The following is a 288,358-nucleotide window of genomic DNA, read 5'->3' on the forward strand; positions in this document are numbered from 1 at the left end:
GCCCTGAATGTTATTTCCTAGGCTCATATGCTATAGGTTTAGTATACTATAGCAGTCTCTGCACTGTTCTGTCAGTTTGGGCTCAAGCAGCAGCTGGTTTTAACTAGGGAAATAAATCCCTAAAGGAAATGCCTGTGTAAAATGATGCTACTTTGTTTCTATTATGTTGTTTAAGTCCCAAAGTTATACTTCTATATGTTCCACTCCTGTGATAAATTCATGTAACTTCAGAATAGGACTATATGTAAAAGAAAAGGGATTTCAAACGTGTTCCCAAAATGTCAAGCAACATCTTTCTGCGAAAACAAGTTGCGGTTTGTGTATATACTGTATTTGCATCAAACAATTGATAAGAGTTTGGTTCACAATTACATCCTAGAGATCAAGAAAAATACAAATGTATTTCAATCCAGTTACCGATAGTAAAACTTCTGATTTCACAACATGGGTCAAATGAGACACAAATACAGAATCAAATCTGTATGATAAAATGTCAGCCACACAAATAGATACCAATGACACAAATGTGTAGCAGCTGGTTTGGAACCCTTGAAACTAGAGCAGAAAGGGTGCCAGGTCTTGATTTTTTTTTCCAAATCTGCAATATGTTAGCAAGTACAGGTTAAAAATTAAACAATTGCAAAACCTAAAAGCAGACATATTGCTGGTTACATTAGTGTCAACAGCAGGCTAGATTTCACAAAACGAAGCTCATGAAATACGCCACTTAAAAATACAGTGTAAAACCATGATCAATAACGTATCTGCAGTGAAGAATCACTTTCCGAGTTCAGCTGCCCATTGTATAGCACACTGGTGCTGTTGTAAGTATCTACAATTTACAGAGGTGAGAGATCCAGCTACAGATAATACATTGTACGGAAAATAAAAACTTGAGGCAGGTGTTTACAAAAAGACAGGCTGCCTTTGGTCACTAAGGAATAAATAAAAGCAATATTTTTCCAGATCTTATAAAACAATGCATGATTTAAAAATTACAGGTTTAAAAGGGAGGGAGATAAAAAGGCAGATGAGGATGATTGGCACGTCAGAACTGAGAACTCATAACCGGGTTTACAGTGTCCAGATACTCCTGCCTGACAAGGGAAAGAAACGGAAAGGAATAGATTTGTTCGTGGTTTTAAGCGGTTAGGGGGAACTGGTCTTGCTCTATAGGTTTTTTAACCCAGGCTCCAAGTCCTGCCTTTTGAAAGGCCTTAAATACGCATTCCTTTGCCGCTTGGTACTCCTTGGCAGATTGCTTTGTGTCGTAGTATAGATTGGGTTTCCCAATTTTACATCTCAAGTTGGAAGAAAGCTGTCGAATGAAAAGCAAGGAGGGAGTGATTAGTAATAAACTTGAAAAAGATACAATTCATTGATATAGTACAGTACTTTGTGAATTACACTCTATATAAAATATAGTACAGCTAGACCTTTCTAGAACACCACCGCTTTATCAGACAACCTAGACACCCTTTGGACAACTATCACATACTCTTCATATTGGTTGTCTGCTTTGAAAAATGGTCTTCTAGAGAATTCTTCTCAATGTCATTTTGAGTACTTGATAAGGAAATTAAGGGATTTCTTGAAATCAAAGCACAAGGAGAACCGATAATCAAATTCCTTTTTTGATGGTATCCTCATTAAGAATCAGTAAGAATAGGAGGAGATAAGCAGATCATTCCTTGCAGCAGTAAATCTCGTTACGGTTTTGGTAACCCATTTATCTCATCCATATATTACCTGGCTCCATAGGACCCCAACAGTTGATAGAAGCCAAAAATGTTATTTTGGCCTTCACTCAGCTGGTATATATCGGGCTGTATGGAGTAGTACAGCGGTCTGTGCCCAGTGGTTGGGAGAACAAGGAACTTGACGACAGCAAGAGGTTCACAGCGCGAACCTCTGCATGGATGGATCGTCAGATCAGAAGAAAGGTGTGCGGTGATCCATTGTGTGAGTGAAATTGGAAGTTACATCCCACGCTTAGGGCATCGATCAAGGTCTACAAAAACCATCAGACGTCCAGCGACGGGTGTTTCAATGACCTCACGCCGCCACTCTCAAAGGCGAGCATGGTGCAGAGAAAGACAGCAATGGAGGTCTATCCTTTTCAGTGAGGAGTCCGCTTTTGTCTCAGATGCAATGCTAGTCAAAGAATATTCTGCAGACCACATGGGCAGCACAATGAAGAGGCTTCACAAGGAAAGGTCACACCGGTCCTACCCCTGGTATTTTAATGTAGGTTGGCATAATGTCCGGTAGCCGGACCTCTCTAGTCTTCACTCTAGGTACACCAACAGCACAGCGTTACGTTGATTTGGTCATGGAACCAGTGGTATGGCCACTTCTCCTAAGTGTGCCAAGAGCCATTTTTTTAACACGACAAGGTCTGGCTGCATGTTGCATGTGCAACTGTAAGCAGTCTGCATAGACTATTGGCTACCATGGCCTGCAACGTCTCAGGACTGGTCTCCATTGAGCACATCTGAAACGTCACTGGTCGACACTGCAAAGGCAGCTACCAGCAGCGCATCTTGATGATTTGTGGGCTTAAGTGCATTCAGCATGGCAGAATACTCCTCAGACAGACATTGATAACCTCATTGATAGCATGCCAAGGCATGCAAGTATATGTATTTTTACACATGGAATTCACACTAGACAGAATAAATCTAGAGATTTGAATATTTTGTTTCCATTTTTTCATCATTTGCATATCATTAACATTTTTATAGATCCTGCAATGTCCATAATTCCACGACTTTTCCTCCATGGTGTTGCCATTTCAATGGTGTGAGTGTGTGTACACACGTACGTATGACAAATACATACACACTACCAACACATGTAACTCAAATAGAAAAATACTAAATCACCAGATACATAGAAATGAGACCAACTTGTTAGTAATGAGCATAGTCAACGAGTAGCACACCCGAGATAGCAATTAATTTTGATAATTTTCAGCCTCTCTCCAGGGCTGAGACCCGTTCAGGTAGGCAGGCAGAGACTGTTTCCTTTGCCACTGTTCTCAAGAAGAGTTGTTACTGTTCTAGTAAGTATAATGTAATCCAGATCTCATCTGGTTGGGACAACTTGAATGAGTGGCTGTAGCAGCTGGAGCTCAGAGTGCACCAGACACCATACTGGGAGAGAAGGTGCAGGCTGACCTGGGTGCAGCTGGCATGGATGTTGCAGGCTGTCCCTCAGGAGAGTAAAAGCAGGATTCTCTTCAATCGGAGGCGCCGAGACTAAAGAGTTATGCAAGAGAGCTAGCAGAGGCACCCAAGTAAGAAGGAGGAGTAAAGGCCATGGCCAGACCTTCAGCTTGGACAAAGCAATTCAAGCAAGTCATTGGAAATGAAGAGCAGCACAAAATACCTTTCCTTCCAGGCATAACAGATAGCTAAAAAAGGCCAGAGTTAGTGCAGCTCTGAATAGGAGTGTCCTCACACCAGCCACATCATACATGTGCATAATACATATACACATATTATATACATTATACACACCTTAAAGAACATTAAAGCCTATAGATACCGCTAATTCACCTGCATCAAATGTACATTTCAAAGCAAACTACAACACCGTGTAAAAGATGAATTGTACATTTAAAGCAACTCTACATCATTGGGAACACCTTGAAACTCACCTTTGCATGAATGCGCATCCATCGACTGTATAGAGCATGTTTGCAAAGACGTGATGCACGACCCATTTCATCTTTGCCAGTTGTAGCATTAATGACTTCAAGGTTGGCATCTCCTATAGACCAGTTGACACTGAAACTAGGAGCTTTGCCTGGTTGGCGTGCTTCAGCATTACTGATACCTGGCAAGACAAAGGCAGTGTTTGTTAGTCTGTGGCATGTGCTATACCATCCAAACAGTGCTGATAAGATTAGCTGGAAGCAAACAAAACATCATGTATGAGAGATCAGTTCTTCTAGACATTTTAGATCAGTTCATGGCATAAAAGAATAGGGAAACTTTCCTTAAGGCCGGCTGCACACAACCGGGTTGGATTCTGCATGCGGGAGCCCGCAGCGGAATCAGACCCTGTGCCCAGCCGGCATCTGCGCGTACCTGTTTTTCTTTTCCTGTACTGTGGATGGTCAAGCTGTTGGACAAGCGCAGTACAGCTTTTTTTTTTTTTTTAATTTCTGCTTTTCCTGTGTCGTCACTAGCTGATGACGCAGAATCCACGACCTTTCCACAATGTTATTGCGGAAGGGCGGCGAGTAGGACAGCTTCCATTGACATCCATGCGGAATCCGCACAGAAATTGAGCATGCTGCGATCTTTCCTCTGCGAGCAGAAACTCTGCTCATGTAGAGGAAAATGTGTTTTTTTTTAACATAGCATGCTATGGCTGGTATTTGCTGCGGAATCTGGAGGCGTACGCCAAATGCAAACAAGAGGAAATTCCACGGACGGATTTCCCACAGAATTACCGCCTGTGCCTGCTGCAGAGGCTCGCACTGAAAGGTCACTGGTGACACGCCAGCTCTAGTCTGCGCATGCACAGCTGTGTGACAGCTGGCGCAGAGCAAGACGCTGGGAGGAAGTGAGCACCGTGTCCCAGCTTGCACCCTGGTGTGAGAATTCTCGCAGCAGGATCCGACCCGGCCATCTGCAGGAGACCTATAAAACTTAGAAAAAGTTTCCTCTCTCTTGTGCCATAATCTGATTTTCCTTTTATTCGTAAAAGGACATACAGGAGAAGAAATCTCCCACACATTATCAGTTTATGCTAGAACGGGGAGAAAAAAAAATAAATCTTATTCTGACTTTTATTATACAACACACACCGTTAGCATCATCAACATTGTTAATGACAGACCATAAAGTTTACAATATGTAGTAATATAGGACCTACCACTCAGTAAAGGCTTGTTTAGTAAATACAGTTGGGGCAGATTTTCTATATCAGATATTCTCTGGTATACGGCCCTGGAGAGATGATCACCATGATAGAGGCTGCCCAAGATAATACTGGAGAAATAGATTGGCTCCACGAAGAGACTAAACAGAGATCCCTGGATTCCCACAACGTTCCACCTGTATTAAAAGGTTGCAAAAAAAAAAAAAGTGACTACCAATCTATACATAAAACTGAACCAAGGCTTCATTTCCAACCTACTTACATGAACAATTTAAGTTACATTTAATATGTATTTGAACTTGCTTGAGATGTAAAAGTGTCTCTTTACCTCGTGGCTTTTTACACAACAGCTTTGCTGTATCCATTTCTAAAACAGACCCGATTAGAAGTGGGATTCGTCGGGGTCTATCAGGCTTCTGGTATTTTTAAATAAGAACAGCACAACAGGCTGTGATATTTTTGCTATTAGACAAAAAGGAACCCCTGACAGAAACGATACTCAATACTCTTATCAATGTCTGGTCTTGCTTTTGACATTTTCCCTAGAAGCTCTAAAATAAACATATGGGGCACTTTATCAGGACTTTTTTCATATACAGGTTTTAATATGAACCCTACTGGAGAAAGATGCATTTAATGTATCAAGTGGTGCATAACTTCAACGTATTACGCCCATCTCTGTGCGCCGGAGGAAAAAAAAAAAAATCTATAATCAGCTGTGAGCTGTAGGAAATTTCCAGTATATATTTACACTAGGCTCTGACATAAATAATAGTAAAAAACAAAAAAAAACTGTTGAGCAGTGGTGAGCACCCCACCATCAAACCATTCCCACTTAAAAAAAAAACTGGCCTAAGCAGCCTAAGTCTTAAAAAGTTGCAATGTTTTTTGCGCAAAAAGGGTTTTGCCAAATGTTACTTTTTTCCTCAATATAAACACCCCTCATATTGTACACAAGCTACATATTTATATTAAGTAAATATAAAGTATTCATATTGGTTTTATAATCCACTAAATTCAACCATAAGGTTGATTCTATTAAAGATCTCTTGACACCATGGGCGTAACTATAGAGGGTGCAGGGGATGCGGTTGCACCCGGGCCCAGGAGCCTTAGGGGGCCCATAAGGTCTCTCTTCTCCATATAGGAAGCCTAGTACTATGAATAAAGCATTATAGTTGGGGGTCCTGTTACAAGTTTTGCCATGGGGCGCAGAAGCTTCAAGTTACGCCTCTGCTTGACACAACTAGCGGCTCTCAGATAAAGTGGGTGAAGAACGTTCCATCCTGTGATCAGATTTCTTCATAAACTTACCTGGCAATCTTATCGCTACAAGACATTGTAAGCAATCTCTCTCCTTGCAAAACACCATCCCATGTTTGGATAGTACTGCTTGATCGCACAGGAATAGTCCCTTCTCCAGATTCTATCTTGGTACGGAGTTGTCCTCGTGCCTTTCGGTTAGGATGGCGATCACCCTGGTCTGTAACAGTAAATGAAGAACAAATAGCTATGAATGAAGGGTAATCCTCTTTACATAATTAGAGAGATATGACAGCTCTACATTAGGCCCCTTCCCATCTTTCTGCTCTGTTTTTGGAAAAGAGAAAAAAAAAAAAAACGAACATTTTTTTTTTTTTTTTTAAATGGAATGCTTTATGTTTTGCTTCAGTTTTTTCCTGGAACAGGTAACGCAGTCTGCTACGCTATTTGCTCCACTATAAACAAGTAAGCTACACATCTATTGGAGGATCTTTATGGTAAAGGCGTCAAACTCATTTTCACCGAGGGCCACATCAGCCTTACAGTGACCTTTTAAGGGCAAATTGTAATTGCAAGACTACATAGCAAGAGCTTGTTCACGCGAGTATTTGCACAATTTTTTGCGCACGTAGTAAGCAGTGAATATAACCCATTGATTTCAATGGGTTCGCTCACGAGTGTATTTTTTCACCCAATGTGCGATTCAATGAATAAAGATGTAGGATGACTATTTTGATGCATATTATGCACCACAATAAGTAATTGAAGTGAATGGGCCGGCGCAAATACGCAGTGAAAAACGCAAGAAGCTTGCAAAAATACACAGAGACAGTCAAAAAAGTGCAGGTGCATTTGTGCAGCCAAAATACTCTTACACCTGGGTGACCGAGCCCTAATAGTGACATCCATAGTGTCCCCAGTAGTAATAGTAACCCTCAGTAATAGAGACTCCCATAGTGGCCCAGCATTAACAGTGACCCCCATGGTTGCCCCAGGAGTAAATGCCCCTTATATAGGTGACCCCAGTAGTAACATTGTCCTCTAGAATGGCTACAGCAGTAATAGTGTCCCCCTATAGTAGTGCAAGTAGTAATAGCAACCTCCCTATTCGCCTCTGGCCAGGCAGCATCCCTACAAGCATTCCACTCACCCAACTTGCAGCTTTGGTCCGTCAGCCTTCTTCACCGTGTACAGGATGCTGCACACAAACACCCGGGGAGGGAGATCCAGGCTGCACTGCCGCTGGATCGAACCTGAAGGCTGCATGAGTGGAATGCTGCACGGCCGGTTGGCCACATATCAGGTGGCAGGATGAATTTGGGCTGCTGGCCTTGCATTTGAAGCTCATGCTTTAAGGCAATGCCAAACAAAAGAATAAAAAAATAGTCTGCACGGCATATAAAATGCAAAGCCTTAATATGAGCTATAACTACATACAAAATCTCCAAAGCTAGAACTTCAGTGCCGCAAAACCTTCCTTCTCATCATTTTCCACCCAATCAGGTATGTTGGATCTACATTTCCAAACCACAATCTGTTGAACTCCTTAAGACCGGGCTTATCGAATGCCAAAACTCAGCTTATTTTGTTCAGCCAAGAAAGCTGTACGATGGCTTGCTTTTTGTGGGAAAAGTAGTGGTTTTTATTGGCGCCATTTTGAGGTACATTTAATTGCTTCGCGTCAATTGAAAGGTTGACCAAAAAGGAGCAGCGAATGTGATTTAACAAAACAAAAAGCAGCTCTCACCTCTCCAACTCTGCACTGATCCAGAGATCTGGCCTGCTGGTTTTTGTCTACAGGCTGCCAAGCGAAGACGTGTCGTATCAGCACATGACCAGTAAAGCCAATCAGTAGCCACAGCAGTCACACACCACACTTACTGGCATCACCAGTAGGTGACTTCTGCTGTTCTGGCATGTGTTGCCTCAGGTCATTGGACTACCTGAGCATCTGTAGGGGATTGAGAGGTCGGTACTATTTTTTACTTAGAATATTTGCTATCGTTACGCCTTTAGGACATATTTAGTCCTTTTACAGGAAGGGGTTAAACAAATATACATTGAAAGTAGGATGTGTGACAAAGAAAGTCGACACTAGTTAGAGTATCCTATGTATATAGATGAGGATCTAAGCCATATGTAGACTATTTCAGTGCAGTTGCGATCATCTTAGTACCTTCCTGTCCAGCTTCATGTGGCGAGAAAATGCGAGCATCACCACACGGCGATGTACTGATGTACAGATGGAACTGAACATTGTCCTTCAGCCTAAATCCACCACGTTCAGCCTTCATAAATATGGATTTCTGCTGATCTTCTTTAGTGCTGAGAAGACATGCAAAGAAAAAGGTGATTAAGCCGCTGAATTTTACTTTAGCAGACTATTAAAAGACTACGTACGGTGCTGGAAAATGTGCCCTCTACTCGGGCATACTTGGTACACAGAACGCAACATTAAATTAAGGCCTCTTTCACACAGGCGACAGCAATATCGCCGCAAAAAAAAACAAAAAAAAAAAACAGCTGTGTTCCCGCGATTATTGTGCGATATCGCTGAGCGGCCAGCGTCTGTTACGTAATGTTCAAATACATTTTTTTAATGCAGCTAGGGCTTATTTTAGAGACAAACAGTAGAACTTCCTGCTGTAAAAATTGCATTTTTGTGTGATACAACACAAAGTAAAGTCCCATAGGAAACCATGTGCTACAATACATCGCAAATCACAGCAATAGATTTATTTTTTTTTTTCTTCTTCTGGCAATGTAGCGACCTACAAAACATTGCTAATGTGAAAGAACCCATTGGAAGGCATGGGCTCCACTTAAATGTGATGTGTATCAGTGTCGCATCGCAAGAAAATCATGCGATTTTTTTGCTCGTATGAAAGCGGCCCAAGACTATTCAAAGATCATGGCTTCTGTTTTTTTTTTTTGTTTTTTTTTTACAGATATAACACCTCCAATTTGGACGGGGTGCTGATGGTTTCCATTGATTTATGACAAGTTGGGTAACTAAAGTTGATTTATGACAGGGGAAACTCCAGGACCGCTCGAAGTCCACCAAAAAGCGAGATCTTACAGTCTTAAAAGAACACCTCTGCACTCAATAACATTCATCGTGCATACGAACAGAGCTCATGTTCTGCAGACAATCCTTTGAACAAATGTAAAAAGTGAAGGGAAATTACAGTATTGAACCATAAGGACTACCTGCAGAACCACTTCAGGTTTTTTTTCACCCAACTTTATCGGTGTTAAATATTAAAAACAGCAGACAAAACACCCCCAACCATTAGGAACCATTTACATTTTGAGTGCATTCAAAACTATAAATGGTGCAAAGTGGATTGGGGATGGGGGGGGGGGGGGGGTTGGAGTTCTACTGAATAGTTGGGGTACGGTCATACAGCAGAATTCATCACATAATTCTTTATTAAAATTTGCTTCTGAACACCATAACTCTGCCCGTCAATGGGCAAAATCCGCATGTGGAATTCCAATGCAGGAAATTACCTTTCCATGTCAAGGAGTAACATGTCACTTCTTGATATGGAAATAATTGCTTCAGTGTTAGAATTCTGCATGCAGATTTTACCTACTGGAAGGGTTAAATCTGCGTGCTGATCCGCGCCAAAACCAGAGAAGAAAGCTGCAATAAATTCCATATGATTGAACAGAATGCGGAATCAGGTGGAATTCTAATTAATGGGAATTGATGCGTATAAAATGTATATAATTTAGAGCTCTGCACATTTTATACTTTATATTACACCAGGCACTGCATATCCAGCATACCTACAATTTCATTGAAAATGCTGTTCTTTTTTATGCTCACCTTAGAAACAATTCAAGCTGTGTGTAGAGAAATCTAAGCAACGACCTGCGAGATACAATTTCAGCATGACAGTCATTTAGTGCCAGACCGCGATCACTCATATACTCTCCATTAATGCATTTAGTTCCGGTGGAAACACTAATAACCTGGGCGTCCTTCACATCTATTCCTAAATATACAAAAAAATTAAAAACAATAAATTATTAGGCAGATTCACTCTGGAGTGGGTGGGGGATGGGAATGTTGAGATTGGCAAAAGCAATACCCAAAAACACAAAACAAATAAAAATACATTAAAGTACCTGTTGTCATGACAACTCCAGCTAGGACTTTTCTCCTGGCATGTGGGGAGGTGAAATTATCTGTTAGCTCGCTGAACTTATCTACAACCAAACGTGCAACAGCGTCAGCCAGAACCTTCAAACAGAGACAAAAGTAACAAAGTTAGTCGATCCGCCGAGGAGTTAAATCGGTATTTATCTTTATGACCAAACTTGCTTGTGTGCATTTCCTCAGTCTTTTACTAATAAGCCACATGTACAGAACATAAAAGTAGCCATAGATTTATACGACTGGTTTTCGCTTCTGAACTTGTTTGACAGTAAGTTACACTGTATCTGTTACTAATTGAACATGCTGACAAATTGACTATCCGCTGGTCATTTATGCAGAAGTGCCAACAATGACGAATTGTTGCAGATCTGGTTCAAAATCCTAAAACAAAATAGCACACCACGCTGTTCTATTGTGGGCAGCATGATGGAAACCCGACGCCCCGCATTATAGGTAAACGGGTGTCTCGAGTGCCATTCTTGCCAGTGAAGAAGTGTAGACGTCTGGCTGTGACTTCCCTCAGTAAAAATCAGCTGTTTGCCACATTTTGAAAGGGGCAGTCTCATCACGGATCGAAACGGTCAAGGAACATAAAACTAATAAAATTAATAAGAGCGCAGCAATTAGAAGTCTGTGGGATTTTCTGCAGCTCATGCAGACTTCTACAAGTTCTGTATGTCAATTTCTTCCCAATCTGCATTTGTGGCTGAGGTATGGGTTTGCATCCCTGGTCACATAATGCATCTAGTATTACCTTACAGCCAGACATATAGGTTTGTGAGGGGTTGACCCTCCTGATTACATCATGAAAACAATGGATCAAAGGGGAAGCTGATTATTCAGTGAGGCATGGATGCTATTGTTTATTAAAGCACTTTTAACCCAATATTGGCATTTTATCACTTATATTAAGAAAATATATGAGACTATTCAGTTTTATCTAGTTAACAGATATAAAAAAAAAATTAATCTGGTAAAAAACCCACTAAAAACAAAATAATGTGTTTACTTGCGCATGATCCTTACCTGAGGCAAGTGCAACTGTAAGCCCTCACTTGGAACAGGCTGTCGAGAAGGAGTCTGGTCCAACTGCATGTTAAATAATGATGCCAAAGCTGACTGAGCCGCTCGTGCCTTAGCAAGTTTCTTGTTTCTACCAGAGCCCTCAAATGTCTGGTTGTCCACTGTGACGGACATGACAAAGTTCTTAGCGTGACTTTCTCCACTCTCCGACACAAAGTCGTACTTCAGTCCTGGTCGCAGCTCATTCAAGATCATCACAGGGTTTTTCCCACTTGAAGGTGGAAAAAACGAAGGTGTTGGAAGTGGGGACTGGATTAGATTGCAGGATCCAGCCAATGCCATGCTATAGTCACTTGTTGAATTAAAGGGTTCATTCCCATTGGAGCCTAAGAAAAACGCGTGATCAGACTGCTCAGGTTTTTCAAATCCATTGAAGAGCGTGTCTGGGAAGTCTGCTTGGTCAGATGTAAAGTCAGTGTTTGTCGCCAGAGTTCTGCCCATAGCTATGTGCGCTTCTGATGCGTTGGGAAATTGCACAAAGGACCGTAATGCTTTTTCAGCTGCATGAAGTTTTGCCTTCTTTTTTGTTGGCCCTGAACCTTCAAAAGCTTGCCCATTAACCTCAACGGTCATAATAAAAACTGGTGCATGCACTGGTCCAGACTGAGAAAGGAGTTTATATTGCAAACCCGGCTTTATTTCATTCAGCTGCATGAGCGCATTCTTGGGCAATACAGGCCCTGGTGTTTTCTTCCTCTTCTTTGGACGAAACTTGGAATGGCCATTGTTACCTTCCTCCAATGGTCGTTTCCTGTTGCTTCCCTCACCCCCATTGGATAGCTGAGCCCCCTCCCCGGTACTTTGGCCATTCCCATCCTTTCTTGACACTCCATCCACGTTACGATTTTCTTTAACGTCAGTGCTGCTTGAACCTGTGGTGCCCAGAAAGAGTAACTTACAACGCCTTCGTTGCAGGATCTTGTAAATGCAAAATTTATAGATTCCTTTATCTATCTTTGCCACTGGTTCAGTGATGTGTGGTCACGGAATATATGGTTTTAAACTTTCATGGCAAATGCTACTTGCCATTTACAATTCACCAACATTGAACATAAAAAGGTAATTTCAAATTTATTTTTTCTGGCCTATTTGTCTCTGTTATGCAAGATGAATACCCTCGATATACGATGAGTATCCACGCAAGCAGTAGCAAGGACAAAAATATCCCCATTTAGAAAACTGAAACAGATGCATTCTTTAATATAATGGAGGCAATTTCCATGCAAATATGGGTGCTGGACAATTGTAAAAGCCAAAAAAAGAAAAAAAAATATGGTTTATATAGCAAAACAAGAAAAAAATGATTTTAAGACTTAACATGTTTCAAGTGTACTTCTAAAACCACAAATTTTTGTCAAAACCTATCCAAATGATAAGGGCAAGTGTTTTCATATTCTACATAATTCGCTGTTCATTCTCAATATTTAAGTCAAGTTAACGCTTTCATGGAATGTTCTTTCCGAATTATTTAATGGCATGTTTTCTTAAATATTTCACTTTAGTTAACAGTCCCAAGGTGTATTGAATCTTGGAACATGAACACTAAGCAAACACACACCACTTTACCCAGCTAACAAAGCTGATGGAATGGTTGCTAAATTTTCATTTATAACATCCTCCAGCAAAAGCTCGATAGGTTACTCCTTTCGGCGCTCAACAGACCAAGGGGGAGAAAACATTTTAAAATTAAAAAGTATGCAATTCTTGCTTGCCGATTGGATCATATTTTCACAAAATTACCAAATTTACTATAGTAGAAGGTGTGAAGTAAAGCAGGCCCTAAAGAAGTGCAAGACTTGAGTGATATTAAAACATGACCTTAAAAGGGTTAATTGCTATACTACAATATAAACATCCTATACATTACCGTTCAAACAACTTGGCTACAAAGCAATTTAACTAAAGAATATTATTGCTGCAAATGAGAACACTGGGTAGCTCAAAGATGGCAGTGAGTAAATTGCTCTTCATGAATCTTAACTGAGGGGAAGCTTTAAATGCACGCTGCTAGGAGACCATTTAAGGCTTCATTTACCAAAATTAAGCTCTTCTCTAAAACCCATTATCTACTACATCTTACTCATATTTTCTTCATCATCCACATCCATTGTGAAATACTTTTGCTGCTTCCTGGACTGGTGAAAACCACTTCGCTCTGCAATGAGAATGAACAAGTAATTGCCAAGTCAATTTTAATATGTACTTAAAAAAATTATATATCAATCAGCCGTTATTTTAAATCTACAATTGTCAAAAAAGTAAGGGTACAATTAAACATCACAGTATAACCCTCAAGTCACTTAGACTTTAAGGATATCAATCTGTCCAGTTAGGAAGCATTAGTGATTATAAAATCAATTCACCTGCTTTAGTGCAAATGAAAGTGACAACCGGAGAACTGGAGATGCAACAGCAAGTTAGCCACCAGAGGGGGAATGGTTTTGCAGGTGAGGGTCACAGGCAATTACTCCCCCCTTATCCTTCCTGACTGCTTATGCTCTAATCTTGCATTTTGCTAGTGTTCTTATCACTACTACTAGCATGAGGCGATACCTGCAGCCCAATCAGCCTGCACAGGTAGTCCTGCTCCTCCAGGATGGCACATCCATTTGTGCCATTGCAAGGTTTGTTGCATCTTCCAACAATCTCAAGAGCATGGAGTAGATACCAGGACTCGGGCCATTACCTAAGGAGAGGTGGACAGGGCCAGAGAAGGACAGCAACCCAGCATCAGGACTGGTGTCTGCTCCTTTGTGCAAAGAGGAACAGGAAGAGGAACACAAAACGATCTCAGGCAGGCTACAGGTTTCTGACAAAAAAAACCTGTCAGAAACAGACTGAGGGGCCGACGTCTTCTAGTTGCCCCTGTACTCACAACCCAGCATTGTGCAGCTCAAGGGGTATTTACTAAAGAACACCAGAATTGCCAGGTCTGCCATTGCAGCTCTGTTCTCTTCACAGATGACAGCAGGTTCACACTAAGCACATGTCTCACTCATCGAGATCCAATGTACATTTGAGCGGGACCTTTAATTTCTCTTTTTAACAAACATACATACAGCAAAGCAGCATATAGCAAAGTTTAACTTGATAACGCATTAAAAAAAACTTTCTATGCCAGTTTCTTTCCTTTTTTAAATAGCTTTACAATGGAGTATTAAGAAAATAGCTTTTCATGAAAGTTATCACACTCAAGTTAAACCTTGCATCACCTCTATGTATAAACTGTAGAGTGGTGCTTGAAAGCTTGTGAACTCTTCAAGATCTACTTAGAAATGACAAAACTACAGGATTTTCAAACAAGTCCTAAAAGTAGATAAAAAGAACCAAAAGTAGATAAAAAGAACCAAATTAAACAAGTCAAAAATATTTGACGCAACTGATGCTGCCAACTACCGACTCATCTCAAATCTCACCTTCATCTCCAAACTATTAGAACGCCAGGTTTACTCCCACCTTATAAGCCATCTATCAAAAAACTCTTGACCACCTACAGTCTGGCTTCCGCCCACTACACTCGACAGAAACTGCCCTTGCAAGGGTGTCAAATGACCTCCTGACAGCCAAATCGATGGGTGACAACTCCCTACTGATCCTCCTCGACCTCTCCGCAGCATTTGACACTGTTGACCACAAACTTCTCCTCAGTATGCTTCGCTCCATCGGCCTCAAGGACACTGCTCTCACCTGGTTCTCCTCCTACCCATCTGATCGCACCCTCAGCGTCTCCTTTTCTGGCTCTACCTCCCCTCCTCTTTCCCTTGCTGTTGGGGTACTCCAGGGCTCAGTATTTGGCCTCCTTTTCTCGATCTACACAGCCCATATTGGACAGACCATCAGGAGATTTGGCCTCTAATACCATCTATGCTGACAACACCCAGCTATACACCTCTTCCCGTGACATCTCTGCACCTTTCCTCCAAAACATCACTGTCTGTCCGATGTCTCTAACACCGTGTCCTCCCTCTACCTAAAACTAAACCTCTCTAAAACTGATCTACTGGCGTTTCCACCCTCTACTAACAGACCTCATCCTGACATCGCCATTTCAGTGTCTGGCCCCACCATAACTCCCAGACATCACGTCCAATGCCTTGGGGTCATATTAGACTCTGATCTCTCCTTTACCCCCTACATCCAATCTCTGGCCCGGACATGCCACTGACACCTCAAGATTGTCGCAAGAATCCGCCCTTTTCTCACTGTGGGCATGCTAAAACAGCTCACTGTTGCCCTCACCCACTCTTGTCTCAATTATTGCAACTTGCTGCTGATTGAAGGGGGGAGAGTCAGGTGCGGGGGAGGCCAATCCATCCTGAATGCAGAAGCCAGGCTCATCTTCCTGTCCAGCCGCTACTCGGATGTCTCCGCACTGTGCCAGTCACTGCACTTGCTGCCCGGTAAATACAGAATTCAATTTACACTTATTACCTCCATCCATAAAGCCCTCCACAGCACTACGCCGCGCTACACTCCCTCCCTCATCTCAATCCACCACCCAGCCCGGGGCCTCCATTCTGCTAATGAAATCAGAGGTATTTTAGCCTATTCCTGTGTACGAAACTGCTTCGATTCAGTTATATTGGTGCGTTTCCTCCTACGAGCTGCTTGCTTCAGGCCTTCCACAACATTTCTCTAGGATTGCAGTCAGGACTTTGACTTGGCCATTCCAAAACGAAGTTTATTCTCCTTTAACCATTCTTTAGTAGAACCTGTGTGGTTTGGGCCGTTGTCTTGCTGCATGACCCACATTCTCTGGAGATTCAGTTCATGGACAGAGGCCCTGATGTTTTCCTTTAGAACTTGCTGGTATAATTCAGAATTCACTGTTCCATCAATGATCAGCCATCCTAGCCCAGATGCAGAAAGACAGGCCCAAACAATGCTACTACCACCACTCTGTTTCACAGATGGTATGAGGTTGTTGTGCTTTTCTCTCTCCAAATAATGGTTCTCAATTAAGCCCAAACTCTCCAATTTGATCTCAGCCATCGACAAAATATTGTTCCAATAGCCTTATGGCTTGCCCAGGTGACATTTAGCAATGGTAACAATGTTCTTTTTGGAGAGCAGCGGTTTTCTCCTTGCAATCCTGCCATGCACACCAATGTTGTTCAATGTCCTCCTGATGGTAGACTCATGAACATTAACTGAAAGCCTCTCACATTAGGTACAGATCACCTCAAGTTCATTTGTGCCCTTAAGGAATATTTTACGCATGAACTTTTTGGTCGACCACTACTGGAGAAGGTAATGGTCTTGAATTTCCTCCATTTGTACACAATCTGAGCGAGGAGTGGTGAACTTCAAATGTTTTTGCAACTTTTTCTAGTCTGATACACTTACATGCAAGTGTTGTAAAGAACAAACTGATAAATCCTTTCTTTTTAATTAAACAGGTTGCCCACTTACACCTGATCATCCCACTGACTGAACACACCAGACTAATTTCCCCTTTAAATAATCTACTAATCCTAAACGTTCACGGACATTTGTTACTCACAGACATGTGATATTGGATATTTTTTCTCAAATAAATGACCTAGTCTAATATTTTTGACTCATTTGTGCGATTGGGTTCTCCATCTACTTTTAGGACGTCTGTGAAAATCAGATGCAGTTTTAAGTCAAAGATAAGCAGAACTATAGAAATGTCTAAAGGGTTAAGTATCAGTGTGTGTGTTCGCAATATCCTGTATGTATACATGTATACACAGAGTATTGCAAAACTGTCCAACTATAATGTACAGTATATAATACCTAAAAACTTTTTCAGAGTAATTCCATTCTTTTAAATACTAAAATAAGCTCATTACTTTCAATCATAACAGACCATGCTTACATTTAGCTACGTCCTAAAAAGTCTAAACTTTCAAACCACTACGTCTGGTAAATCTTTATACAACCTCAGAATATGGTTTTGTAACTTTACACGACTGCAGCAAGTCTAATTTACAACATTTACAAAACGATCATTTGAATTCATATAGGTAGCCCTGTGTTTTACAGATAAGGCGTTATTGAACGTTTAATAAATTAACGTCAAATCACATAAAAAGACATTTCAAATCATCAAGTATATAAGTTTGCTTTAGAATAAATTTAGAAAGAAGCTAGTTTGTTTGAAATACATGCCATTTATATCCATAATTACTAAAGGAGGGTAGTGTGATAAGAAATTCCAGCTTTGTAAACAAGATGAATGCAATTTCGCTCCAAGTTAACACCATGCATGTTGCCAAAGTGAAGTTATCAGGACTCTTAAGGGGAAGGCATCATCTATAAAAATGTGATTTTTAAACAATGGGTGTGTTTTTTTTAAACAATGGTTTATCAATGCAAACTGACTTACTAGGCACAGCCACCTGTACAGATGAGCCTCTAAACAAAGAGGATGTGGCACTCAGACAAACCATGGCCCTTTTAGTGTGCCAATTGGCCAATGTGTGAGGGCATGACCCCATCAAACATTGATGATCTACTTTGAGAATAGTCTACCAATGTTTAAGTCTGAGATTCTACTATGAGTACAAGATGCCAAAATAGGAGTTACTAGAGTCACAACTTTACCATGGCACTGAGGAAATTGGCCGCTATGACAGTTGTTTCCTGCCAGTTACTCAACTGCTTCTACCAGGGGTAGAATGTATGGAGTCAAATGCATTCTCTGAAAACATTCAACTCCATCTCTCCCCACAGAAGTGAAAAGACAGCACTCTATACGCACTTCTGTGTTGTTCTGACAGGAAGCTGAATACAACAGCTCTACAGAAGATGCTGTACGTAGCTGCTGCCATCAGAGGGTTCATGACAGGAGGACCTGAGGGGGAACTATGGTGGTAGGGGGAGGTCAGTGGATTGATACTGTAGGAGGTAAAATATGTAGAAGCGTAACACGCTGAATTGGAAATTGAATTGTTTCAATGATTATAACTCGTACTTGTTCAGCTGCATGGCTGAACATAACATAAAACTGTAGCAGTTAGCGGTAAAACACATGGCACAGTACCCAGCTAGCGTAAACACGCCCCCATGGTTGAATAGAGAAGGAGTAAGCTGTCTCTACTTTGCTGTGACCTATGTAGACGTTGGACACATGCTTTCATAACCTGGCAAAACTTGGAGCAGGGAGCACTTGGTTTTTAAAATACCCTTAGAGGGGAGGGTCACTGCTCTGACTGCCACTTAAAGGGGTTGTCCCGCGGCAGCAAGTGGGTCTATACACTTCTGTATGGCCATAATAATGCACTTTGTAATATACATTGTGCATTAATTATGAGCCATACAGAAGTTATAAAAAGTTTTATACTTACCTGCTCCGTTGCTGGCGTCCTCGTCTCCATGGTGCCGACTAATTTTCGCCCTCCGATGGCCAAATTAGCCGCGCTTGCGCAGTCCGGGTCTTCTGCAGTCTTCTATGGAGCCTTTCGTGCAGGATGCCGGCTCCGTGTAGCTCCGCCCCGTCACGTGCCGATTCCAGCCAATCAGGAGGCTGGAATCGGCAATGGACCGCACAGAAGAGCTGCGGTCCACGGAGACAGAGGATCCCGGCGGCCATCTTCAGCGGTAAGTATTGAAGTCACCGGAGCGCGGGGATTAAGGTAAGCGCTCCGGTAAGCTTTCTTTACCTCCCTGCATCGGGGTTGTCTCGCGCCGACCGGGGGGGGGGGGGGGGTTGAAAAAAAAAAAAACCCGTTTCGGCGCGGGACAACCCCTTTAAGAGTGGTAGCCAGTTACAGGGGGAGAAAAAAAACCCTCAAGAAAAAGCTTACACCCTTGCTCAAATTTATCCAGATCTGATAAGTGGTTTTTTTCTTCTTTTTTTAATTAAAAAATATATAAAAATGTAATGTGTTTATTTATTGGGAAAAAAAAGACAAAACACACTTCTCAGATCTGGATACATTTAAGCAAGGACTTTTCTTAATGTATATATGTAGATAAACCGGTTTAAAAACAAAATTGCTGAATTTCCCCCCCCCCCCCCAAATACCCCTTAAAAAAAACTACTATACAATACACTATATATACCCCAAAATGCTGCCAATAAAAATACAACTTAGTCATATGAGGACTCTCTTTTTATAGGACAAGTCAGCGGAAAGATTACAAAGTTATGGCTCCTGGAATGGGACGATGCAAAGAGCTGAAAAAATAGTTGGTCATTAAGGCGCACAGAGGCTTTGTCACTAAGGAGTCAAGAACAAAATATAAAAATACACAAACCCCAATTTTATGAAAATGCATAATAAATGCTTCTTTTATGATCTAATTATTGTGATCGCCTTTTTCAGGATGGGTTCGGATACAACAAACTAGCAATGCAGATAGAAATGACAAGTTAGGCATTGATTTGAAGACCTCCCTGCAGCACGCCCCAAAATCCATGTGGAGGTTTTCCACGCTCTGAAGGTTTTATAAAACCCCTCTGACTATATTAGTGATTTGTTGCAGACTTCCAGTACAGAATCAGCTGAAAATCTGCAACAAACCCACATGTACTCATCGGCCAATTATGGGTTGAAACCATTTTTACCTATAGCTTAGTTTTTAAATATAGTTTTAATAATTAGTAATAGCAGCAGAATAAAAGTGAACTTTTTTCCCCCCTCTAACTGGTTTTGTGTTGTTTACAAAATTAAAAATGGTTTGGGGCCAATGGTATTTGTCTTGTGAGCCCAACTGAAATATACAGGGTTAATTTAAAAGAAGAAAACTTTAGTTTTTTTTATAAAAGGTTTAAAATATTATTCAGATAGTAAAATACTATCTAATTTTTTATCTATAAGTCTTTACATTTGTATGACTAATGTACCTTTTACACGGGACGACAGTCATCTAAATAAGTACACGAGCGCCGACGTCACCACTAAGGTCGCCAGCGCTCGTGCAGAACGTTTACACGGAAAGACTTATTGTTGGATTACGGGCTTCCAGCTCTCTCTTCACTCAGCGCTTCAACTTGTGATTGTTTTTATGCTGACGAGAACAAGTGAACGAATAGGGAGTGATTTTTTTTGCATTTACATTGAATGATTATCACCCAAATGCATTAGTGTAAATGGGCCATAAGTCACAAACATTTGTGCGAGCCTTTTAATGAACATGATCCCCTTGTTCCTCTGCTGAAGGGGTCTCATAGAACGTTTACCTTATATAAACCACCAGGGTTCTAAGATGTATTGCTTCATGGGCATTCAGGTGATGCAAATGTCACAAAAACTTTGTAGTGTCTACCTGATTAACAGTTTGAGTTCTATATAATGCTGAAAGTGTTAATTTCTGTTAACGTAACCGTATATAATCACCAGACAAATTTACGTCTAGAACTAGAGAGTTCACCATGGACACATGTAACAACCGCTGGGCGACTGATGTATATAAACACCAAGCAAGAATGCACTCTTAAACACAAATTATATACTAGGAGAAGGGCAGAACAAATAGCTCGTTTGTCTGTTAGTCGGTCTGACTAAAAGTACCCTATGCGCGAAAAAAATAAACAAAATAAAAAAATAAAATCACTCAAGCAGTTTTCAGAGATGCCTGTCACATATAAGCACAGGACCCGGGAGGGTACAGAGAGAGAAATCTCTCCGTCACTAGTCGCTTCATTTCAGCTCACTGAAACGATAGGGCTAGTGAGTGATGCTTCACTTAGTGTGAACACACCAAGTTAAAAAAAAAAGAATGACCAAGGGTGAATAATTCATTTGCAAGCCAACACATTGAGGTGATTATTGACAAAAAAACAGGCAGCAGTCACTCATCTTTAAATTACTGCCTGTTCCCAATGAAAGGAAGCGATCCCTGGCCCACTCTGCCTGCATCCACTGAACGGCCATAGTGCCTGTGTGGAAGCACAGAAGCAATAGCCGTCTTGTGTGAAAGTAACCTGACAGTATATCCACTTAGTATTCGTGCTTTGTAGTCTTTAAAGCAAATTAATCCCACCAAATGGAGGGTGAGGGCAGACGAGCAGCAGCAATTAAAGGAATATTAAAGAAAGGTTTTTCATTGCACATAATATACAATATGGGCCAATGCTCTTTGTATAAAAGTACACCTGCAATAACCATCAACCCGTGAAGTGTATTTAAGCAGTGCAACAACCCGTTTTCAGTATATTACAAATGTGTCTTACAGATCAGGAAAAATAGCAAGATAACAAAACTGAAGAATTCTTAAGTCCGCCTGTCCACGGCCATGACGGAATATCACTAGCGCTATTCCACCGCGGGATGGGCAGGGGGAGCACTGACAGGTCTCCGAGATGAGCCTATCTAATAGATAGGCTCACCGCGGAGAATCGTGGCAAATCGCAGCATGCCGCAATTTTAATCCTGCGAGTGGACAATCGCTATGATTCTCCGCTCATGTTAGCCTATGGAAAGTTTTTCATTGCGTGATCCGTGGGCGATTTATCGCCGCAGATTACCCGATGACTATCGCCTGTAGACAGGCAGCCTAACTGTGCAATATACAAAACTTGCAAGCCTGGAAACTCACTGATGACTAATAAATGAATGCAAACCAAGTGATAATGCCCCTGTATACATCTAGCACTTATACATTAACATTCGGAATGAGACTTTCTGCTTTATCGGGATTTCTTTGCAATGCTTATATTTATCACTTGGTTTGACTATCTGAAATGAATTCAGTCGATTCTGATATATCCAATTAAACCACTGAAGATCCATCATCAACAATTTTCTACTTCATGAACTCGTTAATATTAGGGATCGTACAAGATTTATCCCATTTAGCAGTCTGCAGTACTGACACTAAGGAAATATAGCCTTCGGCTGGTCCGTTTCCCCAGCTGAAATTTGGCTGACACCTCAAAAAACATCCAATTCACACCAGAACATGCTTATGGGTCGCACAGGCTTTGGCTATCCTAACTTAAAGGTTCACTTAGCCCTCTCAGATGACCCCTAGGGAAGCCCTAGACCCGGAAGGTCGTGCCTGCCTCTATGTATGTGATGGAGTATGCCCTTCTCCCCAAGTCTAGAAATCCAGACCCTTATTCCTGGGTGCCCAATTAGTGCAGAAAACGCTGTGGATTGCCTGCAGTTTGGCCTCCTAGTGGCATAGCTATATATGAATGAAGCTGCATAATTATGCTATATACTAACTGCAGTGCATTCCAGTAGCAAATCTTCTATACGTGGTAGAGGATTGCAAGAGACTGAACCTTATTAAAATTTTGTTAGTCATGGGGGTTGATTGCCAATCTTTTCCACAGGGAAGAATTGGAGCTGCATTGCCAATGTAATGTTATAGAAATTTTAAGTTGATACATAACCCAGTATTAATAAAGCTTAGAAAGGCTCCCCGTTACTAAGCCTCATTCTTCTCCCTACATGCTTGGCAGTTACCTGATATTTATCTTTTTCTCACGGTTGGTCTTCTGACCCGAACATTATAATCATTGTGCCCTTGCTGTAATATAAATCTTTCAAAGCACGAACTTTCAGATGAGTCTATGGTAGGCTTGTGTATGTGCACAGCAGCCAATCAGAGGAGAGAGCAGCAAGCGGAATCAATGATGATAGGGGGTGTGTTTTAGACTATCGCAGACTCCATATGTAGGCACTGTAGCTAAACTGTAATCACAGCTGTGCCATAATGGAGCACAGCTAAGAAGGCAAGCAGAAATATCTGATAAAAACAAAATATTAAGAGTTGTGTACAATGTTTGAGCTGATGACTACCGTGTTTCCCCGAAAACAGGTCCTACCCCGATAGTAAGACCCATCGGGTTTTCGGGGGAGACTTAAAATATAAGGCCTTACCCAAGAATATGACCTAGCTAAGGTGCCCTAAAAATAAAAAAAATAAAACAATACTCACCTGGTCCACAGCGTCCCGATGGTCTCCGGCAGCGCTGCAGCAAACTGCTGAGTCCTCCCTGTCTGCCTGCTCACCTTCTGCTGGTGATGGAGCTTTAATACCCCACCTCCAGCAGAGCAAGCCCTGTGATTGGCTAATCTCAACGCCATCTGCCAATCATAGCGGCGCTTGATGAGCCAATCACAGCCATTCAGTGGATAACATCACTGAATGGCTGTGATTGGCTGCTGGTGCTGATTAGCCAATCACAGCGCTCGCTTTTCTGGGAGGCAGGGTATTCAAAGACCCATCGCCAGTAAGAAGTTGAGCAGGCAGACGGGGAGGAACCTGCCGCAGCGCTGCCAGAGACCATCGGGACGCCGCGGACCAGGTAAGTATAAGCACCCCCTCTCCCCTCCAAATAAGACACTGTGCGCTATTTGGGGCAAAAATAATATAAGACAGTGTCTTATTTTGGGGAAACACGGTAGAAGGTAGCTTTAATGCATTACTCAAGGAAATAATTGGACAACATAATCTTATGCACCTTTATGCATATGCTGAAAATACATTATTAAGAATGGATATTTGCCACCGTTTGGAAGCCACATATCTGAAGACAAGGCAATGTCTGCCTCATGGTGCTAACCACAGACAAGTCATGCTGTTTCTTGCACGAAGGGAGATATTCTAGTCAATGCATAAAAGATTGTTTGCAGGAGTTAAAACACTGTTAAAAGTAGGGTGCTTCAGTGCTTTATGGATTAGCATATCTTAGAAGGAATCATTTCAGCCTGCCCTACATTCTTGTCCTTGACTACATGAATCTATTGCCACCGGAATTCTGCTTCCATCTGCTCGCTACATGAAAAGTATGAGCTGATCAGTATTTTCCACTTTAGTTAATCACTGAACTGTCAGCTGAATTGTCAGCCATCCAATCTGGAAGTTGAAAATAATAGGTTATTTGGACATGGGTCACAGGCTTAATGCAGACCAGAAAATCTCCCATAGCAATCGTGATCTGGGACTCTGGAGTGAAGTTAATATAAGCAGGCATTTATTTCCCTGTTCGCTTTGAATATTGACCGCATGAACATTTAACCCCTCAGTGACAACCCATTTTGGACATAAGGATATGACAAAAAAAAATATGGCTTTTGAAATGTTATCAGAAAATTATTGTCCTGTTGAACTGGCCAAACGAAGGCTTGTTTTTTATTGGTACCATTTTGGGTACATAAGATGTATTGTAGAACTTAATTTATTTTTTTTGAAGAGCAGGCAGAGAACATCAATTCTGCATTTTTGTTTTTTTTCAATTAAAGAGCGAGAGCTTAGGAGTGCATCCTGCTGCCGTAACACTTTGCGCCACACGAGGCGCCCTCATCTGTTAACAAAAGTGAGTTATAATAAAAGCAGGTCTGAAGTGGTTGAATAAAATCTTTGTTGATATCAAATGGTTTAATGCCTTTCCTTTTACTTTTTAGATCGTTGCTAACCTTTTCCTATACAATAACATTTTAGTGTATGACAAGATGGCAGGCACCTGGAGACACCGGTAAAAGGCGAAGAGGTGTTTGCTGGTCTTAAGGCTCGTTCACACGAGCGCATTATACGCGGTCAATAGAACCCATTGATTGCAACAGGTTCATTTACAGGGGGGAAAAAAATACGTGACTTGACCTATCTTGTGTGCATTTGTGCACCGCAAGAGCCGATTGAAATCTATGGACTTGCGGAAATGTGCACAAAATTACATTAATTTTGCACATATCTTTTTGTGCACACAAATACACGTGGGAGTGGGTGAAAGTGCATTTGGGTTGCGCAAATAGGTGGTATATTTGTGCGGCCGCAATGCGCTTACGCCTGTATAAACCCAGCCTTAGGCCGCCTGCACACGGGCGGAAATCCCGCCGCGGGAAATCCCGCCGCGGGATTTCCCGCCACTAAAAGCCTGCATAGGAGTGCATTACAATACGCACTCCTATGCAGACGGCTGCGGTTTGGCCGCGCGAAATGTCGCGCGGCAAACAAACCGCGGCATGTCCTATTTCTGTGCGCGGCTCGCAGAGCCTCGCACAGAAACGTCACTCACCCGGCAGCCAGCACACGAAAGAGCCGGGGCCGCCAGGCGTGAGTACATGCTCGTCCCTGCAGGCGCTGGGGTCGCGTCCCGCAGCGAGAATCCTCGCCGCCGGATCTGACCCGCTCGTCTGCAGGCGGCCTTAGGGTATACATACACATGGCGATTTTCCTGTGGGAGGTCTGACTGATTGAAATAAATGGGTTCTTTTCCCATGCAAGCTCTGTCCATCTTATCATGGGTTACTTCACAAGAGCGACTTTTTCCTTTGACAGATAGCCTGAGTTGGTATTGTCCCAAAATCACCCCTGTGTCCACAGCATCCCTGTGCATTAGGGAGACTAAGGGTGGTTTTGCACATCATATGTGCACTTTCCCGCTTGGGACCTCCCACTATGCCCTGTGGGGGGTTAATTCAGGTTTATGCCTTTAAATAGAGAATGATAAGTGTATTTCACAGAATACTTATGTGTTTATAATTTGCATATTCTTCTGCTAAAGGTTTAAGCTTATACGTGTAAGGGCTGACGCTTTAAAAATAGACTACAGAGACTCCATTTTTGCCTCTTCGCTTGTCAGCTTTAATATATATATATATATATATATATATATATATATATATATATATTAATTTCAACTTTCACTTGAGAAAGATGTTAGATTCCAATTATAATGACCCACCTGGAAATACTAATTGGATAAACACTGGATTACATCCTGTCCTCATCCCTAAACAATTTTTAGTAGAAGCTTACTAACAAGCCTACAGGAATGTACCTCCCGATTAACGCCCACACAGAGGAGGACATACTGATAAGAGGCCTTAAATCAATGTATGTGCTTATTAATTTTAATTGTATCTGGCATAAAGCCACTTGCTTCGTAAGAACTGTATAAAGATTGAATACATTGTACATTAAACAGGCATTTCTTTGGTTAGCACATACGATGTGGTGTCCATTGATCTCCTCTGAGTATACTCGTATGTTCAATTGATTGGGAAGCAGACAGCATCAGCTGACGGGTCCCCTTGTGACCCCCCCTAACAATACTTGGCGCCCAACGTAGGGCAGAAGTTAACTCCTTACCTGCAGCCGATACCTGACGACCCTGCCTGCCGACCATCCGGACTAGAGGCCACGGGACCCCAGATCTACAAAACACCGGTGTAAGGTAAGCCCTTGACTTACCACTCTAAGATCTGGGTTCCCCGGACTTCAAGTCACGTGTCGGCAGACTGTTAGTTGCTGCCTGTTTATAGGACACTTCTGCCTGTTATTTACGGTGTTCTTAGTAACCGTGCTAGACGGAAGAACCCTTGTGTATATTGCCATGCTGTCTGCTGTGTGCTGTAGAAAGTATTGCTTTTTGCCGGACTCATAATGTTAGCTGTAATTTGTAATAAGACTACTAAAAGCCGCCCAGCGACCACAACTCCACAGGAGAAAGCTGCAGCAGGACTCACAGGGAGGCCTATAAGGGGCACAGCGAAGCCCAATAGGAGAAACCCCAGAACCCACGCGCCACCAAAGGGAAGGCAGCTATAACTCCAGCGGCCCACACATAACTGGGGGCCCTCAGCGCCAACCTGCTAACACAGGGGACCTCCTGCCCCCCCTGGCAAACAAAATCCAAGGGGCGACCGCAAACAACCCACAGCAGACTGCCGGGGCCCAAATATTACCGGGGCCCAGCCCTCCTACATCCGCAAAAGTGTGGGCACCAATCTCCTGCACAGCTACAAGCTCCCACTCAACGCTTAAGCAGAGCTAGTCGTACGGGATAATGAACCCCTAGCCTCTGCTCCACCGGGCCACCCGCATCATGCTGTAAGATCTCCAGCTCAAAACACAGCAGCATCCTTTGGTGTAACCATCCAACCAGCTAAGAAGCATGACCAAACCCAAAGGTAAATCAGCGAAAACCCCATCCAAAGGCACCATAATGAACATGTTCACATCTCAGCCGCATACGGACTCACCCACCCCCACTACATCCAGAACCCCCTCAGAAGCCGATGCAGAAGAAGACGCGATGGAGACCAGACAAGACATCTCAGATCTCCCCAAGCTGCTAGAAAAAATGACAGAAAAAATGACAAATATCTTCAGAACCGAACTCTCCGCAGCAGTGAAAGATTTCACCGAGCAGATTCGGGATCTGGGGCAGAGGACCGACGAATTAGAAAAGAAAACAGATGATATAATTGACGCCCTAGAAACGGATCGCAGCCACATAACCGACCTGGAGACCAAATACGACCAGTTGGAGGCCAAATTCGAGGATCTCGAAAACAGATCCCGACGATCGAACATTAGAATAAGAGGCCTACCCGAGTCAATTACAGCCCTGAAAGAAACTGCGATAAATCTCTTCTCGGCACTTCTGCCCCAGATCGACCGGGCGTCTCTTAGAATAGATCGGATCCATAGGGCGCTGGCCAAACCCCCGAACCCTGAGCTGCCCAGAGATGTGGTGCTCAAGCTACATTATAGCGAGGTGAGAGACCAGCTCCTGACAGCAGCAAGAGACCTCGCTCCACTCCCGGGGATGTCTCCTACAGTCCAACTTTATGCGGATATCGCCCCTTCAACATTGGCAAAGCGAAGAGTCTTCCGGCCAGTCACCCAAGCCCTAATTTCGGCTAACATAAGATACAAATGGGCATTCCCTTTTGCAATCATTTTCCAAAACCAGGGCAGATCGTATACAGCGAAAACCCTAGACGAAGCCTATGAGGCTCTGGAGAGAGCGCAGATCCCAGCCGAAAGAGCGCAGGAGGACGGGAGAGTGCGCTCGTTTCCCAGACGCTCCTGGCGCACTTCACACCCGAGACAGGACAGGCCGAGACCACGAGACCACACCTCAAGAAGCAACGGCCCCCACCAACCCTGACTGTGGGGAAGGCGGAGTATAATAGTTACCTGAGTCTCTCCCCGTCGCCACTCCTGACTCCCGGCGGGGGGGAAGTGGGATGAAACACCGAAGAAGCTTAAAGATAAACTTTAAAGATAAAAGACCTCAGGCCTGAGAGATTTTTGGGGGGGTGGGTCGGGGATGGCTTCGGGGAGAGTAAACAAGGGAGACCGCCCTCACACGATGGGGAAACGAAATGGATATATTAATGTTCTGAGTTGCATTGCCAGTTATTTAATATGATGCCTAGGCCCAACGGTGGGCTACTAGTTGTTGAGTTCTGCAGAGATGGATGAATCGCCGAAGGGTGAAGTAAATCCACTCTCTGGCCAAAAGGGTCTGAGGACCCTCAGTAATTGTAAGTTGAGTTGTACGCCATTGACTCCCCAAAGTCAATGGGAAAAAGTTGCTATGTTTGAAAGGTTGTATGTTAATGATATTGATTTCAGACTACAGGTCGTCACTCAGAAAATAGCTCGGACTGGAGGACTACAGAGGTACAGAGGGAAAACCCCCGATGACAACATCTTAGCGAGCCTAGACCAGGCCAACAAATGGTATGCATAATCTCACATAATGTAAGAGGATTTAACTCCCCAGCCAAAAGGAGAAAGGCCCTCATTACATATGCTAAACACAGACCAGAAATAATATGTATACAGGAGACGCATTTCTCCCACAATTCGGCTCCTAGATACATTGATCGGCACTACACCAGAAGCTTCTCAGCCGCAGCTAGTAAAAAACACAGAGGTGTATTGACACTTTTGCACAACTCGTTCCCACTTCAGGAGATCCAATCGGAGAGTGATCAGGAGGGCAGATACTGTCTCACATGGGGGTTATTACAAGAGCAACCTTTACTGATAGTTAATATGTATGCCCCATCTGAGAACCCCTGGCCCACGATGAAAAGAGTAGCAAATCAGTTAGCACGATTCCCACATCACAAGGTACTGTGGGCTGGGGACTTTAACTTCCCGTTTCACGGGACACTAGATAGGTCAAGTAATAACCCAGACAGATTCTCCGCCAAACAGAGAAAAGAGTGGGAAAACAAGCTGGAACAACACAGACTAGCGGACTCCTGGAGAGAGATACGAGGCAGGGATAGGGGGTACACCTTTTATTCCGCGCCTAACCAGACATACTCAAGACTTGACTACGTTTTGACCTCAACATCGCTCCTACCCCAACTCACGACCACCAGACATCTCCCATGTGCCTGGTCGGACCATGACCTGGTAATGTGCGAAATAGACCTGGGGAAAATAGCAAAAAACACCTATAGATGGAGGCTAAATGAGACACTAGTGAAAGACCCAAGTAGCTCAAATAAAATCACAAGCCAAATCGCGGAATTCTTTGACCTCAATAAGGGCCCAGAAGCCAAGCCACAGTGGGTCTGGCTATCCCATAAAGCCTACATTCGAGGCCAACTAATTCAGCTTTCCTCTCAGAAAAGGAAAGAAAAATCAAAGGCTTTCCAAGCGCTGGAGAGAAGGTTGTTCCTTTTGGAAGACCTCAATCAACGTAACCCCTCACGAGCAACCACAAAAGAAATAAGAGACATCAAACTACAACTAAACACCTTGCTATCGGAGAAAGTAGAGAGGGCACTACAATGGACTAAATACAAATACTACAAATTCGCCAACAAACCAGATAGACTGCTCGCTGCAAAACTGCGAGACACTCAGAGACTCAACTCCGTATTCAAACTTTACACCCCTCATAGCAACACAACAACAAACCCGGAAAAAATTTACGAGATATTCACCAATTTCTACACCTCCCTCTATCAGGAGCATAAAGGAGGAAGCGAAAGCCAAAGGAACGAATTTCTGGAGGCACTTCCAATCCCCACTATCTCTAATGAGCAGAGGGATGTACTAAACAGCGCCATTTCTAACGAAGAAATAGAGGAAGCCATAGATAACTTAAAACCAGGGAAAGCCCCAGGCCCGGACGGTCTAACGGCCATATATTATAAAAAGTATAAAGACACACTAAGTGGGCCCCTGAGAGAAATGCTCCAAACCATAATGGAAGGCCAAACCCCACCAAAAGAATTCCTTAACTCTAACCTCACAGTAATACCCAAAGCAAATAAAGACCCGTTGTCCCCGAAAAATTACAGGCCAATATCACTCCTAAACCTGGACTACAAAATTTTCACTAGTATACTAGCAAAACGACTAAACCAATTCCTCCCAAAATTAGTACACAAGGACCAGGTAGGTTTCATCCCACAGAGACAAGCACCAGATAACATCCGAAAAGTCCTAAACATCATAGACCAAGCCCAGAGGACCAACAGCCAGCTTTCCCTTCTAGCGCTAGACATTGAGAAGGCTTTTGACTCCCTATCCTGGGACTATCTCTTTAAACTGCTGGGACGGATGGGCTTTGGGGGAGAATTCCTACAAGCAATAAAATCCCTATACTCTCTACCGGCCACCCTACTCAAATTGCCATCCACCAAAGAAACCCCAATCCCAATTAAGCGAGGCACCCGCCAGGGATGCCCGCTTTCCCCGGCCCTTTTTGCACTCGCCATGGAGCCATTAGCAATCGCCATAAGAAAGAACCCAAATATAAGAGGAGTAGCCCTTGGAAGCAAGGAATATAAACTGAGCATGTTCGCAGACGACATGCTGCTTACAGTTACCCAACCCCTAATATCGCTACCTAATTTAATGAATCTATTGGATAAATGGGCAAGTCTGACGGGATTAAAAGTAAACGCGGATAAAAGCGACATATCCCATATAAACACACCCGCACCATTAATTAAACTAATAGACCTAAACTTTGGCTTCAAACATCAACCCCAATACATCCCATATCTGGGAATCAACCTGACTCCCTCACTGTCCACATTATACAAATGCAACTACCCTCCCCTAATAAAAAAACTAACCGCGGAATTAGACAAATGGGATGACCCAATGCTCTCATGGATAGGCAGGATACACGCGATAAAGATGAATACTCTGCCACGAATACTATACTTATTTCGAACCCTCCCTATCCCCATCCCGAACGAGGTACTATACAATTTCCAGAAACGCATTTTCAAGTTCATATGGGCCAACAAGCGGCATAGGATAAAGAATAAAATCATGTATCACCACAAGAGTCGGGGAGGACTCTCAGTCCCTAACTTAAAGAAATACTATACGGCGGCGAGACTAGCACAGTGGATCGAAACCCTCGGGGGGGCCAAAGCTCCTCTCTGGGTCAACATGGAGGAAGCTAAATTACACCCCTACACCCCCAGGGAACTGACCTGGGCCAGAGGTACTATAAAGGCAAATCTCTGGGAGCTGAGCCCTCTTTCATACCACTCAATGCGGATCTGGAGAGAGAATAGATACAAGCATAAACTGTCAACTAGCCCATCCAGACTAATACCAATAATAACAAACGAAAAGTTCCCCCCCAGCAAAGATCTAGTGCATTTCCAATGGTGGAAAATAAACGAAGTTACAAACGTAAGCCACCTGGTAGAAAAGTCAAGGCTACTGACGATAAGCCAATTTAAAGCTAAATTCAATCCCCCCATAGCGGAAAACTTCAGAATTAATCAAGTCTATCACTTTCTGAACTCACTCAAACTTCCACAGACCTTCCCGGACTTGACTACATTTGAGAGAATGTGTCTGAGGGACCCAATGAGAAAGGGCTCCCTGGCCCTGATCTATAATATTCTGAACACACCAGATGGAGAGGAAAGATTACCATACATGGAAAAATGGGGAAAGGATCTGAATATAGACATGGCGCCGGAAAGATGGAGGCAGTGTTGCGAGACAATTGCAAGGGGGAGCCAACAGGTGTCCTTGATGGAGACATCCATAAAGATCCTCCACCGAACCCACCTGGTTCCGAGTAGATTACACCAAATTTACCAATCAGTCTCACCCCTCTGCTTCAGAGGCTGTGCGGAGGTAGGCACCCAAGCCCATATTTGGTGGACATGCCCAGTAGTGAAGAGACTATGGACACAGGTTCATAGGCTCATACAAAGTCTATTTATAGGCCCCCTGCACAGGTCTCCAACGGTACTCCTTCTCGGCGACCGACAACCGGGTGTCAGATACCGAGCACATAAGCTGATCCAGGTGATTTGTATGGCGGCAAGAATTCATATAGCCTCCAGATGGAAGCAGAGAACCTTGTCCTTTCAAGAGGTTATGGAAAGAGTCTCTCGGATTGCATTATATGAAAGATTACACGCAATAGGGACAGACACACTAGAAAAATACGGGGAGACCTGGGAACCATGGATAAACATGATAGATATACCGGGATTCCGACACGTCCTCCAGTCGACCTAAAAACATCAACTGGGACTTGAAGCAGAAACGAGTGACGACCAGAGCTGAATGAAGTTAAAGTTTGTTTAAAGGATAAAATGTATGAATAATCATAGATTATTAGTTAGATAAGTTAATTGCGACTGATGAGGATATAAGTACAAGTCAGAGATAATTATACCAGTTTAAGAAATATGTTGAACAATTCATAACAGCCCCTGCGAGGGAAAACCTTGGTGAAACAAACAGTAATGCTGTACTTATTCTGTTGGCTTCTTGAATAAAGAGTTTTGAAAATAAAAGCCGCCCAGCAAGGCAAGCCGTGGTCCTTCCTCTATCCCCGTTAAGTATAGTAGTAATATATTCGTAATATAGATTGCGAATATCCTGCCAGTTGCGGACGTGGCAGAAGGGACTGAAAAGTCCAAAAGTATTTCTGCCAGTTGCGGACTCGCAGAAGATCCTGCCCATTGCGGACGTGGCAGAAGGGACATTTAAGTCCAAAAGTATTTCTGACAGTTGCGGACTTGCAGAAGAAATATCCTGCCAATACTTGGCAGGAGGGCCCTCAAATATCTTGCCCCGTTGCGGACGTAGGCAGAAGGGACTGAAAAGTCCATAGTATCCTGCCAGTTGCGGACTCGGCAGTAGGGACAATAGTGGTAAATCGAGAAGTAAAGTCCATAGCTAGAATGGGGTCTCAGACTTTCCTGACACCCATTGAGATAATAAGATTGGGGGAAGGGAAGGACATCTGTAGGCAAGCCTATAAAATATATAAACAGGCATTTCTTGGGTTGACACCTACGGTGTGGAGTCCATAGAATTCCTCCGAGTATACTCGCATGTTCAACTGATTGGGAAGTAGACAGCATCAGCTGACGGGTCCCCTTGTGACCCCCCCCTAACAGCCCCAAAAAGGAGAGTCGCTCTCTAAGAGCAGCTCCTGTCATGCCAGACCTTCTGCCATCCTGTTATTACAGGATGACTATTCATGTCAGTGGTCATCCTATAATACATTTCCCCTGCAGAGTAAGGGTCAGGCTGGCGGCGGCTTTCCCCAGCAAGGTTTTTGGTGGTGTAGACTATGGGATTCTGGGTGATCAGGTGATGGCCCCAAGCTCACATTCTCAAAGGGGGTGTGCACCTTGACAGAAACGCTAGCCCATAATTAAACATTTTTAGTATAAAAAGTATAAATACAGAAATGCTTATAGATAGCTAACTATGGGCTGGATTTAACTAGAAGCCAAATAATTTTGTGGACCGCCACTTTTCTTTACATAGTATGTAAGGCTGAATGAAGACAATGTCCATCTAGTCCAGCCTGTCTATCCTCCTGTGTTGATCCAGAGGAAGGCAAAAAAAACCAGTTAACCTAAGACTTGTATCCTATAATGTCCTTCCTCTCCAGAAAGACATCAAGCCCCCTTTTAAACTCCTCTATGGATTTTGCCATCACCACTTCCTCAGGCAGAGAGTTCCACAGTCTAACTGCTCTTACAGTAAAGAATCCCCTTCTATGATGGTGATGTAACCTACTTTCCTCTAATCGTAGCGGATGTCCTCTTGTTACCGTCGTGGTCCTGGGTGTAAACAGATCTTGGGAGAGATCCTTTTATCGTCCCCTCATGTACTTATACATGGTTATTTGGTCGCCTCTTAACCTTTTTTCTAGAGTAAATAGTCCCAATTTGGATAGCCTCTCTGGGTATTCCAGTCCCGTCATTCCATGTATTAGTTTAGTTGCCCTTCTTTGAATCCCCTCAAGCACTGTGACATCTTTCCTGAGCACCGGTAACCAGAATTGTACGCAGTATTCCATGTGAGGCCTGACAAGTGCCTTATATAATGGAAGGATAATGTTCTCATCCTTCGCCCCTATACCTCTTTTAATGCACCCCAAGACTTTATTTGCCTTTGCAGCAGCTGACTGGCATTGGTTACTCCAGTTTAGTCTATTATCCACTAATACCCCTAGATCCTTTTCCATATCACTTTTCCCTAGTGGTACCCCATTAAGTGGATATTGGTGACATCCGTTTCTCCTGCCCATGTGCATAGTCTTACATTTTTCAACATTGAACTTCATTTGCCATTTTCCTGCCCAAGCCCCCAGCTTATCCAGGTCCGTTTGTAGCCGCACATTGTCCTCCGTTGCATTAATTATATTGTATAATTTTGTGTCATCTGCAAATATTGATATTTTGCTGTGCAGCCCCTCTATCAGGTCATTGATAAATATGTTGAACAGAGTGGGGCCTAATACTGAACCCTGTAGCACCCCGCTAGCGACTGTGGTCCAATCAGAGTACGAACCATTTATTACCACCCTCTGCTTTCTATCATTGAGCCAATTTTTTACCCACTTACTTTTTCGCCCAGTCCGAGCTGCCTCATTTTGTATATTAGCCTATTATGTGGCACGGTGTCAAAGGCTTTAGAGAAATCCAGATATATGAGATCAATAGATTCTCCCTGGTCCAGCTTAGAGCTTACTTCATCGTAGAAACTGATCAGATTTGTCTGACATGAGCGACCCTTCATGAATCCATGCTGGTGAGGAGTTATTCCCTTATTCTCCTTGAGGTACTCATCGATGGCGTCTCTCAGAATCACCTCGAAAATTTTTCCTGTTACTGAAGTGAGACTTACTGGCCTGTAGTTACCAGGCTCACTTTTGCTCCCTTTTTTGTAAATTGGAAGCACGTTGGCAATGCGCCAATCCAATGGTACTACACCGGTCTTGATAGTGTCTAGAAATATTAGGTATAGCGACCTAGCTATCTCGTCACTTAGTTCCCTTAGTATCCTTGGGTGTAATCCATCTGGGCCCGGCGATTTATCAATTTTAGTTTTCTTTAGTCGCTTCCGCACCTCCTCCTGCGTTAGGTATGAGATATTTTGTGAGGGGTTCATTTTATTCCCCTGCATCTCGTGTGGCATTTCCTTTTCGTTTGTGAATACACTTGAGAAGAAACTGTTTAGTAGATTTGCTTTCCCTTTGTCATCAATGATTTCTCCTGCATTATTTTTTAAAGGGCCAGCGCTCTCCCTGCAAATCCTTTTGCTGTTAATATAGTTGAAAAATAGCTTCGGGTTGTTTTTGCTCTCTTTGGCGATCCGTCTTTCTGCTTCCTCCTTGGCAGTTTTGATCCTATCTTTGCATACTTTGTTTTTTTCCCTGTATGATTTTAGCGCTTCTTCGCTGCCCTCTTGCTTTAGTAGTTTGAACGCTTTCTTTTTTTCGTTTATTGCCCCTCTTGCCGTCTTGTCGAGCCACATTGGTTTCCTTTAGTTGAGTTTCTTTTATTTTTAAAGGGAATGAACTGCTCACATGAGGTGATTAGGATCCTTTTAAACTTTTCCCATTTGTCCTCTGTACTGTTATTTTTGAGGATGTTGTCCCAATTAATGTTACCGATAGTAGTTCTAAGCTCATCAAATTTTGCTTTACTAAAGTTTTGTTTCTTTGTCGCTCCCTGATAAGGCTTCCTATTGATTGACAGCTGGAAGTTGATTATATTGTGGTCACTGTTCCCCAAGTGCCCCTCAACCTACACCCCCTTTATACGTTCCGGTTTGTTGGTTAGTACTAGGTCCAGAGTGACCCTCCCTCTTGTTGGTTCCTGCACAAGTTGGTTCAGGTAATTGTCTTTAATTACTCTCAAGAACTTATCACCCCTGTGAGATTTGCAGGTTTCGTTCTCCCATGTTATATCTGGATAATTAAAGTCCCCCATGACAATTACTTCGTTGCGCTTTGACACCTCTTCTATCTGCCTTAGTAGTAAGTTTTCAGTTTCTTCTGTTGCTTTTGGTGGTCTATAGAAGACCCCTATCAGGATTTTGTTATTTTTTCCTCCGTGTATTTCTACCCACAGAGATTCCACCTGTTCGTCTCCTACCCCTATATCCTCCCGTAGCCTCGGCTTCAAGTTCGATTTGACGTACAGACATACCCCTCCCCCTTTCTGGTTCCTTCGGTCCCTTCTGAAGAGATTGTACCCCTGCAAATTCACCGCCCAATCGAACTTATCATCAAGCCATGTTTACGTAATTCCGACTATATCATAATTTTCATCAGTCATTCTCGCTTCAAGCTCACCCACTTTACCAATCAGACTTCTTGCATTCGTGGTCATACAATTTATATCTTTTTTTTGTTTTTTAAATTTGTTTTGTTGCCATTTGTACTTATGGCTGATCTATCAGTTCTAACTGTACTAACCCCACCCCCTGCTCGAGCCCCATTCCCTTCGCTTGGACCCGGATCGCTAGTTACACTGGCTACCCCACTATTTCTCATTTTACCCTCCCCCCCAGTCCCTAGTTTACCTCTTCTGGCACAGTCCTTCTCAAAATAGGATTAAGCTCAGGTATTTAAAACTATGAATTTAGGCCGTGTTCCGTTGAAGGAATGTGGATATACAGCTGCAGGTCCAAAGTAAAGCGGGTTTACATTACAAGTTAAAGCTTTTTTCACCATGGATTTTGTAATCCCAAATTCCTACAATTTATGTCTGGATTTATTCAGTAGTTGTTACCGCTAAGCAACTTTGCACATAATCTTAACTTTACTAATGAAATTTATAGTAGCAAGAGAAAGTAAGTGAACCCTTAGGATTTACTTGGATTACTGCATAGGATACAAATAAAATGTGGTTTGTTATTCAAGTCACAATTCTTGACAATCAAACTAAACACAGTTGTGCTGCTCATGTCTTCCTGAGCACACTAGGGGCTCACGCCCACAACAGTGTTTTCACCTTGTATTACATATGCCTTACACGGACTTTCATTGATACACGTGGACACTGCGTATTGATACACACGAGAAACAGCAGCATGCTCTATTTCTCCACATATCATGCAGTGTGAGCTGCAGACATTTGTGTAGGCTGCGTATGAAATGCTGTCCATACGCAATACATTGAAACAGAGCAGAGAAGTAAAAATAAAAAGTCACTCTGCGCATGTCTGTGTGTGATACTCGGGCATGCGCAGTGCACATGCAGCCACATGTGGGCTCTGCCAGCAGCACCGATGTTCACAAAGCTGTAGAACGCTGTAAGGAGGCCTGCAGTAGATTACACATACGCCCGTGGGCATGATCCCCAAACATTAAGGATGCAGGGAGAAACCGCAAGTGAACCTGCGTTACTGACGTTTTCAAGAGCTATTATTCGGCAAAGGTGATATTAATGAAAGAGGTATTCCAAGCATTTAACCCCTAGGAGTACTTATGACCTATCCCCAGGATAGTTCATCAATAGTTGATTGGCAGGGCTCACCGTTCAGGGCCCCAGCGATCAGCTGATGTAAGCTCCTGCATGGACTGCAGCAGGGTCAGGCGTCTGCAATGAGGCCCGAGTCTGAAGTACAATAGAAGGTTTTGCTTTCACTAATATCAATGGGCATGAAGCCTTCTATTATACTTCCGGCTCTGACCCCAACACAGGTGGAGCAGTCAACAGGTCATATGCCTGTTGATTGAGGAAGGAGCGAAATGCTACAAGACGCATCTGTGGCTCAAATACAAGTTTTCCATCCTGGCTTACTAGTAAAGAGTCTTGTCATCTGTATTCCTATTTCTGGTGGTTGCCCTTGGATGTCTTGTAATCATTGCAAGAACAATGAATTTAAATTTATATTAAAAAAGGTTTAAAGGAGAATGTAAGGGCAGCAGTCCATCTAATAATCTTTATTTGTATAGCGCCAACTTATCCCGCAGAGAAGTTGAAAGAATGATCCAAATCACATAAGCAAATCACTAAAGAATGGTTGATATAGGAAATGGTATTTCCTGGAATGGCAACACCAGAGTTCTGACCTTAACATTCTTGAGATGCTATGGCCTAACCTAAAGAGGACTGTGCACACAAGGCATCCCAGAAATAATGATGACCTGCAGGGAGGAATAGTCCAAGATTCCTTTTCAATCTTGTGCAAATTTTATTTGCAGCTACAGAAAACTATTGCTGGATGGGATTACTGCTAAAAGGGGATTTAGAAGTTATTAAATTCAAGGGTTCACTTTTTCTCCCTGCGCTGTGGATGTTTACTGAATGACCTCAATAAAAATACATGAACAGTACAACTGTTTGTGACAGATAAACTAAATATATAAATCGCAGATTAAACATAATCAGAACACATTTTATAAGTGATCAATGTAGAAATCCAGGTAGTTCACTTTCTTCACTTCAACTGTCCACATCTGACAATTAACAGTCATTTTAAACAATCGGTTTTCAGCAAATATTATGCACCCTCAAATTATACATACTAATTATCATCAATTTGTGCTCAGTTAGATTTAAAAATGGGTTTCATGACACACACGGGGTACTCTGTATATCATTCCTTCAGGCACAGTTCTAAATGGCTTGTTGCGCCTTCTCATTTTCTATTCTGACTAGTGAGGCTGAGAAAATGATGCCATGCTTCTTTTTTAAGTGCTGAGGCATGAATTTCTTTTTCATTATCTCAGCAATTTTTCAACAGGTTGATAAATGCAGATTTTATGCAGCCAAGCACTACAATTTAACATTAGCAGAAAACTTAAATGGGTTTACAAAAGGATTTTTTCTTTAAACTTAGCTGGCCATGCATTAAAATATAGTTACATGGTACTGGTGTATTATGTCTCCACCAGGCTGCTGATTGGCTGGGCTGTGCGATACCCTCCTGTCTCAGCTTCAAGCGGCTTCCCCGACGGCCTCCTTGCAATGGGCCCGGCTGTAATTGTGTTGCTGCCGACCTTCCTGCAATATGGCATGCCATCCCAGCTCCCCAGAAGGAGACACCAGTAGAGGATACGCCAGTACCAAGTTACATATATGCCCCCGCCCTAGATCCCCGCTGCTCCAGTGCTGCACTGTTTTCCCACTAGTGCTATGTTTACAAGCTGCAGCCAGTCTGTATATGGAATGTCAGAGACCGATTGCAGCCGATGACAGGCAGTGAGCTTGTGACTGTCTGCACTCAGTCTTGGATGGTCCATATACAGACTGACTGCAGCTTGTAAACGGAGCACTGGTGGGGAGAATGCCCGTACTAGAGTTTCGGGGATCATGGACAGGTGCATTTATTATTTTTATGAATGGCTAGCAGTTTATTTTTCTCCCGATTTCTTTCAACCTTAACCCCCTTAAAAAAAAAAAAAAAAAAAAAAAAAAGATATATATCTATAGCTCTATCATGATTCATTCAAATATGGTAAACAGATTTAATATCGCATTTGTTGGACACAATGCAAATATTCCCAGCATTACAACATAAGCTAATTGGTAAAAATGGAATCAAGGGACATAAATCTGACTATACGTCTGGAGATTTTGCACCAAGTAGTGACATTTTTGTCTACTTTTATAAATGGTTTTTACCATTGTGGAGGGCGATAAAGAATTATGTAAACTGACACCTACTACAGCCTACTGTGTCTATGCTGGACACATGAAAGGCATTCAGGTATCTTGCAACTACCAGTCACAATAAAATTGGAAAAAACACTGCTGATAACGTAATTTATTGATTACTAATATATACCTCAAGTAAATTTAGTTTGCGCACAACAACCGCCCTAAATGCATTTTAACCCCTTCGTCACGGAGTAAAAAAAGTTTCCCCGTTCTCCAGAGAGCAATAATTTGTTTTTTCTCTCTTCAACCCCCCAACGTCATAGGATGTAAGGTTACGTCATAGCAGCATGGTACTTAATACAATATGACGTAACCTTACAACACGTGGATGGCACGGGATCTGGCTTTTACCGAAAGTTGGCCTCCTGCTGCAACACTGATCCTGTAGATCACAGCATTTAGTTTACACGGCCTCCTGTAGGTCACAGCATTCAAAGGGTTCACAGAGGGATGGCGCTCCCTTTGTGACGTCATCATACCCCCGCAATGTTATCGTGGATTTCCATTGGGTTGCCATGGCAACAGGACACCAGATATAGACGTCCTGCTTTGCTATTGCCTTTGATCGCCATTACAAGCGATAAGGCATTACAGTACATAAGTCCTGCAATGTCTTATCACAGCTGCTATGGTTCAGGTCTGCAACAGGGACAGATAGTGTAAAAAAAATGTTTAAAAAAAATGAAGAACCACCCAACCCTTTTTTGCCCTCATTTGTATGAAAAAATTTAAAAATGTAAGAATAACTCCACATATGTGGTATCATTGTGTCCATAATGACTTGTTCTGTAATTTGAGCACACTAATTCTCCAGCAAGAACTGTAAAAAAAAATAGAGACAAAAGGCTTTTTTTTAACCTCCCAAAAAGGAGTAATAAAAAAAAACCAAAAACATATGTACCCCAAAATGGTACAAATAAAAACTACAGCTTGTGACGCAGAAAGCAAACCTCCACAAAATTCAGTCCATGGAGAAATAAAAAAGTAATGTGACTTTGAATGTAATGATGCAAAAAGAATTATATTTTCAAAAAAAAAAACAAAAAAAAACAAAAACCGGGTTTTATTGTGCAAAAGTTGAAAAACCTAAAAAAAAAAATTATTAAGTTTTCGATATTACAATCATACCAACCCGCTGAAAATATGTATAGTGCCATTTATGCTGTATGATTGATGCTGAAGAAAAAACAAAATTAAAAAACAATGGCAGCATTGTTTTTTTTTTTTTTTTGAGAGCAGAGAGAAAAATTTAGTTTTACAATGCATTATTTGCACCCAAAATAGTAGTAAAAACTATAGTTTGCCAGACAAAAAACAAGCCCTTATACGGCCAGGTTAACGGAAAAATAAGGAAAGTTATGCCTTTTGAAAAGTGAAACGAATATCCCCCAAAAATCGTTGTGCCCTAAAGATTAAAATAGGCCATGTCCTTAAGGGGTTAATTCCATGCAGTTGTATGGGACCTTAGATTTTGCAGGACAAGTTTTTCTACAATTAATTTTGAGGTAAATACATATTTAATAACCCTTTTTGGGGGCGTTTACAATGTTCACTGCGTGGCATAAACATGACAACTATGCTGCAGGTTGGCTAACAGCGCTACATTACAGGATATAGACCTTAAATAACCAGCAGGGTTGTTGAGCTCAAATGTCGGTCCAGGGATTATTCTGGCTGCCATTATGGAGTCGGGAAGGAATTTTTCCCCCAGTATGAGGGTAGATTGGCTTCTGCCTCACTAGGGTTTTTTTCTGCTTTCCTCTTGAACAGGAAGGGGGGGTGTGTGGAGACAGGCTGAACTGGATGGACATTAGTCTTTTTTCAGCCTAGAATACTATGTTACAATATCAAACATATAGCTTTGTTAAGGGTGGATGATTTTTCATAAAAGTAAAATCTTGATCCAAGTTTTCTCGATATTTGCCTCGAGTGCAAATCCGGGACAAAACAGGAGTATTGTGCTGCACTATTTTGTTTGCAAGAAAGCCAGATAGCATGACAGAAACTCACTAGATCCCATTATAGACAACGAGTCCTTCGGGCACCATTCCTTCCAGCCACGTGCCACATTCAGCACTGCAGTTATTTTTGTTGTTTAGCTCCCAATACAGAACAAAATAACGGAAATAGCGCAAGTGTGAAAGCAGCCCAAGAGAACAGGTTTTTTTCTTGTTTTTTTTTTTAGGGGAGGGGGGGGGGGGGTTTACATAAGGGAATTTCAAGCACGGCAATTCCTGAATGCATGTTGATAAGAACTATATGGGGCATGTCCAATATCAACACCTATTAAGGAATTGCTTACTTAATACCCATTATATAATTTACACAGACAAATATAAAATGTATGTGTATTATACATATTTTGATTTCTCGCAATTCTGTGCCGATACTAATCATCTGAATGTTACATGGGGATGTCCATGGTCAAGCAGCAAACATAGGAGATTTCCCGATTGATTAGTGTTCAGCTAAACAAATTGATAAATCTGCTTTTGTACATACAATCCATTCACGATATGAAGCAAATTAAGGTATATTTGGTCATCTTTGACCAAAACAGTTTAAAAACTTGTGTTTTAATTTTACTTGAACATATATTGGAATTACAGCGTTACAGAAAATTTAATATCTCTACATATTATGGAAAGAATAAGACCTTGCCCATCTTCCTAGACCCAATAGAGCCAGAGAGATAAATTACCAAAAGTTATGGTTCTTGATGGCCTTCCTGTATTCCTTGACCTCGTGGGTCTGAGAATTGAACATTTGTTCATAAGTTCAATGAACTCGCGTATATAATCTCCAATTTTTACGAAACTTTTGAGGTCGGGTGTTACCCTTGTATAAAGGCTAGTTTTATGCAGCATGGCTTGTTTTTATTAGTACCATTTTGGAACACAGATTACTTTCATTTCTTTTTTTGAAAGGGGAGAGGAACAGAAGACTGCTCTTCTGGCAACTGGCTCTTTTTTACGATGTTTATTATCAATTTTATAGTGTGGGTCATATGGATGCAGTGAATTTAACAGTTATGTGTAGTCTTATTTTTTCACTAATAGACCACTGTCTAACAAGCACCACTGTCTTTCTTCACCTAAAGCCACTTTAGTGCTGTGGTGAGCGTTGTAGAGTCAAAGGTGCATGTTGTTCCCTCCCCCTGGAGGGATCTGTAGCCTTACTGCCTTTTTACAGGGGACGATTATGGTTCACATTGCCAGGCTCCCATGGGAATTTGACTGATAATTATCCCGTGTTAATGCTTGCAGAAAATTCAATGACGGGTCGTTCACTATTGAACTAATACGATTACTGTGAATGGTGGCAGGGAAGGGAGGAACACTTCCTGACCCGCTCCGCCTCCCATTCCGGCAGCGCTGTGAGCGATGCCAATGATACTCACTCCTGTGTAACTGCACAGGAGCAAGCATCACTGGGACGAGTGTCAGGCATAGTTTGCCTGACAGCTTGTCCCGTGTAAATGGACCTTTAGGGAGGAGATTGGAGAATGACAGGCTCCTTCTACTCCTCGCCTTTGCTCTGTAAGGCTGAAGTGACAGCTGCAAGTTTAGTACATGCAGCTCCCATTTTAACGCTCTCCATTTCCAACTAGAATGGAGCTACTGCTGCAGCTCTGGTCTTGTTTGAAAGCAAAGACTACACCACGGCTCTAATCTCGCTCTAAGAAAAGACAGGTGTTAGAATATCACCACCCACCACATCCCTGAACACTACTTGGGCAGAACTATAAGGTCCTTTTCACTTAGGCCGAGTATCTTTCAGGCAAAACTAATGTAGTTAAGGAGGTTGTCTCTGGGACAAATCGCTTTTGAAAGAGGACTGTGGGGCAATTAAATGATCATGCCAGGTCCCACTCAGAAGCTCATTTCTTTTTAGCTGTCCCTGTAATGCAGGATAACTGAAATCTGATAGAATGGGCATATAATAGAACAGGGATGCGCAACTCCAATTCTCAATGGAGCCCAAGAGGTCATGTTTTTCCGGATATCCTATAGTAAAAACATCTGCGTCACCTGTGCAACACTGAGGAAATCCAGAAAATATGACCTGTTGGACTGTAGTTGTACACCCCTGTCATAGAAGGTGGTGCTGGATGTGGGACCCCCACTATGATTATCATATGCCCTAAGAAGCCATATGGGCAGTAATTGTCATTAAAACTTGCAACCCAGTAAGTGAAAAGTAAACTAAAAGATATAAATATAAAAATCATGGTATTCAGATTCAGCTACCATGCCTCCAACTATGTGACTTAGTATACCTAACTGATAGGTCGTAGGTCAGTTGTTTGTAATAACGGCGTTTAAAAGCTTTAGTGAGAGGCAACCAGCTTAAAAGGCATAGATGAAGAAACAAGAAAAATGCTGCAAGTGACACGGGGACAACTGGATTTACCCAAATGAGTAGGAAAAAAGTGCTAAAAGTATAAATTAAAAAAACAACAACTTGCAGTTACAACATTCAAAAAAAGTCAGATTCATACCTTCAGTCATTGCTTTTGAGACGATGCCTAGAAAAAGAAAAGAGAAAGAAAAATTGACATATTACAAAACTTCTTTAATACACTTTAAACTATATTGGAAGAGGCTAGCATAGCCACTTCATGATTATCTTCCAACCATATATTACTTTAAATCCAGGCAGCCCTTCAATTAGTTTTTATATTGTCTGAATAATTATGCTTGTTACAGATTTATTTACCGTATATACCGGCGTATAAGGCGACGGGGCGTATAAGACGACCCCCCAACTTTCACCTTATACGCCGGTATACAGAGGAGAAAAAAAAAATCCTTACTCACCTGCCCCGGCGTTCTGTCGCGCTCCGGCAGGATGTCGCTCGCTCCTCGTCCCCGGCGCAGCGTTGCTTTCTGAATGCGGGGCTTGAAATCCCCGCTTCCAGAAAGCTAATACACACGCCGGCAGCCATGACAGCATTGAATGGCTGTGATTGGCTGAAGGCGCACGTGGCTTCAGCCAATCACACTATTCAATGACATCATTGAATGGGTGTGATTGCTAACACACGTGCGCCTTCAGCCAATCACAGCCATTCAATGCTGTCATGGCTGCCGGCGTGTGTACTAGCTTTCTGGAAGCGGGGATTTCAAGCCCCGCATTCAGAAAGCAACGCTGCGCCGGGGACGAGGAGCGAGCGACATCCTGCCGGAGCGCGACAGAACGCCGGGGGAGGTGAGTAATGATTTTTTTTTTTTTTGAATTACCGGCGCATAAGACGACCCCCGACTGCAGAGCAGATTTTTCGGGGTTCAAAAGTTGTCTTATACGCCGGTATATACGGTATATTAGGATTAAAGCAGTATTCCCACAATAGTATATGTCATCAGCTACAGGTCAGTGGGGATCCAACTGCGGCCCCGCCATCAAGCCTGAGAAGAATGAGGACGCCAAAAGCTGCACTCTATCATAGTGACAGCCGTCTCTTAAGCAGGAAACTACAACATATCCCATTCTAGAATGAACATGTTAAGCGTTGCTCACATTCTCACAGATCCAGCCCAAAATTCCGGGCAAAATAGCACAGCACTATTTTGTCAGGGAAAATGCTGGTAGTCAAGATGGAAACCCAACGGATCCCATTAAAGGGGTTTCCAGGTATTTACTATTGAGGACGTCTCCGGAGGATACACCATTCACCGTGCGTTATAAACCCTTTTAAACTATAGATATTGCTACTAATGTGGCGATATCAAATATGTACATATTTTATGCCAATTTGGGAACAAGTGGATTTTTAATAAAGACAAACCATGAAGTGCATTTTTTTTGCTATGTAAGTTTTTTTAATCTCACTACAGGACTTGATTGTGTAATTCTAGCTTAAAACCCCTTATTTGTTGGCAGCACTATGTTAATAGGCGATGTGCTGCCCAAGCAGACATGAAATAACTAAAATAAAAAATGGACGCATGATTGATTGCAGGTGGAAAACTATGTTGTGCAATTCTCATCCTGTGAGAAGTCGTTTTAAAACAAGTGCCAATCAACTTCTACTACTGTTGATCAGAACCTGTATTGGCAGTTGGGCTGCCTGTCTAAAAAGGTACCCAACACTCAGATTGAGAGATGCCGAATCATGTCAACCCTGAACCATGTTTAGTCGGATCTACTCTATGTCAGAAGCAGCAGCACAGCCAACCATGCAGAGGAGTTGCACGAGTCAGGCCGGTTTTACATCTGCGTTGGAACTTCTGGTTGGAGGCTCCGTTTCAGATCCGGCACAAAATACCTGAAAAAACATATGCTGCATGCAGTGCTTTTTTCTGTCCAAAAGCCGGGCAGCTGACCGGAAACCGAACGGACCCCGTTCTAGTCAATGGGTTCATTTCGGTGTGGTGCCATCCTGAAATTGAGCTGTTCAGCCGCAGGGATTCCCTGCTCACCGAACAAAGCAGGAACAGAAAAACAGAAAATATTTATAGAGGAAGTTGCCCAAATTTTGAAACTAGGAAGTGAAAAAATCATTGCAAAAGGTGTACAAATAACTTTGTGGGTGACTTTATTGGAGACGGTCACACCTCCATTCCCAATAACTAGTAATATATCTTGTCCGAAATCCTGACCCTCTTATAATTCTAACTACAGTACCCCCCGATTTGCCAAATACAGACATAATGAGAAGTATAAGTTGAGAAAATGTATATAAGCATTGCTTTAACCCCTTTAAGACCAGAGTGAGTCAGTCCTATAGAGGAGGCACTTTTTAGTGGTGGTTTATGGTTTATTTTTTCTAGTTTGACAAAATTATTTTTACTGTCTTTTTCCCCAACTCACATAGGGCCATGTAATATCTTTTTTTCACTTCAAGTTTTTCCCTTTTAAAAAAACATTTTATTAGAGATAACGTGCAAAAAAGTAAAAAAATAAAATAAAGTTATCATTCCTTATTTTCACAATCATTTTTACATTAGAGGGGTTCTGTCAGCAAAACCCCCTTTTTAACACTATTCTACAACCTGCCCTAAATCCCTAACTACTCTAACCTGTTGAAAGAAAGTTTAAAAAAAAAAAAAAAAGAAGATAAAAAAAACAAAGTAAATTTACCTAATCCCGTTGTATTTCTACCCACCCTTGTTTACCTGGCGCGTGAAGGGTCATCTCCCATTGGCTACTGCGCACTGGCGCCGACCTGTCCGCGTCTAACCTCCGACGTCCTCGGAGCGTCAACGGCGAGTGCGCAAGAGTGCTGGGAAGGGAGATGCATGCACACTCGCTGTTGATTCTCCGAGGACGTCAGAGGTTAGATGCGGCTAGGCCAATTAGTGGGCGATGCATCAGTTGTCACGCGTCAACCACTGACCCGGGCGGCAGTACTTCCAGTGGTCGAAGCAGTGGCAGAAGCTGGAACTTTAACAGCTTCTGACCTGCAATAGAAAGGCTGCAGGAGAAGAGGCATCTTCCGGGTGAACGGCCCAGCAAGGCACAGGAGAGGATAGTTTTTCTTTTATTTTCCTGACAGAACCCCTTTAAGTGCAGAAATGGGTTTTCCATTTGGTTTCAGATATTTAGATATGCAATTTGTATAATCTCGGATTACATGGCGGATATGGTTATGGTTTAGGTTTGCGTCAGGTAGTTTGGTTTTTTCCCCCCTAGGGGACTTTCACACATATACATATAGATATACATTGAATGCCAATCAACAGCCAGCACGTTGTAGAGGCGAGATTTATGAATTGGGCATTGATTGGTCAATGTATAAATCCCACGTCCACAATGCGCTGGCTGTTGATTGGTTGTTCGACTTCTGCTCAGCCAATCAATGTAGTGCTGGATGAAGCAAGCCATCGCACTGGTTCATTAAACGCTGCAGTGACTGGTTCATCTAGTGCTGCTCAGCCAAATCAGAGCCATCACTTCCTGGAGGCGGGATTTATGAATCCCGCAACCAGGAACTGATCTTCCATGGGCGAACAAGGATTGCAGGATGCACGGCGGAGCTCCAGACAGCAGCAGGAGGACCTGGACTGAGCCTGCTAGATAAGTACTCCTTTTTTTCCCAGGGAATGAGGCTAGGGTTTCTTTTCGTGGTAGGGCTTAACCTTCACGCTGTTTTATCGTGGGCAACAGCGATGTGATGCGCAATTTTCACAAGAAAATGCAGCATTGCTGTCGCTACAAAATCGCGGTAACAAAAGCAGATATATCATTGTTGTCCATGTGAATATCGGCTAATATTAAAGTCCAGGACTAGGTGCTGCATATTTACGGTGCTTGATCCTTAATGGGTTGATTATATCATCATTAAACTGCAGCAGTTCTTGCATCCCAATCTCAACTGCTGCACGCCCAATTCTGAAAGCACCTGGAGTGGAATATTCTGGCGTTATCGTGCTGAATTACTTGTCTGCACAGAACACTCCCTCTGGTGACTTGATCATTTAGTTTTCTACTAGGCACCTTTCAAAGTGCATCCCACAGTCTAGCAGAATGTAGTGCAGCACTGAGCATTGCATCGCATGTAGTGCAGCACTGAGCATTGCATCGCATGGGCTCCGCTGGCTTAGTAGAGGCATCTGCTGGAGAGCCGTCAGCTGGTTGCAGGGACAGAAAGAAGAAATCTCAAGGCAATTGTGAGGCATAAGGACACAGTACAACAGTGCCAAGGCAAGATGTGCCAAGTACTTAGATTGGCAATTTCCAACCTGAGTAACAGGGAAACCCCTGAAAAAGGTTTCCACTCCTGGGAAACCTCTATTGCTCCTCCTGTCTGATAGCAGTTTAGTGTAGCGGGCGGTTAAAGTCTTTAACCCCTTCATGACATGGCCTATTTTGGCGTTGAGGACCAAGCGATTTTTTGGTATTTTTCCATCTCCATTTTTCAAAAGCCATAACTTTTTTATTTTTCCGTGGACGCGGCCGTATAAGGGCTTGTTTTTTGCGTGGCGAACTGTAGTTTTTATTGATGCCAATTTTGGTTATATAGACTATATTGTAAATTTTTTTTTTTTTTTTTTAATGATAGCAGAGAGAGAAAACGCATCAATTCTGCCATAGATTTTTTTATTTTTTTTTTACACCGTTAATCATGCAGCATAAATGAGACTTTCCATTTTTTCTGCAGCCCGGTACGGTTACAACGATACCAAAATTCTAACATTTTTTTTAGGTTTTCCCACTTTTCTGCAATAAAAACCCTTTTTTTTGGAAATCTTTTTTCTATTCTAAATTGCTGCATTCAAAGTCACGTAACTTTTTTATTTTTTGATGTACAGAGCTCTATGAGGGCTTATTTTTTGCGAGACGAGCTGTAGATTTTATTGGTACCATTCTGGTGTACATACGACTTTTTTGATCACTTTTATTGCGTTTTTAGTGGGGCAAAATGCTAAAAATGAGCATTTTGCCTCAGTTTTTTAGCTTTTTTTTTAGCGTTTTTTTCGGTGCACAGTCAAAAGCATGTGCAACTTATTGTACGCATCGTTACGGACGCGACAATACCAAATATGTGGGGTTTTATTTTTTTGTTACCTTTTTTTATGCTAATCTGAGAAAAAGCATAAAAAATGGTTTTTTTACTCTTTTTTTTTTACATTTTTTTTAATTCATTTTTTAAATCTTTCTTTTTTTTATACTGTTTGTGTCCCTCTGAGGGACTTTAATCACTGCCCTGATGATCGCTGTCATAAGGCATGGCAGAGCTACTGCTCTCCCATGCCTTATCGCTCATACAGCGATCTCAGGCATAGGCAATACAGGACGCCAGTGTCTGGCGTCCTGTTGCCATGGTGACAGGCCGGGCTCTCGCGATGACATCGCGAGTTCCGGCCGGAGACACAGAGGGAGCCGCGCTCCCGCTGTGAACTCTTCCCCTGCCGCGATCTACTTAGATCGCGGCAGGGAAGGGGTTAAAAGTGGCGGGCGCATCTCCGATGTCCCCCCGCTGCTGCAGCGAGACGCCGGCTGTGACTGACAGCCGGCTCCCGCTGCGGGATAGCGCTGGATCACATATGATCCAGCGCTATCTCCAGGACGTAAGTTTACGCCCTGTTGCGGGAAGTACCCCGCTCCCAGGACGTAAACTTACGCCCTGCAGCGGGAATGGGTTAATTTTAAGTTTAAATTTAAGTCCGGTTCTGTATAATGTGCATTTTTACTGCTTCGAATAGCATGTGTAAGTAGGCTGGAATAAGTTTCCCATCCGTGTTGTGGAAACGAGGGGTCTTGTTGCTCACGAACCCCCCCCCCCCCCCCCCGACTTCCTAGAAATTGTGGCTCAGAGACCCCAATTTCAGTATTTTGGAGAACACAAGTAAAGCTGCTAATTTTTCCAGATTTGTCTTCGGGTTGATTAAAAACACTTATTTTTACCATCTTTTCAAATTTCTTTAGAATCCTGGCTTCTGCTCTACCTTTGTGTTTGGAGAACAGTCAGGGCTTCTAGTATTTTTGACAGCAGACACAGTTTGCAGGGTTAGGGGGCTTGTAACAGCTATCCCTATTCATGTAGAATAAGAGGTCTTTCCTGTTAAATGCTAAAATAAAAAATATGCCCACTGTGCAAATTCAAAGCATATGACACTGCCAGAGAGGAGTAACCCTTTCTGTGCAGTATATGGGTGCTTTTATTTCTAGGCACGAGCAGCACAGATTCCAGAATATATATTTCTAGCAACCTCTTTAGTTTCAAATAACTTTTATTAAAGAAGCATATCAAGATAGGTATATCTTTTCTTACCGGCAAAATATCCCCTCGCAGGGGGCATAAGGTATAAAATTGTATCCATTTTAATAACAGGAAGCTTATACATGTAGCTTAAATATACGTATTCTCTTGTAATCACCTTTTTTCGTTTCTGTTTTGCTTATCTTATCTAGTGATTTAGGCGTTTATTATTTTTAACTTAAACATTTGGAACAATAAAACTTAAACAATGGTCACATGTGGTTGTCTCGCTTTTTTTCCCCCCCTTCTCATGTATTACTCGGCTTACTCCACTTTGCAGAATGCCACTATGAGTAGGATATTCGGTTACTTTTAGGTCGACTGGAGGACATGTCTGAATCCCGGGATATCTATCATCTCTATCCAGGGTCCCCAAACCTGCCCGAAATTTTCTAGTGAGTCTGACCTTATGGCATGTAATCTCTCATATAACGCAATCTGTGAGATTCTATTCAACACCTCCTAGAATGAGAGGCTCTGCTGTTTCCATCTAGATGCAATATGAATTTTTGCAGCCATGCAGATGACTTGTATCAGTTTATGTGCACGGTAGCTGACTCCTGTTTGGCGGTCTCCCAGGAGGAACACTGTGGGAGATTTTTGGAGGTCGCCAATAAACAGTCTATGTAGAAGTCTGGACTATCGGGCAAGTCCACCAGATGTGCACCTGTGAGCCGCCTTCTGCACACCCCCTGAAGCACAGGGGCGAGGTGGATGGGTAGATTTTATGTAATCTTGCTGGCACCAAGTGAGTGCGATGTAGAATTTTTAGGGAGGTCTCCATCAGAGTCACTTGATGGCTACCTTTTGATATTGCTTCACAACAATGTCTCCATCTTTCTATAGACATATTGATATTAAAATCTCTCTCCCATTTTTCCATATAAGGTAGTTTGCTTTCTCCTGTCGGGTTGTTCAGAATACTATAGATCAGAGATAAAGAGCCTTTTTTCATAGGGTCTCTGACAATCTCTCGAACATGGTTGTATCCGGGAGAACCCGAGGTAGTTGGAGTGAGCCTAGAAAATGGAACACTTGCTTGACTCGGTAATTCTGAGATGGGGGTGGGTTAAACTTGGTTTGAAATTGGCTTATGGTCATCAGGCTTAAGTTCTCTATCATGTGGTGAAGGTTAGTGATTTCATTGATTTTCCACCACTGAAAATGAACCAGGTCCATGCTCGGGGGAAATCTCTTGTTTGGTATTAGGGGTAGTAGTCTAGAGGGTTTTGTTGAAAGTTTGTATTTATATTTGGTATTTCTCCAGGTGCGTAGTGAATAGTATGAGAAGGGACTCATGCCTTGAAGGTTCTTCATCATAGGGCCGTCAGACCAGATCAGTTCTGAAAATGTATGTGGGGCTATTTTTGAGGCTTCCAAACCTACCCATAGAGGTGCTCTCGTTCCCCCCAAGGTCTCGATCCATTGAGCTATTCTCGCCGCTGTATAGTACTTCCCTCAGATTGGGGACCGAGAGACCTCCTTGTTTTTTGTGGTAAAGCATAACATTGTTTCTTATTCTAGCGTGTTGATTAGCCCATATGAACTTAAAGACAAGCTTTTGTAGGTTGTTCAGTGCTTCACTTGGGTTTGGAATGGGCAGGGTTCGGAAGAGATTGAGTATTCGTGGGAGAAGGTTATTTTCACCGCGTGTACCCTGCCCACCCAGGACAGCAGTGGGTCATCTCACTTCTGCAGCTCAGCGGAGAGTTTTCTTATCAGGGGTGGATAGTTCCACTTATATAAGGTAGATAGTGAGGTGGTTAAATTAACCCCTAGGTATGGGATGTAGTGTGCCTGGTGTTGAAAGCCAAAGTTCAAGTCTACCAGTTTTGATATGGAAGATGGGGTGTTTACGTAGGCTATGTCACTTTTATCCGCATTAACTTTTAATCCCGTTAGGGTCGCCCATTTCTCCAATGTGTTCATTAAGTTTGGTAACGATGTCAGTGGCTGGGTGATAGTGAGTAAGAGGTCATCCGCAAAAAGACTTAATTTGTACTCCTCCTTTCCTAGGGGGACTCCTTTTATACTGGGATTATTTCTTATTGCTATCGCTAAAGGTTCCATAGCTAGCGCTGGTTTGAGAGGGGGCATCCTTGACGGGTGCCTCGTCTAATAGGAATTGGGGTTTCCTCAGTCGTTGGGAGTTTTAGAAGAGTGGATGGTGTGGAATATAGAGTTTTTAGAGCCTCTAGCAACCTCTTTAGCTGTAAAGGTGACCTTCTACTAGTAAAAGCAAGAAATAAGCATGCATTTAGGATAAAATATTCCATAAGTGAGAAAAACAATCTGAACTCTAAAAGCCCATTAAATGTATAGAACCAATGTCTAATAATTACATATTAAAATATATAGGGCAAAGGTGGAAAAAAAATAGTATGAGTACAATGGAATGGTGATCACTTGGGAACGACCTCGAGCAATATTCAAAGTAGACAAGTGACAGGCTTGATTACCAGCCAGTTGCGATCATGTTAAAATGCAGATGAGAATAATAGCCGTGCTCGATATCACGCCTGGCTAAACTTTGCTGTAATGAATACATTTTTCAAGACTCATATTCCAATGTGGAATAAAATGGCATCATCTTCAAGGCTATCTTAGCCTGCAAAATGTGAATGATTCATTTTACGAATCTCGTAAGATCTATGGCCACAATTGTGTTTCAGGGACAAACTGGAAGTTTTATGGGCTCACAGGGTCATGGAAATGGGGAGAAAAAAAAAAAGAATAAAAATTACAGCTTGAGAATGCAGACAATGCGAGCCCAAGGTAAAGTTTACATACTACTCAGTTTTACGTTAACTGTTGAGAAGCTTACTGCAGTTCGGTAAAGCAGATGTGTACAGTTCATAAACCTAAGGTGGATACATGCCATTCACTGAACTGACAAAAGCAAAATAAATAAATAAATTTAAAAAAAAAGTGATGGCCCATCTAGTCCTGTACACATCATGAAGTCTCCTGCCGGGTGTTGGACATGTAGAGGCTAGGGCACAGGCTGGGTGCTGAATACTATAGAACAATGAGGTTAAATGCAATTGGCTAATTCTGAACACAACCACATCCCAAACACAAGAGGGGGTTCACACTTCTCAAACCACATTATTTCAGTTTCGTTACTTTTATTTTTTCCACCCTAAAGATTTGTTTTTCAGTGGAATTGTACAGATAACGGGTCACACCGAAGGTGGAGATAAATCCGAAAGGATTCATCTGTTTGGTTTTGGTTTTAACATGACAAAAACCTGGCATTTTAACACACGAGTGTAGACTTGTTATATCCGCTGTATATACTAAACAGCGACATGTGTCACATATTGATCAATGCACCAGTCCAAAAAAGGCTAAAATGAGACCCCTGGCATCTGCAATAAAACAAATTGGTATGTGTATCTGGGATATCTATGACATATTAGGCAATGAATGCCAGACAGGCAGAATCACAAGTCCAATAAGCTACAACACAGCAGTAGGCAATCATTGCTACCTCGCCAGCTAGTCTCTCCTCTTCACCCTTGAATTAACCTTTTAACCCCTTAAGGACCAGAGCGGTGATTTTATGGGGGGAGCGGGGGTTTCTCTCTTGGGCTGCCAAAAATAATTTTTGCAGATTTGTTTTCCTGAGACAGGTCTATTTTTAGATATCCCTTTTCACTGAATGTATTTATTTATTTTTTCACACTAAGGGAAGGGGTTAAGGTTTGAAAGTTCTTTTTATTTTTAAAATTTGTATAGTTATGCTAAAATAAGTTAAAGAATGGGTGTCGTCCACCCCCCCCCCCTCCCCTTTTTTGGACATTTTAATAATTTGTATAGTCTTCAATTGCAAGGCGGAAAAAAACACAACAAAACACGCCCTTGCCCTAAACACATTTGACTTTTTTTTTTTTTTTTTTACATCTATGTCCCCCATGACATACAAGACCTTTGGGGACATTCAGATAGTCATTTGGAATCGATAGGAGCCTCAGTAACAGGAAAAAAGTGTCCCCTTATGGTGACAGTAGTCACTGGCAGAGCTAGGCTGGGGTCTGCCAACACCCAGCAGCTCTGCCGGGCTGGTGATTGCCAGTTCTAATGAAGAAAATAGCTCTGCTGCTTCTTCTATTCACTGCACTGCACTCATTGACTGCAATGTAAGCTGGAGAAGCGGTTATAAACCATGTCTGTCTTATCCCCTGGGTCCTTGGCTGTAGCTGACAGCTGAGTACTCAACCTGTTGCTGCTAGATTGCAGAAGCTTTAAATCACTTTGGGTAAAACTGAGACTAGTAATCACTGGAAAAATGTCAGTGCAATCGCTCCATTCGTCAAGCAGGTTGTGTAGGATGCTAACAGGGCGGCTTCCCTCCAACACACACACACACACACACACACACACCTTTGCCACTGTTAATGGAGCTTTCTGTTGCTTTTCTTTGTATTTTTAACCTATTATAAGCAAAGTTATGTTTTAAATCCTGCATTTGTTCACCGACTGCCATCTTGATCACAGGTTAATATTGTATAGAGGAAGGTGGATCCAATACTTATATCATACTTGGGTGAAACTGAGAATACCAGTCATGGTCCCCTCTTTAAGGCCTATACTTTTAGGAAAACCCCTTTTAAAATAAGGAATCACTAAAGAGTAGATTATAAGTCTTAGCAGTATCGACTAATATGCCCCTCATTAGCACCAGCCACACAGTTACCCCTATATCAGTGTCTACTACACATTCCTCCCCACCACCACCAGTTTTTTGCTTTTCTCTGGCACATGAAGATATACACATTGATATCTGATCACAGTACAGAAAAGATATTGGAATCATCAGAGGCATGCAGCGATCCTCTGACAGCTGCCTTTTTGAGCTGTTGGGACACAGACAAGCATGTGTGTGCCCCGATGGTTGCAGGCCAAATAAAACAGCATCATGGGCCACAGGGCATGTACCCCTGCACTAAACTGTGGTGCAAGTCACGGACTGAAACATTTATATCAAACATGTTACATTGTAGCTACCTGCAAGACCTTACTGCAATCTGTTACACACTGAACTCAACAACATAGTACGCAGTAAACTCCCGTAGCCAGAATGTAGATTATTAAGGCTGGGTTACCACACTGCGTATTGCCGGTGGAAATCTCGCGGTTTGGCTGCAGTAAAAAAAAACTGCGAGATTTCCACCGGGAAAGCGATACTTAGCCGCGGGTTTTGGAGTGGCTTGGCCACATGCTTTTCCGTTGTGGACGGCGCTCCCATAGAAGAGAGCGCGTCCGCAACGGGAAAAAAAACAAAACAAAAAAAACCCCGGCGAATCCGCGCCGCAGCACTAGCTTTGCCGTGACGGATTCGCCATCCTGTGTGGATGAGATTTCTGAGAAATTAGTGGCTACAGGCGGATTTGCCGCAGCGAAATTCCAGAACAGTGTCGGACATCTTCTGACAGAGCTGTACAAGCTTCAATCAGGGTGTAAGAAGACGTCAGGCAGTGCATTGGAAAGGGTTAAAGATTAATTGAACTCCTTCACACGGGCAATACAGCATCACATCGCTGGTCCATTGCTATATCGCTCTGTCTTCTCGCAGCAATACCGCGATTTTGGAGCTTTACATGCAAGGATTTTCGGGATTGGGGGGAAGATGGCTTGAAATATAAGCCCTACCCAGAAAATAATCTGTAGCTGGAAAAGAAAAAAAAAAAAGAATATACAATCACCTCTCCCAAACTGTCTGGGGGCACCGCCGCTGCTTCGCCCTGGGTCCTCGCACTGTTCATCTGCTGGCCAGGGATTGAAAAATCCCCACCTCCTGGAAGCGCTGGCTCTTATTGGCTGACGGCTAGCCAATCACAACCAGTGCTCAATGAATGTATGTGATTGAACCATTCATCGAGCACTGGCTGTGATTGGCTCAGCATCAGCCAATAAGAACCAGCGCTTCCAGGCGGCCAGAAGATGAAAAAAAATAGTGCTGGGACACTAGGAGAAGCTGCGGCGGCAGCAAGCGCTTCTAAGGTGATGCATGTGTTTAATTTTTTTTTCTGCAAATAGGGCTTTCTACTGTCAAAGTTGCATCACACCGCACAAAAATAGTGTTTTCGTGCAATGCGATGCAACAGAGGAAGGCTTCATAGGGAAACATGGGCTACAAAACATCACAACCCGCGAGGTTTTTATGGTCAGGTTGTTGCATGCTACAAAACATCGCATGTGTGAAGGAGTGCATAGGAAAGCATGGGCTTCACATACATGTGATTTGTAGCAGTGTAGCAACGTGACTGTCGCCTGTGTGAAGGAGGCCTAATAAAGTATGAGCTAGACTTTAGCTAGTGAGCAGAGACAGTGCTCGGATGCTGCTTGATTCTAGCAAAGCTGTGAGGGTCTCAGCGACCAGTCATAGAAAGGTTTATACCTTAAATGGGTTTTCCAGAACTTATACATTAAGGTCTTCTCTTTAGGAGAAGGCCATCAATATCAGACTGCGGGAGGGAGACTCTTGGTTTCTCCTATTGATTAGGTTTTTGAAGATGTCGCTGTTCTCTAGGGAGTGTTGTGGCCTCTTCATTGCATGGTTTATAATGGTGGTGCCTAGTACTGCAGCTCAATCCCATTCCCTGTACTACACAAAGACCATGTGACCGATGAGCGTGACACTCTAGTCTGAGGAAGAGTCCACACCCACTTCAAAAAGATGATTGGCGAGGGCATCGGGAAGCTGTCCACCGATCTGATAAACTCTTATCCTATGGATACATCGCGAATAGTTAAGTCCTGGGTAACCGGATAAGATTCTAGGCTTTACGAAGAGAATCAATCCTGGAGAAATACAACAAACATCCACAAGTACTGCAGCTACAAGGTACAATGTGTAGATTCAGTCTAGATGTAGACGTTTAAGTGCTATTGAATGGCAAAATCCGCAAAGTGTATAGGACCCTGGAGTAAAGTGTCCATAGGAATTGTAAGAGGAAAAGCACAAAAAAGGGGGGGGGGGGGGGACGACCAGATGAGACGGAAACAAAGAATTCAGCATATAAATTTAATTTGGATAGCGTTTTATCTTGAATGGGAGAGTTTGTGAAATAAAGAATAAACTACTAGCAAATTGGGTGATAAATTACTGAGTAATTCTAATAATAAAACTCATTTAGGAAGATATTCAAGGACATTTAGGGTGTGCTGCAGCCTAAATCTCCACAGCAGCGGTAAATGTTTGTGACAGTTCTAATTTGTGCCACGGTCCCCAAGTGTCTTTCTAACTATGTACCACATTATTTCAATATCACTCTCTAACCGGGGACAGAAATGGAGCCAAGTTAAAAGGGAAAAAAATATTGCGCAACTTGATAGCTTCTGACAAGACAGCAAATAAGTCCTTTAACCCTTTCCCATCTGCAGTGACCGCTTGTGTACTTCAAGACAAATGTAAACACCTTCTCAAATCAACAATAAGGATGAACTACTAGGGCAGCGAGGCCCAAATACCAGCATAGCAGCGCACGCTCTAGAAAGGCCTTAATGCCATCACCACAATTCAAAGAGAAGTGTGATATTTTCTGATAGTAACAGTATAGAAAGTATATATTTTTTTAACTTTAAAAACTCCAGAAAGACTACGAGCTCATAACACATTTTTGTCATACAGACAAGACATTTTGTATGGGGAGGGGGTACATCTTAAAGGGGTTGTCTCGCGAAAGCAAGTGGGGTTATACACTTCTGTATGGCCATATTAATGCACTTTGTAATGTACATCGTGCATTAAATATGAGCCATACAGAAGTTATCCACTTACCTTCCCTGCGCTGGCGTCCCCGTCTCCATGGCTCCGTCTAACTTCAGCGTCTAATCGCCCGATTAGACGCGCTTGCGCAGAAGGGTCTTCTGCCTTCGGCTCGGTTCGGCAACAGTGGTGTTCTCCGCCCCCTTCTACGTGTCATCGCGTAGCTCCGCCCCGCCACGTGTGCCGGTTCCAGACAATCAGGAGGCTGGACTCGGCACGTTTGATGGGCGCGGAGCTACGCGATGACGCGTACAAGGGGGCGGAGCCAGAACGCCGCTGCTGCCGGGCAGACCCGAAGGCAGAAGACCCTTCTGCGCAAGCGCGTCTAATCGGGCGATTAGACACTGAAGTTAGCCGGAGCCATGGAGACGGGGACGCCAGCGCAGGGAAGGTAAGTGAATAACTTCGGTATGGCTCATATTTAATGCACGATGTATATTACAAAGTGCATTAATATGGCCATACAGAAGTGTATAACCCCACTTGCTTTCGCGAGACCACCCCTTTAAGGCTCCTTCACATGGGCGAGGATCAACAGAGAATCATGGCTCAATATTGCACTTGCCACTATGTGAAAGCATTGTGAATGTCACAGCCACATCAGAAGATCACAAAGTTCTCCCATTGCTTTCAATGCCGCTGTCCTCAATGAAAATAGGCGGTGCCATGCAGGAAAACATCGCTCATGTGTATGACCCTATTCAAAAGAATAGGTTTCATATATGTGCATCTCTCAACACACAAGCCTCATGCAATTTTCTCACCAGTGTGAAGGCAGCCTTAGTTTCTATTACAGAACAAAATAAACACCCCACCAAGAAAAAGCGTTTATTAAATGCCAGACAGCCTGTGGCACAGTTCCTTCCCTCTGTGGCACTCATGACAGTGAGAATCTGAATCAGCACCTCAACCTTATCCCAACACTGAGGTGGGTGCAGCCATCAGATACTTTGTTCCTTTATAAATGTACCAGACGGAGCATGAACCATAAAAAGGACAAAAACGGTGGTACCGCATTTCTCTGAATATAAGACCCTGTCATTAATTTTTGCTCCAAAAGAGGCGCTAGGTCTCATTATACTTACCTAGCAAACTCGGTCCAGGTCCCTCTCTCTGCTCTCTACAGTTCCGACGCGCTTCCCACAGTCCTCGGCCGCTCATTCAATATCACTTCCTGGTTATGGGATTAAAAAATCCCGCCTACAGGAAGCAATGACTGATTGTCTCTTTGAAAGCTGCTCAGCCAATCAATGCAGCGCTGAATGAATCAATGCGATGGCTGTGATTGGTTTATCCAGCGCTGCATTGATTGGCGGAGTAGCAGTGGAAGAGCCAAACAGCCATCGCGTTGTAGAGGCGGAATTTATAAACTGGTTGAGCCATGGCCAATCACAGCCATCGCATTGGTTCATCCAGCGCTACATTGATTGGCTGTGCAGCAGCCGAAGAACCAAATCACAGCGGTCGCTTCCTGGGAGGTGGGATTTATGAATCCCGTAACCAGAAATTGAAGTTGTACAAGCGGCTGTGGACTGTGGGAACCGCGGCAAACCTTTAGAGAGCAGTGGGAGGGACCTGGACAGAGTCTGCTAGGTAATGCATTTTATTTTTGTTGATATAATATAACGGGCTTATTTTTGGGATATGGCTTATATTTTAAGCCTCTCTGAAAATTGGGCTAGGGCTTATGTTTAGGGAAATGGGCTTATTTTTAGCCATGTAGTACAAACACTCAACTGAATGGAATGCACAGCTCAGTACAATCATTTTATAGATTTTCCTTTTACATTATTAGAGTTTTTTCTCAAAAAAATAAAGTAAATAGAGCGTGCAGAAATTTTCAACCATTAACCAGTCCAGCGGTTTATATAAATTGCTGTGCAAAAAATGCTGATGTCAGAGGCTGGGAAATAACTTTTAGTGAGGTCCAAGAATTTATATTATTCACAAAATAAGAGTATAAAAAGGAGACAATATGGCACTTACAGCTTCATAAACTAACAGCTCTTGTAAAAATCAACAGAAATTGTATCCATCACATCTTACAGAGACCTTATGTTTTGATATCTGAGAAGTGATATAATCCCACCGGGAAATCTCATCTGAGAGCATCACCGATTATAAACCAAAGGATGCTTTACAATATTTATAAAAAGGATCAGTCATTTAGTAAATGACTATTCCCCATGAAACAATTCAAGCAGATCTGTGTTGTGCGTTTGTTATTCCTCCTAAAAGTATATAAATAATTTGACAACTGGGAGTGACCAATGGGGAGGTGTCCCTACACAGCCCGATACTAATCCACCAATACTTGCAGCATAAGGAACGCTTCCATTCGATAAGGAGAATGGTAACACTTTGTTGCCAATTTATTCTTAAAGGGGTTCCCCCCCCCCCCCATCTAATATAAACAAGCCTACAGGCTTTTTCTTGCCCCACACTTTGACCCCTTTGCATGACCTTTGGAGGATGATTTTGGTGTCATTAGATCATGAAATGGGAGCTTGTTACATTGAGTGATCAGTCAGGGAAGGTCGAAGTTCCTACGTTAAGTCTAGTGGCGCAGTAGTGCTTCAGCCAACAGCGCTGCTAGGGAGAGTCAAGTGTTGCTGAACGATGTTCATATCAAGTGCTTACCAGTTTGACTGTTGCCATGTCCCCAAAACATGGAAGACCAAGCTGTGGACCACGAACAGTTCAAGCCGAATCCTCAACTTGACAGTTCTTAAAACATTTACAACCATTTTTCGAAACATTTTATGTTCGCATAGCAAACAGCGGATCACTCCAGTAACTTAAAATGGTCTCACAGATACTTTGCCCTTTCTGATTGCTGCTGATCAGGGCATGTGATGGCTGCAGCCAATCACTAGCTAAACAGTGATTGGTTGTGAAGCAACTTTAAGTCATGGGAAAACCCCTTTAACTTTCTAGGAGGAATAAAAGAGGAACGGTACAAATGCAGAGTTATAGAAAAATGGTCAAGAATAGTCATTTTCTGGTGAACACAAATATAAAGCAAACAGTCAGGAAGGGTGACTATCAGCTCACATGTCTACTAGGAGTTATCAGTTTGGGGGTGGTCTTTACATAGACTGACACTGATTAATCAGTGCTGATAGCACCAGGATACATGCCTCTGACAGGATGGATGTTGGTGGATGGGCCAATATGATTGGATCAAATGATATACCAAGAACCTTGCCTTATTTAATGTGGTTAGTGCGTCTACTGTAACTTGGTATATATTTTTGATAGGTTTTATTTTGAGTGCTGTTGCCACTTTTTGTTTCTGCATCTATGTTGCAGCCATAGGTTTAACGTGCACCTGTAGTTTTAGATTGGGGAGTGCTGAAATTTTCTCTTTTTAATATACGACTAGTATGTAGGAGGAATGGTAATCTTCCATTGAAGATTTACTAAAAAGAAACAATGGAGGAACAGCACGGTAAATTCCTGCTTTCCCAATGGTAGACATATCTGGGGAGCCAACAGATCCTCTTTAACCATTTGACACTTCTCAGATTTCTACTGCTTAAATCGGACATTCCCATCTGAAGCTTTTCATGGCTGAAATGGCAAGACCCAGCCCTCCGTCTCTGGCCGAGCACCTCAACCCAGCATAGCTTCTGTAGCTCCTATTGGAGTGAATGAGTGCTACGGCGCACTAGTCAGGTTCCATAACTTCCTGAGCACTGGGAAGAGGCACTTAGCCGTTTCCATATGCTGCAGCTGCGTGGCCAGTAGCCACGGCAGCCGTTTCCCATCTCAGCTATGAAACACCAAGATGGGAATAACCCTTTAACAAATTACAATTTAAAGCAAATCATCATTGATTTGAATGGATCTTTACATAGAAAGTCCTTATGGGCATTTCTATGCAATCAGCCACCACAAGATTTACTATGATTGATGTAAGCAACTATTTACTTTGAGTCTTATGTTTGGCCTTTACATCAGGAGATTTTTCCAAAGTACATGTCAGATGTAAAGAGGAATTGGTGTGTACAGAGCCGCTGAAAACTTTGACGTTTATTATGTGGTATTACACCTAAAAAATGCTGTTACGGAACACACCAAATCAATTAACATACCATACGGCAGCAAAAGTTTCTAATTTATGCAACACATTTGTTGTATTAATTAGTATAATTAGTCTGTCGCTGACAAATCCATTGTCCCAGTAAATAGGAAAAGCAACAAATCTCCAAGTTCAGCTAAGGTATTCAACTGCAAGCAACATGAGCCAGTCAGAAATGCTGGATTGTATCATTAGTCCCTATGCATAATAAGTGAACAGATTGGGAAAAAATACGCGGGTCCAGAAAACGCTTCAATTGAATCACTATAAACCAGTGGATAACCGGCTATAAAATCTGAACCAACTCCGTTCCTAAGTTCAGGCCATTGCCCTACAGAGAAATCTACCTGATCGAGGACAAAATCACGTTAACCAAGTCTCCAGCAGGTCATTGCAATAAGGATTTCCATCATCTGACCAACTGGCCCATAAATGCACAAACACATTTTGATGGAAAGAGGAAGAAAGCAACTGCAAGACATCTTGTCGGATGCAGGTCCCTCCCAACTACAGATCTTGTGGTCAAACATATCACTGGATCTGGTAAAATCTACTTGGAAGTAAGCACAAGATCCTTCAAGGATTCCGTCAAGGATTCTTGTACATGTTTCTCTAACAATCGTCATTTTAATACAACCTACTAACTTTGGCACTGATTGTAATTTTCCATAATAGTAAACATGAAGCTAATGCAAAGAATTTTATTGAAGGAGTCATAACAGATTTACGGTTCTAACAACTTAATAGTAGAATGCTCATCAATGCACAAAGGAGCAATGAGTGAACTAAACATTTGAACTGATGAGCCTTATGCATTTTACACCCAGTAAGACTTCATACAAGACTTCCAAAGACTGATAAAGAAAGAGTCAGGGAAAAGTCCATTTACTAGAGTTATCGCTGTAAGTAGCAATGACTGACACTTGGGTCTATCATACTGAATCCATCATGCTAATGAAGCTTGGAAGCCTTGAATTTTTAAATTAACTTGTCCACAGAGAGCGGTGATTATTCCTATTTCTTTATTAACCTTAACTTCATTACTGTGACCAAAATGTAATAGAAAAATGTGCCTTTTATTTAAAAAGTCTGTAAGAAAAGGTGTGAAGCCTCAATCCAACATCTTCTGGGCAGAATTCATTTAGAAGTACAATGACTGTACAGTCCAATATGCAACTGAAAGAAATACTGAGCCCCCTTCCCCCCCTTCCCATTTACTCATTAATAGGACAATGAATCTTTGCTATTCAACATAAAAAGTAGCCAAAAAACACGAACCTAAAAACTACACTACGTATGTCTATTCTAGTCTGTCACATGTACACATGCATTAGTCTGAAAAGTATTCCTGCTTTGTCTAAGGTTTCCATTTGAGTTTAAGATCTCAATTCTTACCACTATACTACATAGATAAAACCACAAGTCAAAGTGAATCCAAAACAGACTACAGTGTCAAAGATGTAAACTAAAACGCAAGTGAAATAATGTAGCAGATTTCCGGCTATTGAACATTTAGAAAGAAACAAAATGTATCATTTTTTGCTATACAATAAAACATTAATAAAACAGTCAGTGCAGGCATGCCAAGCAGGTGGTCACCAGCCTACGGGAAAAATATTATGTATTCACACACTTTACTATAAAGATTGTGTTTTTGTAATACTTCTCTAAATTCGGGCTGACAAGCATTGCAGGGCTAACGTACAGCTTATACAAAGACATGTGATTATAGCACCATGCGCCAAACATGAGAAGCTGCTAGAGAGATTTTTGGAATTGATTCTGACTTTAAAAATAGGTTTATGATCGGTTAGTGGCTTCAGAAATCTCCACCTTCTATACAAGGCATTCCTACATTTACTGTAAAGGCATACAGCAAGTCCCCCATAGTAATGGAAAGAAAGCCTAAAAACATGAGGATGAGAATGCAGTAATAAAAACTATATAAACTGAACGTGTAAATCTTCCAGCAGCTCACGGGTCTATTATTTCTGCCTGGTCTAATAGGGGTAAGGGGACACAGAAGCAGAGCCCTTACCTTTTCTCTCAGATCGCTTTTTCCGTCTTCTTTTAAAGCGTCGTCTGACGAGACTAAAAAGGTTCCCCATGTTACAGGTACTAACCAAAAGGGATGCCATAGCAAGCGGAAGGTCAGAGCACTAACACTGACAGCCTGGTTACGCGGGTACCAGAGTCTCTTTATAGCAAGTAGCAGAGCGCAGCAAGCAGTTAACCCTCTATTAGCACACCAAGCTGTACAAATGCCCTCCTCTGCATGAGGTCTCACCATTCCTAATGTCTATATGCAAAATGCTCCAGAAGCACAAATGTATTTCTATTAGCCACAAGAGGCCCATGTGACAATTAACCCTCCTGTGGCATCATTCAAATCCCAAGCAGACCCTGAAAAAATGAATTGCTGAGTGTTTTAGCATAATGTAAAATGTCTAACTAAGCAGCACCGGGGAATACAGAGAGGGGCTTAATATTTCTTTCCAATCCATTAACCCATTTCAAGTCCTCAATGATATACTGTTCTGGTACAATATATTTTTCTTGCATTTATTCATTTTAACACAGGACATTGCATACTTGAAGGTTGTGCCATGCTTTTTTCTCCTCCGTGTACTAAGGTCCTAGCACACGTCGCTATGCATTCATTCATCAGAATTTGCAGGAACTCCAAAATATGTTTAAATCACATTAAAAAAAGTTCTATATTAAAAGTTTTCTATATTAAAAAAACTAGATAATAGCCATAAAATGTTGGTGAATGATTGAATATAACATGTACAAAAAGGTACTAGTGCACCCATGATTGAAGTCCTTGATATATGTAACGGTGGGGGGGGGATCTGAATCCATGTCAGAAAATATTTTACTGAAAGCAGTAGATGCTTGGAGCAAACCTCCAGCAGATGTGGTTGGAAAAACAAGAGCAAAAGAGATTTTACATGCCCAAGATACTCATATTGACCAGATCACACTAAGGAAACTCATGAAGAGGAGGGATAGTTCAAAACAAATTGCTTATTTCATGTTCTTTCAATGTGACCACTGCCTGGGAACATAACGGACACTGGACCGCAGGCAGTGGGTATTTTCTATAAATAATGGTAAATTTAGGTTATGTTCACACCAGCATTCAGGTCTCCCATTTCCTGTTCCGTCATGGGAATAGGAAAACCAAATGCCGTCAGGAACAGACCCATCCTCCGAGAGAATTGAGCAGCACCCAACCTACCTCTCTGACTATAATTGGGTGCACTGGGCGTCTGGCATGCTGTCTGTCATTATGCCCAGACGAAATAACGCAGCATGTATTGTTTGTCTGTGATCTTGTGCCGAGGTTTCCAACAGACCATTATTTGATCAGATTTCATATCCTGAAAACAATTTTTGGATGTGTTTACATCTGCACTAATCACTTCTGCTGCTCTGCTATGTCTTAGGAGCAGAACTAATAATGATCAATATCGCCCAAAGAACAATGGTGTCATTTTACCGGACAAAATGCTGCGCTAATTTTGTCGGGCATTTTAAATAAAATCTGTAACACTACAAAGTACATGTGAAAAGAGCCTGAAAAAGGTCAAATGACTTTTTTGCAGATGGTGGGAAACCATTTTCTTTTACCATACCCAAATAATACATAGCACTAAGATCCTCAAACATAAAGGGTTTATATGGCCACTTAGAAGTGAAGATGCAATACGAAGAAATATGAGGCATTAGCGCCATCTACTGGTAAAACAACAAACTATTCATCTATATATTTGCAGCAACATATTTAAATATAAGATTATAGTAAAACTACCAAGTTACTGGCTTAGTTACTATGAATTTGGGTTAAAACTAAAAATACTACCATCTATCAACAATTACTTCTTTAATACTTTTAGATTACTTACAAAAACAAAGTGGTAACAAATAAATTTGGTACACCAACAGATGTCAGACATAAAAAAGGTAAATGTGCATTAAAACAGATTTCTATATATGTCTATGGGTGTTTTCACATGACTGTATATGAGGCTCCAAGTTCCATCATGTTTATAGCTAAAAGGGGGCAGGAAAGAAATTTAGGACAATTAAAACCGCTTTTATTCCTACTTTCATTTGAAAGCATCTGGTCCCGGTCAATACAAGAAATGTGTGTCCACCAATACAGACAAGTCCTAGCACTCTACAATCTACCAGAAGCTAGGCAAGACAGCAACTTAAAGGGTGCCTGTAAACACCAAGGTGTATAACTATACGCATGTCACTACCAATTTCTGGGAAGCACCTGGACTTGACTACCAAGCCCGAGTGCCACAGAGCGATTACAACACATCAACCCCAGCGTGTATAGGCTCCCATAATGTAGCTGTATGTAGTCAAACAATTTCTTACTATAGGAGCCCATTCGAGGTGCGACTGTCCATGCAGTCAATTAAGGCGGGGTTCACGTCTGTTTTATGAATCATTAAAGGATTAGCCTCTCTAGAAGGAAAAAAAATGTCTAAAGGGGATTCACCCCTGCATTTGGTATTTTTTTTTTCTTAAATAAGTAAATTGATTAAAAATGGAGCTTGTACAGAATACTTTTCTTTTGCTTTCAAATGGTTTCGGTTTGCCTTCAGCTGGGAAAAAAAAACAAACAAAAAAACAACTCACAGCACTTTATTTTTTACACTGAAATCTATGGTTGACAGAAGCAAAACAAAGCCAACTGTTGGTTCCATCCAAGGGTGCTTTCATATCTCTGTTGGGGATTACGCTTTCCTGCTCTGTTTGGGGAGCAAGAAAAGGGAAATTCCTGCGGCCAAAAGGTTCTGTCTCTGGACAGAACCCAACAGTGCCGGATGGAGCCCATTGACTAGAATAGGGCCCACCCATTTCCGCTCAGCTGCCAGACTTATGCATGGAAGAAAAAGCTCTGCATCAAGCACTTTTTCTTCCAATACTTTGAGCCGCATCTGTTACAAAACCTCCGACTGGAGATAACGATGTGAAACGGGCCTTACTTCTGTTTTGAACAGATGCATCAAGTCACCAGAAGAGGAGGGAGAAGCCCAGCCACCACCCACAAGTTAAAAGAAATGGATCCTTTTCAGTTTGCAATACGGTTTTGTCAGTTTTAAGTCACGTTGATAAATCCATTTCATTTAAAAAAATAAAAAAAAATCTAAAATGATTAATTTAAAATGGAAATAAATGCATTGGTTCTACTTTAGTTTGCAATCAGTCCTAATTCAATTAAAAGCGGATCTATATATATAAAATTGAATGTATGCCTGTGTGCGTGTCTGTTTGTCCTTTATGCGCTACTACACCATTCATCCGATCGCCATGAAACTTTGGGAAGTTGAGTACACTCCTGGGAAGATTATAGGCATAGTACATTTATGCTACGATAAATGGCGCGCGTGCGTGGTCGACAGTTACGACCCCTCCCCCCCCACATAGATTATTCTATTTCCATCATTGCCACTAATTCTCTCACTTCCCAATGTTGTAGAAACATGAAATTTGGCACGAGCATTGATTATGTCATAAATAGGAAAAGCTAATGGGTCCCAACTCGATTATTCAATTCTAAGCGCCAAAGAATTAGCGTCCAAATTTTACGTACGGAATCTAATTTTCTCGCTTCCCAATGTCATAGAAACCTGAAATTTGGCTCGAGCATTGATTAGGTCATAAGTAGGAAAAGCTAATGGGTCCCAACTCGATTATTCAATTCTATACACAAAAGAATGAGCGTCCAAATTTTATGTACGGAATGTAAGTCTCACTTTCCGGTGTCATAGAAACGTGAAATTTGGCACGAGCATTGATTATGTTATAAATAGGAAAAGTTAATGGGAAGTTGTTGAGTACACTCCTGGGAAGATTACTGGCATAGTACAACTATCCTGCGAGCGTCGTCGACAGTTATGCCCCCCAGACAAAGATCGTTTGATTTCCATCTCAAGCACAAAAGCAAAAGGCATTACGAGTAACGGGATGCGTGTTCAACTACAAAATAATGCATCCGCCGAACGTTTCGCAAGACAATTGCTGGATATTGAGAATGCTGAGGTAAAATAAAAGCTGCGCTGTGATTGGTTGCTATATATTATACCGCTGAGGTAAAATCAATGCTTCACTGTGATTCGTTGCTATTTTTTATATTGCTGAGGCAGAATAAAAGTTGCGCTGTGATTGGTTATTTCTCTTACTGCTGACGTAACATGAAAGCTGCGCTGTGATTGGTTGTTATAGATTATACCGCTGAGGTAACATGAAAGCTGCACTGTGATTGGTTGTTATATTTTATACTGCTGAGGTAACATAAGCTGTGCTGTGATTGGGTGTTATATATTATAAAGCTGAGGTAACATCAAAGCTGCGCTGTGATTGGTTATATATTATACCACTGAGGTAACCTAAAAAAACTGCGCTGTGATTAGTTGTTATCTAGATATATAAAAACGAATGTATGTCTGTCTGTCTTCGCAGCAACGCGCGACGGGTAAGCTAGTCAGTTATAAAAATGACTTACCACACAGATGTGAGGCTGTTTCACATTTGTGTTGGACCTCTGAGGCCCGACAGCTGGGCAGACCCCATTATACTCAATGAGGCCTGTTTGGTTCTGTCTATGGACAGACGTTTGGCCGTGGAGATTCGGTGTCTTCTTGCTTTTTTAGACGCGCTTGCGCAGATGGGTCTTCTCCCTTCGGCTCGGCAGCAGCGGCGTTTTGGCTCCGCCCCCTTGTACGGGGCATCGCGTAGCTCCGCCCCCGTCACATGTGCCGATTCCAGCCAATCAGGAGGCTGGAAGGGAGAAGACCCATCTGCGCAAGCGCGTCTAAAAAAAAGCAAGACGACACCGAAATTAGACGGAGCCATGGAGACGGGGACGCCAGCAACGGAGCAGGTAAGTGAATAACTTCTGTATGGCTCATATTTAATGCACGATGTACATTACAAAGTGCATTAATATGGCCATACAGAAGTGTATAGACCCACTTGCTGCCGCGGGACAACCCCTTTAATGACTGCAAACTGAAGTAGATTTTTGTTTGCTTTTTTACTAGCACTTTGCCTCCATTTAGGCTTTCCGTATTACCACATTTTTTTCTTCTTACTTCAACAGGGTTTTAAAAACTGAAAGCTGTTTGCTTCGGTTTCGTTTCCGTTTTGTTTTTAAGGCAAAAAGTGTGCTTCAGACGGTGCCATTTGTTAGATTTGAAAAATCGTAATCCAAATAGAATGGAAGCAAACAAAGCTTTCAGTTCTGTTTAAATGCCATTGCTCTGCTCCAAAAAGCGCATGAGCGCTGATAACAGGGTTTCAGAACGATTGGTTAGCTTCAGCGGTCACATGACCTTCAGCGGTGGCAGCCGGGGATGGGGCAGCGGAGCTTATTAGGGCTGCCCAGGGAGGAGGGGGGTGAAGACAGGTGAGTATGTTATGGATTTAATTTTTTTATAACCTATGCTCAGCCAGTAAAAATTTTAAAAATATAAAACCACACAACCCCTTTAAAAAGATACAAATTGAATAGTTTGTATACAAACATCCACTATCAAAAAGACAGAAAATAAGTGGAATGGAGGATCAGAGGAGAAAGCATGATATTTTACAGGATAATCCCCCCCCCCCCCCCCCCTCTTAGAACGGTACAGGAAAACTATAGACTGGACCATGTGAAAGATGTGAACATAGCCTTATACTGCCTTGTTATATCTACATGTATTTCAGGTAAATTAGGTGTAAAGAGCCCAAGAATAGCACTTGGGAATCGTTCAGTGAATGCTTTGAACAGTCACATTAAATTTGCTCAGCAGTGTATGTGAGGTCACACAACAGAACATATTGCTGTCAGCGTGTAGAAGTAGCTAAATTATGTATTGTAAGGTGACTGGAGAGGACCGTATCCCTAATGAATATTTACAAGCAGGCAGATAAAATTCAGGAGAACCACTTCATTAAAAGGAGTTCTCAGGAAGACACCCCGTGCTCATATATATGCTTCTGGAGCATGAAGACATTGGAATGGACTATTCCCTAAAGAACTCCCTCTCTGAGCATCTAACCAGCATCTGCCATGTAATACCCCATCCACCTCCAGCAGCCGCTGCAGGGGAGATGTATGGCATCCTCCCCAGCAAGAGGAGCCGTATGCCAGGGGTGCCGAGAGCCAAACCTGCAACAACCAGCTGCCATTTGAAGGGTGTTTTCTGGTGAGAGCCTAAACAGAATATTTAACATGTGCAAATGCTGATATTCCAAAAAGACCTATACAGACAGCATATAAATGGTTGATAAGCTGCTGCAATAGATCCGCTCATTGTGGAATCTGTGAAATAGCGGTTGTCCAAAATAGACCGAGGCTCTATGATTCTAATCACTGTGACAGTAGGGTTCTTTTTAAACTTAATTATTTACACTGGGAAGAGCCCACTAACTAATTTTAAACATAAAATATAACTTTTATTCACTCTGTTAAAAATTGAGCTCACTGACAAACATACACAGATATATATCAATCTAAATGATCAATTTACGATCAGTAAAGTATCAACACTGTAGTTCCAATATCAATAGATTCTGTTGGTGGACAAAAAGTATATAAATTATGCACGATCAACTTGTTTTTGTGTATCGTGCAGAAATTAATTTATTCTCCCACAGTCGACGCGTTTCTTCAGTCACCTCCAACCTGTGACTGATTCATCAGGATGGGGAGACAGTATATTACAGAAATAGGTCCACTTTGATGATGGATAGTGAGGATGTATTAATCACTTATCAAAAACTCCCTTTTTTTTCTTTCCTTGTGGATTTTTATATAGTACGGGAGTTTTCTTTTCCCCAAAATGTGATGATACTTGTGTTGCAAATGGTCTGAATTATGATATTAATTGGTTTCAGCTCAGTACTTGAAGTATCCAGCCCAGATTGATCAGATAAATCAATCTGGGCTGGATACTTCAAGTACTGAGCTGAAACCAATTAATATCATAATTCAGACCATTTGCAACACAAGTATCATCAAATTTTGGGGAAAAGAAAACTCCCGTACTATATAAAAATCCACAAGGAAAGAAAAAAAAGGGAGTTTTTGATAAGTGATTAATACATCCTCACTATCCATCATCAAAGTGGACCTATTTCTGTAATATACTGTCTCCCCATCCTGATGAATCAGTCACAGGTTGGAGGTGACTGAAGAAACGCGTCGACTGTGGGAGAATAAATTAATTTCTGCACGATACACAAAAACAAGTTGATCGTGCATAATTTATATACTTTTTGTCCACCAACAGAATCTATTAATATTGGAACTACAGTGTTGATACTTTACTGATCGTAAATTGATCATTTAGATTGATATATATCTGTGTATGTTTGTCAGTGAGCTCAATTTTTAACAGAGTGAATAAAAGTTATATTTTATGTTTAAAATTAGTTAGTGGGCTCTTCCCAGTGTAAATAAAAATGAGGCTCTATGATTCCAGCTAACATTACAGGGTTGGAGAATGTGTCAGATATGTCTTATGGCATTTACAGAAATAAATGTAGAACGAGGTTTTATTGCAATATATTAGCACTCAAAATCTAATTGCATCAATCTGTGGAATATTTAAAAAAGTAGTGGGAAATGTTCAGATTAGAAATAATCACTATGTATTAATCACAAATTACATTATTCCAAACAGAAAGTGGAGTGTGATGGGAGTCAACTTACACGGTTGACTTAACCCTTTCCTATTCACGGTAAGACTTGATCCAAATCTGAGATTTCCTTGCACAGCTCCAACGTCAAAGGCTGTTCTGCATACGTATATTACACTATGCAGGACAGCGCTCCATCGGACATATGCAGTTATAGGATGCCTCTGTATGGCACTGTATTACAGAGACAGATAGACCTGTCATTAGATAAATTAGAAATGTTTAGAGTCTTATTATATAAATGTATGTAAACATGAATATACATATTTACAGGATTTTTACAAATGATCTTCCCAATGTGAAACACTCATAACTCACAATTTTCACAAAATTGCTAGTAGAATCGGGACAGTTCATTTTTATGCATTTCTGTTGAGTAATTCTAAAGGAATCCACAATACACTTTCCCACTCAAAATAAAGAAGAGCTGACGAGTGTATGGGTTGGAAAGGGTTAAAGCATCAGACATTTTTCTTGCAACTTTGTAAGTGATCTGAGCAAAACCATAGCAATACAAAGTTTGGTTTCAATAAAACATTTTACCACAAGGTGGCACTATTCATTTAATAATCTGTGAAAAGAACTACAGGCCTGGATATGTAAACTCAATTGCGGAGCATGGGTTTATGGACGATCAGTCCTGTCAAACAATGTCTATGAGGAGGTAAATTCTAGACGGGACCAGGGCAGTTTATTGAATGCCATAGCTCTTAAGTTTTTTCACAGCATTTGTTACTTGGCCAAAAGTCTGGAATATAAGATGAGAATGACTGAAGTAGGGAAAAAGCATGTGTTAAGTTAGTAGCTATTTTGGCAGAAACCAGAGGTACATACTCAGATTGGGTCACCAGTAAGGTACCTTTACATGGGATGATGAACGATCGGTGAATAAGTCACTTGAAAAAAAGAAAGAAAAAAAAAAAGAACGCCAACAATAGTCGTTCAGGGTTTACACGGCCAACAACAGGGTGATAAGCCATATACTCTCACTACAGGTTTCATTTCAGCTCACCTACAAAAGAATCACTAGTTGATCAAAAATCGTCTGATGTAAAGTCACGGCTGTTTGTAGTTGATCGACTTGTGAATGAATTTGCATGGAGATTCCCCCTACAAATAACATTTCGGCAAGCATGAAGATGGATTTCTCAGCAACGTCTTCTACAAGCTGCATAACTTATGTGGTGTAGCCTACCAAAAATGTACAGAACCGGCTAATAAAAAATAGTAATGTTAGGCCTCCCTCACACAGGGCGTTTTATACAGCGTTTAGCGCTGCCTTTTCAGCCCTGTTCTAAACGCTGTACAAGACTCCCATTCATTTCAATGGGGCTGCTCACACAGGGCTGAAAACGTAGCGCCTCCCAACGCTGCGCTTTGACAGCGATGCATGTTCTATTCTGGGGCGTTTTCAGCCCTGCGTCGCCCATTGAAATGAATGGGCAGCGGTTTTGGCACTGCTAAAAACGCGGCAACACTTGGTGCCGCGTTTTTGGCAGCGTTGACCGCTCGCCGATTTTCGGGGTGAGGGCTTGTAATAGAAGCCCTACCCCGAAAATCAGTCCCAGCGGGCTAAAGAAAAAAAAGAAAGCAATACTCACCTAGCCGCTGCAGTCTGGGTCGCGGCCGCTGGTCTCTGCCGCTGATCCGGGCTTCCTTGGCACCCCAAATCTATTGCCGGAGGCCAGGTTTGAGAACCTGGCCTCCGGCAATAGAGTGCTGTGATTGGTTGTCGGTGCTTGCTCGATGCCCAATCACAGTCCTTCATTGACTGTCTCAGCCAATCAGAGCTTGCCGGCGCTGATTGCCTGAGACAGTCAATGAAGGTCTGTGATTGGGCATCGAGCGTGCCGATAACCAATCACAGCCCTTCATTGACTGTCTCAGCCAATCAGCGCCGGCAAGCTCTGATTGGCTGAGACAGTCAATGAAGGGCTGTGATTGGGCATCGAGCAAGCACCGACAACCAATCACAGCACTCTATGGCCGGAGGCCAGGTTCTCAAACCTGGCCTCCGGCAATAGACTGTGGTGCCGAGGAAACCCGGATCAGCTTCAGAGACCAGGGGCCGCGACCCGGACTGCAGCGGCTAGGTGAGTATAGCTTTTTTTTTTTTCTTTTCAGCATTCTTGGCTACGTTTTCAGCCGAGCTGAAAACGCAGCCAAAACGCTGGCATAAAGTAAGAGAGCGCTGCTGAAACGGGGCGGAATCTGCAAAAACGCAGCGTTGAAAAACGCTGCGTTTCTGCAAACGCCCTGTGTGAGGGAGGCCTTAAGGTGTGATTACTCTAATGATAGTTGCGCTATGTAAAGATACCGATAACGGTGGGGAATGGGGATCTACTCTCTGTTATATTTACTAACGACTATGTAGACTGCTATAGAAAGTGCTTCCCCCTGTCCGTGAGTGGAGAATCACAGCGATTCTCCGCTCGCGGCCGACAAATTGCAGCATGCTGTGAATTTACCGCAATTTTCCGCTGTCAGCCTGTCAGATAGGCTGACAGCGTAGATCCAGCTGCCGGCTGCTGCTCCCGGGACGGCGGTATGCCGCAGCGGGCCTCCGCCGTGGGATACCGCAACGCCCATGGACAGGCAGCATTAATTGTATAAAGTTAACACAATGGAGGAGAATATACTGTTGGAGATGGATCTGGATAAACTGGAGGTTTGAGCAGAAAATTAGCAATTCAGGTAGGAAAATGCACATTACACAGGAAAACACTGCAAGACTTACAGGGGAAAAAAGACAGGAATATTAGTCAACAGTAAACTTGACTGCAGCAACCAGTGTCAGACAATAGTCCTCCGTACCAATAGGTTTCTGTTAGTACCCTTCGCGCCCTGCTGCACAGAACATTGTGGACCACATTCTTTCTGGCATGAAATGACAGAAACCTACCAAAATGAAGACCCGCTGGTCTCTGCTTAAACAGATTTCCAAGCCCCCCCTTCCCATCAAAATAAAACCACAAAATCCAGTATACATTGTTCTAAAATGCAAAAATTTCAACTTGTCCTTCAAAAACAAGCCCTCGTGTCAGTGGGAAAATAATTATCGCTCTTGCAATGTGACCACAAATGAATTGGTGTGTGTGGGGGGGGGGGGGAAATCGCTAAGTCTTTAACCCTTTCCAATCCAATTTTGGATTCAAGGTTTCCCAAAAGGCTCTTTTTGCTGCTATCTGGTGCCATCTGCTGGCTAAAGCCAGTGTGTGTGCGCCAGAGAGGCTCTGACAGCGGAGTGGCTGGCAATAGATGGTAAGAATACCTTGTCGACGTCTTGACATTGCAGCTGTACAAGCTTCAATCATAACGTAGGAAGACCTCAGACACTGGATTGGAAAGGGTTAAGGCCATAGCTGGTTGCCTTAAGGAGTTAAAATTTACCATGGTAGAGGGGGTGGATGGGATGTAACTCCTGGACTGTAACTCAAATCTTCTGAGAACATATTTTTACAAACGGTTACCCCATGGGCATACTGTAGCAGAGCTTGGTATCCAGGCAACCTTAAATCTAATATATTCAGAATATGTAAATGGTTGCGCCTCCCCCACAATACCACAGACCACCTGCGAGCAAATTCCTAAGGAAAACCTAGACCGCCAGAGAGTAGTTTGCAGACCATTCTATGATCTTAATACTTTGTGGGACCCATTATGGCATACTGCGATGGCCGGATGTATGTTGGCCCAACAAACTCCGATGCAGCGCACATCAGGCAGCGCACAGACACCCAACGAACAGCAAAGAAAGCAGAAATAGCACCGCTATAAAAAGAACATGTCTGTAGGGCACTTCAGATTTCATGCCAGACTTACAATATACATCTGAATGTGGAATGGGTTTTCCTTCAAAAATACAGAACTTCATTGAAACAGATAGTAGTATGGCAGGGGGAAAAAAGAAAAAACTGTAAAACCAACCTCATGTTTACATTTTTTTTTTTTTTTAAACAAACTGCTCAGGCCCTGAAGAGTTTAGAAAACGGAAATTCCGCCTGCGGCCGCTAATTTCGGCATTAGCCAGCCATGTGGACGAGATTTCTCAGAAATCTCGTCCACACGGGACGGCCAATCCGCTGCGGTTAATCTGTCCGAAACCGCGGCTGCGGTGCGGCTTTGCCGAACGCAGCATGTCCATTCTTTTTTCTTTCCGCTGCGGCCGCGCTCTCCTCTATGGGAGCACTGGCCACAGCGGAAGAGCAAGCGGCCAGGCCGCTTCAAAACCACCGCGGGTTTTTCCGCAGCGCTTCTCCCAGCGGAAATCTCACAGTTTTTGCTGCGGCCAAACCGCGAGATTTCCGGCGGGATTACGCCCCGTGTGACCCCAGCCTTATCATAGCGTTATGTTTACTATTTAATGTTTACCCATTACAACAAAAGGACCAGTTAGGAAGTTTTACATGGGACAGGCTACAGTTTAATACAAGACAGATAGTGTCCAGTAGAAGAGTCAAACCAACCACCATTGCTCTTTAGGGCTCATGCCCATAAGTTCACCACATTTTACTTACACGCCTGTGATACATGTCTAATGGAGTCCATGAAGTACATGGATTATCATTGATCCATTCACATTAGCATATATACGTGTGAAAAAGAAAAGAAAAAAAAAGGCGCAGCGTGCTCTTTCACTGCGTATTGCGCTCATTTTGTTTTCTATGAGTAGCGTTAAAAAAAAACAAAAAAAAAAACTACCCTTCGCAATATGTTAAGACAGACAATACCATGCTACGAGAGAGTGGGGAATTAAGTCACACTGCGCATAACAACGTGCGCAAGATATGCTGTCACACACTGTGCACCCGCTGCCATATGTGGCGACCCACACAGCATTTTACACATACACCCGTGGGCACGAGCCCTTACTCTGCACTATATGTTGTATATTAGTGTTTATTTATAAGAACCTTCTTGCCTTTCATGCTATGCAAGATTTGAATGATCACTTTTTCTGGCATTGGAAAGTTGTGTGAACTCCTAGTCCAATGTTTTCTATCTTTCCGGGGTTCCTAATCACATGTGCTACCTTATCAGTTACCACAATGTGGGGTCTGCTTTTGTATGTACAATTTTAAACATCTTAAAGCAATAAAATGGTGGTGGTCTATGATTTATTGATGTGTGTTTCTTTTTGCCATCCACTGTTATTTGGGCATGGGATTGGCAGCCTTACTATTTTTGAAAGGGCAGGCTTTTTTCCCCCTCTTTTGGTTAAATTCTCTCCAGGTGCCAACTCTTTTCCGGGTATGTGACGCACATGCATCCATCCGTCCATATGAGCTTTACAAAAATGATTCATCTGAAGAATCAATCTTCTTCCATTGCTCCATGGTCCAGTTCTGATGCTCTTGTGCCAGTTTAAGGTGTTTTCAGCAATGGCACTATGACCAGCCTGTGGCTACCTAACAAGTTGTGATGCCATGCATGTCCCGACAACTTTCTATCACAGTCAACATTAACTTTTGTTTAGAACTATGTGCTACAGCAGCTCTTATGGGGTCCAACCAGACAGGCTCGCCTTTTCTTGCCACATACATCAATGAGATTTGGGTGCCCATGACCCTGTCATTAGTTCAACAGTTGTCCTTCCTTGGACTATTTTTGGTAAGTACTAACCCCTGTATACCGTAAAACACCCCACAGTACCTGCCATATTGGAAATGCACTGACCTGATCAACTTTGCAATTTGGCCTGCCGCTCGGATCCTTTCACTTGTCCACAATTCCTGTTACCAACACATTAAGGTCAATAACTGACTGTTCACTGATTGTCCAATATTTCACACCTCTTGACAGGCGCTACTATTCAGTTTACCTGTCAGGGGTCTCAAAGTTATGGCTGATTGGGGCGCGGGTGCCATATTAGTATTAAGACCAGCTTAGACGCTCTTTAGCCATGACAGAGTAGCAGCACAACTATATACTTTACTCTACGTCTCCATTATACTGTCTGCAGTCACTGCATAAATGAGAAGATGGCAAAGAATGAGAATAGACTGACGAGAACATTGGGGGTTTCAGCACAATTGTCTTCTATTTTAGGATGTAGAAATGGATTTAATGTAATGCAGCTGCTCAAAGCATTTGTTGCTAATACGGACACAAAAAGGGACAACGGAAAGACGAAAGTGACAGTCTGCAGCTGGATTACCTATAGATTATCACTCTGGTTAATGACTTTACGTGGCTATGAGAGGCCACACAACTGCGGAATGGTCAGCATTACAAAAATCAATACTGCTGCCATTGTAAATGCTGAATGACCTGTCCAGAGATAGAAGACTGACTGGTTCTTGTAAGCAGCATTTTACCAAATATTGCCCCTCATTCCCTGTGCAGAGAGATACCAAATATTTGGACATCACTTCAGATGTAACCATGATTGCAGAAACCAGGAGACAATACATTGGGTTCTTTACATCCACATGCAGAAGCAACTAGTAATGTACATTTATACAGGTCGTCACAGCAATTAAATGCTTATAGGGCTAGGGCTGTAAAGGAGAATATTGTGTGAATATGGGTGGGAAAAAAAGAATGAAAAAAATTGAAGCCCAGTTGGAACGGAAACCAATATCCAGTGATGTATAGTGCTGTGTACCATGCGATTCAACTGTTAGTTTTTTTTAGGGCATTTTTGGGTGGCTTTTTTTAATTACGCATTTTAGCATTTCAAGGGAAAAGTGCCATATTCAGAATGTGCTGCAATTCGCAAAAGATGCCATACAAACAAACAATCTCAAGGAGGGGGAAGGAGGAAAAAAACAAAAACCTGCATGCAACATCTCAAGGCTGCACACCTGCATCAGTGGCTTCGTACAGCATGCAGCAGTATTTTTCATGTCAAAGCCAAAGACACCATGGCAGAACTTGAGACTCCAATAATAAGTTAACTGTCAGTGCCCATTGTGCAATGGATCTTGCACAGTGTCGTAGTTTGCACCGTGGGCTGTCACATGCAGATGTGATCCTGGTACAACACTTTTTTAAAGGTTCTTGTAACAAGTGAGGAGAGGACTGTATGAATGCTCGTGCGAGCGCTCCATTCACTCTTAACAGGGCTGCAGAGATTCCAGATTGGCAAGCACTTGGGTATTTCCATCAGTCCCTTGTAAATAAATGGAGTGCATATCTTGTGTGCTCAACAAGCACTCAATTCATTTTGCTGTCACGGCGGAAGATAATGCATCCCTACAGTGACCGGGAGGGGGGGACGCAGGACCCCTGTTCAAGATCAGGAGGGGTCTCAGAGGTGAGACCCACACCAATCAGCAGGTTATCCCCCATCCTATCCTGTGGATAGAGGATAACTTATGATCCTGGTTCTGCCCCTGCGCTGATAACTTTTTGCTAATATTTAATAAGTTGTCTCAAAGTGTGGTGACCATTTACAAGGCGATTCCAATGATTTTTATTTATTTATTATGTAGCTATCCCCCAATATATACAAGTTAGTTAGTATTACCTTGGTTAGGTATTTGTCTGAAACTCCTGGCCTCTTTCCCTCAGATGGCCGTGTCATCTCCTTTCAAACCAGCTCAGATCTGCTTGAAATTATGTTTGTTTTCTAATCAATTTCTCAGTCTGTGTGAAGCTGCTACACAAGACCTAACTACAGTGGGTGAACAGTCATTCTTATCATAGTTACTGATGATTACACAGCTATAATAGAGGAGATCACAGCTCATCCTCCTGACTGTATATGTATGGTCTATAGCTTACCAGTATTTAGAAGACTATGGGAAATAATCATTATAATTAACCTGTCCACCCAACAGAAAAATGGTATAGCTGCGCTCATGCATCATGGGATAGCTGTGAAAGCGAAACAAAAATTAAGAGTACTGTACTGCAGGGAAGTGACTGGAATGCGCAAAGGAGACCTCCAAAGTTCGACAAGTAAACCGGTGATGGAAAAATGTATTTTCGCCAGAGTGCCTTTTTAAATTGCACCTGCACTTTTGGTCTGCAGCACTCGTGCTCCGTAGGCAGTTTTGGGCTCCTGCCAGCAGCGCAAAACGGCCTCATAGCACTAAATAAGCGTTATATGGGGCCATTTCCAGCTACCGAGAGGATGTAAAATGACCAACGGAGCACGAGGGCTGCAGACTAAAAGTGCAGGTATTCTTTAAAGAATCCGTTTTCTTGGATTGATAGTATGTAGTAAATGAAGCACAAGACTTAATGCCGTCCAATTCCTCTAGAGAATCAACAAGGGAATGTTGAGCTTATTAAGTGCTTAATTAGCAATTACTTATTCCATTTTACACTGGAAGAAAAAAGGTCAGTGGCAACCACACTTGAAGAAGAATTATTTATCCTGGCGGTCCAGGTGGCACATTCATTGCAGGAGGAGATTTCAGCGTTTTGAAGTCCCCCTACTAATCTACTTCTTTTCAAAAGGTTATTCTAGGATTAATTAACTGACAATACAAAAACACTTCCTAATTATGTATAGTTTTACCAAGACCAGCTAGGAAGGCTACGATTTCTCCTACTGGATTACAGATGAGGGTACATTTAGTGGAGAATAAGCTTATAAACATGGAACTTTCTTGCAGGAGCAAAATACAAAATAGAAAAATTTCACTAGATTGATGTAGATTATTCTGACGTTTCTAAAAACAAATCATAAGTATGTTTACAGAATGATAATCATTCACATTCATTCATCTCAGCGCACTGCCCATTGTAAGTAGATACCAGCAGCGCAGCAAAGATCAAGGTGAGCCGTTCACAGAAAGACCAATGCCATCCTGCCCACAGTAAGGGCCGCGGTGAAACATCACGGAACTTCAGCAGTAGGACGTGAGCCAAAATTACGTAATAATGTGCAGTACAATATAATGGAATGGGGTTTAACAAACCCCCCACTCACTTAGTGGAAGAAATCCACAGAAATGCGTATGCAGCAAATCAGAAAATAAGCAGCGTGCATTACTTGTGGCAGAAATACCACAGATTTCAGTGAGTGAATTCTGCATTAAAATGCACATCAAAATGCGGATTTTTGCACATCATGGATTTTCTCCATGATGCACGAGTGTCCCCAATAGACCTTGAACCAAAGTGCCAATTTACCAGGAAGCTTGATGACCTACATACAGCACTCCTCCTTGCAGCAAATATAAAATGTAGATGTTGGAACCAGTTTGGGCAATATGATGAGATTAAGTGGGTAATGCCTCCAGAATTTCACAATGTGTCGCAGAGTGACACAGCGATGCACACAATTGTTTTTGCTACAGAACTCCACATATACCATTTAGGATGGGACTCTGGAGCGACGCTTCATGTCCCAGATGTCAAAAGGCCGAAGCAGATCTTATTCTTGTACCTCTCCAACATTATTCTGGGTGAGAGTATATCGTTTAATTATCTACTGCCCTGTTATCAGAAGTATTGGGCGATGTAGGTAATGTACTAGCAGATTCAATGGAAAAACTGGCCAAATTCTGCATCAGAAAGTAATAGCTAAGCATTGGGTACCATCTATCTCCCCTATATTACAGGAAGTCTTTAGAGCCTTGAACTCGAAATACTTTTAGAAATATGGGTATATCAAAAAAAAAACAAAAAAAAAAAAAACAGGCCAACATTGCCAAGTTTGAAAAACCATGCAAGGACTTCCCAGGTCTGGCTTCTCCAGTGTTGATAAGATATAAAGTACTGGGATGGTGATCCATTTATACATAAAGACCATGACTTTTGGATGTAAAAAGTATTTTTTCAAACCCCCCATAGTGCTAGAATGGCCTAAAAAGGGATGTTCACTTTCTATTTTTAGTTATAAAATAGAAAATCATACCATTTTTCAATATTCATGCATTTAATATTCTGCTTATGTACCTTTCTCATAATAGTGCAGAGGCCCTTATTTGCACAGTAGAATGTTACTGTCCATAGTAATAGATGCAGTCATGTGACCCACAAAACGTGTCATGACCCCCTGGTATCAGGCATCTAATAGGCGAATAGTAGAGGAGCAGAACTAAAAAGTATCTCATCATGTCGGTTAGCGTCTGCGGAGAAGCGTTTCATTCTTCTCCCTGTCGCCAGTTACCATGTTGTTAATAAAGTTAACTAGAAAAAAAAAAAAAGACCATACAGGGGAGACAGGTAGAAGTATATGAGATCGGGGTCAGTTGGACCCCTGTAGAAGTGATCAGTTACAAATTATGCCAGTCTCAAAACTGAAGTTCAATGGAATAACATGAAACCAAAGTAAAATTAACCAAATTCATTAACCCTTTCCAATCCAATTTGTATCCTGGTTTGCCTAGGGGGCTTACTCTTTTCTGCCATTATACAACGGCGCTATCTGCTGGCTAAAGCCAGTACTGCATGAGGTGACATGTTGGATAGGCTCCAACAGCAGAGAGGCTGGCAATATACAGTAAAGGAACCCCAATGGACATCATCCAACATCGGAGCTGTACAGCCTTAAATCATAATGTCTTCACAGGTCAGACAATGGATTGGAAAGGGTTAAGAGTCGCATGCCTCTTAATGAAATCTGCAGCACTTGTTGCATCATTTCCTGGCTCACATCATTCCACTAAACATCACCCACTTTCTAAAGGTGTAGAGAAAAGATAAATATTGTGAGCATCAAAAATGACAACTTTTTTGTGTGCATTAACCCTTTGCAATCCAATTTTGGATTCAGAGTTTCCTAGGGGTTTCTCTCTTTCTGCCATAATACAATGGCGCCATCTGCTGCCTTGAGCCAGTACTGCGGTATGTGACATGCTGGAGAGCCCCCCCCCCCAACAGAGCGGCCAGTAATATACAGTAAGAATACCCTGTCGGACGTCTTCCGATATCTGAGATGTACAGCCTTCAATCAGAATATCTGAAGATGTCAAACAGTGGATTGGAAAGGGTTAAAAGTAGAAATCACAAAGCTGTGAATCACTTCACTCCAAAATGTTTTGCTGCTCGATTTACTTAATTATAAATCTTTATATAGCGCCAACACATTCCGCAGTACTTTAGGGCTGGGCTCACGAGAGCTGGTCGGATTTCACTTGCAGATATACGCAGCGGAAAAATGATCATGGACACAAATTGCAAGTGGTCAGGTATGCATGTGGTTTTACACGCGGATGTACATTGAAGCACAGGGTGCCGTCTGCGTGGAAGTACAAATGCAAGCAGGGAATAACATCAGTAAGTTGCCCAACCCCCCATCAGGCGACCGCCCAGGTGACATTTCTCTTGTGCTGTCACGGTGGGAACCATTCTAAGAACCTTCAGGACAGGATACTGCCCTCTAGGCTTGGCTGGTTTTATACTACTTTTTTGGAAGTAATATAAGCCGCTTTAAAAAAATAAATAAAAAATACAACTTATTCTTGTGGAGAAAGAGCCCAGAATAAGCAGAGGCTGCAGACAGCAGTCTGGATGGTGTGCTGTCCCCAGACTCGGTCCTGCATTGTCTGCCCACAAATTCCTGCTTTCTTTATACCAATTATTATCTAGTCTCCTAGTAACTTGTGTTTGTATCCACAGTCCATACGCAATGTAATTGTAAATGCACTGTGGATCGAACGCATTCATAGCGATCAATGGAGCTCATATACGTGGACTTTGCGCCAAAAATATAGCATTCTGCGACTTTTGTTTCTGCTCGGAGAATTCACAATTCCTACCCATAAGTGGGAGTGAACCAGCGAAAGTCAATGCCTTTTATTACCGCGCACGATACGTGCGGACGGCGTTCACAGAATCCGTAATTCAAATCCGCTTATGTGAGACATAAAAACACAATATTTAACCAACAAACTGGTGCTGCTCTGAAAAAAATCTGGGAAATGGAAGTGGGAGGTTCAGATTAAAGAGGAATTTGTCTAAAGTCATTAGCAGAGCAGGGAGCACGGGAAGGGTGGCAAGTAGAGATGAGCGAGTATACTCGCTAAGGCAAACTACTCGAGCGAGTAGTGCCTTATTCCAGTACCTGCCCGCTCGTCTCTAAAGATTCGGGTGCCTGCCGGGGGGGTTTCTTTCTCACTCTCTCCCCCCGCTCCCACCTGCTCACTTCCGCGACTCACTGCTCCCCCGCCGGCAGCCGAATCTTTAGAGACGAGTGGGCAGGTACTCGAATAAGGCACTACTCACTCGAGTAGTTTGCCTTAGCGAGTATGCTCGCTCATTTCTAGTGGCAAGCTAGAGATGAGGGAGGAGATATAGGGTAGCGCAGCATTGTGGAGAGCTTTATGGATGAGAGCGTCAAGTTTAAAACATTACACAGGAGCGCATGTCATTGACATCGCTCACAGCATAGCCAGCATGGGGCCAAGGACTATTAACACACACCCCCCCCCTCCATCTCTGCCCACCTTCATTTAAATGAAAAATACAATTGTTCAGAAGTCAATGACTGCTGTTTATGCTGAATCCTTCAGTTTTCTGTATGTATTTGCATAGAATGACTATCTTTCTAATTCTGTCAGGAATTTGAACAATAATCGTCCCGTGTAAACGGCCCTTTAGCAGCCATTACAGCTAGGGAAAAAAACAGACTGCAGTTCTCTATAATTTGATTACTAGCAGGAAGTCCAGAAAAGCATCTATTCCCATAATCAAGACTCCCCATTAAATATCTCCAGCAGCATTAACATTTACTATAACATTTTCCCATGAGCACAATCTGACAACCATTTTAGTGGCCGTTTAATTTCTTAAGACTGGTTTCACACAAACAGCATTTTTTGATAATCTGCCACAGCACTAAGCCAGAAGCAGACATACCTTAGCAGGTAGATCCTGTTTCCGTGTATCGATGACACTTGGGATGACCAAGAAGATGCCCAGCTGGTATGTAATCTAGAAAGAAAAATAAACAATTCTATATTTAGGACCCGATAACAGATGGCTCTAGAAAATCCTCTTCACTACGGCAGAAGATTTGGCCGTGTCTCTGCCATTTTACACACGTAACGAATAATCTTATGCCAGCAAGGCAGCTCCGATCAGGCTGAACACCAGCGACTGTACAAACACTACATGTTGTTTCATGTAAGCTAATGTATCAATAATAAACAACGGGTGAACCGGATTACCAATTACATTAGTCATTAAGAAATTCATCTGGACGAAAATGAAGTGCAAGAAAAACATGTCAGAAGAAAGGGAGTATTGTCCAGGCATTAGAATGTGATGCCGATACCCAAGCTGGGACATTACACACCATACACAAGAGTGTTCCCGGCAAGAGAAACCAAGGAATCGGGTAGATAGAATTCCTTTTAATGGCTAACAAAAATACATGATGTTACTGCGAGCTTTCGAACCAACGCAGGGTTCTGCTTCAGGCTTAAATTAAATAGATGCGGAGGCATGCACATTTATACACATTTATGACACATACTTATGACAAGGCACAGGCATGGATGGGGATAATTTGCATTTAAAAGAATACAATAGAAATAGAAAGATCTTTAAGTAGTCACTGATAAGCGAGTGAAGGTTTTAGGGTCCCTGAATTAGTGTTGGGGGGGGGGGGGGGGGTCACCAGGCCAGAGTGTTGACCCTTAGGCCTCATATGTCCACTAGGAAATTCAGGCCCGCGCGGATTCTCCATGCAGAATCCCGCAGCGGGACCCTCCTTTCCCGGGGACATGAGGCCTGAAAATAGAATTTTATTACCTGCCCAGACGCTGCGGGTTCCAGTCCGTCGCGGCCGGATCTTCTTTCTCTGTGCCCGGCGCATGCGCTCGGCACACCGGCAGTGTGCCGCGCGCATGCGTCGTGCGCTCTCTCCCCCCCCCCCCCCCTGAACTCCTGCTCTCCCGCGCCAGAGAGCAGAAATTCAGCTGCGGGTATACCACGGGACCGGACGGCTTCCATAGGCTTCTACAGAAGCCTGCGGGAGATCCGCAGAAAATGGCGCATGCTGCGTTTTCTCAAGGGAGAAAACGCAAATCCATTAAAATGCTATCCACGGGTGCAAATTACAATTTAATTGCCCGCGGATGGCTAATGGATCCCTATGGGCAAAATCGAATGCGGAATCCGCAATTCGATTTTGCCAGTGACATGAGGCCTTAGTGACTTTTTTTTTCCTGTTTTTCAATTTTAGCCTTTTCCTCCTCCCTTTTAAAAGAAATCTTAAATAATCTATCTGTAGGGAGCTTGTTTTTTGCAGAACGAGTTGTATTTTTCAATGCTACTATTTAATGTGCAATCAAATGTATTGAAAAAAAAATCTTAAAAAAATTCTGAGAGAAATGTGTCTTGTTTCTACGGCGCATAAACTGCAACAAAAACGGACATATCTTTATTCTATGGGTCCGCACAATTCCTAAGATACCAGTTTTTCTACGTGCAATAGCTTATTTGTCAGTCGACATAGCTGTGCGGGGGCTCATTTTTTGCGGAAGTGTCATAGTTTGTGCTGGTACCATTTTGGGATACATGTGATTTTTTTTATCGCTTTGTATTGCATTTATTCTTGGAGACAGGTTGACTTAAAGAGCATTTCTGGCATTCTTTTTTTTTCTGGCGATGTTCATTGTGCGGGGTAAAAAATGCGTTCCTCTGATAGATCAGACTTTTACGGATGCAGTGATCCCAAAATATGTATTTTTGTAGTATTAGATTCTTTATTTATTATTATGGCAAAAGTGAGGTTTTTTTAAACTTCTATTACTTTTTAGGCATTCTGCCATGACAGCCGTGGAGCCTTTCAGGAGGCCCCCGGCTGCCTTGACACCCGCACGGCTCCCTGCGATCTCAGCGCGGGGGGCCGTACGGGACCCCTGAACACCGTTCGGAGGATTTAAATGCAGTTATCAGAAATGACAGCGGCATTTAAAGGGTTAACAGCCCCAATGACCCATGCGGCTTATCGAAGCTATTGCCACAGAGTGTAGGCTATAAGAAACAGACGGGCAGCCACGCTGTATAGAGGGAGAGCACCCCGCGATCTCCCTTCTTACATGCCCTGCAGCTGCAGGATGTAAAAACACGATAGGCGAGTCACTAAGGGGGGGGGGGGGGGGAACGCGCGTTCATACAAGGCAGTGTGAGGAAGAAGAGTGTGGCCAACATACCTACAGAACAGTGTCAAATGTATCACTCCATTTTCCCTTTGATAAGTAAGGCACTATTTGAGCCATTTTCACTAAATTGTAAATACAGGATTCCTTCAAGCACTAGTGATAAATCTTGCCCAAAATATTAGGAGAAACCATCACATAAAACGCTGCATGCAAACGTGCCTAACGCCAGTCGCACGTGAGCATATTTAGCTCAATGTTCTGTCCGGTTTGCGAGCCGTAATAGAGAGCCAAAATCCATCTACTCACATGCCTGTAGCTTTCATGCCTGTTTGCGGTACGACTGTCTTTCTGCCATGGATCGTTATTTCCACAGTAGAAAATAAAAATACAGAGGCCAACACTGATGAAATACAGCGGTCATCTGTAATACGGATCCATACTAAGGATGTGTTACAATACGCTCGTCTGGAACTCGCCTTATACTCCAAATCATCTGTTTGAATGCAGAACACCTCAATCATTTTCTTTCAAAGAAAAATCACTACTAGTGACTAGTAGTCAGACTCAAGAATGCCAGAGACTAGAATCTCTGCGGTGTCCAGTCACTAAAGCCATGTTCCCATCTGCCACAGAGGCTCTATTGGGAGCTTCGAGGCACAGATCTGTTCAAGTCCTGGATTAAATAGTGCAGCATGCTATGCCATCTATGAAAAAGCGGGGCGACACTCTGTATAATGGGGCGTGCCACATTTCGTTAATAAGGTTTTTAGGAGCTGAATCCAGCGCTTCCTCTATTTTCGCTCTTTGGCTGCTATAACAGAGGAAACAGAATATGGATGTGCATGTGTGAAAGATGACTAGTGTGCAAGACTGTCACATGCTAAGAGTATGGAGATAGCTGCTGACCCTGGCACCTCATGCTAACAGCCCAAACCTATTCGAAACCTACCATGCAATTGCTGTGCTAAAGACCTGTAGCCACCGGAAAACATTTAGAAATCTTTACTTTCTCAAGGTCTATAAAAGGCATTTGGGATTACCTATGAAATGGTCAGATCAGTCGCACTGTTACAGTAGTACAACTTATTCAACTATCTCATACTTCAGAAAATAAGGAAAATGTCAGCGTAACAGTTATTAAATGGACATAAAAATTCCCAAAAAGAAAAAAGTAAAAAAAGCATTAACAAAAATGCTTAATCTGAAACCTCATTCTTCCAATGCGTACCCAAATAAGGCTTCATCCAATGTATCCATCCAGACACAACCATCAGAAACAAAGTCTAAATACTTTTAACATGAGAAACATGTTGAAAGAGGCTTTGAAATTAACATTTTCTTTTTGTTTAAATAGAATGCAGGTTTAAAACAATGCAAAACATTTCTCTATGGAACAGAACACTTTCAAAGAACATTAAAGTATTCAAAAAAAATAATAAAAATCCCCCACCCACAAGAATGGATCCCTGAAGGAGATCCTGTGGCTTGTATGTACTAAGAGCAGATTCAATAGAGCTTTGAAGTGGTTAGTATGATATATTTACACCAGCCTCAGTGTGTGCGTGTGCATTTCAGACAGTCAGAAAATTTAGTCCTGTCTTTAAGAGTAGGATTGATTTGCAGCAAAATTTGCATAATTAAAATTATGTCTCCTCAGAGACCACGCCCACTTTTCTGATCACTTATTAAGTTTGACAATGCACATTAAACTGCTTAGTAAAAGTGGCCAATGGGCTTTAACCCCTTGAGTGGCAGGTTTCCTACCACCCTGTCGTGCCCACCAGGGCAGGTTTTTTAAAATGGTCTAATCATTGAATTTCAACTAGTTTTGCAGTTGCGTCTCAAGAGCCATAACTTTTTCATTTTTCCATTGACATGGCCATATAAGGGCTTGTTTTTTGCGGGACAAGTTGTGATTTTTTAAACAGGGGGGAGGAAAAAAAGAAATGGGGGAAAAGGGGCCATGTCATTAAGGGGTTAAATAATGTATTAACTTCCTTCTCTGGGTCATTACGACGCACATGGATACATGTGTGATTGTATTTTTGATTTTTTACAAAGTAAAGGGAGACAAGTGTTTTTTTTATTTTTTTAATTATTTTTTTACTTTTTTTTTTTAAATTTAAAAAAAAATTTATTTTTTTTTGTACCTTTAGGGGACTTCCACAGGGACCCATCAGGACCCCTGATCACATTCCAGGGGTCCGATGGTGACAGCCCTTTACATGCTGCAGTGACAGCCCTTTACATGCTGCAGTCACATAGACTGCAGCATGTAAAGGGTTAACACAGCAGAGATCGGAGGTTTTCTCTGATCTCTGCTGTAAGAGCTAGTACCTAGCTGTCCTCTGACAGCTAACAACCAGCTCTCCCTGCCACAGAGACCATCGGCTTGCTTCTGACAAGCCGATGGTCTCTATGGCAACCTGTAAACAAAGCAGGACATTGCCGATATGCCGGCAATATCTTCTGCTGTTTTTTCAAAGCCCTTGCTTTGTTCTCTGTGGGACTGTGCAGGCAGAGCACACTGTCACAGCTTGTGGCATTGTGCTCTGCAGCTCCCATAGATACATAGCCCGGAAATCTTCCGGGCTATGTTGCTATGAGCAGTGGAGCTCGTCACGGAACTTTTCCGGGCGTGCCACTCAAGGGGTTAATGGTTATTAGAGCAATTAAATGGTTGTGTATTCCGGCAGTTGTGGGGGTAAGAAAGTGACAATGTATGATATACTTCAGCAGCCTGTCACTGAAAAGCATGTAAAGCATACGACTTGCATATTTGAAGAGTGGAGTAAAAATTGCAGCATGCTCTATTTTGTTGTGGACGGCCTCCATTGAAGTCAATGGAGGCCGTCCGACCAGTAGCCCATATACGGTACTATTGTATCTTGTCTCCACCAGAAGTTGGGTGCTGACCTGGCTTTGTTTCAGTTAATGCCCCGTCAAGCCCCTAGCTTCCAATTGGCTATGTGCGGGTTTGCTGCAGTGCTGTGCCATGGGTGAAGGCTTGCGGTGACTGTTACAAACGACCCTGCCGCTGTTGCAAACAGTGTATCCAGCAATCTACTCCATGCCTACGCTACTGTTACGGTGCTTGACAGACTACAGGAGTTAGTCGAAACAACACTTTCTCTGTACGATAGTGAGTAAATAAAGATACATCCATGTTTTTTTCTCTTTGGCACCTATATCCTGTTGTCTTGCGTATATACTCTTTTCCTGGATCTATGTGGATTTGAATCCTGTCTGAGCGGGGCGAGCATCACCTTTCTACCGTTGAGTGATGTAATAGGAATGCTGTTACATGACTATCTTAGAATGTTACTGTGCAGCATTCCGCTGTGGGTGAGACAGTCCCCGCCGCTGTGTTCCCGTCAGTGTGAGCATAACTGAAGGCTCTGCCACTTGCCGGCGCTGTGAGTTTTACATGGCACGGCCATAGCAGCTGAAGCGAGACTGATGCATGCCACAATATTATGCTACTGTGCCTGCATCCTACCACGATCTGCAACGACTCTCGGGAGCACATATACCTGTCAAACTCTCAGCCTTGACCTACTACATAGCTATGGGAGTGATACCCACTTAAGGTACCCTTCTTGACTAACACTGAGTTACGTAAAATTTAATTGTGGACATGCAACGGCGTACTACTCATTTTATATAGCCTACTTCAAGGTTTCTTATTGCTGTTATATTAATAGCCCTGTGCTACATGCAATTACTCACCGTCACCACCGGGCTCTCAATCTTGTCCGGCAGTCTTGTGAAGACCTGAATGACCATTTTGTTAGAAACCATATCGTTGAGATGACCTAACAGATTTTTTGTTATGTCTATTCTTCCTTGGTTTATTCACATGTTTTTCACAACAGATGTTTGGTACAGGCACACAACCTTCCTTATTCTCTTGGTATCTACAGGCTCTCTAGTTTAAATATAGGCTCAGCTACTTTCTGGCTCCCTTACTGGTCAACTCTAGCCAATAGCTTTCCCTCAGCGGTTCTCTACCCGTTACCATATGTTGTATTTTGAGTCATAATGTAATGGGATTTAATTCCCACAAAAGCAGAGGGCGGCCTTTTAGGATTAAAGAAAAACGTAACACAATTAGTATTCAAAAGTCACATTTTGCACATAACTCAGACCTTACATTTTTTCAACTCTTACTTTCATTCCACCTACTACTCAGTTTTCCAAAAAGCAGCAGAGTTTCAATGTTTCTCCAAAATGCTTTTCCCTGACATGTTTCCCAAACTAAATTACAGATGATCATGGCAACTACCAAATACTATTGGGAGAACTCTATGTTGAAAAGATTTGTTGAGTCAACACTCATGCCCTAAACCAGTCCCCTATTAGGTTTTCCCTCTCAATATGCGATATTCTCATTACCTCTATACCATACTGGTGTAAGTGTGGCAACTTCACTTCCGATACCTGAGTAGACTCTACGTCCACTACTACCCCATTTAACCAATCGATTGCGATTTTCCGCTAGCGGTTGTAAAACCGCAGTATGCTCTATTTGAGCACGGATGGCTTCCATTTTAGTCAATGAAAACCACGGGACCCATCCGCAGCCAACAATGCTGAAAAGCCGCGGAATCCGTATCATCACCTAGCAACACCATGGCGCAATCTGTACTGTGCATTGGCCCAGCACATCTGGAGCGCAAATCCGGAAAGGTACGCAGGGGTCCCTGGCCGGGCACAGGGTCGGATTCCGCTTCGGGATCCCACATACGGAATCGGACTCGGCCATGTGCATTCAGCCTTTAGCCGATAGTTGGAGGGAATTTAACCCTCCAAGGCCAGTTTCATACGAGCGCTAATCTCACGTGCTGTGCGACTCCCAAAACTCGCACGAACATGAACTCTACTCTTCTGAATGGAGTCAAACACATAAGCGTGGTTATTCCTCACAGCAAAGCTGCGAGGGAAAAAATCATGCCATGTATTTTTTTGCATTCATCGAAACGCATCGCCCATTGATTTCAATGGGACCTTAAATTCATCACATGGCTCTTGCATGTCGTGCTATATGCACGTGAGTGCAATGCGAGGTTTTCCATTGTAATCAATGGTAAACTCTTCCGATCCGCCATTGTGAGTGAAACTCACGAGAGGATCGGAATTATACAGCAGCGAGGCGGTTTTGCCAAAAAAATAAAATCAATCGCCTGACATCCGCACGTTTAATGCAGGTACACACGTTTCCCGGCCCAATATCACGCTCGCCCATGTGCAGCTGACCCAAGAAAGGCCCTTCTCCAGCTCATAGGCACCACTCCATGTTGGACCAGATTCTCACTAACACAGTCTCATTACCATTATTAACCTATTCCTATCTTGTGGGTTGTGCCTGGTCTGATCATGATGCTGTACTCAAAGAAGTCATGTTTAATCCTAAACTAGAATCCCATACACTCGGAGACTTAGTAAAGGGCTACTCACTAATCCTGATATTGCCACCACTGTCCAAAGAAAAGCTTGGAGAGTATTTTATACATCAACGATTCTCATTCAATATCTGTAGATAACACAAACCAGTGACCCGAGGCGTCATTTCCCTTGATTCACTATTAAAGAAAGCAAGGACACAGGAACAATCTGATATGGAATATAAAATAGTGAAACTGGAATCTGCTTATAATGATGGGGGTCGTGTATACCTACAAAAAAAACTACTATATTAATGTGCAACGCCAAGAAGGTGATTACTTTGACTCAAGCATCTTATTTCCACTCTGATAAACCAAATAGACTCTTTTCATGGAAACATGGAGAACAAACTCTTAAAGCCATCCACAAAATCCAGATAAGACCAGGGCATTTCAACTCTAACCCTGATGAAATGTATACAATGTTCCAAAAATACTACCAGAAATTGTTTACAGCCTCTAAGACGGCATTATCCCATACTGATTTGTTTCAGTCACAACTTCATCTAGCAAACATTTCCCGAGGAGCTCAAAGCTCCCTTTAGGCCTCATGTCCACGGGCAAAATATGATTTAAGATCCGCAGCGGATCTCCCGCATGCGGATCCGCATCCCATAGGGATGCATTGACCACCCGCGGGTAGATAAATACAGATGGTCAATAAAAGGGATTTTAAAAAAAATGGAGCATGAAAAAATCTGGACCATGCTCCATTTTCGTGCGGGTCTCCCGCGGGGACGGCTCCAGCGGGCTTCTATTGAAGCCTATGGAAGCCGTCCGGATCCGCGGGAGACCTAAAATAGGAATTTAAAAGAATTTACCCATCCGGAGCGGACCGGGAAGGTCTTCTCTTCCTCACGGCCGGATCTTTCTTGCTTCGGCTCGTCGGATGTGCCCGGCGCATGCGCGCGGCACGTCGGCGACGTGCCGCCGGCGTGACGAATTCATCCGCCGGCCGAAAAAGAAGATCCGGCCGTGAGGAAGAGCAGACCATCACCGCCCGCTACGGATAGGTAAATTCTTTTAAATTCCTATTTTTAGCGCTCATGTCCGCGGGGCAGGAGGGACCCGCTGCAGATTCTACATGTAGAATCCGTAGCGGGCCTGATTTTTCCCGTGGACATGAGGCCTTAATTCACACATCTTCAGTAGAAATTGGGGAGTTAAAAGCCCTCGAGCCCTGCTAGCTTTTACAGCCTTATATTATAAAAGAATTGCCACCATTCTCATCCCTCCTCTGGTTGGTTTATTCAATCACATTCATCAAGGACAAATTACTCCAGACTTTCTTACAGGACTTCAAAAGTGTACCCAAAGCTGGTAAGGATCAGACACTTCCCTCTGATTAGACCCATATCCTCCCTTAATATCAATTTACAAATACTCATGTCCATCCTTGCAAATAGGCTTAATAGACTACTTCCCTCCTTGATCCATCGTGACCGAGTAGACTTTATTCCAGGGCGAAAAGCTCCTGATAATGTCTGAAAAATACTCAACTTGCATTGCTTATACTTCCAACACGCCAATGTAAGCTTTAGCATCACATGTCGAGAAGCCATTCAATAGTCTTTCCTGGTCGTATTTTCATATAGTGCTATAGAAAATAGGCTTTGCAGGCCCTTTTCTAAATGCCTTGTCAGTAATTTCCCCCTACTCCCTACCTCAAAATTCCTTCTACCCACCCGACTCCAAAATATACATAGCTAGAAGCACCCAGCAAGGATGCCGTTTATCTGCAGCTCTCTCGGGATTGGTGATGGAATCTATGGCCAGAGCTGTTGGCAAGAATCAAAACTTTCAGGGAGTTCTTTGAGGGCTTGCCTTTTGTGAGAGAAGCTGTAGTTCTTATAGGTAGCATTTTGGGGTACATACATCTTTTGATTACTTTCATTGCATTTATTTGGAAGGCAAAATGAACAAAAGCATTCATTCTGCCGCAAGTTTTTTGGTGTAGGATAATAGATAGTGTGTTCAATTTATTGTACAGTTTGTTATGGTTCTGAGGATACCAAACATGTGGTTTTATAAAAAAAAAAAAATTTTTAACAAACAGCCGGCTCCAGAAATACCGCTGGCGCACTTCTGAGGCCACGCCATCCAAGTGACATACATTTACATCCTGTTGCGTTAAGTGCCCCGAAGCCAGGACACAAAAACTTGCATCCTGTGGCATTAAGGGGTTAATTACCTCTGCTATAGGTCATTCATAGAGACTACTAGATCCCTTTATTCTTCTACTGTGGAACAGGCCAGCTGGCATCTGTAATGCCTCCTTAAAACTGCTACAATATATTATACTATGCAATATACAGCATCTCAGATGAGCGGATAGTGATTTCTGTGAGTGGAAATAAAAATCACAACAGGTATTTCTATACGGATTTCGCACGGACGGCTTCAATTGAATGGAAGACTTCCAACCCGCGGCCCATCTGCAATTAACATTGCTGATTGACGCGGCTACCCACGACCTTCACCTAGTGATGACAAGGGAAAAACAAAGCTTGAAGGAAAAAATTAAAATGTGTACTGTGCATGACTGCCAGCGGGCCGCAATAAATACCAGGTACGCAGGGCTGCCGGCCAGATTCTGCTGTGGGCTCCCACATACGAAATCTGAACTATCCATATGAGACCGGCCAGTCTTAGGTTCAGACCTCATTTACAATATACAAGGCTGCTCCATATATTCCTGTTCTGTTAATGACCTGCTTGGATTAAATGAATTCGTCCCTTTTACATCAATCACTTTATTACTACAACCATTTTAAATTATACACACACTTATGTATCACATCCTATCTCCCCCTGTGAGGGGTTATTTTGGCAGACTGTTGCCATCATGTTGGGTAAATTCTTATTTACATTTGAAAAACTGAAATTTGTTGCAAAAATCGCAGCAAGAAGGTCACCGGTCTCCATTATAAGTAGCTTAGAGAGCAGCATAAGGGACCCGACAGGTTCCCTTTAAAAGGGTTTTCCCCATTTAACTGACAAATGTTTACTGTATCATCTGTTAATATCCATTGTGATTAGAATTACTGAGGCTTATCTGCGGAGAGATTATGATGTCACAATGCATCTGTTTATAATCCCATAAATTTCCAGATGTGCAGAAAAGCAACCTCCACATAAGTACATGCATGCAGCGCTCCGGACAGAGAACCAGCGCCTTATTGTGGCCGCTCAGATGAACTGCAGGTGCTAGATAATAGAAAATCCCCATCTGCTGCGCTTCCATTCACCGAACAATGATTGTTCCTGAGTAAAAGCACAGGAATATCATCACTGGAACGATCTGTCCGGTATCTGTGCCAGAAAGGTCATCCCGTGTAAAAAATGCCCTAAATCTCATCCAAACACTGCAAAAAAAAATCATTATGCTGCCTAAATTTACCTGTGGTGTGGATCTCAGAATGACAGCAGGTCAACTACAGGTTTTTGCTGCAAATTTCACCTTTTGAAATGAGATTGCTGAGACCCCCATTAATCCCCAAGAATGTAACCCACATTTTGGGACGCATCAGGGAATCAGAAGATGCGCAGGTGCACCATAACTTCAATGTGACTGCTGGAGACAGCTGAGCAACTCTGCTACCTCTAGAGATCCCGTTTAAGTGATTGAAGCAGAGGTGCACAAGCGTGCCCTCTGCTGCCCACACTGGGGCTGCATTCTTGGGATTGGTGGGGGTCCCAATAGTTGGACCACTACCGATCAGCGTGTTATTCTACCGGATCAGGGATAACTTGCTATGGTGGAAAACATTCCTGTATATTATCACCTCTGTGACCAATTACATTGAAAATTGGTCACATTTAGGGTTTTTACTTTTTTACTAAAGGAGTGAGAGGATGATCTGTGACTTGGATATTTACTAGTATCTGGATCGTGAAGATTTTTGGTCTATTTAGTCCTAATTAGAGATGAGCGAGCACCAAAATGTTCGGGTGCTCGTTACTCGAGTCGAACTTTCAGTGATGCTCGAGAGTTCATTTCGAGTAACGAACCCCATTGAAGTCAATGGGCGACTCGAGCATTTTTGTATATGACTGGTGCTCCGCTAAGGTTTTCATTTGTGAAAATCTTAGCAAATCACCAAAGTCATGTAAAAAACACAGAAATGGATAGGGCAGGCGAGGAGCAACATGCAGGGCTGCATTTCGGGCTCCGAGGTCTCACTATTAAGCCACAATAGTGGCAAGAGTGAGACCCCCCCCCCCCCCCACTGTCAGCATAACGATCGTTCTCCTCTGCCACAGCTATAACAGCTGTGGCAGAGAAGAACGATGTTAGCCCATTGAATTCAATGGAGCCGGCAATACAGCCGGCTCCATTAAAAGCAATGGGCTGCCGGCGAGCGTGGGATGAATTTTCGGGAAGGGCTTAAAAATGTAAGCCCGTCCCTGAAAAGACAGGAATTAGGTCCTACCTGTTAATTCCTTTTCTTGAAGTCATCCTGACAGCATACACATGGAGGTTGCCTGCTGGACACCTGTTGGGACAGGAAGCGGAAACTACAAAAGGCAACTCCCACCACCGGCTCACCAGTGTGTACCAAATAACTACAGTGACCCGGCTTTGCTTAACCAATCATTTCTAATATGGAAATCATAGTACAATACGTTACTTCATGTAAAATATAACCGAAGGGGAGGGAAAAGCCCCTATTCTGTCAGGATGACTTCAAGAAAAGGAATTAACAGGTAGGACCTAATTCCTGTCTTCCCCTCGTCATCCTGACAGCATACACATGGAGGAATACCAACGACCAAGGGCTTTAGGGAGGGACCACTGCCTGTAGCACCTTCCGCCCAAAGGCCATATCCCGGTTGGCCCCCAAATCCAGGCGATAGTGTTTAACGAAAGTATGTGTGCTCGACCAGTGGCGGCTCTGCAGATCTGGTCGGTTGTCGCCTGGGCTCTCTCCGCCCAGGAACAGGCGACCGCCCTAGTGGAATGGGCTCTAACGTCGCCCGGGAGTGGGATCCCCTGGGATCTGTACGCCTCTTCTATGGCCCTCCTGACCCAACGCGCTAAGGAGTCCTTAGTAGCGGTCCCTCCTCTGCGTGGACCCTGAAATTGAATGAAGAGGTTGTTAGACTTCCTGAAGGAATGTGTGAATTCCAAATACTTCAGGACTGCTCGTCTAACATCTAAATTATGGAACCTCTGTTCCGTGGTGTTACGGGGTTCCTGGCAGAAAGAGGGAAGTACTATACGCTGTTCTCTGTGAAAGTCTGTGAGAACTTTTGGTTGAAAGAAGGGATCAGGCCTGAACTCTATTTTATCTGGGAAGGTGGTCATGTATGGGGTCCTAATCGAGAGGGATTGGATCTCCCCGATCCGTCTGGCGGATGTGATGGCCACTAAAAAGGCAACTTTGTGGGGGAGGATCTTTACTGATAGATCTTCCAGGGGCTCAAAGGGGTGTGCGCAGAGGGCCTGCAAAACAAGGTTCAGGTCCAATGGGGGCATGGTTTCTCTTATAAAGGGATGGAGTCTGACTGCCCCTTTCAGATATTTCTTAATTAGCCTATGGTCGCCTAAGGGGAATTCGAAGAAGGCCCCAAGGGCGGCCACCTGGACCTTAAGGGTACCAGGTCTTAGCCCCATGTCCAAACCATCCTGTAGGAACTCCAATATTTTGTTAATGTCGGGCTGTTGGAGGTCATGCATACTATGCCCCAACCACCTAGAGAAGGTATCCCACACCCTGGAATATATTTTTCAGGTGGATTTTTTGAGGCTCTCACATAACGTAGTGGTCACCCCCTCTGATAGGCCCCAGCTCAGGTATTTTACCCGCTCAACTTCCAGGCCGCCAGTCTGAACTGTCAGACCTTTGGGCATATCAGGGGACCCTGCTGAAGGAGGTCGTCTCTCTGCGGCAGATGTAGAGGCGATCCTGTGTCGAGAGAGCGGCCAGGAGCGGGAACCAGGGTCTTTTGGGCCAGAATGGGGCCACCAGGATAACGGAGCCTGGGGACTCCTGAATGTTCCTTAGGACTCGAGGAATCAGGGGGATAGGTGGGAAGGCGTATGCAAGGTCCCAATCCCAGGCCTGGGATAGTGCATCTATTCCCAGGGAGCCCCTGTCTGCTCCCATGGAGAAAAACCGGGGACACTTGGTGTTCTCCCGAGAGGTGAACGAGTCCACCTTGGGTGTCCCCCATCTCTCTAAATTTAGCTGGAACGCGTGTGGATGTAGAGTCCACTCCCCGGGGTCTATCTTCCTGCGGCTGAGATGGTCCGCCATGGAGTTCTCTGGGCCCCTTACGTGGTACGCTGTGACGGAAGGCGTCCGCTGCTCTATCCACCCAAGAACTTTTGCCGCCAGGTCTTGGAGTCGGGGGTTCCGCGTGGATCCCTGGTGGCGGATGAGGGACACAGTTATGTTATCCGAAAAGATCTTAATGTGTCTACCCCTGATCTCTGTCTCGAGGCCCCGAATGGCCTTCCAGACAGCGCAAAGTTCTTTGTAGTTGGAGGATTGAGCAGCTTCCTCCCGGTTCCAGCCCCCTTGGACGTAATGACGGCCTAAGTGGGCCCCCCAACCAGTTGCACTTGCGTCAGTAAAGATGGATACTGGGGATGCGGGGTACCAAGCCGTGGCTCTGGCAAGGTTAGAGATAGACATCCACCATTCCAAGGAGGATTTTATCTTGTAGGTAAGGACGACTTTCCGATCCAGGGAGGTGGGGGATTTATCCCAGTTGTTTAGGATAAAGTCTTGGAGGGTTCTACAATGTAACTGGGCCCAAGGGACTACCTGATGCAAGAGGTCATGAGGCCGAGGACCCTCATGCCTCTCCTAAGGGACACTTTAGTGGTTAGAGAAAGTGCCCGACACTCATCCTGGATCGTTTTTTGCCTTTCTAGGGGAAGGGATGAGCACTGATGGTGTGAGTCCAGAATCACTCCCAGAAATTTTTTTTTTTTCCCCTTTCTGCTCGGGCAGAAGACTGGATTTAGAGGAGTTGATGATCCAGCCTAATGACTCGAACAGACGGAGTGTGAGGTTGACCTGGAACTGGAGTTCTGAAGCCGATCCTGTTATGATCAGGAAATCGTCGAGGTATGGGACAATCAACACCTTGTCAGTGCCGCCACCATCTCTAACACCAGTTTGGAGAACACCCGGGGTGCGGAGGAAATCCCGAACGGCAGGCACGTAAATTGAAAGTGAGAGACAGAGCCATCTATCACCAGGGCAAACCGCAGAAACCGCTGGGAATCTATGTGTATACAGACATGGTAATATGTGTCCTTTAAGTCCACGGTGGCCATGACACTATCCGGCGCAATTAAGGGGATTGCTGACCGCACCGATTCCATTTTAAATCTTTGATACGTGATAGATTTATTCAGGAATTTCAGATTAATTATAGTTCTATAGGATCCATTGTTTTTTTTTTTTGTTTTTTTTTTGATTAGGAACAAGGGGGAGTAGCACCCTTGAATAGTCCTTCTGCGGGAACCCGAGTGATGGCACCTAGGGACAACAGCTCTTGCACCCCCAACTGGAGGGCCTGAGCAGACGCAGGTGACTGGCAGGGGGTGACTATGAACCTCCGGGGAGAAAATTTCAATTTTGTAGCCATCCGAGACTAGGCGTAAGGCCCAGGGATTGGAGGTCGCCTCGTTCCATCTAAGGGCGAACCCTTTCAGTCTACCCCCTACTTGTAGGATCCGGGAAGGCAGATTCTCACCCTTTCCGCCTTTGGGATAGGACCAGCGTCCGGTTTTCCCTTTCCCCTTGTATGCTCTAGAGGGAACAAAAGGAGGAGGGTAGGAGGAGGAAGCCGCTTAAACGATTTCTCCGATGGTAGTCCCTGGCTCTTATCCGATGCCTTCTCTAGGAGAGTATCCAAGGAAGGCCTGAAGATTCTGTGTCCTTGGGAGGGCAGGGAACAGAGTCTATTCTTGGAGGCGTTATCTCCTGTCCAGGCCTTAACCCAGACAGCCCTCATGCTGTGTTCGAGAGGGCTGCTGAACGGGCCCTGAACCTCACTGACTCCATAGAGGCGTCTGCCAGGAAGCCGGTTGCCTCTGGAGGAGGGGAAGGCAGCTGGAGATGTCCTCCCTAGAGCCCCTCTGAGAAATCAGCGTCTGGAGTTGGTCTAACCAGACTGACATAGATCTCGCCACAGATGTGGCCGTGATGTTGGCTTTGACGGTCAGGGCCGCGGTCTCCCAGGCCTTTTCCATCGCAGAATCCACTCTGGTGTTTAGTGGATCCCGCAGTTGGGAAATGTCCTCAAAGGGGAGGGCTGATTTTTGAGACCCTGGCGACCGCCAGATCTCCCTTAGGGACGGTTTCTAGGAACTCGATATCTTCTGGTGTGAAGACCATCCGATCCTTGAATTCCTTGGACAGGAAGAATTTCTGATCTGCCTGTTTCCACTCTGTCAGGATCAGCTGTTTTAAAGTGTCATTAACTGGAAATGACGGTTTTGGCTGTGGTAGGAGTCCCCGGAACAGGCAATCCTGAAAGGATGGCTGCTGCGGCACCTCTTCCTCCACCTGCATGGTGCGCTGGACTGCAGTTAACAGCTGACCCAAGTCCGCCGATGAAAAGAAATACTTCCTTGTATCCTTCATGGGCGGCATGGATTCTGAAGGAGAATCTTCTAGGACCTCCTCAGAGTCTGACTCTTCCATTCGTGCCCGCCTTACCCTTTCCGTGGGGGGCGGCAGAGAAAGAGGAGAGCGAGGCTTCAATCTCCTCGCGGATCATGGATCGGATGTCCGACATGCCCGAGGAGCCCTCTTTGCGGATCACCTTCTCCGTAGGGTCCGCGCATAGTGGCTTGGTGTGGCCCTCTTCTAGCCGCCGCAAGCCAACTGGACATTTGCGCACTCGCTTTTTGGCCTCTCTAACCTTTTGTGCATCTCTGTCCTAAGAGACGGAGACAGCAAAAAGGACTTCCAGCACCAGATCCTGATGTCTCAATCCTCCCTCCCCGGTACTCCCAAAGCAGTCTACTCACCAGCAGGCTGCTTTCAGTGTCCTCTCTGGCTGACATCTTCAGTAAGGTGCAGCCAGAAGAGATGCAGAGGAATCCAGTCCTTTTAAATTTTCAAATTTGGCGCTGACACGCCCCCTTTAAGTGAGGCCCCGCCCCCCGTGATGCGGCCGCGCTGACGTCACGCCGCCGCGCCGGACCCGGGGGATACACCGCATACACTGGGACACCGCCAACCAGCACACTCGTGGGGACGCACGCCGACCAGCACACACGTGGGGACGCCAACCGGACCCGCCGCCTAGGAGACACACATGGCGCTATTTGGAACGCTTCACGAATTTGCATGTCATCCTTGCGCAGGGGCCATGCTAATCTTCTCTGTATCGTTCCAATTTTAGTATATGTGCTGCCGAAGCGAGCACTTTTTTTTTTTTTCCCGAGCGCTGCTGGCATACCTCTCTAGACGTGGATCCCTGGAGACACCGGCGTCCGAGCCTGCAGGTACCGGGGCTGCTTCCTACCGGTACGACAACCCCACTGGGCAGCGTACCGGGGGAGGATTTTCCCACTGGGGGAACATTGCTGGGTAGATCCTGCGGGTGAGGGTCCCCTCGTAGGGTCTCACCCGCGCAAGCCCTGCCAGCCCGAACAGAGAGTCGTCCCCCCACGGGCGGACAGGCTGCATGGGAGTCTTCTTTCTTCATTCACCTCCAGGATACACCTGGAGGCCCGCTTGGACTGTCCTGTAGGGACAGGAAGACACTGGTGAGCCGGTGGTGGGAGTTGCCTTTGTATTTTCGCTTCCTGTCCCAACAGGTGTCCAGCAGGCAACCTCCATGTGTATGCTGTCAGGATGACGAGGGGAAAGAAACATTTTAGTGCAAAACAAAAAAAGAATTAAAAAAAAAAAAAAAAAATTTACCTCTCCGCCGCTGCTGTGACCCCCACGGGCATGAAGAACACATCTGCCGCATGCGGCAGATGTATCCTTCACCCCCGCTAGTTAAAAGAATTCCCTGCTGCTACATCTGCCACATCTGTGGCAGATGCAGCAAAAGGAATTCTTCAGTTCTCAACCGCAGCTGTCACACATGACAGCTGCGGTAGAGAATCCTGCTGCTGGCATCCTGTCAATGGCTTTTCAGGGAAGGGCTTCATAAGCCCTTCCCTGAAAAGCCATTTAAATTAGTGCAAACAATTCTCACCTCCCTTCAGTTGCCGGGGCTCTGCCGCGACTTCTAGCGCTGTCCCAGGCTCTGTAGTTCTGAGCTATCAGCAGTCGGGGATTTAAAATCCCCAGCTGCTGATAGCTCAGCAACGCTACAGAGCCAGGAACAGTGGCAGAAGTCCCCGCTGAGCCCCGGCAGCTGTTAGTAGCTTTGCAGGGAAGGGCTTCATAAGCCCTTCCCTGAAAAGCTTTTTAAAATAGTAAAAAAAAAAATTAAAAAAAATAGGTACTCACCTCCCTTCAGCTGCCGGGGCACAGCCGCGTCTTCTCCTGCTGTCCCCTGCACTGTGTTGCTGAACTGCTGATCTATCACCAGCCGGGGATTTAAAATCCCCGCCTGCTGAAAGAGCTGAATGTAATTGGCTGAGCACCAATCACAGGCAGCTCTCACCTTTCATTCAATCGGGGAGAGGTGCCTGTGATTGGCTGAGCACCTCAGCCAATCACATTCAGCTCTTTCAGCAGGCAGGGATTTTAAATCCCCAGCTGGTGATAGATCAGCAGTTCAGCACCACAGTGCAGGGGACAGCAGGAGAAGACGCAGCAAATCACCGCGGCTCCATTGAAAACAATGCGTGCATTCCCTATGGTGCACGCATGTCCTATCTTTGCAGGCATCTTTACAGCTGTGGCAGAGGAGAATGATCTTTATGCTGACAATTTTTTTTTTTATTTTTACACATCTTAGGATGATTTTCAGGTAAGGGCTTATATTTTTAAGCCCTTCCCAAAAATTCATCCCGCGCTCGCCGGCAGCCCATTGCTTTCAATGGAGCCGGCTGTATTGCCGGCTCCATTGAATTCAATGGTCAGTGCTCGTTTAATCGAGACGTGTACCGCGTGGTGCTCGTCTCGAGTAACAAGCATCTCGAGCACCCTAATACTCGAACGAGCATCAAGCTCGGACGAGTATGCTCACTCATCTCTAGTCCTAATGAGTCTATGAAGACTTATTCATTAGTGGAACTTTTTGGAACTCTTCACATCTTGACCACAAACATTTCTTAAAAGTTTTTTTTTTTATGTTTTTTTTTTGCCAAATGGTCGACGCTGTAAAAACAAAACATAAAAACTATGGTGGAATTTCTGGACATTTTGGTTTAATTACCCCCCTCCCAAAAAAAAGTTTTTTGTTTTTTTTTCTCTTTGTTATATAAAAAAGATACAGCTCTTTCAAAGCAATGATGAAAGTGACTTGGTGCTTTGGGCCCCCAGTCCATGGCCGAGGTGAAATATCGCTAGCGATATTCCACTGCGGAGGTGGAGAGTTGTCGGGTCTCCAAGATGAGCCTATCTAATATTTAGGCTCACCGGGGAGAATCGCGGCAATTGCAGCATGCAGCAATTTAAATGACTTTCTGCTTGTGGACGCTGGTGCTGCGCTTTCCATAGTAATCCTATAGAAAGCTTCACAGAGCGCGATCCGCAGGCGATTTATCGCCTGTGGACAGGAAGCCTAAGACACAAAATAGGCTCGTATTTAAAGGGTTAAGATGGAGACTGTCCTAAACATACAAAACAGCAAAAAGAACACGAGCTAAACAGGTAACAGATGGCTATGGTGCAAGAAAATAAACGTCACCTTTTGACCAAACCCAAGCCAACTCTTGGACGCTGACGAAGTTTCTGCACTTGAGCTTTAGCCTATATTCTTACAAGAATTTATTAGAATATATTCTCCCACTCACAAGTCACAGGGAAACTGAACTTGTGAAAGCTTGCATCCTGTACACATCTATTTTGGCAATGGCTTGTAAAGCAGCACCTGAGGGTTTGGATCCAAGTCAAACTGGGTAATGTGGGATGTTAGAGAAAAGCACATACAGCACCAAAATTGGAAAGTGATTCATAGACTGACAAGTATACAAATTACTAATGCTAAAAAGTCATCTAGGCGGCATTTAAACAAAAATGACATCCAAAGAAATGTATTTAAGCTTGGAGTCCAACAAAAATCCAGAAATGGGCATGAATATTTCAGCAGGTTCATTGTGTGCATCGTTGTCATCCACACTAACACCTCAATTATACAAGTATATGATGGAAAAAGTGGCAGATACAGAGCTGTAAGGCCGGTTACACACGGCCGAGATTCTCGCGCAAGATTTGTGCGTTGCAAGAAGGGCACCTCACATGAATATGAAGCAGATTCATCTGAATTAAGTCATATACACGAGTGATTTTTTTTCCTGCATCGCATTACGCTATGGAAAAAAAAAATGGCAGGATGTCCCATCTTTGGGCGTGCCCTTGCATCGCCCATTGTTTTTAATGAGGCTGGAAGCAGCATCACACCACGTGCTAGGTTTCCCCATTGAAAACAATTGGAAACACTCCGCAATCCTCCGCCACGGTGGTGGATTGCTACTTCCCCGAAGTGATGTGAAGCAGTTGATACAAAAACTGCAATCTGCAGCTAAATCGCATGTTGGCAAGCATGATATCGCACGCGCCCATGTGAAATTAGCTTAATACCCAATTCCCATTACTTTCCAGGACACAGCAACACAGGCTCTATTCACATTAGGAGCGTCAATCATGAGATACTGTCAAAGTCGAGAAAAGGAAATATGCTGTGTGCTACACTAAATTAGTTTTTTCTTTTTTGGGGGGTGGGGGGGTGTGGAAGTGAAGGAGATGAGATAGAACTATGGACTGAAGGAGCCTTTTACCAATAGGGTCAATCAGATGGTGGATCTCACACAGTTATTTTAAGGTTTTTCTGCTGCTATGACAGAGGGGGGAAAAACTGCCGCATTGGAGGTGCGAGCCGAGCATTACTCCTTGTTCCTTCCCATCTGCTCAAATATCATTCAAGTGTAAAAAAATGTTCTTTTCTTTTTCAATAATTTATATTGTGTTTTATAACAGAAAAAGAAAGCTGACATACATGCTGCATTAGAATACAATTTCTGAACCGTGACAAATATATACATACGTGTTCTTGAGTATTAAAGAGAATAACGTTCCTTTTTAGAAAAGAAAAGAAACTGTTCATACAGTAAATAGATTTGTTACGGAAACAGTTCTAGGAAAAATTTCCTGGAACGGGGTCACAGACACAAGTGTACATCTCCACCAATCTACTGAATATGGGGACTGTCAGACCGACATTCTCCGAACATGGGGGAAAACATGGTAATCTAGTAACATAGTATGCTAGGCTGAACAAGACAAATGTCCATCCAGTGCAGCCTGTCCCCCCCCCCCCCCCCTCCCCCCAGTTGATTCAGAAGGCAAAAAAACAACCCAGTGAGGCAGTAGCCAATTTACACCATTTTTGGGGAGAAAAATTCCTTCCCAACACCATAATGGCAGTCCTGGGTATAAACAGATCATGGGAGAGATCCTTGTATTGTCCCCTCATGTATTTATACATAGTTATTTGGTGGCCCCTTAGCAGTCTTTTTTTCCAGGGTAAATAATCCTAATTTTGATAGCCTCTCTGGGTATTCCAGTCCCTTCATTCCATCTATTAATTTAGTTGCCCTTCTTTGAACCCCCTCGAGCACTACAACATCTTTCCTGAGCACCGGTGTCCAGAACTGTGCACAGTATTCCATGTGAGGCCTGACAAGTGTCTTATATAGTGGGAGGATAATGTTCTCGTCCCTCGCCCCTATACCTCTTTTAATGCACCCCAAGACTTTATTTGCTCCAGTTAAGTCTACAATCCACTAGTACCCCCAGGTCTTTTTCCATATCCCTTTTCCGTAGCAGTACCCCATTTAGTGTATATTGGTGACATCCGTTTCTCCTGCTCATGTGCATAACCTTATATTTATCAACATTAAACCTCATTTGCCATTTTTCTGCTCAAGCCCCCAGCTTATCTAGGTCCGTTTGTAGCCGCACATTGTCCTCTTATCTTGTATAATTTCGTATAGTCAGCAAATATCGTTATTTTACTGTGCAGTCCCTCTATCAGGTCATTGATAAATATATTGAACACAATCATTTATTACCACCCTCAGCTTTCTATCTCTGAGCCAGTTCTTTACCCAGATACACACGTTTTCGCCCCAGAGCTGTCTCATTTTATATATTAACCTATTATGTGGCACGGTGTCAAATGCTTTAGAGAAATCCAGATATGAGATCAATAGACTCTCCCAGGTCCAGCCTAGGACTTACTTCATTGTAGAATCTCATCAAGTTGGTCTGACATGATCGACCCCTCATGAACCCAGGCTGATGAGGAGTTATACCGTTGCTTTCCTTGAGGTATTCCAGGATGGCATCTCTCAGAAACCCCTTGAATATTTTTCAAAATTATTGAAGTGAGACTTACCGGCCTGTAGTTACCAGGCTTTTGCTTGATCTCTTTTTGTATATTGGAACCACATTGGCAATGTGGTTCCAATATACAAAAACATCCAAGTTGTTCACATTAGAGGTACACTTTACAGTAAAATCATTCTTTAAAGGGTTCAAGTCTGCAGCAGACCCACCTCAAAATCCGCACCAAGTGGTGCACATTTACCACTGCACGAAATCCGCTATGTGCAAAGGCATCCTAAGGGTATGTTCAGATATATAGCAGAAATGCTATGGAGTATTTGAAGCAGAATCGCTGTGGAAAACACTCATGAATTTACAGTACCAGCAATATACTATGGAGTTTCAGTACTGATTTCACCTCTTCTAATAAGGGGCTGAAATCTGCACCAAAATCCAAAGCTGTTTTTTTTGCTGCAGAAGATCTGCTTTGTGAGAACCTACCTGTAGATGCTGAAACGGTGATTCTCACATACCTAACTCTCTCTAATGAGCCATGCAGCATAGTAGGTTTTCAAAACAATACTATTCACTGACTGTAAGCAGAGCTCTTAAACAGTTGTAATGAATTTTACTAAAGTAGGAATATCCATCTCTTACCTTCAGGCCACCTGTCCACGGACGAGGCGGAATATCGCTAGCGATATTCCACCGCAGAGGAGGGGGAGAGCTGACAGGCTCACCGGAGAATCGCGACAATCACAGCATGCTGGGATTCAAATCCCACGAGTGGAGAATCACTATGATTCTCTGCTCGTGGACACCGGTGCTATGCTTTCCATAGCAACGCTATGGAAAGCTTTACATAGCGTGATAAATTGCCCGCAGATCGCCCTTGGCCAGGCAGCCATAGGCTAGTGGCATACAGCAGTTACCGCGAGGGACTCTGGCGCAACCGGCATGGGAAAGGGTACAGACGAGTCCGTGGGCCGTTGATACACAAAGAAAGAATGCACATACATGAGCATTGCATGTCCTATTTACACTATGAAACAGAAAAGAATAAAGCCATGCTTTTTCAGGCCGACTTAATGTTAGCATAACGCCACCTGCTGTTTCTATTGAAAAACCCTTCTGTGTCCGATCCATCTAGGTAAAGTGGTGACTCCTACAGTACTTAGTCTTGTTTCTCTAAACTCTCTCGCTCCCTTATACTTGCTCAGTATCTCATCTGACATCAGAAAAGCCATAGCGACTTCACGAGCAGCTTCTCATCACACCAGGGAAGCAAGAGTCAGCAGGTGCAATACTTAGAGGTGGACACAAGAGAAACAGCAGGTGGCGCTATTCTAACAGCTCTGGAATATCTGGAGACAGTTTAAAAAAACACAACTATAACCATGGTCTGGCTTTGTCTATATTTTTGTGAGAAAACCCACTTTAATAGCGGTTACATAGTTAGGACATTCCCTGCCACCGATATGCTATTCAATCAATATGAGAATAGCGTTAAGAATTTATATCCTTGTTTCCACTTCCGACTAGCCGCGCTGGCACTGTTCCGCAGCTGAAATAAGGGGGTAGATTCAATTTCATGCTTGCATCTAACAAACGTGCTGCACAATAGACACGTCTGTTAGACCCTCCTGTGATGTACAGCTTGCGCTCAAATGCTCCGTATAAGGCCTCATGTGCACGGGCGAGTCAGATTCTGTAGGCGGAAGCCCGCAGCAGAATCCCACCCTGCCCGCGGCAGGAGGGCATTACTTACCTGTCTGGATCCACTGCGTGGCTGTGTGGGTCTTCAATCGTCTCCTCTGTGGATGTGGGCAGGCGTGCCGCCGCAGATGCACAGTGGAGTTTTGTTTTTTTAAATCTGCTTTCCCGCGGGATGCACGGCACGTCTGTAGTGTCAGCTGCGCGTGTGCCATGGATCGGACGGCTTCCATTGACTTCCATTTTGCTGCGGATCATTTTGAGCATGCTGTGATTTGTTATCTGGACCAGAAGGTCTGCAAAACAAATACCCATGCTTTAATTAAGCTGCGGACACCCATGTCTCCCTATGGGCAGCTTGAACTGCAGATCATCCATGCGGATTCCGCAATTCAAACCCGCCCGTGGACATGAGGCTTAAAAGTTTAACCAATGCAGCACCAAGCATGGCGTCCAAGCACCAGTAGTGAAAAGACTTCTAGATGGAGACAACAGCTGGTGTCTTACTCTAGAACAGTGGTGGCGAACCTATGGCACGTATGCTAGAGGCGGCACGCAGAGCCTCCCTGCTGGCACACGCCGGCTGCTCACCACGTTAGTGAATACCGGCAGGGTCCGCAGCTCCCCTGCCGGTCTTCACTCAGCTGCCCTGCCTAGCAGCGTTGATCCCGGCGCACACCGACTTCAGTGTGCAGCCAGGATCAACCTGCTAGGTTCCGCGAGAGAATAGGGAAAAGGCGTTCGGCAGCACACAGAGGTCACTGATGTCCTGTGCAAAAGGAGTCAATTTCAGCCACCTATGACAAACCACTTTGTTGAAGTATTTGCGAATCAGGTACATAGGGACGTTTGTAAAAGCAGGTCGGCTGAATTCAGCAGACGTGGTAAAACAATCTCAGTAGATCTGAGAATGATGCGTTAAAAGCACTATCCAGTGATAGATCAATTGTAATTAAACCTGAAGATCAAGGTGGCGCCATTGTTATAATGGGCGCCACCTTTTATAGTGCTGAGGTCTATAGACAGCTGGGTGATATAGAGGTATTTGAGAAACTGCAACCTCTAAATTATATAGTCCAAATTACACATTATGCTGAAAGATGCTTTAATTAGTGGCTTGTTCAAATTTTTGGACGTACAATGTCCTATCAACCCGACACTGTAGGTTCTACCCAAGATACATAAAAGCCTTCAAAACTCACCAGGTAGACATAGTGTCAGGACATGGCTCCCTATTCAGCAATGTGGCTCGGTTTTTGGACAGACTACTCGGAAAATTTGCTGAGGGAGCAAGCTCATATCAAAAACACAACCAATTTCTTGTGTTAAATTTCCTCTTTAGCAGTAACTAATTCCACGATCTCGGCCTCCTTTGATGTAACTTCATTATATACCTCTATTAACCATGCTAAGGGTATAGAAGCAGTTAGAGTATGTGGCTAACCAACATGCCCCCAGATTGTGGATGCTTTACCCTGTCGCTGTTGGCAGTACATCTTCTCGAATAACTATTTGTCTTTGGGGGCGGGAGGGGGAGGTGTACTTCGACAGTGACAGGGTACATAGGTAGGCGCTATGTTGGAGCCTACACCAATATATATGTGCGTAGATTTGGGGAGAATTGTCACTTCATATTGGAACAAAATACATGCTGGTGACGCTACACTGATGACATCTTTGTGCTATGGGAGGGCTCAGAGATGGAGCTCCATGAATTCCATAGGGTCCTAAATGGCATCTACCCAGAATTCCAGTTTACCCTAACATACTCTAACACGGAGATCCAATTTTTTGGACGTCCTGGTTAGTAAAAATAATTTAAAACTGCAAACAGATTTGTTTGTTAAACCAACAGACCGCAATAGTCTCTTATTGCATTACAGCTTTCATCCAGTCGCAATGAAAAATTCCCTACCTTGGAGTCAGCTATTACATGTTAGGCGTATAATGCATGATGACAAGATAGATGCAAGACTGGAGGAAATGTATAATAGATTCTTGAAGAGGGGATATCCTGAACCCCTATTGGAAGAAATGGCTAGTAAGGTTAGGTCTCTCACTCAAGGTGACTTACTAGTTCCCAAAGTGCAACACAAGAATTTAGAGAATATCATTTGTCTCCACCTATGGTAGTAACAATCGTAGGGTGGCCAGAGCGATTAAAAAACATTGGCCATTACTTACTAATGGTTGTGTAGATGTGCTGGAATTTATGATGGCGTATAGGAGAGGTACCAATATAGGTGACAAGCTGGTTCGCTCCCTATTTTTTTAAAAGTGAGAGGCTTTACCCAATCTGTTTTAGCACCCTTGAAAAAAAGCCAACTTTCCATATTTGGGGTGCTCTTGCTGCGCCAACCTCCTCAAGGGTGATAACTTTAGGCACCCTTTGCGCGGCAACAAATATCAGAATAAGGGGAGATACTTTTGTGCTTCCTCATTCGTTGTTTACCTGATTACATGCCCGTGTGGTCTCGGGTATGTTGGCGAGACCACTATGGAAGGCCAGGTCGTAGATTGTGAAGAACAAGAGTACAGTTAGAATCATAGATATGGAATTGCCAGTATCAAGGCATTTTATTGCGTGTAAACATGCCATCAGTCAGTTCAAATAAAGGATAATAGACCATGTCCCGGTGTTACCTAGGGGTGGGGATCGTGGTCTACAATTGAAGAAAAAAAAAAACTGAAATGGATATGCTTGATATGATGTCACCAAAAGGTTAAATTTGGAGTACCAATATATGCCTCATATTTGATGGTGGGTAACGCCTACAGATACATGTCTGAGTAGGTGTAGAGTGTTAATGGTTGTATTAAAGGGGTTGTCCCGCGCCGAAACGGGTTTGTTTTTTTTTCAATAGCCCCCCCGTTCGGCGCGAGACAAACCCGATGCAGGGATAAAAAAAAAAAAACACAAAAAAAACAACAACACGGGTAGTACTTACCCGAATCCCCGCGCTCCGGTGACTTCTTACTTACCTTGTGAAGATGGCCGCCGGGATCTTCACCCTCGGTGGACCGCAGGTCTTCTGTGCGGTCCATTGCCGATTCCAGCCTCCTGATTGGCTGGAAACGGCACACGTGACGGGGCGGAGCTACGAGGAGCCGCTCTCTGGCACGAGCGGCCCCATTCAGAAGACAGAAGACAGGACTGCGCAAGCGCGTCTAATCGGGCGATTAGACGCTGAAGACTAGACGGCACCATGGAGACGGGGACGCCAGCAACGGAACAGGTAAGTGAATAACTTCTGTATGGCTCATAATTAAAGGGGTTGTCCCGCGAAAGCAAGTGGGTCTATACACTTCTGTATGGCCATATTAATGCACTTTGTAATGTACATTGTGCATTAATTATGAGCCATACAGAAGTTATTCACTTACCTGTTCCGTTGCTAGCGTCCTCGTCTCCATGGTGCCGTCTAATTTTCAGCGTCTAATCGCCAGATTAGACGCGCTTGCGCAGTCCGGTCTTCTTTTCTAAAAGGGGCCGCTCGTGCCGGAGAGCGGCTCCGTGTAGCTCCGCCCCGTCACGTGCCGATTCCAGCCAATCAGGAGGCTGGAATCGGCAATGGACCGCACAGAAGCCCTGCGGTCCACCGAGGGAGAAGATCCCGGCGGCCATCTTCAACCGGTAAGTAAGAAGTCACCGGAGCACGGGGATTCAGGTAAGCGCTGTGCGGTTTTGTTTTTTTTTAAGTCCCTGCATTGGGTTTGTCTCGCGCCGAACGGGGGGGCTGTTGAAAAAAAAAAAAAAATACAGTTTCGGCGCGGGACAACCCCTTTAATGCACAATGTACATTACAAAGTGCATTAATATGGCCATACAGAAGTGTATACCCCCACTTGCTTTCGCGGGACAACCCCTTTAAGTTTGTTTTATATCCGTTTACTTTTTAGGTCAAACTTTATTAATCCAGTAGCGATCCCATCCATCCTCCCCCCCCCCACCCTCTAATCGACACATTGATGTATACTTGACTACCTCTTTGTTGTAATACTGTCTGCATTAATTTGGCCCTATTTATTGATGGGTATTTTATTATATATATATATGGTTTTGACAGGCTTTAATATTTATGATCTGATTGGAATATTGTATGTATTTGACCTGCGCTGACATTAAATTAGAGTAACTCCCTACTTTGTGGTATGCTGTGGTTTCCGTTCAACATATGGAACTATGTAGTTTTCATGTACACCTACCTAATTGAGGGTTTAATCATTTCTTTGTGGAGTAATACAGAGCATAGAGTACAACAGCTCTCATTGTCATTAGATTTACATTACTGTACAGCCGTGACACTTCTCATTTACCCTGTACAGCAGCTGGGGCAGTATACATGCTGCTATATCAACATTGACAGATTATAGGATCGCCCTCTATAAGTTCTTTAAAGAAGAATAGATCTAGATTTTTCCGGTAATATACATTATACTTTAAATGGTGTACATGCATTTGCATATACCTCTATTGCTGTCTATGCCATGTTCCATAGGTCTTAAAGGGGTTGTCCCGCGCCGAAACGGGTTTTTTTTTTTTTTTTTAACCCCCCCCCCCGTTCGGCGCGAGACAACCCCGATGCAGGGGTTAAAAAAACAACCCGCACAGCGCTTACCTGAATCCCGGCGGTCCGGCGTCTTCATACTTACCTGCTGAAGATGGCCGCCGGGATCCTCTGTCTCCGTGGACCGCAGGGCTTCTGTGCGGTCCATTGCCGATTCCAGCCTCCTGATTGGCTGGAATCGGCACGTGACGGGGCGGAGCTACACGGAGCCGGCATTCTACACGAGCGGCCCCATAGAAGACTGCAGAAGACCCGGACTGCGCAAGTGCGGCTAATTTGGCCATCGGAGGGCGAAAATTAGTCGGCTCCATGGGAACGAGGACGCCAGCAACGGAGCAGGTAAGTATAAAACTTTTTATAACTTCTGTATGGCTCATAATTAATGCACAATGTACATTACAAAGTGCATTATTATGGCCATACAGAAGTGTATAGACCCACTTGCTGCCGCGGGACAACCCCTTTAAGGGCCACATATACTCAGTTTATACTTTCTCCTGTACCGCTGGTTCTTCTAGGGCCCCGCTATACAACATGGTACTCTATGGCGTCATTACACATAGTGCGGGTTCCATATGAATGTGTTTGGTATGCAGTATCGCGCTATCTGGCTGGGGATCACACGCAATATGACGCTGAATCATTTCCTGTGGCGAGCCTGGTCATACTCTGTGCGGATGCGCGTGGGGCTTGTCACCTCACATGCGCAGTAAAGAACTAAGATGCCGCTACACACCGGATGCGATGGATGGAGCCACCCTGGTCAGGTTACCCTTGTATATATAATGTAAGTATTGTGTATGTTATTGCATTATGATTCTATGGAGATCTATGACACCTGCCCTATGTTGGGTGTGATTAGGAACTGGGTGTTAACTCTTAAGCTGGGTTCACAAAGGGCAATTTTGCTGCTGTTTTTCCACAGAAGAACTGCTTCTGCGGCAAGCCTGTTTCAAAGTTTATTTTTGTCTTGCATATTTTATGCGCTTTAACGGCGTGGAAAATCCACAAGCGTTTTTTCCGCAGCGCTTTACTTTTGCAGCGTAATTTTGGTGGGTCCTAAGAGGTCTATGGACAAAAAAAAAGGCTGCGGAAAAGTTAAAAGAATTGACATGCTGCGTCTTGAAAAACCGCACCTCAGCTGCATTTCCGCACTGCGGCAGTGTGGAGAGAATCCGTCCTGTGAGAACAGCTTTTTGCCCAAACACACTTGCACTGCATTGCACTGCCAACACAATGGTTTTGCCGCAGTGCAGATATGCAACAGCAAACCGCAGCAAATTCGCCCCATGTGAATCCAGCCTTAACATGACTGCTGCTCGAATTAATGTCTTTGCCATTTTTACTACATTTTGTATGTTACTCACTAAGCTTGACAAAGACCATAACGGTCAAAATGTAGCTGTATCTGTGCGTTATGAGAGAATAAACTAATTCACGTTACTTGCACCCAACTATGCTGCCAAGTTTCTTTTTTAGTTTGGACCTGGTTGTCAGACTGCTGCATACCTCCAATAAACAGCTCGCAAATTTACAAATATCAGCTTAGCTCCGCCCCCTAATCACATGACAGTGAGGTCATCACAGGTCCTTCACACATACATAGCTGCCAGGGCATATTGACCAACAACATTGCAGCATAGTCCTTCACCGCTATCCTCACATCTCCTGAACATGATATCATGTCATCTCCAGTGCCAACGCTGCCAACCCCAGTGCAGCCCTCATCTAATCTAAACAAGCTATCGCTATCGTGCAAACATGTCACCACAGAGGGTTCAACGCCACCGTGCAGCTAATGCAGCTTACATGACAGTCACAAGCCACGATGTCACCAAGTTCTTGACTCTTTAAGGACCAGGCTGTTTTGTACCTTAAGGACCAAACACTTTTTAGGGATTTTACCCATGTGTTGGGTTTACTGCCCTATTTTTTTTCCTTCAGTTACCAAAATTATTTTTCCTGCGTTTTTTTTTTACCTGTGACATATAGGGCTATATTCTTAATATCTTTCTTACTGACTTTTTCCCGGTTTTTTAGTTTTAGTGGGAGCAAAAAGCTAGAAAAAAAAAAAAAATATATATATATATATATATATATATATATAAATGTTAAAATTTTTTATCTTTATAGTTTTTTTTAATTTGTAGGTTTACTCTATATATTTTCTTTTTTTTTTTTTACTTCTGTAATTATTTTTTACCACCATCTATGGCCCCCATGATGTCATAAGACCTCTGGGGGACAGTCACACATTTTGTTTTATTTATTTGACAGTTGCAGGGAAAACATCCAATTATAGTGACAATAGTCACTGGCAAAGCTGATCAGGGTCTGCTATGACCCAGCAGCTCTGCTATAGCAGGGGATCCCAGCGGTCATGTGACTGTCGCTCGTGTAGTGGAAGTTATACTTCCACTTTTTAGTACATAGCACTCATTCAGCGCTGTGTACTAGGAAATGGTAGGAAGGCAGAAAGGATTAAAAACCCCTCCTCCTGCCTTCTTCTCAGGATTATCAGCTGTGACTAACAGCCAACAACCTGATCAGCTTCTGATTGATTACAGAAGGAGCTTTAATCCCCACAGCGCTGTATATTAATAATCGGTTGGGTTTAAAGCCCAGGACCAAGTGATGCAAATTTACTGTGCTTGGTCCTAATGGGTTAAAACACATGCTGCTCATATGCGAAAGCTACGTAGCAGAGCTCTGTGTGTGTCACGTACATGTAGCAGAGCTGTATGGTGAATTGCACCACCAGAAACACTGGTACTATAATTTCCAAATAATTACGAGTCCTTCTAAAAAGCCTAAGAGATGGAAACCTTGTGAAACGAAGACCAAAGTAGTCTCTATTTTACACATCAAAGCCTATGGCTTCAGGCTGTTCTCAACATTTCAGATAGAACCCCATAGCAGGGGAAGGGGGGGGGACCTGCAATGAGAAAAGAGCCTAACCTGAGCAGAGCAATCAGTAGTTCCTGTCAGCGATTACCTGAAAGGGAGGTGGCGCCCAGCCCCTGCTAATGTACATCCGGTGGAGGATGGGGGGGGGGGAGGAATGAGCCGCTGCAGCTCTGAATGTAACTGCAGGGGAATGCCGCTGTGTGGATATTATACCGCGAGAGCATGCTCCGAATGTCTATACTAGGACACCCATTCTGCATGTGTAGACAATTACTAGGATAACTTTGGATTATCTGTGTGTATTACAATGAGGGGTGCCCTCTGGATGTGCATATGTAGTTTATAGGACAATAAATCTTAGGCTAACATAAATATATAGTTGCCAAGTAAAAATTTCACCTTATATTTAGGTCTTGTTTTGTTTGTTTTTAAGTCGAGCCCTGGTGCTTAGTTGCTTTTAGTTTATCGACCTTTAGGCTGGTTTCACAGGGATGGAGAAAAGAAAAAAAAAAGCATGATTTTCTCACAATGCAACAGTGCTACAAGTCGCATGTATGTGAAGCTCATGCTTTCCTATGGGTTCCTTCACATTAGCGATGTTTTGTAGGCTGCTACATTGCAAGAATACAAAATTGCGGCATGCTCTATACGGCCACGATTCGCAAGGTTTTGTAGCCCATGTTTCTTTATGGAGCCTTCCTTTGGGTTGCATCGCATGAAAACTGTTTTCATGCGGTGCAATGCAACATTTACAGTAGGAAGTCCTACTGTTTGAGCTCTAAAATAAACCCTAGCTACATTTAAAAAAAAAAAAAACACAATCACCTAACAGGCGCTCTCTGCTTCGCCGCACGTCTGCTTCTGAAGATCTGGCATGCTTGTTTGTAGTTTTCAGCCAGCGCTTCCTGGTTTGGACGTTCAAATTCTCTTGCTCAGCCAATCACAGCCATTCAATGCTTCCTGGAGGCGGGATTTTGAACCTCCAAACCAGGAAGCGCTGGCTGAAAACTACAAACAAGCGTGTCGGAGCTTCAGAAGCAGACTTGCGGCGGAGGGCATCTGTTAGGTTATGTGGTGTGTTATTCTTTTGTTTGTTTTTTTTTATGTAACTAGGGTTTATCTTGAGGGTCGGGCTTATATTTCAAGCATCCACCCCGAAAATCCTGGCAAAAGAGCGCTACAAAATTGCGATGTCGTAGTGAGAAAACATAGCTGCGGTATTGCTGTCGCTCATGTGAAAGAGGCCTCATGGTATAGTCTAATACACATGACCATATCAAAAATATAGTACTGCAGAGCACTTTGTGCAGAATGCACCACTGACGTGTAATGTGAAACCATACTTGTTGCATATAGGTATTGTTTGTACACAGAGGAAATGGTTTTTCAAATACTTTTCCTATTGATGCACTGGTATTCGTGTAATATATCTCCACAGGAAGTATGGGTTGGCCGGTGACCTACAGGTAACACCCTAATGGAGACATACTACAGTATTGCTGGCTCGCTCAAAGACCAGCCAGCAGGGAAGAGGAGTGGCTGGAGGACACCCCCCCCCCCCCCCCCCCGCCTCTGTCCCTCTCCATTCACTTCAGCAGCAACCACTCAGTACGGAACGGCTGCTGCTAAAGAGAATGGAAAGGGAAGGGGGAGAGTGGGAAGTACACACAGGGACCAGAGCTGGGCATTGTTTGCCCGACATTCTTCCAGTGTAAATGGCCCTTTAGTGCAGTACATTTCCACTCGAGGTTTTGTCAGCTTTTTGCGTGACCTGTAGGTCAGTGTGGCCAACCCATACGTCCGGTGGAGACATACTGCACTAATACCCGATACATCAGCTTAAAGAAGAAAAAAAAAACCTGTACCAATACAGTAGCCAACGCATATTTGATTTTTTTGGCATTTATGGACGTCTATACAGGAAACATTTGTGAAAATGCAGTCAGGTAGAAGTACAGTAAAGGTTTCAGGAGCAAGTAGTAGTACTTTTGTTATCAGTGATGTATGTACTTAAATGCTTTGGTTTGGGGTACACTGGAGGACATCAATGCTATCCTAAGATGCCCCGAAGCTGTTAAAATGATACATAAACAATTTAATGCAATGCATGTAAGGCCCCATTCACAAGGGTTTTTTTTCATAGGTGTCCTTAAAGCATCCCATTGAGTTCCATGGGAATCTGCAACGTAATTCAAATGAAGAGGATTTTTACGCAAACATAATTGAAATCTGTGTCTGGGAAGAAAGAAAAAAATAGCCATATTGAGTTTGAATGCAGATTATGCATGAAGAAAACCGCATATGCATTAGCCACATTGAATGGAATGAATTCACATGCGGATCCGTGGTGTCTTCAAACACATTCGGAGATCAGCTGCATTTCTTTCGAAAATATGTGGAATTATTTGTTATAGACGTTATTTGTTGTGCAGTTGATGAGGGGGACCACAGGATTCATTAAGATGACAAATTGATAGTATGTTGCATACATCTATTGATTAAACATAGTCTGTCATTTGTCCTTGCCATGTTCTTCTGGTTATTTGATAGTGGTTTAAAAAAGTTGCAATGTCATGAAATGTCAATGGCAATGACACGGTTGTCTCAAATATCATTACAGCCTCCTTCACAGAGGCGCTTTTCAACGCTGCATTTACTGCGGTTTCAGCAGCGCTGACATGCATTTTGTCTGCGTTTTAAGCACAGCTGAAGATGCAGCCAATTAAGCTGAATGCCAGGACTGTGTGGGAGGCCTTATCACGGGCTTAAAATCCGCAGCGTTTCTCCCGCACGCGGATCCGCACCCCATAGGGATGCATTGGACACCCACAGGTAGTTAAATACCTGCGGATGTCATTTTTCCCTTCAGGCATGGATCCGCGTGCGGGGGAAAAAAATGGACAGGCTTCATTTTTGTGCGGGAGACCCGTACCAGAATTAAACTCACCTGCTCCGGACGATGCGGTTCTTCCCTTCTTCGAGCCTGGATCTTCTTTCTTCAACCCGGCGGATGTGCCCGGCGCACGCGCGTGGCACACCGCCGGCGTGCAGAGCACATCCGCCAGGCCGAAGAAAGAAGATCCGACCGCGAAGAAAGATCCGCATTGTCTGGAGCAGGTGAGTTTATTCAGATTTTTAGGCCTCATGTCCGCGGGGCAGGAGGGACTGGCTACGGATTCTGCATGAAGAATCCGCGGCGGGCCTCATTTTCCCCGTGGACATGAGGCCTAAAATTCACCTAGCAGACGCTGTCCAGGTGCCTCCCGCTGCTCTCCGGAGCTCCGGGCAGGCTTCTGGGCACTTGTCATCGCCGACAGAGCATCTCTTGATGGTAACGGAAGAGTATGAAGAGTCTGCCTCCAGCAAGAGCCAGTGCTCGATACACCAATCACAGCTATTCATTGAATGATAAATAGAGAAAGTGGCAGCTTGACAAAGACCACAAGAGGTCGAAATGTTGCCTGTATTGGAAATGGAGGAATAAAAAGTAAAAAAAAAATTTGCACCATTTTATGCTGCTACTTTCTCTATTTATTATTGTATTTGAGTTGGACTCGGATTCCTTGGTGGGGTGGCATATGCAATTTTACAAGCCTCACCCTTTTGGCTTAAATGGTATTTGTGTGCTGCTGACATAACTGTATTGTGTATTGGAGCCATTTATTGAAGGGCTGTGATTGGTTCATCAAGCGCTGGCTCAGCCAATCAGAGCAATCGCTTGCTGGAAGCGGAGTCTTCAAACCCAGTTACCATCAAGAGATGATCTGTTGGCGATGACAAGTGCCTGGATGGCACCTGCTGAGGTTTTTGGGTTTTTTTCCATGTAGTGCAGCTTTAACACAACATCAGGAGAGGCACAGATTGTGTACACACTGACTGCAGATCTGAGAGCTGTGCAAGTGCAGGCAAGCAGAGCCTGTGAAAACAACCTCTCACAGCTAAGATGTTTGAACGTCCTAATTGCTAGAGAAGCTAAATGCATAATGACAGGCAGTGGATTAAAAAGGTGCTGCACTTTAGCCTTGATTTACAATAGTAAAAACAAGAAAAGATTTTAATGAAAGTATATTACAAGAGATTGGAGAGAGACACAGCCACATAGGAGCACAAGTGGTCTGAAAATTTAGGTACATTTTAAAAGGGTATGTTCACTTGGGTCAGAAAAGCTATACAAGAGAATTAGCATTTGCTGAATTAGGAGAATTAGCAAATCTTCAGCATTTACTGTACAAGCATTTCGGATTGGATTTTAAAATTCCATCCAAATGCAGCAAAAATACAATGCTAGATCGACTTTTGCTGCAGATAATAAAATCAGCAGAATGTCAATTTAGGCTACCTGTCCATGGGCAATTGTTCATTGCGTTACCCGCGGCGATAATCTGGCCACAGGTAACGCAGTGAACTTTCTTTAGCATTGATATGAAAAAGCGCAGCCGGTGCCTCCACGAGCGGAGAATCCTAGCAATTCTCCGCTCGTGGGATCTAAATCGCGTCAGATAGGCGCACCGCATAGAACTGACAGTAGCCCCCACGGCAGAATATCGCTGGAGATATTCCGCAACAGCCATGGACAGGGGGGGGGGGGGGGCCTAAGGCACACGGATGATTGTGATTCTTTAAAATAAAAAAAAGAAAACATTAAAAAGTTTTCACGCACATAAATATAGGTTCTGTACTTCCTAGTTCTAATTTATTTTTTATGGTCCCCATACGTAACACTCAAATAATGTGGGTGTGGGTTTTGGGTTTCTTTTTATTGCATGCATTAACTTGAAAGGGTTATTCTCATAAAGAAAAAAATTGACAAAAATAGGACACAAAGCTGGCATGTGACACGTCATTGGCTGCCGATTTTAAGCACCAAATCTGCAACGTGTGAACATTCCCCAAGTTGGCCATGACCCCAACATGCAAGTTCATTCAATAATGGAGAAGGCAATAAACTTCTGACAGTTGCTTATCCTCTGACATAAGTAGGGGATCAGGCATGGTGAAATCCAACAAGCCCCAGCCCTGTGTCCCTAGGCATCTGCCCTCGGGAGACAATCTGGCTGTATACAGATTATCTGCTCACATCAATATGTTGTGCATGAAACAGCTTTACATTCATTTTTTCCATTAGTAAAAAAAAAAAAATTCCAGAAAAATAACAATATATATTAAGAAATAAAAAAAGTTAAAACACAAAAGCCACAACATTAAAACCCACCTGCCTACCCCTCTCCTCTAGTAGTTTGCTCCAAAACATTATTTTTGTGACAAATGATAGACTTCTTCGTACGCCTCCCCGTTGATGATTCAGCGTTGAGAGCGCTCTGCTATTTTTTCTGCAGCAAATACATTCACTATTATGGGTTCCAATTTTGCAGTTTCAGCAGAGCTGCCTGCGAGGGGTCACTGCCCTGATGGAGATTTAATATCAAATCTGGGGCACGGGTCATCACTGAGCTGTATCCAGCAAAATGTCCTCTGCGGCGGAAATCTCTGGCAGTGACACATGGTGTACGAGCAATGTGCTCACATTTGCAGCTACTCATTGAGGAGAGGAGGCCAGAAGACCTGAGGGTGTCCTGTGGCATCTGCAACCAAGGCATCCAGTCCGTCCTGTAAGTTGTAAAGTAGGGCCTCCTCCACAAACTGGACTTGTTTTCCAGCACATCCTTCTTAAATGATTCTATTTTAAAGTCCTGAACAAAATTGTGGATCCTCACAAAAGTCTATAAAAGGCTGCTGACAACAACAAAAACACCACATTTCAATATGTAGTGCACCCTTACTTTCAGTCATTTACTCCGTACCCGTGTCATTTTTTTGGTGACAACTTAGACCTTCTAAGACCTATAATCATTGTTATTTGCCCATCAACATTAGAAGAAGTCTTCATAGGGCTTTGCGGAACAATCTCCATTCCTTGCTGGTCCAGTTCCCTGTCTTACAATCCCATCTTTATCATCTTCTCATCATTCACGCAGTACATACATATTATCCATTCATCTACTCCTTTGCATATCTTCAATTGTATATATCAGTCTGTAAAGCCATTTTGAAGGAGATTGAATAGCTTATTTTTTCTCTTTTTTCACAAACTTTAGATATATTATGCTTTAATTCTCTGTTTTTATGATATGTGCATTGTGATGTTAATTCTATATTATACAAGCTACCAAGGTGATTTTTTATAGATGTACATATTCAATTCCGAATCAATCATTCATGAACTATGCATCACGTTTCATTAAAGGTTATAACTATATGAAGCCAGGAGGAGTGTGTGCACGAAGGGATACAGCACCACTGCCTGGCTTATTGTGGGACATGCTGGAGGTCTCGGCATCCTAAGCTCTCCATGGCGATACATCTCACAGCATCGCGTATCAAATACATTCTGTTCGTGTGCATTCGCAGCTGAATTTCAAAAAACATTGCAACCTTATAGATCTATATTGGGAAAAACACCTTTGTATTAGGAGTCATTTAGGAATAATTGCTTCAAAAAGGTGGCAATGATGTGATTCACTACTGTAATATAAATCGCAGGAGGCGTTCGAGAAAGTGGCGCCATTTTTAAAAAGTCTGAAAATTAGTTTGTTGGTTTTAACATTTCCTTCAAAAAGTGGTCCTCCGTTTCCTGAAATGCGTTGCTGTATATATGTGTAGGAAGTATTAAAAAAACTGCTACTCTGATAGCGGATTCCACGCCTTTTGTGAACAGATTTATCCTAGTATCCGCTGGAAAGATTGGCGTCCTCTCCTGGCAATTGTTTGCAGTGGCAGCTTTGTCCATCTGACACCCTTTGTTTCCAGAGCCTCTAGTCATTGTGTTTTGTGATTATACTCATCCTATGTGGTAGGTTTTATCTTCTGCTTCTTGATTTCTGTAAGCTTTATTTCTACATGCAATATAAATGTGATTTTATTTTACAGACCCGGCAACCCATTATGTTACATTTATATGTATCTACATCATCTGTAGCTGTACATCAGTCTGTGCCCAGCCGGCGTCCATGCATACCAATCACTAAGCTTAAGAGTTTTTCTTTTTAAACGCCTAGCGATGATGCAGAATCCATGACCTTTCTGCAATGTCAATCGCGGAAGGGCTGCTAGTCGAAAGGCTTCCATTGATTTCAATGGAAGCCATCTGCGTGGAATCCATGCAAAAATGGAGCAGGCTGCAATTGTTTTTTTTTCCCACAAGTGGAAATGGATGCTCCATTGGTTTGAATTGGTGCGGAATGCCGCGGATCATCTGCAATTCGGGGGGGGGGGCCTAAATGGAAGCAAACTAGCTCCAATCAGCATGCTATATTGCCGCACTATCTATAGGCAGATTATCGGCCCCTGCAAATGAACCTTTAGAAGGCCATCTAGAAGTAATTTGAAATTCGGTAGTCTACAGCAAGATTGATTGTTTACAAGTGGAAAAGAGCCATCAGGGCAGTCCACAATCTTCCTAGCAGTGGGCATCCAGGCAAATTTAGGCCACTTTCACACGGGCAATAAAAAAAAAAAATCCCATGATTTTCTCGCGATGCAACAGTGCTATAAATCCCATGTATATGAAGCCCATGCTTTCCAATGGGTTCCTTCACATTAGCAATATTTTGTAGACTGCTACATTGCGAGAAAAAAAAAAAAACCATTGCCGCTATTAGCAATGTTTTGTATCCCATTTTTCCCTATGGAGCCTTCCTTTGTGATGCATCGCACGGAAACGTGGTTTTCGTGCAGTGCAACTTTAACAGTAAGAAGCCCTAATGTTTCCCCTAAAATAAGCCCTAGCTTCATTAGAAAAGAAACAAAACAAAAAACACACACAATACCTAAGAAAAATTACCTCAATACATTACGCAGCAGGCGCTGTCCACTGCACCGCACTTGTTTCTAGTCTTTAGCCACTGCTTCCTGGTTAGGGGGGTTGGGGGTTCATAAATCCTGCCTCTAAGATGACCTGGCTCTGATTAGTTCATTGAGCGCTGCATTGATTAGTTGAGCTGCATCGCTCGAGAACCAATCACAGCCATTGCATTGAATGGCTGTGATTGGTTGTCAAGCGCTGTGGCTCAGCCAATCAGAGCTATTGCTTTCTGGAGGGGGGGGGGGGGGAATTTGTGAACCCCCTAACCAGGAAGTGGCGGCTAAAAACTGTAAACAAGTTCAGCGGAGCTTCGGAAGAAGTGTGGCGGAGTGGAGAGCGCCTATTATGGTGGCTTATTTTCGGAGTAAGGCTTATTTTTCAAGCCCCCCCCCCCCTCCACCTCTCACTCCCAAATACCCCAGCAAAAGAGCACAACTTTGTAAAGTGACAAAATAGTTATACTGCCACAAGACAACGCAGCAATATCGTACAGAAATTGTAGCAACACAGCTGCCATATTACTGCGATTTTCTCATGGCGATATCGCTGTCGCCCGCGTGAAAGAGGCCTTAATCCAAAGTGAAGCTATTCAATGCTCAGAACTATTTTTTTTTTTGCTTTTTAAATATATTAGACTTATAACACGGCACCTACAGGCCGACAAGTACAATATTATACGGATGTTCATGATTGCACAATTTACAGAAAAAAATTGGTGATAATCGCTTGCCTGCCTGCATTTTTACTGCAGTGAAACATGCATAAACTGCAGCTCTGCACGCAGTAATATGGTGGGAGAGGGGTACTACAGCCTGTCCTGTTCAGCATCACATGGGAAACCTAAAGTCACTGATAATAATGAACACCACATTATACCAGAATATCCTTGAGGCAAATATGAAGGCATCTGTCCAGTAAATTAAGCTGGGCTGAAATTAGGTCATGCAACAAGGCAATGATCCCAAGCACTAGCGCACAATCCAATCAACATCTGAACGGCTAAAGAAACAAAATAAATTAAAGATGGAATGGCCAAATCAACTTCCAGACCTCTAACCTATACAGATGCTCTGGCGAGATCTTAAAAGAGGTCATTTCATGAGTCAGAAGGGGTAAATAAGCTGTTATTGCAGAAGCCCCACACAGATGGAGATGTGGTGTTACACGTCGGCTCTTCAGATGCAGACACACCAAATCCATCGGATGACCCAAACAGAGCATCATAACTTCCTATAATAGTGTTCAGGTCAGTCTGGGGTCCGTATTGAGTGCATATAAAGGCAGACGGAATACGCTGGTGTGGCACTGGCCTTAAGCCTGGTTTTTCCCTTGATTCTGTGCATATATAATCAGGCACTGTATACGTTCTTCCCTGGAATGCTTATATTGGAGAATGTGTCCGTATACACGGCACCTGAAGCAGCCTGGCATGAACAGAAGCCATGTGGCTCCATAGTAAGGAGCCTCTATACATTGGACTCTGCCATGTGTATTACGCATATGTGATACATTGCAATTCATAGGCAAATCAAACATATTGCCTTATGCTGTTCTACTCACGTGTGTGTAAACATTGCTAAAAACACGAGCGGGGAAAAAAAAAAAACACACTGCACGTTCTATTTTGCCATGTATTTCAAGTGATAGACCATTGTTCTCCAAGGACATGTAATCAAAGCCGCCAATACGCAATTGCATAGTGTATGGGCGGTGTATATACACGTTGTTGTGAAGTGACAGCGCGGGAAATTTTTTATTTATTTTAAGTAAAACTCTGCATGACAGCGTGCGTAAGAAGCGCTGTCATGTGCAGCACAATATCGCTGGCATACGTGGCGATAGGACGGCTACACAGTGGTAAAAACCTGTGTGACTTGTGCAGGGTTTTATGCATACAGCCGTGTAAGCCCGGCCTTATGTTCATTAGAAACTGCGCTAAAAACTTTTTTTTTTCAGTCCAATATCACCTTGGTCTGATTTCCTGCACTGGCTGCCCGTTAAATACAGAATTCAATTTAAACTCGCCACCTTCATCCACAAAGCCCTCCACAGTGCAGCGCCCCCCTATATCGCCTCCCTCATCTCAATCCATCAACCAACCCGGGCTCTCCGCTCTGCTAACGAAACCAGACTGAGCGCCCCTTTAATTCGAACTTCTCATTCCCGCCTCCAAGACTTCTCCAGAGCAGCACCGGTCCTCTGGAATGCACTATCAAAGGCTACCCGAGCAATCCAGGACTCGCAGAACTTCAGGCGTGCTCTAAACACGCACCTCTTCAGGGAGGCATACCGCATTCCCTAAACAAACCCCTCTGTACTCCGCCTGATAACATACTCCCTGACCTACTGACTGCAATCCCTGCTAGCCATCTTAAACCGCTACTGCAGTCATACTGTTTCTGCCATCACATGGCCAAATGTCTGACCATTGTCTGTGTATAGCACCCCTCACTGTCCACCTCAATATACCATGCACATCTCTAGCCCTTTACCTTCTGTATCACCCCATTACTTGTAGTATGTAAGCTCGTTGGAGCAGGACCCTCACCCCTATTGTTTCCATCAGCTGATTACGATTGTAACCGTGGTTCTGTAATGTTTGTACTTTTGTCTTTCTGTATTCCCCGTCTATGTAAGCGCTGCGGAATATGATGGCGCTATACAAATAAAGATTATTATTATTATTATTTCCTTAAAAATTTTTTTAAAGACACAAATGTATATTATCTACAAAACAGGATCTAGGAACAAGCCAAAACATTGTTGCAATAGAAATTCTTGGTTCCGATTGCAGCACAAGCACTTCTGCAATATTAGCACAGGTCAGAGGTATTGACCTTGACGGTAAGAGCAGCTATAAAGAATTCCCGACTGTTTCCAGATTTCCTCTTCACATACTTCCCAAATACGAGTATGTGGTTACTAGTTCAGCGTATAATGGACTAACATCTGCAAGTGAAATAAACGGTAAACAGGCTCTAACAGCTCCTGATGAGACAGAATGCTAAGTGGTCAACCCTATAAAGTCAAGTTAAGAGACGGGATGAGCAACATTTCTTCATCCTTCCACCTGAATGACGCGACAGACATTACAAACTGCAACACATTAAGTCTCTCTACAGAACAAGTATTTACGTGCTACAAGACAATGAAGAATGCCCATTTTTTTTAATCTCCGCTGGACACGGCAACGTGAGGTACGGCTGTACATGTTAGCATGGCGCTAAGGGATGCTGTGATCAGCTTTCTAATGACAGGATCTACGTGTGGGGGAGGGGCAGGAATGCTGCAGCAGGCTCTCTTCAGCACAGCAATCTAGATGTCAATCTAATTCTGGTTATTCATCAATTCCCGATTGTCTTACTAACTTTACAGCATCCGTTACGTAGAAAAAAAAACCCTATTGGGTTATAAGATTTCACACTCTGGACCGTTATAGGATTACACTCAGGCTTCCTTTGACACTGAATATTTGCAAAGGTTATGTTGTATTCAGTCAAGACGAAATGCTACAAACTCCATCTGTAGACGGAAAATGTCATCTCACAACCTCCGGCCCGAAGCTCAAGATTTCACTTCAGTGATTCTGAAATACAGACCGTACTATACACCGGAAATACAGGACAGAAGTGCTGGATGGTTACTGCAAGGGTTTGCCCTTTATATGGTTCGCGTGGTACGTTTTTAATACTAAGTTCAAATTTACATTGGAGAAACCCCATATATATTTGTAGATGGGGGTCTCAGGATCAGCGCACCACCTCAATATAGGCCACTAAAAAAAAAGAAGCAGATGGCCAAGCAAACCCATAAACAAGGCTCAACCTAATTAAATCACTGCTTACAAAAGCAGCAGAGTAAACAATAAGGACAACTGGTAAAAAAATGCAAAACTGGGCAATCTAGCGAAAAAAGAAACTATGTATATCGCACTCAGAAACTTCCATCGAGGTTATCCTAAATTGTCTATTAAAAATAATAGTATAATAAAATGTCACCAAAAACTGCAAAGTAAGAACAAGCCAAAGAGTTATCTGATCGGACCCCGGGGCAATACTTGGAGACATCTGGTTGTTTTGCATCTATGAAACTCTCTTTCCAGGAACTGGGGAAATAAAATCATCCGGAATGAAATAAAAAAGTCTTTTGCTGTGTTTAACCCTCGTGTGGCACCAGCCTTGTTCATTGCACTTTGGAACCAGTACCACACGATGGTTAAAGAGATTCCCAATACGTGGAACCAAATAGCACTGGACGCGGGTTAATATTTACTCACCTCTCAAAGCTCCGGCATCAGTTGATCTGCGGTCCCCATCAGCTACTGCAGATGATGGATAGGAATCATGACCGCAGCAGACAATTCCTGGCTGCAGCGGTGACGTGGGTCACGTGCCTGGACGACGCATCACAGCAGAAGTGACAGCAAAGACCAACAGAGGACCATGTTTGACAGCGATTTGGAAGAGGAGTCAATTATTTGTTATTGTAGCCATATAAAGCTTCTCTACGTTTATTTTAAACTGGTAAAAGCCTTTAAAGTGATTTTATCACATCTTTAAGGCCGGCTGCACATGACTGGGTAGGATTCCGGATGTGGGATCCTGCAGCGGAATCTGACCCTGTGCCGGCCGGTGACCCCGCGTACCTGTATTCTGCTGTTCTTATCTGTGCTGCGTACGGTCTGGACGGCACGCCATCAGACATGTACAGTACAGATTTTCCTGTGCCGTCGCTAGGCGATAGACGCAGAATCCGTGACCTGTCCGCAATTTTAATTGCCGACAAACCGCCGGTGGGACGGCTTCCATTGACTTCAGTAGAAGCTGTCTGTGCAGACACAGCACTAAAGTAGCGCATGCTGCAATTTTTCCTTCAAGCAGAAAATTGCAATTGATTTCTGCTCGTGTGCAGGAAAAAGTGCTTTTCCATAACATGCTATGGTTGGCATTTGCTGCGGAACTCAGCGGCGGACGCCCGCTCCGGATAACGCAATGCAAATATGCCCGCATGCAGGCAGCTCAAGCATTTGTTCGCATCTGCATCTGAGGTTCAGAAACTCAGTTGCTGATTTGCGCAAGAAAACAGGAAAAAAAACAGTGCAGCACGCAGCGCCAATTCATCCTGCAAATTCAAGCAAAATGCCTGATTATCGGCTGGAAATTGAATGGACCCCGTTAGTCATAAGACAGAACCGTTCAGCCAGGGGGGGCAGTTTTCTTGCTCTCTGAACAGAACAGGAAAACAGAACTTCCCAACACCGATGTGAACGGACCCCGACGCTGGTAGCAGTCAGAGGGATCATTAAAAAAAAAAAAAAAGTGTGAAAATGTAAAAAAAGAAAAACTGCGTTTACTCGCTGTCCCCCCCCCCCCCAGTCTGTTTACATGCTACATTTAGGATGCAATGGTCATGTATCCATGCCATGAACTGGAACGTTATCATTGACCACCTATATACAGGTCTATGGGCTCCTCGTTAGTTGGCCCATGTGACCGGTGTATAGGACATCACCATGGTCACGGGATCCAGCAACTAAATGGTAAATACGTTTATTTAAGGTAGTAGGGGAGGGTACGTTTAAAAAAAAAAGGGAAAAAAAAAAAAACACGAAAAAACAGTGTCACAAAAGGTCAAAGCAGGCATTTGTTACGGTCCTTTTACACCTGATGAGCAAACGATGCCCGACACTCGCCCCAGTGTTGCTGGCTCCTGCTCAGCCACACAGGAGAGTGTTGTTGGCATCGCTCACACCGCTGCCAGGATGGAGGTGGAGCGCCCTCTCCCTGCCCGCCTCCATTCGCTGCGTGCATTTATATGATTACTGAGATTCCTGCGGGAATCTGAAGGATTCTGACTGATCTTCGTCTCGTGGACCTTTAGGATGGCTTTACACGGAACAACTATCATCTAAGCAATCACTCAATAAGCGAATGTGATAGCTGTTCCATGAAAACACGGCCACCAAGCGACCCACGGGTATAATCCGGGCACTGGTGGTTTGGCTTCAGCTCACCTAATACCAGTCACTCAGCTGTAAACAGGTAATAGTTTTCCAACGACTAGTCAATAACTTCGCAGGGCGGCATGCGCTTCGACAACCGTGAACACGAGCAACAACTGCTCTGTTAAAGGCATGCGATAACAGTGGCGTACAGCAACTCCTCGCCGGAGCGACTAGTCATACGATAATTGTCCCGTGTAAGCCTGGGGAACGGTTACAGTAACGAGTTCCCAGCTCTTCCTGGTTGCCACCGACAACGACACCAACGTTTCTGCATTTCTCCCACCGATGCCAGTTAGGAGTATCCCGCTATACAGGACCTGCGAGCGCACGGCAGGGCCTCATTGACACCGGCGGATTATCGGACAACTTCTTAGGGACCGTGTCCTCCTCTGCATCGCTGGATACGGATTTGCTTATTTTACGGACGTGTAAAAAAAAAAAAAAAAAAAAAAAAAAAACACAACATGTCCGTAGTCACCGACCAAAATTGAAGTCTGTGGAAGCTCAGCGAATACGCACGCAGAAGTGTATTCATGCAGACGAAAAACAACCATGCAATTTTCGTGCGTTGTGAGAAACCCGAATACACAGCCTATTATTCGCGGTGCATGTATTTACATGGGCGGTTGTTTCCTCGCAGCGATGCGGAAAGATCGTCGTATTTTCATGCGAATCTCACAAGAGAACATGTAAATGTGCGTCTTCACATATCATACGGAAGGGGGCGGGGCTGTGCGATGCAAATCAGGTCGGACCCGCCGTCGCCCGTGTGAATGCACCCTTAGGCTGGTCTCACACGAGCGTATACTGCTGCGTGTTATGTGCGCACTTTATGCATGCGGAATATGCAGTGTCAGTTCCCATAGACTTTTAATAGAGCCGCTCACGCCATGCACGGAAAAAAAAGTTTAAAATTACGCCGCATTGTTTATCTTGGCGCATATTACACACACCATGATAGTGCATGCGGTTTAGCGGTACACAGCAAGTCCATGGATCATTGGACTCGCTCCACGCTAAACCGCGGCCTGCTTGCAAAAACAGTCATGTTTGCCCGACGTCATGTACACGAGACCGCGTGGGGGGAAAAAAAGGGGGGACATTAATACGGATTTCTTACGTCTTTATGTGCACGTAAGAAACGCAGTGAACACGGATGCAACATGGGTGTAAAAAACATAGGTACAAAAATCCCAAAACACTAAATACAGAAATACGGGCAGTGAAAACAGTGCGCCAAAACTACATCCTCACATGTGAATGAGCCCCAATAATCACGCCGCACGTAATGACAGATGACCCCCAAAATACTGGCATTTTGCTCCTATAGAAGCATCCGGTAAGAGTGGTACCGGCGCCACAAGCACTGGGCACCGTCGGAGCCCCCGGCAGGGGTAGTGGCACCGGCGCCGCCAGCGCCAGACGCCCCCAGGAGAGGCAGTGCTACCAGTGTCACCAGCATCTGGCACCCCCCAGTAGGGGTAGTGGTGCCGCCGGCACCCCCCAGTAGGGGTAGTGGTGCCGCCGGCACCCCCCAGTAGGGGTAGTGGTGCCGCCGGCACCCCCCAGTAGGGGTAGTGGTGCCGCCGGCACCCCCCAGTAGGGGTAGTGGTGCCGCCGGCACCCCCCAGTAGGGGTAGTGGTGCCGCCGGCACCCCCCAGTAGGGGTAGTGGTGCCGCCGGCACCCCCCAGTAGGGGTAGTGGTGCCGCCGGCACCCCCCAGTAGGGGTAGTGGTGCCGCCGGCACCCCCCAGTAGGGGTAGTGGTGCCGCCGGCACCCCCCAGTAGGGGTAGTGGTGCCGCCGGCACCCCCCAGTAGGGGTAGTGGTGCCGCCGGCACCCCCCAGTAGGGGTAGTGGTGCCGCCGGCACCCCCCAGTAGGGGTAGTGGTGCCGCCGGCACCCCCCAGTAGGGGTAGTGGTGCCGCCGGCACCCCCCAGTAGGGGTAGTGGTGCCGCCGGCACCCCCCAGTAGGGGTAGTGGTGCCGCCGGCACCCCCCAGTAGGGGTAGTGGTGCCGCCGGCACCCCCCAGTAGGGGTAGTGGTGCCGCCGGCACCCCCCAGTAGGGGTAGTGGTGCCGCCGGCACCCCCCAGTAGGGGTAGTGGTGCCGCCGGCACCCCCCAGTAGGGGTAGTGGTGCCGCCGGCACCCCCCAGTAGGGGTAGTGGTGCCGCCGGCACCCCCCAGTAGGGGTAGTGGTGCCGCCGGCACCCCCCAGTAGGGGTAGTGGTGCCGCCGGCACCCCCCAGTAGGGGTAGTGGTGCCGCCGGCACCCCCCAGTAGGGGTAGTGGTGCCGCCGGCACCCCCCAGTAGGGGTAGTGGTGCCGGTGGCACCCCCCAGTAGGGGTAGTGGTGCCGGTGGCACCCCCCAGTAGGGGTAGTGGTGCCGCCGGCACCCCCCAGTAGGGGTAGTGGTGCCGGTGGCACCCCCCAGTAGGGGTAGTGGTGCCGCCGGCACCCCCCAGTAGGGGTAGTGGTGCCGGTGCCGCCGGCACCCCCCAGTAGGGGTAGTGGTGCCGGTGCCGCCGGCACCCCCCAGTAGGGGTAGTGGTGCCGGTGCCGCCGGCACCCCCCAGTAGGGGTAGTGGTGCCGGTGCCGCCGGCACCCCCCAGTAGGGGTAGTGGTGCCGATGCCGCCGGCACCCCCCAGTGGGGGTAGTGGTGCCGATGCCGCCGGCACCCCCCAGTAGGGGTAGTGGTGCCGATGCCGCCGGCACCCCCCAGTAGGGGTAGTGGTGCCGATGCCGCCGGCACCCCCAGTAGGGGTAGTGGTGCCGATGCCGCCGGCACCCCCAGTAGGGGTAGTGGTGCCGATGCCGCCGGTCACTCCACACCTAGCTGGCAGCTATTCGCCAGGCGTTGCACAACGATCACATTTAACGATTTGCTTGTCCGGATCTGATTGGACACGACGATCATCATTACAGATCTGCACTGTTTTACGATGTGCCAAACGTGATCCGACCTGCCAGCCATCTGCCACCGTGGTGACAGCCCCCATCATCCGGGCTGGGGTAGTGACTGACCCCCACAATGCCGGTGACCTCACCTGACAGCTCCGTACAGCGCCGCCGCCCCCAGCCCGGACTACAATGAATGGCGAGACTCCACATCCTCCACCAGCAGCAGCCGCACATAGCGGCACAGCAGCAGCAGCCGGCGGTGTCCCACCTTCGTGAACGTACAACCGGCTCTTACCTTCACGGAGAGGATGACTGCCAGGCCGGTCCGGTACACAGCGTCCTCCGTCCGTCTACGGGGCCAATAGAGAGCCGGCGGGAATGCCTCACAGTCAGGTGCAGCTTCCCTGTCAGCCGGAGCTCGGTGCTCTGCCCGCCGCTGCGCACTCTCACACAGCTTACACGCAGCGCTTCGCTATTCTCCTCCCGCCAACACGGCGCGCGCACCGCCGACCAATCACAGCGTAGGATGCCTCAGCCCTCGCCACGCCCCTGGCGCGCGCTCCTGCGGCCCTTGACAATAGCCTACGTGAAGAGGGTGTTGACGTTCTCTGGCTCCGCCCACCCTTTACGTGCGTCACTGCGGGCAAGATTTACATGAAGCCCACAAGGTGACATGTTGGTAACGGGCTGTGTCACGTGATAGGGAGAAGAGCAGCTGGCGGCCTCTGGCAAATTGCAGCCTCTGATATTGGTGTCGGGGGATTTAGCTTTTGCTAAACAGTAAAAAAAAAAAAAAAAAAAAAGATTACAGTTTCTTCTTTCTTTTTGGAAGCTCTAATTAATTCTATTTGTATTGTCTTTGTGCTACACTGGGACACAGCTAAACCACTTTATTAGATTATGGGATTCCCAGAGGTTGGGTATGGGGCTGGAGGCTGGAATTCATCTATAGGTTCCATTCATCTCCTATTTAATGGCTTTCTGTTAACAATTAGATCTTTTTAAGCCATATAACTGAGCAGTGGACAAGCAAGTGTTGATTTCCCAAGGGTGCAAAATGGTGCAGGGTAGTGGTATAGCTGCAGGGGGCGCTAGACTTGGTTTTTGAGCCATTCGTTCCGTGTAAATGGGCCCTAGTACAGAGTTTGCATAAGCCTCTGGTTCAGGGTGCTGAACTTATATCCATCCTTTTGGCAATTTGCATATGAACGTTTTTTTCCGTCCGATTTTCGGATGAAGATAACACGTGTGCACGGTCCCACACATCGGACAGCATTAAAATTTGTATGCAAGAAGCCATAATCCGTTTTTGTCAACAGACTTCTGGCAGTTCTAGTCATGGCAGTATATCATGTCTGCCAGCAGACTCAGAATGCTACGGGATGATGCCACAGCGGTTTCCCATCTCCGTCGCAGTTTCGCTTTCCTGCTCTGTTCAGCCAGCAGGAAAGGGGAGTCCCCGTGGCCGAATGTCTCCGTCTTATGATGCGAACAGCTCCAAACGCACCGCGTTGACTATAATGGGGTCCATTCATTTTCCGCTCGGCTGTCTGGCTTTTAGCCAGAAGAAAATGCGCTGCTGATAGGTCATCAATAGATGATTGCTGGGCATCTCCACTCGGGATCCCCACCGATCAGCTGATTCCCAACAGCCCTGTCAGTACAGGCAGTGCAGGACGCAGATCGTGCTATCTGTATTTTCTGTACACCCCTGCATGATGAGGTTGTGTGTGTGCGATAGGCATTTAGAAAGCAAGATCTCTGCAGTTCTCTGAGAACAGTGTACAGCACAGCAGCAGCTCCTCCCACCAGTACTGAGAGGATGGAGAACCAGATATGCACCCTGCACTGAGGAAAATGGGGAAAAATGGAGGCTACAAGTCACATTACCACTAGAAATAGTGTTATTCCTCATGTACGTACACATGGCAGCTTATTTTCTAAAGTTATCTGAAAACTCAGGTGCACTTTCAGTTACATTGTTTTACTTAGTAATTGTGTCTACCATTAATGGATACATGTTTTGGGGCTATAGGAATGACTAGGTTAGGTCAAGTAACACCATAGACAATAGACAATGTAATGGCAGACTACATACTGTCTACATTAAAGAGTGGAGTAACTATATCTACAAATTGCATTATTGTATATCTTAGTGATCCTGAGTCACATCCTCTATTATAGACCATGGCTGCATTCACAGTTCTTACAGCTTTATTTTCTGGAAAAAAAGAGAATTCTTATCTAATATTACTGCATAACTTTATGATCGGTGGGGATCTGACCTCCGAAATTCCAGACAGTTACAAGAACGAAAGAACCTATGTCCCTCTGGCAATGTCCCCATCACAAAGACACTCATGGTCACCCTCTTGTGCAGGAAGCTGCAACACACTTCCATTCAAGTGAATGTGGATGGGGCTGTGCTGTAGTCCCCTCCACAGAGAGTAACATAGTATGCAAGGCTGAAAAAAGATAATGTCTATCCAGTTAAGTCTGTTTCCACCCCTTCCCTTGTTGATCCAGAGAAAGGCAAAAAAAACAATGAGGCAGAAGACAATTTAACACATTTTGGGGGGAAAAAATCCTTTTCAACTCCAAGACCCGAATCAATAACCCCTCTGGTTATTTAATGTCTGTATCCTGCAATGTCATAGACATCCAAGACGAAACCCTTTGTATAGCCATCTCAATAAGAAAACCTAAACTAAAAGGAAATGAGCATTATAACCCTTTACCAATACGGTTTAGGCTGGTTCACACGAGTGTTAATGGCTTCGCATGGGTTTCCATTTCCCTGCTCAGTTATTGAAGCAGGAAACTGGAGTTCCTGCCCAAATGCCCTGTTCTATGATGAAGCCCACTTACTACAATGGGGTGGTCGTCCATCTTTCGTTATGCTGTCCAGCATTTGCTTGGCCAAATAGCATGGCATACAAAACTATTTCATCCGGTTTTTTTTTTTAGATGGATCTGCTCTGGGAGGCCCCAAACAGCTTCTGGCACAGATGTGCACCCACGAATTTGGGTTTCTCATTGCCGCAACCTCCAGCAATTGGTTTTAGGCTGGTTTCACGCAGTACACTGCATGACTATCGCTGAATATAACGGTTTTAAGTGATTATTTGGATGATAAATATCCCTCAGAAAAGATACCTTAACTCCCAATAGAGTCAGACTGTTCCAATAGACTGAATGCAATAGTGCCGAAGTTCTTTATGGTCCTGAAGGTTGTGGCTTCAATCCCCATGTGATTCAGGTAGCCGGTTCAAGGTTGACTCATCCTTCCGAGGTCGGTAAAATGAGTACCCAGCTTGCTGGGGGTAAAAGATAACTGGGGAAGGCAATGGCAAACCACCCCGGAAAAACAGTCTGCCAAGAAGACGTCACGATATGACGTTACCCTAGGGGTCAACTCGGTGCTTACACCAGGGGACTTTACTTAATTACTAGTCAGTGAAGCAGTCCCATAAGGACTAAAATCTACTAAAGCATAGTTATACTGGACAACACCAATGAAGTCAGATTTCATTTAGTTATGTTGTGTAACTAAATAAATAAAACTCCTAAATAAAACAGTAGCATATTTCCCTTTTGCATAGCTGCAATGAAACCACGCAGAGAACAAGCTTGCTTGTATCAAAAAGCTAATTGCTGGTAATAAAGAAAAATTTTTGTCATCTTGGATATAAAAGTTAGTTTTGCTTTGTGTATATAAAAGTTCCTCTTGTCCTGGTAGGAGGTTCACACTAGCAAAAATAGCAGAACACAGTGAAGATCTCTTGCTTCTTCATTCTGAGGATCCATGGAGTTTCCAGCAGTCGGACCCCCACCACGGAGTAAGTGATAGCATGTCTTAGCAACATAAGGAAATATTTGCTTATGCTTTCCAAATAAGGAGTGAATACACATTTGTTGGTGCCTTGGACTTTTCTTGCACCTTGGATTTCCTGTGTGGATCAAGACAGAACCTACTTCAGAAAATAGCATGCCATAACTTAATGATATCCATTCAAATGTATTATCCTAGCAAAATGTCATCACATACTATAATGAGAAAAGCCCTTTATTGCCTTACCGAATTTGTTAACCTTGGAAGATTGTGGTCTTTACATCAGACATCTTACAGCAATCACAAAATGTTAAACTAATTCTCCCTTTATAGAGACAAAGCTGTAATCACACATCTTAGTGTTTTGTATCACATCCTAGAGTTGTGCAGAAGATGTCTGGCACCACAGTGTTCATGATAACGAACTGCTGCACACTGAACCAAGCCATGAAAATACACAAGTAAGAGGGTGTGCAAGAAGAGCCGACCATGAATTACATACACAATCTATATATATAAAATTGAATGTATGTCTGTCTGTGTGTCTGTGTGTCTGTCTGTTTGTCCTTTATGCGCTACTACACCATTCATCCGATCGCCATGAAACTTTGGGAAGTTGTTGAGTACGAGTACACTCCTGGGAAGATTATAGGCATAGTAAATTTATGCTATGATAAATGGCGCGCGTGCGAGCGTCGTCGACAGTTACGCCCCACATAGATCGTTTGATTTCCATCATTGCCACTAATTCTCTCACTTCCCAATGTCATAGAAACATGATATTTGGCACAGGCATTGATTATGTCATAAATAGGAAAAGCTAATAGGTCCCAACTCGATTACTCAATTCTAAGCGCAAAAGAATTAGCGTCCAAATTTTACGTACGGAATCTAATTCTCTCACTTCCCAATGTAATAGAAACATGAAATTTGGCATGAGCATTGATTATGTCATAAATAGGAAAAGGTAATCGGTCCCAACTCGATTATTCCATTCTAAGTGCCAAAGAATTAGCGTCCAAATTTTACGTACGGAATCTAATTTTCTCACTTCCCAATGTCATAGAAACTTGAAATCTGGCACAGGCATTGATTATGTCATAAATAGGAAAAGCTAATAGGTCCCAACTCGATTACTCAATTCTAAGCGCAAAAGAATTAGCGTCCAAATTTTACGTCTGGAATCTAATTCTCTCACTTCCTGATGTCATCTATATATATAAAAAGGAATGTATGTATGTCTGTCTGTCCTTTTTGCGCTACTACACCATTCATCCAATCGCCATGAAACTTTGGGAAGTTGTTGAGTACACTCCTGGGAAGATTACTGGCATAGTACATCTATCCTACGATAGGTGGCGCGCGTGCGAGCATCGTCGACAGTTATGCCCCCCAGACAAAGATCTTTGATTTCCATCTCAAGCACAAAAGCAAAAGGCATTACGAGCAACGGGATGCGTGTTCAACTACAAAATGATGCATCCGCCAAACGTTTCGCATGACAATTGCTGGATATTGAGAATGCTGAGGTAACATGAAAGCTGTGCTGTGATTGGTTGCTATTTCTCATACTGCTGAGGTAAAATAAAAGCTGTGCCGTGATGGGTTGCAATTTATTATACTGCTGAGGTAAAATGAAAGCTGTGCTGTGATTGGTTGCTATTTCTTATACTACTGAGGTAACATGAAAGCTGTGCTGTGATTGGTTGCTATTTCTTATACTGCTGAGGTAACATGAAACCTGTGCTGTGATTGGTTGCTATATATTATACCGCTGAGGTAACATGAAAGCTGTGCTGTGATTGGTTGCTATATATTATACTGCTGAGGTAACATGAAAGCTGCTGTGCTGTGATTGGTTGTTATATAAAGCTGCGCTGTGATTGGTTGTTATCTAGATATATAAAAACGAATGTATGTATGTCTTCGCAGCGACGGGTAAGCTAGTAATAAATAAAAAGCCAGAAATCTTTATTAACCCCCTTAAAGACACGGCCCTTTCCCCCCCAATTTTTGTTTTTTCTTCATCACTTTCAAAAATTATAACATTTTTATTTTTCCATTTACATAGCTTCATGACGGCTTGTTTTTTGTGGGGCAAGTCGTATTTTTCAATGGTACCATTTAATGTACCATATGATTTACTGGAAAACTTTATAAAATTCTAAATGGAAAAAAACGCAATTCCACCATCTTGGCAGGGAGGGGGTCTTGTTTCTACAAGCATACAGATTGCAACAAAATAACACAATAACTTTATTCTATGGGACATTATGATTACAACAATATCAAATTTATAAAGTTTTACTTTTGCTGCACTACTTTTAAGAAATAAAATATTTTTTGGTAAAAAATAAAATTGTTTTCTGCTTCCATCTTCTGATAACCATAACATATTTTATTTTTCTTTCAAAATAGTTGTCTGACAGCTCATTTCCTATGTGATGTCCTGTAGTTTCTATTGAATTCCCTCAGGTGCCATGGCAGCCAAATGGCACCCCAAGATTGCAGGGGAAAAGGTATTCTGGAACCCCAAACAATGAGGGGCATTTAAAACCCCCTGTCAAAATTGACAAAGGCATTTAGATGGATAACAAACCCGCTATCAGCATTTGTGTTGATCGCAGGTTTTGCAGGTAGGTGTCTACCATCTAAGACATCCAACTCTCAACTTGTATGGAGCATATGTAAGTGTACATCCTGTGGTATTAAGCCCTTAATGCCACAGGACATAAGTTTATGTTCTAGCAGGGTGCTAGTTAACGCAACTGGACGTAAACTTACATCATGTCGATGGCATGAGCTCAGAAATTAGCCTGCTCCATCCTGCAGTGTAGGATAGTTGTAACTAACAGCCAGCCTCCAGTTGCAGCAGCGGGGAGCAGTGAGAACACCGAACCCCACTGTTAATGTAAAAAATAAAGCAAAAAAAACGTGAAAAAACTTTTTTGCATACTTTCCCCTCTTTGTATAATAAAGTAACAAGTAAAAAAAGCACATATTTGATATCATCGTATCCGTAACGGCCTGTGCAATAAATTGAACACACTATTTGTTCTGTACGGCAAAAACATTAAAAAAAAACAAAGACAAAATGCTTATGTAGATCATTTTGCCTTTTAAAAAACGCAATACAAGGGATCCAAAAAGCCGTATCTGCCCCAAAATGGTACCAATAAAAAAAACTAACAACTCCGTGCAAAAAACAAGCCCTCACAGAGCTCCGTCCTTGCAAGAAAGTTATGGGACTTTGAATACAGCAGTGCAAAAAAAAGTTTTAAAAAAAGATGTTTTATGGTGCAAAAGTGGAAAAACCTAAAAAACTAAATCATCATGGTGTCGTGTTAATCATACCAACCTGCAGAAAAAATGTATCATGTAATTTATGCTGCATGATTAGTGCCGTGAAAAGAAAAGAAAAACAATGGCAGAATTGATGTTCTTTCTCCCTGCCGTCCAAAATAAATTGTCAAAAATTTTACAATACATTATATTTACCCCAAAACTGTACCAGAAAAACTACAGTTCACCATGCAAAAGACAAGCCCTCTTATGGCCATGTTGATGGAAAAATAAAAAAGGTTATGGCTAGAGATGAGCGAACGTACTCGTCCGAGCTTGATACTCGTTCGAGTATTAGCGTGTTTGAGATGCTCGTTACTCGTGACGAGTACCACGCGATGTTCGAGTTACTTTCACTTTCATCTCTGAGACGTTAGCGCGCTTTTCTGGCCAATAGAAAGACAGGGAAGGCATTACAACTTCCCCCTGCGACGTTCAAGCCCTATACCACCCCCCTGCAGTGAGTGGCTGGCGAGATCAGGTGTCACCCGAGTATATAAATCGGCCCCTCCCGCGGCTCGCCACAGATGCATTCTGACATAGTTCAGGGAAAGTGCTGCTGGTGCCGGAGCTGCTATAGGGAGAGCGTTAGGAGTTATTTTAGGCTTCAAGAACCCCAACGGTCCTTCTTAGGGCCACATCTAACCGTGTGCAGTAGTGTGGAGGCTGCTTTTTGCAGTGTTGCACTTTTTTTTTTTTTTTGTATATCGGCCGTGCAGAGCATTGCGCCCTGCAGTAATTATACATAGTCCAGGGCCAGTAGTGGTGAGGCAGGGACAGAAGACATATTTATTGAATATAGGCAGTGGGCCTTTCCAAAAACATTTGGGAAAAAAAATCTATTTGGGCTGCCTGTGACCGTCCTCAGTGTACTGGGTCTCTGCTGGGGGTAGTTGTCCTAATTCATACGCAGCCAGCTAAGTGTTACAGCAGGCTTGCGCAAAATTCTTTCCTGGCTCTGTGTTGGCTGTTACATCACTGCTGTATTCCAGTCCACAGTGCAACAGTCTGCAGTTATTTTACATACTCCAGGGCCAGTAGTGGTGACGCAGGGACAGAAGACATATTTATTGAATATAGGCAGTGGGCCTTTCCAAAAACATTTGGGAAAAAAAATCTATTTGGGCTGCCTGTGACCGTCCTCAGTGTACTGGGTCTGTGCTGGGGGTAGTTGTCCTAATTCATACGCAGCCAGCTAAGTGTTACAGCAGGCTTGCGCAAAATTCTTTCCTGGCTCTGTGTTGGCTGTTACATCACCGCTGTATTCCAGTCCACAGTGCAACAGTCTGCAGTTATTTTACATACTCCAGGGCCAGTAGTGGGGACGCAGAGAGAGAAGACATATACAGTGTATATAGGCAGTGGGCCTTTCCAAAAACATTTGGGGAAAAAAATCTATTTGGGCTGCCTGTCACCGTCCTCAGTGTACTGGGTCTGTGCTGGGGGTAGTTGTCCTAATTCATACGCAGCCAGCTAAGTGTTACAGCAGGCTTGCGCAAAATTCTTTCCTGGCTCTGCTGTGCGTTCCGTAAGCGAAGTCAGCCTCCAACCACAGGCCAATAAGCGGCACATTTAATTACAGCGTTCTGTTTCTGCACTACTGGTAATATACCATGCTGAGGGGTAGGGGTAGGCCTAGAGGACGTGGACGCGGGCGAGAACGCGGAGGCCCAAGTCAGGGTGTGGGCACAGGCCGAGCTCCTGATCCAGGTGTATCGCAGCCGACTGCTGCAGGATTAGGAGAGAGGCACGTTTCTGGCGTCCCTACATTCATCTCACAATTAATGGGTCCACGCGGTAGACCTTTATTAGAAAATGAGCAGTGTGAGCAGGTCCTGTCGTGGATGGCAGAAAGTGCATCCAGCAATCTATCGAACACCCAGAGTTCTGCGCCGTCCACTACTGCAACTCTGAATCCTCTGGCTGCTGCTCCTCCTTCCTCCCAGCCTCCTCACTCCATTACAATGACACATTCTGAGGAGCAGGCAGACTCCCAGGAACTGTTCTCGGGCCCCTGCCCAGAATGGGCAGCAAGGGTTCCGAATCCTCTCCCACTGGAGGAGTTTGTTGTGACCGATGCCCAACCTTTTGAAAGTTCCCGGGGTCCGGGGGATGAGGCTGGGGACTTCCAGCAACTGTCTCAAGACCTTTCAGTGGGTGAGGAGGACGATGACGATGAGACACAGTTGTCTATCAGTGAGGTAGTAGTAAGGGCAGTAAGTCCGAGGGAGGAGCGCACAGAGGATTCGGAGGAAGAGCAGCAGGACGATGAGGTGACTGACCCCACCTTGTTTGCTACGCCTACTGAGGACAGGTCTTCAGAGGGGGAGGCAAGTGCAGCAGCAGGGCAGGTTGGAAGAGGCAGTGCGGTGGCCAGGGGTAGAGGCAGGGCCAGACCGAATAATCCACCAACTGTTTCCCAAAGCGCCCCCTCGCGCCATGCCACCCTGCAGAGGCCGAGGTGCTCAAAGGTCTGGCAGTTTTTCACTGAGAGTGCAGACGACCGACGAACAGCGGTGTGCAACCTGTGTCGCGCCAAGATCAGCCGGGGAGCCACCACCACCAGCCTCACCACCACCAGCATGCGCAGACATATGATGGCCAAGCACCCCACAAGGTGGGACAAAGGCCGTTCACCGCCTCCGGTTTGCACCGCTGCCTCTCCCCCTGTGCCCCAACCTGCCACTGAGATCCAACCCCCTCTCACGACACAGGCACTACCGTCTCCTGGCCTGCACCCACACCCTCACCTCCGCTGTCCTCGGCCCCATCCACCAATGTCTGTCAGCGCACCCGCACGCTCCCGCACGCTCAAGCGTTAAATGTGCACAAATTTATCAGCCTGGAGATGCTGCCGTATAGGGTTGTGGAAACAGAGGCTTTCAAAAGTATGATGGCGGCGGCGGCCCCGCGCTACTCAGTTCCCAGTCGCCACTACTTTTCCCGATGTGCCGTCCCAGCCCTGCACGACCACGTCTCCCGCAACATTGTACGCGCCCTCACCAACACGGTTACTGCCAAGGTCCACTTAACAACAGACACGTGGACAAGCACAGGTGGGCAGGGCCACTATATCTCCCTGACGGCACATTGGGTGAATTTAGTGGAGGCTGGGACAGAGTCAGAGCCTGGGACCGCTCACGTCCTACCCACCCCCAGAATTGCGGGCCCCAGCTCGGTGGTGGTATCTGCGGCGGTGTATGCTTCCTCCACTAAACCACCCTCCTCCTCCGCAACCTCTGTCTTGCAATCAAGATGTGTCAGCAGCAGCACGTCGGCAGCAGTCGGTGTCGCGCGGCGTGGCAGCACAGCGGTGGGCAAGCGTCAGCAGGCCGTGCTGAAACTACTCAGCTTAGGAGATAAGAGGCACATGGCCCACGAACTGCTGCAGGGTCTGACAGAGCAGACCGACCGCTGGCTTGCGCCGCTGAGCCTCCAACCGGGCATGGTCGTGTGTGACAACGGCCATAACCTGGTGGCGGCTCTGCAGCTCGGCAGCCTCACCCACGTGCCATGCCTGGCCCACGTCTTTAATTTGGTGGTTCAGCGCTTTCTGAAAAGCTACCCACGCTTGTCAGACCTGCTCGGAAAGGTGCGCCGGCTCTGCGCACATTTCCGCAAGTCCCACACGGACGCTGCCACCCTGCGCACCCTGCAACATCGGTTTCATCTGCCAGTGCACCGACTGCTGTGCGACGTGCCCACACGGTGGAACTCTACGCTCCACATGTTGGCCAGGCTCTATGAGCAGCGTAGAGCTATAGTGGAATACTAACTCCAACATGGGCGGCGCAGTGGGAGTCAGCCTCCTCAATTCTTTACAGATGTGTGGGCCTGGTTGGCAGACATCTGCCAGGTCCTTGGAAACTTTGAGGAGTCTACCCAGATGGTGAGCGGCGATGCTGCAATCATTAGCATCACCATTCCTCTGCTATGCCTCTTGAGAAGTTCCCTGCAAAGCATAAAGGCAGACGCTTTGCGCTCGGAAACAGAGGCGGGGGAAGACAGTATGTCGCTGGATAGTCAGAGCACGCTCCTGTCTATATCTCAGCGCGTTGAGGAGGAGGAGGAGGAGCATGAGGAGGATGAGGAGGAGGGGAAAGAGACAGCTTGGCCCACTGCTGCGGGTACCCATGCTGCTTGCCTGTCATCCTTTCAGCGTGTATGGCCTGAGGAGGAGGAGGAGGAGGATCCTGAAAGTAATCTTCCATGTGTTGTGTACAGGTACTCTGGCACACATGGCGGACTTCATGTTAGGATGCCTTTCTCGTGACCCTCACGTTACACGCATTCTGGCCACAACGGATTACTGGGTGTACACATTGCTCGACCCACGGTAGAAGGAAAACTTTTCCACTCTGATACCCGAAGAGGAAAAGGGTTCGAGAGTGATGCTATACCACAGGTCCCTGGCGGACAAGTTGATGGTAAAATTCCCATCCGACAGCGCTAGTGGCAGAAGGCGCAGTTCCGAGGGCCAGGTAGCAGGGGAGGTGCGGAGATCAGGCAGCATGTACAGCGCAGGCAGGGGAACACTCTCTAAGGCCTTTGACAGCTTTCTGGCTCCCCAGCAAGACTGTGTCACCGCTCCCCAGTCAAGGCTGAGTCGGCGGGAGCACTGTAAAAGGATGGTGAGGGAGTACGTAGCCGATCGCACGACCGTCCTCCGTGACGCCTCTGCCCCCTACAACTATTGGGTGTCGAAGCTGGACACGTGGCCTGAACTCACGCTGTATGCCCTGGAGGTGCTTGCTTGTCCTGCGGCTAGCGTCTTGTCAGAGAGGGTGTTTAGTGCGGCTGGGGGAATCATCACGAATAAGCGTACCCGCCTGTCAACCGACAGTGCCGACAGGCTTACACTCATCAAGATGAACAAAGCCTGGATTTCCCCAGACTTCACTTCTCCACCAGCGGACAGCAGCGATACCTAAACAATACGTAGGCTGCACCCGCGGATGGAAGCATTGTTCTCTATCACCATCAACAACGTGGACCTTTTAGCTTCATCAATCTGTGTATAATATTCATCCTCCTCCTCCTGCTCCTCCTCCTGAAACCTGACGTAATCACGCCGAACGGGCAATTTTTCTTAGGCCCACAAGGCTCAGTCATATAATTTTTGTAAACAATTTTTATACGTTTCAATGCTCATTAAAGCGTTGAAACTTGCACCTGAACCAATTTTTATTTTAACTGGGCTGCCTCCAGGCCTAGTTACCAATTAAGCCACATTAACCAAAGCGATTAATGGGTTTCACCTGCCCTCTTGGTTGGGCATTGGCAATTTTTCTGAGGTACATTAGTACTATTGGTACACCAATTTTTTGGGGCCCTCGCCTACAGTGTAATCCAATTAATTTTTTTCCCACCTGCATTACAGCTGACGTTACATCAGCTGTGCTGGGCACTGCAATGGGATATAGTTATGTACCGCCGGTGGGTTCCAGAGAGCCACCCATGCTGTCGGTCCACACGGAGTTGTAACTACATGTGTCCACTTCTAAAGAACCCCAGTCTGACTGGGGCATGCAGTGTGGGCCGAAGCCCACCTGCATTAAACATGACATTACCTCAGCTGTGATGGGCAATGCTATGGGATATATTTATGTGCCGCCGGTGGCTTCCTGGCACCCACCCATGCTGTCGGTCCACGGGGACTTCACAATAGGGAGTTGTACCTGCCTGTGTCTATGAATTAAAAAACCCGGTCAGGTTGGGGCATGAAGTGTGGGCCGAAGCCCACCTGCATTTAATCTGACGTTAGCTCTGCTGTCCAAGGCACTGCAATGGGATACATTTATGTACAGCCGGTGGGTTCCAGGGAGCCACCCATGCTGTGGGTGCACACGGAATTCCCATTGCGGAGTTGGGAATTCCCAGTTGTACCTGCCTGTGACTATTTATAAAAACCGCGGTCTGACTGGGGCATGCAGACACCTTGACAGAATGAATAGTGTGTGGCACATAGGTTCCCCATGGCTATGCCCACGTGTGCAGCTCCTGATGGCGGTGGCACAGGATTATATTTCTCATTGCTTCTGTACAGCATTGTGGGCTATCGCCCCGCCCCTTTTAAAGAGGGTCGCTGCCTAGCCGTGCCAACCCTCTGCAGTGTGTGCCTGCGGTTCCTCCTCATGGCAGACGCACTTATAAATAGACATGAGGGTGGTGTGGCATGAGGGCAGCTGAAGGCTGCGCAGGGACAATTTGGTGTGCGCTGTGGACACTGGGTCGTGCGGGGGGGGGGGGTTGGGCAGCATGTAACCCAAGAGAAGTGGCAGCGGAGTGTCATGCAGGCAGTGATTGTGCTTTGTTGGAGGTAGTGTGGTGCTTAGCTAAGGTATGCATTGCTAATGAGGGCTTTTCAGAAGTAAAAATTGTTGGGAGGGGGGGGCCCACTCTTGCCGCTATTGTGGCTTAATAGTGGGACCTGGGAACTTGAGATGCAGCCCAACACGTAGCCCCTCGCCTGCCCTATCCGTTGCTGTGTCGTTCCCATCACTTTCTTGAATTGCCCAGATTTTCACAAATGGAAACCTTAGAGAGCATCGGCGATATACAAAAATGCTCGGGTCGCCCATTGACTTCAATGGGGTTCGTTATTCGAAACGAACCCTCGAGCATCGCGAAATTTTCGTCCCGAGTAACGAGCACCCGAGCATTTTGGTGCTCGCTCATCTCTAGTTATGGCTTTATGGTAGAGATGAAAAATATACTTATCTGTCCGCCTATACCGTGTCCCCAATGGGGATTTTAATTCCCTGCCTGCTGAAAGAACTTCAGTACAGCTGCCGGGGACAGCGCGGCTGAGCCACGGCAGCTAAAGAAAGGTGAGTATGATTTCTTTTATCATTTTTTACGCCAGTTTGGGATGTTTTTTAGGGAAGGATTTATATTTAAAGCCCTTCCCTGAAAAACAATTAAGCGGTGCCAGCAGCTGGATCCTCTACCGGAGCTGTCATGTGTGACAGCTGTGGTAGGGAATTCTTTATTCCCCGCAGGGATGAAGAACTCATTTGCCGCATCTGTCACATCTGTGACAGGTGCAGCAGGAAATTCTTTATTCCCCTGCGGGGATAAAGAAAACATCTGCCGCATGTGGCAGATGTGTTCTTCATCCCCGCGGAGGACACGGCAGGGGCGATCAGATAAGTGTATATATATATTTTTTTTTTTTTTATTTTTATTTTTTTTTTTTTTTTACACTAAAAGGGATGATTTTTAGGTAAGAGCGTATATTTAAAGCTCTTCCCTGAAAATCACTTTAGGGATGCTGGCAGACCATTGCCTTCAAAGGAGCCACTGGCATCAGGAGCGGCTCAGTTGAAGGCAATGCACGGACCCTCATACACGTGCGTTTTTGCGCGTACATGGGTGTGCGCCTATGTATGCATACACACACACTCGTGTGAATCCACCCTCAATGTGTGCTAACCCATGGTTCTTACCAGGGTAATGCAGTTTGATAGTTTGCTCTGACTGATACATCATGCTAGCTGTAAGGTTACATTCAAGTGAGGTTTGTTGTGAATGAGTCTGTGTTCATACTATCGATTTGCATCTCGGAAAACTCTCCATTTATTTGAAAGTTAAATGTAGATGATGCGTGGAAGAACCTCAAAATCCTCATAGTTTCCGTTTAGCTTCACTTCTTTGTTCATGATAGATAGATGTACATACACTGCACTGATTTGAAAATTCTCTTTGCACTTTTGCACTTGGCTCAAAACAAGGAAACACTTAACCCCATGAGTGGCAGGTTTCCTACCACCCTGTCGTGCCCACCAGGGCAGGTTTTTTAAAATGGTCTAATCATTGAATTTCAACTAATTTGCAGTTGCGTCTCAAGAGCCATAACTTTTTCATTTTTCCATTGACATGGCCATATAAGGGCTTGTTTTTTGCGGGACAAGTTGTGATTTTTTAAACAGGGGGGAGGAAGAAAAGAAATGGGGTAAAAAGAAAAAAAGGGGCCATGTCATTAAGGGGTTAAATAATGTATTAACTTCCTTCTCTGGGTCATTAAGACACACACGGATACCACATGTGTGATTTTATTTTTGAATTTTTACAAAGTAAAGGGAGACAAGTGTTTTTATTATTTTTCTTTATAATTTTTTTACTTTTGTTTTTTACTTTTTTTTTTTTTGTCCCTTTAGGGGACTTCCACAGGGACCCATCAGGCCCCCCTGATCACATTCCGGGGGTCCGATGGTGACAGCCCTTTACATGCTGCAGTGACAGCCCTTTACATGCTGCAGTCACATAGACTGCAGCATGTAAAGGGTTAACACAGCAGAGATCGGAGGTTTTCTCTGATCTCTGCTGTAAGAGCTGGTACCTAGCTGTCCTCTCACAGCCAAGCACCAGCTCTCCCTGCCACAGAGACCATCAGCTTGCTTCTGACAAGCCCATGGTCTCTATGGCAACCTGTAAACAAACCAGTGCAGGAGGTTGCCGGCAGATCGGCAATATCTTCTGCTGGTTTTTCAAAGCCCTTGCTTTGTTCTCTGTGGGTCTGTGCAGGTAGAGCACACTGACACAGCTTGTGGCATTGTGCTCTGCAGCTCCCATAGTGATACATAGCCTGGAAATCTTCCGGGCTATATCACTATCGGCAGTGGAGCTCGTCCTGGAAAATTTCCGGGCGTGCCACTCAAGGGGTTAAATCACACAGCAGATCTTAATGAGTGAAAGACATGTGCTCGGTGTGATCTGCTGTCATCTGTGAAGAGCACTGGTGTAACTATAGAGGATGCAAAGGATGAGGTTGCACCCAGGCCCAGGAGCCTTAGGAGGCCCATAAGGCCTCTCTTCTCCATATAGGGAGCCCAGTACTAAGAATAAACTATTATAGTTGGGGCCCTGTTACAGGTTTTGCATTGGGGCCCAGGACCTTCAAGTTACGCCTCTGCGTTAAGGGGTTAGGAGAAGTTGGAGGGCCCCAAGATAGACTTTTGCACCCGGGCCCATGAGCTTTAGCTACGCCCCTGGTGAAGAGTATGGGGTGTCAAGGACGGACCTGCTAACGTGTGTCATGTATATAATGTACAGTGTATGTGTATTGTTATGTGTATAATGCACTATGTATGTCATGTGTATAATATATAGTGCATGTGTACTATATGTAATGTATATAATGTATAGTGTATGTGTACTGTGTAATTGATGTGCAATGTTTGTGTAGGTCATGTATACAATATACAGTGCATGTGTCATGTATATAATGTATACTGTATGTCATGTGCATAATATGTAGTGTATGTGTACTATATGTAATGTATATAGTGTATACTGTATGTCATGTGTATAATATGTAGTGTATGTGTACTATATGTAATGTATATAATGTACAATGTATGTGTACTGTGTAACTGTGATGTGCAATGTTTGTATATGTCATGTATGTAATATACAGTGTATAAGTCATGTATATAATGTATACTGTATGTGTACTGTATGTCATGTGTATAATGTACTGTGTATATATACAGTATACCCTGTTTCCCCAAAAATAAACCCTATCCCGAAAATAAGCCCAAGCATGATTTTTCAGGATTTTTGAGGATGCTTGAACTATAAGCCTTACTCCAAAATTAAGCCCTAATTACAGTTAATAAAAAAGTCAATTTAAATAATGCCCAGGCAGCTATACATGTAAAAAAATGAAATCTTTTGGAGCAAAAATTAATATAGGACCCTGTCTTATTTTCGGGGGAAACAGGGGTATGTGTACTTTACTGTAGTGTATGTGTACTTTATGTAATTATAATGTACAGTGTGTGTCTATGTCATGTATATAATGTATATCATATATGTCCTATATGTATAATGTATTTTGTATGTATATATGTATATAATGTATAGTGCATGTGTGCTGCATGTCATGTGTATAATGTACATTGTATGTATATAACGTGCAGTATATGTTATATATATAATGTGCAGTGCATATAACGTGTATAATATACAGTGCATCAGTATGTAATATGTATGATGGGTGTTAGTATTGTAATCTTTGCAGCATTCATTAATACAGCATAAAGTGTTCTATGAATATGGCACAGCTCGTAACTCGCTTTTTCTTTTATATGAGCACAGATACAACTTCCAAGTTAGGGGCCATTTAATATCACGTTTTGGGTTCCAGCTGAGGCTTCCGGCTGGATTGCTGAAAACATTCAGATGGAACCATAGGCTTTCACTACGAAATACGAGCAGGCGTTTGTTTCGTATTTGTGTTTGATACAATAGCACAGACGACTGCAAATGTAGAAAATTGAAAGAAACATGCTTGCAGCGTTGGGCTCTGATTTAATAATGAAAGCCTATTGTTCCTTCCAGGGTTCAGTCTGGATGCCATTTTCAGCAATCCCGATGGACCCTGGAGGGAAACCTTGGATGGAACCAAGAACGTGAATGGCCCCTTACACATCCATTCTTCCCAGAATATTAAAGATTATCTGCGAGAGCCATGCAATGTATTTTAGGTCCCATTGAAATCAATGGTTGATGCATCCCGAGGAACGCATAAAATTAGGACATGCCATGATTTTTTCCTTTGCCACATCGCAATGAGGGAAAACATTGCTCATGTGTATAACCCCATTCGAAAGAATGGAGTTCATATACGTGCAAGTTTTGTGAGTTTCGAAACGTACAAAACACGTGCAAGATTCTTGGCCATGTGAAACCAGCCTCAGGGCTTCTACCCACTAGCGTTTTTTTTAACGCTACGATATCGCTGCGGTTTTTTCAATGGGACTTTAATGTTAAAATCACAATGAACAAAAATCTCAAAAGCACAAACTTGCAATTTTTGTGTGATTCAATTTTAACATTAGAAAGTCCCATTGAAAAAAACTGCAGCGATATCGCAGCGTTAGAAAAAACGCTAGTGGGTGGAAGCCCTTAGGCCTCCTGCACACAGGCGGAAATTCCACAGGCGGATTTCCCGCAGAATTTCCGCCCGTGGAAGCTGCCATAGGATTGTGTTAGCAAACGCAACCCTAGGCAGACGGACGCGATTTGTCTGTGCGAAATCACGCGCAGAAAACGAATCGCGGCATGCTCTATTTCTGTGCGGGGCCACGGAAGCAGGCGAGTACACGCTGCTCCCTGCAGGAGTGCAGGTCGGGTGCCGCTGTGAGAATACTCGCAGCCGGATCCGACCCGGTCGTCTGCAGGCGGCCTTAGGGAAATAAATTCCTTTCTGACTTTTAGCCTGGCAATCAGAATAAATCCCTGGATCAACCACCTTCTGAATTTCTGCCCTTGGAAGCTGCCATAGGATTGCGTTAGAAAACGCAATCCAAGGCAGACGGCCACGATTTGACCGTGCGAAATCATGCACAGAAAACAAATTGCGGCATGCTCTATTTCTGTGCCTCCTGATTGGCTGGAATTGGCACACGTGATGGGGCGGAGCTACGCGATGACGCGTAGAAGGGTGCGGAGCCAGAACGCCGCTCGTGCCCGGACCGACCAGAAGGGAGAAGACCCTTCTGCGCAAGTGCGTCTAATCGGGCGATTAGACGCCGAAATTAGACGGCACCATGGAGACGGGGAAGCCAGCGCAGGGAAGGTGAGTATATAACTTCTGTATGGCTCATATTTAATGCACGATGTATATTACAAAGTGCATTAATATGGCCATAAAGAAGTGTATAACCCCTTCTTGCTGCCGCGGGACAACCCCTTTAGGCCGGCTTCACACGAGCGTGACGGGCTCCGCTGCGAAATATTCCGCAGTGAAGCCCGTCACGGCGCCCCCCAGAGACCCCATACTTACCAGCGGAAGATAGCGTGAAGACGCTTCCCCGCCCACCGCCGTCGCGTCATGTGACACGCCGGCCGCGTCATATGACGCGCGGCGGTAGGCGGGGAAGCGTTTTTTCACGCTATCTTCCGCTGGTTGCAGCGGGAGATAGCGTGAACGGACGGCTTCCATTGACTGCAATGGAAGCCGTCAGCGCGTACACCCGCGGCAAATAGAACATGCTGCGGGTGAGGACGGGAGATTTCACGGTGCGAAATTCCGCGGTGGAATTCCGCACCGTGAGCATTGTGCTATTGGGTTCAATAGAACCTAATAGCAGGGGGCAACGCAACGGATTTTTGCCGCGGATTTACGCGGCGTAAATCCGTTCGTGGGAAGGAGGCCTTAAGCTTACAGTTAACTAAAATCTACAAGTCATTTTCCGTGTGAGTTTTACCCTGTGGTTTCCCATTTAGTGTGTAATGGTGACATGTATTCCCTCTGCCCATGTGCATAACCTTACAATCCTCAATGTTAAACCTCATTTACCATTTTTCTGCCCAAATCCCAATTATGAAGATCTATTTGCAACCTCATTCTGTCCTCTCTTGCATTAATTAATTTACATAGTTTTGTATCATCTGCAAATATTGATATTTTACTGTGCAGTCCTTCTACAAGGTCATTAATAAATATTATGCCAGTTTACAGAAACGCTCTGTACACAATTTTTGAATTTGAGCTACTAGAGGAGGTCAAGTATACCATTATGCATTTTCTGAGGTTTCCTTATTTGCTACGGTAGTTCTCTAACTATCCATACACGGTTCACTTGTTAGTCCAACTTTTGTTTGCCTCTAAAATCAGAAGAGTTTGATAACACACAAGATGATTAGTCAACAGGTTGGAATAATCGGTACTGGGCGGTATCCGCGATTCCAAACCCTAACTGTAACCCTAATCCCTAACCGTAACCCTTACCCCCAACCCTAACCGGCAGCTTCTTCTGCGGAACTTTGTGGCATCTTGTAGGCAATACGTTCCTCCATGTCCCGCTGGACTGCCTCCTTCGTGCCGTCTATTTCACCATTTATTCACCCCCGCTGATAGGTGCTGGGCGGCCATTCATGCACATAGCTCCTGAATGGCAAAGCAGGACGCCTGTATCTGGCATCCTGTTGCCATGACAACGTGCCGAGTACATTACAGAGGGAGCACCCTCTGTGCATGCTTTACAGGTCTCCACTAGAGATGAGCGAGCACCAAAATGCTCGGGTGCTCGTTACTCGAGACGAACTTTTTGCGATGCTCGAGGGTTCGTTTCGAATAACGAACCCCATTGAAGTCAATGGGCGACCCGAGCATTTTTGTATATCGCCGATGCTCGCTAAGGTTTTCGTTTGTGAAAATCTGGGCAATTCAAGAAAGTGACGGGAACGACACAGCAACGGATAGGGTAGGCGAGGGGCTACATGTTGGGCTGCATCTCAAGTTCCCAGGTCCCACTATTAAGCCACAATAGCGGCAAGAGTGCCCCCCCCCCCCCCTTCCCAACAACTTTTACTTCTGAAAAGCCCTCATTAGCAATGCATAACTTAGCTAAGCACCATACTACCTCCAACAAAGCACAATCACTGCCTGCATGACACTCCGCTGCCACTTCTCCTGGGTTACATGCTGCCCAACCACCCCCCGCCCCCCCCGCACTACCCAGTGTCCACAGCGCACACCAAACTTTTCCTGCCCAGCCTTCAGCTGCCCTCATGCCACGCCACGCTCATGTATATTTATAAGTGCGTCTGCCATGAGGAGGAACCGCAGGCACACACTGCAGAGGGTTGGCACGGCTAGGCAGCGACCCTCTTTAAAAGGGGCGGGGCGATAGCCCACAATGCTGTACATAAGCAATGAGAAATCCAATCCTGTGCCACCTCCATCTGGAGCTGCACACGTGGGCATAGCAATGGGGAACCTATGTGCCACACACTATTCATTCTGTCAAGGTGTCTGCATGCCCCAGTCAGACCGCGGTTTTTTATAAATAGTCACAGGCAGGTACAACTCCGCAATGGGAATTCCGTGTGCACCCACGGCATGGGTGGCTCCCTGGAACCCACCGGCTGTACATAAATGTATCCCATTGCAATGCCCTGGACAGCAGAGCTAACGTCAGATTAAATGCAGGTGGGCTTCAGCCCACACTGCATGCCCCAACCGGAGCAGGGTTTTTAATTCATAGACACAGGCAGGTACAACTCCCTATTGTGAAGTCCCTGTGGACCGACAGCATGGGTGGGTGCCAGGAAGCCATCGGCAGTACATAAATATATCCCATTGCATTGCCCATCACAGCTGAGGTAATAAATTCATGTTTAATGCAGGTGGGCTTCGGCCCACACTGCATGCCGCAGTCAGACTGGGGTTCTTTAGAAGTGGACACATGTAGTTACAACTCCCTGTGGACCCACAGCATGGGTGGCTCCCTGGAACCCACCGGCGGTACATAAATATATCCCATTGCATATCACAGCTGAGGTAATAAATTCATGTTTAATGCAGGTGGGCTTCGGCCCACACTGCATGCCCCAGTCAGACTGGGGTTCTTTAGAAGTGGACACATGCAGTTACAACTCCCTGTGGACCCACAGCATGGGTGGGTGCCAGGAAGCCACTGGCGGTACATAAATACATCCCATTGCAGTGCCCAACACAGCTGATGTAACGTCAGCTGTAATGCAGGTGGGCTAAAAATTAATTTGATTACACTGTAGGCGAGGGCCCCCAAAAATTGCTGTACCAACAGTACTAATGTACCTCTGAAAAATTCCCCATGCCCAACCAAGAGGGCAGGTGAAACTCATTAATCGCTTTGGTTAATGTGGCTTAATTGGTAACTAGGCCTGGAGGCAGCCCAGTTAAAATAAAAATTGGTTCAGGTGAAAGTTTCAACGCTTTAATGAGCATTGAAACGTATAAAAATTGTTTACATAAATTATATGACTGAGCCTTGTGGCCCTAAGAAAAATTGCCCGTTCGGCGTGATTATGTGAGGTTTCAGGAGGAGGAGCAGGAGGAGGAGGAGGAATATTATACACAGATTGATGAAGCTAAAAGGTCCCCGTTTTTGATGGGGATACAGAACGATGCTTCCATCCGCGGGTGCAGCCTACGTATTGTTTAGGTATCGCTGCTGTCCGCTGGTGGAGAAGAGAAGTCTGGGGAAATCCGGGCTTTGTTTATCTTGATGAGTGTAAGCCTGTCGGCACTGTCGGTTGACAGGCGGGTACGCTTATCCGTGATGATTCCCCCAGCCGCACTAAACACACTCTCTGACAAGACGCTAGCCGCAGGACAAGCAAGCACCTCCAGGGCATACAGCGCGAGTTCAGGCCACGTGTCCAGCTTCGACACCCAGTAGTTGTAGGGGGCAGAGGCGTCACGGAGGACGGTCGTGCGATCGGCTACGTACTCCCTCACCATCCTTTTACAGTGCTCCCGCCGACTCAGCCGTGACTGGGGAGCGGTGACACAGTCTTGCTGGGGAGCCATAAAGCAGTCAAGGGCCTTAAAGAGTGTTGCCCTGCCTGTGCTGTACATGCTGCCTGATCTTGCGCCTCCCCTGCTACCTGGCCCTCGGAACTGCGCCTTCGGCCACTAGCGCTGTCGTATGGGAATTTTACCATCAGTTTGTCCGCCAGGGTCCTGTGGTATAGCAACACTCTCGAACCCCTTTCCTCTTCGGGTATGAGAGTGGAAAGGTTCTCCTTATACCGTGGGTCAAGCAGTGTGTACACCCAGTAATCCATAGTGGCCAGAATGCGTGTAACGCGAGGGTCACGAGAAAGGCATCCTAACATGAAGTCAGCCATGTGTGCCAGGGTACCTGTACGCAACACATGGCTGTCCTCACTAGGAAGATCACTTTCAGGATCCTCCTCCTCCTCCTCCTCCTCAGGCCATACACGCTGAAAGGATGACAGGCCAGCACCATGTGTACCCTCACCCTCACGCCAAGCTGTCTCTTCCCCCTCCTCCTCATTTTTCCTCCTCCTCCTCACCACGCTGAGATATAGACAGGAGGGTGCTCTGATACTGTCTTCCCCCGCCTCTGTTACCGAGCGCAAAGCGGCTGCTTTTATGCTTTGCAGGGAACTTCTCAAGAGGCATAGCAGAGGAATGGTGACGCTAATGATTGCAGCATCGCCGCTCACCACCTGGGTAGACTCCTCAAACTTTCCAAGGACCTGGCAGATGTCTGCCAACCAGGCCCACTCTTCTGAAAAGAATTGAGGAGGCTGACTCCCACTGCGCCGCCCATGTTGGAGTTGGTATTCCACTATAGCTCTACGCTGCTCATAGAGCCTGGCCAACATGTGGAGCGTAGAGTTCCATCGTGTGGGCACGTCGCACAGCAGTCGGTGCACTGGCAGATTAAACCGATGTTGCAGGGTGCGCAGGGTGGCAGCGTCCGTGTGGGACTTGCGGAAATGTGCGCAGAGCCGGCGCACCTTTCCGAGCAGGTCTGACAAGCGTGGGTAGCTTTTCAGAAAGTGCTGAACCACCAAATTAAAGACGTGGGCCAGGCATGGCACGTGGGTGAGGCTGCCGAGCTGCAGAGCCGCCACCAGGTTAGGCCGTTGTCACACACGACCATGCCCGGTTGGAGGCTCAGTGGCGCAAGCCAGCGGTCGGTCTGCTCTGTCAGACCCTGCAGCAGTTCGTGGGCCATGTGCCTCTTATCTCCTAAGCTGAGTAGTTTCAGCACGGCCTGCTGACGCTTGCCCACCGCTGTGCTGCCACGCCGCGCGACACCAACTGCTGGCGACGTGCTGCTGCTGCTGCTGACACATCTTGATTGCGAGACAGAGGTTGCGTTGGAGGAGGAGGGTGCTTTAGTGGAGGAAGCATACACCGCCGCAGATACCACCACCGAGCTGTGGCCCGCAATTCTGGGGGTGGGTAGGACGCGAGCGGTCCCAGGCTCTGACCCTGTCCCAGCCTCCACTAAATTCACCCAATGTGCCGTCAGGGAGATATAGTGGCCCTGCCCGCCTGTGCTTGTCCACGTGTCTGTTGTTAAGTGGACCTTGGCAGTAACTGCGTTGGTGAGGGCGCGTACAATGTTGCGGGAGACATGGTCGTGCAGGGCTGGGACGGCACATCGGGAAAAATAGTGGTGACTGGGAACTGAGTAGCGCGGGGCCGCCGCCGCCATCATACTTTTGAAGGACTCCGTTTCCACAACCCTATACGGCAGCATCTCCAGGCTGATAAATTTGGCTACGTGCACGTTTAACGCTTGAGCGTGCGTGGCGGCGTACTTGCGCTTGCGCTCAAACACTTGCGCTAGCGACGGCTGGACGCTGCGCTGACAGACATTGCTGGATGGGGCCGAGGACAGCGGAGGTGAAGGTGTGGGTGCAGGCCAGGAGACGGTAGTGCCTATGTCCTCAGAGCGGGGTTGGATCTCAGTGGCAGGTTGGGGCACAGGGGGAGAGGCAGCGGTGCAAACCGGAGGCGGTGAACGGCCTTCGTCCCACCTTGTGGGGTGCTTGGCCATCATATGTCTGCGCATGGTGGTGGTGGTGAGGCTGGTGGTGGTGGCTCCCCGGCTGATCTTGGCGCGACAAAGGTTGCACACCACTGTTCGTCGGTCGTCTGCACTCTCAGTGAAAAACTGCCAGACCTTTGAGCACCTCGGCCTCTGCAGGGTGGCATGGCACAAGGGGGCGCTTTGGGAAACAGTTGGTGGATTATTCGGTCTGGCCCTGCCTCTACCCCTGGACACCGCACTGCCTCTTGCAACCTGCCCTGCTGCTGCCCTTGCCTCCCCCTCTGAAGACCTGTCCTCAGTAGGCGTAGCAAACCAGGTGGGGTCAGTCACCTCATTGTCCTGCTGCTCTTCCTCTGAATCCTCGGTGCGCTCCTCCCTCGGACTTACTGCCCTTACTACTACCTCACTGATAGACAACTGTGTCTCATCGTCATCGGCCTCCTCACCCACTGAAAGGTCTTGAGACAGTTGCCGGAAGTCCCCAGCCTCATCCCCCGGACCCCGGGAACTTTCCAATGGTTGGGCATCAGTCACGATAAACTCCTCTGGTGGGAGAGGAACCACTGCTACCCAATCTGAGCAGGGGCCCGAGAACAGTTCCTGGGAGTCTGCCATCTCCTCAGAATGTCTCATTTTCATGGAGTGAGGAGGCTGGGAGGAAGGAGGAGCAGCAGCCACAGGATTCTGAGTTGCAGCAGTGGACGGCGCAGAACTGTGGGTGGACGATAGGTTGCTGGAAGCACTTTCTGCCATCCACGACAGGACCTGCTCACACTGCTCATTTTCTAATAAAGGTCTACCGCATGGACCCATTAAATGTGCGATGAATGTGGGGACGCCAGAAACGTGCCTCTCTCCTAATCCCGCAGCAGTCGGCTGCGATACACCTGGATCAGGAGCTCGGCCTGTGCCCACACCCGGACTAGGGCCTCTGCGTCCTCGGCCGCGCCCACGTCCTCTAGGCCTACCCCTACCCCTCAGCATGCTGTATTACCAGTAATGCAGAAACAGAACGCTGTAATTAAATGTGCCGCTTATTGGCCTGTGGTTGGAGGCTGAGTTCGCTTACGGAATGCCAGGAAATAATTTGGCGCAAGCCTGCTGTAACACTTAGCTGGCTGCGTATGATTTTGTAGAACTACTACACCCAGCACACACAGACCCAGAACACTGAGCACAGTGACAGGCAGGCTAAATAGATTTTTTGCCCAATATTTTTTAGAAAAGGCCCACTGCCTATATTCAATCAATAATATGTCTTCTGTCCCTGCCTCCACACTTCTGTCCCTGGAGTGTGTCACAGAACTGCAGAGTGTTGCACTGTTAACTGCCGCACAGCGGTGATTTCAGAGCCCAGACAGAGCCAGGAAATAATTTGGCGCAAGCCTGCTGTAACACTTAGCTGGCTGCGTATGATTTTGTAGAACTACTACACCCAGCACACACAGACCCAGAACACTGAGCACAGTGACAGGCAGGCCAAATAGATTTTTTGCCCAATATTTTTTAGAAAAGGCGCACTGCCTATATTCAATCAATGATATATCTTCTGTCCCTGCCTCCACACTTCTGTCTCTGGAGTGTGTCACAGAACTGCAGAGTGTTGCACTGTTAACTGCAACACAGCGGTGATTTCAGAGCCCAGACAGAGCCAGGAAATAATTTGGCGCAAGCCTGCTGTAACACTTAGCTGGCTGCGTATGATTTTGTAGAACTACTACACCCAGCACACACAGACCCAGAACACTGAGCACAGTGACAGGCAGGCCAAATAGATTTTTTGCCCAATATTTTTTAGAAAAGGCCCACTGCCTATATTCAATCAATAATATGTCTTCTGTCCCTGCCTTCACACTTCTGTCCCTGGAGTATTACTGCAGGGCGCAATGCTCTGCACGGCCGATATACCAAAAAAAAAAAAAAGTGCAACACTGCAAAAAGCAGCCTCCACACTACTGCACATGGTTAGATGTGGCCCTAAGAAGGACCGTTGGGGTTCTTGAAGCCTACAATAACTCCTAACGCTCTCCCTGCCTAAGCACTTCTGTCCCTGGAGTATTACTGCAGGGCGCAATGCTCTGCACAGCCGATATACCAAAAAAAAAAAAAAAAGTGCAACACTGCAAAAAGCAGCCTCCACACTACTGCACACGGTTAGATGTGGCCCTAAGAAGGACCGTTGGGGTTCTTGAAGCCTACAATAACTCCTAACACTCTCCCTACTGCAGCTCCAACACGATAGCACTTTCCCTCAGCTATGTCAGAACGCATCTGTGGCGAGCCGCGGGAGGGGCCGATTTTTATACTCGGGTGACACCTGATCTCGCCAGCCACTCACTGCAGGGGGGTGGTATAGGGCTTGAACGTCGCAGGGGGAAGTTGTAATGCCTTTCCTATCTTTCAATTGGCCAGAAAAGCGCGCTAACGTCTCAGAGATGAAAGTGAAAGTAACCCGAACATCGCGTGGTGCTCGTTACGAGTAACGAGCATCTCGAACACGCTAATACTCGAACGAGTATCAAGCTCGGACGAGTACGTTCACTCATCTCTAGTCTCCACCCAGCTGCTATCGACAGCTAGGTGAAGGTGTTTATCCGGCAGTCAATCCGGAGCTGTGGACGTTTCCTGTAGCTCCAGCCGGCCAGCCCATATTTCCACCCATAACTCTGGTGGAGACAAGATGCACCAGTACCGGAATAATCTTCTTCTGGGATTCTTCCCTTAAATTCATATAACTGAGGAGGGCCAGGGATTTGTGAAGATTTCTTATATCACAGGTGTTGATCAGATATGATGAGGTATAGCTTGCTTTATAGAATCAATTTTCTTTGACATACAATCGCTTTTGGCTTTCATGGCTAAAGGCCCTTTTACAGACAACGATTATCGCTCAAAATTCAACGAAAAGCCATCTTTTGAGCAATAATCGTTGTGTGTAAATGTGCCCATCTTTAACTGTTCAGCCGAATGATGGAATTCAGTTCTGCCTTAAAACCATCATTCGGCAGAACAGCTGAAAAGCAGGACCGCACGCTATGTTCTGCCCGGAAGGCGCTGATTACAGCTGATTGCTTTGTATCAGCTGTTCTCAGCTGTCAGCCCCGGCCGCAGAACAAAGGGAAAGTAATCAGGGAAAAGCAGGTGGTGTGTTCCCTGATTACAGCTCCTGGCGGCTCACACGCTACTACTTGGTACTAATAGACATTAGTACCAAGTAGTAGCTTATGCAAAATGATCACTGAAAAGCCATGTTTTGAGTGATGATCATCTTTGCAATGTAAATGCAACTTTAGGTTCTTGGTAAGAATTATGAGAATGCAATTTCATATCATGAGTCCAGCAGGGTATGAATAGTCTATAATGCTTCTCAAGATGCAGAACGTTATTGAGCCATTCATGCCTTGAATAATAATAAAATAAACTGGTAGCACATACAGCAAAAGAGTATAAGGTAACATTTTTAGCCATTCTTAGAATACCACTAAGTAAATTAGCAAATAACAGGAACTACTGAATAGCCTATAATAAAGTATTTGGAGATGTGGAATATTCTCTTACAACCAAAGAATAGCTTTGGAACCCCCCAAAGTCCAATCTATCTACATCCACACGCAATCTCTTGGAGTCTTCCAATATCTAATGTATTAGTATCTGCTCAGAACTCCTGTAGAGTTTTCCAACACAGTTAAATCTGTTCAGATGGCTGTCTGTGATATGTATTCCTTCATTACACCAATGTTTTTACTTATGAACAAAACCTGTGAGTCCCAAGAGTGTGCACACAATTTGCGGATTTCCCATACCACCTAGTTCTAAACCAGTGGATAGCTAATAAATGTTTTAATGGTGACCTGTGAGGAGAATATACCGCATGTTACATTTAGCTTATCTTTAAAAAGTGAGGGAGGTGGTGCCATTCCTCTAAGAGTCGTACTGCTGCGCCTCCTTAGGGATGTCAGTCAAGCCAGGAGAGAGTGGCAAGCGTGACGCTTTAAAAGAGCAGCACTGTGCCTATGACTCTTTAGAAATAATTTGAATATAGTGATATTATTAGAGCACACCCTTTCTACATTACTTGATAGTGTAGCCCCCTTTTTTCTATAGCGTTATATTATGCTGAATCAGCCAGAATATACAAGGACATCACCAATAACAGGTTAGGTATTAGTGTATCTTGACGCCACCGGAAGCTAGGGGTTTGACAGGGCTTCCATGGAGTAACGCCCCTGGCACACCCCTAGCTCTCGATTGGCTGAATAGCTGCAGGTCATGGAAGGTGCTTGGAAGGCCATGATTTCCCCTCCTGGCTCGTTTCACTGAGCCCTCCTTGGACGCTTGCCTTGGCCTTGGTCCACTGGCTGCTGTTCTGCTGTGAGTAGTGTGCTACTACTCCCCCACCCCACCCGCCTTGGCTCACCCACGGCCCACCGGCTGTTCTCCCTGTTCTCCCTCTCCATCACTCATGAGGTCCGCTGTCCCTCTGCCTGAGCCGTCGCTGCCTCTACCTGCGGTGCCGCTCATGCTACTTGCGGGGGCCTGTGCCGGCAGTGCAACTGGCACTGTTTCCTGGCACCTCTGCTGGCGGTGCTGCTCCCGCTCTTTGGCCGGTCCTGCTGATGTGTCCCAACGGCACTTCGGTGATTGTAGAGGGCGGCGCTGTCAGGCTCGCCGCTGTCCTCCGGCGCCTGTGCCTGTGGCGCTGGTGCTCCCGCGGCGTGGCCTCCCTGCTGCCGACCCTACTATGCGCTTTAGCACAGAGTGGGGTGCTGCCTTCTGTGGCGCCAGCGGGGAAGGCCCTTGCTCCTGTGGCTGCAGCGGGGGACACTGTCTGCTATTAAAATCCATTGAGGTGGAGGCTTACCTTACAGGGCTGCCAGGACCTGCAGCCCAGCCAGCTCTACAGCTAATCACGTACAGGGATGTCACCCCCTGTCAATCTTGACTCCACCAGTACTTCCTGGTGGCGTCAAGATACAATAATACCAACAGGTTATCGGGGGTCCTAAATCTTCCTGACAGGTTCCCCTTGAATCTGGAATATCCCATTAAGCCATGCTTCAAAAGAAAAAAAATAAGTAAAAGCAGCCATCTTCCAAGGACAAATCTTGTCAACAGTGCATTTAGAGATTTGCTGTGACAACTCTGGTCTGTACAGGAGCGTGGAGTCACCCATTCACTACTTGCCTTTCTTCAACATAATGTCCCAACACATATGCTGTATAGAAAAAGCAGCACAAATAGAAAATTAATAATGAAGTTTTTATTAGAATGGTAATTTCTTTAATTCAATATTACAGTTATATATGCTAATCTCAGGTTTTCCAAACAGTAGTTTAATCCATTGATTCCAAAAGGCCAATGTACAGTTATTGCCATCAGCAATAATTATACGCATCAGTCTGCTCAGATCATTAGCACAAGAGCCTCCAGTGCTTGACTATACCCTTCAGGGGTAGTATTGAATGTGTCACTGAACGTTGATGCAAATATCTTGAGAAACACTTTCTGCTGCACTCCTCTTAAATGTAGCAGGGTTTCTTTGTGCAATGTCCATTATTTCTACGGCATTATTGAAGTCAGGCAAATGCAGACTCCTTGAGAGAAGCTATATAGTGCGTTCATCATTATGTATATTGCAGCAAGCAATGCTGTAAGTGGCATTTAAATGAGGCTGCTCCAGTGTATAATGATCTGCAATGTTCTGGACCTTTTGTTCACTTGAGCTTCCCTTTTCTGTGCAAGGTCATACGTTGATTGGCCGATTGTAAACTACACTTTTAAAAGTTTTAGCCAAAGTCTCTTCTCACAATGAAGAGAGATTATAGAAGCCCTACTTGTGTTTCACTGAGAAAGACTGCAATGGAGATATCAGCTTTTGTCTGGAGAAATCTGGGGCTAACCTTGCACCTAGTGCTTAGACAATGGACTGCTTTGTGTTAATTGCAATGTTTTTCAGCCCTAAAAATATTCTGTGACCCAGATTTTCTCGGCTTCAGTATAATGCCATGAACTGTAAGAAGAGTGCAGGTGTCAAGCCAAGAGTTTCACTGTGTGAAAAAGGAAAGTAGGACAAGCGCCTTTATACAATGTAACTAAATTACAGACTTTATGTATTCTTATGTAACAGACTGGCTTTAGCCTCCGTTACGCATTTCCGTTTCTCTGTTCCATTTCAGGAGCAGAGAAACGGAAATAAAAATGGTGTTAAACAGTTCTTTTTATTTCCTCATTGATTTCAATGGGTTTTCATTAAAAAAAAAAGATTTTTCCGTTTAATTCCATCCCATTTCATTTCCATTTATGAAGCAGAACGAATAGCGCAGTCATCTGCGCTATTTGTTCCACATGAAAAATGGAAAGATTTCCGTTTTTAATGAAAACTCATTGAAAACAATGATGAACTAAAAATTTAACACTTTTTATTTTGCTTTCTATGCTCCTCAAATGGAACAGAGAATCGGAAATACATAACTGAGGCTAACGTCAATGTAAATGGGCCCTAATATTATTAGCCAAGTATATGCAATGCTACATAAACATCCAACTAAAGACCTTGGTATGGCTATTCACTGTTAGGCTACTGTCTTATTGAATATACTGTATTTCAGATATGCTGAACATGTCCTAAAAATAATAACATTTGGATGAAAGTAAGGAACTACCCGAGGTTAAAAACTAGAATAATAGCACTTAATATGTAAATATGTGCAAAACATTTACTCTGCTAGATTACCCATAATGCATTCTTGGCAGAGATCTAGGGCCCTGTAGGTAAAATTAAATTATATTATCTTGGATAATTCACTTTCCATTTTTCTGTACTGTATGCCTAATATTTTTATAGGCAGGGCATTAATAGACATTCCGTGGCTGGGTGTAAGTGCACCCCCATTTCTATGCACAATTTCGTTAGCAACACAAATAAGTGTTTACATACTAGTATCACAACACCATATAAGGCCCATACAATACTGCTGCAAAATCCATATGCTTCAACACAGCAGAATTGATATCCCCTATATCAGATTTGGATGAAATACTGTGATGTAAGCCTTAGGAGGCAGTTAAGACTATTCAGGAGCTAATCGGCCATGTTAGTGTCACAGCAACAATAATTCTCTTAGGTCACAAAAGAAATTAACCCACATAGTTAGATAGTAATATCAAATTTATGAGCATATTGGCTATATAGTTTCAGGATTTGTGGTATATGGACAGAAAGTAGGGGTCAGAAACTACTTTGTGTATCCTTCAAAAAACATGTCTTGATCTGCAAAGAGTCAGAAGAAGAAAGTCAACACAGTACTCACCTGGTATCTACCTTTATCTAGTTACAGTATACATTTATGTATATATTTATGTATACAGTAAAATGACACATGCTGTACTCTTTACAAAGTAGAGCATCTTTAGAAGGATGTAGTAATAAGCTTAAAGGGGTTGTCCATTTGTAAACTTATTAATGGCCTATTCTTAGAATAGGCCATCAATTGCACTATAGGTTGGTCCACCGCCTGGGATCTCAATATTCAGCTGTAAGTTGGGCCTTTGTGCTTGTGCACCTAGCTGATTTCTGCAGGAATCAGACAGCTCTGCTCTTCCTGCAGTGGTCAAGATTGGTATTGTAGGCCAAGTTCTGTTTACTTCAATGTCTGTAATTCCATTAAAGGGGTTGTCCCGCGCCGAAACGGGTTTTTTTTTTTTTCAACCCCCCCCCCCGTTCGGCGCGAGACAACCCCGATGCAGGGACATACAGAAAGCTTACCGGAGCGCTTACCTTAATCCCCGCGCTCCGGTGACTTCTATACTTACCTGTGAAGATGGCCGCCGGAATCCTCTTCTTCCGTGGACCGCAGCTCTTCTGTGCGGTCCATTGCCGATTCCAGCCTCCTGATTGGCTGGAATCGGCACGTGACGGGGCGGAGCTACACGGAGCCGGCATCCTGCACGAAAGGCTCCATAGAAGACTGCAGAAGACCCGGACTGCGCAAGCGCGGCTAATTTGGCCATCGGAGGGCGAAAATTAGTCGGCACCATGGAGACGAGGACGCCAGCAACGGAGCAGGTAAGTAAAAAACTTTTTATAACTTCTGTATGGCTCATAATTAATGCACAATGTATATTACAAAGTGCATTAATATGGCCATACAGAAGTGTATAGACCCACTTGCTGCCGCGGGACAACCCCTTTAAGTAATTTGTACCATTTAGGAGTACATACAACCTTAGAAATGTTTTTTATTTAATTTTTTTCTTGAAAACCCGGTGAGCAAAAAAGCGTAAACCTGATGCTGTGTATTTTTTTTCTCTGATGATGTTCGCCATGCGGGATAAATAGTGCGTTACTTTGATAGATTGGACTTTTATGGACGCAGCGATACAAAATATGTTTTTGCTTTTTTATTTTGATTGTTCAATGAGAAAATGATTTTTTTTTTACTTTTATTACCTTTTATTTTTTTCTAATAATTAATAAAACTTTTTTCTCATTTTTACTTTTTTTTATTCCCTATGGGGCATTTGAACTTGCAATTCTGAGGTACAATGTAATACTATAGCATTGCATTATATTGCGATCTGACAGGCAGTCTATCAAGCCACACCACAGACATGGCTTCATGTGCAATCTGCAATGGCTGCCCTGGAAACCTTCGGAAAGCTACCGGCTACCATGGCAACTTAACAGCACTCCACGATCTCATCACAGTTTTTTTTTTGGGGGGGGGGGGATGCATTCAAGACTCTCGGACTCCGATTAGGACATTTAAAGGGTTAACAGCCACGATCAGCATGAGCGCTAATTGCAGCTGTTGCAGGCGGGCGTCAGCCAACACCCATATTGTATGGAGCGGGATACACCCCCGATCCTGCTCCTTACTAACCCCAAACCTCCCTGATATAACTGTATGTCATAGAGGATTAAGAGGTTACTATGATTGATTGTGTACATTTGACTACAATGACTTCAATTTAAACCAACATAGCCAAAAAAATATACACTCCTCAACATTGAAATTATAACACCAAGAAGGAAAATTCATTGAGTTATGGAAATCGCAGGATCAATAAATATTTTAATGATATGCAAATGGTAAAAAAAGGAAACAAAATATTCAAAACATTTCGACTTATTCAGTGTTAAATATGAACGCCACTTGCAGAAATACACGCACCTACATGCTATGGTATCGGTGAGGTTATTAATGGTTGTCTGAGAAATATTCTACCATTATGTATGCACTTGGGTACGCAAATCATCAAGATGTGCTGCTGGCAGCTCCCTTTGCAATTACCAACCAATGACATTTCAGATGTGCTGAATGGAAGACAAGTCCAGAGGCGCTGCGAGCTATGATAGACCTGGCTGCTCACAATTGCATAAACAACATCTGACCTGGTGTTGTCATGTTGAAAAACGGCTCCTGAGACACTGCGGGAGAAAGGGCCATACTACTGGTTCCATGACAAAATAACCATAATGCTGAGCCATTAGTATATCTGGAATGAAGACTAGAGGGGTCCAACTACTGTATATTATGCCACCTTAAATCCCAGGAGTAGGACCAGTGTGACGTTCCCTTGTGAATACCTCTTCATGGCGTTGCCCACATGGTCTCCAGACCACTCTCTGGTTATCATTGTGTCTGAGACTAAATCGGGACTCATCGCTGGAGGGCTAGACCTCCATTGCCATCTTTTTCAACAGCAAAATAGCTTTTGAGAGCAGTGGTGTGACATCAATGGAGCACCCATTGCTGGACATCTGACTCGTAGCCCTATATCATGCGAGCGCCTTCTGATGGTTTGCGTAGACACTGTTTTACTCACAATTAATCACTATGCTTCATTCTTCTAATCTGACGATCCATCTGTGCAGAGATTCACCTCTATTCCCCTCTTGCTGTCATTCGAGACCATCATTGCTCTTTTAGACACCGGGACATGCAACATTGAACAGTGCTGACATCCCTACCTACGTGCATAGCAATCTGCGGTAGTCATAAGCCAAGGCCTCTCAATTCAATGATTCTGTACCTCTCAGTGCAACTAGTGGCGATAACCAGTATGTCGATGAACACAAGACTGGATCTGAATTTTGAGATTTCACATGGCTGAAAAAATTTGCTTCTGATCTGGCTTTTATACTAATAAAGGCCCACCCATATGCCACTGATTGGAGCTTGGTGCTTGAAAGTTTGAACATTTGCATATCTTAGGTGCACCTTCTACTTCGATTCACATAACCTTGCAGGTTTTCCTTCTTGGTGTTCCAATTTCAAGGTGGAGTATATATAAATAACCCAAAACCTGCATTAAAAAAAGCTGATCAGACACTTATACTTCCAGTAGGTGAATATTTTAGCTCTATGTGAGCGACATAAAATTGTTTTGAAATAGTAATATAAATGTAGTAAACATAAAATATATTCTATACATAAGCTATAATACACATCTCCTGTGTCTGATTTACTGTAGGATCTCTCCATGGTGCTGACTGCAGGCATATGGTTCAATCATTGCTTTTAACCCCTTGCTGTCCTTCACTTTATAATGAATTCTGCCTTCTGGCAGTTATTAAAGCTAGAGGACAACATTAGATTTAATGTAACTTTGCTATTTTTGTCGGCTTGCTGTTTTGTAGGATGCTGGAGCACATCGTGCCAGAGCTGTGAAGGAAAGCAGACTTACGTTTTAATCTGCATTAACCTCTCTGCTGAATAGAACTTTCATACTAGGAATGGAAATAAGGGAGATAATAGAAAGTCTTAGGTTACAGACCGATTTTGTGGCCTCAATGTGGTCGATGACCATGGCGACTTGTAATTCGATACGGTTTTCAAATTGATTGCTGATTTTTAATGACCATGTGGTTTTGCAGGTTTACCTTCGAAACTATGTGGCCATTAAAGCGGTATTCCGGGCACAGACTAACATTTTAAAATTTAATGTACATCATCACAATAAGTCAATTTGTAATAAGTTCACTGTACCTGGTCTGGCTACTTTCGACATTTTCTGTCTATGTCACATAACCCTCCGCCTGAAAAATATCTCCACTTCTTCCTGACATCTTATCTGCATTTGCTACTTCCTTCCATGTCCATAGCCTCCAACATCCTGTAAGCAGTAGGAGGATAGGAGTGGAAGCACTATGCCGTATTGCTCATGTGCTGGAAGGGGTTCTGTTGTACCATGACGCCACCGAAAGATAGGGATTTGAGAGGGCTTAGATGGAGGAACGCCCCTGTCACAGCCCTAGCTTCTAATTGGCTGCTGACTCAGCACAGCTCAGAGGGCCGACAGCAGCGTAGAAGGAGTTTTGCTGTGGGATAGAGGGTTAGAGTTAGGGGTAGTCTCAGTTATAGGCTTACATTATTAGCTGTAAAAGGTTCGATGTGAGTACCGCCCAGCATTTACATGGAAGCATTGACACCTCATAATGTAAACCTAACTGTAAAACTACCCCTAACCCTTCATCCCATGCAAAAGTCTCCACCCCCCCCCCCTCTGTGCACCCACCTGCAAGTTCTAACATCCATACCCTGCGCTCCATTGGCCAACTGAGTGCACCTGTCAGCATTGGTGCCCCTGGAGCGCGGGGGATATGTGGCCACTGGCGGCTACTGCACTCCGCATGACCCTCTTGGCAGCAGTGCCCGTGACAGCTGCTGAAGGCATTGGAGGCAGGGGAGCGGAGTTGCCATCAGTGGGCACCTCCCCTAAAGCTGGGGACAGCATGTGACGGGCTGTTACACAGCCCTGAGCACCACAACATCAGAGGCCACGCTCCCAGCCTTACCGGTGACAGGCCTCCAGCCAGTCACACGCCCCCAGCCAATCAGAAGCTGGAGGCGTTACTAAATTTTCACACAGCTGTATTATGTCGTCACCCCTGGTATCCAGTGGTTACATCCTGTAGGTTTCACTGTTTTACTGGTCAGGCATGCTCAGTGCCTTCACATCCTGTAATGATGACACAGTTTGTACAGTTGTGAATGTGCACTCATCAGTAACTGGCAGTGGGGCATTGTGGGAGATGTAGTTTTTGCAGTCCCTGGCGGCCATTCTAAATAACAATGTGGAAATCTGAAACTGGCTGGAAATCAGCGGTGGTGCAGGTTGGAAAAAAAGGTACTAAAGTTGAAGTGGATGATTTATATGAATGTTTGGAATAATGGCAATAAGTGGAAATGTTAGGGAAATTTTGAAAATTTCACCCAGTCTCCGAAATACCCCTTTAAGTGCCCAACAGTTGTCCCAAAGATTATAGCTCCTGTGCTTTCACATAGGAGCGATAATCACTCACTGAATGGATGCGGAGCACTCCAGAGATCTCTTCTGGCCGCCTATCTCCATTCAAAGTAAGTAGACAGTCGTTCATAAATGTTTACATGGGCTGATTATTGTTCAGTTTTATGCCTTCATAAAACAAATGTCAAACAATAAGTGAATTATCGTTCACTTTCTATCATTGGCCCTATTTACACTGCACTATTGTCATTCAGTTTCACATTATCCAATATTAGCTGAATAATAATCATTCCATATAAAAAAGTCCTGCTCACAAGAGCTTACAGTCTATGAGGAAACAATCTATGATTGACAGAAAGTAAAAGTATTTACTCATGCAGAGCTTTGCTGTTATGTAATGAAAAACTAATGCCATACAGTGCAGTTTGTGAAGGCTGTTAGACCTGGTGATTGCTATGAAAGAGTCATTGTATCCTTAAGGCTCATTTACATGAAAAGATAATCTTTCAAATGACTGAAAGATTTTGTGATCTATTTGTATAAAGTGTTAATGGCCATTAACACTTTATCATCTTCATTTGCAAGTAAAAGGGCCTCAATGAGCTGTTTGCAGAGCCCAGCATGGGATTAATCACATGGCCAGCTGTGCACAGAATTAAATTGTTCAGCTTGCTGTTGCTGGCAAAATTCAATGCAGTTGGAGAACAATATATTGGCAATTTTTCTATTACTTTCAGAGACTGAATGTATGTACTTACATATATTGTATGATTGCCTGCATTATGATCTAATACTTATGTGTCTGATGTGCCACCCACAGACTGTAGAACATGTTAAAAATTGTCTGTCAGTGCAAACAGTCTGTATAAATGCTTTAAGCATTGGAGGCATTAAATATCTCATAGGAGCAATCTGTGCAAGACACGTTTACTCTCGAGTGCTTTAAAGTGTAGGTTTGCCTTTAGTGAACATGTGTATAAATATCAGTTAAATGCCATTCCCTAATACAGTGTTATTACCTGAACTCTTCCCTCTAGCAGCCTGAGGGGAGTATTATATTTCTTGTCGTTTTCTATGGTTCCATTATAAGATTACAGGATGGTGTTCATCGTTGTCTAAGGTCTATCATACAGGTTGGTGTTCTAGACATTTTAATATGTCCCTCAGTATTAGTTGTATTAATTGACAATCTGACGTGTTTGCAAAGAAAAATGTGAAAGATATGCAATTTTTTATTAGAAAATATCCTGACATTTTCATTTTGAGTTTTAGAAGAGCTGAAGTCAAGAGCCAGGAAAGCTCAGCACACTAGAACTTCTGCCAAGAGGTAAATGCAGGTCAAGCAGCAAGCAATATAGGGTTCATTGAACTCTATGAAGAATGCAGAATGCACATTGATGGTACAAACAAGCATTAAGATTGAACACTAGATGGACACAGATTATCTTTCATCTGAACTATGCCTGGTTCTGGGTGAACGACGTCCATTTTTCCTCTTCCTTTACTACTTTAATTACACTGGTTGATTTTTAATTAATAACACTCTTCCTTTACTTTTGTTGTCTGCTCATTTCATAAAGGATATTATTCTGTACAGGAAAGATGTAACATGCAAGTAATAATATTTAAATTAAGTGATAAAAACATTTATGCTTCTGTGTTAACATCTAAAGACATTGTATGAGTAACTATGGTGACCAAGTACAGTAAATCCTTGAGTAGCATTGCTCTTAAGTAACACTGTTTTCAACTTAAGTCGATGTGTCAGGGCAGCGGTGGTCCCTCAAATAAAGTTGCATTCCTCAGATAAGGGTGCCGACCACTCCATGACCCCGGGCGCCACTCAGTGAGGCAGCGCGCAGCTAATACCAGTCACTTCCTGCTTCTCCTGCATCAGCGCGTGCCTACTCCTCCCCCTCCCCTCTCCACAGTGCCGGCTGAACATTGCTGTGTCTGCCTGCCTACTGAGACAGTACAGCAGCTGAATCCCCAAAGTGCCGGCTGAACGCTGCCTGCCTCCTGAATCCCCACTGTACTGCAAAATGTAAGTACTGTACAGGTGAGTACAGTACAGTAAAGAAACATTTGCAAATAAATACTGCAGTCCTGTGTCAGTTGTGTTTTATATTCATTTATATTCATTCAGTATTGTTATTGTTGTTGTTTTTGGTATTAAAGACCAGTTATTCTCTATTAAATGGCATTTGGTGTGTTTTTTGGAACATCTAGAACCAATTAATTGGATCTACATTAAAGGGGTTGTCCCGCACCGAAACGGTTTTTTTTTTTTTCAAACCCCCCCCCCTGTTCGGCGCGAGACAACCCCAATGCAGGGGTTAAAAAAGAACACCGGAGAGTGCTTACCTGAATCCCCGCGCTCCGGTGACTTCTTACTTACCTGCTGAAGATGGCCGCCGGGATCTTCACCCTCGGTGGACCGCAGGGCTTCAGTGCGGTCCATTGCCGATTCCAGCCTCCTGATTGGCTGGAATCGGCACGTGACGGGGCGGAGCTACAAGGAGCCGGCATACAGCACGAGCGGCCCCATTGAGGAAAGAAGAAGACCCGGACTGCGCAAGCGCGGCTAATTTGGCCATTAGATGGCGAAAATTAGTCGGCTCCATGGAAACGAGGACGCTAGCAACGGAGCAGGTAAGTGAAAAACTTCTTATAACTTCTGTATGGCTCATAATTAATGCACAATGTACATTACAAAGTGCATTAATATGGCCATACAGAAGTGTATAGACCCACTTGCTGCCGCGGGACAACCCCTTTAATTCCTATGGAAATAATGTCCTCAACTAACATTGATTTCTACTAAAGTCCATTGCTTCCAGACGGATTAATGATGTTAGCTGAGGTTCTACTGTATACCAGAACTGAACTAACCGAACCAACCCCTCAAGCAGAATACTCACCCTGAAAAGGGCAACTCACTGCAGGAGAGAAGGCACAAACCAGTTCGAAACAGACGGACGACGCTGATCACTGAATGCCATTCCACTGGGTATTTGGGTTAAAGATGCAAGGTTGAAAACTAGACCAGAATGTCTGAGCACAGGTCCACTGAGCACTAATAAAACAGAACTTAATGACACAGTGTATAGCCAGTACACAGAATGTATAACGATCATCCTTTACACAAAGGAGCCATTACACAAGAATTGATAAGTTGACTGAGTTGAAAGACGACCCAGCCAGCCAATCAGCACTGGAACTGGAGGGAGATGTTACACCATTGGTATCCAATGCTAAATGACACTGTGCATGCGCCATCCGGCGCATCATGTGGTCCAGCGCTGTTATGGTGATGTCACCCTGAACTAGTACGATACTCAGAAGTCATGGCGCTGTTAGCATTGTGACACTAAGGCTGGGAGTCTGGCCCCTAGGAACATGTATTTAAAGTGTTAACAGTTCTGACGAGCAGTGCGGCTCGTCAGAACTGCTGCCGCTGGGTGCCCGCTGTAAGAAACAGCCTGCACCCGACGTTCAGGGGGCCCGTACAGCGTCCCACGATGAGATCGCGGGATGCTGTGTGGTTGCTAGGCAGCCGGGGACCTCCTGAAAGGCCCTAGGGCTGCCTATGCAGAGTGCCCATCAAGCGCACGGCTTGATAGGCGCTGTGCATAGACAGCCCTAGGGCCTTTCAGAAGGCCCCCGGCTGCCTAGCAACCGCGATCTGACCGGACAGGCTTCTATCAGGCTTGATGGAAGCCTGCCTGGTCCCTGCACAGTATGATGTAATGCCATAGCATTACATCATACTGTGCAGAACAGATAGTTCGCATCTAGCGAAATTCGTAAGTCGAATGTTTGCATGTAGGGGACTATCTGTACCATAAAAATCAGTGGGTTGAGTCGATCTATATCTAATGTATATTGCCACCCTTAGGAAGCTTTGGTATTTACCCTTAACTTTAACAAGGAGTTATGGGCGTTGCTGTAGTTTATCACCAGAAAGCTCTCCCCAAAGTAGTTTTTGTTGTATGTGCCAAAACACTAAGCAACTAGAAATTCGATAGGAAGAGGTAAGTCACAAATCTGGCTAAAACTTATGGAAATCATCATCAAAAATGTAATTGGGGTTGTTAAAGTAGGGAACCACAGAGGTACCTAGGGATATGTTAGACGAGGACTAGACAGAAGTAGAACCCTAAAGATAAGTAAACTTATTACAAGACTGGAATCAGTCCTGAAGAACAGGAATAGCTAAAGAACAGTAGACTGTAGAAGGAACAAACTAGTCTGTTTAAACAGTTGCTACAATTGCCGAAGAGAAGAAGACCAGGAGGAGACAATGGAGGAGGGAGCCGCAATTAACAGGCCACCCAAACCTGACTACATCTTCTGGATGTCCAAATGTCTATATACATTGTGGGTAGCGGTATACTTTTGAACAATTTGGGACTGGAGAGAAAAGGATTCTAGGCAGAGGCGTAACTTGAAGGTTCTGGGCCCCCATGAAAAACCTGTAACAGGGCCCCCAACTGTAATGCTTTATGCATAGTACTGGGCGTCCTATATGGAGAGGAGAGGCCTTATGGGCCCCCTGAGGCTCCTGGGCCCGGGTGCAACCGCATCCCCTGCACCCTCTATAGTTACACCCCTGATTCTAGGGTATCTGAAGGATTGCATTCAATGCTTGGTTGACACTTATTGTAATAGTGTTCTCAATACTTAGAATATTCATTACTCCATTCTTTAAGGTATGTTTTATCAATACAGAAATACAGTGGTCTAAATGGGCTTTAGGCAAAGGTCAAACTGTGACTGGTCCCCTTTTAGGCTTTTTAAGTGAGAAAATGAAATAAACGGTTAAAATACATTTTATCAGTGTAATTGTCAATTGTTGATGTAAGTTACACTGGATGGTCGGTGACGATGAACAGAATATCACTTGCGCAGTCCTAGGTCTCTCATTTAGATCATTTTCTCTCTTCGAATAGAAACTGTTTGGAATGTAGTCACAACTCACATGTATCACAAATATTTATAAACTGAGTGTGAAGGGACTTGGCTGAGCCGAGCTGCAAAAATGTGCTCAGTCCTCAGATTTATATTACTAAGAAAATAAGCAAGAAGCCAAAGTAAACCCTCATGATTTATTCACAATTAATAGATCACAGCTCTTTATGGAACTTCACTGAAGTCGCTTATGAAGTGGTACGAGTCTTGTGTAATGACATATCACTCAAGCTTTGCACCCAGGGTTTATATGTAAATATTTAAATATAGTGACACCAATCAAGTGTAAATCCTCTATAATAAATCTGTCTGATTAAGATCTTGAAACATCAGTATCATCTGGGCAATATACACTCAACCTGACACTTTATTAGCATCATTGCTGTCTGTGTAAATAGAGGCCACTCAGTAGCTCCTGGAGTAGTTTGGTCATGTAGGTATGTTGGGTGGCTTCAGATACAACATTTTTGGAAATATACCACTTTTTTATGCAGTTTTTGACCCAAGGGCTGAAATGAATTTTGCAGGAAGGAGAAGTAGAAGTCATTCCTTTATACTTCCCATTCCTTTTCTATGTACTTCGGACTTTCACTCAAAAAACTGCAACCTGTCACAAAAATCTATGTATGAAACCATCCTTAGGCCAGTTTCAGGTAAGTGTATGAAAACACGTCTGTTATACGTCTGTTTTTGCGTATGTCATCAATTTTCCATCCATATTTTCATTATGTTCCATTGAGCAAATGCTGCCCAATGGTATGTGCCCAATAGAAAAGAATACAAATACGGGAAAAAAGTAGATCATGGTGCATTTTCAAAAATCGGACATAAAGAATATGGCCACATGATTAACCCTATAGATTTACATTAGCTCCGTATTAGAATCCACTCAACACAGACCTAATACAGAGCAAAAATATACTTCTTTGAAAGCGGCCTTAGCGCTTCTTCAGACGACCGTACTTGCGCTCGTTTGTCATACTGTGATGATTTTCAGCACAGATTTCACCATTTCAAATGAGTGGTGAAATCTTCGCCAAATGCCATGGCGGAATTTGCATTGTACATGTGAATTATGACCAAGATTTTCGGTGCAGATTTTGACGCAGATCCGCATGAGTAGAAAGGATGGAGCTGCTTTATTTAGGTTATGTTCATACATGGCAGATTCATTGTGGAAATTTCTGCAACTGAGATATCCATTCCATTACTTCTGAATGGTGATATTTGTACAGCATGCACATGGATTTTAGCAAACCTTGTAACTCATTCAGAGGTGTAACTTTAAGCTCCTGGGCCCCAATGCAAAACCTGTAACAGGGCCCCCAACTAGAATGCTTTATTCATAGTACTGGGCTCCCTATATGGAGAAGAGAGGCCTTATGGGCCCGGGTGCAACCGCATCCCCTATAGTTACACCCTTGGGATCATTCACACTAGTGCTTTGGGGTCCGTTTTCCTGTTCTGTTATAAACCAAATGGCTCCAAAGAAAGCCCATTGACTATAATGGAGTCTGTTTGGTTTCCAGCTGTGCGGCATTTTACACAACAAAATATTGCTGCATGCAGCACCGTTTCGTGCTGAATTTTAATGGAAATCGGCAATGGAGTTACTGAACTAAACCTCCAACGTTGATTTGGATAGGGGCTTATTCAGAAGAATGGGACAATTGTAAAAATTTCTAAAACAGATTTGTCATATGTGAATATATCCCTACTATGTGCCTCATCGAGATGGAGATGTGTGCCTACTGAATTATTCTGAAAGTTACACAACTTGTAGGCACCAGAGATTAATTAATATTTGTTCAATCATTCATTTTTTTGTCCATTCCTTCATTCGTTTTATTGTCATTGTTAAAAAATTAGTGGGGATTTATACCTAAATGTAAAAAATATACATGTGGTCAAAAAAAACCAAAAAAAAACTAAGTAAAAATGACTGAGCTCAGGTGAGATAAACAGGGGGCCCAATATGACACTATTACTCACCATTTCCGGGACCAAGGTAGTCCTACAGACATCAAATTAATGGCCTACGGTATATAGAGACAAATCACAGATGACATTATGAGTTTTTGTTGATGTACAAAGACAAGTTCAGGCCATTGTCCAGTTGACTGTATATGGTATATACAGTATTACTATAAATCCCTTGTAAGTCCACATCTAGTGTATGGGATTCAGTTTTAAGCTCCACATTATGGCCATTATGCTTGAGGAAGAACCCTGAGTAGGTTTGAAAGCTAGCTATAACATCATGCATTTTTGTTAGCCATTATCTACAGTAACATATCTACAAGATTACTTGGTTTCTCTCACTGAGAACAATCACACTAAGCTCCACACTGTAACAAGGATATTGAAGAGCTGGTGAGGGTTGAAAGTCAGGCCGCTTGATTATTAAATGGGATGGAAGGTCCTTCTTATAATAAGAGGGCGGGAAAAGTCATCTTATTAAGCTTGGAAAAAAAATGCCTTAAATGTGAACACCCACTTGCGTTATTTTTAACACTGTGGGGTTTTTTTCGCGATTGTCAATGGTACCTTCTAATGTTAGCCCTTTCCAATCCATTTATTTTTTCTCCCCCATTCTCCCCAGCTCCAAATAAATTGGAGCTGGGGAAAATGGGTGAGAAAAAATACATTTTCCCTGCACCCTCCTGAACTGACAGAGTTCAGGAGGGTGCAGGTGCTCACTGCACCGTGGAGGGACCTGCTTACCTGTCAGGCGTCTTCCGCATTCTCCTTCTGCCTCCCGGCTCGGCGATCATGTGACCGCTGGGGTCAGGTGGCACATGGCGGTTACATGATCACCGGGCCGGGAGACAGAAGGAGAACGCGCAAGACGCCGGTCAGGTAAGCAGGTCCTCCCATGGTGCAGGCTCCCGGCTCGGCGTTCATGTGACCACTGGGGTTCAGGTAACACCGACGGTCACATGATCGCCAGCCGGAATCTCTGTGCATTACATAGCGCTAATTAAGCGCTATGTAATGTGTAAAGGAGAAGGCAGAAAGGGTTAAAAACCCTTTCTGCCTTCTCCTCGGGGGTCCTCGATGGGGACCAGTGCACAAGTGTATCTGCACCCGATGTGTCTGACAATCGGGTGCAGATCCACTCCTGCCCTGCAGTGTCGGGCCTGCCCCGACATCGGAGCTGTGGAGGGAAATGATGATGTCGGGGCAGGCCTGACATTAGATTGGAAAGGGTTAAAAACGCATTGCAAGTTGGTGCTTTGCAATTTTTGTGCAATGGGTTTTTGACATCAGAAAGTCCCATTGACAATTGCGTTCAAAAATGCAGCGATATAACAGTGTTAAAAAAAAACGCAAGTGGGTGCTCACCCTAAGGGCTCCTAATCACTAGCATCTTTTTAACGCTGCAATATCGTTGCGCTTCTTTAACGCAATTGTCAATGGGACTTTCTAATGTTAAAAATGCATTGCACAAAAATTACAAGTTTTTTGCGATTTTAACATTAGAATGTCCCATTGACATGTGCATTAATAAAAGCAGCGATATCGCACCGTTAAAAAAACGCTAGTGGGTAGGAGCCCTAAAGGGGGTCTTATTGACATGTATTTATACTGTATATGTCTGGTCAATACAAAGTTTGTGATGTATTCATTCCTTGCATAGCTTGTACATGAGTTACCATTCTGTACTTGCAGCCTAAGGGCCTATTCACATGACCATAGATACACTGAGTACTGATAGTCCCCGACTTGGGGGCGTTCGAGGTTACAAACTTCGCTAGATACGAACTATCTGTCCTGCACAGTATGATGTAATGCTATGGCATTACATCATACTGTGCAGGGACCGGGCAGGCTTCTATCAAGCCTGATAGAAGCCTGTCCGGTCAGATCGCGGGATGTTGTGCAGTTGCTAGGCAGCCGGTGGCCTTCTGAAAGGCCCTAGGGCTGTCTATTCAGAGCGCCTATCAAGCTGTGCGCTTGATAGGCACTCTGCATAGGCAGCCCTGGGGCCTTTCAGAAGGCCCCCAACTGCCTAGCAAGTGCACAGTGTCCTGCGATCTTATCGCGGGACACTGTACGGGCCCCCTGAATGTCGGGTGCCGGCTGTAAGGTATCAGTGTATTTCGGCCTGTGAACATGCAGCAAATTCACAGGCCTAAACATACATACGGCCATGCGAATGCACCCCAAGTCCGAGTTATGCTCCTTCTAAAAATGGAAAACTGACTCTAATTTCCAAGTGTGTTTACTTGAAGTCCAGCGAAAAGTCATTTTTGTCAAGAGAAATGAGGAACTGACTTCATATGTAATTAGCAAAGTCCATTATTTCCAACGAGTGCTCCTCTTAATGCAGCTAATATCTAGAAGAATCTAGCGCCAAAGTTTTCCTCCTTTTATGTCAGAACTGTGGAAAATTAGCTTTCAAAGTTAATGGCCTACAATATTTAAATTAAAAAAAGCTGCTTGGGAAAGTTGTTAGAGAAGGATGAAAGCATCTGTAAATACAGACTAAGGGTGCATTCACATGAACGTATATTGGCTCGGTTTTCACGCCGAGCCGATATACGTCGTCCTCATCTGCAGGGGGGGGGGAGGATGGAAGAGCCAGGAGCAGGAACTGAGCTACCGCCCCCTCTCTGCCTCCTCTCCACCCCTCTGCACTATTTGCAATGAGGAGAGGCAGGACGGGGCTAATTCTTGTAACTTAGCCCCGCCCCATACCGCCTCCTTTCATTGAAAATAGTGCAGAGGGGTGGAGAGGAGGCAGAGAAGGGGCGGGAGCTCAGTTCCTGCTCCTGGCTCTTCCATCCTCCACCCCCCCTGCAGATGAGGATGACGTATATCGGCTTGGCGTGAAAACCGAGCCAATATACATTCGTGTGAATGCACCCTAAGGGGTGGATTACAAATTATTACACACCAACAAACCAGTGCAATAGTATTTTATGACATCATCATTAAAAAAATTGTGCAAATCCGCCCTATCTGATAGACTATGAATTGTGAGAGCAGTGCATATAGAGGTTTTCAATGCATTTAAAGGGAATCTGCCACCAGGTTCATGCTGCCCAATGTTATGGTATGCCTATTGTCCATGTATGTTTTATTCTGAAACACTGTGGCATTTCCAAATTAGCCCATTGTCCTGCAATGTTGATCCACAGGAAGAAAAAAAAACAATGAGGTACAAGCCAATTTGCCTCACATTAAGCAATCGGAATAACTCCCTAGATCAATAACCCTTCTAAAGTAATTGGCGACTATAACATGTAATATTGCTGCACTCAAGAAACTCTTATACCCTTTTATCGAATTCGCCATCACCACGTCCTCAGGCAGAGTTCCATAGTCTCATTGCTCTTACAGAAAAGAGCCCCCATCTATGTGGGGTAGAAACTTTTTTTCTTCTATTACAGTCACAGTGGTGGGAACAAATAGATGATGGGAGAGATCTCTGTATTGTCCCTTGATGTATTTATACATAGTTATTAGGTCGAACTGTAGAGTTAAAGGGACCTCCAGGGTCATTGCGTCCAACCCCTTGCTCGATGCAAGATCACTAAATCATCCCAGACAGATGTCTGTCCAGCCTCTATATCTCTGATATGTCCTTCATGAGTATCGGCGCCCAAACCTGTACACAATATTCCATGTGTGTTCTGACCAGTGACTTGTAAAGAGGAAGAACAATGTTCTCGTCATGTGCCCCTAGACCTCTTTCGATGCACCCCATGATCCTATTTACCTTGGCAGCAGCTGACTGACATTTCTGCTCTAATTAAATTTACAGTTAAATAAAATCCCCAAGTCCTTCTTCATGTTAGTTTTACTTAGTGGCTTCCCATTTAATGTGCAATGGTGATGTGTACTTATCCTGCCTATGTACATAACCTTATATTTCTTAGTGTTAAACCTCATTTGCCATTTTTCTGCTCAAATCCCCAACTTATCCAGATCCATTTCCCTTGAGGTCCTCCAGGATGGGATCTCTTAGAAACCACTCAAACATTTTACCCACAATAAAAGTTAGACTCACCGGCCTGTTTCCAGGTTCACTTTTTGACCCTTTTTTGAATAATGACACCACATTTGCTATGCACCAATCCAATAGAACTGTCTCCGTCACTATAGAGTCCATAACTATAAGAAATAATGATCTATCACAGTACTTAATTCTCTTAGAACCCAGCGATTTGACTATTTCAACCTTTTTAAGGCTAATAATAATTCCCCGTGTGCTTCCTGGAAATAGTGCTTTTTGAAGGTAATACTGCCAATTAGTGCTACCTTAAAAGTAACACTATGCCCTGAGTGCCCCCTTGACAAATAATAAAATGCTCCTTAAGTGCCCTCTTAGCAAGTCATACTATATGCCCGCAAGTCATACTGTCCCCAGAGTGGCATCTTAAATAGTAAAATGCCCTTAACTGACTGCTTAACAAGTTATAAAATGCTCTCTTATTTGCCCCATTAAAAAGGAACAATTTTAGAGATGAGCGAGTATACTCGCTAAGGCACATTACTCGAGCGAGTAGTGCCTTAGCCGAGTATCTCCCCGCTCGTCTCTAAAGATTCGGGGGCAGGCGCGGGTGACAGGTGACTTGCGACGGGGAGCGGGGGGAGAGAGGGAGAGAGAGATCTCCCTCCATTCCTCCCCGCTCTCCCCTGCTGCTCCCCGCCGGCCCCCGAATCTTTAGAGACGAGCGGGGAGATACTCGGCTGAGGCACTACTCGCTCAAGTAATGTGCCTTAGCGAGTATACTCGCTCATATCTAAACAATATGCCACCTGAGTATCCCCAGAACAAGTCATAATATGCCCCTTTAACAAGTAATAAAGTCCCGAATAAAAAACTATAAAAAACTAGATGTTACCATTCCTCCTATGAATAGAGTCTGACAGTAAGCTACATGGACAGCAGCACATGGCCCAAAAATACAGTCGTGTGAAATCGCCCTAACTGGTTTTTCTTTGCATAAACTATACATTTTTGAAAAATTGCTACATTCATAAATGATATAATTAGTCGGTAGAATGTAAATCCCTCTTTTGTTGGATGCAGAATTTATTTCGACTGCAGCATATATATGAATGTTCTTCAGTGTCCTCTGTTACAGTCATGCGACCGCACTAATGCACAGATTATAGGTCTTTAGTCTGTTGTTTTATTACATCAGAAATACAACCATCTGATATGTTCAGCTTAAATGTGACCCAATGCTCTTGTGTCTAATGTGGTAATGTGAGATCCCATGTCACATATCCATTCTTGTAAGACTAATTGTCTTTCATCCAACCATTCATTCTCACCCTGCCTCCCGCTTTTTATTTGCCTCCCTCTTTACTTCTTTTGTCTCTTATATATTTCTGCATGAAACTTTATACTGAGTTTAATATTATTATGTGACTTATGTTTAGTTTAATATATCCAACTTCTAAATCATTGTACATATGCTTTATCTCATAGTCTTGTCTAATGTGTGCATTACTGAGCCTATAAACATATCTGTTCCTAGAGTTCTTATGTGTCAAGACAACCTTATGCCTGAAGAAAACAAGGTAGAGCCCATTCCACGTAAACCCCAGATATCTGATATACAGAAACATGCTCAAATGTGTCATGCTCCATCAGATACTGTATTATATAGATATTCTCCCCTCCAAGTATTGGTTATGTAGTATGTAGCAGTAGGGACTACATGTGCTGTGTACAGAATGCTGTGTGCATGAAGCCTAACTTTCCTGCGACTAAAATGAGTTAGACCCCATTTACACTTAAAGATAATCGCTCAAAACTCGCTCAAACGACAGTTTGAGTGACACTGTTGAGCGATCATGTTTGCATACTTTATAGTAGTTAATTAGCTACTATAGAGCTATGCAGGCAGAGCGAGACACAGCCATGGCCACTAATAGAACAATGCAGCTGCTTTGCCTAAGCAAACAACTGTAGTGTTCTCTGTGCTTACAGCCCGTGCCCTGCTGTGAATTCACCTCAGGACACAGGCAGAGAGAATCTTATCAGCGCAGCCAGGTGATAACAGCCTGCTCTGCTGATAACAGCTGATCGCTCAATTCTAACAAGCTAGAATTCAGCGTTCAGCGACTCGTGCACAAAAACTGCACAATGTCCCTGCACTTAGACAGAAGATGTCTTTGAGCGATTTTTGAGCGATTCTCGTTGTGTCTAAATGGGCCTTACAGGAGGTACAACACATTATCATACACCACACACGCATACAAAATACATACACTGAATGGCCACTTTGTTGTCAAAGACACCCAACTAGTAGCCTGTTAACCCTCCTTTGGCCTTCAGTCTTCCATCAATTTGTCATGGTATAGATTGCACAAGTCATTCTGCAGGAATACTGGCCTATGTGGATAAAATAGCTTCCTGCAATTGTGAGAAATTAGATGGAGATACTAAGATGCTCTGAACAGCTAACAGGAAAGGTTCATCGACTCATGCTCCTTGTGCCAAATTCTGACCTTTCCATCTGGCTAGTGCAACAGAAATCTGGATTAATCTGACCAAGAGATGTTTTTTACTTTTCAGTGATCCCTGTTTTGGCACCCTTTTGCCCACTTCATCTGTTTCTTTTAGATAGCAATGGCATTCGAACTGGTCATACTGAGGAATGAAGAGTTGACATATTAGTTAGAGCAAAAGCATTGTATTCAATGGCAATTTGCTTGACTGTGCACCACCTATTTGTGAGAATGATTCTTGACATCCTCTTCTGACTCCTTTCATTAACAAGTTGTTTATGTCCACAGGATCCTCTTTCGTTAGATGTTTTTCTTTGATCACAACGTTCTTTGTACGCACTCAACATGAGAACAACATTAGAAGGTTGGACTTTTTGGAATATTGGCCCTAGATAATCTAGTACCAATGAGCATGCCTTGTTCAAAGTGCCTCAAACGAAGCGTGAAAGGGGATACGCCTCTAAAAAAGCGTCAGTTCAGCAGTGTGTGTGTGTGTGCATATGTACGTGTGTATGTGTATGTATGTGTATATATATATATAATTATATATATTCCAGTCTTCTCCAGATGCACTTAAAAACTATGTTCCCATTTCAGAATAAACTATGTCCATATGTTTAACCAAAAGGGCAACAAATGTTATGAGTAGGACATACTTCTTTAGTTTGTTATCTGCATTCCTTGGGTTTTGTATGACTCTATCACATTGAGCCAGCCACAATTCTTTAATGTGAGCCTACACAACCTCTAGAGCAGGACTCTCTTGTTTATAGGGGTTGTATATTATGTCTGCACCCTCATGAGAGAATCAAGGGTGCCTCTCGCTTTGTTCTGCACTTGCCTGGAATGTCTGGGAACATTCAGAAGCGGTTTGCTCACAGTCAAGATTTTGGTCAGAAAGCCGCAACAATCTTTAAGAATAATACAGAAAAATAAATGGGACTTGACTGGCAGCCAATATTTGGGAGGTGTAATCCTAGGGGGGAGATTTTTTTTCTTTAATTCCAGAACAACTGTCATTTACTTGCTCACAGCCACATCAGCGTCTCCAAACAGAGCTAAGAACAATGTGCAGAGCTGAAACTACATCAACAAACTAAGGATACAAACCGTATAACTGTAGAAAATGTAATTATGCATTTTAGACACTTTTGGCATGACTAGAAAGAAGTGCGAAAAAACAAAATAAGGACGCGCAACATTTTTGGTGCAAAATACTGAAATTCTTTTACGGCGGCATAAGAAAAGGAAAAGTTTCTAGAAGAGTCTGTCTGTCCTATGTTGTTTGTGATGTAATCAGTGTACAGTAGTTTATGTATAGCCATTCACGGATGGTGGTGTGACACAGGTTGAGAATGGAGAGCGATGACAGATGGAGACGGAGGCCGCATTATTTTTTTTAAATAAACTAATATAATTTAACGGAACTTGTACCACGCATCACTTCGTAGGAGGGTACTGGCATTTTAAAGTGGCTTAATTAACCGGAAATTATACTTGTAATATATCTCTGTATGTCAGTCTCACTACTCCACACTTCTGGGATCAATGCACCATAGCTGTGGGGATACGTCTTTTCCTTTCTCAGGTGGACAGGGCACTTCCATTCCATTACTATCCATCATCCTAGTATTGCTCCATCATCATCATTGCACTCTGTATTAACTAAGGACCGCAGCAAGCCTAACTTCGCAACCTAATGCACCATAGGTGCTAGAGTACCCACTACATTTTAGGAACTCTGCTTTACAGTGACCTCACACACCCCATAGCTGCAATTCAACATTTGCAACTATATTTGACAACTACATTACAGCGTTTCTGTTCCACAACCACTTTCTTCTGTTGTTATCTCATTTTAGTGCATAACGTTACTATACCCAAAGTGTGCACACACTAACTGTCATGTTGTGATAGAGGTCAGGGCCTTCCATAGTGGGCGCTTATGGCGCCAAAACCTTTCCTGGGCTAGAGAAGGGTGCGGGGGCCTAGCCCACTTTATTTCATTGCAGTGGAGCCGTATCTTCCAATTTCACACAGGGGACAGAACCTCCCTCAGAAGCCTCTAAGAGGCCACTCCAAAATAGTGCCACCCAGTGCCTTCAACATGATGTCCTGCACCTGAACCTTCTACTCGGCTAAGGCCTTAGTCAGCGGAGAAGTGCCTCTGGCAGAGTGCTATAGTACTTGGCAGACCAGCACCTGCGAGCGCCTATCACCTCTTTCTCCCCGCTACTCCTCCCGGCTGGGTGCCAGAGCGGAGGGGCAGGGTTCAGCGCAGCCATCGCCTGTCAGTGGCTTTATGCCACTCGATTTCATTAGGTGGAATGCTGCAGTGTTACCCCCTTACATATGACCTAGTTCATTACATCTTTGATCCTTTTCTTTTATAGTATGCATAAGCAAATGCATTTTTGCTGAAAAACAATAGATCTCAAAAAAGAATGACTTCTTATCCATCTTTGTGTAAAATACATATAATTTATATGAATCCTCAGGCTATTCTTTCTTTCAGCTCTCTTAAAGGGGTTGCCCCCCGTTCGGCGCGAGACAAACCCGATGCAGGCATAAAAAAACCAAACCGTCCAGTACTTACCCGAATCCGCGCGCTCCGGCGACTTCTGACTTACCTTGTGAAGATGGCCACCGGGATCTTCACCCACGGTGGACCGCAGGTCTTCTATGCGGTCCATTGCCGATTCCAGCCTCCTGATTGGCTGGAATCGGCACACGTGACGGGGCGGAGCTACGAGGAGCCGCTCTCCGGCACGAGCGGCCCAATTCAGAAGGGAGAAGACCGGACTGCGCAAGCGCGTCTAATCGGGCGATTAGACGCTGAAGATTAGACGGCACCATGGAGACGGGGACGCTAGCAACGGAACAGGTAAGTGAATAACTTCTGTATGGCTCATAATTAATGCACAATGTACATTACAAAGTGCATTAATATGGCCATACAGAAGTGTATAACCCCACTTTGTTTCGCGGGACAACCCCTTTAACCACAAGTATCCAGGAATGTAAATATCGGTTCATGAATAGCTTTTCTTTGCATACTATGTAGTGTAGAAAGGGGCAGGGGCCGTATATCAGAAATTTAGGAAACATTTTGAAGTTGAATTCAAGTCAATAGTGGACAACTATACCTAGATCATTACATCTTATAATCCTCTGCATTTCTATAGGCAATTTCCATGATGTTATTATTTCAAAATTCGAGGAACATGGAAAGTTCAGTGCGTCTGAAGGACTAAAAAAAGCATTTGCATCATGAATCATGCTGCTCATCAAATGTCAGTTTAATTGAACGCATACTCAAAGTACCATTAATAGCCTGATTACTCTTTCTATATTAACACCTATGCAATGTATTATGCTCAATGGTCAGGTTGTGAATGCAATTAAGAAGTTAATGATAGAAGAATTGTATAAAATAGTGTTTAGCGAACTGAACCAATAAAACCCTGTTTTTAGTCGAACTTTGCTGGAAGTTTGGTTCAACATGAAGCCAGACTGAGCTTTTAGCAAAGTTCTACCTGAAACAGGGTTCTACTCAGGGGCATACCTAAAGGCTTAGGGGCCCGGGTGCAAAAGTTCAGCTCGGGCCCCCCCGAGCCCTTTTCCCCCTCGCCCCATACCTATGCCTGAGGGCCAATGTTCACATGCGGATTTATTTATAAGATCCGCACGTGGACCCGCACGGGAGATCCGTGCATCTTGCTGCCCATAGGGATGCATTGGCATTGGTAGGGCAGCTAAAAGCATGCAAATGGGATTCCTTACCAGAGTGCGGGTCACACACACAGGAAGAAATTGCAGCATGCTCCATTTTCCTGCGGATCTGCCACATGGACAGCTCCCTCGACTTTCATTGAAGCCTATGGAAGCCGTTCATATCCGCAGCACAGGCGCAGCTGTTTTTGTGCTGTGCCGCGGATACGCGGGAGAACAGGAGATTTTTTAAAATATTGGTGCGCATGCAGGCGGCAGGCTGCCGGCATGCTGAGCATGTCCGCTGACTGGAAGAAAGAAGATCCGGCCTGCATAAAGGGGAGCACCGCAGCGTCCGGAGAGGTGAGTATAATGTATTTTCCCTCTCCATGTCCGCGGGCATGTACGGATTTCACTGCGGGATTCAGCACTGTGCGTGCAAGTGGGCATGAGGCCTGAGAGAGAGATAGATAGATACATAGATGGATAGATACATATATATGAGAGAGATTCATAGATATATAGATAGATAGAAGAGAGATAGATAAATATATATTTATATATAGATAGATAGGAGAGATAGGTAGATAGATAGATAGATAGACACATAGATACATAGATATGAGAGAGATTCAGAGATAGACGGACGGACGGACTGACTGACTGACTAGATAGATGATAGATAGATATGAGACCAGGCAAGATAGATAGACAGACACATAGAAAGACGTACAGACAGGCAGACAAGCAGATAGATAGATACATACCCTGGTGCCCGGACTACTTCTCTGCTGAGGAGAGCAGCTGTACACAGTGTCAACAGGAGGGAAGCAGCAGGGAGATGACCTCATCCCTACTCCACTCGATGCCTTGCTGTGCTGTGCCCATGTGCAGTGAGTCTGCTTCTGTGTCCTCTCTGCTCTTTCCCCCTTCCCCCCTCCTCTTCAGACCAAACCAAACTTTTTGCGTAAGTCCAGCAAACTGGCCGGGCCAAACTTTTTAAAAGTTTGCTCATTCCTAATGTAAAATGTGTCCTATGAGTACCCTCTCCAGCTCTTCAAATTGTTCAATATATTTGTATATTCAAAGTATAAGAGATAGAAAATAACTTGTAAAGCTACTAGCACATGGATCCTTTTTCGGTCTGATGCAAAAGTCAGATGCAAATAGGAATAGAGATGAGCGAGCATACTGGCTAAGGGCAATTACTCAATCGAGCATTGCCCTTAGCGAGTATCTCCCCGCTCGGAAGAAAAGATTCGGCGGCGGGCGGGGAGCTGCGGGGAAGAGTGGGAGGAATAGGAGGGGAGATCTCCCTCTCTCTTCCCCGCTCACCCCTGCTCACTGCCGAAACTCACCTGTCACCGGCCCTGGCAGCCGAACCTTTTCTTCCGAGCGGGCAGGTACTTGCTAAAGACAATGCTCGATCGAGTAATTGTCCTTAGCGAGTATGCTTGCTCATCTCTAAATAGGACCCATTGATTTGAATGGGTGTATACACACCAGCTCTTTTTTACTCAAACTGATAGTCCAAGTAAAAAAAAATTGGAACATGCCCTATTCTTATCCGATTTTAGGATGATAATAGCATATGTCAATCTAGGCGCAACTTTCAAAACACCCATATTCAAGTAGCTTTAAAATGCATTACCTTCTATGACAGCTGACATCCAGTTGACTGTACATTTAATATTACATTCACAGACATCTTCTTATTCTGAATATAATAAATAGAACCTTTTAATGATTACTGAAAGTTAGTAAATATCCACATATATCTTCATGTGTTTCTTGTTCCTTCAAGACTACTGATCCAAGAAACAACAAAAGGAAGTATCAGATTCCGGGCACAGGATTTCCTTTAGTAACTGAAATGCCTGACAATAATACAAACAAGATCTTATAATCATATAGAACAAGACAGTCTTATGAATAGCAGGTTCTAATAAAGTACATTCACCAATCTGTAGAAAAGACTAAATAAAGTGCAAAGAAATAACAGGCATAATAAAACCCCCAACAAGTATTGTACCCCTCAGGACTGACTAAGCGTACGTGTAGCCATGGATCATCAGGATATAGAAGAGATACAATACGGCAATAATTGATCTATGTCTTTATAATGTTATAGGGGTTGTCACATCAGAGATGATGATTGCCCTGGGTATATTTCCTGCAAAACAATTGATTTTGCTGGGAGAAGACACAGCCAGCTAGGCATTTCCCACCAGTGGCCACTACAAGGAACACATAGTATTAATAGCAGCCATCAAAACTGGATGTAGTTTGCCTGTTGGTGTTAAATCTGTCATAATAGAGGTTTCAGAGATCATGCCCATAACATCCTGTACCTCAATATATGGGAGCAAGTTGTCAATGGCGTTAGTTTCATTAATGACAATGGGGATCCTATTGATCCTATTTAGAGCAAAGTGACGTTTTGAAGTCAGCTTTCTAATAAGGTCATTTAGGTCCGCAAAGAGTTCAAACAAATCATCAGTACTAGATGGCCAAAATGATAGGCCTTAGCTCAACACTGAAACTTCTTCTTGAAATAAATAATGGCTGAAAATATTAAAAATCCCTAAGGTGGGTATAAGATGGTTGAGGTCTGTATCTAAAGATAGGCTTTTGTTCTTTTTGCACCTAGTTTTCCTCATTTTTTGAATCATAGGATAGTAGAGTTTGAAGGGACCTCCAGGGTCAACCTCCAGCTCAATGCAGGATCACTAAATCATCCCAGACAGATGTCTGTCCAGCCTGCGTTTGGAGACTTCCATTGAAAGAGAACTTACCACATCCTGTGGCAACCTGTTCCACTCACTGATCACCTTCACTGTCAGAAAGTTTTTTCTAATATCTATTCTGTGTCTCCTCCGTTTTATTTTCATCCTGTTTCTTCTAGTCTTACCTTGTGCAGAGGCTAAAGCAATGTTTTTCCTTTGTATGGCCATTGGTGAAAAATACTATGATTGCGATGGGAGATTTATGAATGGAGACAGACATAGGAAGGATTGGTTGTAATATCTGTGACAAACCCCTTACACACTTAATATCTGCAAACAAATGCATATTGGTTTTTGTACTAACCGCATAAAAATGCAAGGTTCTTAGTGCACGATTAGATCAAATCCATGTGTGCCCATCCATCATGTCAATAAAAAAACAACAAGAAAAGCGAGACACAAAAACAAAAGAAGTCATCTAAAACCAGACAAACTGGTGTGTTTGAGAAATACATTCTTTTTCCCATTAAGCCATCACATGGATGTTTGGTTGGCATTTTGCCAGGTTTTATGTACCTCTATGCAACATTTTTCATTTTTTGCAAAACTATTCCACAACTTCTTCCTAGATCCATTCCTCATACAGCTAACATTTTTCTAACTGCAAAGCAGCTAAACTTTTTAATACCTTCTTTACATTTGCTCTCAATTGCAAACATCTACATGTATAGCTTCTTACAACAAATCCTTAGAAAACACCAAATCTGGAACACCATTTATTGCAAGTCAGGAAGGCAGAGTGCATGACTAAGACGGCTCATAACATGAGATGAAATATGGATTTGTAACCTCCTAAAAAATATATATTTTTTGCAATTCAGCTGATGTTTGTGTACCTCAAGATTAGTTATCCATAATAGCACCCTCAACCGTAAAGACTGTCACTTGAAATTGGTGCTTTTGGATGACTTTTGTCCAATATGTCCAGCTTACAAGTTTCGTGTCACCATCACTGAGATGCCTATTCTGTCTTATCATAAAAAGTTTATGGGTGCAGTAAGCGCTCACGGGAACTCAAATCGGGGGCTTCAAAGCAGTACACTGTATCCCCATATTTTATAAATATCAGCATGCTAACTGTCAGATGTACAAAAATTAATTTAATTGCCTGCTGTCCCATTTACCCCCACTGATTACATACTTTGACAAATAAGAGAAACTGGGAAAAAGCTTTTAGCTAATGGTCGAATTTACTATTACATGCCTTTGTTTTAGGAAGGGTATCATCTCTCCTTAAGGAGAGCCCCTAGAAGGCCATGCAAACTCCTCTGGGAAATATATGCAAATAAGAAAGATGGAACAATACCTCTGCAGCGCCACCTATTGGATAGCAGTATTCCTGCAAATCAATGTCAAACCCTTTAAAGAAGTCTTTATAACAATGATTGAAAATTGACTACCATCCAGAAAACCATACACATACAGCTGTTTCTAGGTTTTTGCCCCTCATCAGTGTGTAGTAGGTTTCTGGGTTGGCTAGTGAGAGGCCTATGATGTGGGTCGGGAAGGGTATCATTTCTCCTTAAATGGAACACTAAAAAAGGCGTGTGGAGATACCTACATAGATATTTCCAATCATTGTTATAAAGCCTTATTTTCTCATGTAAAACAATGGAAGGAGGAATGCTGAAATACAGATCCATAGTCCATATGTCTCATCTGTTCAATCCTGTCGGTGGAACTGATAAAGATATACAGAGGCTGAGTACAGAGATTGTCTGAATGACGTGTTATATACAGGGATCAACAGAGATATCAGGTGGGTGAAACAGTATAATGGACAGAAGTATCAAACAAAACTTAGTGCTTCCTCATATCTTCCCTAGCTAGACTTGCCAACCGAGCAGAGCCCCCGCCCAGAAAAAGACAACCCCACAGTTGGAATTTATCTTGTTTCTCTGTTTGTCCTTAGATGTAATAAGGTGTAAGATAGAAACGACAAATAAATAAACCAAAGTCAAAGTATGAGAACAATAAAGGAAGTCGAGAACAAACTGACAAAGGAAGCCTAAAGTCCAAAGTCAAAGAACAGAAGCCACTATGACATATACATAAGTTCCTAGGCAAAGTCTCAACAAAGCACAATGGAGGACCAGTATACCAAAGAATAACCAGAGCAAAACTAAACCCTGAATACAAGAGAATTACCAGCACCCTCTGCTTAGAGGCGCAAGAATAAATACCCCTAACAAATCACTGATTGGCTGGCTGAGACGATAGACAGCCAAGCCAGCTAATCAGTTCAAAGATAGAAGGGTGATGTTTCACCCTCAGCGTCCAGCGGCAAATTACACTGCCGATGTGCCGGCAGGTGACTCAAGTGGTCATGTGCTGACATTAGAACATCACCCTGAAGCCATGCTTGTACCCAGAACCCATCGGCAATATGACACCATATACCTTAAAATGTCAACTAAATAAACCACAACAGATTCCCTGATTTCTACTAGTCTTACTAGGATACTAGTGCTCTGCCTTCCCTGATCCCAGCCATGCATTAGGTCTACAGAGATGTCCACATCCCTGATCAGCTTGTCAAAACGGCTCTTTCAAATGTTTAATTTGAATGGAAGAATAAAATCATATAAGTGTAAGAGGTACAATTACTGGGTCATTCAGATGGCATGATTCTGGTTTGGTTTGCTCAGTACAATTAACTATTTAACATCTTGAAAAAGGTCACTGACAGAACGGCGGGAGGAGAGGCACATCCTAGGAAAATAATTAAAAAACTTGCAGGCCCTTTAAACATTTCAGCCTTAGAAGAATTCTTGATTGTGTGCCTTCACTTGTCAGGTTGCATCATAGAATTCTGAAGCAGGAGTCTTGGGAAAACAACATAATAAATCTTGCATAATTGTAAAACCATTAACCTAGTCAGTAAAAGCAACAATATTTCAGTACATTAGAAGCCACAGCCAGATTTCTTAAATAATGAAAGCTGTTCTCTTTAGAAGAACAAACACTGGTTTGATTATGTCATAGTTTAATTAGTTTCAGTAATTATTAGCAGCATATTTTGGGATTGGATATAACACTATGTCCCAGCTCTGCATGCCCTCAATACCAGGGAGAAATGGGCAGAACCTGCCATGGGACGCCTCTCAATGACTAGATGTCACGTTGTGTAATGTGCTTGGAGCTGTTCTTACTGCAGTCTGATTTTCATGCATCATCACTACCAGCAACCGCAAAGCGAGATACTGAAACAGTCACCACTTCTAGCATTACAGAATGACAATAACATTGGAGTTTATCCTTTGTCAAGGGACATGCTGTATTTTTTTTTTGGTCTTGGCAGATGTTATGCTTGCAAAATTACAAAGTAATTGAGACATCCTTGTGACTGACGCACTGTCCTTCGCAATGACACAACAGCTGGCCAATATTACAGTATAAAACAAAAGACCTTACAGAGCATTAAATGCTTTCTCTTTATTAAATATAAATCCAGGAGGATTAGATGTTATCCTTAAAGAGATAGTGTCATCATGGAAGATAATAAAAATAATAATCTAAACAATTTAAACTCCCTCTCATCCATAAATCTCTCCACAGTGCTGCACCTCTCTATATCTCCTCCCCCCTCTGTGTTTATCACACCACCCGTTTTCTCCATTCTGCTAAAGATCTTAGATTAAGTTCCTCCATAGTCCGAACCTCACACTCCGATCTTCAAGACTTTTCCTGTTCTGCACGAGTACACTGGAATGTGTTACCCGAGCCAAATAGGTTAATCATCAATATCTAAGTAAAGGGGGTAAAACTTTGGGGCAATGTTGATTTGATGTGTATTAAACAGAGGGTGATGCTACTTCATGAACCATGGAGTGTGGACGGCCAGAGAAAGAAGGGATTGTTGTGTCAGTGCACTTCTCCCAAACTTCTTGCAATCTCTGGTCAGTAACCGCCCAGAGAGCAGAGCAAGGCAGGCAGCCATAGCGCGAAGATGCAGATTGGCAGTCTACAGTTGCAGCCTAGCCCTTATAGGACACCCTATAGGTATTAGCTGCTTGTACTCCTACCCGGACAAAATGAGGAGTGTCAGCACACACCATCTTTTCTCCTTTCTGGGATGGCTGGTATCTGGCATTTGTGAATATCCCTTCACACCCATGTTGGATTGTGTAGCTGCGCATTATTGACTGGAGAGGAACTCTCAGCCTGAAAGGACTTTGTGAGTTATTGGGGATTGGACAGGAGGATTCAAACTATCTGCAGTCACTGCAGCTGTTTCCGCTAACCTCCAATGAACACGCGGCTGAACAGGTCTTTAACCGGAGACTAAAGAACATGTTTCTGATCACCGCAGTCAGAAGCTGCTTAAAAACAATTGGGACTCCTTCTTAATGTGAGAGTGCCTATACTGTGTTGCTTTCCACCAATTGTGGACTTGGTAACCAGACGGCTGGATCGACTGTGTTATTTGTCAAGTTATTAAAAGTTTTGAAGCATGTATTGCGAGTTGGGGGCATCAGTTTATGGCCTACCCAAGGAGCTCTCACTTGCTCATCCTGTCATGGGCCCAGTACAGTGAGAGTCACCACCAGTCCTCGGTGAACCTCAGCTGGCCAGATCCCAGCCATAAGGCCTTGGTTTCTTTCTACTCTACTGTGGAAAAGGGAACTATGACCCCCAGAAAGGCTTCTTCATTCTGCCAAACAGAGGCAGCCCTTGTAGCTTCCACTTGCAGCCAGCTGCAGTTCCTCTGACAGCAGCCCCCTTGGTTGATAAGGACATACTCCAACCTTCATCTTAGTCAACCCCTACATCTACAGTTTTAGGCATGCCCTAAAAGTGCATTTCTTTAGGCTGGCTTATCACATTCCCTAATCTAACTTCTCTCCAGTAACCCCTCTTCTACATGCTCCCTCAGCACCTGACCTCTTTGTCTAAGAGTATCCCCCACAATCCATGCACTCTAATGCACTTCATACTAGTACAAACACAGATATCAGTTGGTCCCTGGCTCATACATTTTTCTGTATAGTACCCTACTTAGAGAAAGATGGCCAAACCATTGTACAAAATAAGCATATTTTACTTCTTGTGTCACCCCTTTTTCCTCATAGGTTGTAAGGGTGTAAGTATTGTAAGCAGATACCACACACCTATTGTTCAAATAGTTTCATATTGTGATATAGAGACTGGTGGGTCATCAGCCATTTTGAGTGTGTCAGGCCTAGCTATATCCTCATTCATTTTGTGCGTAGTGAGATTGCAATGGTAGGTTCAGTCGACCCTTCACCCACTACCTCACGCCTGTCTGTTGATATTTGCATTTAGAAAGGCCATTGTCTCACTTTTCTCTGAACAATAACTGTGATGTGAGTAAATAACTCCCTTCCTTTCTTTTTCCACCTGTATCTGTTGGTGTAGAATTAACATGAGTAAACCACAGTGTGTGTCCATGTATTGTTAATGAAGTCTAAAGGCCCATTTAGACACAACGATTATCGCTCAAAAGAGGGCTTTTGAGTGATAATCGTTGTCTAAATGTGCCCATCTTTCAATTTTCTTCCGAACGACGGTTTTCCGTTCTGCTTAAAAAAACACTGCTCCACAGAATAGCTGATATGCAGGACCACACGCTGTGTTCTGCTGGGGGAGAACTGATTACAGTTGATTGCTTTGTCTCAGCTGTTCTCAGCTGTCAGCCCAACCCACAGAACAGCTGATAAGCAGGACAGCACTCTGTGGCTGCTGTCCATGGTGCTGAATTCTCCATGGGGAGCTAGAGATTACATAGTTTTCTCTTAGCAGCCCCTGGCTGAACAATGGAGCTAATTACGGAGCTCAGACATCCTGCTGAGTTCTGCAACAGCTCCCAGAGGCTCATTTACATGCAAACGAAGCTGATCAAGTACTAATGGCAATTAGTGCCTATTAGTACTATATGCAAAACAATCACTGATCTTTCAATTTTTGAAAGATTATTTGCATGTGTAAATGGGCCTTAAGGAAAATCATTCACCCAGGAGTTGGATTCTCACAGACATTGTGGAGCAGGGATGTAGATTAGGAAAAAATCTTTTAATAAAGATTATTGGTTGTGTGAAGGTCCTAGCCCAATATGAATTAAATTTTTTTTAGAATTGGGCGGGCCGGCTGAACTAAACACACCTAAACCATTGGGGTGCGGGGCCCAGAAGACCCCCAAATGGTGTATCTGCGTACCTGGTTATAATCTACATGTCATGCTTGATGTCGTTGAATAGATAAAATCATGACTGGAAGTATGACAGGCATATATTCCTGATCAGAGGATCTTCTGTGAAGATATGGCCAAAATAGGGAATTATGGTTTTTCCACAGGTCCATACACATTTATCCCACCCGTCTATGAATGCCTTAAGAGGGGATGAGGGGAGGTGTGTTCTGGGGAAATTTTAAAACCAAGGGTCAGACTTTAGAGATACGCCTCGGTCAAAGACTGTTCCCATTTGCTTCAGTGATTCTGCACGAATCAGAAACTTGGGCCGGATATCCCAAATCTGGCATCTTTCTTTTATTTTTCTCCTTGTTTTATTTGAAAATAGTGTCTTGTTGTATATTACTGCAGACCCTTATATTCGTATGTAACAACCTCTTTGTATATGCTTTGTATATAGCTGTGCTACTAGTCTTTCTTAGAATAAATCTGCAATTAATTAGTTGAGCCTTGTCCATTTTAAAGCGAACCATAACTCAGAAGTTTTTGTTCATAATTAATAAGTCTGGGTTCCAGCTTACCTTTAAAAGCTGGTGGTGGCAGCGTATGTACAAGCGGCATTGTGGAGTGCTGGAGTGCATTAGACTGGATTAGGGGGTGATTTGTGCTTTCCATCTGCATGTGGCAGGACCCCATGAAAGCTGGTAACAAATCCACCTGTAGTCTACGGACTCCACCCTTGCAATCTCGCTAGAGTGATCCGACTCTGCCATGACAAATCGAACACAATGGTTAGAGCAATTGTCTCTCCCCTCCCTATCTGTGATACATATTACAAGTTCAATACTATATGTAATGTCAGATTTTTTCCTTAGACCCCACCAATCAACTAGGCCACACTCACAAGTCATGTATAGATTTACAAAGTCCACCTGATCATAAAAAATAAAATAGAGATTTCTTACTATGAAATGTACTTCAATAATCTACAACCCTTAATCTCTTCTATATACAACTGTGATACTCTTGTTGTGGTCATAGCCAGATGTCACAAGTCCTCCATTGCTTCCACAATACATGGCTATTGAAGAATATATAGCAGGTACTGAAGTATTCCAGGTGCAGAAAGTCATTTTTTTAATGAAAATGTTTTAATCGTGAGAAAAAGTGGTGGGAGTGTTCCATAAATATGCTGTTCGTGCGGAATACGACAGAATACCATTATATTCAATGTAATTACACCTTGGGAAGTATCATATAGCACCTTCCTCAGCTTTTCAATTGTGCCTACTGTTCTTATAGGTAAATCCAGCCCTGATAGTGGCACAGTTTCTATGGTTTCTAGTGAATGGACAAACCTGCAATACCAAGCTCAGACACTATGAAAAGTATGGTGCGTGAAGTACGAGCAAGAGTAAACAATAAAGAAGTTGCTTCTTTTGGCAAATTGCTTTGGCCCCTGCAAACAGCTCATCAGCAGGAGTACCAAGGCTTGAACCTCCACCAGTCTAAGGCCAGTTTCACAGCCGCAGGTTCCATCATAGATTCAGCTCAAAATGCTGGAAGAAATAACTCTGCATGCAATATTTTTTCTTCTGTCCAAAAGCCAGGCAACTGGGCGGAAATCGTACGGACCCCATTATAAACAATGGGGTCTGTCCAGAGCTGTTCAGTTACGTCCAGAGTTGAAACCATTTGGCAGCAGGAATTTCTCAACGAACGAAGCTGGAAAGTGAATTCCCCGATTCAGGCGTGAAACCACACTAATATTTCATCAATTTCATAGTCATGTAAATAAAAAAATGTCTGGGAGCAAAACCTTTAAAACAAAAGTTGCTATGTCATAAAGTACTGAGGCTATGTGGTAGTAAAATGACAAACATAATAAAAATATAAGAATAATACACATAAACATCAGAAATGATAAGGATAGAGGAGAAGGACAAAGAGAAGGAAGAAAGAAGGTAAGGTGCTTTTGACAATACTCTTAACTGCTAGGGGAGATGAGTTGAAGTAATTAGGGGTACTGCTTCATTGCCAAATGGAGAAATCATGTGGCTGTCTTAATCTTGACCATGTGAATATTTCATTAATTTTAAAAGCCTGGATAAACTGGGAGTGGTACATGTGCAATTGGTTTTGCCCTGCTGTTGGCAGACACATCAGCTTTCGTTGTGCATGTGCCGCTCCCAGGATGTGCAGCATAAGTGAAGATCTGGAGCAGCTTGTGGATGATGTAGGAAGGTCAGCAAAATAAATCAAGCAGAGAGGGAACATGTGTATAGAGGAGAATTCTGGCAGCTTGAGTGGTCTGGATACGCCCACTGGACCATTTGGATCCAATTACCATATGGTGAGGGAGTTTTAAAAAGCCCTTTTCTACAGGAATGCCAGGCTCATGGTTAGTAAAAGAAACATGTTTAGAAACTTTTATTAATGACTGAAATAGTGCTACAAATAGTTCAAAAGGGTAAAACGTGGTGAGGGGCTCTCTCTAAGTTGTGCCCAAAATTCGTCTTTGACACCCAACTGGTTTTATTGCACCACAGATCCTTAAAATCATGTTTATTCATGTCCCATAGTTTATTCATTATGAACAAGCAATTTTACCTTGAAAGATAATAAATGTAGTATAGCACTTGTAGTGACCAGGAGGGTACTACAGGGTAGTCAAACAGTTAACAAGTCCCATATACCTCGCTATGAACTCCTCAGGAGACATAGGGGGCATCTTCAAGGAGTAGGACAGTGTCTTTCCCTGAACTTCGGGCTAAAGCTAGTCTGCCCGGCAACTGCTCACTTCTGATTGGCTGCTTGCTGATAAACTCCCTGATTGGTGGAGTGAGAGGGGATGAGTCAGGCCTGGGAAAGGGAGTAGAATGGAGGAGGAAGTGAGTCAGCAGATGGAGAGAAAGTGCAGGAAAATGACAGGAAGAGGGTGAGTTAGTCGTTGGAGGTGGAGAAGAGAGGAAGCAGCGTATGGAGCTGCAGCAACCTAGGAGTTACAAGAGGTCAGGAGTTGGAGTAAAGTGACCAGGAACAAGCCACAGTGAGCAGTAGGAAATAGAAAGGAGGACTTTTCAACAGAGAGTGTAACTTGACCCTGCATAATTAGTAGACAGAGGGAGTACAATCAACCCGGCACCAGCCCCTCTATACTTCTAAAAATACCCATCCCGAACATCCCCCAGATAACTGAGATTGGCAGGCTCATCCTCCCTAGCCGAGAGAGAGTAAAGGAAGTACTGTATGTTATTTTCACCAACAGAAAACTGTTGCAGTTGATGCTGTTCTAAAATCTACAAAGTGTTAACTGTTATTTACCCCCTTCCAAGTGTTTACCCATAAAGCAACATGGACTTGTCTCGTTATTTCTTCACTACAAACACAAGTCCACCCACAAAGGTACTGGCGTCACGATCTGACAATCACCCTCCCAGAGGTCTTTGCAATCCTCCTACTGCATGAGTAGCCATCTTTGGTGGATTAGCTACCACCATTGAGCAGCTAAAGTTAGTACAATCCACTCAGGCTGTCTCTGCGCCCTTCTGCTCGCTGCAAACAAACATATGAGCATATTAATAGAAGTAGTGTTGGGTTTAGTCACATTCGGATACTACATCTGCATCTTGCAAACCGAGACAGATGTATGCCAAGGGTAAGGTAGACGGTAGGCAAGTTATGACTCTGTTGCCCAAAGGTCCAAATACACCTGAAGCCAAACCTGGTGACATTTTTCATTTTTGTTCCATTCACAATTGTCAACCTCAGAGCAAAGGAGTTTTGATTTTGTTTACACTGTGCTTGGTTACTGCATCAGTGGTCAAAATAACAAGAAAAAGCGCCAAAGTAGCAGAAATGGGAAACCAGAGTTTGAGTCTCAGAAGGTTTCCTGGAAATGTATATGTATGGGAAGGAAACCTAAAGGAAATAAAGAGATAAGCCTAGATAAGAATCTTCATGTGTTTAGAAAAGAGGCATTTAACGAGAGAAAATAAATGGAGATGACAGAAAATAAATAAAATAGACTTTTAGCAGTAGAGCGTTAACAAGCTAAGATGAATATGACAAGTAAATAAAACCTCCAGACTGAATAAATACATTATGACTAGAGAGGAGTGAGCATACTCGGTAAGGACAGATACTCGAGCGAGTATCGTCCTTACCGAGTACCTGCCTGCTCGTCTGCAAAGATTCGGGTGCCAGCATAGGTTAGCGCTGTGTTGCGATAGTGAGCAGGAGGGAGCGGGGGGGGGGGGGGGGGGGAGAGGGGGAGAGAGAGAGAGAGAGAGATCTCCCTCCTGTTCCCCTCTGCTCTCCCTGCCACTCCCCGCCGGCACTCGAATCATTGCGGGGCGAGCAGGAAGGTACTCGGTAAGGACGATACTCGCTCAAATATCTGTCCTTACCGAGTATGCTCGCTCATCTCTAATTATGACGCCTGAGCTTTTCAGGTGGTTTCACGCACAATGTCTTTGATGCGTTTTTTTAAAATAAAACCAGAAGTGGATCTAGCAAGGAGGCGGCGTATCAGTCATTCCTTTATATTTCCGATTCTTTTTTAATCCACTTGAGACATTGGCTCAAACAACTGCACCAAACACTGCAGCGGCATTTTTCTAAAAAAATAAAAACATTGCGTGTGAACGCACCCTTAGGCCAGTCTCAGACTAGCATATAAAAACACATTCATAATACAGATCCACATTACTGACTTGTTTGGGGGGAAAAATTGCATCCGTATATCATCAACTTTTATTCCGTATTTGCCTCCATATTTTATATATGGCAAGTACTGATCTGTATTTGCACAATAGATAAGATTACAAATACGGAAGCAAATATACAAAAAATAGAGCATGCACCATTTTTGAAAAATGGCAGTAAAAAATACAGCCATGTAATTGGCCCCCTATAGATTTAAAAACAATCACAGAAAAATGGCCGTTACTTACTGACTGAGGAGTGCATATAGATGCATCCTCCTCTCACCATGCAGGTAGCTGACTACCAAATGGAGGAGCCAATAACACCCTGTATCCACTATGTGTGGGAGTATACACCAAGCACCCACCCCCCTCATTATCAGGAGGCAGTGTGAGTGGTTGTCTTATTGGTGCCCTCACAGGTGTTATTGGCTCCTCCATTTGGTAGTCAGCTACCTGCATGGTCAGAGGAGGATGCATCTATATGCACTCCTCAGTCAGTAAGTAACGGCCATTTTCTGTGATTGTTTTTAATTCTTGATTTCCCCTTCTGTGATGCCCCCTACAGATTTATATTAGCTCTGCAGTACAGTACCCTCAACATGACCCTGAGGGCTCCTGCACACTTGTGTTTTTCTGGCGCGTTTTTTTTAACACGAATGACAATGGGACTTTCTAATGTTAAAAACACATCGCAAGTTTGTGCTTTGCGATTTTTGTGCGATGCATTATTTTAACATTAAAAAGTCCCATTAACAATTGCGCAAAAAAAACGTAGCAATATCGCGTGAAAAAACGCGCAGGAAAAACACAAGTGGGTGTCCCCCCTAATACAGAACAAAAATACGCTAGTCTAGAAGCAGCCTTAATGCGTAATTGTTGACTATTCGAAGTTATTTATATTATTCACACCACCTTCTTGTGCTATAAATTACACTGAACAGCTGTGAAATCTGAATACAGTAGGTATACAGGTGGCATTGGCATGTGTTTAGCAAATAAGTTCAGAATTCGCTCTTTGTGTTTTTTTTCAGAATCCAAACATTTACTGTACAAAATGTATAAATGCTTTTTGATAGCAGCCAACGGTCCCAAATTTGCTGGGCAAGTCCCCATTTCTTAAGCAGAATCCCAGCAAAGAGGAGTTTGAAAAGCTTAAAATTGGCCATAAGCAAGAAGGGTTGAAAAGTTAGGTCTGAATTTTGCTGTCTTGAGTCTGACCTTTGGGGTCTAGTCTAAGGCTTTAACCCCTTAAGTACCAACCATGGTGAATGTACAAATATACAGTGCTTGGTCCTGGGCTTTAATTCCGTCTGATAGCAGTTGTACATCGTGGGATCAAAATCTCTGCTCCTGCAGTCAAGCAGGAGCAAGTTGGATTCTTGGCTGTCAGACACAGCAGAGGACCCGTAGGTGAAAGGAGTAGTGTTTTTTAACCACCTCTGCTTTCTCCTTTCCAGGCTACATAGGGCTGAACAAGCACTATGTACTGAAAAGTGAAAGTGGAAGTATTACTTCCAAAATGTGACTCTGTGATCATGTAACCGCCGAGTGCCCCCATTACAGCAGAACTACAGGGTCCTACCAGACCCTGATCAGCTCTGTTAGTGACTACTGTCACTACAGGGGGAAATGTTTTCTCCTGTAACTGGGGCTCCTATGGATGCCCCAGCTACAGTGGAAAAGTATTAAATTAAAAAAAAAAAGACAATGTGAATAACCCCTATAGGTCTTATATGACATCATGGGGGTCATAGATGGGAAAAAAATTGTTAAAAAAAATTACAGAATAAAATTTTAAAAAATACACAAAAAAAACAACCAAAGCCGCCATATGTGCCCTGTAATCCAAAATCATACAAATTATATATCAAAAGAGTAACCCATATCCATACTTTATTTTAGCGTAAATATACTAATTTTAAAAATAAACTATAAATTTAAAAAACTAATTTTTTTAAGCTTTACCCCGAATAAAACTAAAATTTAGGGGGGAAAAATCTGTGAAAAAAATAGGCATATATGTCACATAAAAAAAACGTAGTAAAAATAATTTTGGTAGCTGAAGAACAAAAAAATAGGGCAGTAAAACCACCACATGGGTAAAATCCTTAAAGTGCCCTGTCCTTTAGGACCAAAACACTTTGGTCCCTAAGGGGTTAAGTAATACTTTGCAACTTTCCTGCAATGTCTGGTGGACTCCCCAAAAAATGGTCGAACTCCCAAGTCCCCATGAAAGAGATGGCAAATCTCCCAGGTTCTCCAAGGTCCATAGTTTGATGAGTTTGGTGTAAATGAACTTGAGTAGCTGGGATAGATCCCTGACCCCACCACACACCTTTGGGATGAATGACCAATTATGAGTTAGAGCTTTTCATTTAACATCACTGTCTGACCTCACAAATGGGCATACATTTCCACAGACACACTCCTAAATCTTGCAGAAACGTAGAAGTTGTCATAGCCACAGAATAATTTTGGAATGGGATGTCTAAGAAGCTTATATACAGTTGCAAGAAAAGTAAGTGAATCCTTTGGAATTACCTGAACGTCTGAATTGATTGTTAATAAATGTGGTCTAATTGTTATCTAAGTCAATTATAGAGAAACACAATCTAACTAAACTAATTACACACAATCAGTTGTACGGCTCATGTCTTTTATTGAGCTCTTGCCCACCATCCGGGCAGCGGGCAGCCTGGAGCCCACATTCTGTAAGGACATGTCTCGTTATTTGTTATTTTAGCCATATTTATAGTTTCCTGGACAAACCATTTAATCATTAATTGAAATTAATTTCCATAGAGAACTATCTTGTAAGCCCTGTGCACACTGAGAATTTTCAAATATTGCCTGAATATCTCTGGTTATAGGATGAGGCGCATCTCATATGCAGGTGCTACATGTGAGTAGACGGCAAACCTCTGCCAACATTGGGATAAATGATCCTGATGCCTGCAAAATACAAGCTGCACTGTCTCAGAAACACCCTTGGGCTCAGGTAGAAATGCGTTTCATAGACTTACTAAGAGATCGAGCTTGGAGCCAGCAAACATAAGGAATATTTATGAAAATACCTCACGTTTCGAGAAGAATAAGCTGCAAATCCAATTTTGTCAGTTAAGCCTTTTGTATCTACACAGATGAGTTCTCTACTATAGCTCAGAGGTGTTGCTGATTAACAGCATCTTCACCCTTCATAGGAGTCACAGAGTTTTAAAGCAACATAATGCAAACAATAGGGCATATCAGTTAAAGAAGTTTTCCACTTGTAAACTTTCGTCATTGCCATTTGTCAAGATTAGCCATCAGCAGTAGATCAGCGGAGATACATTGCCAGAGATCGCTGCTGCTCAGCTGTTTTTTGAGCTGGTGCACTGATTTGATTTTTGCAGGAATCAGACAGCTCTGTTACCACTCACTGGCCAGGCTTCGTATTGCAGGCCAAGTTTCCATTCATTTCAATGAGTGCTTGGCTTGTAGTACCAAGCCTGGCCACTACAGTGGAAACAGAGCTATCTCCTTCCTGCAGAAATCAGCTCAGTGCACAAGCACATCAGCCCAGAGAATAGCTGATTGTGGGGGCCCCTAGTGAGGAACGAGGCTGCAATGGGGGAAAAAAAAAAGAATTCACATGCTGCGTCCCGGGAATCCACACGGCTGGCTAATCCCAGGATTAGCGTCCCAAAACAGGGAAATTCCACGGCAAATCCACCCTGTGTGGGCCCAGCCTTACCGTAGCAACAAAGTGGATAAGATTTTAGAAAATCTCATCTATTAAAAAAAATCCACATGGAATGTGTGTAGAAATTAACCCGTGGAGTGTATTTTAAATCTGTAGCATGTTAATTTATGCTGGAGACTTTCACCACAGATCTCGCCCCTTTTAATTAGCGGGGTGAAATCTACAACAAATTTGCAACAATTTCCATGACCAAATCCGTATGTAATCCATGGGGTCTTTACCAACGATTCAGCATGGATTTCATGCATTCCATTTCCATCCCATGTGGACGTACCCTAAAGGTATGTTTACATGGCGGAATTCACCATGTGTGAATTACACCTCTAAAAACAGCAGCTTTCTGCCATGGTTTTTCCCTATCAATGGGCAAAATCCGCATGCTGAATTCTGAAATTAGCGTTTCTGTGTTAAGAAGTGATATCTCACTTCTTGAGATGGAAATTCGATTTTCCACATTGGAATTCCACACCCAGATTTTGCCCATTTGCAGAGCAGATTCCAAAACCATGGCAGAAAGCAGTGATTTTTAACGCGTTTTTTTTTTAGGCAGAACTCATGTGGGAAATTCCTTGATGAATTCCGCCATCTGAACATATCGCTATACTTCTCATTTTCTGCATATACTTCCTTAGGCAGCTGGACTCCGTATCAGCTATGGTATCACAGAACTATGCAGTGATGAAATTTGGTGGTTGCTTTTGTTAGAAAAATATAAAACTTTCCCCATAAACTTCCATAGCCGTCCCCTCCACCCTTCCCATTGACAGTATATTCTGTCACCCACAACTTTTAGTGTACAGTGATATATGGCTATGGCCACAGTATCTGACAGTGGTTATTCTAGCTAGCAGCGCAGCCGGATGGTTCTTCAAAGCTGTGAACAAAGTAACATGGAGTTCCAGTCCTTAGTATTATATGTTAGTAAAACACATCACATTTTTTAGAATGTTGGAGATATATTTAAAAACTTTTCAGACTTCCATGACTTGGTGGTGGAGGTCGTGGGCAATTCCCTGTTGACCATCCTTTACTTCAGACATAGGTAGACAAAAACTAACAAAGTGTTACTAATATGGGCAGGAACCTCATAATCAGCCTATCACCTGTCTGATCGCCATGTTAATCAAGGGTTTGAGTCCCGGTGAGTAAGATTCTTCAATAGGTTGGATGCAGAACATGTCTCTGATCAGTATTCCATTTTTACAGGAAGAACTGCTGCTGCTAGAAATGTTCCCGATAGTTCAGCTAGTATAGAAACATTTTATAAAGTCTTTGTTTTGATCAAAATTGTAACCTCATTTTGCCCCGATGTAAGAGTGGAAATTTCTACAATGTCTCCTCATCTCTTTTATGGAGAACTAGTTGATAGCTTCCCCTTTTAAACTCTGAAACGGAGCTGTTATCTATTATGTTCTTTTCATTATCCCAACAATAGTGATGTAGGAGAGAACAATAACAGGACTCAAAGCTATTGCTGCTGGTTACCGACTGGATCTACAAGGCGGCTGCTTGAGTTTCACATGCGGTGAATGAAATTGAGGACAAGTCTATATATAGTCTAGGGCAGGTGGCAAAGCTGTAGATGAGCATTTTCATAAGGATGCATGATAATGTCTCTTGTTATGAAGCCAATGTTGCACAAGAACAAATGTAAAAAGTTCTAAATCATCTCAAGCCAACTAAAAGACATAATATAATAAATAACTAATAGTACACAGAGGCTTGTTCTACTTTCCGTCTTATGCACAAGTTGCAGTTTTTGACTGAATTGACTGCCATCATAGATAGGTATGTTTGAATTCAATAGTTGTGTTAGAAATAAATTAGAAAAATATCCCTGGTTTTGTTTAGACTTCCTTTCAGTCTTTTCCACATTTGGTATTAGCATTAGGACCCATCTGAAAGCTTGGTCACCTGGACGTTGGTAGATGGGCCAATGTATTTTGATCAAATTATATACCAAGAACTTTGGATATATTTCCATTGCGTAGTGCTGACCTATTTTATTGTTTTTTTGTACAAATATTGTGAAGTTTTGGCTGCCTTCACTTGGTCATGCACAGAGGGGCTGTCCAGTAGCTACATTAAAAAAAACTGATTGTTGAAAATGAAATAAACCAACCTATACTTACCTCTTCCATCACTCTTCCCTGCTGCTCCAGTCCTCAACACTCTGGTCCCCAGGGTCACTTACATCTGGATAGTGTGGTTATGTGCTGTTGAACCCTGGCATTGCAATGGCCAATTCTGGCCAGGAATTGGCTACAGCAGTCACACACTTGGGCAGCCTGTGGCAGAAGTGAGTGAAGAATGGAGGGAAATGAAGCGGCAAGGACTGGAGCGGTGGGGAGGAAGGACATTTCTTTAGAAAAAAAAAAACAAAGCTGCTAGATTACCCTTTTAAAGGAACGCTGGAGCTTTGGTAGAGGGGACAGTCCCTAGGGGGTGATGGGGCCTAGTATTTGTAGTGTCCAAATGTTTCTGGTCTCACCTGACCTAGTTTCCCTGGGGGCTTGGACCTCCATGTTGCTGGCAGCCTTTGGATCCTCTCTCTTGCGTCTCCTGTTTCTCTCTGTTCACTATTACTCGGCTCTTTTTCTTGATGCAGAGTCCCGGCTTAATTCTGGAGATGGTGAAAGTTCTACCAATTGTCTCCAACAAGCTGCCAGAGCCCCTGTATACTGATGTCTTTGACCTACCCTGTTTCCCTGAAAATAAGACATAGCATGATTTTCCAGAATTTTTGAGGATGCAAAATGATTTTTCAGGCTTTTTGAGGATGCTTGAAATATAAGCCCTACTCCAAAATTAAGCCCTGCTAACAGTTAATTTAAAAAAGTCAATTTAAATAGTGTCCAGGCAGCTATACATGTAAAAAGTTAAACCTTTTTGAACAAAAATTAATATAAGACATTGTCTTATTTTCGGGAAAACACGGTAATGAATGACTTTTAGTGTTCTGACTAGACTCATTTGGATCCAACGTTTCTGCAACAAAGCATGCTATGTAAAAAGGCTAAACGCAATGCACTAAATGATCCTGGAATTTGCAGGTCAATAACTAGTTTTCTAAACCAAGCCCTAAAGATATTTGTCATTATCTGCAGAGACCTCTTCAACTTGTGGAGAAAGAATGCAACTGTTCTGCAGCCAAGAAGCATGTCTGACAAGCAAGTTTCAATCCTGGCTGTAAACTGCAACGAAACCCATTTCTGTTAAGAACACGAGGTTATGAGATAAATGTAAGACAGATGTGTTGCTTGGCTATCAAGCCATGGATGTATAACTATTGGAGTTAAATCATTTTGACCTGCTAGCCTATTAACAGAACATGATTTCAGTCCATAAATGATGCTCTGCAGTCCCAGAGAAAATCTTAGAAAAGAATAGAAACTCCTTCTTTAAATAGATGCACTTGCTTCCTGACAAGGGTGTGGTTCGCCTTCAACTAGTGAACAAAGATGGATTAAAGGAAAGCCTGTCCTTAAATAGAGGACACAGTTGAGCTATGTTTTGCACATGCACTGGGTTCTGTATCCCTCAGGCATGTTTAAATAAGTAGGATAGTTTTATTCTGTAGTTGATCAAGTTTTACAAAAGTTAAAAGGGCTCAATCTACATATGTGCTAAATTAAACATAATTCTTCTCATTTTCACAATACATAAATCCTCAATTAGAATCTCTATATACACTCATTGCCAAAAAAATGCACCCAGATAGAAATGTAGGCTTGCTGCAAAACCCAGCATGCAGTAATGTCTCAGGCAGATATGTAAGTGATTACAGTTGTGGTCTGATTAGACATGGGGTCTTTCCACCAGGGCCCGTAAAAGTGCTTCCCCGTTGCCCTATAGAAAGGCTCTCAGATGCTCGGTTGGTGTAATGTACCTCTTGTTGAGTGATCGTTGACTGCTAGACATGCCCCTATGATTAACTCCAAAACATTTTGCCCAGTTAACAGACTTTGAGAGTCCCCATCATTAGAATGAGAGAAGCAAGATAATTGTTTCGACAAATTTCCCACCATCAAGGCCATTCTTACAAAGCTGTTAGGAGTTATAAGAGGGCATACATGCAGTAAACAGGCCCCGAACAGCCCAGACAGATCACCAGTAGAGAGGATCTCTTGATCCGCCAACAAGCATGAGCAGATCCAACAGTTTAGTTGTCCACCATCCAGACACAGCTGGCACTTTCATTACAGAACCCTGTCTCTGCCCGGACCATTTCCAGGTGCTTAGCAGAAGGAAATTTGGTGTAACGGCACCAATTGTGTGTCCTACTATTAACACCCCAACACCATAATTTTTGTTTGCAGTGATGTCGTGAACGAGAAATCTGGACTACTACAGAATGGAACCATATTGTCTTTAGCAACGAGTCCAGGTTCTATTTGGGAGCTGACGATGGTCATGTTTGCGTATGGAAGCCTCATGGTAAGCACTTCAATCCTGCCTTTACTGTAAGCAACACTGCCCCAACTGCTGATGTGATGATCTTGGGTGTCTTCGCAGACTGCATTCAGCCACCCCTAGTGGTGATAAGAGGGACAATAACAGCTCAGCAACATGTGCAAGAAAGTCTGTGGCCACATATGTTGCCTCTCATGGTACGGCTCCAACAGGCATTTTTCAGCAGGATATTGCTTGCACACAGCAAGGGTGTCACAGGAATGCCTCCACAAGGTTGTCACACTTCCTTGGCCTGTCCTATCGGCTGATTTATCACCAATTAAGCATTTATGGGACCCACTGGGATGCCAGCTTGGGCAGTGTAAGAAAATGCAGGATCTAAAGGCCCAATTACAACATTTGTGCCGCAGGATAACATACAGAGCCTGTATGCCTCCCTGCCCAACCGTATCTCATCATGTATCCAGGCTAGAGGCAGCCCAACAGGACACTAGAGCCTCCTTTGAACATTTGACTCCCATATTGTAATCACTTATACCATCATTATATTCACACATATAAAGTTTAATATGATGCCAACAACAACTTCTTGCTGCATCATTTCCTTTTTGGTCAGTAGGTGTACTTACTATGAGTGTAAGTTATAGTAAATGTGTTGACTACTGTAAGATCCACCATTTAATAGGCTAGAGATTATAGACTATGATAAAACTCTCTAAAGAGTCCATTATAGTTGTTATGTAATTCTTTAATATTTCACATAAAATGCTAAGCTACTTGTTACAACGTGTGCATATATGGAAACTTTACATTTCGATGAAGATCAAGATAGGTGGACCAAAGCAGTTAAAAGGAATTGGCAAAAAAACCCAAACATTTAGCTTTTTCTTTTGACAAGAACTTGCACGTCGTTGCACAATTAAGGAAACGCTTGAAAAAGCAGGACGCAGACACATATACAGATATGCATTCCCACTTATCCTGCCAGCGAACAGAAGATGTTTTATCCAATGCAATATGTGCCAGGAACAATATTGTGCTGTGTTCCCTGGCTGCTGGGTGAACCTTCCCAGAATTATAACCTCGCTCCGACCTCCACGAGAAGACAGGACACTGGGCATAAAGTTCACTAGGCCGGATCACCCGCATCCAGCTGGAAACATACCAGGCTTTGTTCATCCCACATCTACAGTTGCTTTAATTAATTGGCGCTTAAGTGCCCAGTATCAGTAAACTGCAAGCACTGTTAACTCTGCCTAGAGATTAATTTATAATGGCTCCGATTTATGACATGTCTATCAGTCCGATAGGTAGGTTTTTTCCTCTCGCTAATCAATTTGACTTTTCTGAATCCACAGAAACGCTGTGTGATAACTGTCAGGTATAGGTTACCCTTGGGAAGAACTGGTTGCTCAGCACCATATATAGCAAGAACTCTTCATATAATGGCTTGCACATATCCCTGCCATTACTAGAGGTGAAGCCATCCACTACCTGTACTGTATAGTTCATAAAGTTCTAAACTCATCCAGTCAGTTACAAAGAATTCTGGTTGGTTAATTGATTTTTATTATATATTGTGTTTTTTTTTGGGGGGGTGGGGGTGGAAGGGAATAAGTTGTCTAACTGACTTAATTTGTGCAAGCATGCAATTGACTAAAACATGATGCTATGGTATTATTATAACTTGGCCAGCCATTATATTCTTGTCACATTATGGCACTACTTTGAATAGATTTCGCAAGCCACAAATAAGTAAAATAAGGTACGTAAAATGTTCTGAATTTGGCGCTTCCATGTTCAGCAGCCAAAAGAGTTTTATAGGTTTAACATTGTTTTATATAGCTTTCTATCGTGGCTTTATTTTAAGTTCCAAAACAAGATGCATTGCATATTACATTGACATTTGTAAGAAAAGTAAAAGTACCTTTACACAGGCTGATAGTTTCCCGAAAAATCACTCAAATGAGAGTGATTATGGGCAAATGTTAGCCCGTGTAGTGTACACATGGCCCCCAACTGGGCACTGAAGGAGAAGTTGCTCAGTTGTCACTAGTCGTTCCGCTTCAGTGAGCTGAAATGGAATGACTGACGATTTCTCACTTAGTGTAAAGAGGAGTCATTCAATCTTTAAGTGACTGTCTGCTTGCAGTGAATTGAGGCGGCCAGCCAGAAGAGATCTCCGACCTGCTGCGCCTTCATTCTTTGCCATGGGGTTAAAATCCGTATCATTTTTCCCGCACTCGGATCTGCGCCCCATAGGGATGCATTAGACACCCACAGGTAGTTAAATACCTGCGGATGTCATTTTTCCTGTCAAGCACGGATCTGTGTGCGGGAAAAACTCTAGACATGCTCCATTTTAGTGCGGGTCTCCCGCGGGGATGGCTCCCGCAGGCTTCTATTGAAGCGTATGGAAGCCGTCCGGATCCGCGGGAGACCCGTACCAGAATTAAAACTCACCTGCTCCCGACGATGTGGTTCTTCCCTTCTTCGTGGACGGATCTTCTTTCTTCGGCCCGGGCACATCCGCCAGGCCGAAGAAAGAAGATCCGGCCGTGAAGAAGGGAAGAACCGCATCGTCCAGAGCAGGTGAGTTTATTCTTTTTTTAGGCCTCATGTCCGCGGGGCAGGAGGGACTGGCTACGGATTGTACATGAAGAATCCGCGGCGGGCCTGATTTTGCCTGTGGACATGAGGCCTTACTCATTGTGGCTTCAAGTGGGTCAACTGTTGGGCACATTAACGCCGACAGTTATCACAAGATTCATCACTCCTTTCACACGTGAGCAACGGTCGTTCAATGAGTGAAGGCAGAGTATGCCAAAGATCTCTTTCAACCACCTGCCCGTCTCCATTCACTGTGAACAGACAGTCATTAAAAGATGCCTGCTTACACTCACTAGTCGTTTTGTTTCAATGAACTTAAACATAGCGACTAGTGACTACTGAGCGATTACTTGCTCAGTACCCTTTCAGGTCCCATGTTTTTTTCTGATCAGACTATTTTTATTGTTAATTATATTTTTGAATACAATTACCCCTTAATTTCATGACATTTATACAAGCATGAGTATAATATACATAGAACATATAATTACCCCACCCAAACAATACAATCAATCATAATTATGTTTAGGCAAATCATAATCAACCCCATTCCTAAAAAAATATATTTAGGCAAATAAAAAATTAAAAACGAACAAAAACCTCTCTTCTCCACCTTCTCACCTTTCCAAAATCCCATCGACTTTTCTACAGTACCTCAATGGAACCAGCACTTCATATGAACTATCCATTTATCAGACCATCTTCCCCCAAATTTCCTCAAACGTAGTCAAACAGCCTCTTTTTTAATATATCGCCCTTTCCAAGTATATAACCTCTATTATTTTTGCAACAAAATCTGCTACTGTCGAGGGGTCAAGCCTCATCCAACAAACAGTAATAAACTTCTGCGCCTGATGTAATGCTCTCTGAATTCCCAAAATAGTATACCCAGCAACAATACCCAATATACTACTAGGATTAAGACCAATATGAACAAGATATATATTTGTAATTATCTCCAGTACCCCCATCCAAAAATCACCCAAGTTTACACAATCCCAAGCTATATGCATTAAATCTTCACTATCCATGTAGCATTTCAGACAGTTTGCGTTTAATCTAATACCCATGGTAAACAACTTTAATGGAGCACAATAACCTCTATACACTAAAAACAATTGTAATACTCGTTGACTTTCAGATAGAGATATCATTGGAATCATACGTAATACTGCGGCCCATTTAATAATAATCTTTATTTGTATAGCGCCAACTTATTTTGCAGCGCTTTCGAAGCACAGGGAAACAGAAACAATACGATAATTACATGTGATATTCAATTAATTGGGAACAAAAGGGGGTGGGGTGATACAGGAGGGTACAGGGGCAAGAGATGGAGCAAGGGGGAAGACAACAATGCAATGATAACATGTGGTATTCAGTTATTAGGAAGCAAGCGGGGTGGGGGGAATAAGGAGGTACAGGGGCAGGAAAAATACATGATAGGCAAACAGTTGAAAGCCATAGGGATGGGTAGGGGGCATGTTGTGGGGTGGGGGACTAGAGCAGGAGATTTGGTATGCTTCCTTGAAGAGGTTCGTTCCAGACGATTGGCGCTGCTCTAGATAAATCCTAGAGGCGAGCGCATGATGTTCGTATTAGAGGGGTGTTTAGTCTGAGTGTGTTAGCAGAGCGGAGCGCAAGGGCTGGGTGATGTATGAACAAGAGGAAAGCGATGTACGGTGGCGCAGTGCCATGGAAAGCTTGGTGGGTGAGGGTGATGAGTTTGAATTGAAGTGTAATCCATCTCTTGATCAGATTACACTTGGTAGGAATGCAATGCAAGGAATGGAAAAGACCTGGAAAAGCAAGGACATTAGCATTGCAACAAAAACCAGACTAGCCAATGCATTCGTCTTTCCCATAACGATGTATGGTTGGAAAGTTGGACGCTCAGAAAAACAGACAGAAGGAAAATTGATACGTTTGAACTATGGTGCTGGAGGAGAATGCTACGGATACCTTGGACCACCATGAGAACGAACAAGGTAGTGTTAGATCGCACCAAACCAAAAATATCACTAGCGGGCAAAATCATCTAACAGCGGCTCTCTTTTTTGGACACGTGATGCGTGCTAACTTACCGGAAACAGTACTGATGCTTGGCAAGGTCAGTGGAAAGAGAAGATCAGGACGACAAAGAACAAGATGGCTAGATACAATCAAGGCCACCACCAACATGTCAATCGCCGAACTGAAAGAAGACGTGAAAGACAGAAATGCGTGGAGAACATTGATCCATGGAGTGACCGAGGGTCGGATGCCACTGAATGGATAATCATCATCAATGTATGGGCAGCCAGTGCAGTGACTGGCATAGTGCAGAGGTGTCTGGATAGGAAGAGGAGTCTAGCTGCTGCATTTAGTATAGAATGGAGAGGGGAGTCTCTGGTGTGGGGAAGACCGATGAGCAGCGAGTTGCAATAGTTGTGTCGGAAATGGACGAGGGCGTCAACGAGTGTCTTTAGTATGTCCGTGGTGAGAAACGGACAGAGTTTAGCAATATTCCTGAGATGCAGGTGGCATGTTCAGGCCAGAGATTGGATATGGGGTTGAAGGAGAGGTCAGAATCCAGTGTGACCCCCAAGGCAGTGGGCCTACTGTCTGGGGGTTATGATGGTGCTAGATACTGATATAGAGATGTTGGGGAGAGGTTGGCTGGCAGAGGGCGGAAAGATGAGAAGGTCAGTTTTTGAGAGGTTAAGCCTGAGAAAAAGGAAGGACCGGGCCTGAGCAGCAAATGCATGTGGTAACTGAAGGAACTGGAAAAAATAACTATAGGGAACATTATAAATCCCTCCAATGTAAAAAAACTTTTTAGGGTTCCTTCAGAAAGGGGTGTATATAGTATAGGTTCCATGAGTGTATAAAGTACTGTTCATGTCTTGTTGAGAACATTAAGTAAGCATCTACATACAGTGCAGGGAGAATAGGTAATTGAACCCTTTAATTTAACAATCTGTAGATTCCTCTTTTACAGCAATAACCTCCACCAAACATTTCTTGTAGCTGTAAATAAGATTTGTATAATGTTGGGAAGGAAAATGTCTTTCAATTCAATAATATTTTGGGATGCCTCGTGTGCACAACCCTCCTAAGGTCATTCTACAGCATCTCAATAGGGTTAAGATCAGGACTCTGAATTGGCCATTCCAAAACATAAATCCTCTTTTTCAACTATTCTTTAGTTGATTTACTTGTGTGGTTTGGATCATTGCCCTGTTGCATCACCAAGCCTTTTTTTCAGCTTGAAATAATCTACTGCCGCCCTTACGTTGTTCTGTAAAATATTTTGATACATCTACATGAATTTTGTCAAGGCAATGTTTTAATTTTGGCTGCTGCTTATATCACGAGTAGGGCTTAAAGTGACCCTCCAGTTTGGGAACAAAATTCTGTCCCAGGATCAGAGGGTAAAGAGGATAGAGCAAATTGATGTTGTCAGCCATCATTCGATTCCACCGGTTCGGGATTCTATTTTCAGGTAGCCAAGATAGCTACCGCAACATTTGAACTATGTAATCATCCATGGTACATTGGTAGTGTTAGGACTACCCATGCACTATACCTGCTTTGTGATTGGCTAGCGCTGCTCCTGTGATGAATGCTGCACAATCACAGAGGAGTGCATTGTATAATTAGAAAAGGCTGTCCAAAAACAGCAGCGGGAACCAGCAGAACCAAACAATGGCTGAAAAAATTCAACTGAATAGTCATCTTCCAGCCTTCACTCCCAGAGCGCTCCAGCTATTCACTGGCTGAAGGTAGTTGGTGATTGGCTGCAGCGCTCACGTGGCCCTTTTATTGGGGACGTCATTGGCAGCTCCCTGCATCAGTAGGGAAGACCAGCAAGGATTGGAAAGTAGGCAGCAGTGGGGGACTGGGGAAGGGTGAATATATATTTTATTATTTTACTACTTCAGGCTGAGCAAGTTCCCACTGAAATGAATTGGAACTTATCCTGCAATACCAAGCCTAGCCACTGCAGTAAAAACAGAGCTGTCTGCTTCCTGCAGAATTTAGTTCAGTTAATGAGTGCACTAGGCTGGTAAACAGGGTTCTGGATTACAGGCACCCGCTCTGGATTCCACAATGCAAATCCGATTGTGTGCAGCCAGGCAGTGATGAACAGGCAGAGCATGTGTAGTGCACTCCAAGGGTAATGAATAATATGCCTTTTGTTCAGCTATATTAAAATATGTACATTGATGATTTTGCCCTTACACCCTGCACCATTGCGCCACTTCACTCGGCAATGTTGAGGTATAAAATTTAAAGAAAGAGTAACAAAACAAACTAACTTTCTTGCATAAAATAAAACATCTGCAATCACTGTTGCTATGCAATATCCCTCTACATTAGGAATAATACAGTAGACTGTTTGGTGTTGCTGATATGAAGAAGTGATCCAAGTAATATAGTTATGAAAGGGAACCTGTCACCTCCGAACAGCGCCATTAAACAAGTTATGATGCTGTTCGAGGAGGTAGGGGATGTACTTTTTATACTCCCTTGCTCACCCGTCCACACACTGTCCAATGGTGAAGTCCCCGCATGGTCTGAAAATCTGACTTTTCAGACTGCTGTGCGTGTGCTCTGCCATAAAAGTTTATAGGAGTGCCCATGTACAGTGGTCTGAAAAGAGTCAGATTTTCAGACCATGCACGGACTTCACCAGTGGCCAGCACAGAAATGGGCGAGAATAAAAATTACATTAACTGGATCCCGGTCACCTCCCAACACAGCACCATAACTACAGAAGTGAAGGGTTCTCTGTGACTGTATCCCTTGGACCACTTCTTCATAACAGCAGCGCCAAAGATTCTGTTTTTTCCTTACCTGTTGGCCCTAACTCATTCTCAGCCCCTAGTGAAAGGTACCAGGGCTGTATTTACACAGACCAGATGGATATCAGTCTGAGAAACTCAAACCGATATCACGCTTGTAAAATTCTGAGTTTCTATGCAAGTACGATGCAATTTGCAACAAAATTTCATGACATTGATGAACATGTAATTCTCATATGGGTTTCATCACGTGAGTGAAAATCGCATATTTCTTTCAATAGGAAATTTTTTTAAAAATTGCATAAAACTCGCACGTTCATGTGAGTACGATGCAACTTTTCACTTGCCCAATGTAAATAATGGGTGAGTTTTCTGCCAAATCCGCAAAAAATTGAATAAGATGCGACTCCTCCATATCACAGCATTACTGCAAGAGAAAAATTACACATGTAACCAGACCTATTGAGAACAATGGAGTCGGTTTCCATGTGAGTTTGGTGCAGTTCGTAATGAACAAAATTTGCAGGGAAGACTCACGCGTGTAAATACAGCCTCAGTGTCTTATTTTCCAATACCAGTCCCAGCAGTAATCTCAGAGCGCATTAGGAATCTTGCCAGCCTCAGCACATGTCCAGCCAACCAAATTCAGTAATTATGGATTGTAAAATCATGTGATAAAAATTGTGCATGAAATAGTAATGAGTAAGAAAACAATGACTGGAAAATGCTCAACTAACACAACCAGCTTGTATGTAGATGAATGATACTCTCATTTCCTTTCCAACTTGTCTTCTACTGTATGGCTTAGGCTACTTCCACACTAGAGATGAGCGAGCGTACTCGAGCGAGTATTTCCTTTTGCGAGTACCTGCTCGCTCGTCTCAAAAGATTCGGGTGCCAGCGGGGGAGAGCGGTTAGTTGCGGGAGTGAGCAGGTGGGAGCAGGGTGGGGAGAGAGAGATCTCCCCCCCCCATTCCTTCCCGCTCTCCCCCACCGCTCCCCGCGCCCTGCCGGAACCCGAATCTTTTGAAACGAGCGGGCAGGTACTCGCAAAAGACATTTACTCACCTGAGTATTTGCCCTTAGCGAGTACGCTTGCTCATCTCTATTCCACACCTATGTTGGGGGCAGTTCAGGGTTTCCATTTCTTCTTTTTTAGAGGAGAGAAACTGAAAAAAAATGGAACAAACGGAACAATTTTTTCTCCATTGGTTTCAATGGCGTTTAAAAAAAATGGAAAGGCTTTAGTTGGCTTCCATTCCGTTTGCTTTTCATTTTTTGAAACCCCATTGATGTCAAAGGGGAAAAAAACAGATACATTTTATTTCGCTTTTTCTCTTCCAAAAATAGAGCAGAGAGAAAACCTGAACTGATCCCTTACGCAGGAAAGCAGCCTTACTCTGTACATATACGATATTTACTGTAAGGTATGTATCATACATGTTTGTAGTTTAGGTGTGGTATGTTTGTCTACAAAACAGTGCATAGCAATGCATGTAGACAATCCACCATTCCTCCTGCATGCACTGAAATGTGACCACTTATCCCCTAGCATTGTTGTTTGCCAACGGCCATACAACCACACCAGTTCGGATGTACCCTACCCAACCCTATATACTGATGTAACCCTATATACTGATGTAATAGACTTGAATTACAGATATAATCTTTTTTGGGTTGCATCGTTGCCTCAATGGAAGCAGATTGGTTGTATTTTATTTGCAGAAAAGAAACCATTGTTGACCATCATGTCATAGGCAGATAGAGGGACAGCAAAAGGTGCCTTTAAAAGAAATGACTGTTAGCCAAATAACTGCTCAAATGATAGGCATTCAGTGTAAAACACCGGCACAGCTATGAGCAATAAGTCGATAGCCGTTTCATTTCTGCTTACCAAAAAAAAAGTTGTAGCTTGATCAAAAGTTGTCTGGTGTAAAGTCACACACGTCATATTTGAATGACTTGTGAACTAATTTGCATGGAGATCTCCTCTATGAACGAAATCTTGGAAAAAACTATTGAAAAATCATCAGTGTAAAAGTGAACAAATTACTGTTGTTAGTCACTCAGAAAAATCGTTGAAGTGTACAATCTGAACGATAGATGCCTTAAAGGGGTTGTCCCGCGCCGAAATGGCTTTTTTTTTTTTTTGCATAGGCCCCCCGTTCAGCGCAGGACAAACCCAAGGGATGTGTTGAAATTTAAAAAAAAAATTTTACTTACCCGAATCCCCTTTCTACAACTTCTTCCTTCTTTTCTTCCAAGATGGCCGCCGGGATCTTCACCCACGATGCACTGCATCATACTGCAGGAGCAATCAAAGCATTGCATGTTGTAGTCCCCCCTGGGGACTAAAAGAAAATTTAAAAATAAGAACAGTAAAGTTTTATTAATTATTTAAAAAAAAAAAAAGTTATAAAAGTTAAAAAAAGAAAAGTCTTTTGCTGTATTTACAATAAAACGACATCTACATAATAAAACAAAAATACATATTTGGTATCGTCCATAAAAGTCAGATCTATCAAAGTAATGCATTATTTAACCCGCATGGTGAACGTCGTCTGAACCTCCCCATCTCCCCCTCCCCCCCCAAAAATATGCCAGAAATACGCTTTTTTGGTCACCCTGTTTCCAAGAAAAAAAATCTAAGAAAAAGCGACCAAAAAGTCATACATATTTAAAAATGGCACCAAGAGAAACTATAGGAGGTACCACAGAAAATGAGCCCTCACACAACTATGTCGATGGAAAAATAAAAAAGTTATTGTGCGCAGAAGATGGAGACAGAAAATAATTTTAAAAAATGAAATGTTTAAAAAAATATATGAGTAGTACAGCAAAAAAAAACAAACTATATAATTTTGGTAATCATGTCATTTTTGTTGCAGTTTGTGCGCCGTAGAAACAAGAAGCACCGAAACATGGCAGAATGTCTTTTTTTCCTATTTCTCTCCACTTAGAATTTTTTAAAAGTCTTTCAGTACATTATAAGGTACATTAAATAGAACCATTGAAAAATACAACTCGTCCCGCAAAAAACAGCCACGTTGATGGATAAATAAAGGAGTTACGATTTTTTAAAAGGAGGGGAGGAAAAAACGAAAATGGAAAAAAGCAAAAAAGCTTGGTCACTAAGGGGTTAAAAGAGTCCCCAATGTGAGGATCCAACTAAAGAAGTCCTGTATAGCCTCTAGAGATGAGCGAGCGTACTCGCTAAGGCAAACTACGCGAGCGAGAAGTGCCTTATGCGAGTACCTGCCCGCTCGTCTCTAAAGATTCGGGTGCCGGTGGGGGAGAGCGGGGAGGAACTGGGGGGGGGGAGGAGGAACGGGGGGAGGAGGGGGGAGATCTCTCTCTCACTCTCTCTCCCCCGCTCAATCCCACAACTCACCGCTCTCCCCCGCCGGCACCTGAATCTTTTGAGACGAGCGGGCAGGTACTCTCATAAGGCACTACTCGATCAAGTAGTTTGCCTTAGCGAGTACGCTCGCTCATCTCTAATAGCCTTCCCTTGGAATCTTCTAGCATGTTTAAACACGCACACACACACGTGTCTCCTGTCTTCCTTCAGCAATTAAGCGTTATTTATTATTAAGAGGCATGATAGTGACATGGAAGGGAGCAAGGAAACTATTTGGACTTCCCATCTTGTTGTCCAAGCATATGCCTTTGATCGGACACCCAGAAATCCCAAGCGGCCATGATGACAGAATGTTTAAGGGATGGCGAGAAATAGGTTTATTGTTAGCCCAGCACTTCATACATGAGTGAGAAAACAGATGACTTAACCAATTGGAACTTAAAGGAGATGTCCCGAGGCAGCAAGTGGGTCTATACACTTCTGTATGGCCATAATAATGCACTTTGTAATGTACATTGTGCATTAATTATGAGCCATACAGAAGTTATAAAAAGCTTTATACTTACCTGCTCCGTTGCTAGCGTCCTCGTCTCCATGGAGCCGACTAATTTTTGGCCTCCGATGGCCAAATTAGCCGCGCTTGCGCAGTCCGGGTCTTCAGCAGTCTTCTATGGAGCCGCTCGTGCCAGAGAGCGGCTCCGTGTAGCTCCGCCCCGTCACGTGCCGATTCCAGCCAATCAGGAGGCTGGAATCGGCAGTGGACCGCACAGAAGAGCTGCGGTCCACGAAGGTAGAAGATCCCGGCGGCCATCTTCAGCAGGTGAGTATGAAGACGCCGGACCGCCGGGATTCAGGTAAGCGCTGTGCGGGTGGTTTTTTTAACCCCTGCATCGGGGTTGTCTCGCGCCGAACGGGGGGGGGGGGGTTAAAAAAAAAAAAAACCGTTTCGGCGCGGGACATCTCCTTTAAGTCCAAATAAAACAATCCAGAGACTATTCCTACAGATAATGCGAGGCACTTCAACTTTGCAAGGCTAGGCTAAGAGATTTTAGTAGAGAGGCGGGCAAAACGGACTTTGATTCAATAATTATTGGACAACCAGCAGGAAGATTTTCATTATCTGCACTACGAAGGGCAATAAAAAACAAAAATTTACAAATCGAGAAACAAAGTATTTGCAATATAGGAAAAAATTATGATGCAGACATGGAAGAAAGGACCTTGAAAGGTTGGTCAAAAATCCGAGCCGGTTTAATAAGCAAAACATGGAGGGAAACCTTTTTCAAAATTATGCATCATGCTATATTATGGCTTTGATATTCTCGCCTCTGCCTCTTTCCCAGAGCGCATCAAACAGTGTCCAAAATGTGGAACACTAGCCACAGACTTAGTTCATGGCATTTGGCATTGCATACAGGTGCAAGACTTCTGGAAGAAGCTTATATATTATACACAGGTGCAATGGAAAATTGCAATACCTAGGGAGATACAAATTATAGTCTTCCACAACGATGAAATAACAGGATCAGATGGATCTACTGGCTTAAAATTGCCTCACTTCATCCACATAGTTCTTCTAGTAGTAAAAAGACTTTTGCTCAAGCATTGGCTTCTGCAAACAACTCCAGGAATAACAGAACCTGCAGCCTAAGGCCTCCTTCCCACGAACGGATTTACGCCGCGTAATTCGCGGCGAAAATCCGCTGCGTTGCACGATGCTATTAGGTTCTATTGAACCTAATAGCACAATGCTCACGATGCGGAATTCTACTGCGGAATTCCGCACCGTGAAATCTCCCGTCCTCACCCGCGGCATGCTCTATTTGCCGCGGGTGTACGCGCTGATGGCTTACATTGCAGTCAATGGAAGCCATCCGTTCACGCTATCTCCCGCTGTAACACAGCGGAAGATAGCGTGAAAACGCTTTCCCGCCTACCGCCGCCGCGTCATATGACGCGGCCGGCCGCGTCACGTGACGCGGTGGGCATGTCACATGACGCGGCAGCGGTGGGCGGGGAAGCGTCTTCACGCTATCTTCCGCTGGTAAGTATGGGGTCTCTGGGGGGTGCCGTGACGGGCTTCGCCGCGGAGCCCGTCACGCTCGTGTGAAGCCGGCCTAAGGCCAGCTTAAATGGGCGATAAAAATCGCACAAAATTTGTGCGTTACAAGATGTACAAAACTCTCACAAATATAAACCCCATTCTTTTGAATGGGGTCATCTACATGAGCGATTTTTCCCACATGGCACTGTGATGCAGGGAACAAATTATGGCATGTTCTATCTTTCTGCATGCTCTCGCATCGCATAGCCCATTGAAAACAATGGGAGAAACCCTGCTGTCAGTCGTGGCTCAGGATTCCCTTCATCTTCGAAGTGATGCGAGTCTGTTTTGGAATGAACACGCCTCACATCCTCGGGGAATTCACAAGGTGGGGAGTGCAATATGGGGGCAGTATTCATGACCCCACATTGGGCTCACTCGTGTGAAGTTAGCCTAACTCAAGCACTTATTAAGTATGGAAAAAGTGGAGGCATAGAGACACAAAGAAAAAGATGCAAAATAATTTCCCAAAAAGTGGCAGATATTTACTCACATTACTTTGATGAAGAAATCAGGGAGATAATTACTCCCTTTAAGTATACAATCTCATACCTGATGGAGGATACTAGGGACTCTTTGGGAAGATTGAAAGTGTGTTGGTGTGAACTGCGTCCTTTCCTGCTTTGGATCGTTTTCCATCCTGTATGACCTAGGTCCGTAGGTTACAGCGTGGGGCCGTCCCTATTGGGCGGCTTGCCCTGCATTCAGGCAGGTTTCATGTGGAAGTTGTCTCGTTAGAGTAGGGACCCATAAGAGAACGAAGACCTTTGAAGCGGGCTCGTGGGCTTAAGTGACTTGTCCAAATCACAAACTAATACCTCGTACTTTTATAGCTATTCCATCTGTTATGTGTGCAGGTATGTATGATGCGTGTTTTGGTCGTCAGTTCAGTCCTTACGTTATTTGTGTGAAGATTTTAGGTTCCAGAGCCAGGGTGTCCAGATTAGACATGAGTATTGGCATATCCATAATAGGAGGATTGAATGTGACAAGTAAACTATTCTAATGAAGCAATGCAAGACAACAATATGTTTAACATTTTATTCTCTCATGGAGACAATGCATGACATACCTGAAATTGCAAAGTTTACACGGATCTTCATTATATTGTTTTCAAGATGTACTTTAGAATAATTTGAATTGTAAATGTAAAAATTTCATAAAAGGTTTGAAATAAAAAAAATTACAAAAAAAAAAAAAAAATTCTGTATGACAAGGATATCAGGGGTCACTGAGTGAAATCTGTGTTTGTGGAGTTTTCTATTAAGATAAGGCAGTAAGAGTTCGTTTAGACGAGCTGGTTTCTTGTTTGAACGAGTGAATAACATCAGAGTTGACTTATTTGCTCAGGCAGACGGTTTATACAGGCAGATACATCATTGGCGCATTCAAATGAGAAATCATTCGGTCTTTCACATTCATTGTATAAGTGAATGAGAATGACTGGACGAGTGCTATTTAAATTGAATGACAAGTGAAGGAGCCAACAATGATTTATATGCCTGCATAAAACGGACGAACGAAAAGTGAACAATTATTGTTTGCCGTTGGCTGCGTTTAGACCGAACGATTATCGTTTTTTAGAATGATATCCGTTCCGTCTAAAAGTGCCTTAATTTTGCCTGCAGTCTTGTATAAATCCACATCACACACCTTGATACCTCAGGCCATCATATAACGACATAGCTCTGCTACATCTGCAAAATACCTACAGATTAGTTTCTAGCACAGCATTCACATCCGTGCCTGTACCCACCTGATCATGTGACCCGAGCTGCGGCATGCATTGATTGCGCATATTTAATGTACCCGGCAGCTGTGACATGAAATCTTTCCTCATGGAAGGGTCAGCGTAGAATGCTCATTAAGATGATGGATAACTCTACAGGAAAGTAACGGCAGGCTGTATTTTTAGATCTGGAGAGTCAAAGAAAGGAGGCCAAACCACTGAAAGGAGAAACCTTCACACCTTTACTCTCCAGAGAACAGCCTGTGCTCCCACATAGGGTTTCTTCCAGCCTCAGAAGCAGATTACATAACGGAATGTAGCCGGAACATCTAGTAGCATATTTTTCACTTAGCAGCTAATAGTTTAATGGGCCTGCATTAATGAAGTGCTGATTTATAGGCCATTAATCACTATACTAGTCATGCACAATGTATACATTCACTGACCTAGAGATAAATGAGATGAACCTGTGCTTACACTATTGGGGACTATGACTGTTTTAGAACAGGCCATTCGTTAGCCGCTATATTCACATACAGGTTCCACACTGCTGCATCCTATGTAATTCCGTGCCATACATTATTCTCTGTCAATGGTCATTTCAGGCACATAAGGGAACGCCTCCAAATCTGCTGCGGGTGACATTGTGACAAATGGCAGGGACAGGGAGTTTTAATGACAACAGCAGAGTGCTGGTTTGCTATGGATTTGTTCCTATAGATTGCCTGTCTTCTAAAACGGACGCTCAGGTCTTTCTGGTCCTTTTTGGGATGTACAGAGAACAGGAAGGGGGAGGGGGGGGGGGGAATCATCACTTCTCCTCGGTTCCCCATGGCTTCAAAAGGGAGGGCAAATGCTACTGAGTAACCTCACCTGCTATCCCCTCTCACTTGCATGGTGGTGACATATAATTACAGGTATTACTGCAAAGTAGAAGGATCTTGCACTTCTCATTTCCCACATCTTGCTAATGTAGGGAAGTGATAGTCTGCAGTCACATTGACATCAGTCTGCACAAATACCATGGGGCATACAGAAGAGATTCTGTTAACGAAAGGATGTCATGGCTTATGGGGGTTGTCCCATGTAAAGTATTCTTTATGGTTATATCCAGACCATAATTATAAAGTTTTTTATGTATTTCCACTTATTAGAAAATGTTTAGGCTGGGTTCACACTGGGCGGATTTGCCATGGAAATTCCGTCCAGAATTTCGTCACGGCCGCTACTCCCGGGATTAGCCAGCCATGTGGATGAGATTTCTCAGAAATCCGCCGTGGCAAAGCCGGCGCTGCGGCCCGCATTTGCAGTCCGCATGTTCATTTTTTTTCTTCTTCCGCTGCGGCCGAGCTCTCGTCTATGGAGGAGCGGAAGAGCGTGTGGCCAGGCCGCTTCAAAACCCCCGGCTAAGTGCTGCGGGTTTTGAAGCAGCGGATTCCGGGGGAAATCTTGCAGTTTTTCACTGCGGCCAAACCGCGAGATCTCTGCCTGGAATCCACCCAGTGTGAACCCAGCCTTATACTCCCAGAGGTTCCTAGACTAATGTTCTGATGTGGTCACACATGCTCAGTCATACTTCCCTCTCTGCTGCACTGGGTATACGGAAAGATCTCTAGTGTAGTGAGCGGCTGCTTCTGAAGCTCCAGCATCTTCTCTACTGGTCAGGAAAGATACTGAGCTATTGATAAAAGAGAGCCACAATAGGTCATAAATGATTCTAATTGATGAGAATCTGACTGCTCTAGTGCTGCGATCGAACGGCTGTTGGAGAGGCTCCAGTGAAAACAATGGGAGTGTTATACCACAATTAGCGTGGCACCGAGAACCCCACGCTAATCCTGGTAAAAAGCGACTGTGTGAGGGAGGCCTTAGTAGAGCACCTTTTGCTGTTATGGGGAATGCCTTCTAGCTCACTAACATTTTTGGGTTTGTGTGCTACAACTTCCTTCTTCAAATCCCACCAAAAATTTTCTATGGGGTTCAAGTCAGGCCGCTACAGAATCTTCCAGGGCATCTTCTGAAACTTAGCCTTGGTGAACTTTGAGGTATGCTTTTACAAAAAAAAAAAATCACGGAAAGCGGCCATATACTTACTGATACAAGAGGGCAGGTATAAACACCACTTATCCCTCAACATGCAAACAGACAAACTGCCATATGGAGGAGCCACTGCACATGTGCAAGGTACTAATGAACAACCACTCACACACCTTCCTTATATTGAGTGGGGCGGCTGCTTAGTACTTATTCCTGCAGAAAAAAAGCAATTAGGCTGTCTGCATGTTGAGGGATATGTGGTGTTTTCACCTGCCCTCTTGTATCAGTTTACCAATAGGTATATGGACACTTTCTGTGGTTTTTTGTCGGTTTATGTTTTTTTGAGGTTTGCTTAGAATCATTGTCTTGCTCGAAGGTCTGATGATGTCCAAGCTTCAGCTTCCTCACAGATGGCATGACATTTTCTCCTAGGATTTCCAGATACTTGATTGAATCCATCTTGCCCTCTACGGACTGCAGGTTACCAGTTCCAGAGAAAGCAAACCAACCCCAAAGTATCACTAAGCCACCAGCATGCTTCACTGTAGGCAGGGCGTTCTTCTCAGTGCATGCTTCATTCTTCCTCCTCCAGGCATACCGTTGACCCATAGGCCTGAAAAGTTCCAGTTTTGTTTCATTTCTTCACAGAACAGAATCTTAAAACTGTGGCTTATTTATATGGTTTTGAGTATATTATAAGCAACTTTTCTTGTGCTTTTGGAACAGTAGAGGTGTATGTCTTGGAATTTGAGCATGAGAATCTTCAATGTTTAATGTGCACCTTACTGTACAAACGTTAACCTCAGTGCCTGCTGCCACCAAATTGTGCTGCAAGTCATTTGCAGCCATTCAAGGGTTTTTGTCCTCTGTGTCCTTAGGAATTTGGTGGCAGCTGGTGATAACTTCTTCCTTCTACCACATCAGTAGTGGAGTCAGGGTTCCTTTAACTTTGAACTTGTGAACAATGATTGTATCTCTAGGAACATTCAGTGCATCATTCGCTATCTTTTTGTATACTTCTCTTACGTTTTTGGAACACTCATGACTTAAGACCCTTTTACACGGGCCGATAAAACGTTCAGATTCCCGTATCTAGCTGCAATCTGAACGATTATCTTTCAGGATAAATGTATGCCTCGACTGACTGACAATTTGTTCATTCGTCGTTCAATTTCTGCACGCAGAAAACTGAATGACTGATCGGGCTGAGTAAACAGGCAGAACTTCACTTATAAATGACTGCCTGTTTATTGTGAATGAAGCGGGTGGATCGGACTGATTCCCGGCCCACTCCATCTCCAGTCACTAAGCAGTGACAGTTTCTGTGTAAAAGTACAGGAATGATCACTGGGACGACATGTCAGGCACTTGACAAATCATCCATTGGAAAAGAGTCCTTAGCCATATTAATGGCCCTGCACCAAATCGATATTGGTTACCTTTGCTGAGGATAGATCATCAATATCTTAGTCCCAGAAAAACCCTTTAAAAAAATGATTAGGGGATTAAGCTGTACAAATTACAGTGTACCACAGTCAGAGAGTTATCATTCCAGGGAATCTACTACTAAACATGTGACAACAGCAGTACAAGTACAGCTATAAAGTGGATGATGTTATATTGATTACCAGCAAACATCCATATGAAACATGAGCCCCCGGGGTTGTGATCATAGTTCCGATAAGGTGTTCTAGTAGCAAACTGCCTGCATTAAATCCTAAATCACGTTTGACCTGCTCATGGAAGTCGTGCGTGCATTGAAAAGAAAACTAAAACCTTTCTCTAGTCTAATGTGGGTTGCGCGTTGTATTTGGAAATCTACACACAGGAACACAAAAACACTTAATTTTTAGAAAAGTTACATTGGCTTCAGTTTACTGAGTTAATAGTGAGTCACAGTCTAGTGTCATACTTACAGGGGTTCTCCAGTGAAATACTATTGATCGGCCAGAATCCGTCGCTCAGGACCCCAACCGATTAGCTGAGCGGACATAAGCTATTAGCGTCGCAATAACACAAGGTCGGAGGGGAAGCCTCTGCGTCGACCTCTGTGTAGGGGCCGGCGCTTGTAACTGCAGGCTTGGCTCTCATTGAAATGAATGGGAGCCGTGCTTGCAGTTACAAGTTCCAGCCCCTATAAGGAGGTCGGAGCATAGGCTTCCGGTTTGACCTCTGTGTTATAGTGGCGCTGACAGCTTTCACCGGCTCCGCTGATTGGTCGGGGTCTTGAGTGATGGATCCTGGACGATCAATAGTATTTCACTGGAAAAGCCCTTTAATTATGAAGTGTAAATTTAATGGAAGGAAAGGTCTATAAGTAATTATTTACTTATAGACCTTTCCTCCCCTTAAATTTACATTTTGTATCTTTTATGCCAGTTTACAGTTTCTAATCATACAAATTGTACTAGAACTTTGCTCCAGCTCATGGCTGATATAGGAGCATGGACAACCAAAGATGCTCCCAATGTATTTAGACACTTGCCTATTCATACATTATGCACATCTTATAACATTACCTCTGCCATTTTCTGTATGTATTTCTACTGTACAATTTTCCACTGTAACTGGTGCATCCATTAGATACCAAATTACAGGAATGAAAACAGACCAGTGTGGTTTCACTGGTCACAAGCACAACTATTCTGAGTATGCCAAGAACCAACAGCATTGTCAATGCAGAGGGCACCTTGTAATCAAGGCCGCTCTCTATTCCTTGCACAGTGATTGCTATGCATGGTGGAAACAAAAGACAGGAGCCATAATAAACCACATCTGTCTTATCTCAAGACTCCCAGGCTGTCTGACAGCAGGATATCCAACTTGCTCCTGTTTGATTCCAGAAACCGAGGCACAGGTTTAACCCCTTAAGGACCAGGGTGTTTTGGTCTAAAAGGACCAGACACTTTTTAGGGATTTTGCCCATGTGGTGGTTTTAAGGCCTTATTTTTTTTGCTTCAGCTACCAAAATTATTTTTGCTGTTTTTTTTCCATGATATATAGGGCTATTTTTAATATCTTATTTTACTGAATTTTTTCCATTTTTTTTAGTTCTAGTGCTAAAAAGCAATTTTTTTTTTCAAATTGATAGTTTTTAAATTTTAGTATATTTATTTCCTCCTTTTGTTTTAGACGTTTTGATATGTAATTTGTATAGTCCCAATTATAGGGTGCATTGTCGGGATTAGCTGGGTCTAGCTGCTTGGAGGACATCGTCAGACCAGAGATTGGAGCTGCAGGAAGTTCATTTGTATATTCCCTGTGCATTCTGGGAAGAGCAAAGAATCACTGTAAGTGGGAAGATTGTCGGGACTAGCTGGGTCTAGCTGTTCGGAGGACACCACCAGACAAGAGACTGAAGCCGCAGGAAGTTCATTTGCATATTCCCTGTGCATTCTGGGAAGAGCAAAAAATCACTGTAAGCAGGAAGATTGTCAGGATTAACCGGATCTAGCTGCTCGGATGACATTGCCAATTGTACACTTAGTAGTATTTTCACTATCAGTAGTAACTTCACTAGAATTTTTGACTTTTAGAACTTTGGAAGTGGACATCATTTGACAGCATGGAAAAGGAGAGGAGCCATATGGGGAGCTGCAACGTATACTATATGTTTACAGACCTACCAGAGGAAAAGCCATACTTCACCTGCCAGAAATGCAAGCTTGTGTCTCTACTGGAGGAAAAGGTACATAGTCTTCAGGAGAAAATAGCTACATTGAAGCTTATTAAGGAAGGTGAGGATTTCCTTGACAGAGCAGAAGAAAGTCTTCAAAATGTTGAAGTAAAAGAAATGTCCAGTGTACCTGCAGAAGCAGAGGAATGGAAGCATGTGACCCAAAGAAGCAGGAGGATCAGGAGTCAGCCAGCACCCATACTGCTCAGGAACCAGTACTAGGTTCTGACACAGGGGGGCCTGGTACTGGTTCCTGAGCAGAAGAGAAAGAGGTACAGCAAGAAATGACTACCCACAAAGAACAGAGCAGAGGAGAAAGAGGTACAGTAAGAAATGACTCTACCCACAAAGAACTGTGTAGCAAGAACAGAGTCCTCTTGAATGGAGAAAATAAGTGCTGTTGTGAAGAAGAAAAGGATATTGGTGGTTGCGGGGGATTCCCTATTGAGATGAACAGAGGCCGCTGTTTGCAGACCTGACACCTCACGAGAGGTGTGCTGTCTTCCAGTTGCACAAATCAAAGATGTGTCCGATAGGCTGTCAAGACTCTTCAGTCTGACAGAACACCACCCATTCCTACTAATTCATGCAGGAACAAATGACACTGCAAAAAAGGACCTTGCAACTATCTGCAGAGACTTTGAAGACTTTGGAAAGAAGGTGAAGGAACTAGGAGCACAAGTGGTCTTCTCATCCATCCTCCCAATGGATGGCCATGGAATAAGAAGATGAAACAGGATTCTAGAGGTGAACAACTGACTACGTTGATGGTGCTGTCAGCAAAGATTTGGATTTCTAGACCATGGAGTGATTTACCTATATGATGGACTGCTTGCGAGAGACGGGTTGCACCTTACAAAAAAAGATAAGCATATATTTGGTGAGCGCCTTGCTTCACTCATTAGGAGAGCTTTACACTTGAACAATATGGGAAGGGAAATGAAAAGCCAGGTAAAAATATACAGCTAATTAAAAAATTTGAGAACCTTGCTATTAGAAGTGGAAAGAGAGAACACAGACAAAAAATTCAGAAGGAAAGTAGAGGAGCAAGAGACACCGATCACAAACTAAAATGTTTCTACACAAATGCCCAGAGCATGGGAAACAAACAAGGAGAACTGGAGCTCCTAACACAATAAGAAAAATAAAAGGTCACTGGCATCATGGAAACTTGGTGGAATGATACGCATGATTGGAATATAAGGCTTGAAGGATACAATTTATTCATAAGAAACAGACCTAAAAAAGGGGAGGAGGTTTTGTGTTGTATGTTAAAAAAACTTTAATCTCCACAGAGATTCAGAGCATGGCAGTTCCGTAGAAACTGTTTGGGTAAGAATACAAGGAGAGAACAACAGAAAGGACACCATTGTAGGCATTTACTATAGGCCACCTGGACAAGCAGAAGATATGGATGAACTCTGTCTACATCAGATGGCCAAGCTCTCAAAAAAGCATGACATAGTGATTGTGGGAGATTTTAACTATACAGACATTTGTTGGGAAACTCTCTCAGGTAAAAGGAATGGATCCAACAAATTCTTATCCGCTCTTGCTGACAACTTTATTTTCCAAAAGGTAGAAAAGAAAACAAGGGGATCTGCTATCTTGGACCTTATTCTTACCAACAGGGAGGAAATGGTTGAGGAAAGAAGAGTGGCTGGCATCTTAGGAGGCAGTGATCATGCTATCCTCGAATTTAGGATTAAAAGAGGAGGAAGACCTAAGAAGACTCAGACCTCAAGGTTGGATTTCGGAAAGGCAGATTTTAATGAACTCAGGAAGAGGGTAGGAAGAATCCAAAGGCTGGATGTTCTTACGGAAAGAAATGTCCAAGAAGCTTGGGAAATATTGTGAAATGAGATTCTCAAAGCACAATCATTAACAATCCCTAAAAGAAGAAAGAATGGGAAGCATTTAAAGAGACCAGGATGGATGAAAACAGAACTTGCACACATGTTAAAAAGGAAGAAAAATATGTTTATCAAATAGAGGGGGGGGGGGGGATATCTAAAGAAGAATATAATGCGATCTGCAGAAACTGTAGGGCAAGTGTCAGAAAAGCTAAAGCTAATAATGAATTGAGGCTTGCAATAGAGGCCAAAAGCAATAAAAAAGGATTTTGGGGGGGTGTCAAAAGCAAAAGAAAAAAGCCAAAGATGCTATTGGATGCTTACAGGATGAAAATGGTGAATTGGTTAAGAATGATACTGAGAAGGCCGAACTTTTAAATTCCTATTTTGTATCTGTTTTCTCTCAGACAGTAGATGTAACATCAACTGATCTTCCCTGTGCTACTGGGGGAATAAAAGAATGAAGACAATTATTAAACAGCATGCATGCAAGTACATGGTTAAAAATGGAGTAATTGACCAGAGCCAGCATGGGTTTGTAATAAACAAGCCATGCCAGACTAATATAATTTCCTTCACAGAATGAAGGAATCACCGACTGGGTTGATGAAGGAAATGCGGTGCATATAGTATATCTTGACTTTAGTAAAGCATTTGACAAAGTATTTCATACCATACTCATTGAAAAAAATAACCAAATATGGGATTCACAAGGCAACTCTTAGGTCGAATCACAACTGGCTGAGTGATTGTACTCAAAGAGTGGTCATAAATGGCTGCACATCCAAGTGGAAGAATGTATCAAGTGGGGTACCACAAGGCTCTGTACTGGGCCCAGTGGTGTTCAACATTTTTATAAATAATCTGGAAAGGGGAATTGATGGGAAACTGACCAAATTTGCCAACGACACAAAGCCAGGAGGGATAGCCAACACTTGAACAGTGGGCGCTGACTAACAGAATGGTATTTAACAAGGAGAAATGCAAAGTCCTACATCTGGGTAAGAAAAATGAAAAAAAAAAAAAACAGAATAGATGGAATTGGGCTAAGGAGCAGCACATGTGAAAAAGATTTGGGTATACTAATAGATCATAGACTGAACATGAGTCAACAATGTGATGCAGCAGCCAAAAAGGTAAACACAATTCTGGAATGTATTACGAGAAGCATAGAGTCTAGATCATGTGAGGTCATTATCCCCCTCTACTCTTCCTTAGTCAGACCTCATCTGGAATACTGTGTCCAGTTCTGGGCGCCCCACTTTAAAAAAGACATAGACAAACTGGAGCAAGTTCAGAGAAGAGTTACCAAGATGTGAGCAGTCTGCAAATCATGACATATGAGGAACAGTTAAAGAATCTAGGAATGTTTCCCTTGCAAAAAAGAAGACTGAGAGGAGACTTAATAGCTGTCTACAAATATCTAAAGGGCTGTCACACTGCAGAGGCATCAGCCCTATTCTCATTTACACAAGGAAAGACTAGAAGCAATGGGATGAAACTGAAAGGGAGGAGACACAGATTAGATATTAGACAAAACTTTCTGACAATGAGTAGAACAGGTTACCACGGGAGGTGGTGAGTTCTCCTTCAATAGAACTGTTCAAACAAAGGCAGGACAAATATCTGTCTAGGATGATTTAGTGAATCCTGCACTGAGCAGGGGGTTAGACCCGATGACCCCGGAGGTCCCTTCCAATTCTACCATTCTAGGATTTGGTGACAGTTTTGGTTGGCGTCGGTGGTGGGTCACTTTCTTTTTTATATATATTTTATTCTGTAATTTTATTTTCATGTATTTTTATACATTTTTCATACTTTTATTTTATAATGTATCTGGATATCTTTTTATTATAAAACTGAAAAACCGCAATAACAAAAATAAAATCAAAAACAGCTCACATAGCATATAACACAAAACAAAATAAACAAAAAATTACTGATACCAAATACAAAATAAACTGAAACACAAGGCACTCAGCCAACTATCACCACCTTACTTTAGGTTAAAATGAAAACCAAAAGGTCCATCTGGTCCATACTAATACACACAGAAGCATACACTACACTACAACTTGTGTCAATTACTTTACATTATATCATCTGCAAATATTCATATTGTACTGTGCAATCCTTCTACCAGGTCATTAATAAATATATTACAAAGAATAGGGCCCAATACTGACTCCTGTGGTACCCAACTAGTAATGGTGACCAAATCAGTATACCATTAATAACCATGTGCTTTCTATCACTGAGCCAGTTACTTACCCACTTACACACATTCTCACCCAGACCAAGCATTCTCATTTTATATACCAACCTTTTATGCGGCACAGTATCAAACGTTTTGAAAAAGGCTAGATACACAAGATCCAGTGACTCTCCAGGTCCAGTCTAGAACTTACCTCCTTGTACAAGCTGATCATGTTGGCTTGACAGGAGCGATCCTTCAAACTTATGCTGATGTGGAGTTATAAAGCTATTTTCCTTAAGGTCCTCCAAGATAGCATCTTTTAGAAACCCTTCAAACATTTTCCCCACAATAGAAGACTTACCAGCCTGTAGTTTCCAGGTTCACTTTTTGACCCCTTTTTTGAATATTGCTACATTTGTGATGCGCCAATCCAGTGAAAAAGACTCTGTGACTATAGAGTCCTTAAATATAAGAAACAACGGTCTAACACATTACTTACTTCCCTTAAAACTAATGCCATCAGGATCCGGCGATCTGTCTATTTTAACCCCTTAGTGACCAAGCCTGTTTGCGCCTTAATGACCAGGCCAAATTTTGCAAATCTGACACGTGTCAATTTAGCATGGAAAAAAACCAGAAAGGTTTTGCATATCCAAGCGATTCTGACATTGTTTTTTCGCCACATGTTGTACTTCATTTAGGCGGAAAAAAAGACCGAATTTGTATTTATTAAAAGCGCCAAAATTGGGAAAATTTTGAAAAAAATCGTCATTTTTTCACATTTCCAACTGCAATATCTCAAATATGTGCAAACATAATATAGAAATTTTTGCTAAGATATATATTTCCATCTGTTTACTTTATTTTGGGCGCACATTGGAAAAACTTTCGTTTTTTTTTAACCATTTAGGAGACGTACAAATTTAACATTACTTTTCAGCATTTTGAGGAACACTTTGTTTTCCTACACCAAGCCAAGATTGGAAAGGCTCGTAGGAGTCAAAATGATAGATACCCCCACAAGTGACCCCATTTTAAAAACTACACCCCTTAACGTATTCACTGAGGGTTGTCATGAGTATTTTAACCCCACAGTTTTTTTTTAGGAGTCAATGCAATTTAGAAGAGAAAAACAAAAATTTCATATTTTTGCAATTATGTCATTTTAAAGACAGGAATTTTTTCTATAGTACACATGAAAATGAGGATTTGCACCCCAGAATGCATACGCCTGTTTGTCCCGTGCTCAGAAACATACCCATTGTGGCCCTAGTATTACGTCTGTATACACAATGGGGCCCAAAATGAAAGGAGCAACCGGTGGCTTTCGGAACAGAAATTTTGCTTGAAGAAGATTTACGCCCTATTGCACACTTGTAGAGCCATTGAGTGACCAAAACGATTGAGAACCCCCACAAGTGACCCCATTTTGAAAAGTAGACCCCTTAACGAATTTATCTAGGGGTACGATGACTTTTTTGACTTCACAGTTTTTGAATGAATCTAAGGCAAGCAGAAGGGAAAAAAATTACGACTTTCATTTTTTTGGTAATTCTGTCATTTTAAAAGCAGGTTTTTTTTGGACAGCACATATATGAATGAAGACTTTCACCGCAAAATGGATACCCCTGTTTGGCCCGTGCTCAGAAACATATCCATTATGTCTCTATTATTACGTCTGTATGCACAATGGGGCCCAAAATGAAAAGAGCAACCGGTGGCTTTCGGAACAGAAATTTAGCTTGAAGGAGATTTAGTCCCCATTGCCCACTTGTAAAGCGCTTGAGTGACCAAAACGATGGAGAACCCCCACAAGTGACCCCATTTTGAAAAGTAGACCCCTTAACGAATTTATCTAGGGGTACGATGACTTTTTTGACTTCACAGTTTTTCAATGAATCCAAGCCAAGCAGAAGGAAAAAATTAGGATTTTTATTTTTTTGTCAATGTTGTCAATTTAAAAACAGTTTTTTTTGTACAGTGTACATAGGAATGAAGACATTCACCCCAAAATGGATACCCCCGTTTGTCCCGTGTTCAGAAACATACCCATTGTGGCCCTAATCTACTTAAAGGAAACATGGCTAGGTCTATAATGGAAGGAGCACCCGTTGGATTTCAGGGTACAACGGAATAAATTCCAGGCCCCATTGCCCACTTGTAGAGCCATTGAGCGGCCAAAACGATAGAGAACCCCCACAAATGACCCCATTTTGCAAACTAGACCCCTTAACGAATTCATCTAGGGGTGTACTGCGTATTTTGACCCCACAGTATTTGAATGAATCTAAGCAAAGCAGAAGGCAAAAATTACGATTTTAATTTTTTTGGCAATTTTGACAATTTAAAAACAGTTTTTTGTGTACAGTGTACATAGGAATGAAGACGGTCACCCCAAAATGGATAACCCCGTTTGTCCTGAGTTCAGAAACATACGTATTGTGGCCCTAATCTACTTACAGGACACATGGCTAGGCCCATAGAGCGAATGCCAGCTGGATTTCAGGGTACAACTGAATAAATTCCAGGCCCCATTGCCCACTTATACGGAAAAAAAATTGACTTCCTAAAAATACCCCCACACACACACACACACACCTGCCCCGCCATCCCCATTTTTTGGCATTCCCTAAATATTAGATAAAAGTAATAATATAAACTGCGTTTTATGTCCGAAGACAGGGGTAATTACGGAGGCTGGTTGGGATGGGCACACGGGGCAAGAAAACTGGATATCCCCCCCCTCCTCTCTTGCTTTTTTGGGGGTATTTCGTGACCTCAGCGGCGGGGATGGGGTGTAAAAAGTGGCACTGTGAGGCTTTGTAATCTTGCTGCGGTGCAGCGGTCTCACACAGAAGGCGCTCAACCAGCTGCCCCTGGAACTGCATGAAAGCAAGCGTTCCCGGGGCTTCTTGTAAATTACGGATTACAGGTAGCGATCTAAATAACGCCAGGCTCTCACGGCCGTATGCAGAATCTGCTTACGGAGGCCCGCAGCGGATTCCAGCTGTGAGCCCGGCTGTGACCCTGCGTATGGCTGCGTAATGCACTGCGCATAACTGCCTACTCACACAGGCAGTCATGCACAGTACACCGTTGTTTGTTTTTATTTCCCGCGCCGTCGCTTAGAGATGACCTGGGTACCCGAACCCCGTTCACAATGTGTTTGCACATGGGCTGCGAGTATATCCGCGGTCATAGAGCACAATGGGCTCTAGGTGGCTGATATCCGCGGTAAAATATAGCATGTCGTGTTCTGTTTCTGCGAGTGGATTACGTAATTCCGACCCGCTAATTGGGGGGAATTGTGTAATTCAATGCATGCGATTGATCCGTGGATTACCGCTGATCAAGCGCATGCAGAACCCGTAATTCCTCTCCGGTCATGCGTGACCGGCCTAATGTTATATCGCTAATTTATCACGTGACCGGGGACCGCTCAACAAGGCCACCGGTCACTGCTCCAAGCACTCAGCGACCGTTGGTCGCTGGGAGCAAGGAGATTTTAAATTTCCTGGGCTCCCCGACTCCTGCGAATGTGTCCGGCATTTTGCCGGCGGGCGCATACCCAGTAGCCGGCAGGATCCATGGAGGATAATCGCATCTGGATTCAAATGCGGAAGCCTCCGAGAAGATGTTTCATCTCCTCTCACCAATTGCATCGGTTAGGGGAGATGAAACTTCCACTTTTTAAAGAACTTTTACGTGATCGCCACTATGCATTGGATAACGGCGATCACGTGACCAGTAACCTCATACCGCGGCTCCCCGTAACATCTCCAGGCTCTTGGCTACCTTTGGCAGCCAGCAGCAGGGAGATTTTAAATTTCTTGGGCAATCTTTCACTTTTGCGCATGCGTCCGCCATCATGCTGGTGGGCGCATGCGCTGAAGCTGGGGGAAAGGTCCACGGATCAACATCCCAGCAGGGAGCTAATCCGGGACCTTGGGTACGTAATTTCATCCCCCTTTACGGATACGATCCGTAAGGGGAGATGAAACTTTAACTTTTTAAACTTTTTTTTAACTTTTAACTTTTTTTTAAACTTTTTAACTTTATATGATCACCGTTATCCGATGGATAACGGTGATCATATGACTGGAAACCGCATACAGCGGTCCCCAGTCATATCTCCCTGCACTCGGCTATCTGTGACAGCCGGGTGCAGGGAGATTTTGAATTTGCTGGGCTCGCTGGCCTTCTGCGCATGCGCGCCACTTCGGCGCATGCACAGAAGCCAGCGGAGGGTCCCGACACCGGCCGGAGGACATGGAGGAAGGGGGGTGAGTATTTTCACCTTCCCTCATGGATACGATCGATGAGGGGAGGTGAAGCTTTTCTTTTTTTCACTTTTTTCTTCACTTTTCCGGGATCGCCGTTATCCATTGGATAACGAAGATCGCGGTTCCGGGGACCGCTGACCGTGGTCCCCGCTGACATCTCCTGCCTCCCGGCTACCTACAGGAGCCGGGAGCCAAAAGATCTTAAATTTACTGGGCCGCCAGGCCTTCTGCGCATGCGGCTGACGTAGTGCCGCCTGGCGCGCATGCGCAGAACGCCGGTTTCGGGGCCCAGAGGACCAGGGGAGCGGGAAGCAGTGCGGCGGACAGGGGTGAGTAATTTCAGCTGCCCCGATGGATCCGATCCGGGGGGGGGTCCCTGCAGCCCGGGATGACAGCTCCATGCTGTCATATCCATAGCCCACGGGGCTTTATTCTCTGTAGGACGCACGTTTTTACGTCCTCAGAGAATAAAGCCCACTTGAGCAGGACGTAAAAACACTATGGGCTGGTCGTTAAGGACCTTCTACCTACCTTTAATTTTGTTATTGGTGCCAACGTGCACCATGACTGCTGGATCCTTACCAGCCCTTCCCAGTAATCTGTCAACCTGATCCGTGATGTGTCGAACTCGAGCACTATGAAGACTATTTTGGGCTTTGTGGCAAATTGTCTGCCCCCTTAATAATTGAGTCACCCACTACCAAGACCTGTGTATCCTGCCTATTCCCCTTCTTACTGGAGCAGACATCCCCCTGGCAGTCAGAGGCCATGTCGTGCTTCAGCAGTGCTAATCCTGTAATGGCATTCCTCTCATCTGCTACATTTGCAAACTTTTTGAGGGTGTGTCAGTTCAGGACTAGCCTCCCTGGATCTTTTCCCTCTTGTTACTCAGCTAGCTGCCTGATCATCCTGCACTCCAATGCTACATCCACCCCCACATCCACCGAGTGACTGCTCAGTGAGCAGCAAGCTCCTTTCCATGGAGCCGATGGATCTCCGTGTGCATTTAGATCCAAGTTCTGGGCTTCCAAATTCACAACACACTCATTTCGTAGAGCAGTACACACCCTCAAACGCCTGTTCAAGAACTGTATACATGGCCCAAGATGTACACTGGACGGCATTATCAATCATGGAGCACATTCTAAATTGGGATCGTACAGATAAATTAAAATAGTACATGCAAAAATTCAAGAAAGCGAGTAGGCACGTTCTGCTGCCAGGGACGGATTCCGCTGCGGGATTCCACATGCGGAATCCAACCCCGCCCGTGTGCATGGGGCCTAAATGTAACAACTCTCCAACACACACCCCCTCAACACAATGTATTTAACCCCTACGGAAAAAAACTATGTAGCCCAATGTATAAGCTAAAAGATTACTAAGAGTTGATATAAATATAAATAAAACAAATGCAAAAATAGGGAAAGATGTACTCAGCAACTGCACTAATCCCAAGTCAGACAATAAAAAAACAGTACTCTTCAGAAGACATAAGACTTAGAATACAGCACACACACTCACTTTATACAGCGCTTATCTGTAACGCTTTTGCTCCTCCTCTGTTAAAAAAGCACATAATTATTTCACTTGCCACATCTGTAAAAAGTCAATTTATTGCCATGACAGCTTGGTCCAAAGAACTGCAGTGTTCTATTAAAAGTAAACAGCCTTCAAACCGCTGAATTAAATATACAGATTGGAAGCGTTAAGGGGATACATCAGGGCACACACACAAAAATAAAATAAGTTAATTATGAATCTAGAATAGGCTTAGTGCCAATTTATTCCAGAATCAACTGATAATCGGAATTTCCATACAACCAGAGTGAGGAAAGCACTTTAATTTGATTCTTATCTGGAATCAACATATGACATTTTCAACTTTTTTTTTTCAGGATTGAGGAAATCTGTGTGGTATAATGCAGTGCACTGCACCCTAAGGCCTCCTTCACACGAGCAACACGATACAGACACGAGAAAATGGCAGTGATATCGCCAAGAATACATCACCTAAGAGGCACTATCATCTCCAGCGAGTCTTCTCCCCCGTCCCTGGCATTGGTCTTAAGCATCTCTTCTGGTCGGGGATGGGAAAATCCCCAACTCCAGGTAGCGTTGCCTCTGATTGGCTTAGTGCTGTGATTCTGTCTATTCCTGTTATTGCCCCTGATTATACACTACCAGTCAAAGGTTTTAGCACACCTCAATTTTTCAAGTTATTTTTGACATTAACACAGTTCAAGTCCAGCAAATAATGTGAAATGGTTCAAAGGCTTAAAAGTTAAAAACATAAACATATTGGAGAACAAATCAAGCAGCACAGAAAGCAGATTATGGTTTGAAATTGGATGCAAACTATTCCTTTAGGTGTTTAAACCTTTGTGGGATTACTTTCAAACCGTCAGATTCTATATAACCAGTGCTGGACAGCTCTGTTCTTCAGGATAAAGCATATTACTATCATACTGGAACGAAAAAGGCAATTACCCAAAAGATGACAGACAATTATAACCCTGATAGGGGTCAATCAATATTTTTAATAACCTAACCTAAGAAAGATAAGGAAACAGTGTAATAAATGTGACATTAGTTATTTGGTTATATAATGTTATGTATTATGGAAATGAAAAATATGTAAAACATTCCGGAAGTTGCTAGTAGAATTTGGATATAGAATCATATGTAAAAAGGTATATTCAAGCGTTTATTTGAATATTGATTTTAGAATACTAAATGTATGATTAATTAGATTTTATTCAACTATCTTACAATGTGCTGAATCCCAACTCTGACAATGTGCTGAATCCCAAGTAGGTGGCTGAACCAGTTCTATGTGTAAACTAGAAACAATGCCCCCTCTTTTGATGTGCAAATTGTTGATGGACCTTGAAGATTACATTTCTTCCCAAACAAGAAATATAATTAACAATGTACTCATACAGTACAAAGTCAACCTGTATTATCATATGTAATTGTTTTAAGTCCACTTCAAACAGTTTTGTTGATACCTTTTGTTTAGAAGGCTTTTGATTTACAGCCATGTTGTAATCTGTTGGAATGAGGGTTTGGTCACCAAAAGTACTTTGAAACTAGGCATCAGGTAACATTTGGAAACGCCTTCTTTTCATCTTGCATATAAACTAGCAATGTTCAACAATAAACAGAACTCATGCTGATTTACTAGACAGTCTGTGTGTAGTGGATTAATTATGGTTCTCAGCTATGAGTACTCTATATAATATTTCCTCTTAATTTGGACACAGGCAACATTCGCATTTCGGTCTGCGTTCCAGACCCCCCACAACCCTTAGAAGTGTAGGTCTATCCTATAGAGAAATCGTCAAGAAAGCCATGTTGGCAGTCAGTAAAGTTTCCTAAAAAGGCACTTGCAAACTGGAGGAAACAGAGGAAGAGGTCTGGCAGACCAAAGGCAACTCCAAAAACAGATGACAAGTTTTTGAGTCAAAAGTGTGTGTGATCAGCACCTCAGAGCACAAAATCTCCAAGTATAGATTAATGCAGTAAAAAAAAAAAAAAGTTTCCATTTCAGCTCTGAAAAGACGACGTCTATCTGCAGTTTTCACAGATATAGTACAGTAAAATGGTCATTACATGCGATGTGATTGACTTATACTTGAGCATACCACACCATGCGGCCCTGATGGCTGTTAAATATCATTTGGACTTTCACAGTGATTATACAACAGAATTAAAGGAATTTATTTTATTATCTATTGAATTTCTACTTACTCACAATTTTTTTGTGTTTGACAGTAAATATTACTTACAAATATCGGGAGCACCAATGGGCTCCCGTTTCTCACCAACTATCGCAAATTTAACGATGAGTTTTTGGGAGACCAAATCTATTTTTTGTTATGATAATCCATTTAGGGACCGCATGGTGTGGTATGCTCGTTACATCGACGATATTATTATCTGGACAAGGAAGGCACAGGAGGATATGAACATGACCTTAAAAGAGTTTGGGGCTTATACTAATAAGAACACGTATAATCTGAAGTTTACCAGCGAATGGAAGGAAAATGTTGTATCCTTCTTGGATCTAACTTTAATAGGATCTAATGAGGATGGGAAAATTATATTTGAACCCTTTAGAAAGGAAACCGCAGGAAACACAATACTGCATGCACGAAGCGCACATCCACAGCATGTGATCAACGCAATCCCAATGGGAGAATTGATCAGAGCCAAAAGATCTTGCTCTTTAAATAAAGATTACAAAACAACGGAAATTGAAATAACTAATAGGTTAAAAGAGAGAGGGTATAAAAAAAGTCTCCTTGGGAAAACATCCCGTAAAATAGAAAAGAAACATAGAAATCAGCTGTTAGAAGATTCAGAAAGTAAAAACAGGAGTGGAGACAATAAATTAGTGTTCTCCACAAGGTTCAGTGAAGGGTTTTATAATATCAAAAAAATATTTTTGAAATATCTACCTGTACTGCACCAAGATGGAATAGCCAGAGACATTCTGAGTAGGGGTGTAAGGGTTGTAGCCAAAAGAAGTAGGAATTTAGGTGATACGTTATCTTCCAGTTCATTCTCTTCAAAAACAACAAGTACCAATAAAAACTGGCTAAGACACAATGGATTCGTGAAATGTGGAAGTGTGAAATGTAGCACATGTAAATATGCACATAAATGCAATAGTTTTTGTGATAGCTCTGGTGAAAAACAATTCCAGATAAAAGGGTATATGAACTGTAATTCCTTTAATATAATCTATATAGTGATGTGCACAGAATGCAAACTCATGTACGTGGGTTGTACTATACGTAAACTACGAACGCGCATGACAGAACACATTAGGAATATAGAAAAGGGCAACAAAAACCATTCAGGAGTAGCGAAACATTTCACAGAAGTCCATGGCGGAAATATAGGAGATTTGGTATATTTTGGGATAGAAAGGATAACTAGAAGAAGAAAACAGAAAGTGGATCGCTCAGCAGTACTAAAACGAGAGGGTTATTGGATACTCACTTTAGATACCAGGCAACCAAAAGGGTTAAATGTAAAAACAGATCTATTATATTGGTATTAGGGTTCTTTAAAAAATTGAGAATTAATATAATAAATAATGTATTACATACTTCAAGAGAAACAATATATGAAGAGTCTGATAAATTTCATCATATATAATCTACATGTAACTTGCATGCGATTATATTCCGGTTATAGTGCGACAAATATAAAATCAGCAGAAAATGGGTGTCTATTTGTGAACTAGGATATAGAGATAGTTCAAGAGAAAATTCTGAGATTTTTCACTTCTATGCGATTGTAATGCGATTACATCGCGGTTATAGTGCGACAAACATAAAATCAGCAGAGAACAAGTGTCTGCCTATGAACTAGGATATGGAGATGGTTTCAGAGAAGATTCTGAGAATTTTCACTTCCATGCGATTTCTATGCGATTGTAGTGCGATTATATTGCGGTTTTAGTGCGATGGGCATGGAATCAGCAGAAGATAAGTGTCTACTTGTGAACTAGGATATGGAGATGGTTTCAGAGAAGATTCTGAGAATTTTCACTTCCATGCGATTTCTATGCGTTTGTAATGCGATTATATTGCGGCAAGCAGCAAATTAAATAAAAAACAAATGTCTATTGATAGATTGAGACATGGAGATTGTTGCAAGGAAAATTCGGAGGATTTCTATTACATTTAACCCTTATGCGTTTTTTATGCGATTACAATGTGATCATATTGCGATAAGCAGAAATCCAAAAAATCAAATAATTAAAGGGGTTGTCTCGCGAAAGCAAGTGGGGTTAAGCACTTCTGTATGGCCATATTAATGCACTTTGTAATGTACATCGTGCATTAAATATGAGCCATACAGAAGTTATTCACTTACCCACTCCGTTGCTGGCGTCCCCGTCTCCATGGCTCCGTCTAACTTCAGCGTCTAATCGCCCGATTAGACGCGCTTGCACAGAAGGGTCTTCTGCCTTCGGCTCGGTCTGGCACGAGCGGCGTTCTGGCTCCGCCCCTTCTATGTGTCATCGTGTAGCTCCGCCCCGTGTGCCGATTCCAGCCAATCAGGAGGCTGGTATCGGCACACGTGACGGGGCGGAGCTACGCGATGATGCGTAGAAGGGGCGGAGCCAGAACGCCGCTGCTGCCGGGCAGACCCGAAGGCAGAAGACCCTTCTGTGCAAGCGCGTCTAATCGGGCGATTAGACGCTGAAGTTAGACGGAGCCATGGAGACGGGGACGCCAGCGCAGGGAAGGTAAGTGAATAACTTCTGTATGGCTCATATTTAATGCACGATGTATATTACAAAGTGCATTAATATGGCCATACAGAAGTGCTGAACCCCACTTGCTTTCGCGAGACAACCCCTTTAATTGATTTTTCAGATAAAAGTTGTTTGTAAGGAAATCATAACATACAATGTGAGTGTAAGAACCACACTTATGTATTATGAAAGTTTTAATATGAAAAATACAGTGAAATCTTGTGAGATGGTTTTAGGTATAAACTATTGATGAATATATACTATATCATATAGGATTTTTGGTGCAGAATAATAATATATTAATGGAAGATTTATAATTGCCCCAAGGGTCTTATGATTAATATATAATGATCTATATAGGTCTTATATCTAGTAAGGGTTAAGTAACATGTTCTGAGGGAAGAGAACTAGTAACGAACCAAATGTGATGAAGGAGTTAATGAATCAGGTAGTTTGTAATTAGAGATAATTGTTTTTAACCTATAAATCAGGAAGTTATACAACATAGATTGAGGTGAACAAGGCATTGCGCCGAAACGCGTTCTTGTTTGTATCATGTACCTGATTGTACAAGCATAAGGAAAGAATAAAGCAAAGAAAAATCATCTGATGTGTCCGTATTCCCATGTATCCACTATCATTTTCACAGATATAGAATCAGTAAGAAAGCCACTGTCTAACACGGCAAAAACAAACAAAAAAACAAACAAAAAAACTTGCCTGGGCCAAGTACCACCTCCAGTGGACTACTGAAGAGTGAAAGGTGACATCTTCGAATTAGGTGAAAGGATGGTTCCCAAGTGCTTAACAGCAACTATCCAAACACAGAGGTGGAAGCATGATCGTCTGGTGATTTTTTGCTAGATCCAGAGCTAGCAACTAACACAAGGGTGACTGGCACACTGGACAAAAAGGGCTATCACACCATTATGATACACCATGCAATAACCTATGGTGTCCGCCTAGTTGGTTAGGGGTTTGCATTACAGCAAGACAATGAACCAAAACATACTTCTAGGTTATGTCACAACAACTTAGGAAGACAAGAATTTGGTAGGCTTCAAAGAATGGACTGGCCTGTACAGTTTTCACACTTAAACCCCATTGAGCTTGTTTGGGATGAACTGGGCAGAAGGGTAAAAGCAAAGTAACCTACAAGTGTGTGAGCTAGCCCTACACTCGTCCCTGTATCCCGCGCTCCCACAGGGACGAGTGTCGGGCATCGTTTGCCTGACACTCAACCGGTGTAAATGGGCCTTTAGTCTCCTGAGCTCAGCTTACCTCTAAGCAATTTAATTTTGACCCCAAATGGCATATCATTTATATTAGTGCAGGGTCCCACTACAACGCAAGGAACCGTGAAGTGGTTAGTGGGCTCATGTATCTTGGCCAAAATCCGATCAATGCCTTGCATTTATTATCTATCATTCACATGCAGTGTGGCTTTACGACTCCAGGGGGAGCCCAAGGTGGCAGTACCAATGTGGTTCACTGATGGAAGTGCAGGGCAACCCGCCGAATTATCATGGCGTCATTAATAGGTTGCTGGTCTGCATGGTGAACTACATATATCAGAATGGTCTGGCACCCTGTATCCACTATGTGTAGGAGTATACGCCAAGCATCCACCCCCCTCATTATCAGGAGGCAGTGTGAGTGGCTGTCTCATCAGTGTCCTGCACAGATGTAATTCGCTCCCTCATTTGGTAGTCAGCTACCTGCATGGTGAGAGGAGGATGCATCTATATGCACTCCTCACTCAGTAAGTATCGATGGTGCAAACCAATGACAGTATTTTGGGAAATAGATTACGTATATTTCTTTCTATTACCAATCAGGCAATCAGTAATGTTTCAAACAATAATGGGTTTATTTTATGTTTATTCTCCCAGTCTATTGCCTGCACCATTGATATGCGAAGTATTTCTATTTTGCATATGTGCTTATTTTAAGCAAAGAGAAGGGCTGTTGCCTGGTTGATCATATGTGCCCCAAACACTATCTATTCAAATTGGGGCTTTAGATAGTAGAACTCCTCAATTCACAGATAGAGACCATAGGGCCTGTGTGAATGGATTACTTATTTGGGGTCTTATCTACTCAATCAAATCAGGTGCAAACCACTTTACATGTTCTTTGTGCATTGTATGTGTGTCTGTCACCTTTCCTAAGTCATAGTATTCACTCTATTACTTTGGTTTTTTGTGTTCATTTTTTGTGCCCATGCAAGAGATATTTTTATTTGAAAATTTAATTAAAATTTATGATATTTTAATACTGTCTAAACTGTGAAGGGTAGTGCATGAACAGATTATAGTAAGAAATTTTCCATGTCAAATGGTACAAGTAATTTTTTCCCAACATTAATCCCAAGCATCCTAGATTACTGGAAATTTATTTCATTTTTTGTATAACTGAAATAGAGGACTGATATTAAAAAGGTTTTGGTTACATCAGCTGAGTTTAATGTGCTCTTTGCTAAGATGTAACCAGTTTTGGGATTGGACTCACTACGCTGATTGTTGAACAATGCACGATTCTTGATGTTTTTCTAACCCAATGAGATTAACCCCGTGACTAATGACGTATTCCTTTCCTGTATTAGAACTATACCAAAGTGAATAAAGATTCAGTGTACGCACGCCTTAAGCAGAGTGAGCTGTATATCTGCCGTGGCTCAACTCTACGTATCTGAGGAGAACTAGAAACAGACTCTTTGTGTGGTTCTTGGCCTCCGTGGTGCACCGGATACGAATTGATTTGGAACCCAAGGCTTGAAAGGTTAATGTGACCGGTCATGTGTAGCGGTCCTTAACAGTTGGCGTAGTCGGCAGGATTTACTGATTGACTCTTGTATCACTCATCGGACGACGACATCTGACTGGGAGGACATATATCCACTGTTCCAAACCAGAGGACTGATCAACCTCACACACAGCCCGGTAAGTGTCATATTTATTATATGATGTCTGCCGTTGGTCTGTTTTGGCTCAGTTGATTGACAGACTCCTAGGTCAGTCGGATGTTTGATGTTTGACATCATAGTTGTCATCGGTAAAGAAGTTTACCTCAGGTCTTGGGTACTCTTAAGTGACACCGAAGGACAGAATCTGTAATTTGACTATATGCATATATATATATATATATATATGTGTTTTCATTGTGGGTCCAGTAGGACTGGCTGTTTAAATGTACAGGGCGTTTTGGCTGTTTAACTGTACATGGCATTTTGTGGGTCCATTAGGACTGGCTGTTTAACGGTGCAGGGCGTTTTGGCTGTTTAACTGTATCGAACGTAGAAGTCTGTGAACACTACATCATCGAGGACAGGGCATTTAGACGTGGAAGTCTTTGAACACTACGTCTTGTTGTATCGTACGTAACACCATGTTGAAGTTCTTTAGGAAGAGGACTACTGATCAGGGTCTCCTGGATCCTGTCCACTTGGTGTCATGTAGAGCAGGCAAAAAGTTAAGAAGTTATGTGAAAGGGCGTCAGACGTTAGAGTTCTTACATTACATGATTGAGCATAAGGCTACAGGCATACCAGTGAGAAAAGGGTCTCAGACAGTTACATATACTTATAATTAGGCCGTTGTAATATACGATGTTTAAATTGTTAAGAAGAAGACAGTTGGTAGTATGTAGAGAGGAGTTGAAAATGCAGAACATGTGGCGTCATTAGAAGGTCACAGCATATGTGTTATTTATGAGTCTAAATGCAGGGAATAGTTCATATTCACAGAGAGCTGACAGTTGTTTTGCAAAGGTGGGGGCTGTCGGAGAAGGCTTGAAAAGTGTGTTAGCTGATAATGAAGGAATTTTAGTTAATAGACGATTGCTCAAGTTTGCAGAGAAAGATGTTTCAGTAAGTGATGTAAAGTTGAATTAAGAAAGTTGCAATTTCAAGATGGCGATTATTCATATGCTTTGAGTTGAAGACAAAGGAAGGCAGCCCTTCACCATCTGAGGGCACCGCACCGGCCGTGTCATGGACGATGTTTTTCTCCCCTTGCCCTGCCCCTAGATGGCCGTGTTGTTATTGGGGCCAATACCAGTCGGTATATCTTGATACGTGTCTAGTATGTAGTATTCCTGGACCCTCCCGTCACCATCGCCCAGTCAGGCCACACCTTCGGTGGCCATTTCAGTGCCAGCCATGGCCATTTTAGCATCTGTTGCAACAATACCTTCAGTTACCCCTCAGACGTCATCTTAGCTCCGCAGCAGAAATGAGCTGGCCTCTGACCTCCCATCTATGTATGTTTTTACCTGGCATACCAATTCTGCGTACTGCAATGACGAGTGCCTTTCCTGAATTTTGCATAGAAACATTCAAGTCCCCTCATAGCGCCTGCAAACAGCCTCCTCCCGATGATCTGTTCTGCAGTCTGTGTTTAGCACCCCCATCCCAAGTAGGTTTGTGCTCAAAATTGCCCACAAATGTAGTTGTCGCGAGGAGGAACCTGTGGGCGAGTTCAGGCAGAATCTGTGATCTATGTGACAATTTGTATGTTTTAATGTCCTAACATTGTGTCATTGCTGTACGTGTTGTCCATTCCTCATAAGTCAGATACTGCTGAGAAGAAAGGTCACTATAGGTGCTAGGATCACAGACGGCAGTAGAAAAGCTTACAGAAGGAAGGAGAGGGTCAATATGTGATAATATATATATATATACATACAGGAATAGATAGAGGGTTAATGCTTGATCTATTAGAAGCTGCAAGTCGCCCCCCTTGTCTCTGAAAGGAGGGGGGGGGGAGGTATAGTGAGGAGGAACAGAGTTTAGTGAGACTTGCAGAGAAGGAATGTGTACTTCTCAAGACCAAAGATTAGAGCGGAGAACACTGGACAATAATTAAGTTTGCTTGAATAGAATAGAACCCGTAATGAATCCAGTGAATCTTACCGTTTTTGCTGTTCTTTGTGTAAATGTCAGTTCTGTGATTGGTTGGACGTGTGCATAATTGCTAAATGTATGTTCCTTTTATGGGAAATATTAGTGTTGTGGAATCTGTTGTACATCTCTAGTATTACAGACAGTTAAAGTTTGACTGATTCCAGGGAGAGGTAGTAGTGATTGAATGCATTTGTTTGCAAGATGAGGACAGTTGCATGATACGCGTTATCTCCTGGTGTGAACGGTGTGCATCCTAGTGCAATGTATCCACAATTTCCTGAACTCTAACGACGCAAACATTGTGTGTGTGGTGAATCATAGGCATTTGAATGAGAGAGCCAGACTTGACCGCATGGATGGATGAGAGTTAGTGACCCGTGTTCAGACTATGATGAATGTAAGATGTGTGATGCAGATATTGACTGGGGATACAAGTTTTTCCCCCCCCCCCCTTCTGCATATGCAGACTGTAAATTTTCAATGTGGATAGATGTTTGTAGAATATTCATGTCTCTGTTATTGGCACTGATATCTTACAGGCCTTATCTGCATCCATCAAATTCTCACCAGATGGATCAGTACGGGTTGAGACCTCAGGTGCCGGTTCAGAAGAGTCTTGTAAACTAACTGCTCCAACAAACACCCCTCTTTTTCCAGTCCAGAAAAACCGCTGAAGGGTCAGCCAGACACCTACCGCATGTAGGTGCTGTGTGCTGTCGGCGCTGTGTGATGTAGGTGCTGTGTGCTGATGAGGTGTCAGTCAGCCACCTACCGCATGTAGGTGCGGTGTGCTGATAATTTGGAAGTCTGCCAACAGGCCACAATTTCACTCTTAATTTTTCTTGCAGAAAATGGCTGTAAAGCCTCTAAAGACAAACTCTAGTCCTGCAAAATAAAGGTTGTTCTCCTGGGTCATTGTTTAGGCCAAGGAACTGGACATCTGACATAGGAACAAAAGGCTGCTGTCCCAGCCATACCTGTACCTACATCCGTTGCCAAACCCCGCACCTTTCTGGGCCTTGTTTCATACTGCCAACCATGAATGCACTCGGTTCTTATGCAACCACTCTATGACTGTCTTTCAATCATTCTTTTCTCTCTCACCTCTGAAGCAGCTCCCTTATGTGTTTGTGCGGTGGCAGCAGTACAGGCAATGGTTGACAAACCTTGTGAGTTGGTATTGGACTACACCCCCCCATTCCTTAGTGGTCCTCACCCCTCATGTCATTCGGAGCATACTCACGCAAGTGCAACCCAAGCACTTATCTCTGGCCTGTCAGATCCGGCTACAATGTGCTCTTTTGAACCTGGCTACTCTTCTTTCAATTGAGTATCCAGGTTCACAGGGGGGAGGAGAAGGCATAGGTGATCTAGGTATTGCAGATCAGCTATTTTTAAATTGTTTGCAACAAGGTTCTGATCTATTTGAAATAGAATATCAGCATGATTGTCTAGCAGTGATGCAACAAGAAAATGTAAGTTTTAAGAGGTTACTGAAGCCCCTGTTAACAATGCATATTTTGAGTTGTTTTTTATAGATGGTCCCAGGGTGAGGATGGACGACTCCACATCGGATATACACAACAAGATGTCCTAAAAGCAGAATGCCTCTGCATGTTTCAGGACAAGAAGCAGAACTGAAGGCCCTCACTGCGGCGTGTAGAGTGGTAGAAGGTAAGATGGCAACCTTTTACACTGACTCCCGGTATGCATTCGGCATAGCTCATGATTACGGCCCAATATGGAAAGCCAGACAGCTTTTTACCTCAGCAGGACAGCCAATTAAGAATGGTGCAGCGGTGCAGAGTCTCATGGAAGCCCTACTACTACCTGACAAAGTGGAAAGCTCACACCAATTCCTACACTGGAGAAGCAAGAGGCAACGCCATCACAGACCACACAGCAAAGGCAGCGGCCCTGAAGCCGTGGAAGAAAAGAAGAATTTGACAAAAATCTTGGACTTTGATAAAAACTTTGGACTTTGATAAAAACTTTGGACATTGATATGCTAAGGACTTTACAGTTACAAGCCAGCAATGAAGAAAAAAGGCAAATGGACTAAATATGGGAGCAACAGAACAGGGCGGCGTATGGCGGACAGTCAACAGAACTTGCCTACCACAGTCCCTGTGCCCCGTGATGGCCCAGCTGATGCACAGAATGACGCACCTCTCAAAGCAGCAATGATTTCGGCGCTTGAATGAGGACGGGTGGCTCCTGGGTTTTCTGTAGCTGCTGCATCATTTGTCCAATTTTGCATCTTTGCCTTAAGCAACAGGGCAGAAGTAAATTTGCCACATAACGCTTGCCTAGACCACTCTACCCATTTCAGGGATTGCAAATTGGCTACATTCAGCTCCCACTTGTTGGGAAGTATGAATATGTGCTTGTTGTTGATTTCTTTTCAGGTTGGAGACCTACCCTGTTACCAAAGTAAATAAGCAGGTAACAGCACAGAAGCTCATGGATGAGGTAATGCGCAGATACGGGGCACCGGAAGTGATTGAGTCAAACAAAGGTACAAACTTCACAGGTGAAATAATGCAATACATCATGTCTGCTTTGGTTATAATTCCAGGCTTTTCACACACCCTACCATCCACGGAGTAGTGGGAAAGTAGATCCATGGGCAATGAAGGAAACGGGCAAATCTTGAATTGAGTGTCTTCCATTAGTTTTTCTTTTTCTCCGGAGAATACATGCCACAGTAGCCAAGTTTGGGAAATGATTCTCTTGTTAATTTTGTCATAGGTCTCTCCAAGGAATTGTCAATAACGCATTCTGTGGTCTCTGCTTCTCTCTCAGGTCCTACAGACGAGCGTCACAATCTGAAACCAGGTGGCAGGTTTGATCCACATGTGTATATATATAGCTGCAATCAGAGTGCCAAGGGGGGGGTGCCAGATGAGTTTAAAGCCAGGGATCAAATTAAGGCCGGATTTGAGTCCCTGTTTGGAATAGTAACCATCAATAAGAATGTTCATATATATAACAACCAACAAAGGTTCGTGAACTATACAAGAGATGCACTTCAAGGGCTTGCTGATCAATTAGGCCCCACAGCCACCATGACTTTCCAGAACCGAATGGCTCTGGATATGATACTAGCCGAGAAAGGTGGTGTTTGTAAAAGGATTGGTGAAACTTGCTGTACATATATTCCAGATAACACAGGGCCCACAGGTAAAGTGACTATCGCAATAAAGAAATTGGCCACATTGTCAGAAGACCTGAAGCGTAATTCTGGGATAACTTACCCCTGGGATGAGTGGTTTGCATGGACCGGACAATGGAAACAATTCTTGATGCAGATAGGAATAGGGATTCTGGTTACTCTTATCATACTCCTGCTACTTTCTGTCTGTATTGTACCCTGCATAAGACGCTCCTGTGCTAAGCTTACAGATCAAATGGTGCCTATTGTTCCCGTATATGTCGATAAAGAGACCCCGGGCAATGGCTATATGCCTATAATACAACAGGGCGATTTGTCCCCTTATGGATCTGTCTCAGCAGAAGCAGGGGTGACCACTCTAGTTTCCCAGCCATTAGAATAGAATAGCATGTGTGTTGTAGATCCCTTCTGTGTCCATCAGGTCTTCGAGTTTAGTTAGTTAGGATTAGTTGTCGGGGAAGGGATTAGCCCTTGGACAGCTGACCAACAATGATAGGTAGGGCATAGATCATAAACTAGAGATAGGGAAAGCAAACCTTACCCCGCCCAGTAGAAGTTATAAGGTATTGTTTATTTTGAGACAGTTTCTAGGGGGGTTTGAGAAGGTACAGGCTCATAATATGGAAGAATCTGTCTCAAAATGGCCGCTAGATACAAAATGGAAAATGGAGCATTATAAGATGTAAATAAGCTTGTGTGTAGTGAAACAATAATTAAAGCAGAAATAACTTTAGAGCATGACATTCGGTGCAATGTCTAATGATTTTTTTTTCTATTCATCCGAGAACATTTGCCTGGTACAGTCGCTATCAGAAGAGACTCCCCCACGTCCTGAGCTTTGGGAAAAGAGCAAATCGTGCTGATAAGACGCTGCGATCATCCAAACTCACAAGGGAGGAATAATCATTTGAAGGACATTTCACATAGATACTCACTACGCTGATTGTTAAACAATGCACGATTCTTGATGTTTTTCTAACCCAATGAGATTAACCCCGTGACTAATTACGTATTCCTTTCATGTATTAGAACTATACCAAAGTGAATAAAGATTCAGTGTACGCACGCCTTAAGCAGAGTGAGCTGTATATCTGCCGTGGCTCAACTCTACGTATCTGATGAGAACTAGAAACGGACTCTTTGTGTGGTTCTTGACCTCCGTGGTGCACCGGATACGAATTGATTTGGAACCCAAGGCTTGAAAGGTTAATGTGACCAGTCATGTGTAGCGGTCCTTAACAGTACTCTCTTATGGTTTTCAAGATGTTCAGTAAAGGATGAATTAAAAGATAGCAATAAATCAATCCAGGTACAGTAGCAGTAAGAAAACCATTGGGATTGGGCAGACCTTACTCTCTTATTATTGGTTTTCAAGATGTTCAGTAAGGGACGAATTAAAAGATTTCTCCGTTACTAAGCATACTAAAGGGTTAGCCATCAATATCGGAGCATTAGCCATGACTACTTAAAGAATAATGACAGAAAAGCTTTCCTATATCGCTGCAACCAAAAGGCTCACATTTTCTTTTCGAATTCATCCTAATTTCTTGAACAGTTCAGGAAGGAATTTCAGTACATTTCTGTTAAACCCAGCGCCTTTATTCTTCCCCAGCTGTTTCCTCTAGTCGTGCTCTAACTATTTACTGTGTATATTTAGCATATGTTCCTTTTATAAACACATTTAATAATTTAAGAGTCCTTTTAGATGAGCCAATTATCGTTGAATGAATGAACGAGCCACTGACATCATTGCTAGCTTGCCAACCTATTTAGACAGTCAGATCCATCGTTGGCCAACGAGAATCTTTCAGGCTTTCACATTCGCTGTACAAGTAAATGAGAGGGACTGAATGAGCACTGTTTAAATTGAACGATAAATGACCGAGCTAATGATGATTTTTAGGCTAGCATAAAATGGACAACCGAAAAGTGAACAATTATCGTTTGTGGTTTAGTCATTGGCTCGCGTTTAGACCGAATGCACCTTAAGTCAAAGTCAAGTTAAGCCTTTCATAGTCTTGGTGTTCTACATAATATATTTACTTGTTATGGTGTTTCATAGCACTAAACTGATGGAACAATAGAAAAAATAACAGAGGAGATAATGGCAAAAAAAGGGGGGGGGGGGGGGGAAATCACAAAAGAAGTAGAACAATGTAAATGGGAAGAACTTTGCTTGAGCGAGAAGCCAAAAACCTGTGGTAAATAACCCTAAAACTATTACAGTCACAGATACAACATTAGGGTTTTATCACAGAGTGGCTTATAAGTGGTAATTAAATGTTAATTATTTACTGAGACACCACAGAGATAATGAAGCCAGGAAGCTCATGCAATCCCATTCAGCCTAATAAGAGCTCAACTTACCTGGGGTTTCTTAAAAAAAATTCTAATATCAAGAACTGTATGGACAATGGCTTTTTGCCATAAAACTAGAAAAAGTTAACTTGACTGGTGATATAAGTAGTTATTTTCATGAAAGCACATATACAGAGCTGCTGATAAGCTAGGGTTGTAGTAGTTTACATTTATAAATGGCAAAAACCACTAAAGTGACCCTATGAAAAAATAAGCCTAGTAAGATGCCCAAAGAGTAAATCTACTCCAGTATAAAAGGTTCCCGGGCAGCTCAGAACCACTGCTCAGGACAGCAGCAAGCGGCTACAGTGAAGGAGCCACCTGTTTGAAGATCCCCATTGATCTCTGGGGCAGCAGGGAAAAGAGAAGTACTGTATAATAAAATATATCTACTATATGCAGAGTTTAGTTTTGCAATGAATAGAGTTTTAGTTTTATCCTTCGATTGAATATAATAGAACACTCACTACTTCTACAGGAAATTAGAGCCAAACTTAAAAAATTGTCATTTCCTCATGTCAACGGGGTTGACTGCATAGTTTTCAGCCGCCGCCCCGCTAACTCCAATGAGGTTTTGCTTTTCCCTCTAATCCTTCCAGTTTTTGTCATACAGGCTCTTCTTTACAAGGTGAATGTGTCAGGTGGGTGGACCCCAGTGCTCACCATCAATCAAGTCTGAGATCACCAATAGACACTTAGTGGGGACCGCCCACTTGACACATTCACAACACTGGGCTAAATCTAAAAAAAAAGTCTGAATAGGGCAGAGTATAAAAAAAAACAATAATATAGTTTGAGTCACCAGGGCCACATCTGTAAAGCTACGTAGCTAGCCCCACTGACATTCAGACATGACGGGTCCTCTAATTACAATAAATAGTAAGAAAAATTATTATTCTTGAGCAGCTGTGTAAAGGTATCAAGGAGACTTCTATGCTGTGTCTAGCCTGTGTATTTAGCCATTTCCTTCATACATGATTTCCGTAAATGCATTCTCTCTGTGCATAGGCTGTGGTGTGGAGCGGAGAAGAGTGGTGTTCTCTGATCAATCAGCTCTGATTGATTCTGATTCACAAAATGAAATAATTTCCTCATCTAGGCGAATAGCATTTTCAAGTTCATACGAGAACTGATGATTTCTTACATGCATCTGGTTTATAATACATCTTTTATGGATATCAAACAAAATTAGTAGTGTAAAGATTTATTTAATACTAGAAAGTCAAACAAATACAAATTAGGTATTACATACGTTGGCCAGAAGGCTTTCTTTGTACTGACAACGAGAACAACTGTTGGAACTAAAACCAAATGTACTCATTTCAACCTTGATCCAATGCTCAAACGTAAAGCACATGGACAAAACTTCATATCTTACTGGATTTAACTTAAGGCAATTTTTGTTAACCACAGCCAGATGTTTTTGGACAATACACATGACTAAAATTCCAGTGCACATGACTGGACTTTTTACTCAATGTTGCCCGTCTTTCAATACTATCTGTCACATTGTTCATCCCTTGTAACATCAGCCTGGGACTTCTTTACATTCTTCAGTTAGATTCCAGGTCTGGGTGAACTACACAGCACTCTCAATGATTAGCTGGGATTCTCCTGCTCTGCCTTCATTCGTTTCATTAGGTGCGCCGTCACAGCAGAGAGTGGGTTGGCCTTGTAGGAAGAGTTTTTCATCAGTTCCTGAACGCGAGCAATTTCTTCTTCCCTATGACGAAGATAAAAAATAAAATATGTCATACATGTAACACTTTCATTTAAGTTTCCCTCCTTTTGTAATATCATGCATGTCACAATATGGTGAGACTCGGGCACGGACTGACTGGGCCCCCATATACTACTACACACCTGATACAGGAAATTTTCCCATTTGGTACCCAATTAGTGTAACCAGTCTAGGTTTATTTTGTTTTTAATTTTAATATATGTCTGTTAGTGTAGCATAGATAGGAGTTAAAAGTAATATTCCTAGTGGCTTAGTATCGAATTCTGAATGGCTTAGCACTTGAAGCAAATGTCATTTTTTAAAACTAATTAAATCAAGATATCGAAATCTTTTTCATTTTTCTAATCTGTCTTTATTTTCTGATTGTAGATGGTTTTATTCTATAGGCTGTACATGACTATGGGGACGGCCAGCTTGCCTTCACTGCTGAGATATGCTTTGTAGCAGCCACAAAATGAACAGGAGCCAACTCATTTACACTCACTGTCAAAAAAAATTCAAGTCCCCGAAAGGAGTTGTCTGAATTGAATGAAACTTTCTGTGCGTGATTAGAACGTTGATATAAGGAAGGGATTACAATATCACAGTAAAAGGATAAGTTATTGTGGTAAACTGGTCACTTGAAGTGAGGCTTTAGTACCCTACTGGGCCGCTTCTAGCTTGGGTGCAAGATGTGATACGGGGGCATGGAAGCACAAAGGCTTCATATGGTATCCTGCATCTTATCTGCCCACATTTGCTAAAATGAAAAAAGTTAAGCCAGTAGAGCAAAGTGAGATTGTTTTAAGTAAGAGAAACCAAGTAATCTTGTAGATATGATGCCTTTTAATGGCCAACAAAAATACATGATGTTAATGCGAGCTTTCAAACCTCTCAGGGTCCTCAAACATAATTGGAACAGATCTAAAGACGTATTTATAGTTAAACATATACACATCACATGGGAGGGCACAGACATGGTGAACTTAATTTGCACTTCGATAAATACTGGATAAAAGGGCACAGATGTTTTGTGATTAAAGGGGTTGTCCTGCGCCGAAACGGGTTTTTTAAAAATTCAATAGGCCCCCCGTTCGGCGCGAGACAAACCCATGGGTTAAAAAAACAAAAACGTTTAGTACTTACCCGAATCCCCGCGCTGCGGCGACTTCTTACTTACCTTACCAAGATGGCCGCCGGGATCTTCACCCACGATGCACCGCGGGTCTTCTCCCATGGTGCACCGTGGGCTCTGTACAGTCCATTGCCGATTCCAGCCTCCTGATTGGCTGGAATCGGCACACGTGACGGGGCGGAGCGGAGCTATGAGGACCAGCTCTCCGGCACGAGCGGCCCCATTCACCAGGGAGAAGACCGGACTGCGCAAGCGCGTCTAATCGGGCGATTAGACGCTGAAATTAGACGGCACCATGGAGACGAGGACACTAGCAACAGAACAGGTAAGTGAATAACTTCTGTATGGCTCATAATTAATGCACGATGTACATTACAAAGTGCATTAATATGGCCATACAGAAGTGTATAACCCCACTTGCTTTCGCGGGACAACCCCTTTAATAGCAGATACATACCAGGTAGGGATGAGCATAACACTAAATAATTAGTCCAGTGACAAGGAATCTGAAAGTCTCCAGTCTCTAAATTGATGTTTGGGGGTCACCACCAGGTCAATGTGTTACTTCTGCTCTGGGTTTCTCATATCTCAATCTCCACTGATGTAAAAACCCTCCTCCAAGATTCATACCATTTCTGATGGTATTAAAGGGGATTATAAAAACTTATATTCCCAAATTGTTCTGTGACATTGGGACTTAAAATTGCCTTTACTTGCTGGAAAATGCCTCTTGGAAGCTCTGCCATGAAAGGCAACATATGTGGCTGCAGGATGTCATGAACATATCGCTGAGCTGTCATTGTCCCTTGTTCCACTACTAGGGATGGGGAACTGTCAAATATAATGGCCCCCAGACCATCACACCAGAAATGGAGGCAGTGTTCCACTCCACAGCAAAGGCAGGATAGAGGCACTCATCCCTAGATCTCCAGACATGAACACAGACATGAATGCCCAAATTAAACCTGGGTTTGTCACTGAAGACAACTCCGTTCCACCAGTCCACCAAGTCGTTTCAGCATTCATGTCACTACTGCAAACGGTGGCAACAATGGGTCAAAGGCAGTATACCTAATGGGCGTCATGGGACCAAATTTCCTTCCACTGAGTGCTTAGAAATAGTTCCAACAGACACAGGGGCCTGTAATGATGGTGTAACCTGTCTCTACATGAAGGGATAGGAACTAATATTGCGAAGGATCCCCTCTAGCCAATTGAAATGTAGCAACTCGAAATAGTTGGAGTTGCTTATGCTTGTTGGACGATCAGACAATCTTCTCTACTGGTGGTCTGTTGAGGGCGTCCTAAGCCCGGTCACCAAGTATGCATTCCCTCACACATCCACTAGTCCGAACACTTAACAGTTGGGTCAGATGTCAGGCAATTCATCAATATGACCATCCAGCTTCTCGCATTCAAATAAAGAGCCCTCTCTCAAACTTAATTAACGGACTCTACACAAGCAGAAAAATAGGTCCACTACACACAAGTAGCCTGTGAGAGCCTTTTAATAGGCCACGGTTGGAACCCCCTTTTGGGCCTCAGGTGGCAAGAGACCATTCATCTAATCATGCTACAACCGTAATCATTTGCATATCTGCCTGAGATGTAACTGCATGACAAGTTTTGCAGCAAAATTACTACTCCTAAGTGTTTCATGTTTTTCCTTTTGACAAAGGTTTTACGTCTATAGAAAACTGTTCTAGACATGATCTGTGACCTGTGAAGGGGTCAGTGTGCAGGAAGGTGAAGTAGATAAGCTGCGCTCATCACCTGTTGTGAATGATGGATTCTGTATAAAAAGGTACATCTACATCCCACCAACTATCGCTCTTGTACTTTCACACAGGAGTGATATTCGTAAGGCAAAGCATACTGGAGATCTCTTCCAATCACCCAACCCCATTCACTGCAAAACAGGCCATCAGCTGTTCACAGGATGTGATATTCACTTGTTTTTTAGGCAAGCTAAAAACCAAGAGACTCCAACAACTGAGCGATCTCTCGCTCAATGCCCTGTCTGTGGCCATGTGTATATGGGACGACTATCATGTTTCCCTGAAATATAAGCCTCCCCCCAAAATAAGCCCCAGCTAAACTACATGAAAAAAATGACTCACTTAGCCAGCGGCATCTAAGTCCCTCACAGCACTCTCTTTCTGGTGATGGGGCTTTGAATACCCCGCCTCCAGCAAGCGAGTGCTGTGATTGGATCATGAGCGCCGCTGCCTCAGCAAAATCAGAGCCAGCGCTCGATCATTTACAGCCATTCAGTGAACGACATCACTGAATGGCTGTGATTACACAGGTAACTCGATGAACCAAAGTAGTCACTTTTTCTGTAATTCTCTAAATCTGGCACCGATCAAAACAGTGTGTAATCATAATGAGTAAAACTCACAAAAAAAGACTGACGTCTGCAATGCCGGCCTTGGTATAATTTCCCCCAAAGCACTTAATACATGAAGAGGTGCATACCTCTTTATCTATTAGGTGCATCCCGGTGCCTCCATACTCCCACACAGAAATATATGCCAGGTCTGACCTGTGGCCTGTTTTTCACCAGTTTATGGAGTAAATTATACATAAAACTGTTTGTTTGGGGAGACCACACCCCCTCCCAACAAGTCCCACCCACTTTTACAAAAGCAGAGGGCAGAAAAGCGTCCCTTAACACCAAATTTTGTGACTTTGCCACACTAATTTTCTAGTATTAAGCCAGTATAAATGTCCCTCTATGCATTTCTACGGACTATGAATCAATCTCTCAATGAGTGTAATACCATGGCAAATTAAATAAAATGGTGTTATATTGACAAATGCTTGTGATTATAACAAGTTATAGACTAAATGAATACAGGGTCCCCTGTAGAGTAAGATTTAGTGCTCCAGTATATCTTAACAAAGGCTTGGCTACTCCATTTCAACTATATCCATGGTTTGCAAGTTGCACGGTCCCACGACGGTCTTAGAGCCCAAATAATGTAAAGTAGAAAAAGCCATTATGAGAGGTCTTTTCTCCCCCCAAGGCACACAGAGTTAAATCATTCACAGTTCTGAGACTTGGTACATTAGATCTCCAGTCTTGGCAGCTGTGCCAGCTCTCTCTGCACATCAACTATTATGTCTGAGAAGTGGATATAGCTCCCCAGGGCCTGGAATCAAAACATTAGTAGAAATCAGAGGCCGACAGCCAAAGCAAATCATGTATAGTCCAAAGTTAGCTTCACAGAAATAGAGATGGTGTGAATCATGGTATGTTTTATATATGAATGTTATCAAGACTAAACGTCAAATGTAAATATGCAAAAATCGTAAAGGAGCGATTAGGAAGGCTGTGAGGTTGGTAGCAGACTATAAAGGAGAACATGGCATGGAAGAGGAAACCATTATCAAAAGGCACTATTAGGCTATATTAACATTTGCGTTCGGAACCTCCATTAAGAGAATTCTTCAAAGATCCACTATAAAATACCAGACAAAAAAAGTACTGTATGAAAGACTTTCTACCGGTAAGGGACCGGACGGCTGAATGGAAAGTCAACGGACCCCATTAAAGTCAATGAGCGCCGTTCGGTTCAGTCATAATACGGATCCGTTCGGCCAAGGCATTCCCCTTTTCCTGCTTCAATACTACCGAGAAGATAAGAAACAAGAATAAATGGTGCGCTAGGATGGGGTAACCAGGCAGGAGGATCACTAAGGGTCTTTATTGACAAGCACAGTAAACATCTACACTTAAGTAAACAACGGTGACAAAGTGGACGATGTCATGGGAGTCATGTGATCATGTCACCCGGCTATCCGGGACTTTTAAATAGATCACATGATCGCACTTCTAACGTGAACTCAAGGGGAAAAAATATTAGAATATCACATTAGGACACACAAGAACAGTCATGATAAAACATATCAAGCGATAAGTAGAACAACTTCTAGGGTGGGTGTTTCCATACTTTTAGGGGCTTTTTTCACTACACACTTACACTGGTCAACAAACTTTTTCCATCAGAGTTGGTTTCAGGTGCAAGAGATAGATTTTTGTGTGCCAATTTGAATTCTGTTGTCAGATTTTTTGTAGCAAGTCTACAAATGGGATGATGTAGTGAATGCTGCACTGAGCAGAGGCTTGGACCCAATGACCCTGGAGGCCCCTTCCAACTCTACCTGTCTATGAGTCTAGTTTTTGTGATGAGATGCATTAGGTTTCAGTATTGGTTGTAATATGAGAACTATGTAAATCAGTATTATTTCTCATATCAGATCAGATTTCACTTGCCATAAATTATTTGTTGGCATGCCTAGAAAATGCAAAAATCACCCAGACATATTTTTCTGCCTGTTATTTACAGCTTCAGGACAGCAATGTACAATTACTGCAAATCTTTCAAAAATCAACAAATTGTATATTGGGTGTACAATAGGTGATCAGGATAAATCATGGGCTCCACACGTTACTTGCGCAGCATTTTCTAGTGGATGGAGTGATTGGATTCATGGGTGGAAGGCTTCACTTCTATTTGTGACACCTATTATATGAAAGGAGCCAAAAGGATCACGACAAGGATTGCTACTTTTGCATCACTAATACAATTGGCTTTTCAGCAAAAAATAGGCATAAAATCATTCATCCAAATTTGGATTTGACCATTAGACCAGTTCCTCATGATGCCTTACTACCAATTCCAGTAGCTCCAGTGAATGTGACATGTGTGCCACTGCTGGTGAAGATCCTGCAGATTTAGACTACAGGCCCGATGTTGTAAAAGAGCCAGAAACATTTACCCAGGAAGATCTGAGTGATTTGATTAGGGACTCCTATCTCCCAAAAGGTAATGCGAAGCTTTTAGCATCAAGACTTAGGCCCAATGTCCATAGGCGGATCGTATTCTACAGGCAGGAGCCCACAGCGGGAATCCGACTCTGCCCGCGGACGAGGACACTGCGTCACCTTGTTACCTATCCAGGGCTTTTGCGTGCTTCTATGTCTTCTATTTCGTGGTCTGCGAATGCGTGCGGAAACACTGGCGTGCATGCACAGCATATTTTCTTTTTTTTTTTTTTAAAACTCCTACTTTCCTGCGGCCCGTCTGCAATTCAATTGTGGACGGGCCGCGAATCGGATGGCTTCCACTAACTTCAACAGAAGCCGTCCGTGTGGAATCCGTACTGAAATGGAGCATGCTGTGATTTGTTTTCCGGACCAAAAGGTCCGCAAATCAAATCCGCATGCTTTATTTTATTTGCGGACTCCTCTGTTTCCCTATGGGCGGCTTGATTTGTGGACGCTGCAAATCAAACCGACCCGTGGACATTGGGCTTTAAGCAGAAACACCTGCTTGCAAGAAATGCTAAAGTGTGCCACTATCAAAAAAATGATCGCTCCCAGCAAGAGAAACCAGGTAATCATGTAGATATGATACCTTTTAATAAAAAATACATGATGTTATAGCAAGCTTTCGAACCAACGCAGGGCTCTAAACCATCAAATACATAACCATAACTTAAAGGGGTTCTGACATCAAAAAAAAAAAATTTGTACTCACCTTGCCTGGCCTGGCCCGGCCCGATCGCCAGGCATGTCCCCTCCAGCCGGCATCTTCTTCTGTGCCTTTAAAGCAGAGCAGGAGCGGTCAAAAAGACCGCTTTCTGCTCTGGTCCGTCCGTCAGGCACTTCCGAGGTGAACGGACGGACCGCCCACAGCAGGCACGTCACAAGCAGTGCTTGCTGTGGGCGGCCCGTCCGTCCTGCTGAACTCCGGAGTGCTGCGCATGCGCAGTGGAGACGCAGCCCGTCCTGACTCCTGTCAGAGGGCACCTCTCCACTGCGCATGCGCGCGATCCTGGAGCGGCGCGGCTCGTGCAGACAGAAGAGGAGGAACAGCGCCTGCTGGGAGATGACCCCCCCCGATGTCAACAACAACAGAAGAACAGGTAAGTATTATCTTTTTATGCTTTAGCAGCCATTAAACCGTGGGTTCCCTGTGTCCATTAGGCACACCAGTGAACAATGGTTGCTAAAGCATAAAAACATTATTTGTGTCAGAACCCCTTTAACTTCATCTTTTACTTTCAATGGCCCATTGTGTTATTGCCACGATATTAATGGACTATTTGAGCATTTATCACACTTACACATAGCTTCTGACTGGCGGCTCTTTATTGACTCATCTAAGCGAAGCCTAAAAGCTGTTCTATTGCATAATGGGAATCAAAAGCCATGTGTACCAATTGTGCATTCCGCTCATCTAAGCGAGACATATGAAAGTATGAAAATATTTCTTGATGCACTCAATTACAAAGCACATCAATGGAATATCTGTGGTGATTTAAAAGTCACTGGAATGCTCGTGGGTATGCAAGCAGGGTTTACTTCGTTTATGGGACAGCCATGCTGTTGCAGATCATTATGTCAAATGTAATTGGGATCAAAGAAGTGAATAGGAGCCAGGAAGGAACAGTGTTCAAAATACTCCTTTGGTTGACCCTCAAAAAGTTTTCTTGCCACTGCTGCACATTAAGCTTGGTTTAATGAAGAACTTTGTGAAAGCAATAAGGGAATACTAATTCAGCAGGATTGTCAGAGAAATTTCCAAAGATCAGTGCAGCGAAATTGAGGAAAGGAATTTTTGTCAGATCCCAAATTCGGGAGGTTTTGCAAGACATAAAATTCAATGATGCTCTTAAGATTAAAGGAAGAGAAGCGTGTCAGGCTTTTAGGTGGGTTTGTGAAATCTTTCTGGGCAGCCATAAATCTTGTGCTTATGAAGCTGGTGTTCAAAGGTTGCTCGATGCATTTCAGAAAATGGAATGTCACAGGTCTTAGAAAAATGCATTTTTTGCATTCCCACTTTTTCCCCCGAAAACCGTGAAGCAGTGAGTGATGAGCAATGCAAGCAGTTTCACCAAAACATTCAACAGATGGAAAATTGCGAACAAAGATTCTGGAATGAAAGCATGATGGCAGATTACGGATGGATGTTGTATCATGATAATCTAGACAAAATGTACAAAAGAAAATCATATTAAAGCCATTTTCGTTTTTTTCTTTTTAATAAAAAGTATAATATGAATAAAAATTGGTTGAATTGATGATAAATGTGCATGATATGTGTTATTTAGGTGCACTTTGGAATGATTCCATTCCTGGCACATTCTGAAATATACCGTATATACTTGAGTATTAGCCGATCCGAGTATAAGCCGAGACAATAAGTTTAACCACAAAAAACTGGGAAAATTTATTGACTCGAGTATAAGCCGAGCTGTACTCTAGTGTATATACTAGGTAAAAAAAAAAAACTTCCATACTCACCTCCCAGCTGGTGTCTGTGTGACACGCTGCTTGAATTCTCCACATCTGCTCGGCTCTGTCAGTGCTGTGTAAGTAAGCGCTGTGATTGGATTGAGCGCCAGCCAATCACAGCTGGCGCTCGATCCAATCACAGCGCTTAATTACACAGCACTGACGGCAGGGGATTTGAAAGCCGAGCAGGGAGAATTCTAAAGCAGTTTGATTGGCTGTGAATGATCGAGCACTGGCTGTGATTGGCTGACGATCGATACAAATCACAGCTCTTACTTACAAAGCGCTGATAGCAGGGGATGACAGAGCCGAGAAAAGAGGACGGTGGTCTATTTTCTACTTGTGTTTTTAAAGATTCATCCACATTGTGGACTGAAATTATTGGGGGGGTTATCCGGGGACAAATTTTTTTTCTTCAAAAGGTGCTGTTAGAAACTAACCCTCGTTCTACCAGTGTAGAAGACTGCTGGCCCTCACTTCTGGCTGCACAATGAGAACTCCGAAAGTAGCACATGCAACCGCTGCAGCTAATCACCAGTGGAACTGAGTGGATGATTTCTGGCAAATCACCTGTCCCTGGTGGCAATGACATAACTGCTGCATCACTGCCGCCAGCAGTAAAGACCAACAGTGGAATGAGAGCAGCAGATGAGCTCCTTTTGAAAAATGTTGTCATCTCCGAAAAAAAAACATTAAAATCAGAACTTGTCACCAGGTTCATGCTTCCTAGCCACGGGCAGCATGAACGTAGGACAGATATATACACTGCGCCAATGTATGCGTTATTCTGAAATGCTGTGGCGTTTAGAATAAATACACTTTGAAGTTTGACACTGAACGTCTCTCCAAGTCATGGAGGTGTTGTTGCGCTGGCCTCTCCCCATCTGGATCATCCAGAGTGATAGTTCTCTATCCAATACACTAGCAGAGAAAGAGTGGTCACCCTAAGCAATCCAGGCGGGGAACGCTCATGACTCAGAGCAGTGCTAGGTATCAAACTTCTGAAATATTGTGGCCTTTCAGAATAAACCTACTTTGAACACCATATACACGGGCTCAGTGTACATTCCTGGTGACAGGTTCCCTTAACAGGAGAAAAACATGATCGTGAACATCACTAGATACAATCTGAGGTCGTTCGGAATCAGGCATTGAGAGTTAAACTGTAAAAAAACCACTCAGATTAGTCAATTTTATATAAAGGGCACAATCAATCAGTTCACATAGCTTGTAATGTGAAAGTGCTGTTGTTGCCTTGCAGTGTTGGAGTCCTGAATTAAAAGGAGTTGTCCTGTTGTAAACTATTGATGGTCTTAAGATAGGTCATCAATAGCCAATCATTGGGGGTCTGCCGACTAAGACCCTCGCTGATCAACTGTTCTCTGCGTCAATGCACTTGTGAACTGAGCATATTTCTGCAAGAAGCAATTCGCCTGCTTATTGCAGGCCAAGTCCCCACTGAAGTAAATGGCTCCATTCTGAATGCAGTGGCCAGGCTTGGTATTACAAGAAAAATTCCTGTCCGCTTCCTGCAGAAATCTGTTCATAGCTCGAGCACACTGACCCAGAGAATCAGCAGGGATCTCAGGAGCTAGATCCCAACAGATCTATTTATCAATAGTTTACAACTGGACAACCCCTTTAGCCCCTTAGTGACGAAGCCTGTATGCATCTTACTGACGGAGGGAAATTTTGGAAATCTGACATGTATCACTTTAACATGGAATAACTCCGTAAAGGTTTTGCAGATCCAAGTGATTCTGACATTGTTTTTTGCCACATATTGTACTTCATTAAGGTGGTAAAAATAGACCAATAGAATTTGTGTACATTTATTAAAAGTGCCAAAATTGGGAAAAAGTTATTTTTTTCACATTTTCAACTGTAATATCTCAAATATATGCAAACCTACTGTACAAATTTTTGCTAAGATATATTTTTCCATCTGTTTACTTTATTCTGGGCACTAGAGATGAGCGAACGTACTCGTCCGAGCTTGATACTCGTTCGAGTATTAGCGTGTTCAAGATGCTCGTTACTCGTGACGAGTACCACGCGATGTTCGAGTTACTTTCACTTTCATCTCTGAGACGTTAGCGCGCTTTTCTGGCCAATAGAAAGACAGGGAAGGCATTACAACTTCCCCCTGCGACGTTCAAGCCCTATACCACCCCACTGCACTGAGTGGCTGGCGAGATCAGGTGTCACCCGAGTATAAAAATCGGCCCCTCCCGCGGCTCGCCACAGATTTATTCTGACATAGAGGAGGGAAAGTGCTGTCTTGCTGTAGCTGCTATAGGGAGAGCGTTAGGAGTATTTTAGGCTTCAAGAACCCCAACAGTCCTTCTTAGGGCCACATCTAACCGTGTGCAGTACTGTGGAGGCTGCTTTTTGCAGTGTTGCACATTTTTTTTTTTTTTGTATATCGGCCGTGCAGAGCATTGCGCCCTGCAGTAATTATACATACTCCAGGGCCAGTAGTGGTGGTGAGGCAGGGACAGAAGACATATTTATTGAATATAGGCAGTGGGCCTTTCCAAAAACATTTGGGGAAAAAAATCTATTTGGGCTGCCTGTGACTGTCCTCAGTGTACTGGGTCTGTGCTGGGTGTAGTTGTCCTCTTAATTCATACGTAGCCAGCTAAGTGTTACAGCAGGCTTGCGCAAAATTATTTCCTGGCTCTGCTGTGCGTTCGGTAAGCGAAGTCAGCCTCCAACCACAGGCCAATAAGCGGCACATTTAATTACAGCGTTCTGTTTCTGCACTACTGGTAATACACCATGCTGAGGGGTAGGGGTAGGTCTAGAGGACGTGGACGCGGGTGAGGACACGGAGGCCCAAGTCAGGGTGTGGGCACAGGCCGAGCCAGTGCGGTGGCCAGGGGTAGAGGCAGGGCCAGACCGAATAATCCACCAACTGGTTCCCAAAGCGCCCCCTCGCGCCATGCCACCCTGCAGAGGTCAAGGTGCTCTACGGTGTGGCAGTTTTTCCCAGAGACGCCTGACGACCGACGAACAGTGGTGTGCAACCTTTGTCGCGCCAAGATCAGCTGGGGAGCCACCACCACCAGCATGCGCAGGCATATGATGGCCAAGCACCCCACAAGGTGGGACAAAGGCCGTTCACCGCCTCCGGTTTGCACCACTGCCTCTCCCCCTGTGCCCCAACCTGCCACTGAGATCCAACCCCCCTCTGAGGACACAGGCACTACCGTCTCCTGGCCTGCACCCACACCCTCACCTCCGCTGTCCTCGGCCCCATCCAGCAATGTTTCTCAGCGCAGCTTCCAGACGTTGCTAGCGCCACTGTTTGAGCGCAAGCGCAAGTACGCCGCCACGCACCCCCACGCTCAAGCGCTAAACATGCACATTGCCAAATTGATCAGCCTGGAGATGCTGCCGTATAGGCTTGTGGAAACGGAGGCTTTCAAAAGCATGATGGCGGCCGCGGCCCCGCGCTACTCGGTTCCCAGTTCCCACTACTTTTCCCGATGCGCCGTCCCAGGCCTGCACGACCACGTCTCCCGCAACATTGTACGCGCCCTCACCAACGCAGTTACTGCCAAGGTCCACTTAACAACGGACACGTGGACAAGCACAGGTGGGCAGGGCCACTATATCTCCCTGACGGCACATTGGGTGAATTTAGTGGAGGCTGGGACAGAGTCAGAGCCTGGGACCGCTCACGTCCTACCCACCCCCAGAATTGCGGGCCCCAGCTCGGTGCTGGTATCTGCGGCGGTGTATGCTTCCTCCACTAAACCACCCTCCTCTTCCAACGCAACCTCTGTCTCACAATCAAGATGTGTCAGCAGCAGCAGCACGTCGCCAGCAGTTGGTGTCGCGCGGCGTGGCAGCACAGCGGTGGGCAAGCGTCAGCAGGCCGTGCTGAAACTACTCAGCTTAGGAGAGAAGAGGCACACAGCCCACGAACTGCTGCAGGGTCTGACAGAGCAGACCGACCGCTGGCTTGCGCCGCTGAGCCTCCAACCGGGCATGGTCGTGTGTGACAACGGCCGTAACCTGGTGGAGGCTCTGCAGCTCGGCAGCCTCACGCACGTGCCATGCCTGGCCCACGTCTTTAATTTGGTGGTTCAGCGCTTTCTGAAAAGCTACCCACACTTGTCATACCTGCTCGGAAAAGTGCGCCGGGTCAGCGCACATTTCCACAACTCCAAGATGGACGCTGCTACCCTGTGGACCCTGCAACATCGGTTTAATCTGCCAGTGCACCGACTGCTGTGTGACGTGCCCACACGGTGGAACTCTACGCTACACATGTTGGCCAGGCTCTATGAGCAGCGTAGAGCTATAGTGGAATACCAACTCCAACATGGGCGGCGTAGTGGGAGTCAGCCTCCTCAATTCTTTACAGAAGAGTGGGCCTGATTGGCAGACATCTGCCAGGTCCTTGGAAACTTTGAGGAGTCTACCCAGATGGTGAGTGGGGATGCTGCAATCATTAGTGTCACCATTCCTCTGCTATGCCTCTTGAGAAGTTCCCTGCAAAGCATAAAGGCAGACGCTCTGCACTCGGAAACGGAGGCGTGGGAAGACAGTATGTCGCTGGATAGTCAGAGCACCCTCATGTCTATATCTCAGCGCGTTGAGGAGGAGGAGGAGGAGGAGGAGGGGGAGGAGCATGAGGAGGAGGGGGAAGAGACAGCTTGGGCCACTGCTGAGGGTACACATGCTGCTTGCCTGTCATCCTTTCAGCGTGTATGGCCGGAGGAGGAGGATCCTGAAAGTGATCTTCCTAGTGAGGACAGCCATGTGTTGCGTACAGGTACCCTGGCACACATGGCTGACTTCATGTTAGGATGCCTTTCCCGTGACCCTCGCATTACACGCATTCTGGCCACTACGGATTACTGGGTGTACACACTGCTCGACCCACGGTATAAGGAGAACCTTTCCACTCTCATACCCGAAGAAGAAAGGGGTTTGAGAGTGATGCTATACCACAGGACCCTGGCAGACAAGCTGATGGTAAAATTCCCATCCGACAGCGCTAGTGGCAGAAGGCGCAGTTCCGAGGGCCAGGTAGCAGGGGAGGCGCGGAGATCAGGCAGCATGTACAGCGCAGGCAGGGGAACAATCTCTAAGGCCTTTGACAGCTTTCTGGCTCCCCAGCAAGACTGTGTCACCGCTCCCCAGTCAAGGCTGAGTCAGCGGGAGCACTATAAAAGGATGGTGAGGGAGTATGTAGCCGATCGCACGACCGTCCTCGGTGACGCCTCTGCCCCCTACAACTACTGGGTTTCGAAGCTGGACACGTGGCCTGAACTCGCGTTGTATGCCCTGGAGGTGCTTGCTTGTCCTGCGGCTAGCGTCTTGTCAGAGAGGGTGTTTAGTGCGGCTGGGGGAATCATCACGGATAAGCGTACCCGCCTGTCAACCGACAGTGCCGACAGGCTTACACTCATCAAGATGAACAAAGCCTGGATTTCCCCAGACTTCTCTTCTTCACCAGCGGACAGCAGCGATACCTAAGCAATACGTAGGCTGCACCCGCGGATGGAAGCATCGTTCTCTAGGTTTCACCTGCCCTCTTGGTTGGGCATGGGCAATTTTTCTGAGGTACATTAGTACTGTTGGTACACCAATTTTTGGGGGCCCTCGCCTACAGTGTAATCCAATTAATTTTTAGCCCACCTGCATTACAGCTGACTTTCCATCAGCTGTGTTGGGCACTGCAATGGTATATATTTATGTACCGCCGGTGGGTTCCAGGGAGCCACCCATGCTGTCGGTCCACACGGAGTTGTAACTGCATGTGTCTACTTCTAAAGAACCCCAAGTCTGACTGGGGCATGCAGTGTGGGCCGAAGCCCACCTGCATTTAATCGGATGTTACCTCAGCTGTGATGGGCACTGCAATGGGATACATTAATGTACAGCCGGTGGGTTCCAGGGAGCCACCCATGCTGTGGGTGCACATGGAATTCCCATTGCGGAGTTGTACCTGCCTGTGACTATTTATAAAAAAACGCGGTCTGACTGGGGCATGCAGACACCTTGACAGAATGAATAGTGTGTGGCACATAGGTTCCCCATTGCTATGCCCACGTGTGCAGCTCCTGATGGCGGTGGCACAGGATTATATTTCTCATTGCTTCTGTACAGCATTGTGGGCTATCGCCCCGCCCCTTTTAAAGAGGGTCGCTGCCTAGCCGTGCCAACCCTCTGCAGTGTGTGCCTGCGGTTCCATCTCATGGCAGACGCACTTATAAATAGACATGAGTGTGGCGTGGCATGAGGGCAGCTGAAGGCTGCGCAGGGACAATTTGGTGTGCGCTGTGGACACTGGGTCATGCAGGGAGGGGGGGGGGGTTGGGCAGCATGTAACCCAGGAGAAGTGGCAGCGGAGTGTCATGCAGGCAGTGATTGTGCTTTGTTGGAGGTAGTGTGGTGCTTAGCTAAGGTATGCATTGCTAATGAGGGCTTTTCAGAAGTAAAAGTTGTTGGGGGAGGGGGCACTCTTGCCGTTATTGTGTCTTAATAGTGGGACCTGGGAACTTGAGATGCAGCCCAACATGTAGCCCCTCGCCTGCCCTATCCGTTGCTGTGTCGTTCCCATCACTTTCTTGAATTGCCCCGATTTTCACAAATGGAAACCTTAGCGAGCATCGGCGATATACAAAAATGCTCGAGTCGCCCATTGACTTCAATGGGGTTCGTTACTCGAAACGAACCCTCGAGCATCGCGATAATTTAGTCTCGAGTAACGAGCACCCGAGCATTTTGGTGCTCGCTCATCTCTACTGGGCACACATTTGAAAAACAGTGTTTTTTTTAACCATTTAGGAGACGTACAAATTTAACATTACTTATCAACATTTTGACAAGCCAAGACTGCAAAGGCCCACAGGTGTCAGAATGATAGGTACCTCCACAAATGACCTCATTTTAAAAACTACATGCCTTAATGTATTCACTGAGGGAGGTCAGGAGTATTTTCAGGAGTTAATGTAATTTAGAGGAGAAAAAATAACATTTCATATTTTTGAAAATATGTTATTTTAAAGAAGTTTTTTTTTTCTATAATGCACATGAAAATGCGGATTTGTACCCCAAAATGGAACACCCTGTTTCAGAAACATATCTGTTGTGGCCCTAATCTTATGTCTCTATGCACAACGGGGCCCAAACCAAAAGGAGCAGCCAGTGGCTTTCAGAACACGCATTTCGCTTGAAGGCTACTAAAGGTAGCAGAGCGCCTAGAGCCGTGACTGAGGGCCGTAGTGAGCGGTCTCTGGTCACGTGATCGCCGTTATGCAAAAGATAATGGCGATCACGTAAAAGTTAAGACAGTTGAAGTTTGATGCTCCGTTTGGTTTGGGACCATTGTGCATATAGACAGAAGATTAGGGCCACGATGGGCCCCTACAGTCAGACCCCGACTGAACAAGAATGATGGCACAAACTAGTGATAAGCCATAGCTTTTTGGGATTGGGAACTCATCCAGGATTGCAAATTTGAAATCACTTGCAGTATTTCAAGACCTCATAGACTCTTTGCACTACTTTTCACCTTCTGCCTAAATTAAATGTTAATTCATATACCCAGGATCGTGGTTGTATAGAGCAGCCCTACTTTTGTATACCCCACAACTCACCTGGACTGAATATGTAAGTCACTTACTTTAGTTTTATGACCTCACCTTTTTTTTTGCCACATATGAAACGCAATAGGAAAAAAAAATAGCAAACCAGACATTCTAAGTAGACTTAGGAAAAAGAACAAAATGCAGCCATATTTGGAAGTCTCTGCCCCTGGAACATGACTTATTAGAGTAGAAAAATATTCTCTGTATGTCTGGCAATGTATGTTGGTTTCCCACTGGTTATTCAGGCGGACAATAAATCCTGAAGCACGTCACGCGGCTACCAGCCAGTTGCTAACAGCTGATCCCGCTGTATCCAATGGGATAAAATGAAGTGATGAGGACGAGCAGCAAATACACACAATGGAAATGATTGCACAAGAGACACGACTGTCCAGAAAGCAATACCTAGGAAATGGTTTGGGAGGAAAAGGACAGTACACAAGCTTATCATTTCCGTCAAATTAGTAATTTCCCAGCGTAATAAAATAAATACAAAAAAAGTACACACAAGGGCTTCTGTTTATATTTTATACGAAAAAGGTTAGAAAAGAAAGGGTTTACAGTAAACTGCAGAACAACTGTAGCACAAGGCCGGGCTCACACGACCTGATGTTTACTGCGTATTACGTGGGCTCTGTATGCCCGTGTGATACGTGGTAACTCGCAGGCAGTTACATTCCCTTACACAATTTCGATCACATTAGTGTGTCAGAATTGCGCATTAAGTGAGAGCAAAAAAATAACTCATATTTTGCAGGGTATATACGCCCATTGCTCTCTATGGGTGCATATATACACACACCCATATGCCATTACATTGCGTATGGGCAGCGTGTATATGCGTGTCGCTTCGCAATGATGCGTGAAATATAAACAAAGGAAAAAAAACAGGTGTACTGTGCATGACAGCGTGCGCGAGTACGTGCAATGTAATCCCAGCCTGGCCAACCTCAGAGTTTAAACTAAACACACCCTATTCTTCTAACGGTAAGAGCTCCTCTACTCCAGTGTCTGGCAGACGCGGGCATCGTCCTGCTTTGCTTCTAGCCTGACCTTCTACATACTTTCTTCTATCATCTCAATGGTTACTTACTCCTGGCTTTCCAGCTCAGCTGCAGAACTTTTGCCAATTATCACCCTATATAGCTGAACTGGAAATTCCACTCAGTGCTTCAGTGTTGTTGTGAGTTTGACACCCTGCTTAGCTCCTGCCTCATCATGTATTCTGTTATCCAGTGTCCTTCGGTTTGTGGTTCTTCTGCCTTTGCACTCTTCCTGTCAGTAGTCTCACAGTCTGTTCCCTATCTTTTCCTTATACACCTGTCTGTTTCTCTGTTTCTTTACTACTCACGGCCTATTCTGTCTTTTGGTTTATAGGTGTTTTTGTCCTGTAAGGGTCAGCTAGCGCCTAGAGAAAGATTGTGGGGGCGTCCTTCTAGGCAGGGCTAGCTCTTCTCCCCTGTACTAGCTTAGGGCAAGGTATCTTCCCTAGTTCTCCTCGCCAGAGGGTCAACCTCGCTGGACTGGGCCTTCGCCTATCCAGTAGGTTGATCGAGTGGTTCCACATCCACAGTCCTAACACTCATGTTTGTTTGAGTTTCCTCCCACACTCTAAAAACATGCCAATAGGTGACTTTATATTGTGAGTCCTTGTGGTCTCAGAACCTTTCAAGCAGCGATGTACAGTGATGCAGAATATGTATGCATTATATAAAATGACTGAAATAAATAAATACAATTGTATGTTACAACCATAACAGTCCTTAAAAATGCAGTCATATTGCAGCAGTGTGAAACTGGCATTATTATGTGGCTACAATGTAGTAACATGCACATAACAATACATAACTATTTAAAAAGAAAATGCAAAAAAAACCCTTTTTAATGTGAAAAAATTGAAACATTTTTTCACATTAAGAAATTACATTAGTTCACATTAGGAAAACTGGAGGAGACTGGGAGGTGAAGGGTTAAGACCAGGCATTTTACCTGGTTACTAGTCTATGAGATTGGATAGTAAAATATGGCATTGCAGAAACAACCCCTATTTTATATAGAAGCTGGCCCTACGATCAACTGATCACTACAAGTTCAACTTTTCTAATCATGACCAATCAACTTTCTTGCTGGCAGAAGCCATATCTGGTCGCTCATGCAGTGGGAATATGTGGCACTGCATGGCCGACATTTAGATGAATGGGTGGGCAGACTTTCATGGTATATCCACAAGATAAGCCCTGAAAGTGTGATATATGTGGGTCCTACCTCTGGGAACCGAACCCCTCTCTAGTTCTGGTCCTCACTGCTCCTTGCTTGGGTGAATGTGGTGGCCAGAAACAGCTGAGCAGGCAGTGCTACACCATCTTGTTACTTCCATAGAAGTCTATAAGAGCTACCTAAACACTGTACAGCAGCACAATGAGCTATGCAGTTACCACAGCTCCTGAGTTACGGAAGCTGGGTAGCTTGCGGTTTCTATATCTTCTGTTGACTTCTATGAGAGTAACAGAAACAGCGTAGTGCTGCCCACTTGGGCGTTCCTGTAAATCCCAATCAGCCCCCAGTGACAACATTAATCCAGGCGAGAAGCATAGAGGGCCATCACTAGAGATCTGTTTGTGTCCGAGAGGTGAGACCGGCATCCATAAGGCTTTCATGGTGTATCCTGTTAATGTGCCATGAAAGTTTCAGATGGAAATACCTCTTAACAGGTTCCACTGATAAATATCTTGTGCCTATGGCCATAAAAAAAAATTGGAAGGCACATCATGTTTTGCCATACAGCTGAGGTGTATGTTTTTTAATGCTCACTGCAAAAAAATACTGTTTGATCCTATGGATCCTACTGACTTTGGCTTCTATTGTAAAAAACAAGACAAAGCAGTATACATGGATACAGTTTGACATTACAGTAAAGAACAGCTTGTCACATTTTTGTGTCCCATCCAAAAAACAATATCCAGATGTATACCGTATATACTCTAGTATAAGCTGACCCGAGTATAAGCCAAGGCACCAAGTTTTACCACCCAAAAACTGGGAAAACTGTTGACTCGAGTATAAGCCTTGGGTGGATTTATACTTGAGTGAGGTCCGTGCACCATTACTTTCAATGGGGCTGTTGCTGCTACCGGCAGCCCCATTGAAAGCAATGGGCTGCATGCAGTGATTTTCGGGGAAGGCTTTAAATATAAGCCCTTCCCTAAAAATCATTCCTAACGTGTAAAAAAAATTTTTTTTTTTAAATACTCACCTCTCTGCCGCTGTGCTTGGTCCTCCGGCAGTGCAGTTCTTTCAGCAGGCGGGGATTTAAAATTCCCGCCTGCTGTAAGGGCTGTATCTGATTGGCTGAGTGCTCAGCTAATCACAGGCAGCGCTGGGTCATCCATTGAATTAAAAAATTTTTTTTTAAAATCACTGCACCCAGCAGCAACAGCCCCATTGAAAGAAATGGCATACGGACCCGCACTCGAGAATAATCCAAAGGGGGGCGTTTTTAAGCATAAAAAATGTGCTTGAAAAGTCGGCTTTTTTATATGAACAGTCAATGGCAACAGGATCCAACAATAAAGACATAAGTTGCATCCTGTTCTCGCAGCATATGCATTCCCGCAGTAAGCACAAAAAACGTATGCCTCAGCTGTACGTCAAAAACCCTGATGTGAAGCTATATTAGGAGTAACTGCTGGATTTATTACTAAACGCTCCAGACATAAATGCTTTTCTAATTCAATTACTGAAGCTCAGGTTATAGCTATGATTAACAACCCCAATTTTCTGTACTCACATTAGTTTACGTTTCTGTACAGGCCTCATTTTGCTGTAATCAGTTGGCTCTGGCTTCTTCTTCTTTACAGCTCTGAAGGGAGGAAAACAGTAAAGAGATTTTATGAGATCACCATGTAATTAATTATTACAGACACACGTTAACAGTAGCCCTGAGGAATATAGATCGCTTCCATACCTACAAAATAGGAAGAGGTTTGTTGACTAACCAACACGGAGAACAGAAGCATAGACTATGGCAGTAAGTTCTAGGAAGGAGTGGAGCTCGCTGCTCTCCTGCACGGGAACCTTGAAATATCGCACAAAGCTGCTTAACGAGGTATTACAGTTTCAACAAACAAAGCTTATTCATTGTGTAATGAAAAGTTGTAGTCTTCCTATGTACTTAATGTGTCAACTACTCACAATTATTAAGGCCGAATGCCCTCAGACGGATAATCGCTGCGGGATTCGCAGTCAGACACCCGCCACGAATCCCGCAGCAATAGCCGTCCATAGACATGCTATGTTAACAGATTCTCCCCTGCCTACGAGGATCAATCAACTTGTAACGCTCAAGAAAGGTGTCCAGCCCCTATTGAACTCAAGCAAACCCATTTCAGCGATAATCGTGCAGTGTAAATGCACTGAAATCGCTTACTATTCATTCGCAGGTTTTTAAGTGAACGCTTCAGTTGGCTTAAAAACTAAACAATCGCTGGACTGCCGGCTTCTCCTTCCATGTAAATGCTCCCCAGTCAGCACCTCACAGAGGAGGTGAAGCGCTGAGCCAGAAGCCCGCGCTCCAGCGGAGAAGTCTGTCAGTGTAAACGCTCTGCACGAGCACTAAGGACCTTAGCAGTGACATCAGCGATCGTGTAGTCATTCACCCAACTGTCGGCCCATTAGTGGGAGTCCAATCTCTGGGAACCCTGTTCACAAAAGTGAGGGGAATGAGTCGCCTTTGGTTTTAACTCTGCACAGAGGCGCTCTCCTTTACGACGGATAGGGACTCTGGCAGTTGGATCCCCACCAATCAAAATGATAGTATATCCTGGCTACTATATAGGTCATTCATTTTGACCGTGGGGAAAAAAACCCCCCAAATCTCTATCCCTTTAGAACAGCCACAAAATGTAAGTAACATGTCATGTCACTAAACACATGCCATGGCTGAGATACTAGGTCTAGAGCTTACATCTTGGTATCATATTAAGGATCGGTATCTTAGCTGTCACATGATCGTAATATTCTTAGCAATATTGTAGATGCAATATAGAAAGATATCAGCCGGTTATCCTCCAGTAAACCAAGAGGTATTACACATCTCAGGCTTTGCTTGGGTTAGGCATTTGCCTTCACCCCTTAGTGACCACCCTATTGTGTTTTTACGTCCTGTCACTGCAGGACGTGTATGGAGGGAGATCACATACATCGTATGTGTCAGCTGTTTCCCACAGCTGACATCCATGGACAACAGCCCCGACAGGCCGCACAGCCAAACGGGGCTGTTAACCCTTTAAACGCCGCTGTCAAATCTGACTGCGGCATTTAAATCCCCCAGGTGGATGTTCAGGGGTCCCATATAGCCCCGCCTTCCCCCGCGATGAGATCAGGGGAGCGAGCCATACGTGTGTCATGGCAGCTGGGGGCCTTCTGAAAAGCCCCAGGGCGGTCATCACAGACTGCCCATCAAGCCATGCCCGTGGGGTGGCTTGATAGACTGCCTGTCGGAATGCAGTATGATGTAATGCTATGGCATTACATAATACTGCAGGAGTGATCAAAACATTGCTAGTTGTGGTCTGCTAGGGGGGCTAAAAGAAAATGTAAAAAGAATAAAGTTATATTAATTATTTAAAGAAAAAACCCCCCACCCTTTTGCTATATTTAGAATAAAAGAATCTAAATAATAAAACAAAAATTCATATTTGGTATCGCTGCGTTCGTAAAAGTCCGATCTATGATGGTAATGCATTATTTACTGCGCACAGTGAATGTCGTCCGGAAAAAAAACTAAACGCCAGAAATGTGCTTTTTTGGTCACCCTGTTTCCAAGAAAAAAATCTAATAAAAAGCAATTAAAACATTGTATGTATTCAAAAATACCAACAGAAACTACAGGGTGCCCTGCACAAAATGAGCCCTGGCAGAACTATGTCAATGGAAAAATGAAAAAGTTATTGTGTGCAGAAAATGGAGACAGAAAATAATTCAAAAAAATTAAATGTCTTTAAAAAAATATAAGTAGTACAGAAAAAAAAACAAAAAAAACACTATACGAGTTTGGTATCGTAGTAATCAGACTGACTCATTGTATAAAGTTATCATGTCATTTTTGTTGCAGTTTGTGCGCCGTAGAAACAAGACGCACCGAAAGATGGTGGAACATCATTTTTTTTCCCATTTCTCTCCACTTAGAATTTTTAAAAAGTTTTTCAGTACATTATATGGTACAATAAATAGCACCATTGAAGAATACAACTCGTCCCGCAAAAAACAGCGATGTTGATGGATAAATAAAAGGAGTTACGATTTTTCTAAAAGGGGGAGAAAAAAACGAAAATAGAAAAAAAGCAAAAAAAACTTGGTCACTAAGGGGTTAAACATGATTTAAGTTATTTTTACAAAATGTTAGGCTTTGAAGCAAAATTGCATGGCAGAGTGCAAGGGTGCCTCTTTTAACAAAATTTGTCATGTGACTACTTTTTAAAATTGTTTCTGCTAATTCTGAAACCTAATACAATTCCTCAGCAGCAGCTTTTTGATAGCTTCCGGTCGTCAACAGAGGAATAAAAATGAACATAAGAAATCTTTCCAAAATCGCCAAACAGGTAGACAAAAATGCAGGCTTTCACAATGCTATTTCCATGCATTATATATCAATTGTTAAAAGGTACAACATTACTTTAAGGGTGTTTTCCTGGTCTTAACATTGATGGTTCATCCTTCGGATTGGCCATCATGTTATCAGGAGTAGTCTGACATCAGAGATCCCCCACCACCAACGATAAAGAATTGATAACCTATTCTAAAGGCCCATTTAGACAACGATTATTGCTCAAAAGATGGATGTCAAGCGACTTTTGAGCGGTAATCGTTGTCATTTACAGTACAAGGTGATCGCTCAAATGTTGAGCAATCAACTTGCGCTCCGAGTGGAGGATGCAGAAGACAAGTGGGGAAACTTGTCTTTTGCATGCAGCTGTTCCCCACTCGGAACACCCGGCTGTTATACAGCGGAACGCTCCGAGCGGAGGTTGCAGAAGACAAGCGGAGTGGCCCAGCTTGTCTTCTGCATCCAGCTGTTCTCTGCTTGGAGCGCCCGGCTGTTATACAACCGAGCGCTCTGAGCGGGATATGAAGAACACAGCTGGACCACTCTAATCTTCATACCCCACCTGTGTTCAGGGAGTGGGAAACAGCTGAAACAGTAGTATCAGCTGTATCCAGCTGTGAATTCCCGATAAGGCTGATCGTTGTCTTTCAGCATGCTGAAAGACAACGATGAGCGACGGCTTAACGAAAACTGCACAATGTCAGTGCAGTTAGACACAACGATTATCGCTCAAAAGACGGATTTTGAGCGAATTTTGAACGATAATCCTTTCGTCTAAATGGGCCTTAAGGATACGTATTTAATGTTAAAATCTGTAAAACAAAATTTCCGTCCCCACTTGCGGGGTCTCTGGCTACCTGCAGTTGTCCACTTTGGAGAGGAGGCCATGAAACAAAGGTTGTTGCAGATTTACTTATTGTACAATAGATGAACGAATGAATCTCCCATTTACATATAAAAACCATAAACTAATCCTAGTTGATAATTATACGAGAATATTACATCTAATTGCCTGCATGAACTGCTAGTCACACATAATACCTGTCATTTAAACCAGACATTATGTGAATAAAATTGTTCCAGAAAATGGTATTCAGAACAAAACATCAGGCAATGACTCAAAAGTGAGCATAATGTCATAAAAATCCCAAGAAGTCAGCCTGCCTTCTCCATAACAAAGCCCTTCAGCAGCCGGGAAGGATGCTCATCCAATGAGATCAATATAAATGACTCCTATGTGCTCCGGACCAATTCTTGGTACCTTGGCTTTGTTGTTAATGAGTCATGCTCTGTTCTGCTGTATAGGATTGTTTTTCTGGGGTACGCAGGTCGTCTGCAGGACCATCTCCAAAGTAAATAGCAAGTTTGAATGCAGACATTTTTCCAATAAGCATAGGATATTGATAGCAAAGTAAGCTAATTACATCCAAATTCTCAATCAATTACTACTTGAATGCACCAACAGTTTTACAGGGATTTTCTTAAAAAAAAAAACATAAGAAAAATCGGCTCAGAATCCAATCCAGTCTTATTATAATTAGAGATGAGCAAGCATACTCGCTAAGGCAAACTACTCGAGCGAGTAGTGCCATATGCGAGTACCTGTCCACTCATCTCAAAAGATTCGGGTGCCGGCGGGGTGCGAAGAGCGGCGGGGGGGGGGAGATCTCGATCTCTCTCGATCTCTCTCTCTCGATCTCTCTCCCCCGCTCCCTCTCTCCCCCCTGCTCACTCCCACAACTCACCGCTCTCCCCCGCCGGCACCCAAATCTTTTGAGACGAGCGGGCAGGTGCTCACATAAGGCACTACTCGCTTGAGTAGTTTGCCTTAGCAAGTATGCTCGCTCATCTGTAATTATAATCAAAACCGCTCTTGCCATAAGCACCAACTAGGATTGGTGAAGGCAGCAGAAACCCCAAAAGAACAAAATTAGGAATCACAGAAATAAGGACTACTTGTTAAAATATAATATATATTAAAATAATTGGCCAAAAAGACAAGACACACACATAACGATTGCCCACATAGCTATGGTTAATATTAAAACTCCATAGTACATGGGCATCAGCTCCAAACAATAGGGAGAGTTCTCCTACAAGTGTTGAGCTCAATCTACTACTTTATGGTGATGTATAAGTGATTGGGACTCTCAAAGATACACTCTCCTCATCAAGGTCATTTGATGAAGAAGCCCCGCAGTCAAGTTCTAGCTACTTCCTACTGTATTACTCAGGCTGTAATATAAATATACAGTACGCTAGAGATATATAGTTCACAGTTGATAGTATGTAATATAATGATACTTCCTTTACATACGAGTACACACTTCTTACACCATGGCGCCTTCTCAGTCGGTTCTCTCCTTAGGCCTCATGTCCACGGGGACAGATCCGCAGCGGGTCATCCGCACGCGTGATCCGCACCCCATAGGGATCCATTGGATACCCTCAGGTAATTAATAGAGATGAGCGAGCGTACTCAGAAAAGCACTACTCGCTCGAGTAATTTGCTTTATCCGAGTATCGCTGTGCTCGTCCCTGAAGATTCGGGTGCCGCTGCGGCTGACAGGTGAGTCGCAGCGGGGAGCAGGGGAGAGCGGGCGGTAGAGAGGGAGAGAAAGATCTCCCCTCCGTTCCTCCCCGCTCTCCCCTGCAGCTCCCCGCTCCGTGCAGGCACCCGAATCTTCAGGGACGAGCACAGCGATACTCGGATAAAGCAAATTACTCGAGCGAGTAGTGCTTTTCCGAGTACGCTCGCTCATCTCTAGTAATTAAATATCTGCGGATGTCATTTTCTCTTGAGGAGCGGATTGCGTGTGTGGGAAAACACCTGCAGCATGCTCCATTTAAGTGCGGGTCTCCCGCAGGCTTCTATTGAAGCCTATAGAAGCCGTCCGGATCTGTGGCACACCCGCAGCTGAATTTATGCTCTCCGGCGGGACGAAAAAAGAAGATCCGGCCGCGACGGAGGGCAGATCCGCAGCGTCCGGACAGGTAAGTAATGCTTTTTTTTAGGCCTCATGTCCACGGGAAAATGAGGGACCCGCGGCGGGCCTGATTTTCCCCGTGGTCATGAGGCCTTATACTATTGATGCATACTGCTAGTCCTTGCTCTCAAGCTGAAGTGAACCACTACCAGTGCCTGTGCTGGTTAGTCTGTGAGGCTAGCCCTGGTAGTATCTGCTCTTGCTTTATATCCGAGCACACTCCGTAGCATTAGCTCACAATGCAGTAGGTCCTCCCCTATTACTACCGATGCATGATAGTCTTGGCTCTCTGGCTGAAGTGAACTACTGCTATATCTGCTCAGTATCTGCTCTTGCTATCATTAGAGCACACTACAGTAGCATTTGCTAGCACCACAGGTATATTGAAAAAAGTTTGGTACGGTGTTGGCCAGTAGAGCAAAATGTGATTGTTCTCAGCAAGAGAAACCAAGTAATCTTGTAGATAGGATACCTTTTAACGGCTAACAAAAATACATGATGTTAATGTGAGCTTTCAAGTCTCCAGCATTAAACATGGAGGAAAACTACATGACTGTCTAGCTATGTCCTGAGTAACAGCAATGCCCCAAAGGGTTAATCGCATGGGATAGCAATGCCTGCGGTCCAATACTGATATTAAAAGGAAAAACCGAGCTCTTCCAGCATGTTTTACCACCTAAGTGGCGTCTTCAGGGGAATATAAGTATCTGTATAATAGCTCCCGTATGATAGCTCCCTGACTTAGGTGGTGAAACATGTTTTTTGAAGAGCTCAGTTTCATCTTTTAATATCAGTATTAGGCCACCTGCACACGACCGGAATTGCACTGCGGAATCCGCAGCAAATACCTGCCATAGCATGTATGGGAAAGCTGTTTTTTCTGCACACGAGCAATTTTTCACTCGCAGGGGGAATTTAAAAAAAAAAAAAAAAGAAAAGACAAGAAATTGCACCATGCTCTATTTCTAGGCGGTTCCATGCGGACAGCTTCAAGTCAATGGAAGACGTCCGACCTGTGGCCCTTTCGCAATCCTCATTGCAGAAAGGTTGCAGTATCCGCGTCATCGTCTAGTGACGGCACTGCATTATCTTTACTGCGCATGTGCGCTGGCGTCCCGTCCGGCACATCCACAATACAGATTAGAAGAATGCAGACAGGTACGCAGGAATCACCAGCTGGGCGCAGGGTTGGATTCCGCTGCGGGATTCCGCATGCCGATTCCGACCCGGTCGTGTGCAGCCGGCCTTGGACTGCGGGCATTGCTATTATCCAGAACATAGGTAGACAATATAATATAGGTTTACAGCATATACTGGGCTAAGAGCAATCTTTGTATAATTCAACAAAAGTTATATTTTAAAGGGATCCAATTCCTAGTTAATGCTTATGGCAAGAGTGTTTTTGTTTTTCTTAAAAAAAGACAAAAAGACTAGTTTCAAGGGCTGCTTATTTTGCAGTGGAAGACACGAGGAGAATGCAGGATTTATTGGATGCTGGTGGATAAGAGATTACAGGGTCAGTAACGTTTAAGAGGAGCAGTTGGATGTTCCTCCTATGAAGGTCTTCAAACAGTCTTCGGCTAATCCTTGCAACTGTAACATGAACAGAATGTGGGGATGATCCTGGTTTTCATTCATTCATTATATATTTTGGCAGCAAACTGAAAATGGACGGTTTCTGGCTGAGCGCATGAATCATGTTCTTAAGTTCCTTTGCAGGACTGACAGAGGAATTTCTGTCCGTGACAAAGTAAATCAAGACTTGGCTGTATGTCTATTGTCTGCAGTCCAATATGTTCATTATATCCTCAGCAGTGAACATGTCTGCCAATGTAATTATTTTTTTTTGTCTGTGTTCAGTGTAAGTATCTCAAACGTGTACCGCTTTTTTTTTTACCTAGTATGGGCTCAAACCATTAATTGTATTATTTGTATATTGTAGTTATCATAAGTTGGTTCATCTACACTTGCCAATTTTATAACGACTGCCATGGCTTTTCTAATAGATAAGATATAAAAAGAGAGAAACAAAAGAGGAGGCAAGAGATGAAGCTGCTGGCACTGGCGTTCTAGGATGGCTTTGCCTTAGTACATTTTGGCTGGCTGTATAGAAGTGGATCTTTTGTTTTACTCTTCCTACCCGGGATGGCGCACAGTTGGGTGTATGCCACGCTTTTGTCTGCATCTACAATATGTGCCCTTACTTAATTACACTGCACTGTCATGACATATTAGAAATCCCATCCGTATACAAGTTCCCGCTAACACAAGCGGAGTTGGTTTTTATCACAATGGGTGGGGGGGTACTAGGCTTCCAGCGGAGACTAATCTTTTATTAATAACCCTTACAAATGGCTCAAGGATTTTACGTCCTTCCACACATCAATTGTAATCTCTTCAAATAAATGCTTCTGTTTATAGATAATCAACATCAGATATAAGCGGTGGGAGAAAATCTGTATTGGCATAGAGCAATTAAAATTGTAATCCCTAAAACTTTGTATCAGCAAACAATTTGGGAGAGTGCAGGGATTCTGTCTTTTTAGTCAATCTGTGTCTCTCAGGAAATTAATTAAGGTTTTAAGGACGTTATTAAAATAAATAGGTGGTTAGAATGAGAAAGGAAAGGGTCATTTTAGAAAGAAGGACTGTATGAAGAAACTACAGCATTTTAATGGTTTGTACCAATAGTTGCACAACGTAATTGTACAAAATAATACAATACTACCATCTATCATTGGGGGAACACAATCCCTACATAAACATCACTGTGACCGTTTAGTACATTGTAATCTAGAACTGGTCATCCTCCAACTTGCCCTGCTGTACTATAGCACTAGGTCAGTTAGGCATAGGATTGCTGCAATGGTGTAAACATCCATCTTAACCCCTTAAGGACCAAGTGCTGTAAATATACGGCGTGGGCTTTAATCCTGGCAGATAGCAGAAGGATGGTGCGGGATTAAAGCTCTTGCAATCAAGCAGGTGTCATACACAGCAGAGGACCCGGAGAAGGGAGAAGCAGTTTTTAACCGCTTCTGCCTTCAGCTTTCATAAGGTGACCAGACGTCCCGATTTAGGAAGGACAGTCCCGCTTTCTGTCCGGTAATCACTCTGCAGCGCTGCGGGCCTGATGCACCCACTACCGACAGTGGGTGCATCTAGGTTCCTCGTCCCTTTCTCCCCTCACCTCTCCTCTTTGGTTCCGAAAGAGGAGAGAAGGGAAAAAGACGCTGCTTTGGGCGCACATAATTCCACCCGCCGGTAGCAGCGCTGAGAGGAACAAGAGGAGCTAAGTATGTGGGTCTTAGGGGGAGCGCTAATACTATGGGCTTCTGTGGGGTCCCCATTACTGCTGGGGCTACAGTGGCTAGGGGGTCCCCATTACTGCTGGGGCTACAGTGGCTAGGGGGTCCCCATTACTGCTGGGGCTACAGTGGCTAGGGGGTCCCCATTACTGCTGGGGCTACAGTGGCTAGGGGGTCCCCATTACTGCTGGGGCTACAGTGGCTAGGGGGTCCCCATTACTGCTGGGGCTACAGTGGCTAGGGGGTCCCCATTACTGCTGGGGCTACAGTGGCTAGGGGGTCCCCATTACTGCTGGGGCTACAGTGGCTAGGGGGTCCCCATTACTGCTGGGGCTACAGTGGCTAGGGGGTCCCCATTACTGCTGGGGCTACAGTGGGTAGGGGGTCCCCATTACTGCTGGGGCTACAGTGCGTAGGGGGTCCCCATTACTGCTGGGGCTACAGTGGGGGGGGGGGCTATTATTGCTGGGGCTGCAGTGGGGGTCCCCATTAATGCTGGGGCTACAGTGGGTAGGGGGTTCCCATTACTGCTGGGGCTACAGTGGGTAGGGGGTCCCCATTAATGCTGGGGCTACAGTGGGTAGGGGGTCCCCATTACTGCTGGGGCTACAGTGCGTAGGGGGTCCCCATTACTGCTGGGGCTACAGTGGGGGGGGGGGCTATTATTGCTGGGGCTGCAGTGGGGGTCCCTATTACTGCTGGGGCTACAGTGGAGGGGGGCTATTACTGCTGGGGCTACAGTGGAGGGGGGCCCTATTACTGCTGGGGCTACAGTGGGGGGGGGGCCCTATTACTGCTGGGGCTACAGTGGGGGGGGGGCCTATTACTGCTGGGGCTACAGTGGGGGGGGGGCCCTATTACTGCTGGGGCTACAGTGGGGGGGTGTCCCTATTACTGCTGGGACTACAGTGGGGGGGGGTCCCTATTACTGCTGGGACTACAGTGGGGGGGTCCCTATTACTGCTGGGACTACAGTGGGGGGGGGTCCCTATTACTGCTGGGACTACAGTGGGGGGTCCCTATTACTGCTGGGGCTACAGTGGGGGGGTCCCTATTACTGCTGGGGCTACAGTGGGGGGGTCCCTATTACTGCTGGGGCTACAGTGGGGGGGTCCCTATTACTGCTGGGGCTACAGTGGGGGGGTCCCTATTACTGCTGGAGCTACTGGGGGGGGGGTCACTATTACTGCTGGGGCTACTGTGGGGGTCACTATTACTGCTGGGGCTACTGTGGGGGTCACTATTACTGCTGGGGCTACTGTGGGGGGTCACTATTACTGCTGGGGCTACTGTGGGTGGTCACCATAACTGCTGGGGCTGGTATAGGGGTGCGCTTATACTACTGGGGTACTGTGGGGGGGGGGGGGGTCGCTATTATTGCTGGGGCGGGTATAGGGGACACTATTACTAGTGAGGCCACTCTGCACTTGGCATCATACCTGAAGCTGCCTTAGAGTATGTTTACCCATGGCGGAAATGCTGCCAAATGTAGGCAGTAGAAATTTACGCAGCAAATTCCGCATCTAAAAAAAACAGTCAAAATCTGTATCATTGGTACAGATTTTGACTAGAAATCAGCTACATATACGCAGCAGTGCTCCTCATCACCTCTTATGAGGGCTTCCCGCTGTCAGCATTCCCCAACTTTCGGTTCCTAGCGGTTTGGTCAAGTGTGGCACCGCTGGTCAGGTGAGGCCACTATAGGCTGTTGGGAACCAGAAGCCAGAGAGCACTGACAGTGGGAAGCCTTCGGAGGAGGTGAGGGGGAGTGCCACATGGTATCTGACTGCCCCTGATCACACCCCCTTCATCCTGCTTTGACCCTGGGAAAATCTGGTCACCTTACATTTCAAAGCTACATAACCTCAATGAGCGCTATGTACTAACGAGAGACAGCCGGGTGCCCTCTGGCACAACCAAGCTGCAGGGTCCTAGCAGACCCTGATCAGCTCTGTTAGTGACTGATGTCACTACAGATGGATGCTTTTCCCTGTAACTGGTGCTCCTATGGATGCCCTAGCTACCGAGAAAAAGTATTAACTAAATAACAAATTAAATAAAACAATGTGAATGACCCCCAGGGGTCTCATATGATGTCATGGGGAACACAGATGTTTAAGGAAAACAAAAGTTTCAAAAAGTTAAAAACAAAAAAATTTAAAAATTACAGAATAAAGTAAGAAAAAAAAATAGAAATAGAAATGAAAATGACCTGCCACCAACCACAACAGTCGCTGTATTCGCCCTGTGATCCAAAATTATACAAATTATACATGAAAAAGGTCTGAAACATGAGGAACCCATTCCCACACTTTTATTGTAAATATACCAATTTTAATAAACAAGTCTAAAATAATTTTTTAGCTTTTTACCTGTAATTAAAACAAGAACAAAAAAAGGAAGAAAAAAAACAAAACCACCCTGTATGTAATGAGAACAAAACATACAATCAAATATAATTTTGGTAGCCATTTCTTCTGGTATTTTGTGCCAGATCTGCGACGTAACCTTCAACCGGAGGTTCCAGCGCAGATGTGAAGGCAGCCTTATGCTGTCTGAAAAACTGACTAAATTTGAGAACTCATAAACCCAGGTAAATCTGGTCAGAATTGAGATCATATGAGACACGTGAGAAGAAAAACTCCAGAAGTCAGATAGAAAGGAATAACTAACCAATGTATTACCAGCCAGTTTATTTATACGGTGGGATAGTTACTAGGGATGAGCGAGTATACTCGCTAAGGCACTACTCGCTCGAGTAATGTGCTTTAGCCGAGCATCTCCCTGCTCGTCCCTGAAGATTCGGGGGCCGTGCGGGGCGAGGAGCTGCGGGGGAGAGCGGGGAGGAACGGAGGGGAGATCTCTCTCCCCCTCTCGCTCTCCCCTGCTCCCCGCCGCAACTCACCTGTCAGCTGCGGTGGCTCCTGAATCTTCAGGGACGAGCAGGGAGATACTCGGCTAAGGCACATTACTCGAGCGAGTAGTGCCTTAGCGAGTATACTCGCTCATCCCTAATAGTTATATAACGAGTGAAAAAAAATTCACCACTGCGACTCTTTAGTTAACTTGTCTAGAATGCGAACACCTAGGATGAATATGAGTGGTAGCGTCGCACAAGGCGAGTATTGCTCTTTTTTCGAGTCTTCCTCTGAATACCTGCGGTATGAAGGTAAATTTGAATGTTCCTTTTCTCTAAGCCTTTGCGTATGTGGCATGGGCTGAACTACAAGGCAGCTCTGTCTTTAGGTTTCAGACAGCGTAGCAAAAGTGCCTGAGATGCATTATGTATTCTACAGCCACTTCATTTGAGCCAGCATATTCTTGGAAGATGATACTTGGAAGGGTAAGCAGTTTGTTTGTGTGTAACCACAGCAAGTAAAATGAAAATGTACAGATCAATGGACCTTTTATTTCCTGGGACTGGATTAATTTCTCATATTTCTATAGTATAGTCTGTTGACATTTTGCCTATTTACTCAAATACTTATGTATAGCTCAATTACACTTTCATGCAAAAATAGCAGAAGAGACAACTTTT

General features: G+C 43.8%; 2 protein-coding genes, 1 long non-coding RNA gene and 1 other non-coding gene across 6 annotated transcripts in view; 1 reads left to right on the forward strand and 3 right to left on the reverse strand.

The window, feature by feature from the left end:
- Nucleotides 1-309: 309 nt before the first annotated feature.
- Nucleotides 310-133,587, reverse strand: ADARB1 (adenosine deaminase RNA specific B1). 3 transcript variants are annotated; one of them, XM_066575647.1, is made up of 12 exons: nt 133,403-133,587; nt 85,030-85,104; nt 44,498-44,524; nt 13,488-13,562; nt 11,351-12,279; nt 10,294-10,408; nt 9,992-10,160; nt 8,333-8,481; nt 6,208-6,376; nt 4,888-5,069; nt 3,662-3,840; nt 310-1,318 (listed from the first exon to the last, which is right to left on the reverse strand). In XM_066575647.1, exons 3-12 carry the CDS (start codon nt 44,505-44,507, stop codon nt 1,142-1,144), a joined length of 2,154 nt encoding a protein of 717 aa, XP_066431744.1. In that variant the 5' UTR covers nt 44,508-44,524; nt 85,030-85,104; nt 133,403-133,587; the 3' UTR covers nt 310-1,141. The 3 variants fall into 3 exon arrangements, with proteins under 3 accessions (XP_066431744.1, XP_066431745.1, XP_066431746.1); XM_066575648.1 differs by lacking the exon at nt 133,403-133,587 and adding an exon at nt 91,011-91,028; XM_066575649.1 differs by lacking the exon at nt 85,030-85,104.
- Nucleotides 90,671-118,860, forward strand: LOC136576400 (uncharacterized). Its single transcript, XR_010786364.1, has 2 exons — nt 90,671-90,871; nt 118,480-118,860. It is a non-coding gene; the product is annotated as an uncharacterized lncRNA (long non-coding RNA).
- Nucleotides 102,015-102,121, reverse strand: LOC136578172 (U6 spliceosomal RNA). The gene has a single exon (XR_010786592.1). It is a non-coding gene; the product is annotated as a U6 spliceosomal RNA (small nuclear RNA).
- A 121,751-nt stretch (nt 133,588-255,338) lies between the features above and the next one.
- SLX9 (SLX9 ribosome biogenesis factor) overlaps nt 255,339-288,358 on the reverse strand; it is a 170,041-nt gene continuing 137,021 nt past the window's right edge. The window contains exons 5-6 of the mRNA XM_066575651.1: nt 275,709-275,780; nt 255,339-255,873 (exon numbers count right to left, since the gene is read on the reverse strand). Coding sequence (XP_066431748.1) covers nt 255,750-255,873; nt 275,709-275,780 — 196 coding nt within the window. The 3' untranslated portion in view covers nt 255,339-255,749. The remainder of the gene's footprint in view (nt 255,874-275,708; nt 275,781-288,358) is intronic.

This window comes from Eleutherodactylus coqui, chromosome 8 (genome assembly GCF_035609145.1).
Source record: "Eleutherodactylus coqui strain aEleCoq1 chromosome 8, aEleCoq1.hap1, whole genome shotgun sequence".
Lineage (NCBI taxonomy): Eukaryota > Metazoa > Chordata > Amphibia > Anura > Eleutherodactylidae > Eleutherodactylus > Eleutherodactylus coqui.

Excerpts from the sequence above, each read along its gene's own strand:
- ADARB1 (XM_066575649.1), bottom strand. Across the intron at positions 10,409-11,350 it reads TACAGTTGCACTTGCCTCAG|GTTCTGGCTGACGCTGTTGC; the intron begins GTAAGGATCATG and ends CTCTGTTTGAAG. Across the intron at positions 3,841-4,887 it reads AAACAAGCCTTTACTGAGTG|GTATCAGTAATGCTGAAGCA; the intron begins GTAGGTCCTATA and ends TTGTCTTGCCAG.